The sequence below is a fragment of the Plecotus auritus genome, assembly GCF_963455305.1.
Source record: "Plecotus auritus genome assembly, chromosome: 2".
In the NCBI taxonomy this organism is placed as follows: Eukaryota; Metazoa; Chordata; class Mammalia; order Chiroptera; family Vespertilionidae; genus Plecotus; species Plecotus auritus.
The window spans coordinates 65,146,587-65,388,965 of NC_137771.1; the positions used below are offsets into that span (position 1 = coordinate 65,146,587).

The window sequence follows — 242,379 nt, forward strand, 5'->3', positions numbered from 1 at the left end:
AGGGCATGTACCTCGGTTGTGGGCACATCCTCAGTAGGAGGTGTGCAGGAGGCAGCTGATCGATGTTTCTCTCTCATCGATGTTTCTAGCTCTCTATCCCTCTCCCTTCCTCTCTGTAAAAAATCAATAAAATATATTATATATATATATATATATATATATATATATATATATATATATATATAAAAGACAAAGAAAGGCTGCGGAAGTGAGCCTGGATTGGGTCCTGTACTGGAGAGAAAAGCATGCTATAAAGAGAATTATTGAGACAATTGTTGAAATTGGATTATGGGCTGCAGATGTGATAAAAAGCATTGTATCAATATTAAATTCCCTAAATTTGATCGTTGTACTGTGATTTTTATTAGAGACTATTCTTGATCTTGGGAAATAACAAACCGAAGTATTAAGGCATAAAGGGGCATCATATATTCAACCAACTCTCAAATGGTTCAGAAAGATAAATTAGAGAGACAGAGAATATGAAGGGCATTTTCCAAAAGATACACGAATTGAGATGTGCATACAACTGCTGACTTTGTCAATGATCAAATACTGCACTGAGGCATGAAAAGTACATGAGCAATATTAAACCACATTATTAACACCCACTTTCCTGGCTTTTGGCCACAGAGAGGAAAGAGGTGCTGGGTTGAGGTTTTATGGGGTGGCTATCTTCTTTCCATCACAACTAGTTGGTGATTCATTATTGCACATGCCAGAGACTCCACCCCAGTGGATGCAATGATCTCTTTTCTTTTTCTTTTCTTTTAAGAGTCGGGCTAGATAAGATTCTAAATGTGGCCTTGTTGATTTTGATTCATTAATCAGCACTACCATGCTGGTTTCCATAAAGGGGGTGGAGAGGGGGATGATCAGTCTGCCAGTGTACATTTTAAGCTATAGAATTTCAAAACAGATAGCTAGGTCAAATATCTGTGATGTCCTTATCAAGCTCTGACTTTCACAATTCTTTCATCAAAAAAACCCCGGCTGATAACTTTAAGTTTATCTCCATTCCCCAGCATGTCCAGTTCATTCTTTTCAAAGCTTGCTTACATCCATCATCTTCTAGACATTACATCAACCTTGTGAACTATCCAGCTATAAAGATGGGCTGCTTGGGTCTGAGTCCCAGCTCTGGTGGTTACCATTGTGTGACCTTGGACACGTTAGTTCACCTCTCTAGACTCTCAATTTTATTATCCCTGTACTACAGATAAGGATTTTGGGCTTGGGCAGCTTCACAACTTGTCTAAATCACTTGGGAATTTAGTGCTAGAGCTGGGACCTTCTATGGAGCTTTCCACTCCCCTATGAAGACATGGATTCTTTTTCATTAGCACCAGCATTGTGTGAGTTCAAGGAATGCTGCTTTACAAGGTGTTGTTTGAAAGTAGAAGTCACATTTCTCATTAAGTAGGTCAAACATTTTTTCCTGTCACTTAATTCTATTCAGTGAGTATTATTTAGGGGGGAGGGGAAGGGGAGCTTTGGGGTCACAAGCTCTGGGTTTAAAGCCAGGCTCTGCCATCTAATCTGTGTTCAGTTTTTCTCTTTGGTAATGGAATCCTGATACTTATGCTGTAAGTTTGTGGGGATGAGTAGTAATAATACATGTACATAATAGGGACTCAACCAAATATGGCTTATAAAAATATTCAACTTTGAGTGCTTGCTACCTTCCAGGAGCCTTGCTCTGCATGAAATACAGAGACACAGAAAATTCAGTCCTTGCCATGGGGTGACACTCCAGGAATCTGTGATGGTTCCTCATATAGTAAAAGTACAGTGCCACTCAGAGATGCTGCAATTATTTATTCCTGGTGCACTTTAAACATGTTGTTTACAATCTTTTTTTTTTTTACAGTGTAAAATTTTTATATTTAGAATTAGGCAGCTGGACTCAGTTTAGATGATTCCAATTTTGTTGGCAACATCCAAAGCATCATAGTCAGGAGCCAGTGGAACATATGCCTTCTTCTCGCCATCAGGCCTGATCAGGGTGTTGACCTTGGCCACAAAAATGTCACAGAGCTTCTTCACAGCCTGTGTGATCTGGTGCTTGTTGGCCTTGACATCCACAATGAACACAAGTGTATTATTGTCTTCTATCTTCTTCATGGCGACTCGGTAGTCAGGGGGAATTTGATGATGGCATAGTGGGCAAGCTTGTTTCTCCTGGGTGCACTCTTTTGAGGATATTTAGGCTGCCTCCGGAGCCTTAGTGTCTTTGGCCGTCGGAAGGTGGGTGACGTGCGGATCTTCTTTTTTGTGTGGCTGTGGACGCCTTTCAACACTGCTTTCTTTGCCTTCAAAGCCTTTGCTTTGGCTTCGGCTTTGGGAGGGGCAGGGGCTTCCTTCTTAGCTTTCGGGGCCATCTTCGTAAAAGGCTGTTGTTTACAATCTTAATTCTCTGAAATTTTTCATGTTTATGTAGTAAATCTGATTTTTCTATGATGGTTTATTTGTAGCTTTAAACTCAGAAAGCCCTCCTCTGCTTCTTGGATCAGATCAATATTCATCTATGTTTTTCTAGTTCTTTTACAGGCTGGGTTTTTCACACTGACATTTTTAATCCATCTGGACTTTATTTGGCTACATGGCTGTAAGGTGGTGACTAGTTATCTTTTAAAGACACATTCCTAATGATACTGGTTGATGATACTAGCCCACTTGGCTTGTACCCATTTCTGTCTCAGGAACTTACCCTCTGAGCTGCCTGCTGTGAACATTTGTGAGGCAGGGGCCATGCCACCCTCTCTGTCCTGTCCCCATGTCAGTCTACCTGGGCAGGAGCATGCCACTAACATAGCTACATTCACTACCACCCTCCATAGCAAGGCTGTGGGGGGGAGCACCACGCAATCCTTTCTCAGAGTCCCTCAATCAGTTCACCTCCCTGTGCCCTAGCTCTCAACCTCCCGCACCCCGCACACACTGCCCAGCCTTAGGGAGACATAAGACACAGCACCTCCGTGTGCTTACTTATACACCCTCCTTTCCCCAGCGGCCACACTGAGCTCTGAACCTCTGGGATCCCACACCCAAATCCTGACAGTGGTCATGGGGAGGGGCAGGGAGGATGGACTCCTCACGAAGTCTCTGTTTGATCTGTAAGCTTCAGACTACAGACGTCGGGCTGGCCTTGTTAGCAGTTACACCCACAAGTCTCGCCACCTGTATAGATACAAACTGTGGCTGGCCAAGGTCAGTTCTTCAGAATATGGGCATGTATAGGATGGGTGGGGAGGGCTGATGCACAAACAGGAAGTCTTGGATAAGCTTCTTTTAAATATGTGGGATGGAGGACCACTCATGTGATAGAAAAACGCATTTAATCCATTCATCCTAATAAGTATAATTCTCAATAATAAAAGTGATGAAAAGAGACCCTCCCATCTAAATGCATAGTCCAACACATGAACTCTCAAGAAAATGACAGAGTATTTAGCTGTAAAGTCTTTTAATAAAGAAAAATATATATGTGTGCAGATAGATCAAACATATACGTGAGATCTGGTATTTTCTTTAGAGACAGTTTTCAGGCAAATTTTTCATTGTGTTTGTTATTGTGTTTAATTATAGAGTTATAGCATCAGCCTTTTTTTTTTTTCTTTTCTTTTTTAATCTGAATGATTGCAGCAGCTTTATATCTGATGTCCCTGCTTAGCTCACTCCACCCCTTCCATCCCTCACAGTCCTGCCTTTCCCGGACATGCAGCACCCAGGCCTAAAACTCTCCCACAGTATTCCCAGCCCTATGGCCTTCTCTTGTCACTGCTCTAGTTTTCTGTCATTTTCTGGGTTCTCTCTCAGACATCCAAGCCTTTGCCACAGGGTTCCTTTTACCAAGAAAGCTCTTCACTCCCCCTCCTTCCCCACCTCCCACACACACCTTGGCCATCTGGTCAAATACAGTATCTTATTCAAGTCTCACTCTTAGCATTGTTTAGTTCTCCTCAAGAGGCCTTAATGTACACTCCAGACAGGCAGGAGCTATCTACTTTCCCTCCAGGGTAACCAAGAGAGAAGATCCAACTCGCTGTCCTGTTACCATAGACAACACAGGCAGGATGGCACGAACGCAGGGGGCAGAGTCTGAAAGGCACTATTAACTCGCTCTCCTTCTGTAGACCTACATGGCAGGCTCATAAGTGAGGATGTAAATTCCCTTTGTCAGAGCAAACATTCCTCTTGGGGGGCATCCACTCAACCTCCAGGAGAGAGTGATGACCATAGCCCACAGGCAGCAGGGGATGAGTAATTTACTGCTGCTAGGCAATTAGTGTTGCTAGAAAAAAAATGGCTTTCATTTAAAATTCTCTTTAAACCATATGTATCATGGCTCATGGGATAATTTATGTGTCATTAGAAACTAAGAAACATACATCACACTAATAAATTGTCTCTCCCATTCACCGCAGTCAATAGCTCCCAGGGGTCTTTAAAAAGTCAGAGTTTTGCTGCCCTTGTTATGTGAGGTGGTGAGCAAATGCTCGCCTGTAACTCATTTAGCTTCTTGTTCACTCCCTGGTTCTCTGGCACAGACAGATGGCCAGAGAAACATTTGCCATTATTTTTACCCACTGGTTTGCAGTAGCATTTGCTGTAAATGAGCCCATGGTAGAACAGCCATGAACTATATTGCTTACCCTAACAACTTGAGTGTCTATTTTGAGATTTGGTTGATTTGAAGCCTTCTCAGTGTTAATAGGTTATTTTCTCCAATACAGCGTGTTGAGCAATTCTACAGGTTCCTTCCTGTTCAAAGGCAGGCCCTGCATGCTGAATGCAAATGGCTATAGAGAGCTGGGAGAGAGTGCTGGAAAGTCCATGTGTGCAGCAGGTCCCAAAGGATTTTTCCATGCAAGGTCGGAGGTCACATGGCAACTGGGCAAATGTACTTGAGTTTAGAAGATGAACCACTTTTAGCTGATTCTCTGTCAAGGCAAAAACAATAAATAGAAATTCATAAAGTGAGGCTAAGCATCAACAGGAGGTAGGGTATGGGGAGGGGGGTGCGGGAGGGGGGAAGGGGCAGGGATTAAGCAGCCCAGCATCCAACCTGCCCATGTGTGCAATATGGAAACTATATTGATCAACATCTCCAACCACAGTTTAATCTCCATTTTTTTCCGAGTTAGGAAGAAGCTCCATGGCCACTTATGAGGACAGAGACTGAGAAAAATGGTGTATCCAAATGTCTGTTCTAAAGCAATTCCTACTCAGGTTCACACTTTCCTTTTATTACATTTAAATTGTTTTAAAGAAAAAGTACGATGCTGGTTTCTCTAGCCTTTCCCTAAAAGGCCATGTTCTAATCCAGCCGTGGGCAAACTACGGCCCACGGGCCGGATCCGGCTGTTCTATCCGGTTCTCTTGCTCTCCCCTCTGCTCCTTTACTTTGAATTTATATTAGTTCACACAAACACTCCATCCATGCTTTTGTTCCGGCCCTCCGGTCCAGTTTAAGAACCCATTGTGGCCCTCGAGTCAAAAAGTTTGCCCACCCCTGTTCTAATCACTGAGTTACTCACCGAGTTATACTTTCTTATAATCAGAATTTGCTACATAACAGTAGAGAAATTGCTTCCTCAAGTAAAAGCTCCACTGAACATTTTCTGATATTGAAACTGGGGGGATGCCATATTAAAAAAACACCAAACTATTAAAATTTGCAAGACTGTGATAGCAGAGCCTTAAACCAAGTGCGGGTCCTGTGGGAACACACAGGTCACAGAGCCACAAAGCTGGCCCTACTTAGGATCAATATCCAGAGCCCAGAGTATCTCAAGTGGGGAAAAAGGGAAAGCAAAGACACTCAGGACTTTATCCAACATGTCAAATCACCAGTTTCCTAATCCCGTGCCTATGGTTCACTGTCCTTCTTCTAGTGACTAAAATCTGAATGCTGAGCTTAGGGTGGCATGTGTGAGGGCCTCACTCACCTGCCACCCAGAGCTACCTGCAATTTTTACAAGTAGTGTGAAGTTCTAGATGTTCAGTAGAGAAAGACCCAGCATTATTGGACTACTGTGGTTGAGATGTTCAAATGTCGTCAGGAGTAGCAAAATAAAATTTGCTCAAGTTACATGAAATTAAAGGTGAAACGGAGAGCGGTAAAATGGGGTCTAGTCATGCAATTTTACTGCAGTAAGTGGTGGGCCCAGTTGAATTGTTCAGCTATCTGGAGTCATGTTTTTTAATTGAATTTACTGGGGTGACATTGGTTAATAGGATCACATAGGTTTCAAGTGTACATTTCTATGATACATGGTCTGTATATTGCATTGCATGTCTACCACTCAAATGGAATCATATCTTCAAGCATCACAGCTCTTTATACTGACAGGAGCAATCTGTAGTCAAGACCATCATAGCCATTCATTGAACATACTTCCCCCGTGACTACAGAGCCCCCTGAATTTCAGTGACAGTGCTGGGCTACTTTTACAGGGAGGTCCTCAGGCACTAGAGGGTGACTGGCCATTTGCCCCTACATCAAAAGACCTGATATTCTGCCCCTAGGCATCCACCGGGTCAGGAACTGTTGTTATGATACTGACTCTCGGGAGGGTTGGGGGGTGGGTAGTGATTTGAGTCTCATTAAGAGTTTTTCCTGGACACCCTCTCACCCTTTTTCATTTGCTACCTCACATTTGGTTAAGGCAGTGGTCAGCAAACTCATTAATCAACAGAGCCGCAGTTTGCCGACCACTGGGTTAAGGCAATAGGCTTCTAGTAGAGAATGGAGAGTCTTGCCCAGGGTGAAGGACTAGGGTTTTGACACCTTGTACACATTGGAGACCTTAAGCCTCCCATCAGGACTGACAGCTTTATCCCTAATGGCAGGACACTTAGGCTGCTCATGTCTGTGCCCCTCCACAGCTAAGTGCAAGCTTTTGATAGCTGAGCTGATTATTGCCACCAGGACAGAATTAGATGTGAGACATTTGCACACAGAAAGTCCTAACTAGAACAAAGTTCACCAATGTGTGTGGTGAGCTCATCCTATATAATAATAGAGGAATATGCTAATTATCCGTTACTCCGTAATGTAAGGACCAGTTTAGCAGGCTGCGCACGCAGCAGGCTCTGGTGAGTGGGCTGTGGCAGCTGGGGGATGTGAGCCTGTGGTGCCCTCTCTGGAGCTGGGGAGCTAATGACAGACGGGTTCTGGTCCTCCAACAGCCCTCTCCAGCAGGAATGGGGCTGCTGAAACCCAGTCTGGGCCTCTGGCCACAGATCCACAGGTTCGTAGAGACCGACTCTACCCGGCTGCCTGGAGGCCATGTGGCTGGGCCGCAGGGTGACTGAACCCGGTACTCATTCAAGACATGAAACAGAGAGGAGGTGCAGGAGGAAATCTAGAGAAGGGGATGTGGGGGTTCAAGACTCACTCCCTTTGGGCTTTGTTCTTCTTGGCCCACCTGAGGGGTGGCTCCTGGGCGAGCACTGTGGCTTTGGCAAAGCTGCTGGCCAGGAGGCGGGCAGCCCAAGGGGCACTGAGGTGGGGTGCACCTGGGCTTGGGCCAGCGCAGGGGGCCGGCAGGCGGGGATCTGCCTTGCCCATGAAGAGCGAGGTTCTGCAGTGGCCCCAAGATGTGGGTCGGCCTGGCAGGAAACAAGAGGTGATGACTGCCAGCATGGAAGGATGCCGGGGCGGAGGGGCACGGACCTGCAGCCCTGAGGTGGGGGTTGAGGGGTGGAGACACCTCAGTGGAGGCACTACGCAATGCCGGGTACCCCACTGCAGCAGTCCAGCAAAGCTCCCGGCACTACCCGGCCTTGCCTCTGCAGCCTGCGCACTTGAGAGGTGGCGACTCCTGCTCCCACTGCGTAGCCCAAAAGCAAGCCTGCGTCCGCTCCACCCCCAGTTCCTGCCCCACAGTGGCCTGCGCCTGCACAGAGAGTGAGAAGCCTACCACCTGCTCCCCAGGAGCAGGGGTGGGGAGGGTGGGGAGCAGTAAAGAATGCAAGTAGTGGGTGGGGGAGAGAAAAGAATGTGGAGCGTCCATGATGAAGAGGTGCTCGAGGCGGCTCCGAAGCCTCACAGGGAGGTTTGTTCTGTTTGCCTCGTGGCTGTCCCTTGGAAGGGCAGAGAGTGCAGCTATGAGGGCTCCCTGCACGCTGAGTCCAGTTCCGCAGCCAATTGGACAACTGGACAACTGGACAACTCAGTTTCCTGGTCTGTAAAATGGATTAAGCGTGTCCCAGTGCCTTCACTGAGCTTTGGGGGCCAAATGAGATACTGTATAAAGGAAATGAGGGAAGAAGTGAGAAAGAAAAGGAAGGGCAAGCAACACAAAAGAAAGACTGTAAGGACCTGTAAACCTATTGTCACTTAAATAGGGAATATAGTCAATAGTGTTGTAATGACGGTATGATGCCAGGTGGGTACTGGAAATATCGGGGAACACTTTGTAAAGTATATGATTGTCTAACCACTATTCTGTAACTAATATAAAACCTGAAACTAATACAAAATAATATTGAATGTAAAGAAATGAAAATAGGAGTGAAATTTTTATAAATTTCAAAGTTTAAATAAAGGCTGTAAAGGACAGAAGGGGGAAAATAAAAATAGTGTTTTTCATTTTACCACTTTATTGTCTTTTCAGTACATGAAAAAGGCAGTTGTCTTTATATGGTGGTTTTATACTTTTCTAAGTCATTATCTCATTTGCTGTTCAGGGCAACTTAAAGACAAGATAATTATTCCCTCCACTATTCAAATAAAGGAAATCTTGGTGTCTGGCCCCAATGATTCAATCATCAAGCCCTTATTGTAAAGCAGTGTTAGTGAAATTTTCTGTGAAGGGTCATATCTATACCAATAAAAGCCTTGGGGGCAATCAGGCTGGCAGGGGAGGGCAGTTGGGGTGATCAGGCCGGGAGGGGAGCAGTTAGGGGGCGATCAGGCTGGCAGGCAGGCAGAAGCAGTTAGGGGCAATCAGGCAGGCAGGCAGGTGAGCGGTTAGGAGCCAGCAGTCCTGGATTGTAAGAGGGATGTCTGACTGCTGGTTTAGGCCCAATCCCTGCAGCCTAAACCAGCAGTCGGACATCCCCTGAGGGATCTGAGGTTGGAGAAGGTGCAGGCTTGGCTGAGGGACACTCCCTCCCCCTGTGCATAAATTTCGTGCACCAGGCCACTAGTTATGAAATAAAGATCTCCCTGGCTGGTCCAGGTGAATAGATCTGCACATTTGTAGATCATGCAAGAAAAGCTTTTTGAAGATCTAATATTCATTGAGCACTTATGAATCATGGCCTATTCTATACACTTCATGTTTTGACATTTAATCCTCACAATCCCCATTTTACAGATGACGAAACTGAGGCCTGGTGTGACCTGTGCAAGGGGATTCAGAGAGTAGAAGGAAGATAGGAGCTCAGGCAGATGGGTTGCAGACTAAATGTCTTAATGTCTTCACTATTCCCTGGTCCTATGGAACCTGCATACTAACATGGCAGAAAATCAAAAGGAAAGAATGGCTCAGGTTTCAGTTCAATACCAGGCTTTGCATGAGTTATTTGACCTAAATGCCAATCCCACAGGTTTATCCTTGCCATTTCCAAGCAGAAAGGAACTTGCTCAGGGCCACAAAGCTAAAGGGTAAGCCGGATTTTAACACAAGTTTGTCTAGATGTTATTTTCTACCACCTCCAGCCAATGAGCTTAAGGATGCTGCATCTGGCTTTAAGGGTGTCATTGCCAACCAAGAAGGTACATTCTTCAAGAGTTGGAGACCCGAAAATGAAGTCAGTAGGTGGGAGGAACATGTCTCCTAACTTTCACAGTGAACTCTCCAAGTAGAAGCCTAGGGTCGGAGAGAAAATGGTTTGTCTCAGAAGTGTCTATTAACTGTCTATTAGCAGAGCTATGAGAACAACATTGTTCAATAAAATCTGAACAGATAATACAGTTGGCAAAGCGACACATTTAAATTTATTAAAAAGAGAGAAAAAAATGTTTGCACAGATCCAGGGTAATCATGAAAAAAGATTTTCCTTCCTGAAAGTATTCTGTCCCACTGGAGGGGAAAAAAAGAATAAAAGGAAACATGAAAGCCAATTAAAGAAAAACATGAGCATGGAAGACCACCATCAATCTTCTATTCAAATGGCAGTCATGGCTGCAGATTACTGGAAAGGCTTGAATAGCAACTCTATTCAGAGACAAATTAAGTATTGGGGATACACTCAGAAATAAGTAAGTGATCTAATTGCATACCTGATTCTGGAGTCATGCAACTGACTGCAGAAACACCAGTTAAAGGCCCATTAGTTCAAAAGGGAAATATAACTTTTGACATTTGTTTTGGTAAGAAAATAAGTTAATTAAAATTATAATGTTAGCAAAGTATTCTGTGTATACACATGAGTCACTCACTTTATATACACTTTAGTGGTATTAACTGGATGACTTTCATGGCTTAGACTTAGTGCAGGCACATGGAGAAAGTGTAGGGACAAGGAGAAAGACAGGGGGCATATGATGGAAAATCTAGTAGGGACTTGGCAAGGAGAGGCAGGGGGAAAAGAAAGCGAGCCCTGGGATGAGGGTCCTGTTTAATTCAAATTCTACTCTTCACCAATAATTTTAAAATAGTTGACCCATGAGATAGCTCAAGTATGAAATAAAACTATGTATACAGTGATCTTAATCTCTGCAGTCATTGTTATAAATATTTATTGAATAACTTCTATATGTTAGCTCCCATGTCTCTGCTGCTCTTAAGAAAATGGGAAATCCCTTTGGGAGACCAGAGACATGATGTGACATGTTTTTTTCACTAGGTAGATGTTAAGAGAGTCTATAATTTTAAAAAAATACTAGTAATTCCATATATTATGATAAAAATAAATTTATTTAGGTAAAAAATGCCATCTTTCCTTGCTTGACAAGGGTAAATCCCCACCCTGGTGGAGTCAGTTTGCTAACAAGTATGAGCTCTGCTATAGTTTACTTCCACATGTCGTGTGTACAATCAACAATTAGCACAAGTGAAAGGTGTTTCCTATTCATCTCACTATGCTAGCGGTTGCTTCATAACATACAGAAGAAAACCACAGGAACACAGGCCAAGAAATGTCTTTTTGTTGATTGAAATGTCATCTTTAAATGGCCGAATAGATTTCCAGCTTGAGTCTATAATTTGATATTGCAACCAACTTCATCTCTGTGCAGACCATGACTTAACAAATGTCTTCTAAGCCAAGAATCATTTTTAAAACAAACCTCTATTTGAGGATAAACACACATCTTTCAATGTGTGGTTTTAAACATCATTGTTTTGCACATTCTGAAATGTGATTTTTTTTTTTTTTTTGCATCCCAACATTGTCATGTCATAAATTAAAAGAATTTCATTATCACTAATCTATTGCACTAATGCCCAGTAATTGCCTATGGTGTATGCTTCATTATCCAAGGGTATAAAAAAGGAACTTTGGAACTGCAGTTGTGGTCAGCCAGCTGACAGTCAGTCCTCTTTCCCACTCCACATTAAACATCAGTATGTTGGACATGCTGGTCCAAGCCATTCGGGGTCCGTCTGCATTGTCACTGGATAAGGAGGCCCGAACTTGATTATCTTTGGCAGAAGGATTTTAGTTAGTAAATATCAAGTGGTCATCACTTTCTTTCCTACAACAGAAAAGGGGAGGGGGAAGGAGAAAAGAGATTATGACTCAAAAATCTTTGGGAAGGAATAGAAATACTTCATATTCTAGGCATGCATAGGTTATCAACATGCTAAGTAGAACATTAAAAAGGGAAAAAGTTAAGAAGGGCATTTGACATTATTTTGGTTTGAGCAGATGCTTTTGGCAACTTGGAGGAGCTGTCTACCTCTTTGGGACCCTCCATCTCCTTTCCTTGACAAGCCTTCTTAATGACTGGAACCGCAGACTATCCTTCACTGCAGTAGAGAAGGTGAAAGGTAAATTCTGCATCTGTTCAACCAAGCACATCTTTCCAAAGAACCACATACATTAGAACTGGAAGAAGTGTCAGAGGTCATCTGTTCACCCTCATGACACTGAGGAACCAAGAGGTTTAGGAGGGGTCATGGGGCACATTTGATAACTTGCAGGGTCCAAAATGAAAACCCAGGGGTTCTAATGATCAGATGAAAGGCTCCATCAACAACTGGAAGGAGAATCCATTTGTGGTGGCTGCTGGACTACTGTCTGTCATGGGCCCGGAGAGGGGCCCACACACCAATACTCACAACGCCCTTCCTAATTCATTGGGTTTCTCAGTGAGGTCTTTCTCCAATATTTACTCTCCATTCATAGCATTCCTCAATTTTATTCCACTCTTTGGCTCCTAGCCTTTAGATATATCCAGGTATAATTAATGTTTTACGGAGTCAAAGCCATCACTTGGTCTCAAGGCCCAGTATACTAGTAATCCATTTCCTTCATCAGGCCCTAAGTCTTCATTTACTCTCTGCAAGGTCCATCAAAAGCCCCCTAGATCTAGGCTTTGATTTGATTACTTGGCTAAAGCTGTTCTAGCTGATTTCACCCACAACTGTCTTTTGGTAATAGCCACTCCTGTTTTTATTTTTGATATCCTCTTTTTTTCAAAACTTTCAGCATCCCCATTTTTCAGTAGATTTCCTTTGGTGGACTCTCCTGTTCCATTTAATTCTTTCATTAAAGATGGGCCTGTCCCTCCTTTTGCCTCAGGGATCTTCTCAACAGCCCTTAGCACATCTTAGGGCAAACTGCTGATATTTCTCCCCAGCACTCAGACCCAACCTGATTAGCTAATCTTCAAGTTCACCTCTTACATCTTTTACTTATTCCATGTGGCTGCACAAGAAACATTTAACAACCTCCTGGGGTTTGTTATGGTGCAAACACCAAAAAAAAAAAAAAAAAAAAAATCAAACACCAAAAACCCATAGGTTACTTCTCCAGAATTCTCAACTACATTCTAAGATTATTTCTTTTTTTGTTCTGTACAGCTACGTATTAGAAAAGCAACTTGGGGAGACTTTCTTTGTACAAGATGCCTCTTAGGAAGTAGCTGCCTATTAAGAAAATTAATTTTCCTTTATCCCAGTTTTCATGGGAACAATTTAATGCTCTGAAAGGATAAAATGTGATTTTAAAAACTTAACTCTTCTCAGAAGACTTCATTTCATATTTACTAGACATACTTTGGAAATGCTTCAATCAGATCATTTCAAATCCCAAGATGTGGTATGAATTGATTAGCAGGAAATACATCCTGTGGTTTTTAAGCAGCAATTATATTCCCCATCTTCCTTCAGAAATTTGGTTTAGAGAATCTTTCTTAAAAAACACGGGTAGGGGATACTTTGAGTTAACAGCCCGCTACCCTGACTAGAGATGAAAACAAACACGTGTACCATTAAACATCCTATCCTCATCTGACCCCCATTCTCGTCCCCAAACCACCATGTGGAAGCTTTGACACTGAGATCTAGACCAGCGATTTTCAAACCGTGTGCCACAAGAAATTTTTAAAAACATGCAATACCTGACTATTTAGTCAGGAACACTGACCTCTTTTCCCTTAAATTGTCAAATTAAAAAAATGACAACAGTCAACTGGTATGAATGAATCAAAATTATACCTTTTTTTTGTCAGATTGGCAAAAAATATTTTTTGGTGTGCCGCGGAATTTTAGTAATTAGAATTATGTGTGCCATGAGATGAAAATGGTTGAACACCGCTGGTCTAGACCGTTTTCTTAAGTGTCCTGATGAACAGCGAGCCAAGTGCAGTTGGTCACCGAAGAGCTACTGACACGCATTTCCAGCCCAGGACATGTACAGCCTCTTCTCAGGCAGGTTTCCTGCTCTGGTCCAGAGGAGTCATCTGTACCACGTATTGTGAAAAGGGAAAATGCCCTTGACATTCTGAGAGCTCCACCTCTAAAATTAAGAGTGTTGCCTGACTGGTACAGCTCAGTGACTGAGCATCAGCCTATGAACCAGGAGGTCACAGTTCCATTCTCAGTCAGGGCACATGCCCAGGTTGCAGGCTTGATCCCCAGTGTGGGGCATGCAGGAAGCAGCTGATCAATGATTCTGTCTCATCATTGATGTTTCTTTCTCTCTCCATCTCCCTTCCTTTCTGAAATCATTTATATATATATATACCTTATATATTATATATTATATATTATATGTTATATATTATATATAGACTTTTACTTTGGCCACATAAGAGTTCATTTTCTTGACTTGAGGGACATAATTCATACCTTCTCATAATAGTCTCATAATATCCCCACAAGGGTCCAACCATGTCATGTAGCTTTCTAGAATTCATTTAATAGAATTCATTTCTAAAGCCGATTTCAGTGGGAGGGAAGATGGGTTCTTTCCCACGACAAGCTGATTTCTGAGTGTTGTGTGTACCTGGGAAGTACTCTTTGTTAAGGCAGCAGAGCAGCTCCTCTCAGGAGCATGGGGACCTAATTAAACACAATACTGACCTCCTTAGACAACAGATGCAGGACAGGAAGGCCGAGGACTCTTTCTGATACTCCTCTCGGCTATTACATTCCTTCAGGAACTCCTGAAGATCCGTCACAGGAAATCCATTCTGCTGGTATTTCTTTAAAAAGTACACAGTGTTGTTACCTTATTTATAAAGCATGATAAATTGCTCCCTTTGTCAACAAACCAAACCCACCTTTGCTAAAATAAAACTCTCCCACATTGCTAGGTCAGATCCAAGAACTGATATTAACAATGCTGAATCAATGTCAGTCCCAGAAGGCCAAGCCAGGGCCACCACGGAACAGAGAACAATCCAAAGGAAAACACCTCTGGTGCCAGGGTGAAGCAGGGAGGGATGTACTAGTAAGGGAAATAAAAGCAATGATCCAAAGGCTAACGTTTTAATACTAATGCAAGACCAGGTAAGACCCCCCCGCCACTTCCCCTCACTGCCTATGCAGAACCTGCCTGAGAAGTAATCTCTATTTCCTCTACTTTTATGGAAGAGGGTCACTTGGTGGGGCAGAAGGCAGTAGGTTCTTTCAAGCAGACACAAAGACCCTGAGGCCCTCTCCCCTCATGCTAAGTGAGATCATCCACCAGGTCATGAAGACCTGGCCCACTCACAGGGACATTGCGCCATCAAAGGCAGGGACCCACGGGGCAGCAGTGTGCAACAATTCTCTCTGTACGCCCAACCCTGCTGTTAGAGCCACCCACCCACTCCCATGTGGAAACTAACCTCCCCAGGCACAAAAATGTGCTCAGGAGTATTTCCAATGAATCAGCTTCTTCTGAGTTTAGTCTGAGAAGATTCAAGAAGAGCACAACACCCCAAGGCACTGACATAGCACCCTTGGTTGCTCCAGTGCCGGTCTGAAACAGGATTTCTGAGCACGACCATCTGCTGCTAGACAGGCCACCACTGGAGGCAACAGAGCGCCCTTCAAGCTACAAACCAGTTAAATGGACCCAGACTGAAAGGATATAGAACCCACCATGTGGCTCAGGAAGATAGGAAGCTAAACAGCCACAAAAGCCTTAGCTTTCATCATTTAAAGGAAACCTGTATCACACAAATGGTTGTGTCATCCAGTATATAGGTGTTCCCATATCTGAACAGTTGTCAGGGTGGTGATGACCCCTTACCACTGACACTTACCACTCAAAACCTCAGTTCCAGGACAGGTAGGTATACCTGTCAGTGCTGCAACCAACAGTCGAACTACTTAATTTACTAAACTCAACCTATCTCTACCCATTGCCTTTCTCTTTCCACCACACCTCCAAATCAGTCACCCTGACCTGGGTGACAGGGATGTATTCCTAAATGCATATTTAAAATTAAACTCCAACATCCAACAAGTCTCTTTGCTTTTCTTTAAAAACAATTATTAATTTATTTGAGAGAGAGAGAGAGAGATAAACACATTGCTTTGTTGTTCTTATTTACGCATCCATTGGTTGTTTCTTTTATGTGCCCTGCCTGGGGATTGAAGCCACAGCCTTGGCGTATCAGAATAATGCTCTGACCAACTCAGCTAGCCGACCAGGCCAACAGTCTCTTTACTACAAAACTTCAAAATTTAAGTAAAATGTAGCATTTTAAGTAAGTGGGGGAAAAAAGTAGTTTTTTCCTATGTTCCAATCTATACAGGTTTTTCAGTTTTCTTGGCAGGAAATCCTGATAATTACTTACCTTAATGGTGTCATAAGAATCCGTAATAAGTGCAATGAAAAGGCTGAGAATCATATATATAAAAAGGCTGATGAAGGAATATAAATATAGGCGACTGAACAGCCACACCAAGACGCTCTTCTGCTGGATTTGAGCAAAGGTTGCAAACATATCATCACCGTTGACCAGAGAAAACAGACACTCAGAAACTGTATTCAGAGCTACAAACTGAAGGGGGGGAAACTAAAGTTAGTTTTTGAGATATATCATCCAAAAAAGCAGAGAAGTATCTATATCTAGTTAGCTTGTTTTGTTGGAGTTATTGTTGTCATTGCTATTATGAGTAACATCCATTTTAAGACAGCTGGAATACCAAAGTAGGAAAACATTATTTAAAACTCCCTTGCGCACTCATTATCTCTAGACATTTCCCTCAGTTTTTTCCTATACACTTTTATATATTTGTAGTCATATCATCTAACCATTTTGGACCTTGATGTCTTTTTCCCTACTTAGCATCATCTTACTTACACTTAGACAGCATGTTAGGTAACAGACCTTTCCTTAGAAATGTCAAGTTTAACTATTTCCCTGTCATTGGACATCCCAATAATATTTGCTATTATAAAGAGCAATGTAACGAACATTTCTAAGCATAATGTTTTTTCCTGTTATTGGGTCTAAGTGACTAATATTTTTAAGCCTACAACCTACGCTTTCTGAAAGAACTATAGCAATTACATTCTACAACCAGCAAAGATGGACATGCCTGAGACACAGTAGAGGCTCAAGAACATTTTGCTAAATGAATAGTTTCACTGTAGCCTTTCCAACCATGGGTCGGGGTGATTTTAGCACATTCAAAACCAAAGATGGTCATCAATGGGAGAAGGAAAGATGATGATCATGCCCATTGCCTTCCAGGAGCTCCCGGCTAACCGTGGACAGGCCACAACCAATGTATTCCAGTGCCCTGTGGGAGAGCTGGGGAGGGCTGTGTAAAGAAAGTGACCCTCAGAACCAGGGCCTGAGGCGGAGTTCACCAGTGTGAGGAGGAAGGGAAGGGTGTGCTCCGTGAATATGGGGAATTCCGTGCTGAGCCTAAGAGGCGGCCAGAGAGGCATGCCTGTGCCACACTGAGAAAGCCTCGCTCGGTCTTCCACATACTTCAAACTATTACAGGCCAGAACTGGGAACCAGGAAAAAACTGCGGCCAGAGAGTGATCTGACCTGTTTCTAAAGGGCAAGCCTGGCATGTGGAAGATCTCCTAGACCGGGAACAGCCCAGGGCAGGGACACGCGGCAGGGGTGAGTGCAGGAGCCAGGAATGCACAGGGTCCAGATAAGGCTGGAAAAGGAGGAAACCATGGGAAGGGGTAGGGGGTGGGGAATAATCCTGGGAGGGGACAAGGGAAAGGGACTACGAATGGACTCAGTTTTAGACAAGGCAGCTTGCGGTGCCAGGTGGAAATGCTGACATGAGGGAGTCGGAGGCCTACACCTGGAGTTCTGGAGCTGGGCTGAGGGTTGTGTTTCAACTGCAATCCCCAGGCGGCCATCCCGGCGTTCGCGGCTGACAAACTCCTGCCACATCGACTGAAAACGAACAGCAGGTGCTTCATAAACTAACATCTTAGGGCCAGAGGGTTAACATTAGATGAAAGCTACTAAAGAACAATAATGACCCAACTGGTAAAAGATGGTATGGTTTCCAGAAACACCGAGGGAACAAGCTACCTAGAGTTCTGAACCAAATTGTTAGCCATGGGGGCCATGTGCCCATTAAGTCAGTGTGGCTCTGGGGACAGCCATGTCCCTGGTGAATGTCTATAAAACATCTCTACTTGGAAGTTGTGCTACTACTTCACATGCAACAAAATAAAACCTCCCACCCCCTAACCCGGAAACTGGGCTTCCCTTCCAATTGCCCTGCTCCTGGTCAGTGATTTCAGCCTCCTACCAAAGAAACATCTACTCCCAAATAATCGAGTACTTAAAACAACGTGTTGAATTGATTACTCTCCCCCTCTCTTCACTCTGCGAAGGTCTGCTGCTCCTCCGTTTCCCTGACCCAGTCTCTCTGCTCCACTCTCAGGTCCACATTGACGTCTGGATTATTCCAGAAACTCCGAGGAAGTCTTCACTCCAGCCTCTTCGTCCTCCAGTCCAAGCTGCGGTAAAGTCTAAACTTCACAGAATGCAACCTTCGGGCCATTTCTCTCGCATTAAGATTATACGAAGTCTGGATGCAAAGTAAAAATTCACACCAACAAGGCTGGGATAGGCCCTCCTTCGCGTGGCTTCCTTCCATCTCCCCACCGTCAATATTATCTTGTACTTTTCTTTTCCTACAACAGCAGACCCATTGCTCCATCTCCTCCTCCTGGGAGTTATTCTCTTCATCTGATACCTTCTTCTGTGTCCAACAAAGCCCACTTTAAAGGGCTGTTTCAAAGCCTACCTCAAGACAGGTTGCCTTTGCAGCTCTAGTCCCTTCTCTGTATCAGTAAGAACCACAGCGTCAACTACTGGTTGGCCTTCTAATTGGTTTTGAACCCCTTCTCCATACTCCAACTGGATGGAAACACATGTCCGACCCTCCCTCCTCCATGACTGGATGCACAGGGTGAAGTCTGTGACGGGGCGGCGGGCACAAAAGTAACCCAAACAGGGACCCTGCCCATGCCTTTGCTGCATCAGCAACAGCTCCGAAGCTGCTCTCCACAGGGACCTGGAGGGAACATCCAGTTGAACAAAGCACAACAATATGCAAATTGTTTAACAGTTCGACAGGCAGTTCTCCGAGTACATATTTTCCATCTAGCCTTCAGAAAACAAGGTTTAAGCTGGTTTCTATGGCTAGCAATTACGACTCTAACAGCACCATTCATAATTCATGTTTCTCATGGTTTACTTTGGAATCTGGCCAATTCCTTTGTTTAGTTTCCACAACCCCTCACAGTCTGTGCTTCAGGTTCCAGAATTACAAATAGCTGGTTGGTTGGTACATATCCAATTCATCCCTTCGTTTCCAGTGCCATGACTTAGAGTCAGTTTAGAAACAATACCTGTCTCAACATTAATGTTATTCACAGCCATTATGCTTCTCTCTCCTCTATGCGGGTGAGACTTATTTTAACCCAGCAAAAAGTCAAAACGGAGACGCAATAAGGTAAGTGACTGGCATACACCTTGTCATTGGTACCACAGGTGGCTGTGAACCTTCACTTTCAGGGGCCAAACTCCACAGAAGTGAACATTAGGAATAACCAAGGTGAGAAGAGGCGAGGTCCTAAGGTGCTTCCAGGCCAGAAGGACTACATTTATAGGGAGTTGCTGTGGTTCTGAGGAGCTTGTGAGCCCCTGGGAAGCAGGTACTACTGTCTCTCTGTTTCTTGCTCGGTAACAAACCTGAAGAATCCCTGCCACGTTCTGTGATGGACGTGGGGGATGCAAACAGCAATGAGCTATAGTCACTGCCCTCCAAGAACTCAGCCTAGAAGAACCTGACATGCTTGGAGTGCAACAGACATTTAATAAATATTAAATGGGTATTTCCATAAAGAGTCCCCATACATCCTTTGGGACCACAGTGCGAACCCAAGCATTTGTTTCACAAATGATACTTTTTTAATTGAACCAGAAAGAACAGTTTTAAAAATTTAAATGAAAACATAACCTGCAACAGCTTATGTCAGAGAAGGACATAAAAATCACCTTCAAGAGCAACATTTAGGTTTAATGTTTTAACTGGCTAACAGTTCTTTTGAATAAGAGAGGTACTTGGCTAAAACTAGAGACTTTGAGAGCAGGATGATGTAATGCAGGTTCTGCCAAAGTGTTTACCCATGGCATCAGCAAATCCAACAATTTTTCGATGCCTTGGTCTTCTCATTTCTGAAATGGGGACAATGCAAGACTATGATTTATTCTTCACAGCAAAAAAGTCCTCCGGAAATGTAAAAGTTACATTACAGTAATGTTCTTCCAGACCTGGCTTTGAATTATTAATCATCAACAGTCTCTAGCCCTCTGTGCCAGACATTTTGAAAGGGCACTGTGCCAAAGTCCATTAGTGCAGGTATCGATACCGGTGGGACAATGCTTGCATCTCTTCCCTCTTTCAGCTGGACCATTAAAATCCAATGTCTACCATGAAAACAGGAAGTGAAAATATGGGTCCTGCTACCAGTCAAACAGCAGTGTACAACTACTTTTCCTGAGACCTCCTCTTTAGAGTGGCTGCAGAAACATCAATGATGAGAGAGAATCACTGATTGGCTGCCTCCTGCACACCTAGTGGGGATCGAGTCCACAACCTGGCCATGTGCCCTGACCGGGAATAGAACCATGACTTCTTGGTAATAGAACCATGACCTCTTGGTACATAGGCCGATGCTCAACCACTGAGCCAGGCCTATGGGCTAGAGTGGATGGATGGTTTGCTTAAAGAAAGAGTTAGCTTCCACCCCTAAGGTGGCTATGATTCTAGATCCTAGAAAACGCTTGCTGTGCTGTCCAGCTTTTGAAGGCTTCGGTACTACAGAAGGTCTTCTGATTCAACAGAGACTGACTGGCAGAACCTGAATGTGTGACAGTTTGAGTTAATTGGGGGAAGGAGGAGAGACACGGGGGGCAGGAAGCACTTCTAACTTCAGACTCAAAGAAGCAGCAATATGGAGAAGGAAAGCACAGAGTCCTGAGTCAGACTGAAGATTTTCTTCTTCCACTGACTGGTGCATTCAGTAAAGTAACTGAACTGTGCACTTCCCCAAAGGGTGGAGGTGGGACACAGACACCATAGACAGGCCTGCTAGGCAGCCCTGGACACAGCCCTTATCCCTGCTCCTGCAGGGAAAATGGAGGCTGACGCTGAGACACACAGGCGGGAGGTGCCAGCCACATGTGACTGTGGAGCATCTGCTGTGTTGTCAGGGTAAAACACACACTGAATTTCAAAGATTTTAGTACAAAAAAAAAAAGAGTGTAAAATACCTCAATGCTTAAATAAAATATATAATTAAAATCACAATTGTATCTGTTTCTTTTTTTAAATTTTCAGTATAGCTACTGGAAAAATTTGAAGCCACCTGTGGTTCTGATTTGTAGCGCTTGCTGCACTTTTATTGGACAATGCTGGTCCAGAGCATCCCAGTCTCACCTGAATCCTTTGAAAGGACAGGATTGAACATATGAAAATGCAGTCAGATCCTCAAAGCAAATAGAGAGAAATAAGACTGATTATGTGGCTCTCCTCTCAGAATTGATTTATTCAGTCAAACGAAACGCTCGTCTGCAATGGTCTGTTCTAGGTAATTCCAAGAAAAGCCCTACTGGGTATTGGTCAAAGATGTGTATTGGGGTCAGGCAACCTGGATGTGAATCCTATCTCTGCCATTTACTAGCTGTGTAGCCTCAGGAAAATTATCGAACACAGTAAGATCCCCATTTCCTATAGGGCTACTGGGGAGTCAACATAGCAAGGGAGTTAAGGAACTTGGATCCTATATCTATCGGGCACATAGCATTCAAGAGTGGTAGCTAGATTAGTAAAATTCAAGTAGCATTATCTGAACACCTTCCAGGACAATGATGGGGTAGGGAGATGAAGGGCAAAAGAGGTAGGAACACTTGTTCTGAGGCCTTGGAACCCGTGAATTAAAGCCGAAATCTGTACCAAACTTGGTATTTATTTCAGACAGTGCAACACTGTCCTCTAGTGACAAAAATCTGGAGAAGCATTCAAGAATGTGGCAAGTAAAGAAGAAAAATGTTAATTTTCCTGGGCACTCACACAGTCCGTTCTCCAGATCAGAGAGATCATATCAAAGAGCAAATTTAATCATGACTCAGTGGCAAGGAATAGGAAGAGCAATGATATTATCAAGATTTACTATTAACCCAGGGACTGTCACTCTGTTCCCTATGCCTTTTCTCCAACAGGAAAACAATGATTCTCTTTGGACGTGTCAAATGCAACCCCGAAAGAGGAGGAAGCCTGGATGTGTGCCAAATTACTAGGACATATTCAAGTAGGACAAAGCACAGAGCTCGACCTTGCTGGATTGCTCACTTTTTGTGAACAGTGTATAAACCAGATATAAGCATATGTTTTGTTTAAGGCAACCAGAGAGGTCAGAAGTTGAGGCTAAGCTGTAATACAAGCATTAGTGTAACCCTTTGCATTTCACCTCTTTTCTTCTTGCAGAGCACCTGAGCCAGGAGAACAGCACCAGGGGCTGTTGCGGAGATTAAACGAACGAGAGGACAGAAAGGCTAAGCACACAGTGTTGGCTGCTGTTATTTTTGTTGTATCTGTGGTTCCAACTGCCAGAGGCCCATGGAAGAAAAACTACAAGTTGCAATGATTCCTTATCCTTTTTGTTGTTTTGTTGTTGTTGGGTTTTTTGGTTTGAAAACAGGGCCTACCTACTTTCATTTTCTGACGTTTCCACCAATCAATGTTTTATTTTTAAAACAAGAAGAGCACAACTTTGATGTCCCTGAGGTTATGATGCTGACTGAAGCCCAGCAACAATTTGGAATTCTGATGCTGATCTTTCATAAGGCAGAGGCGATGCTGCCATCAAAACCACCATCACTGACAAGACGTGTTTCATTTTAATCATAAACCTAATATGGTCTATTCTGGGCACTCTGTCCACCTTTGTTCTCCTCAATTAATTGGGATGAAAACCCTAATACATTCAATTAGAAAGATTTTGTAATAATTCCCCCCATTCTATTTTCATTTTTCTTATAGGATCTCATATGCAGACATTTCTTATTTGATAATTGGCTGGGTTGGAATGTGACCCATAAAAGTCCCAGACAACTCTGAAATGTGCTCTCCACTCCCTCACAGTGGTTTCAACATCCAGAAAAAGAAAGGGAAAAGAAACCTGATACAAAGATAGGGCTTTCCTGACGCCGAGGGTATGTGCTGGGGACGAGTGGGAAGAAGGTGAAGTCCTGGAAGCCCACTTTTCAGGTGCCTGACCTGCAGAAGGAAGAACCAGTGCTACACACCTTGTTGTGATACGGGCCTAAGACGATCCAGCCACAGAAGGTGTAACCCAGGTAGATCATCCCGGCGCAGGCGCAGAAGCGAAGCACCTTTGGCAGTGAGGCTTGCATTGTTAAAATGAGCACCTGGAAAGACACCGGCAGAGCGGGGGGAATTAAAAAGGAGCTTACTGGAACCCGGAGAAGAAATTAATCTCAATCCTATGACATGACCCGATGCCACATCCTTACATTATATTTTTGGAAGTAACCCAGGTATCTGATGACTCCAACCCAGACAAGAAGCGTGGATGTTCCAAGCAAAATGCTGCACAGATCGTAATTTGTGATATTCTAAGGAATGGAAAAACAGATATGAGTGACATATTCTACTCCCCTCAGCTTATTAACCTCACTTTAAGTTGATAGGAAAAGAATGGACTGCCTGCTCTCTATAGGTGATCCTAAGGGTTTCTAAACTGAAGAGGAGAGTAATAAAGAGCACAGTCCCAAATGTGTTTCTTCTTTCCTTTTAGTATTTCAATTGGTTCAGCTTTTTGTTCAAATAATATCCTGAAACAATGCATTTACTTAGGCATTAAAGAATATAAACTAATGGTGTTCGTTAAATATGAAACGATGCCAGTCAGCTACTTCTGAAAGAAAGCTCAAACATGATTGGCTAACACAGTTCCTGCTCTTGAGGATTTCTGGATCTAATTGCGGAGACACACACACAACCACAATCTATACTAATAAAAGGGTAATATGCTAATTAGACTGGACATCCTTCCAGACGTCCTTCTGGACAAAGCCATGGTAGTGGGGCCAAGGCAGAGGCAGTTAGGGGCGATCAGGCTGGCAGGGGAGAGCAGTTAAGGGTGACCAGGCCACAGGGGAGGGCAGTTAGGGGTGATGAGGCCGGCAGGGGAGGGCAGTTAGGGGGATCAGGCAGGCAGGTGAGTGGTTAGGAACCAGTGGTCCCAGATTGCGAGAGGGATGTCTGACTGCCGGTTTAGGCCCAATCACTGGGATTGGACCTAAACTGGCAGTCGGACATCCCCCAAGGGCTCACGGATTGGAGAAGGTGCAAGCTGGTCTGAGGGAACCCCTCACTAGGCCCCTAGTTTTAATATAATATGTGAAGTGCTGTGAGAGATGCAGTGCCCAGCTTGTCACAAAGCACTTCCCATGGGCATGACCAAGAGCGGGGCTGAGCCTGGGGGACAGGCTGGGGGAGAGCATTGGAGGTAAATGGACAAAAAGCTGAACCAGGGCCCAATGTTGGGAGCCAGAAAGTTGTCCTAGAGGGTCCGTATGGATGGCTCAGTGAATCTCGGGCAGTAGAGGGAGGCAGAGCTAGATAAGGAGGACCCTGGAGGCCACTCCACCCAAGGGGGTTCCCATGAGAAGGGATTGTAACAGCAGGATAGACACTGCCAGGGACTTTCCTCTGACAGTTGTGTGGGTGGATCTGAGGGATGTAAGGCTAAAGGCAGGCAAGCAATGAGGAGATGGCTGCAGCAGTCCAGGCCAGAGAGGAGCCGGCCCAAAGGAAGCCAGAGGTCATCAGGATGGACAAGCGGGAGCTATGTTAGTGTCGGGAGAGAAAGTTAGTTAGACTCCCCCACGGATAGCACAGCCTGGAGGGGAGAATATCTGGGTGAAGGGTCAAGACTTTGTCATAAGATCAATTCAACGAAGTTCTATGCAGTCAGGCACCTGGCAGACACTCTAATAGTCCTGCCCTCACCCTCATCTGCCAGATCACCCACTGGGCAGGACTGGCTCTTGATAGAACTGGTTCATGGGTCACTGATTCTCCTGCGATTTTTTTTTAAAAAAAATAAATGAAACCCACCCTAACAACCGATCTTTTCAAACTTCAGTTTCTATGCTCAGGAAGTTACAAGTTTCCTGGGGATATTCATAGGGAGATATCATCCCCCCCCAGAACATCAGCTTCTTTATATTCCCTCCACAAGGAATCGGGTCAGAGGAGGCTTCTGATATATGGAAGTGAGAAAAGAGGAAACATGAGAATCAAACTAGTCTCCACAAGGAATTTATATCCTCAAGGATCATCCAGGATAGAAAGAGCAGCAGGCTTAAAGTGGGTGGCCCCTCACCTTTACTTGAATCTCCATTTTGAGGATGGATCCAATGATTGTCATTAGGTCACTGATAATCACCAGGACATACCATCCGTTGATGAACTCCCACTGGTCAGCATTACACACGTGTCGCTGGTACTTCTCCAGGAAGAAATTTAGAAATCTCTGCAGCAAACATTTTAAAGAGTATTTCTTACAAACCACACTGCCCTCTGGAAGGAGAAGATAAGTGCAAAACAGAGCTCCCACCTGTAACATGATATGGTGTTACCTATCCTTCTCAAAGCTGGAAATTATGCCCACACTTCCCCCCTCACCTGCCCAGCTAGACTAAAGCCTTCAAGTGCCTACCAAGCGAACTCAAACATCATATGCTTATGCTCTTATCTCCAACAGACTCTTGTAAAAGCTGTCACATAGTACATCCCAAATATGTTACTTTATCACCTCATTCAACCAGACAGCACCCTATGCACCAAGCATTAGTAGCCTGCTCTTCCAGAGGAGAGAACTGAGGCTGGGGAGGTGGAGCCAGGATGGGCGCCCAGGCATTCCAGCTCCTGTCTGTGTGCTCCCAATGCCCACCCCCTGTTTAGGCAGAACCAGGACCCTGACCTGGAATCAGAGTATCAGGGGACTTGCGGGGAAGGGGCAGTAAGACAAATGGATATTTACAAAGTAAGTTGACAGAGGTCAAGAATGAGAAAAATAGAATGAAGACTGTTTTCTTACTCCACCAATGGCATGCTGATCACTTCATGCACCTGATCCCATTCTGCATTTCCACACACAAGCCACAAACCAGAGTAAGATTTGTGGGGAGCTGGGATATAGCTTCACAAGAGCCCCGAGAGTAACAAGGTGAAATGAAACTTGGGGGAGAATTTTCAAGCTATTTAAAATATAGAATAAAGTACTTTATGCTTCATTAGAACCCATGTATCATGCCCCCTGTCAAAATGAAATCTGATTTGAAGGCAAAAGATGAAACCCACACATGCTATTATTCTGTTCTTAAGATTTACTCCTGATTCAAAAGGGTCTCATTTATTCTGGAAACATTCAAGAGCTTGAGAGGTCACCATTGTGCACCTGTGTTCATTGGCTCAGTTTTAAGCAAGATAATTATCTGATCCCACCTGACATGGTGGGAGCTTGCACTCACCTTACACCTCAGGTTGATGAATGCCTTTTAGGGGGCAATCACTCAAAGGAATCTAATTTAGTCAAGGGCTCCAGAAAGGACAGGATGACCCAACACCAGGGCCCACTGTTTGGACAAACTGAGGGTGGAGGCCAAGAGGGGAGGGAGAAAATTCAAGCATGCATACCTTTCGTAAGCGTAGAGCAAGAACGATGGATCTTGTGCACAGAATCAGAGACGCCAAGCAAATCACAATGACGAATGAATCAAACACCAGCACATACTGAGTATTCTTCTGAACTAAGGAACAAAAATGATAAACACTCCTCACTGGGGAATAATTTCTGACAAGATGGTAGTCAAAAAAGAAGTTCAAATTATAAATTCAAAAACATCAGAGACAAATCGCAAACTCAGAAGTCTACAAATAAGGTAAAACTTTCCCTGTTATTAGGAGTTATACATTTAAAAACATATAAACTCTTAAGGGACGTACTAAAATGTATTTGTAAGTATTTACATAGACTATAATTTGACAGAAGGTGGTCCGTTTGGGCTCCATTCATAAGAGGCAAAACTATTGACATACTCTGAGGTCTTTCACATACAAGCACAAACACCACGTTCCCCATTAATGAGGAAACAAACTCTGTCTCAGACTCCCCATTTCTGTTTCTCAAGTTTACTGTGCACTTTCCCAGCATTCAATAAGCTCCTTCTGCACATGGAGAAAATAACCACTTGTAATCGTAGTAAGAAGGAGAGTATATCTTGGAACACAGTAGCATGGAGAAATGTACTGGAGGGAGATGAAATTGTAACCTTAGCTTCTCTCAGACTTCATGGAATTATCCCAAATACCAATGATGGCTCTCCCCTGCCGGCTCCCCTATCCATCCCTGCAGTCCCATCACCTGCCAGCTGCTTCTCTCCCCCCATCTTCTCTATCCTGAGGCCATACTGGTCTTCCTTCTTCCTACCTCCTATCAGGTTCTCTCTCTCTCTCGCCTCAGGGGCTTTGCACATGATGATCCCTCTGCCTGGAACAGCACCCTCTCCATCACACATGTTAAGATGATTCTTTTTCAGCCTTAGGTTTCAGAGTGAGTATCATCTTCTCAGAACAAAATTCCCTAAATTCCCATCTTTATTAGCCCCTTCCCTACTCTCAGAGCACTCTCCATAATGTACACACCTATAGTATCCTTTACTTGATGACCACGGAACTTCAAAGAGAGCACAGCAAGGAACAGAGAAGTGACAAATGGGAAAGGACATGGTCTCTGGGGGCCTGAAACCTTGGGTCTGAATCTCAGCCCTGCACTCAGAAGCTGAGCAGCCTTAGGGAAGGTGCCTCAGTTTCCTCACCCAAAAAGTGGGTAGAATTAAAAAAAATTAATCATAGGGCTGTTGTGAAGATTAAACAAGTTCATATATGAAAGCACATGAAACAACACAGTGGTTACTATGGAATCATTCAATGCCCATCTTCCCCACCAAATGGATGGCTCTGGGAGGCGGGGATCATATATATTTTGTCAACACTACAGTGCCTTTGCTTAGCATAATGCTTCAGTGTGGTTACAAGTAAATGCAGGGACTCCAGCAGAACATGAGAAGAGCACCGGATAATCTAAGTTAGAACGTGTGACAGTCTGAGCTAAGTCAGAGGCAGAGAAGGCACAGAAGGAGGAGGCACAAAGTGGTGAGAGATGAAGCAGAGAGAGGCAACATGGTCTCCAAGGGGACTCAGGGAACAAGGAAGAAGGACCAAGCAGGCATGACTCCTGGTTTTCTGTCCTCCGTAAACTGAGCTCAGTCTGGATGTCCATGACAAGAGAGGATGGCTCAGTGGCAGCTAAAGCCACGAGTGTGGGCACAGGTACTCAGACCACAGAGAGAAAAGCAGACAGAGGACAGGCGGACAGTAATGCTTGAGGAAATGAGCTCAGGAAGAAGATGGAGAAAGGCCAGAGGAGAAGGAAATAGGACTGGGTGGGGACAGGCAACCTTCCAAGGAGTCCAGACTCAGAGTGCTTCTCAGCGACACCTCTGCAGAGAAGTGTTGAAGAGAAAGATCGGAGTGTCCACAGACTTATTCATAACAAGGGTGTGAGAGACAACAGCATGAGTGTCTGGGTAAAGCTGCTCCCCAGTGGGTTATGACCACAGCCAGCCAATACATGTAACTTACTGAGTGAACTATTTACTATTTAGCCTCGCCAAGCAGGCGGTGCCTAGGCTACAAAGTGGGGGAAGCAACTGTGCCTGCTCCAAGGGCTGTCAGGAAAGCAGGTAAAACATCCATGCTGAAACCAGGTAGGCTATGCCTGGCACCTAGCACTGACATTTACCTTTAGCCATTTTAAACGTCAGAAGTTTAGGTAAAAAAGCAAAGCAACTTAATTTGACTAGAATCCAAGACTTTTCCCTCCCTTCCTCCCACCCTCCCTCTCTCCCTTCCTTCCCCATGGGATGAGGCAGAAGGATTAGAGGCAGTTCGTAGGAAAATGGGACTGAAAACCTCATAAAATGCAAGGACAGCATCTAGTACCTTCCTGTCTAACATATAGCTAGACCAAATCTCTAAGATTGCTCGTAGTGGGAAAACTGAGGCCCTGAGCTAGAGAGAGAAACCATCTCTCCTCACAGAGAAAACAGTATTGTGTTGTTTTACTTTATTAGGAAGACTAGTTTGGTGTGCTACAGAAAATATTTTATGAACACTGTAATTGCTTTCTTACTCTATTGAAACTCTGTTACCCCTATGGGAACATTGCCCAAACCTAGGTTTGTAAAACACTAGTCCAGAGAGATGCCTCTGCCAACCTGGTTAAGTCATTTGTTCCACCCAGTCCTCCCACAGGCCCTGAGAAGTCCCCCTGCCTGCCTGTGTGGCTCTAACCCAGGGCTTCCCACACTTCCTAAACTCCCTTCCCCTATGACACCCATTACATCAGCCATCAATGGGGAGTCCTGCCCACCAATACCTCCTCTAGCCCCTCATGCCCGAATTGCTACACTCATAAAATCAAGTTAAAGTGAAGATTAATGGCACCCTTGGGAACGGGTATTAGAAGTCAAAAGAAGCAACATTTGGTTTGTATATGAAAATGGACATTCCCTTATATTCCGCCCTGAGATAACATAGGCAATGATGAGAGGGAGAGTATATGAATGTGAATGAACTCAGAAGTTTTGGAAATAGCGCAAGGATCTCACCAGGTGTTACCCTTGCCTTAGTCTCACTTCCTGTCTCTCCACTTCCCCAAAGCCAGGCCAATCAATCAGACTGGGGGAGGGAGGGGGTACGGACGTGGCGGGGGGAGGGGGACTCCATTTCCTAAGCTTGTTTCCAAACTTCAGCTTTTTTCAAAGTTTTCACATCATTTTATTTTAAATTCATATTTTCCTAGTGACAGAATCTGGTTTCTTACTACACAGCTCTGGAAGCCTATAAAAATGTTAGTGTAATCACTGGCCACAGGAGGGAGACAGACCTCCTTTCTTCTTTTTTTCAAAAAATTATTTTTAAATCATTTTTTAATTTTTCAATTACAGTTGGCATACAATATTACATTAGTTTCAGATGTACAGCCCAGTGATTAGACATTATATAACTCACTAAGTAATCATCCTGATAAATCTCATACCCATCTGACACCATACATAGTTATTAGAATATTATTGACTATATTTCCTATGCTGTACTTTACATCCCTATGACTATTCTGTTACTATCAACTTGTAATTCTTAATTCTTCACCCAAATCCCAACTCCCTCCCATCTGGCAACCATCAAAATGTTCTTTGTATCTGAGTCTTTCTCTTCTGCTTGTTTATTTTGTTTTTTAGAATCAATTGTTGATAGATATGTATTTATTGGCACTTTATTGTTCATATTTTTTTATCTTTTTTATCTTTTCCTTCTTCAAGAAACATTTCATATAATACTGGTTTGGTGGTAATAAAAAGGGGGGGGGGGCATAGAAACTATAAAAAGAACCAGTCTGAAATGAAGGATACACTAACTGAAATGAAGAATAATTTACAGAGAATCAACAGTAGAGAATATGAAGCCAAGAATCAAAAAAGCAATTAGGAGTATAAGGAAGCAAAAAGTACCTATTCAGAACAGCATAAAGAAAAAAGAATCACTCCCTAAAATGAGGATATTGCAAGGAGCCTCTGGGACAACTTCAAGCAAACCAACATTCACATCATGGGGGTGTTGGAAGCAGAAGAGAGAGAGCCAGAAATTGAAAACCTATTTGAAAAATAATGATAGGAAACTTAGGGAAGTTTGCCCCAGTCAAAATTAACCTTTGCTTTCTTTACCATCATGCCTTTCGTACCTCCGCCACTTATGGCTATCCATGACATATTGGAGATTTTAAAAGCACGTCTGTCTCCCCCGCTAAGGTGTTTCCTTTCTTATCCAGAGTGCCTAGCAATTACTACGTGCCAACTCTTGTTCTCGGTGCTTTGCTTTACATTCTAACTCATTTAATGCACAACATACTGGAAGGCAAGTACTATTCTCACTCTCATTTTGAAAAGTACTGAGACAAAGAGAGGTTAAATAATTTTTCCAAGATCACAGACATAGTAAACAGAACCAAGACCAAACCTAGGCAGTCTGGTTGCCAAGGTTGTACTCTAAGCACTGGGCATGCTGCCTCTTCTAAGAGGTATATAATCAATATTTGCTGAATTTAACAAAAATGCAAAGTTTCTGGCTATGCTTTACAGAATTTAATGCTCAAGGTCTGGTTTTCTGGAGCCCTTTCTTTCTAATCACCATCCAAGTCAACCATGTAAACACCTGAAATTCCAAAATAAAATGCTAAAAATCCTCCAATGGGCAAGCATGTAAGACACTTACCAGATCCAGATATGTTTAAGTCTTTACATTCTTCAATGTTAGCATCACTGTCAAAATAGATTTTTATTTTGCCACTGTGAGCTTTGTTGTCGAAGGTAATCTGGAAACACAAATGTATGAAGAGCAGAACATATGACTTGTTAGATGGACTCTGCTTAAAATTTTAATGGCATTTGAATAGCAGGCTGATCCAAAAATTGTACTGATGAAAATGTCCTCATCACATGATTCTTCACAACTTTCATTAATGAAAATATAGTGTCCAAAATATAGGGTGGGAGAAATCCAAAAGCAAAACAGCCAGCTAGTCCCAGGAACAAACATGAAATTCACCAGTCTTTGACAGGAGAACACAGTGACCTCACTGATTACACTGAATGGAATCCAAAAGCATTTGCTTCAAGTTAGTCTTTTGGGTATGAAATTCTAGGTTTCTACTAGGTTGGAGATTAGTTTTCTGTTCACCTCAAATGCTATATATAATGTTTTCAGAAATGGCAAAGAATGCCCTAAGGCTGCAGGCTGAATTTAAGATTGACAATGACTCATACATCACTTAAAATTTGTAAGTGAAATCTGCTGGGTATTTTAGGCCTTGAGAGAAGTATTTTCGGGGTTTTCCTAGGGGGAAATGAGACATCAAGTGCCAGGGTTAGTGGAGGTTTAGTCATAGCTCAGAGGTATAGAAATGAGGCCTGTAGGGTGAATTCTCGAACCTCTAGTTTGGTCATAGTGATATAATTGGGTTACACAGAGTGTGGCTTGTGTTCAGAGATCCCAATGCTTATAGATTTACTCATAGATCAGCTGCACTTTCAGCTCTCAAGTTCTCTGCCTGTGAACTTTCTTAATTTCATCATGTGATTCATAATGTGTAGGTTACTCCAGGGCCATTAATCCTGCTCTTCTCTTCCTTACCACAAGTCACCATTAGTAATTACTTTTATTTCTTTGTTTACTTGCTTTTCTCTCTCTTCCACTGAGCTGTAAGCTTCCACTGCACCTCAAGAGCAGGGCAGTGTGTGGTGCACGGTAGGGACTCATTAGTATTTACAGACTATTGAATAAAGTACTCTCCTGAGTTGCTAAAAGATAATTGCATACAATGTTCAGCTCAGCATCCAGTTTTGCTCTTCCATGAACATGAAGAAGGGAGGAAGGGGAGGAAAAAGAAAGGGAAAAGGGAGGGAGAAAAGAAGGGCATGAAATTCCATGAAAGTGAGAAGACAGGTTACTGTCCCCACAAAACTGAACAGTCTCTTCACCGCACAAGCCTCCTCCCAAATTAAAAGGAGCCACAACTGATTCTCTGCAGAATGGCCTTCAGATCAAGGGGGCACCGTCTGCCTGGAGGTTTGAAAGTGTTTGCTACATTTGCAAAGACCTTTCTTTGAAAGTGGGGAAAGTATTATAGACACTTAAAACACTTGTAATAAACTTTTAAAAAATGTATTAGAAGAATAAGAGCTCAAAGCCAATTTGGAAACTTCTCTTTTCAATGCAGAAATTTAGTTTTTAAAACAATGGAAAAGGCTTTGCTTCATTTTCAGAAGAAACGGTCTCTGGATGAACAATGCTATTGTGCTATTCAACTCTTTTAAACACAACTGCATCTGACACATCTATAGGCTGGTGTGCTTGGCACTGTGCATCTACAGAAGGAGGGGGGAAGCATAAGAAACAGTGGCTGAGTAAACAGACACTTGCCGTATTTTGAAAGACGTAACAGTCTGGTAACTCTCGGGAAAGCATCGTCTGCAGGTCAATGCCTTTGAGGTGAAAGGAGATTTCAACCTGTAAGAGCCTAAATAAAAAATATCACAAGGTATACATTGTCAGAGTCTTACTATCTACTCTCCTTCCCTCCCTCAATGCCTGTCTCCTGGGAAATGAGACTGAAAACGTTTTCACCTATAAAATTCCAGTCTGAAGAATGATGAGTTCTTCCAGTCCTCAGCGTTCTTGGAGAGGCCCTGGAGGTCCAAGTAAATGCAGTCTAGACCAATGGAGAACAACAATTGCTTCAGGCAAAAATCAGATGCTAAAACCAGTGGGCCGAAGGGCGAGGAGAAGCAGAACACTTCCAACGAATCTCCCCACAGAGTACTTATGAATTACAACAGGAAGACCGGTAACTACAATGGAGAAGCTGGCAGATAGCAGCACCCTGCCCAAGTGATCCAAGTTCACACTGACAGTAATGAGATAAAAAAAAAAAAAACACCTCCTGAAATAATGTACTGCTGTGTGCTATTCTCGCTAAAATGCGTAACCCCAATCTAGTCCTAAAGAAACAGAAAAACCCAAAGTGAGGAACATTTTACTCTTTAAAAATGTCAAAATCAGCCCCTGGCCGGTGTGGGACAGTTGGCTGAGCATCGTCTCACGCACCAAGAGGTCGCAGGTTCAATTCCCGTTCAGGGCACAATACCCAGGTTGCAGTTAGATGCCCGGTCTGGGTGCATACACACATCCATGTTTTCTCTCTCTCTCTCTCTCTCTCTCTCTTTCTCTCTCTCTCTCTCTCTCTCTCTCTCTCTCTCTCTCTCTCTCTCTCTCTTTCTAAAATAAATAAAAACATACTTTTTAAAAAAATGTCAAGGTCATAAAAAATACACACACAACCCAACAACCAACCAATCTGGAACTATTTTGCTCCAGATTAAAGGAGACTAAAGAGGCATGACAACTAAATGCAGTATGTGATCCTGGACCAAGGAGGATGGGGTGGGAGGGGGCCTTTCTTTTGCTATAGACAACATTAGGGCAATTGATGAAATGTGAATAGGGTTTGTAGATTAAAGTGCTGTGCTGATGTTTACTTGTGCTTTTGAGCACTGTACAGAGGTGATGTGGGAGACTGTTCTTAGGAAACACACTGGAATATTTACAGGTAAAGGGACATCATGTCAGCCTCTTATTCTCATACATTTCAGGAGGAATATTTAAACACTAGAGGTCCAGCGCATGAAATTCGTATGTGGGTACGGTCCCTAGGCCTAGCCTGCAATCCCTAGGGCAGCCAGCCTGCCCCCTGCTGCCACCCACCCGGGTTCCCAGTTTGCCGTTGGGCAATGAGAGCCTGATGGCTGGGGCGGGGAGGACTGAGAGGTCAGCCATTCCCGCCCGCTCACTGGCCCCACCCCCACTGCAGGTCACCCTCTATGTGTGGGGCGACCAGCGGGATGGGGGCCTTGGCCAGGTGCCACCCGCATCCCCCACCACCCACCCCTGAGTCCACGTGTGCCATCGGGATATGGGAGCCTGCGGCCGGGGAAAGGGACCAAGAGGTGGTCAGTGCACCTCATAGTGACTGGTCGAGTGGTCAGGGAAATCTAGATGAAAGTTATACAAGGAAATTTCTCTGTTATTTTGCAAACTTTCTGTGTCACCTGATATTTTTTCAAAATAAAAACTGAAGAGAAAGGAACTTAGGTTGTATTCCAATAAAAATATAATATGAGCTTTAAACTATAAAAGAATGAGTCCAAGAGCCTCACATGAAAACGTGTCTCATTCCTGTGTAGCCCAACACCTTAGTAGGAACCTGAGGAGGTCTAGAACTGGTAAACGCCTTTCAAGGGCACAGAGCCCTCACAGACAGACTGCTGCAAAGTCGGCTTCACTGGCTCCTACTGGGGCTCTGGCTGCCTTTAAAATGGAAACACTGGCCCAGCCAGCATGGCTCAGTGGCTGAGCATCAACCTATGACTAGGAGGTCACAGTTCAATTCCCACTCAGGGCACATGCCCAGGTTGTGGGCTTGATCCCCAGTGTGGGGCATGCAGGAGGCAGCTCGCAAATGATTCTATCTCTTTACTGATGTTTCTATCGCTCTCTGAAATCAATTCCTCTACATCGGGAGCGCTGCTCAGCTGACCATGGGGGACCAGACACCGGGCTCATGGCTAGCAAGCGCAGCAGTGGCAGCGCAAACCTCTCCCACCTCTGCGGCACAGCTACCAAGCGGCGGCAGAGGCAGGTGCAACGGGGCTGGGATGAGCAGCAGTAGCACAGCGCCAGGCTGGGCTTGGACTCCTCCCTGCCCACCTGCCACTTTATGCACTACTACATCTCTTGGGGGATGTTGGACTGCCGGTTTCCCCTGAGGGGTCCTGGATTGAGAGAGGGTGCAGGCCAGGCTGAGGGACCCCACTGGTGCACGATTCTGTGCACTGGGCCTCCAGTTTAAAAAATAAAATAAAATGGAAACACCAGGGCTGATTCTCAGTAATTGCTCCAGAACCTTGGTAGAGTCAGTGGCTAATTCTTTAAGAGGTCTCCCACAACTGCAATCCTCTATTTGCTTATCTATCCTATCAACTAGAGGATAAGTTCTTTGTGAACAAGAGCATATTATGTTGTGCGGTTGTCCCATTGCCTAGCACAGTGGTTGGCAAACTGCAGTTTGCAAGCCACATGCGGCTCGTGAGCCACGGTTTGCCGCTCTGTTGACTAATGAGTTTGCTGACCACTGACCTAGACTCTCGATTCCAATAATTACAGGCTGTTTTTGTTCCTTGTGATTAAACCCCTATCCCAGTGGTCGGCAAACTCATTAGTCAACAGGGCGGCAAACTGCGGCTAGCGAGCCGCATGTGGCTCGCGAACCACAGTTTGCCGACCATTGGCCTAGCATATAGCTTACACACAAAATGTCACAATACATAGGACACACTTATATTTTGTGAAAATTCGTTTTCCTAGGCTGAAAACAAGGACATGAGCTGAATGGACAACTCAACAGGCACAATATTAAGAAAGGCAAGTGTCAGAGGGGTGCCTCCTTACCTTTGGCAAATAGATTATTTATTGATGTCAAGAAACAGTTTATAATGTCGGTTTTCTTGACCGGATCTTGATTAATATGGTGAGAGCAGTTACTCACAACAAACTTGTTCTCTAGAGGAAAAGGCTGATGATGATAAAAATAGCAACTACATGTCACCCACTTACTCTGTGCCAGGCACTGTGTTAGGAGCTTTATATGTTCTCTCATTTAATGCATCATCCTATTTAAACCCAAAGCAACCTTGTGAGATAGGTACTATTGCTGCAATTTTGCAGATGGACAATCCAAGGCACAGAGAGGCCACGAGACTTTCTCAAGGTCACACAGCTAGCTGATGGCAAACCAGAATTTAAACCCACATGTGTTCATTTCCAGAGCCTAAGCTCTTCACAGTTCAATGATATTAAATTTGCCTTATAAAAGCCTGATTGATTGGTCAAGTTTTATCGTTGTAATTATGGGGATGCACTTTATCAAATACACATGCAGAACTCTCTAAAATCTGGCTGACCTTATGCTGGAGTCATTGCTAATGAGGCCACTAAGAACCTGGTGGCAGCAAAACCTAGAAACTGAGACTTTTTAAAAGGATGGCTAGAGCCCTACGTAAAACATCAAACCTCAGACAGAACAAACTGGTATTAGAGTAGCAGACTCTTCACTCAAATCAGCCTTGGGCAAACTACGGCCCGCGGGCCGGATCCGGCTGTTCTATCCGGTTCTCTTGCTCTCCCCTCCACTTCTTTACTTTGAATTTATATTAGTTCACACAAACACTCCATCCATGCTTTTGTTCCGGCCCTCCGGTCCAGTTTAAGAACCCATTGTGGCCCTCGAGTCAAAAAGTTTGCCCACCCCTGACTCAAATGAACCTCGTTCACAGAACAGACACTCGAGCAAATGAAACAACAACCCTCGTAGAGACAATTGGAGGGTGGATTATATCTGTTCTTTGAAAAGCTGGGCGAGTGATGAAATGGTCAGGATGCCTCATGCTAAGAAAGGAGAACAGAAGAAATTTAAATCCGTGTTACAAGAAATGAAACACTATATAAGAATGATCGCTATGTAAATGTTTAAAAAAATTTTTTTAACAGGACTTATAACTCCCCCAAGTAAGGCTGAACTATAAAGCTACAGGTCTAGAGGGAGGAGTGGAGGGATAGGTCCACAGCATTAATGACAGGAAACCCTTCACGCCAGCTGCACAGACATGTAAATAAATATTAATCTGCAGAGTAAACAGGCCCATGCAGGAGATCTCTGCATTTAGCTCACTGAAGGACAATTCTCTTAATGGGAAAGGGAAAGCAAATTCCTGAATAGGTAACTGAGAACAGCTTCTGCTAAGTGACCTACTTAAACTATAAGACCATACCACTGATGTCAAACTCAGTTCCTATTTATTTCATCGGCAGGCTTCCTCCAGTGTGTCCAAGAAAAGAGAGGCATCAAGTATTTAAGACTATTCTTTACTAGAGGCCCAATGCATGAAATTCGTGCAAGGGCCTCAGCCCTCGCAGCCCTGGCTTCATCCACAAGGTCATCCGGAAGGACATCCGGAAGATCGTTCAGCTGTCCGGTCTAATTAGCATATTACACTTTTATTACAGATACCTTCTGAATAGATACATCAAACATTTTCTTTGATAAGTTATATTTAATAAGTTAAAGAATACAATTAACTTACTTAAGTAGTCTCCCTTAAAGTCAAATTAATAACCAACCTCTCTCCATTTGATTAAAAATATTCCATATTCTGATAGAAAGGAAATGAGCAAGTGCATCACTGTCCAATGGCCAGGAGGAAAATTCTACTTTCTGGGACTGCATGTCCTACCTCACCACTGATACTGACTTTGGCCAGATTTCTTTAATCCATTTTTAAAGAAAAATCAATAGAGGAAAACGACATATGAATCACTGGGAAATAGCTGTATGATGCATCCAACTGAGTCACACATTTTTTAAGAGGGCAAGTGGCCAGTGGCTTACTTGAAGCAGAGGGTCACTGCACAAGGTTTCGGCTCCACTTGTCAGGTACTCCTATCAGTGACAGGGAGGAGGGAGCTGACAGCCTCAGGGAAGATTCAGAGTGAACCAATCAGCCCCTGATTGCTGTCTACCAAATAGATCTCAGGAGAGCAAAACCTGAGGGGCAATCAGACAAGCCACTTTTAAGGTTGCTGCCCACAAAGCCAGCCGCTGACACCTGACACCGAGATGACCTCTGAAAGCCACCTGGGGCCCCTGCTGGTCCTGGCTCAGGAGCTGCTTCTCTCAGAGCCAGGAGCACAGGACACACCGACCCACGCAGAGTCTAGCAGGCAGCCTGTGGAAACAGAATGAGGACCTCAGCCTTATGCGGGTGTTCTACTCTATTGCCAAGATCCCTTAAAATCAGGTCATAGGAATAGGGTCAACTGAATGGTGTGATGCTCCTTTTGATAAAACCACCCCAAATGTAAACTGCTACTAGGATCCCTACTCCCGAACTGTCATCTAACTGAGGCGCTATCACTGATTAATCGTTGCAAGCCCAGTATAATCATGCACAGATTACCACAGGGTTACCTTCTGAGAAATGTGGCGATTCCATCATTGTGTGAACATCAGAGAGGGCACTTACACAAACCTAGATGGTATAGCCTACTACACACCTACGCTAATTGGTATAGCCCCGTGGTTGGCAAACTGCAGCTCGCGAGCCACATGCGGCTCTTTGGCCCCTTGAGTGTGGCTCTTCCACAAAATACCACGGCCTGGGCGAGTCTATTTTGAAGAAGTGGCGTTAGAAGAAGTTTAAGTTTAAAAAATTTGGCTCTCAAAAGAAATTTCAATCGTTGTACTGTTGATATTTGTCTCTGTTGACTAATGAGTTTGCCGACCACTGATATAGCCCATTGCTCTCTAGGAGAAGAAAAGTAATTTTCCCTCTACCCTTCTGGGTTCTCAGCTAAGACATTCCTGTAATAAAAGACAGATTGATAGGAGAAAATAAAAGTTTAATAACATGTATACCTGCTATATACAGAGACCCAGGAAAACTGAAGCCATCAACTACCTTAAATATCACCTTCAGCTGAGGACAAAAGAAGATGCTGTGGATGGGGAGGGTCAGGTATGAGAGGTTATCAGGGAAAGCACAGTAAACAAAGGTGAGGTTGTTAAGCAGATTTGAATCTTTGCCATCTGCATTGATAAGAGTCTGCAGAGGCAAGGTCACCCCACTCTTGCTGGCACAGCTAGGGAGACATCCTTACAAAGGGAGATGTCTCTTACGAGCTTCTTCCATATTTTCTGTTTCTTAAACTAACCTGCCTAAAATAATCCTTTTGCCAAGTAGACATATTTGAGGATGACAAATTTTGTTCCCCTACAGCTCCTAGGCGGTCTCATGTCACTCCACTGAACACTGTAGGCAACTGTAACATAATGGTGAGTATTTGTGTAATGCATTGCACTGTGATGTCACTAGGCAATGGGGATTTTTCAGTTCCATTATAATCTTGTGGGACTGCTGTGGTGTATGTGATCCGTCATTGACTGAACAGTTATGCAGCACACGACGACATACACAGTGAGTACCTTGGGCATGGTAGGTGTACACCAGAGGTTTGTTGAACGAATTACAAACCCCCCAGATCTGTAAGTCAAACACTTTGAATTTACATAAGACATTCTTTTAAATTCTTAACAGAATGGCACAACACAATTCTGCTTGTGTAGATGTTAACTTTGGGGCCAGCAATAGCCTGAAAGAGGAAACGAGTTGCTAATCACAATTTGCCTTTGAAGAGCATTAATATATTTTACAAATAATAAAAACAAGAGTGCAAAGCATTTTAACACATTATTTCATTTAATAAATACAGACTCATCTTTCTTTTATTTTCCCCCCCCAAATATCTAATTGTCCCCTCGTGGAAGAGGGGAAAACCTAAACAAACAGGAAACACCTGGGCATTTACCACAAAACCAACCACCTTGAGTTGCACCTAAGAGATCCACAAATTTCTAGGTCCTATTACATAGACCTGCCGTTTCTTGAGCCAAAGCCCTTTGTAGGCAAATGTTAAACTGACAGCTGCAAATAGCAGTCACGAAAGCAAGGTTGAAGTTGTTCCATTTGTTAGCACATGAGGGCATTTTTGCTGTTTCCATAGGAGATGATAAAGGCATATAATAAAGTGATCCATTACCTGTTTCGATGTCACTGTCAATATTCAGTGTCTCAATAGAGGGAAACATGGTCCCTTTCTTGTAGTATTGCTTACAGACTTTTAAGCCAATTCTATGCTCTTCATTTTCTCCATAACTTAGGGTCCCCAGGGATATGTTCTTTAGACGATGATACTATTAAAAAGAGTTAAATAAAAACACTATGAGCTTTCCAGAGTTTCATCAGAAGTTAATGCATATGAAATAGACTTTAGCTACTTGTTACTGCTTATATCATACTAGAGGCCCGATGCATGAAATTTGTGCAAGGGGCTCAGCCCCCGCCATGGCAGCTGCCTCTGCCTTGGCCCTCGCAGCCGGCTTCGTCGGGAAGGTCGTCCAGTCTAATTAGCATATTATACTTTTATTATTACAGATTCCTCAATAGAACTCCCAATGTAAAATACCAGAAGGTCATCTTCTCAGGTTGGACAGAAACACACTGCCTCGCAGAATTCAAAACTAAAGGGAGTGCTGACAGACCTCCCACCTCACTCTGGGCCCAAGCTGAGGCCGTGCCCACCTCTCTGACCTAACAGCAGACTAGTGACCCTTGGTTCCACCCCCACCTCCTGAAGCCACACTGACCTCCAGGCAGTTCCTGGAGCTCCCAGGCACACACCTGCCTGTGGCCTTTGTTGTTCCAGGTTTTCAATTTGCTAGGCTCACTGCTTCAGGTCTTGACTCAAATATTACCACCTCAGTGAGGCCTTCCCGAACTGCTCAATGATAAGTGCAAACATCCATCACCAGCACACAGGCACCACCAGGCTCTCCCAATCTGCTCCCTGCTTTATTCCTCAGCAGTTATCACTTTCTGACATACCACTGACGACCCAAACCTTCCACACCCCACAGCTTACATTCACACGCCCGACACTAGTTCACATGAACACAGCTTCCCCACTGGCCTATCTGCACTAGTGGGGCTTCACTGGCCCTCTCTTCACTGATAGGACTTTATTATTCCCAGGAACATAAAAGTTGCAAGTAACTGTATTGTTTATTTCAGGAACATTCCAAAAAATCATTCAAATGATCAATTTGAAGATTTAGTCTAATAACCCCAAGATTCTTTGAGAACCACCTCTAACCCTCACCTGGCTGTGTCTACCAACCTTAAGCTATTAGATGTCATGATCTTTACCTGATTCTAATCAAGCTCCGTCACATTGAAAGACCCTATTCTTTCCCCCCTAAATCAGACTTCAGAATCTGTGTCTGGATGTTGCCCCTTTTACCCAGGGCACTACTGAGAATGGTCAAGATAGCACCTCCCTCACTGCTGTAAGCAATAAGCTCAGTTTTTATTATCAGCGAGCTTTTTTTTTTGGTGGTGTTTTCAGGAAGTCAGCATTCAATACTATACATTTCACTTCTTTTCATTTGTCTGGCTCTCCCCTCTAGAACTACTTCTACAAGAACAGGGTTTTATCTTTTATTCACACTATATCCCCAAGGTCTAGAAAAGTACTTGGCACATACTAGGTACCCAAATATTTATTGAATGGATGGATGAATGAATGAATGAGTGAATGAATGAATGAAAAGGAAAGAGTAAGAATAACAATTTCTCTCTTCTAAATGCTTTCTTCAGGTCTGCCATTCTGGTTTCTCAATACCTGCCTAGATCCAACTGTATCATATTCTACTCCCTAGAATCTCAGATTTGGTATTTCATCCATCAAACCTTCTGAGATTATAAATCTGCTCTTGACCATTTGATCTGGGGTAATTACCCAAAGTAGTTGGTGTGAAGGGATAAATAAAAAAAGTAAATCTCAATAAAAAAATTTAAATATGCAAAATCTATTGCATGGAAATGTAGCTACAGAAATACCAATAAACATTTTTTTGGTAGACTATGCAAGTTTTAATTAGAATATTTTAATATATGTATAATTTTATTTTTTGGCTAAGACAACAAGATCAAGTATCAATATATTCTTAAAATATAGGTCATTCACAATGAAAACTTGCCTGATTAATAGCGTAAAATATGCTCTCATAGGCGTCCTCTTGAGTATATACACTGTAACTGTAGTTTTCTTCGTCTACGCCAGCATAACCTCTCAAAAACAAATACTTAAAAGCCACGGTGTTTTCTTCCTTGAAAGCAACCACGAGCTGGTTACTTAAACCAAAACGAATAAGCTAGAAAAGAAAATCAAATAGGTATATATGAATTTTACCATTTATTTTATTTATTTTAATCCTCACCGAGGATATTTTTTCATTGATTTCTAGGGAGAGTGGAAGAGAGAGGGAAAGACAGAGAGAAATATCGATGTGAGAGAAACACATTGATTGGTTGCCTCCTGCACATGCCCTGACCAGGGCCTGGGCCTAGGAGGGGCCTGCAGCCTGCAACTGAGGTACTTGTCCTTGACTGGAATCAAACCTGGGACCCTTTGGTTGGCAGACTGATGTTCTACCCACTCAGCCAAACCGACTAGGGCTGAATTTTACCATTTAAATGCCTTCTTATCATCAGCAGCAAGAAAAATCTCACTGCTTTGGTTTTTACTAATCATATCAATGTCAAAATACAAGTCCAAAGCAGAATAAGCTCATCAAGCTACATGAGCAATTCTAGATAGCATAAGATTAGAAGAAATTACCACTACCAATGACCAAGGGCTCTGCTAGCCTCTGTGTGTGTGAATCTTTATTTGCCAGTCTTCTACATATTATATGTTTATCATTGTTTTTTCTCAGCATCATTGTGACATAAGTCTGCTGACTTTTAGTAAGGGAGAAGAAATCCAAATCAGTTAAGTCTGATTCCATTTTTCTAACACTTGGATTTCAAATTAATTGTTTTAAAACTTGGTGTACTTAGTAAAGCAATAATTCATGGTATTGATTTAACATTCAGAAATCATAACTATTATTTAAAATTACAACTTTTTTGCATATGGCTTTAAGAATGTTTTTGAAAAGTAGCCTATATATACTTACTCCCACTGAGAGGAGACAGTTGTCAAAGGAATCCAATTACTCCAGTTCTGCAAGAACTCTTCTATAAGATTTATACCTAAGAGTCCTCTCTCTGAGATCGAAGCACTAGGAAGAATAGCAGGGCTCGCTCAAACCCACTCATTGTCACCAAACACCTACCTTCTCATGATAAAACTCCTACTATTCTCCATTACACTGTATCCTAGCACAAGGTTAGGCACCAAGGGCTCGCTTCATCAGGACTGAAGGTATTCTTTCTGCCCCAAAGTTTTCTTCTTGTAGTCCAATAAGTGGGGGAAATTAGCAAGCACTAATGGTTTACCAAAAAAATAACAGGAATTGCTACACACACAGACAACCTCTCTTTCTTAATCACCCTCTCACACATACTCTCTCAATGCACACTCACACTCTCATTCACACACAGTCATATATACACTTTCTCATGCATAGTCTCATGTACATATACTCTCACACACTCTCTGTTACACACACACCTGCACACACCTCCTCCCCCCCCCCACACACACACACCACTCTACAAGCCCTGCCCCACATAACTTTCCCCATCTCGCCACTTTATCTTCTCATCTGCTTTATAAGACAATGAGCGTCTAGAAAATTTGCCCCAAATCCTCACCCTACTAAGTCATCAAAACAATCTGGGACTCTGTTTCACTGTGTTGATATTAGCATGTTCAACTAGATAACCTTGACATTTTTGTTATTTTCTGTCATACCATGATTCAATATGATACACTGCATGGCACTAAACAAGACCTCAACTACTCCACCTTTCATAGGAAATAAATGTTACTATGCTTATGCAAACTTACATACTTTTAAAAATATTTGTTAGCCTTTCAATTTTGTCTGACTTTATAAAAAGGCTGAATAAATAAAAATAATAGCTACCATTCTACTGCAGTTGCTGTACTGCTTTACATGTATTCTCTCATTTACTAACATAACAACAACGTTACTAGCGTTTATCCCCATTTTACCCATGTAGAAATTTAGAGTTAGCCTCATTAAATTGTCCTAAGTCACCAAACTGGAATGAAAGGCAAACCTAACCCCAAAGCCATTTTTATTATGCCACACAATTTCCTTCTGTTGAAAATTTTGTCTTTGGGGCTCCTCCTGCAGAAAAGAATCAGGTGCTAGCTTTCCGGAATCGCCACTATTATTTGAGAAGATACAAAGATGACACTCCTTAGCATCTGAGCCTCACCAGGTCACATTCCTCAAGTACCAAAGTAAAGGACTGAGCAAGTGCAGAAACCCAGCGGTTTCAGGAAACTATCAGGTGAGAAGTCCCACATCATCCAGCCTGTGCTGAAAACCAAGCCACAGAGGCCGGAAGTTCCTGCAAATAGGTCATGTCTGTCAGTGGTGCCTGCAGGGGGTGGCAGAAAAGCCCTGCTGCTTTTTGAAGCCAAGAAAGGAGACCAGGAAACCAACACACATGATTACTTCCAGGTTTTGTTTAAAACACTGCCACACAAATGAAAAAACACAGACAGGAATTAAGTTCTTCAATCAAAGTTCATTGAGTGCCTACTCTGTACCAAACTGCGGTACAATGTGGGCAAGATCAACATTGCTTGGCATTGAATAACAACTCTTATCTACTAACTGCCAGGCACGGCACCTAAAATTTATTATTTTTCATTGAATTCCCCAACACTCTATGAGGGAGATATGACGCTGGGATCCATAAGGACATGATTTTTTTTTCTTTTTTCCCAACTAGTACGTATGTATTCAGGAACTGGGATAGTGCTCATCACAATGTCACAGTCAAATCCAGAATTGGTTGATGGATATAATCCCATTTTATGCATATACTAGAGGCCCGGTGCACAAAATTCGTGCATGGTGGAGGGGGGCGGGCATCCCTCAGCCCGGCCTGCAACGATGCCAGCATCCCGCGCCCCAGCCGGCCTCTGGCCAGAGGACCGTCCTCCCTCCCTCCCTCCCTCCACAGGCCGGGGCACGCAGGGTGCTGGGGCTCATCGCTGGGGCGACACCGCCAGTGTCCAGCACCCCGGCCGCTATGGGCACCACCATCTTTGTGACGGAGTGATGGTTAATTTGCATATTACCCTTTTATTAGATAGAATGTACTGAAGTCACATAACATATACAGGTTGGGATAGCTAAAAAGTGTCAGAGTGAGGAGAGAAAAAAGGCTGTTTGACTCACCTGTTCATTCTCTTGACCACCTGTTTACACTACTCCTCAAACTGAAATGCTGCCAACTTAACTCTAGACCCAGTCCTTCCATGCTCCAGCTAAGCTAAAAAACTCAGGCAGCCCTAGCTGGTGTTGCACAGTGGTTAGAGCACTGGCCTGAGGACTGAAGGCTCATGGGTTCCATTCCCGGTCAAGTATGGGCCTGGGTTGCAGGTTTGATCCCCAGCCCCAAGTCAGGACACTTGCAGAAGGCAACCGATCAATGTTTCTCTCTCTCTGTCTCTCTCTCTCTCCCTCCCTTCTACTTTCTCTAAAAATCAATGGGAAAAATATCCTTAGGTGGGGATTTACAACAACAACAAAAAATTCACACATACAGAGAGAAACCAAGATGGTGGCATAGGTAAGCACCTAAACTGCTGCCTCGCACATCAATTTCAAAACTACAACTGAAAGACAGAACAGACACCATCCAGAACCACAGGAAAGCTGGCTAAGTGAAAATTCTACAACTAGAAGGAAAGAGAAAAGCTCACAGAGAATTGGAGGTACGGCAAAGGGTCTTTGTGTGCACAGAGAGGAAGGGCGGCTGAGAGCCTGGCTGACTTTCTCTGGCGGAAGGGGGAAGGAAGCCCCCGACCGCACTGAACCCCAGTTCTGACTGCACTGAACCCCAGTTCCAGGCGAGCCCCTGGAGACCCACACTCTTGTGGGGGGAATCTGGACTCTCGGGCGGAGACTCGGGAGCCGGGGAAGGCAGAGGTCTGCAGGTGCGCGCGTGCGCGCAAGGGCAAGGTTGACGGGAAGCCAAGACTGTCTGCTCCGCCCTGAGACTCCACCCCATCCAAGCTGAGCACAGAGGCTATTGCAATTTGGCAAGTCTAATCCTATAAGGCTGTCTCCAGCACCAAACTTCTCCCAGCATAGACACAGCTGATCCTTACAGCCAACTGGCCTGGAGGTCAATTCCTCCCAGTGATACCAACAACAATCAAGACTTAATTACAACAAGGCTGTACACACAGTCCACAAAGGGGTGCACCAAGAGTGTCCACCTCAGGTTAACTGGGGAGGCTGACCCACTGGGCCATATAGGAAACCTAGCACACAAATCTACCCTACCAACTCAGGGAAGCAATGAAAATGCGGCGTCAAAGAAACAGATCACAAACGAAAGAAATGGAGGAAAACAAACAACTGGATATAGAATTCAAAACCAAAGTTATAAGGCTTTTCAAGAATATCCTAGAAATGGCTGATAAATATAACGAAACCCTCGAAGATATGAAAAAGGACCAACTAGAAATTAAACATACACTGACTGAAATAAAAAATATTATAGAGAGACCCAAAAAACAGACTAGAGGAACACAAGAATCAAGTCAAAGAATTGAAATACAAAGAAGCAAAAAACACTCAACCGAAAAAGCAAAAAGCAAAAAAAAATCCAAAAAGTTGAAGATAGTGTAAGAAGACTCTGGGACAACTTCAAGCGTACCAACATCAGAATTATGGGGGTGCCAGAAGAAGAGAGAGAGCAAGATACTGAAAACCTATTTGAAGAAATAATGACTGAAAACTTCCCCCACATGGTGAAAGAAATAGACTTACAAGTCCAGGAAGCGCACAGAACCCCAAACAAAAGGAATCCAAAGAGGACCACACCAAGACACATCATAATTAAAATGCCAAGAGCAAAAGACAAAGAGAGAATATTAAAAGCAGCAAGAGAAAAACAGTTAATTACCTACAAGGGAGCACCCATACGACTGTCAGCTGACTTCTCAACAGAAACGATGCAGGCCAGATGGGAGTGGCAAGAAATTTTCAAAGTGATGAATAGCAAGAACCTACAACCAAGATTACTCTACCCAGCAAAGCTATCATTCAGAATTGAAGGGCAGATAAAGAGCTTCACAGATAAGAAAAAGCTAAAGGAGTTCATCACCACCAAACCAGTATTATATGAAATGCTGAAAGGTATTCTTAAAGAAGAGGAAGAAGAAAAAAGTAAAGAGAAAAATTATGAACAACAAATACATATCTATCAACAAGTGAACCTAAAAATCAAGTGAATTAAAAACCTGAGGAACAGAATAATCTGGTGAATATAATAGAATCAGGGGCATAGAAAGGGAGTGGACTGATAATTCTCAGGGGGAAAGGGGTATGGGGGGTTCATGAAGAGACTGGACAAAAATCATACACCTATGGATGAGGACAGTGGGGGGGAGGTAAGGGCAGAAGGTGGGGTGGGAACCAGGTGGAGGGGAGCTATGGGGGGAAAAAGGAGAAACAATTGTAATAATCTGAATAAAGATTTATTAAAAAAAAATTCACACATACAAAAATCTGAAGGGGGAATCGATAACTTGACCAGGAACGTAGCATACAACTTGCTGATATTTTAAGCCATCACTTTATTTAAACTTAATGCTCAACAGCTCCATTTTGGAAATGAGAGACTTGGAGTTGTGATCCCTGCTTGTAACCACCCCCATCTGGCATCATAAACAAAGCAATTCCTCATTCTATTTTTCATAGAACAAGCCAAGACCCACCTGTATCGTCTAGCATCAGGTCAGGGTTGGGATTTTCAAAGCATCTCTTAGTAGAGGAGGTAAACCCTGAAGAGGAGACTGTGAGGTTCTCTTCCTGCTATGGAAGAGTTTTTAGGGGCAAAAATACCAGCTTCAGAATCAAACACTCTCTACAAAGCAAGAGTAAGTAGATGATAGGATTGGCCAAATAAGTTTATTTTTTAAGAGGAGTTTGACAGAAAAACACACCTGCCCCTCTAACTAGATCTTAAGATTTGCCGAGAATATGATATAAGCCAGAAAAATAATCACACAATTAAGTGCAGCCTGGCAGAGATTGTGAAGTTAAGACCTGATTATGAAATCAAACAGTGTAGGAGAAAATATTCTGTACCAGGTGAAATCAAGATACCGCTGTAATAACTTACAAAGAATATGGGAGGGAAAGAGTAGAACTAGCAAAGGAATGTAGACACCTCTCTCAAGATTACAAATTACTGCCAAATGAAGAGTAGGAATGTCTTTTTTAAAAGTTTCCTTCTCATCAATCTTGATAAAATGCCACCCATCCCATTAGAATTGAGGGTGGAGTGCTAAAAGAGACTGAAAAATGAGGAGAGAAAATGGGGTTTGAGGGAAGGAAATACAGTCAAGAAATCTGCTCCAATTAGATATCACCCAAGTAGCAAACCTTATTAGAATGATCCTACAGACGAACGAAAGTGTAATCACCCCCCTCAATTTTGTGAGGGGAGACAGGGTACACAAAAAGTAAATGATCAATTCCCAGAAATATTCTATTAAAAGTGAAATTCGTGATGTGGACACAGGGGTACTAGCAAAAATCAGAGGCTGAATGGTCAGGCAAGGTCGGTAGGGGAGATGGACTTCACACAGTGCCTGTACGATGAGGGAGAAAAAGGAGTCCCTCTGGACTGAGGAACAAACAGAGCAGGATCACTGGGCGGGGTCATCGGGCTGGGTATGTGGAGGGAACAGCAGATGAAAACCTCGTGGGAAGGCAAGTTGAAAATCTGTGAATCCAGGCTATGGAATCAGGAGTTTCTTCTGTGGGAAATGGTGTTCTGCAGAAGTTTCTGAGCAGGAGGGAGACACAATGAAGGCATTTTAAGAAAAATTAATTTGATATTAGCATTGAATGGACTGGTATGTATGTGGATAAGAAAGGTAGGCATAAAATGAAGACTAGAAGTGGCCTAGTTAACTTGTCTGTATTCCTAGACTACAAACTCTGAGGACCTACATTTAGAATAGAAACAATGTGAGAATAAGAGTGCGGGCTTCAGAGCCAGATTGCTGGGGCTCAAATTCCAGCTCTGCCACTTACTAACTGCATGGCCATGAGCATTAACTCTCTTTGGCTCAGTTTCCTCATCCACGAAAGCAGGTAATTTCTGAACCTACCTCACAGATCTGCTGTAAGGATGAAATTGAGTTAACATGCACACAGCCCTTATTATCCCCAGCGCGTGGTAAACACTATGCAACGTGTTAGGTTAGTTGTCAATAGCAGTAACATATCCACAACTAGATGGCCAACGGCATGCTTAGCATACAAGGTGCTCCATACACATCTTTAATCAACTAACAGATGAGAGCCTGTGCTAGAAAGAAGATAGTGAGCATGGCAAAACATAAATAGATGCAGTTTTGAAGGAAGAATCCATGGGATTTAGTATATATCAGGACAAGGAAGATAAGTTAAGGATGTTGATAATGTGTTGTGTCCGGATAAGTTAGAATTTTAGTAGATTTTTAAAAAAATGAAATGAAAGCTAGTTTGGCAAGAAAAGAAATTGGGAAACAATTAAAATTAACCAAATGACAAAAGGAGACATTATTTCTCTGCTTTCTAAGTAATACTAATAATGTCCCTATATTATAGGTTGCCAAAATTAAAACTTCAAAACTAAGAATTAAAATGAAAAAATTAAAAAAGAAGAAAATGGCTAAACATATACATTTACTAGTAACCATCTCAAACTTGTTTTGTTTTTTTTTAAGAAACTTGGTTACCCTAAAACTGGATGAGCTGCACAGCATGTCATATAATGGAAGACCTCTTTATGAATGCAGAATAAAGAAGCAACTTCAGTTATGGCAGAAACCTCCTCTCATGTCTAAAACTTTATGGGGGTATTTTTAGAAAGGTATTTATGTTTGCGTTCCAGGAATAACATCTTTACAAAAACTTTTACATTGACAACAGAATGATTATTTGCCATTGGAGCCAAATACCTCAAATCAGTCCTGTTTCCTAAAGAGCAAGTGTTTCAAATGTAGTTACCTAGAGAGACACACCCCTGAAAATGGTTCCACACCACAGGCCCCAACGCTACATGACGATTCTAATGGCTGTTGTAATACTGGCAATAAAGGGCTCAACAATATGGACTTAAACAAAAAGGTCTCAGCCCTTGTGGTATAGCTCAGTTGGTTGGAGCATCGTCCCAGTACACCAAGGTTGCAGGTTCAATCCCTGGTCAGAGCACATACAAGAATCAACCAATGGATGCATAAATAAGTGGAAAAACAAATCAATGTTTCTCTCTCTCTCTCTCTCTCTCTCTCTCTCTCTCTCTCTCTCATCAATAAATAAAAATGAAGAGGGGGGAAGGTCTCAATGTAGCCTCTCTATGCTCCTTATAATGCCAGGGGCTTAGTATTTAAATACTCAGAGCACTCAGCCACTGATGAAAGGGATGCCTAGCATTCTCTAAATCTTTAAAGTCAAAACAGTCAAAGATGCAACATTTAAAAGTGTATTTAAGTAAGACGTATTTGGATAAAGATGAGAGATTTCAAGAACAGAGGTCACTTTGGATTGAGCAGCCTGCACCAGCCTATGTGCCTCATTCTGATATAGAAACCCACACCCTGCAATACAGATCTGCTATTCACCTAGAGTTAAAGAACCTGTGGAGGCAGGGCACCATAATCCCTTCCTAAAACAAAGTCACCATCAGAAATGAACTTCAACCTGTACCATCAGTCCTCCAGAGTCAACATCCTATCTAATAAAAGAGTGATATGCAAATTAACCATCACTCTGCTACACCCACAAGCCACGCCCACCAGCCACACCCACCAGCCAATCAGGAGGGAATATGCAAATAAACCCAACCAAGATGGCTGCAGCCACAGAGCAGGAGGGAGGCTTGAGTTTCCCTGGCAATGGAGGAAGCCAAGCTTTCTGCACACCCTGGCAGGCCCAGGCCTCCACTCAATGCTACAAAGTTTCAATTATAGAAGATAAATCCCAACAGAAATGGTGGCAGCCACGGAGCTGGAGAGAGCAGGAGGCTAGGGTTGCCCCCGGTGATGGAGGAAGCCAAGCTTCTGCAGCCCTGGCCTGCTTTGGCCTCCACTTAAGGCTACAAAGTTTCAATTATAGAAGATATATAAATCCCAACAGAAATGGTTGCGGCCACTGAGCAAGCAGAAGGCTTGGCTCCACTCCAGGCTACAAAGTTTCAATTGTAGAAGATAAATAAATCCCAGATCCCAGGGCCTCTGCTTGGGTCGCCCGAGGGCTTGGCTGGCCTGCAAACCACCACAGGCCCCTCGCCCAGGCTGCCCCACACCCCAAGGGAACCCCCACCCTGATCCGGGACACCCTTCAGGGCAAACCAGTCGGCCCCCACCCATGCACCAGGCCTCTATCCTATCTAATAAAAGAGTAATATGCAGATTGACCATCACTCCAACACACAAGATGGCTGCCCCCATGTGGTCAAAGATCCTGCCCCCATGTGGACACAAGATGGCCACCACAAGATGGCCAGCAGGGGAGGGCAGTTGGGAGGAATCAGGCCTGCAAGGGAGGGCAGTTGTGGGTGATCAGGCCAGCAGGGGAGAGCAGTTGGGAGGGACCAGGCCTGCAAGGGAGGGCAGTTGGGGGCAATCAAGCCTGCTGGGGAGGGCAGTTAGGGGTGACCTGGATGGCAGAGGAGGGAAGTTGGGGGTGACTGGGCCTGCAGGGAAGGGCAGTTGGGGGGGACCCAGGCCTGCAGGGGAGGGCAGTTAGGAGTGACCAGGCCTGCAGTGGAAGGCAGTCAGGGGCAAACAGGCTGGCAGGGGAGCAGTTAGGCATCAATCAGGCTGGCAGGGGAGTGGTTAGGGAGTGATCAGGCTGGCAGGCAGAAGCAGTTAGGGGCAATCAGGAAGGCAAGCAGGCGAGCAGTTGGGAGCCAGCAGTCCTGGATTGTGAGAGGGATATCCAACTGTTGGACATCCCTCAAGGGGTCCCAGATTGGAGAGGGTGCAGGATGGGCTGAGGACACACCCCCCACTGCCATGCACGAATTTCGTGCACCAGGCCTCTAGTAATTTTATAATTTTATGAACTTGAGTGTGGACTTCCCAGAACAAAAGTCAAGGGGCAGAACACATAAAAACAGAGTTTCATCTTGGGGTAAGGAACCAACCAAACGAACTCATCATATAAATTACCTGTGTGGTGACCATGAGTATCTTCAAAATCTGCAAACCCAGTTTCCATGGAATCTGGTGTCTGGCTCGGTATTTTTCACAAGGGTTCATGAAGTAGAACCTCAGGTCTTTCCTCAGACATTCTTCTTTCATGTCAGAATCGAGATGAGCCATTGCAGTGCTGCCACAGAAGATCAATGTTTAAATACATAAAACAGCCTGTTCATCAGAAAGCTCCTAAGTAATACTTTCCGTTCACATGCTTTACCCACTCTTTCAAACAAAACTCTCTCTCAACCAGGGAACCTGTGTTCTCTTTAGGAATCTGACAGTTATTCAGGACCCTCCAGTATTTGCCTTTTCACACAGCTACTCGTCTTATTAGAAATGGCCATTGTCAAAAATTATAAGAATGAAATTATATTTTCAAAACTCATCAATTCCTACCCTTTAACATATAGCACTCACCTGTCACTGAAGTATTAACAGAAACTAGATGGGATATTTTCATGTACTCCAAATGTGAAATCACAGAAATTTGGTATAGACCAGTGGTCGGCAAACTGCGGCTCGCGAGCCACATGTGGCTCTTTGGCCCCTTGAGTGTGGCTCTTCCACAAAATACCACGGCCTGGGTGAGTCTATTTTGAAGAAGTGGCGCTAGAAGAAGTTTAAGTTTAAAAAATTTGGCTCTCAAAAGAAATTTCAATCATTTTACTGTTGATATTTGGCTCTGTTGACTAATGAGTTTGCCAACCACTGGGATAGACTAATGAAACTAAAGTGTTCTGGAAATAAAGAATCTTTGTTCTATAACTTTTTGTACTGAATGAAGGATTATGTCCTTCTTTATTGATAATATATGAGTGACGATAAGATCCTAAAATGTAGATATATTTAAAAAGTAAAAACAGCACCTCTGCAGGTATGCCTAATCAGATATCTATGTCTCCTTACATTAGTAAAAGTTGCTTTTACTTTTTCCAAGGGCTCTGCACTCGGGAGTGGGCATAGGATTCAAGCCAGGCCAAAGAGAACCCATGAGGTGTGGTCACAGGACTATGATCAGAACTAATGGGAGAGATGTGGTCTTTCCACTAAGTAGTCCCCAAAGTGGAGTGTGCAAAACAAAAAAAATTTAATTCTATTAATAATAAATATAACATAACATAGAGAAGGGTCACTAGTAATTAATATAACAACATAGAGAATAACAGTGGTATATAGTAGCATACAATTTCTAAATAAATATACACACATTGGGGATATATGCTCAACTTTCACTGTTGGATACATAATCAACACAGTTGGAGAGCAGAGACATAAAGCCTAGGCTGTGAGTCTGAAGTTCTTGGAAGCCATCTCGCCTTCACAGGCGAGCTCACCAGAGAGTGGAGCTAACACAGAAGAACAGACAACACATAGACACTAGACCTAATGACAGTGTTTCAGTTCCTGGATCCAGCTGTGCCTGAAGCCATGGTCCCAAAACTTTCAATTTGAGCTAACAAATACCCTTTGGCATTTAAGCCAGTTTAAATTAGATTTCTGTTTCTTACAACAGGAAGTGTCTGGATGCTAAATTTAATAAATAAATTCTATTAAGTTCAGCCAGTAAAGCTACACATTTTTAGGGAAGTTTTTATAATTGGGGGTAGGGCTCATTCTTGGGGATCTTTTCACCTGAAATGTCTTAATGGCAATATTTTTATACTGACTTATAATCTATGTTATCTACATTGACTAACAAGTTTAAAAGAAGCCCAAAGGGGAAAGGCTATTTTAAAACTTATTTTAAGACCTTTTTAAGACTTATATGCAGTTGTTAATAATTTCTTATTTTTAAATTTTTATTTTTTATTGTTGGATTTCTATTTTTAGACCTCCTACTTCCAGAATTAGTAGGCTAGGTTATTCAGAATTTTCTTGTTTTGAAGGAAGGAAGAACGGAAGGAAGGAAGGAAAAGAAGTGAGAGAGGGAAGGAAGAGGGAGGGAGGAACAAAGAAAAAATATGCTAGATAAAATACATATTTTGCGGGGGAGTGGAGGAAGTGCTTTGTTAAAACACACACATACACACACACACACACACTCGCACTCAGCAAAATGGAGTTGATATTAACAAGAGAACACTCTAAAGTAGAGCTGGGAGGCCTCTAGGAAGGTGAGCTAATAGACCTCACCTCATGTAAAACTGAACTTTAGAACTGGGCTAAACCAAATGCCTACATCCCGATGTAGTTCTTGGAACAGACTGATTCCCTGAACTCTCTATTAAGAAATAAAATTTTCACCTAACAGTAGACATAAGCAATTAATCATGTATAGCATAATGCAAGACTTCCTGTGAGCATCAGTCACAGATCTTTCAAAGCAACTTGTGTAACTACTTTAGATGCTCCCCTTTTTCTGTCTTTATAAATTCTGTCCCCTACTTTCCCTCTCAAAACAAAGTTGACTTTCTATTCAAATCTGTGTATTCTGGATTGCAATTCCTAAAAAAAAGACCCCCAAATAAAGCTTTTGTTTGCTTTGCAGTTCTTGGTCAAAATTGATAAACTGTAAAAGACTGGAGTTAAAAGTAGACAAGTCCTGGGGATCTAATGCACAGTATCTATCCTATCTAATAAAAGAGTAATATGCAAATTAACCATCACTCCGCTATATCCACAAGCCATGCCCACCAGCCAATCAGGAGCGAGTATGCAAATAAACCCAACCAAGATGGCTACGGCCATGGAGAGAGCAGGAGGGAGGCTTGGGTTTCCCCGGCGATGGAGGAAGCCAAGCTTTCCGCACACCCTGGCAGGCCCAGGCCTCCGCTTAAGGCTACAAAGTTTCAATTATAAAAGATAAATAAATCCCAACAAAAATGGTGGCAGCCACGGAGTTGGAGAGAGCAGGAGGCTAGGGTTGCCCCAGTGATGGAGGAAGCCAATCTTCTGCAGCCCTGGCCTGCTTGGCCTCTGCTTAAGGCTACAAAGTTTCAATTATAGAAGATAAATAAATCCCAAAAGAAATGGCTGCCGCCACGGAGCGAGCAGAAGGCTTGGCTCCACTCCAGGCTACAAAGTTTCAATTGTAGAAGATAAAAAACCCCAGATACCAGGGCCTCCGCTTGGGTTGCCAGGGGGCATGGCCGGCCTGCAAACCACCACAGGCCCCTCCCCAGGCTGCCCCATGCCCCAAGGGAACCCCCACCCTGATCCAGGACACCCTTCAGGGCAAACCAGCCGGCCCCTACCGATGCACCAGGCCTCTATCCTATCTAATAAAAGAGTAATATGCAGATTGACCATCACTCCAACACACAAGATGGCTGCCCCCATGTGGTCAAAGATCCTGCCCCCATGTGGACACAAGATGGCCACCACAAGATGGCCAGCAGGGGAGGGCAGTTGGGAGGGACCAGACCTGCAAGGGAGGACAGTTGAGGGTGATAAGCCTGCAGGGGAGGGCAGTTAGGGATGACCAGGCCGACAGAGGAGGGAAGTTGGGGGCAAACAGGCTGGCAGGGGAGCAGTTAGACATCAATCAGGCTGGCAGGGGAGTGGTTAGGGGGTGACCAGGCTGGCAGGCAGAAGTGGTTAGGGGCAATCAGGAAGGCAGGCAGGCGAGCATTTGAGAGGCAGCAGTCCTGGATTGTGAGAGGGATTGCCTGTTTAGGCCCGATACCAGTCGGACATCCCTCAGTGGGTCCCAGATTGGAAAGGGTGCAGGCTGGGCTGAGGGACACCCCTCCCCCGTGCACGAATTTCGTGCACCGGGCCTCTAGTATATATATAAAACCCTAATATGCAAATAGACCAAATGGCAGAACAACTGAACAACCGGTCGCTATGACATGCGTTGACCACCAGGGGTGCACACGGAACATGGTGGGCATCGGCCACCGCGGGATGGTGGATCAGGTGAGTGGGGGTGCCAGACCAAGGTGGGGCGCTGGTCGCTGCCATCGGGGCGAGCCTCTGGTGGTTACTGAAAATTCTTTCCTCCTGCATGCCATAGTTCTGCTGGAAGCTCACACCTGCTGCTGGCGCTGGCCCCACTCACACCTGCAGCTAGCGCCAGCCCTGCTTGCACCTGCAGCTGGTGCCAGAGCCACGGCTCCCACCCGCTGCCGGTGTCTGGCACCAGTCCTGATCGCTCAGTGCCATCAGTAGGTGCGAGCGGCAGCTGCTGGCCCTGATCACTCCTGAGAGCTTCTCCACTTCCCCCTGCTCCTGAGGGCCGATCGGGGCCAGCAGCCACCTCTCGCACCCGCTGCCAGCAATGGCCCCAATTGCTCCATGCCATTAGCGGATGCAAGCGGGGCCGGCACCGTCAGTGCATGGGAGCGGTGGCGGCGGGAGTGGGGCTGCCGGCAGACAGGGGATTGGGGGCTGCAGTGGGAGGGGCCAGGCGGGGGCACGGAGGATGGGCCAAGACCCGCCCCTGTGCCCACCGCAGCCTCGCAGCCCACAGTTCCTTTCAAGGTGCATGAATTCGTGCGCTGAGCCCCTAGTAGTGAATAAGACAACAATATTGTATCATTGCTAAGTGACTAGATCTTAATTATTCTCAGCACAAAAAAGAAATTATAATTATGGCACGTGATAGAGGAGCTAACCATCGCTACAATGGCAATCACATTACAATGTATAAATATATCAAATCAACATGTTGTACACCTTAAATTTATTCAATGTTATATGTCAAATATATTTCAATTTAAAAATGAACACTTGTAATAAAGATGTTTCTACAGGAATGCTTAAAAAAGTAAAGACAGCAAAGAACTCCCAAGCCAGTCTTGGAGGATCGTGGTGAAGTAGGAGCCCAATGTTATTCATGCACCCTTAGGCTTCCATCTGCGGCCCCAGGAAAGGGGAATAAGGGAACCAAGACTTAAGGCCCAAAGCCTATCCAATGTGAAAAAGGAGATCATCCTCAAACTTAAACAGGGGCCCCAAAGAGCTGGCCCTTCAGAAAAAATAACCAGCACCCAAACTGCCTGCCCCCCAAAATGAAGAGGACTACAGAGAAGGCCAGAGTAGTTTCAAATCAAAGGGGAAAAGGAAATTAAAAATGTAGACCCATCCTGAGAGATGAGGACCAAAACCCAGCCCTTTGAGCCTCATGCCTGAGTGAGCAGAGAATGTCAAACCAGAAGCAAGCGCTTCAGTGGGCTTGGGACTGGGGTGGCCCTCCACCTCCCAGCAAACACACACAGGCCTCTCCAGAGGCTCATCCTAAGACTGGAGGTGCCCTAACAAGTCACTTGTAAAACAGGTTAACCAGTAGTAAAACAAAACCAAGTGCATGAGGAAACCAAATAACATGAAACAATCAACTTAGAAATAGGGCCAAGTATATTGGAATCAGACACAGATTAGAAAACAATCATGCTTACTTCATCAAAAGACAAATACAGGTAAAACTATAACACAAACTTGGCGGTGGGGGAAGAACTTTCAGAAATGAAACATCACTTACCAAAATGAGTCTCATTTCACAAGACTGAGACGACTTTTTAAATGTTTGCCCTGCACCTGTTCTAATTACCTCTTGATTCGATCTAACAACTTACCATTTACTGTGCTGGGCGGCTGCGCTGGGTGCTCAGAACACAATGCCGAGCAGGCTCCCTGACCCTCAGATGTTCAGTGTCCAGTGGAGGACACAGGCTTGTGAGTGTGCATAGTCACAAGTTAGCAAATAGCGCAGTGAATGCTGTGCCACAGTGTAAAAACTATTCTGGAAGTGGAGTCCTAACTCGGGGAGAAGGGTTCAGAGAGCCAAAGGGAAAATACCATAACAGTGTCATAATATATCGAGTGGTAAGTGCTATGGGGACACTTGACCAGGAGCTTTGAGGGAAGATTTCCAAGAACAAGGTGGCATCCTAACTGTGCCTGAAAGCAACATTCTCCCACACAGACCTTCAGATCCCCAAAAACATGGATCAGTGATGGTGTTATTTACACTACGAATCCTCCCAGAAGTGTTTCACTTAGGTATTTACAGAGCAGTAGCAATTCTTCCAGCGCTGCGATGAGTAAAAAGAAAACTGAAAAAGTGAGTAGGAGAACCTTTCCCCTTCAGCATACTAGTACAGGAGCCACTAGGTAAATATAGGATAGTGCCAGTCAAGTGTGATCAATTGATGATAGAAAAAAAAATTAGTTTATATGAATAATAAAGTTACAGTATAAGATTGCTGTTTTTTAAAAATGTTTTAAAATCTTTATTGTTGAAAGTATTATAGATGTCCCCTTTTTTTCCCATTGACCCCTTCTAGCCTGCACCCACTCCCACGCCAGGGCTCCACCACACTATTGCCTGCGTCCATGGGTTATGCATACATGCATACAAGTTCTTTGGTTAATCTCTTTCCACCCACCCACACATCCCTGCCTTCCCTCTAAGTTTTAACAGTCTGCTCCATACTTCTATGTCTCTGGATCTATTTTGTTCATCAGTTTATTTTGTTCATTAGATTCCACATATGAGTGAGATCAAGTGATACTTGTCTTTCTCTGACTGGCTTATGTCGCTTAGCATAATACTCTTCAGGTCCCTCCATGCTGTCTCAAAAGGTAAGAGATCCTCCTTTTTTACTGATCCATAGTACTCAGTGGCATAAATGTACCACACCTTTTTTATCCACTCATCTACTGATAGGCACTTGGGCTGTTTCCAGATCTTAGCTGTTGTAAATTGTGCTGCTATGAACATAGGGGTGCATTTATTCTTTCTGATTGGTGTTTTGGGTTTCTTAGGATATACTCCTAGAAGTGGGATCACTGGGTCAAATGGCAATTCCATATTTAATTTTTTGAGGAAACTCCATACTGTTTTCCATAATGGCTGCACCAGTCTGCATTCCCACCAGCAGTGTACTAGGGTTCCCTTTTTACCACATCCTTGCCAGCACTTGTCATTTGTTGATTTGTTGTTAGCCATTCAAACAGGTCTGAGGTAATACCTCATTGTTGTTTTAATTTGCATCTCTCTGATGATCAGTGACTTTGAGAATTTTTTTACATATTTCTTGGCCATCATATGTCCACTTTGGAGAAGTGCCTATTTAGGTTCTTTGCCTATTTTTTAATTGGATTGTTTGTCTTCCTTTTTTTAAGTTATATGAGTTCCCTATAAATTTTGGATATTAACTGCTGGGTGTTTCTCAGCATCCAGAAGGGTTCAGAAATCTGGAGAGGGAGCTGCACATAAACTAATAAAGAGACTAGACATGAAAAATAAATTTGGAAGCCATTTTGGGGAGCCAGAGGAGACCTAGCTTCAGTAACCAAGTTCTCTGAATCTCTGGACCCCTAGCTTTTTATAAACACAAATTGCCCTAAAGCAAAGCAGATATACATATCAAAGGCAAAGCCTGGTATACAGTAGGCATTGTCAGGTTGGGGGAACTGCCCTCAGCTGTCAGGCAGCAGGCAATAATATATGCAAATCTTTAGGTTTGGGGAAATGCTTTCAGTTATTCCAGCAGCAAGTAATATGATTCAGCCCTGCTGAATATAGAAGCCCATAAACCTTTTGAGGACTTCTTGCATTTTATTATGCCCTGTTGGAATTACCTTCTAGCAATTAACCCTTTATCAGATGTATCATTGGCAAATATGTTCTCCCATACAGTGGGTTCCCTTTTCATTTTGTTGATGGTTTCTTTTGCTGTGCAGAAACTTTTTATTTTGATGTAGCCTCATTTGTTTATTTTCTCTTTTGTTTCCCTTGCCTTAGGAGATGTATCCGCAAACATTGCTACAAGACATGTCTGAGATTTTGCTGCCTATGGTTTCTTCAAGGATTTTTATGCTTTCACGACTTAAAGTCTTTTACCATTTTGAGTTTATTCTTGTGTATGGCATAAGTTGGTGGTCTACTTTTTTTTGCATGCATCTATCTGTCCAATTTTCCCAACACCATTTATTGAAGAGACTATTTTTACTCCATTGTATGCTCTTGCCTCCTTTGTCAATTAGTTGAGTATAATGGTTTGGGTCAATTTCTGGGATCTCTGTTTTGTTCCATTAATCTTTATGCCTGTTCTTGTGCCAGTACCAGGCTATTTTGATTACAGTGGCTTTGTAGTATAACTTCATATCTGGTATTGTGATCCCTCCGAGTTTGTTCTTCTTTCTTAAGATTGCTGTGGTTAGTCTGGGTCTTTTTTGGTTTCATATAAATTTTTGGAGTATTTGTTATAGATCTGTGAAATATGCCACTAGTATTTTAATAAGAATTGCATTGAATCTACAGAGTGCTTTGGGTAGTATGGACATTAATGATGTTAATTCTAGCAATCCATGAACATGGTATATTCTTCCACTTGTTTATATCTTCCTCTATCTCTTTTTTCAACATCCTGTAGTTTTCAGAATACAAGTGTTTTACCTCCTTGGTTATTCCTAAGTATCTTAATTTTTTATTGCAATAGTAAGTGGGATTGTTTTTTTAGTTTCCTTTCTGAGAATTCATTATTGGTGTATAAAAATGCCTTCAATTTCTGGGTGTTAATTTTGTCTTTCAATTTGTTTATGTGATATATCATGTTTATTGATTTGGGAATATTGTACCAGCCTTGCATCCCTGGAATAAATCCAACTTGGTCATGCTGTGTAATCTTTTTCATATATGCCGGATCCAATTTGCTAATATTTTATTTAGTATTTTAGCATCTATGTTCATCAGGGATATTGGCCTGAATGGCAATTGTCTGCCTGAGAAAGATGTCCTCTGCAGTATGAGGGAATGACTCAGCACCAGAAACCAGAATGGCTGCCTTCCAAGCTCTAACCACAGACCCCCAACCCTGGATTCTCCTCACACAGCATTGGTCCACTCTGCCTTCCCCCTGCTGGAGCCCAAGGTGAGTAACTGTAGACAAAAGTTTGCACATTGGCCCTTTAAGAGGGAGCCTGCATTTCCTGCTGACTCTCCCTGGCAGACAGCAGCTCCATTGCTTTTCACAACAAGATGTTATGTGGGCACCTTTCTCACTTCTGGTGCTCTGGGCTGGGGAGCCCAGCATTGAGTTGAGACCCCAGAGTTCTCAGTGGCATCCCCCCACAGCTGAGCTATCCCTCCAGACCTTCAGTCTGTGGGAACTCGGCCAGCCCTTCTGCACTTCTGCACTTCCTACCAGTCTCTATGCAGTCTCCACTTTCCGTCCTTGGTTATCAGGGTTCTCTCCAGCTAGTCCTCACTTGATTTTTCAAGGTGGTTCTTCTGTATTTTAGTTGTATTTCCAGTTTGGCCCTGGAAGAGTGTCAGTGTAGCATCCACTTACTCCGCCACCATTTTGGAACTCCAAGTTGCTGCTTTTAATAAATTTAACTTAAGCTTAAAAACAACATCTAACGTTTGAAAGAAAAGGTAATGATATTCTGGTTCAAAAATTCTAGTATCTCAAGGAAAATATAAATGTATAAGCTTTCTAAGCTTTCTTTTCTGGGAGCTCTTTCTTGCTCCCCCTTCCCAGTTTGTAGATTTGCCTTAGTTCCCTGGTAGGTGAAGGGTATTAAACACACACACACACACACACACACACACACACACACCCAGGCATCTTATTCCTGTAACAAAACTACAATGTAAAAAAAAAAAAAAATAGTGCAAAGTGAAAAGAAGGAAATTTACTAAAAAAACAAAAGAGAGATTAGGACAACATCATAGGACTGAAACATTCCTTATCCAACACCCTGTAGTGGTGAGCACCGGGCTGGGTGTTTGGGACAGGAGCCTTGAAAGCTGCAATCACAAATTTATAAACAAGAATGAAGTCAGGAGGAGAAATGCTGCAACTTTCATCACACATGATGAAAATCACCAACAGGTTTATAAAAGGACAGAGAGATGCTAACTTGTAACACAACTCAGGGGAAATGAAAGTGACTGTACCATAAAACCAGTTAAGGAACAGAAATCAATGATTTATATTACAGTGACCCATCAACTGCGGGGCAACACATAGAATAAATAAGAGTAATCATGACTCCTATGAATTATTTATTTCACTAAACTATAGGAAAGAATGACCTGGATTTGTATAAGTTTAATAAATGGCACCATTAAAGACCAAAATATCAAAGGAAGAAAGTACAGTATTTGTAAGCATAAAAACAAGATTTAGAATAGAATGAAAAGTCACCCACATAGTGGGCTACATGAAAGCTAGCGATGCTTGAATAGAAAAGTAAACAGGACTTAGTAAAGAAGCCTGAGACTGGTACTGTGGTGAGAAGTCCGGGGAAAAGGACATCAAAGCTACCATGGGTCATTAAGGAAACCTATTCTTTCTCTACATAATCAGAACCGTGTGAGGTCAGTTAATTTTAAGGCTATCACATGACCAAAATAATTCCAACATTATCAAATCAATGACTGAAAGATCTATGTTAGCTTAATGTTTTGAAAAAGCAAAACAAGTTACCAGCAATTCTTAACCTCATTGGAGTCATGAACCCTTATGAAAACCTGTGATGGTTTTTGGTCTTTGTCCTAGAAAAATGCACACACCAGTTTCAAGGATGGTACCCTGTACCACTGGCACAATCTGTTCAGCAAATAAGCTAACCAGCACAGGTGCTGTTGCTTTTCAGCTTGCATGACCCTTAACCTCAAAAAGAGATGTAAAAGTTTGTTTCCATAGCCTTCCAAAGTGGGGTGCAGGCACATAAGAGGGTTTGCAAGACCATTCACTGGTATGTGAGAAGAAAGAATTAGGGCTTCTAACTGTATTAACCTAGCAAAGAGAAGTTAAAATTTACAAGTTGCAATATATGAATTATTACATGTCACACCTACAATGCCCTCACTTGGCCAGAATGCCAGATGCCTATGTTTCATTTGGGTATACAAGGCATCCTGGGAAGAGTGCTTGATGGTGGCTCCCTCACTGTTTTTTCAGCACATCCCCACCACTTAGGGTTTATGTGGGTCCATTTAAGCATATTTAGAGTATATTAACCCTCACTAAAATGGGAAAGGGTCATAAAGATTATTGCAAATGCCCGGCGGGCATGGATCAGTGGTTGAACGTCGACCTATGAACCAGGAGGTCATGATTCTATTCCCAGTCAGGGCACATGCCCAGGTTTTGGGCTCAATCTCCAGTGTGGGGCATTCTTTCTCATCATTGCTTCTATCTCTCTCTCTTCCTCTATGAAATCAATAAAAGTATGTTTTTTAGAAAAAGAATATGAACTTCCTTTAAAAATAAGATAAAATATAGGCTAAATCTATGATTGTTAAATGCTGAGCCTGCATATAGTAATTCATTTTAACATCCTTAACTATCTCACTCCTTAAAATGTTCACTTTACCTTTTTTATAGTCCATATGGTTCTGTACACAAACTATAAATAAATACACATTCAGAGAGGGTGGATGTTCTTTTAACCAATGGGGATAAGTTATCAAAAATATTTGAGACTGCTTTGCTAGTGTTTCCAAACTCCCACCACACGGTAGATGTGGTTGTCCTTTTGTTATCCCAGCTGATACCATAAATCTGTGAGCTTGGGAGAAACTGATGTTTGCTCCCCTGACTCCAACAAATAAGTAGAAAATAACCTAGACAGGCATTCCTTTTCCTACCAGACCTGTTTATGTATCATGTATGGAGGTGGCGACTCTAGAGTAGGATGTTCTTTCTAATTCACAACTAGCTCTTCCTAGTCGCAGAGGATGGAGCAGGGGAGGCAGCATGAACCACTCCACAAATCTTTCCTTCTTCCTCTATCCTCAGCACAGGGCATGGTACCACCAGCTTCCGGGACCCAAACCAGAAACTGATATCTGTGTAGATCTGCACCATCTGCCTTCCCACTGTCATTTTCCCCCCGAACTTAATTGTGGTCATAATTTTAAATAGACTATAACAAACCCTATCCCTGATTTCTGCCCCTTAGAGACAACCACATTTCTCTAATTTTCTCAGTTATTTAATATTTCTAAATAATACAATTCTACTACTTTTCCTGTTTGGGGTATTATCTATGTATATCCTCCTATGAAAAATATGGATTTGGCTCTTATATCTTCCCCTCACCAGCAAATACACCCATTTCATCTCTCCATTCATCTTTCCATCAAAGTTTTAATAAAATTTTGGGGTAAATTAACATTCATAATTTTGAAGCAAATATGCAAATACTCTTCACAATTGAGCTATTAGTACACCACGGTTTTATTCTTTCTTGTAAAAAAATTTTTTTTGGAGTTAATTGCCTTTTTCCCCATTTGCTTAGTTTTCTACATACCATCCAGAACTTTATCACCAAACTCTGGCTGAGTCTGCCAGCTCCCCTCAATTCATTCAAACAAGTTGAGGGAATCCTGTTGACTTCTTTCTCCCCCCAGGGGCTTCATTCCTGGAGCCCTCATCCTCCTGCTCCAACCTACACTGGTTACTGTCTCATCCCTATCCAGGGCCGTCAGTGTGGGAATGCCCTTCACCTCCTTCCTAAATCAAGTTCTACATTTCCTGGATCCCATCTCCACCTCTTTCTTTGCTCTCGCATTTTTGTGGAGAGTGTCCTTCAATTCCTTCCTGTGAAAGCAACCTGGAAGGTCCATTTTGAGACTTCTTGTGGCAGACACTGCTAGCTGCCTGCCCAGTCTCCATCCTCCCCACCCCCCACCACCACCTCCTGATTTTGTTGAGGGCAAGGAATATGTTAATACTGAAGGACAGAATAGTTCGGTACCAGGACTGGACAAGAACTTAGTGCCACTGTTTTCAAACGTGACTATACACTGAGTCACCTGAAGTGCTTCAAAATACTGATGCCCAGCACCCACCCTCGGAGATTCTGTCCTTGTTGGTGTGGGTACCAACTGGACACCTAGGCTTTTACAAAGTTCCCCAGGTGATGCTAATATGCACCCAGGTTGAAATCCTCCACCTTAGAGATTTACCTGTTCCTGGCTCCTCATTTTACAAATGAGGCAACTAAAGTACCCTAAGGTTGCAACTTGCCCCCAATGACAAGAATCCAATTTTACTGACCCTTTTGTCCAATGTTCCTCCTTGATCCCTGAATTAGTATTTCTGAAGGAGTAATGGCCTGTAAGATGGTCAGGAATGAAGAAAATGTTATGTTCAAATAAAGTAATATTTCAGACATAATGTCTCTTATTTAAAACTAGAGGCCCGTTGCACGATATTTGTGCAAGAATAGGCCTTCCTTCCCCTAGCTTCACTCCCAGCCGCCCGGGAGCCGGCAAGTCCCCGCTCCCTGGCTGTCTGGAGCCGGCAAGTCCCTGCTCCCAGGAGCTGGCAAGTCCCCGCTCCAAGGCGGCCTGGAGCCGGCAAGTCCCTGCTCCCTGGCTGCCCAGGAGCCAGCACCTCCTCGCTCCCAGGCTGTCTGGAGCCGCAAGTCCTCGCTTCTATTTGAAGTACCACTACAGTAGCTCCCTCCGCCGCCCCCCTTCCCCTCATAGCAGGCTTCACTCTGCTCTGCTCCAAGCCTACATATGCAAATTAACCTCCATCTTTGTTGGGTTAATTTGCATACTCGCTCTGAATGGCTGTGGGCATAGCGGAGTGATGGTTAATTTGCATGTTTCTCTTTTATTAGGTAAGATGTGTGATCAGCCCAGCCAGTGTGACTCAGTGGTTGAGTGTCCATCTATGAACCAGGAGGTCATGGTTTGATTCCTGGTCAGGGCACATGTCTGGGTTATGGCCTTGATCCCCAGTGAGGGGCATGCAGGAGACAGCTGATCAATGCTTCTCTCTCATCATTGATGTTTCTATCTCTCTCTCCCTCTCCCTTTCTCATTGAAATATATATATCCTATCTAATAAAATAGTAATATGCAAATTAACCATCACTCTGTTACACCCACAAGCCATGCCCACCAGCCAATCAGGAGCAAGTATGCAAATTAACCAAACCAAGATGGCTGCAGCCATGGAGCGAGCAGGAGGCTTGGGTTTCTCCAGCAATGGAGGAAGCCAAGCTTTCCGCACACCCTGGCAAGCCCAGGCCTCCACTGAAGGCTACAAAGTTTCAATTATAGAAGATAAATAAATCCCAACAAACATGGCTGCAGCCACAGAGCAAGCAGGAGGCTTGGCTCCTCTCAAGGCTACAAAGTTTCAATTATAGAAGATAAATAAATCCCAGATCCCAGGGCCTCCGCTTGGGTTGCTGGGGGTCATGGCCGGCCTGCAAACCACCACAGGCCCCTTGCCCAGGCCGCCCCATGCCTCAAGGGAACCCCCACCCTGATCTGGGACACCCTTCAGGGCAAACCAGCCAGCCCCCACCCGTGCACCAGGCCTCTATCCTATCTAATAAAAGAGTAATATGCAGATTGACCATCACTCCAACACAAGATGGCTGCCCCTATGTGGTCAAAGATCCTGCCCCCATGTGGACACAAGATGGCCACCACAAGATGGCCAACAGGGGAGGACAGTTGGGAGGGACCTGGCCTGTAATGGAGGGCAGTAGTGGGTGATCAGGCCAGCAGGGGAGGGGAATTGGGAGGGACCAGGCCTGCAAGGAAGGGCAGTTGGGGGCGATCAAGCCTGCAGAGGAGGGCAGTTAGGGGTGACCAGGCCGGCAGAGGAGGGAAGTTGGGGGGGACCCAGGCCTTCAGGGGAGAGCAGTTAGGGGTGACCAGGCCTGCAGGGGAGGGCAGTTAGGGGTGACCAGGCCTTCAGGGGAGGGCAGTTAGGGGCAATCAGGCTGTCAGGGGAGCAGTTAGGCATCAATCAGGCTGGCAGGGGAGTGGTTAGGGGGTGATCAGGCTGGCAGGCATAAGTGGTTAGGGGCAATCAGGAAGGCAGGCAAACAAGCAGTTGGGAGCCAGCAGTCCTGGATTGTGAGAGGGATGTCCGACTGCCCGTTTAGGCCCAATCCTACCGTGATCGGGCCTAAACGGGCAGTCAGACATCCCTCGAGGGGTCCCATATTGGAGAGGGTGCAGGCTGGGCTGAGGGACACAACCCCCGTGTACGAATTTTGTGCACCGGGCCTCTAGTGTGTGTGTGTGTGTGTGTGTGTGTGTGTGTGTGTGTATTTCAAATGTGGCAAACAATGGCATCCTAGCACATAAATTCAGGAGACTTCTCAATGGTCACATTGTTGAAATAGAAAGGAAAAAACAAGTAAAGCTACATGATCGAATGAACCCAACATTTACCTCCCTCAAGTTATCTTTGTGCTTCAGATTCTCTAGAGCAGTGGTCGGCAAACTGCGGCTCGCGAGCCACATGCAGCTCTTTGGCCCCTTGAGTGTGGCTCTTCCACAAAATACCACGTCCTGGGTGAGTCTATTTTGAAGTGGCATTAGAAGAAGTTTAAGTTTAAAAAATTTGGCTCTCAAAAGCAATTTCAATCGTTGTACTGTTGATATTTGGCTCTGTTGACTAATGAGTTTGCTGACCACTGCTCTAGAGCAAACATTGGGTTTCCATTCATTCTCCTCCACTGACACAGCTGCTGATTCCACTTCCCAGGCCTGGACTTAATGGCTCTGCAGCATTTGGCACCCTTCTTTCTGCTTCTAGAACACCCGGCTCCCCTGGTTTTCTTCCTGCCTCACTGGGCATCTCTCAGCTATAATCCCTCTTCCTGCCACCATGGCTGCACAGTAGAACCAGCTGGGGATTTTCAAAGGTTTCAGTGCCTGGTTTCCAGGCCCTAGACTTTCTAATTTATTTGGTGCCCAGGTATGAAGTGGGCATTGAGATGTTGCTAAGCTTTCCCATGATTCTAATGTGCAGCAAATATAGAGTCTGATGTTGATTTCTCTTTTTCCTCAATCCTCACATCCACTCAGTCAAGTCTTCCTTCAAATACATCATTGCCTGGCCGGCGTGGCTCAGTGGTTGAGCGTTGACCTATGAACCAGAGGGTTGCAGTTCGATTCCCGGATAGGGCACATGCCCAGGTTGCGGACTCCATCCCCAGTGTGAGGCATGCAGGAGGCAGCTGATCAATGATTCTCTCTCATCATTGATGTTTCTATCTCTCCCTCCCTTTCCCAATATATTTTAAAATATATTTTTAAAATATTTTAAATATATATTTTTAAAAATACATCATGGATTGGTCCCTGTGTCTCTTGTATATCCACTGCAGCCTCCCTCCTACATGCTCCGTCATCTCTCCTTACAACTGCAATAGTCTCCCAATTCTCCACATTGTAGCCAGAGAAGTAATTTTTAAAGCGGAAGTCAGATATCACTTTCCTGTTTAAAACCCTTTAGCAGCTTCCGCCTGCTCTCAAACTAAAATCCAACCCTTCCACCACTGTCTAAAAGTCTCCTGCCCACACCTTCCCATACCCTCTCTTCCCCCTCCTCACTACCTCACAGCCTCCTTCCTGGCCCTGGAACAGTCCCTGCTCTGGGCATTGCATTTGTTTCATCTGTCTGGTGCTGCTTGTATGTCTGGCTGTTTCTCACCCTGTTTCTCTCAACTCAAGTGCCACCTTTTTAGAGAGGACTCATTGAGCACTCTATTTAAAAGTGACATTTCTGCCCTAACCGGTTTGGCTTAGTGGATAGAGCATAGGCCTGCGGACTCAAGGGTCCCAGGTTCGATTCTGGTCAAGAGCATGTACCTTGGTTGTGGGCACATACCCAGTAGGGAGTGTACAGGAGGCAGCTGATCCATGTTTCTTTCTCATCGATGTTTCTTACTCTCTATCCCTCTCCCTTCCTCTCTGTAAAAAATCAATAAAATATATTTAAAAAAAAATAAAAATAAAAGTGACATTTCTGCCTGCCCAGTGTGGTCCAGTGGTTGAGCACTGACCCATGAATCAAGAGGTCCCTGGTTCAATTCCTGGTCAAGGCACATACCCGGGTTGCAGATTCTATCCCCAGTAGAGAGTGTGGGGGAGGCAGCTGATTGATGTCTCTCATCAATATTTCTCTCTATCCCTCTCCCTTCCTCTAAGATCAATAAGAACATATTTTAAAAAATAAATAAAAGTTACTTTCCCCATTGCCATCACTTAATTGTCTTCATAATTGAGATCACAATCTTTATTGAAGACTCAGTCTTGCTTAACACTATATTGCACAGCATACAGCAGAGTACCTAACATATAATAGGTGTCCAATGAGTATTTGTTGGAAAAAACAAATGAGTCAATGAATGAGACAATAACCCTGAGTACATGAACTTTTCCTTGGCCAGTACCATTAAGATCAAATAACAACAACAAATATAATACAAATATAATAAAAACAATATAATAATAATAGAAAGTCTAAAATGTTGATATGAAAATTGAATTAAAATATACTGAAATGTATTTAGGTAATTTAGTTGCTTAGTTTACTGATGGAAACCCTATTTTGTTTCAGTTAATATTCCTAAAATTTTTCCAAAGAATGAATTAATCAATGAACTGTTATGAAAATGTGGAACTCATTGGAGAGAGTTAGAGTCCTCCCTCAAGCCAAATACAAAAATAAAACTTAGACACATTAAAAAATAAAAGCATATTAGCATGGAACAGACTGTTGAATCTTAGAGGGAAGGTGGGGGTGGGTGGGTGGGAAGAGATTAACCAAATAACTTGTATGCATTAATGTATAACCCATCGACATAGACAATAGTGTAGTGAAGGCCTGGAGGGGGTGCCTGGAAGGGGTCAACAGAGAAAAAAAGGGGACATATGTAATGCTTTCAACAATAAATATTTTTTAAAGTAATAAAAATAAAGTATAAGATACAGACCTAAATATATGTACATATGTGTATATATGTGTGTGTATTTATATATATATAATATATATGTAATTTAACATGCCCTTCTAAGCAAGACAAAAATCAGAAGCCATGAAAATGACTGACAAATCTTAACACAAAAATTTGACTGGGAAAAAGGATCTGCAATATATTTAAACAGCAAAAGTTTACTATTACTTGTAGGTAGTTCCAAATTATTAATAAGAAAATCACAACCCAATATAATAACTGGCAAGAGATCTGAACAAACCAGTAAACATTTAACAACAATAATGAAAAAAAAGAAAAATGTACATTTTTGAAGGGCACTTGGGCAGTTCCTAGAAGAATATCTGTGATCTAGAAATCAAACTTCTATGGAATTATACTACAAATGTTAATTAAAATAACCAGTCGAAATGATTACAAAAATGTTCATTGTAACTTTGTATTGACTTAAAGATATCTGTGACATATCGTTAATTTTTTTTAAAGTTATAATGTAAATACATTGAGATTCCATTTTTCAAAAAATGTTGATATTTATATCTGTATTGTAGACATTTTAAAAGGCTAAAAGTGCAAACCAGAAAAAAAAAATCTTGCTACTCTCTCTGAAGTAGTATTAGGGTCATCTTAATTTTCTTCAGGTTTTCCATATATTCTTGATTTTTTTGGCAATTAACATGTGAAATCTTGAGCTATTATGAGTTAAAAAAAGCTATTTCAAAAAGAAAGGGTCAAATAATATGGATCAGGTAATCAAGTATTTCCCTGCCCTTAGTTTATAAATGGTGGATGGGTGGTGGAATGCAGAGGCTAAAATTCAGTGTTTCCACAACAATGACCGTGTTGGCCCCAGGGTGAATGACACTGCTATCTGGCAGATGGAAGATTTTATTTAGACCAATCTCAAGCAACGCCCACATCAGTTTTTTGTTTGTTTGTTTTTTATATGTTTTCATTGATTTCAGAGACAAAGGGAGAGGAAAGAGAGAAACATCCATGATGTGAGAGAATCATTGATCAGCTGCCTCCTGCATGCCCCCTACTAGGAATGGAACTGACAACCTGGGCATGTGCCCTAGCCAGGAGTCAAACTGTGACCTCCTGGTTCATAGGTCGACACTCAACCACTGAACCACACTGACCGGGCAGGTTGTTTTTTTTTAATTTATTCTAAATTCCTACAGGGGACTGATTAGCTCATGGTTTGCTAATCTCACGAAAGAAGAAGAAAAAGGAAGAGAGAGAGAGAGAGAGAGAGAGAGAGAGAGAGAGAGAGAGAGAATTAGTTGTCCAGTTCTCTGAGGCTCTGGGGTAGTTGAGCCCCAATTAAAGGAAGTTAAGGGGAAAAAAAAGTCAAAGAAAGAAACTTTAGTTACCTTCTCAGCACAGCTCTCAGAACATAAAATCAAAATCATGGGCCATTCTACTCCTGAGAAGCACCCAGAAGAAAGACTGTAGGGGCTTTTCATTTCCCACGAGGGCCACCCATAAAAGATGAGCATTCCTTCAGGAATTTCCCTAAAGAGAACCATGCTGCTAAGTTCCTATTCCACCACCTCCCATCCCCACTGGCTGTCTCGAGCCAGCAGGAAAGCAGAAGTACAGCTACACATTTTGAAAGTGCTGGTTGTGAACAAGGCTCGCCCCCTTTGAAAATACATCCTGAAGAATCAGCTTTCGGGTCAGAGATAAGAAAAACAAAACTCTGTTTCTCAGCAATACCGGATTTCAAATGCAGTTAAAGCTGAAGATGATGACTGGAGTTATGGCATTTCTTACAGTTTTCTTTCTCTAACATTTTCAGTATATGCCCAGTTTAACAGGGTCATGCTAATAACAATCTGTAAGTAAATGTAAAATTAAAAGAAGTTATAAAATTATAAATATTTTTTCCTCAAAACATTGACTGAATTTACCTTATTTTTGGACAGACCCCTTTCAGTGTCAGTTGGGAAGTCCCTAAAGTCACCCTATTTCTAGCAATTCCCTCTAGTTGCTATAGGGCAGTGGTCGGCATACTCATTAGTCAAACTCAAACTCATTAGAGCCAAATATCAACAGTACAACGATTGAAATTTCTTTTGAGAGCTGAAAACCGACTTCTGCGCATGGGCCACAAAGTTTCAATCACACTGTACGTGCGCACCCGCACGTGGTATTTTGTGGAAGAGCCACACTCAAGGGGCCAAAGAGCCGCATGTGGCTCGCGAGCCGCGGTTTGCCGACCACTGCTATAGGGGATACAATTTTCTTTAAAAGCCCACCATTTAAATTGTGGTTCTTCTGTAATTACAGACACCAAAGATAATTTCCCAGAATCCTTAGCCTCACTAGTCACCAGTTATTGCCTGACAGACTTTTTAGATGGAAACCACCGTATTTATTCCAGGGGAGATGATACGATTCAACCTTCAGAGGAGAAGAAAGGAAGCAGTCCCTCCAGCTAAGGGCTTGTCATACTGGGAAGCAGGGGGCAGGGGCCCACATGCAAAACAGAGAAACCACAGCTACAGGCAGGATGAGGAAAGTGGGAAGGAAAAAACACCCAGAAGACTGCCAGAGTAAACAAACGAGTAAACAAATAAACAAAGGCTTTAAAACACTTGATAGGGAAAAGAATATTGCATTTCGACAAAGAAAATGAAGTCTGAGAATAAAATGGCTTTTCTCTATGAAGTCCATAACAGGTGCTATAAGAGCTCAGCTGATTTCATTCTTCAGCGCTAATGTTAGACTCCAGGCATCAGCTGAAGGTAACTAACAGTCCAGCCTCAGGAAGATTCCCCTTTTAATCCTCATAGCCAAAGGGGTTTTCTTTGATCACTGATTTTTCCTTTGAAAATTGTAGCCAGAAGAAGCCACCTGTTTTAACAATTGTCTTATTCTGGGTTTCACTTTCCTGTTAGAGACCTAGCCAAAGAGAATAGTTTGTGAAGATGGTTGTCCCTGACTTGGTTCTGTATTCTCTGCCACTCTGTTCAGAACTTCTCTCCCTATTCTTCTTACCAGTACTTGCTTCTTTGTGATATTTCATATGGCCCTGCTGGTGTGCCTCGGTGGTTGAGCATTGACCTATGAAACAGGAGGTCACGGTCAGGGCACATGTCCCAGTTGTGGGGTTCAGTCCCCAGTGGGAGGCATGCAATGGGGGATGTGCAAAAGGCAATGGAGGGTATGCAGGAGGCAGCCGATCAATGATTCTCTCTCAGCAATGATGTTTCTATTTCTCTCTCTCTCCTTCTCCCTCCTTCCCTGAAATAAATAAAAATACATTTTTAAAGAAAATATTTCATATGTATTATTTTGTTTAAAATAATACTTTTGACATGCTTCTCCTTGGGAGAAAAAAATGAGGACTCTTTAAACACTTCATCAGGGATTTATCAAATTGTAACTGCCGGCGGTTAAATAAAATTGGCACTATTATGGTGGCCTCTGCATGGGAATGGTCAGGGGAAGTGTGGAAAAGGTGCCTGGTGTTGAGGGGTCCGGCCACAGAGCCTGGTTTATGGGAAGTTCTCATGAAAGGAGAAGGGAAGTTTCCTGGCAATGAGAGTTGGACTGGCCTTAAAGTATGAAGAGGAAGATGAGCTAAAATGTTGAGATTGCTGGGCTCAATAGGAAGAAGCTACCAGATGCCCCTACCTTGTGCTGTTTGGTTAGCACCGTGGTCGGCAAACTGCGGCTGGCGAGCCACATGCGGCTTTTTGGCCCCTTGAGTGTGGCTCTTCCACAAAATACCACGGCTTGGGCGAGTCTATTTTGAAGAAGTGGCGTTAGAAGAAGTTTTAAGTTTAAAAAATTTAGCTCTCAAAAGAAATTTCAATCGTACTGTTGATATTTGGCTCTGTTGACTAATGAGTTTGCCGACCACTGGGTTAGCACATCACAAAGGTGATGAGCAGTTTCTAAAGTGTGAAGTCCATATCTGGCCTGTGGGGAGGAGGTAGTTGGCCCTTCAACAGAAAATATCAGAATCTGCGTCCTGACATCCACAGCCTCTCCTACCTCCCCCTCACTGACCCCTTCTTCCATTCTCAGTTTACAAAGACACACAAGCTTCTGTTTTCCACTGGTATGGTACATATATTGTACATAGTATTTTTCAAATTTGGATCCCTTCAAAAGCTATTTATAGGCACACCCAAATGTGTGTCCTCCCCTGCTGTAAGAATGGGAACTTCTGAAGATTCTCACTGGATATGATAAACCCTTTAAGTCCTGAAGGAAATGTGCTAAGAAAAATACTGGACTTGAGGGAAAAAATAGAAAGGTAATAACACCACACCCACCATCAGCACAAACCTGTTTATCGATGTAAGCAGAAGACAGTGAGTGAATGAACCCTGAGTCAATTTGCTCCTCGCCTGTTAAGGACAGCCCTTTTAGGAAGGAATATGTATCTTCTACCCATCTGCCCCATTAAATAGACACCCAGCATTAAAGGAGATAGTTTATAAGTTACATGATACCCGGTCATTTTGTTGCAACAAGTTGCACGCAAGTTATGTCTTCTAATTCAAAATTGGTCTTTCATGAGTCTACAAAATATATGGCACACTTGCTTGGGGTTAAATACTCTGCACAGCCACCAGAGATCCAGCAAATCCTCCTCTTGACATCTGGCTTTCCTTGCTAGTGTTAAGTCCACTTAAAATATTGAGAGCGCCATGCAGGAAAGGCAGGGAAGTCTCTCTTCTATTTTAAGAAAGTTTAACGACCCACCACTAGATTTGTTTTGCGAGCAGGGAACAGGGAGCCAAGGCCCCAAGGCCCCTCTGTACTCATCACGCCCAGACGCAGCCGCGCGGCTGGCTGGTTGCAGCTTTGACCACTGATGTGGGGCCCCTGGCAGCGCCACTGGCTGAACTGTACCCTTTTCATGAGGCAGAGGAATTGAGGTTAACCACACTGCAACCCTCCCACCTGAGGAAAAGGCCTGTTTGTTCCGGAAGGCAAAGCCCAGCCTTCTTAACTAGCTGCTAGCAGTTAACATAAGCGTCCCCCAGGCAGCAGGACGGCTCTAGTCTAGACCAGGAAAGCCGTCAGGATTCCTCCAGGGCCCGACATCCCCAAAGGCGCAGCTCACGCGCCTCACCTGACGGTCACCCTGAAAGCACCCGGTCCTCCCTCGGGCTCCCTGGCCTGAGGCAGAGGACAGGGCAGCAAGGCCAGGCCTCCGCCTTCCAAACTTTCCTCGGCTCTCGAATTCGGAGCAGGAAACACCTTCTTGGCACAGGCAGGTCGCCTTGACGGACCGCCTCCCTGCTTTTGGCCCTCCAGGCGCTTCTCCCCTCCCCCCACCCCCACCCCCACCCCCACCCCCCCCCCTCACCCCCACCTTCGCCCTCTTCTTACCCGCCTGCGCCAAGCAGAACTCAGCCCCCGGCGGACCGGCGGGCGGCCCTCGGCGCGCGCTGACAGCGGGGCAGGCGCCGGGCTGCGGGCTGAACTGCGCTCGCCCCGCCTCCGGTCCCCACCTCCGGTCCCCACCTCCGCCCCGCCGCTTCCCGCCCGGAGGAGACCTTTTCCTGGGAGACTTTTTCCACGTGTCACGAGCCAGTCTCTCGGGGAGGCGGGAAGCAGCGAAGCGGCTCGAGGAGCCGGAGGTGGGAGATGGAGAGGAGGTGCGGGCGCGAGAAGACCGAGGGGAAAGCAGCCCGGGGAAGGGGGCGGCGGTGGCATCTCTGGGAGGGACCGTGGGATGGAGGGGCCCGTGGGACGGAGGGGCCGGTGGCGCGCCCCGGGGTACTGACCTGCGGCCCGACCCCCAGGACAGGGCTGGGGCTGTGTTCAACACGGGCAGGTCCAGCGCCTCCGCTCCGCGAGGCATGGTGGCCCCAGCAGCGCAGGAGAGGAGGCGGGGGCGGGCCGCTGCACCTGCCTCGGCCGCCGCCCCAGCGCCCACGCTCACGTCTCGGTGCCCCGCGCGGCCGGCCCGCTCCGCCGCTTGCTGGTCTGCGGGAGGCAGGACTGGGAGCGGCGCCTCCTAAGGGGTCCGGGCGCCGCTCTCCACTCCGCCCCCGGGCGGCGGGTCCGCGCACTCCCAGCCCTCCGAGCTCCTGCCTGCCTTCATCCCTTCCCGATGTCTCCGTTCTCGCCTGGTTTTCCTCGCCGGCGCATGTGTCCATGCCCTTAGCCGTGTCCATTCAGATGCGTTCAGGACGCACGCGGAGTGCCACGCCGAGTGCTGGACACTGCGATGCACGAAGAAACACCTGGCCCGTTCCCTGTGGGACTTCACATTCGCTGACAAGTTCATTCGTGGCAGCGCGGTGTGTGTGTGTGTTTGTTCTTCTGACGTGCACGGTCTCAAAACTCTGTGACAAGGATCCTGTTTCAGGGATGTTAAAAGTGCTACCCGCACACAGGGGAAAGGAAAACGAATCGCCTTTTGGTTGCGTGGGGCGGCTGGGGCGGCTGGAGCGGCCCCGCGCGGGGAGGGAGTCCGCGTGGCCCCTGCTGGCGCACAGGGACGGCGAGACCCGCACCGCCGAGCCCGGGACTGGCTGAGCCCGGCTCCCGGCTGCAGCCACCGCGGCGCTTTCCTCCGGCTGCACGAAAGGAAGGTGCCTGTGGGAAACCCGACGTGAATCTTAGAGAGGAGAGGGCACCTGACCAAACGCCATGTTCCGCTGAGGGTGGTGTTGACTTGGCAGTTTGGACCCGGCCGGCAGGCTCCTTCCGAGGGCGTCGTCTATGCCTACTCGTCAGTCCCGTGGTAGCGGCAGCTACTGCAAGTCCCGAGTTCCAGGCTGTTTGGGTCAGCAACTGTTTAAAAGGTCCGTGGGGATAGCCAGGGCAAAGACTACCCTGCCAGGTGATTACTTTATGTATGCATCTCCAGATGGAAGCAGATGGGCAGAATAAGGTACATTAAAGCATACACAATGGACTCTCTTTTGAAAATCGCTTCCAATAGGCAAATAGGCAAAGATGTCTTATTTTAGAGCCCCTTTCTTCAGCGGTGCCTACTGGGTACACACAGGCTTGAGGGATCCCGTTTATGTAGTCACAGTCCCCGAAGGTGGGCGCAAAAGCGGTGTGGTGAGGTTCCTTTTTAGAAGAAACCGAGCGGAAATGTTACAGTGATGTTCTTGTGGGGAAAGTGGGGATTCTTGTGGGGAGGACGGGGACTCCTGTGAAGGAGGCGGGCAGTGTTTTGACGGGAGAGTGTTGGAGGAGAAAAGCCATCACGCAGGGACAATCCGATTAACCTCAAAATGCTAGGGCACCACGAGGGACAATCATTCCTTTAGAAAGGGATTGTCAAGTGGGATAACGTTTTTTGTATCAGCACACTTCTCATTATAAGCCCTGGCAATTCTACACAATAACGTACCAGCAAGTAGTTAAAAAGAAAGCTAACTGTTAATATTGCATTTACTAAGAACATTTATCATGTGCTAGGGCTCTGCTTCAGAGACCCGAGTATTTGAGCGCCTACTAGGTAGGAAGATTGATTTACGTGTTATCTCATTGAATGCTCAGCCCTCCGTACTGTCATCTCTCTTTTGAAATGAGGAAGTGGTTTTAGAGAGGTTGAAGTTACTTCCCGAAGGTCACCAACAGAGTGTGTAGTATGCCCAAGATTTCTATTCCCGTGGTTGAGTCTCCAAAACGTTTATTCTCACCACACTGCTACACGGACAAAGACATGATTAACAGGTGCTGCCCTTCAGCAGCTTTCCTGATCTGGAGAAATTTCTGTAAACAATTGCACATCTGTAACAATCTATAAATAGTTGCACAAAGTGGAGCCAAGATGCATGTACATAAATAGCCAAATGCATATGTTATCCACAGGTAAAAGAAAGTAACTTCTTATAGAACCCTGTGGAGGGAAAACAGTTGCAAAAGGGAGCTCCAAGTATTGAGATATTTTAATGTGCAAATGAAACATGTTATTGAAGCCAACTCTGATTTGGTAGGTCTGGAAGAGGACTTGAAGTTTTGTATTTCTAACTAGAAGAAGTTACTGACACTGCTGGTCCATGCTCCACTCTTTAAGTAGCAATATTGAACTTGAGAGTATGAGGGATTTGAGGATGGAGAAGAGGGAAGGAGAGTGAGAATGGAAAATACTTGAGGCGGATGGCTGTGAGTATTACAAAACCTAAAAGACGTGAATTATTGTTTCTAGGTACCTAATCTAACCATTCTGTAAGTTGTGAGTTAGATCACAATAGGCATGATGTTTTTCACTTTCAAAACTCCGTGCTGATGGTACATCCTCGCTCACATTTCTCACCGGCAGTAATGGTCATTGTTTTGTGCTATGCTTTTGTTTCTTTCAAATACCTGTGTTCTGTTCTGTACTGCAAAGTACAAAAAGCTATGCACCCAGACTCAAATCTGTAATGACCAGTAACCACATAACACAAGAATTTTTTGCTCGATAGTGAACTATAACAAGGAATTTTAAATTTATAGACCTGGAGTTTCTCTAGCAGGTTGCCTTCATATGAAAGTTCAATTGATTTACAATGTTAAAGGGGATTTTTTTTTTTTAACTCTAGGACATATAAGACAGGCTAATAGTAAAAATAAAATTAATTTTCTGGCATAGGCTGGCAAGAATAATATTCACTGTGAAGTTTATGTGGAGAAAGTACGAGCAAAATAGAACACTGCTGCCTTTTATTTAATTACTGTTCACATCCTTTCCAATTTTTATTGATGTGCAAGCAGTCTTTGTACATTGTAGTTATCAATCCCTTGCCAGTTGTAGACATTGTAAATACTGTATCTCCTTCCAGAATTCACCTGTCTCAACTTTGTCCATGGTGTTCTTCCTTGGATGGAAGTTCTTAATTGATATTGTGAAACCAACATTAAGAATATTAATCCACATGACTTGTGCTTTTGCAGTCTTAGGAAGGGTTACATTACCCCTAAGTCACAAATCCTTTTCTGCATTTTTTTACATTGTTTTAGTTTTACGCTTCACATCTAAGTCCGTTGTACTTCACATTTGCATGTGGTGAGAGATAGGAAGGCAGCTCAAGTTTTCTATGTAATTAAGTCAATTTTCAGCAAATTATCTTATGAATCAGGGGTTAACAAACCTTTCTTTAAAGGACCAGGCAGCAGATATTTTAGGCATTGGGGATGTACTGTCTCTGTTGCAACTACTCAGCTCTGCTTTTGTAGTGTGAGGGCAGTCACAGACAATATGTAAACAAAAGAGAGTACTTGTGTTCCACATATCACGGAGTATTGTTTTAATTGTTAAATAATAGACTTTATTTTCAGTGCAGTTTTAGCTTCACAGCAAAATTAAGCAGAAAATATAGAGTTCTCATATACTTCCTGCCCCCACACATGCAGGACCTTCTCTACCATCAACATCCCACACCAGAATGGTACATTACTAATGAATCTACATGGGCACATCATCACCCAAAGTCCATACTGTTGTGCAGTCTATGGGTTTTGACATGTATGTAAGGACATGTATCCACCAGTATGGTTTCATACAGAATAGTTTCCCTACCTCCTATAGACTGAATATTTGTATCCCCTCCCACCCTCTACCCCTCCCCCCAACCCCCACCTCCCGCAAATTCATCTGTTAAATGCTAACATCCAATGTGGTGGTATTTGGGAGTGGAGTTTTGGGGAGATGATTAGGGAGAGCCCTCATGAATGGGATTAGTGTAGTTATAAAAGAGGTCCCTTGCCCACTTCCACCATGTGAGAACACAGCAAATAGACAGCTGTCTATGAACCAGAAAGCAGGTACTCACCAAGTACCAGATCTGCTGGTGCCTTGATCTTGGACTTCCCTGCCTCCAGAACTATGAAAAATAATTTTCTGTTGTGTATAAGCTACCTTGTTTATGCCATTTTGTTACAGCTGCCCAAAAGGATTATGACACTGCCCTAATAATCCTCTGAGCTCTGCCTGTTCATTTGCCCCCTCCTTGACAACCCCCAACAACCACTTTTTACTGTCTCCAAGGTATCACCTTTTCCAGAATGTCATATAGGTGGAATTACACCACAGGTAGCCTTTTCCGATTGGCTTCTTCCACTAAGTTATATGCATTTAAGGTTCCTCCATGTCTTTTCATGCCTTGATAGTTCATTTCTTCTTAGCACTCATATTTTATCATCTGAATGTACCAGTTTATTTCTCTATTCATCTACCAGTATAGTTTCATACAGAATAGTTTCACTACCTCCTATAGACTGAATGACATCTTGGTTGCTTCCAAATTTTGGCAATTATGAATAAAGCTGCTATGCACATCCATGGGCAGGTTTTTGCATGGACATAAGTTTTCAACTTACTTGCATAAATACCAAGGAGCACAAATGCTCTGTTGTATGGTAAGAATATAGTTTTGTAAAAAACTGCCCAACTCTCCTCCAAAATGGCTATCCCATTTTTGCATTTCCATAAAAGTTCATGTTGCTCCACATCCTCATCAGCATTTGGTGTTGTTAGTGTTTTGGAATTTGGTCATTCTAATAGGTGTATAGTAGCATCTCACTGTTGATTTATCTTCAATTCCCTAATGCCATATAATGTCAATGACCTTTTCATATGCTTATTTGCCACCTGTATATCTTCTTTTTAAAAAATATATACTTTTATTGATTTCAGAGAGGAAGGGAGAAGGAAAGGGAGATAGAAACATCAATGATGAGAGAGAATAATTGATCAGTTGCCTCCTGCACACCCCCTCCTGGGGATCCAGCTCACAACCAGGCATGTGCCCTTGACCAGAATTGAGCCTGGGACCCTTCAGTCTGCAGGCCAAGGCTCTATCCACTGAGCCAAACCAGCTAGGGCTGTGTATTTTCTTTAACGAGGTGTCTATTCAGGTTTTGGCCCAGTTTTAAATCAGGTTATTTGTTTTCTTCTTGTTGACTTTGAAGAATCCTTTGCATATTTTGTGTAATAGTGTTTATCAGATATGTCTTTGCAAATAGTTTGTCCAGTCTGTGGCTTGTCTTCTCATTCTCTTGATGGTATCTTTTGCATGGTATCTTAATTTAATGAAGTCTTATCTTCCCCCACAGCCCCTTCCCCAGATTGTGCTTGCTGTTGCATCTAAAAATATCATCACCAGCCCTAGACAGTTTGGATCAGTGGATAGAGCATTGGCACAGACTGAAGGTTCCTGGGTTCGATTTCAGTCAAGGGCACAGACCTCGGTTATAGGCTCGATCCCTGACCCTGGTCGGGGTGCATGTGGGAGGCAACTAATCTATATGTCTCTCTCACATCAATGTTTCTCTCTGTCTTTCCCCCTTTCTTCCACTCTCTCTAAAAATCAATGGAAAGATATCCTCAGGTGAGGATTAGCAAAAAAATAAAAATAAAACAAAAGTCATCACCAAACAAGAACATCTTTTAGGAGTTTATAGTTTTTCATTTTACATAGATATCGATGATCCATTTTGAGTTAGTTTTTGTGATGGATGTAAGCTTTATGTCTACACTTATTTATGTGCATGTGGATATCCAGTTGCTCCAGCACCATTTGTTGAAAAGACTATCTTTGTCCTTTGTCAAAGATCAATTGACTATATTTGAGTGAATCTATTTCTGAGTCCTCTATTCTGTTTCATTGATCTATTTCGCTATTCTTTCACCAACACCACTTTCTGGATTACTATGGTTTATTGGAAGCCTTGATGTTGGGTAGTGTTTTCCAACTTTGTTCTTCTTCAATATTGTGTTGGCTATTTGGGGTCTTTTGCCTCTCCATGGAAACTTTAGAATCAGTTTGTCAGTATCCACAAAATATATCACTGGAATTGGGATTGGGATTGTTTTGAATCTGTAAATCAAGTTTGAAAAAACTGACATCTTGATAATATTGCATTTTCTTATCCATGAACATGGAATATTTCTCCAACTAATTTTGTTCTTATATGTCTTTAAAAAGAGTTTTGTAGTTTTCCTCATATAGATCTTGTCATGTGAATTTTAGAACTCAATTCTTGAGGTTCAAATATTACCTAGAGATTTTAATTGCTGTTATATTGAATTTATAGATTAACTTGAAGGGAATTGCATGTTTACTATGCTAAGTTGCCCCATTCATGAATACATTATCTCTGCAATTATTCAGATCTTTTATGTATTGTAATGGAGTTTTTGAAAGCTTCTCTGAGGTCTTGCACATTCTACCTTAGGATAATTGCTGGATAATTTCTAATTTTTGTTCCTATCGTGAATAATTTCTTTATCTTTCTAGAAGCTTAGGAAGTTGTTAAATTGATCTTACATACAACAACCTTACTGAATCTTTTAATTAGTTTTGAAAATTTGTTAATTCTATTATTTTTCTATGTAGACCACCATATCATCAATTAGTTAGAATTTTATCTTTTTTCCCTAATCCATCACCTCTTTATTTATATGTTTTAATTCAATTTGAAAATGGTATGCTGGGACAAAAAGATTAAAATTCAATATTTATTAGATTTTTTAAAGCCTTATAAAACAAATAGAAGAAAATGGTATCTAAATTGTTTAGAGAAAATGTGCATCAACAAAATCAAAATTTTCCTAAAAATAATGGTAACAGACAACACATATTCTACGATAAATATTTTGATGTCTATTAACTCTTTTCCTTGGGATTTCTCTCTTGACTAATGTGGTCAAGAAACAGAAGGCCAGTCTGAATCCTGAACCTTATGGATAGTTCCTTATTTATAGCCCCAATAGAGGGATTTAGCTGTTTCTGGTCCCGCTCTGAGCCATGCAGCCACCATGAACCATTTGCATCAGAATTACCTTGCATGCCTGATAAAAATGAAGAGTCCTGATCTCACCCTAGGACTTGAAAAATAGGAAATCTTTGCTGATATTACCTGCACATCCACAATTTTAATGTGAACCCGCCCCTCCAATTATTCTATGTCTACAAGCTTGAGAATCATTATGTCAGGGGCAGAGAGCAGAGAACCTGACCTCTAGACAAATGGACATCACCAACAAAAGTCTAATAGCCCCCATCTCCTCCTTGCTGCCCGGTCTAGAAACCTGGGAGAAGAAAGGGAGACTTCTATTCTCCATCCCTTCTTACAAGAACCTTGACATTCTTTATGGCACATACACGTAAAAGGAAACCATGGAAACCACTGGCCCATAATTTATCTGCCTGCCCAGAGCAAGCCATTATACTGGTTTGAGGACAGTTCCAAAAAAGTCAGTGCTGTTTCTCTCAGGAAATAGTAGAGATACTCTCTCATGGTCATCCTTCCTAAAAAGCAGGCCCTGAAATTTATCAGGGACCCCCTCCTGCCACAGTAGGAAAGCTTGGAGAATCAGGAGACTCATGAAGGTGCCACGTCACTGGTTTTAATTCCACAGCAGGAGCATGACTTCAGGGCCAAGCAAAACCCCAGGCCCAGCACTGGGTCAGTGGTTTTATGTCCCATGGAAGTATTATTGCTAGTCCAAAAATCTCGCAAGGAGTGAAGAAACGTACTTACCAGATAATAAACACAACTTAAAATTCACGTTGCATTCTAGTAAATTCTGAAAATGATCATAATACAAATATTACAACTAAGGAAAAAACTCACCTAGAGGTTTAGGTTTTTTTTTTTTATTTCTAAAAAACCAAAGGCACTACAAACATAGCTTATATTTGTTATAATATCTCACATTTCAACACCTAGAGTCATTGTTACGGTCTTGATTAAATAAAGATTTTAGTGTCTCAAGGCTATCTTCATTTAGCCCTTAAGCCAAAATAAGAAATTGACAAATTAGTTTCCTTCAAAAAAAAAAAGTTTGCTTTGAGAAAACCTTTATTGCACATCATTGAGTTCATTTCTATTTGAACAAACAGTGCACAAAACAAAGATTCATGTTATGAAAATCCCTGAAACTTCAAATCAGCATTTTGCAAGGATAGAGACTTTGGTTTTATGTCTTTTAAAGGCATACATTTCCCACTTATTTTAAAATTTTGAGGAAAGCTGTTTTATAAAATATTTTAAATGTGAGTTATGGAACCTCTCCCCACAAAACAACAGTTCCCAACCCTAAAATGCTGCTTCTTTCTGAGGCCAAATGTGCCTGTGAAGGGCACACAGTACATCAGTGTTCACAAGACTATGCAAGTACTGATAAAATAATCCTTGTGGGATAGAACATGCATTTGAATGTGCTTTAAATTTTCATAAATGTGTAAGATATTCTTTCAACTTTTTACTTTAACACTGAAGGAGAAAGCTTATACGTGAATTCTAAAACACCGGATCCTCTCCAGAACTATAAGACTCATATAACAGTTGTCCTTCACAAATACTGGATTGTTAGTTAGTGATGGTTGTTTCCTATTCTGGCCTGGTCTTACAAAGCAATGATTACTGGATATACAGCAACATCCTCTCTCAATCACAAGCTGGACCAGTCCAGACAAAGTTTTCCACTGATGATGCAATCAGCACAGTCCAAATCACTGTAAGCAAGAGGTTAAGAGCTAGAGTAAAGAGTGGTATGGAGCCCTGGCCAGTTTGGCTCAGTGGATAGAGCATCAATCAACCAGTGGACTGAAAGGTCCCAGGTTCAATTCTGGTCAAGGGAACGTACTACCTCGGTTGCAGGCTCAATCCCCAGTCCCTGTCAGGGAGATGGGGTGTTTCTCTCTCTGTCTCTCCCCTACCTTCCACTTTGTCTAAAAATCAATGGAAAAAATACCCTCAGATGAGGATTAACAACAACAAAGAGTGGCATAGAAAACACCTTCTAAAGCGATGGCAAAATAAAGAACGAATAAGAAGCCAAAGCTTCACTAATCAAAAGTAGTGTGTGTTTTTTTAAATAAACTCAACATAAAGCTAAAAAGACAATAATTATTGCTTTTAAAATTATAAACCTAATGAGTTCTTAATGAATTATAGCTGTCAATTTGCTCAAAATAATAGTCTTCAAACATACTCCACCAGATCTTAAAATATCCATATAGTTTCCCAACTCAGCTACACATCATATTTTCCTCTAGAGCACAGATAAGCCTGAGAGCTACTTTGTACAACAGCAGAATATAGATCCTGGAGGTTCGTCATCTAATCTGTACTTTCCAGAGTTGGGTAGATCTTTGCACTCTGATATGAATGTCCGAAGTCTGGTCTCTGGAAAGCCATCCTGTTGGTAATGCTGTGCAGAAGAATAAAAATAATAGCTCTCATTAATGAACCCCTTGAAACAGCTTTATTCCTAATTTAAAATAGCTCATTTGGCAAGGGAGGAGATCTTTCTAGAGGGCTAGTGTAGTCACTTCCAAGTATTTTTAGGGAGATGTAGTCGCTAGAGCCACTCGTAGGCTTGGCTAAAGTAAAGTGGGTCGGGGATTCAGCAATGCCCTCCTGGCCTCTTCTTTGAGGCTCTGCTTCAACCCAAAACAAGCATGTTGAATCTGAGTCCCTCTGAGCCCTCCATCCAGGAGCATCCAACCAGTCCTGCTCCCAGTCTGAGAACCTCGCCCTACAGCCCATGACTTGGAAGCCAGTGTGTAGCAGGCACCTTGGCTGGAACCCAGTTGAGGCCACAAGTGGTCCAACTGATGCAGGTTAAGAATGGTGTTGCTGGGAGCTGAGGGGGGTTAGGGGATATACCTATCCTTCCTCAGCCCAGCCCTAAATGCTCCTAAGCTGGTCCAGGTGTCTGAACAAAGATCTGAGTGCTGTGAGGGACCTTTCCAGTCTGCACACCTTTGGGGAGTCTCTCTTCTGGACAGAAAAGCTTGTTTAAGGGCCTCATATTTATATCAGTTTGGGGGTCTAAGACTCTAGAACAGGGGTCCTCAAACTTTTTAAACAGGGGGCCAGTTCACTGTCCCTCAGACTGTTGGAGGGCCGGACTATAGTTTAAAAAAAAAACAACTATGAACAAATTCCTATGCGCACTGCAGGCCCAGGACGAGTTGGCTGCTAAGCAGGACAGGCAGTGGCACCCAGAGGGCTGGATAAATGTCCTCGGCGGGCCGCATGTGGCCCGCGGGCCGTAGTTTGAGGACACCTGCTCTAGAAGGTGCCCTGACCAGAAAGGATCAGAAATAACTTAGCTTTCCCATTTGGAAGTGCTCTGAGCCCACGAAAAGAAGTTAACATCTAAACTATGAGTCTCAAGTTGTGTTATGGAAAGTTGTCAAGTCATGTTACCCTTAGAGATAGTGGATGTCACCTTTAAATAACATATAGTTCTCTGCATGCAGAGTGGAAGGTTTTTAGAGCATTATGGGGAGGGATTTGGACAGGTACAACTACATTCTTTCCCAGTCACCTTGGTGACTCTATAAGCACAAATCTGCCAAGCAAGCAGTGAGGACAGTCAGTTCCTGAAATCTGATTCAGTGAGCATGAAGTCATGGCCCTGGCTTCATGAGCAAAGTTTTCATAATCATCAACTCATAATGCATCAATTCCCAATGGCCTTCTCTTTGTCCCTGGTCCATCACATTTCATTCCGCCTCTCATACCCAGAAAGAAAAGTCCCCAAGTGCAAGTGCCTATGTCAGTAGTGTACCTAACAATATAAGGTTATTCAAAATGTAAGTCTATATGGATGTTTATTCTGCCTTTCCATAGTTCAAAGGGCTTAAATGGATTTTTTAAAATGTCCCTTGTGAATGATAATACAAATCATAACACCTTTTTAAATCAAGTTTCCAACTGGGGAAGGGACCATGCCAAGGAGTAATGAGTTCAGTGACAGCACACTCCAAATGAAGAGGTCAATTTTTCTTTATAAAACTGATTTTAAAAGTTCCCCACCCCAGCAGCACCAGGGCAGCTGGTCCTGAGGTCAGCTGTGGCTGGTTTTGTTGCTTTTCTGAGCTTGGAGCTGAAATACAACTGAAGCCTAGATGTTATTTCTAGGAAGGAAAGGTCAAGGGGTCTAAATTGCATGACCAGCAATATGCTAGGAGAAGAAAAGAAAGGCCACCCTGGGGGCAGGGTCCCACCCTACAATTGTCCTTTGCTAGGTAAAAGACAATATACCTGCCCATTGTCCTCACTCTGCAAACTGTCTATCTAGCTGCCTACCACAGAATGAACTGGGAAAAATTACCTAAAAAATGACCTAAGTGATGTGAGATTAATGCTATCGGTACCTTTTTTTTTCTATATTATTAATACACTAGAGGCCCGGTGAACAGATTTGTGCACAAGTGGGGTCCCTCAGCCTGGCCTGCACCCTCTTGCAAGCCGGGACCCCTCAGGGGATGTAGCAGTGCCGAAGCGGCAGGCGGCCAGGGAGGAGCCCAAGCCAGGGCTGCGTGCAGCTCCACTGTCGCTCATCCTGGCCCAGCTGTGCCTGCTGCCACCACGGCTACTCCCCCTGGGATCAGTGTGCGTTATAGCAACGAGTCAAACAGTCGTTCCAGTCATTCTGATTGTAATGGTCGCTTAGGCTTTTATATATATAGATTATTTCTTCTCTCTCTCTCTCTTTTTTCTTTTTTTAATGACTTTGTATTTTACCTTCAACTTTAAACTTCCATTTATTTCCACGTCCTTTTTCTTTTTTCAACTTCCCTATTCACTTCCAGATCTCTTCCATGTTGTTCCTTATGAACATAGGTCTATTCAACAAGTTACCTAGGAAATTGCAACTAATATTTGTCTTCTCAAATTCAGAGATTTAATTTATGTAGAAATTAAAATTTTCAATTGGATTCATATAAAAGAAAAAGTTCACTCCAAATTCCAGCTTTCTGGAATGCCATCTGCTGTACTCACGCAATACTTACTAATCCTTATAATTTTAATAAGAAGCTTGTACAAAAAAAGCACAATTATGTGAAGACAAAACTTTCAACTTTCTATACTTCTATTTCTCCTTCATTTCTGTTTCTCAGTATCTAAAACTGAAGTCCTTCTTCTCTACCCATAGGTACTATATTTTATTGTCACTCCACAAATTCTAGGAAAATGCTGCCACTTATGGCTACTGATGAGCCTACCTTGATTGTTTCATATGTATCAGTGATCAGTGCAATGAAAAGACTTAAAATCATATAGACAAAGAGGCTGATGAACGTGTAGAGGTAAATTCTGCTAAATAGCCAGACCAAGTAACTTTTTTGGTGCATTCCTGCAAACGTCGCAAACATATCATCTCCATTTATCAGAGAAAAAAGGCACTCGGAGACCAAGTTCAGAGAACGGAACTGAAAAAAAAAGAGAAAAATGCACTTTATTCCATGCTCCTTTCCCTGGGAGACTTCATTCATGACATCATATTAAAAACTAGTGGCCCAGTACACTGATTCATGCATATTGAAAGGAAATTAATTAAAAGAAATATTTTAATATCGCTATTTGCCCTTTCTCTATAATAGAAGTGTCAACCAAATTCACAATCGACAATGACAGCTAGAAACACACACATGAGATTGGCACCAGTGAGAGCTTTATATGTATCACGCATGCGCGAGTCAACTTAGCCTTTTATATATCCTATATAATAAAAGGCTAATATGCAAATTGACCAAATGGCGGAATGACTGGTCACTATGACATGTACTGACCACCAGGGGGCATATGCTCAATGCAGGAGCTGCTCCCTGGTGGTCAGTGTGATCCCACAGGGGGAGTACCGTTCAGCCAGAATCCGGACTCACAGCTGGCGAGTGCAGCGGCAGTGGTGGGACCCTTTCCCACCTCCATGGCAGCACTAAGGATGTCTGACTGATGGCTTAGGCCCGTGGGGGAGTGGGCCTAAGCCGTCAGTCGGACATCCCCTGAGGGCTCCTGGACTGCAAGAAGGCTCAGGCTGTGCTGAGGGACCCCTCAGAGTGCATGAATTTCATGCACCAGGCCTCTAGTATAGAATATACTTGCTTAATTAGACCTGCTTTCTGATGTAGCTAAACTTTTTCCAGCCCAGTGAAGCACTCCAACTTCTCTTTCAGGTAATTGTCAGCAACACAGCAGTATATATCTACACAAAGCAGATTATTACTGTAGATCACGCAGGGAGGACAAAGGGTAAAATATTTAACTGCAGCAGTGTTTGACTATATTCTGCACAGTGAGAAAACCTGAAGTCATTTTCAAGGTCCACCATTTCTTACTTCTTTTCAGTCAGGTCAAGTTTCTAAGCTTTCTAAATCTCCATTTTCTGACTAATGAAAAGAAAATAGGATTCCAACAGTCTCCTATCTACCTACTCGAGGACTTCTGAGAGGATCAAATGAGATGACGCATGGGAAAACGCTTCACAGACATTTGGTTAAAGTGTGAAATGTTTGCACCTGGCTATAAAGTAAGTTGTGTTCCTGGGATGAAGAAACTGCAAGGAGGCTAGTCGTCACTAGGGAGAGGAAGCCAGGTGTTGCTATGTGACATCACTACCTGGCACCCACAGCCACCGTTTCCAAGCTGGGCTGGGCTGTGGGCCACCATTTTGCGCCATGGCAGCATGGGCTGCAATTTGGTGGGCTGTTGCTCCGGGGTGGTGGCAGAGCCTGTGTCCCACTTGGGGGAAGCTTTGTCAGTGCCAGGTCCATGCTGCCATTTCTCTGTAAATGGTCAGTGCACATCATGGCAGCTCCTGCATTGAGCGTCAGCCCCCTGGTGGTCAGTGTGTGACTGGTCAGACAGGTGGAGGGACACTTAGCTTATTAGCCTTTTATATAGATAACTAGAGGCCCTGTGCATGAAATTCGTGAACTGCGGTGAGGGGTCCCTCAGCCCAACCTGTGCCCTCTCACAGTCTGGGACCCCTCGCTACTTACCGCCTGCCTGTTCGCTGCTCCTTACCGCTCAGCTTGCTGCTGCTTAGTGCTGCCGCTGCCGCAGAGGCGGGAGAGGCTCCCACCACCGCCACTGCACTTGCCAGCCGTGAGCCCAGCTTCTGGCTGAGTGGCACTCCCCCTGTGGGAGCACACTGACCACCAGGGGGCAGCTCCTGCGTTGAGCGTCTGCCCCCTGCTGGTCAGTGCATGTCATAGCGACTGGTCGTTTTGCCGGTCATTCCGCCATTTGGTCGATGTACATATTAGGCTTTTATTATATAGGATGTGGCCAGATATGCCAAGTTACCCTTTCAAACCAATAACCTGGAGTAACTACATGCATTTGCTTGGCGATACACACAACATATACAGGCCTACTATTTTTCCTGGGACAAGCAGCTGCTTCTTGATGCTCTGTTAATAGGAGCAGGCTGAATTAGAGGCAGAAAGGGCTTGTCTCAGGGCTTTTGTGAGACAAGCCTTATCCTCCCCTTTACCTTCATGGAAAGAGATCCTTGAAACACTTCTGAGAAACCCAGATCCTAACCATGCATGGTCATACTTCTCGTTTTAAAGTCCATGCCACTTAAGATAACAGCATTATAGTTAAGACTATAACTCTGGTAACAAATATTCCTACAAGTTTCTCTCTATACTACTTTTTAAACAAAATCCCATTTTGAGACACTTTACCTAAATAGCCTGCTCTAATATATACTGATGAATCAAACTGACGAAACTTTACTTCACTGGTGGTAAAAAGGACTTAACTGGCATATTCCACTAAAGAAATTGAGGATGTTGAGTGCATCAATTCTTCTCTCAAGTTGGTCACCCCTTACTGGTTTATACACATGGCAATAGATATACTACCTTCAACATATGAAGACTGAGTCACAAAATAAACAGAGTCCATTTGAAAGAAGAAAGCAAGCCACTGGCACTATTCTAAGAACTTCATGGTCCCAAAGTGACAGGTTGTGGATCAGTACCTTCTCATGGTAAGGTCCCAGCACAATCCATCCGCAGAAGCAATAGCCAAAATAGATCACAGCTGCACAGCAGCAGAACCTCATGACACTGGGCAGCGCTGCCTGAAGGGTCAGGATAAGGAGCTGAGAAAGTACGAGAGGTCATTAGAACCTTTTTGTCCTCCAGCCAAAGCAGCGCAGTAACAGCGAAAGGGAGAAAGACCAGCAGCACTGAGAGCTTGAGGTGTCTTACATTGTACTTGTGGAAGAAACTGAGGTATCGGATGACACCCAGCCACACAAGCAAGGTGGAGGTCCCGAGAAGTATGCTGCAGACATCATAACTTGTCAGACTCTAAAACACAGTGGGGAAAAGTAATCAGAAATTCACATGAGCAAGAACTGTCTATTGGGTAGCTATGCGTTGGTCACTGTTCCAGGGGCTAAGGACAGAGCAGTGAACAGGCAAAATTTCCTCCATTCATGAAGCTTACCTTCTAAGGAGGGGAGAGAGAGAACAGCAATAAATTCATGAACACTTGATACATTAGCTGATGTGCAAAGGAGAAAATTCAGGAGAGGGGATAAGAAATGCGTAGGAGGTTACATTTTAAGAAAGATGATCAGGAAAGGTTTCACTGAAAAGGCAGCACTTGAGCAAAGACCTGAAGAGAGTGAGGAGCAAACCCACAAAATCAAGGGGAAGAGCTTTCCAGGCACAGGAACCTGCAAGTGCCATGGCCCCGAAGCAGAAGGGCACCTGTCAAGATAGTGAGTTTGGCTGGAATGAGCGATGGGGATAGTATGAAGTCAGAGGTAAGGAGGCAGGTAGTTAGGGTCTCGTGGATAATTTTACAACTTTATATTTATTCTGGGGAGGGGGATTTGAGATCTCGGAACAGGAGTGACATGATAGAATATTGGCTGCTATGGTTGAGCGCAGATTGTTAGAGGAGTTAGAAGGCTGTTGCAGTAATATAAGTGAGAGCTGATGGTGACTTAGTGGTAGAGATGATGAGGTAATTTCTGAAGGTAGATCAATAGGATTTCCTCTTGGATTAGATGAGAGTGAGAGGGGATTAGTAAAAGAGAAGAGTTGAGGATGAATCGATGACTCTTATCTTGAGCAACTGAAAGTAGTTGGTATTCAACTGAACTTAGAAAGGAGAAGCAAGTTTGGACCATGGAGGTGGGGGATCTTAGGAATTCTGTTTTAGATATGTTACATTTGAGAGCCAAATAGACACTTGAGTGAAGATGTGGAATAGACAGTTGGAAATTTGAGATGAGTTGAGAGAAGAATTCCAAGCTGGAAACACAAATGTGGAAATCATTGGCATGGAACAGAATGAGGTCACTAAGACAGTTGCAGAAAATAAAAAATGTCCTAGTGCTACGCTTTGAAGTAGTCACTTCAATAGGTTGGAGAGATGAGAGAAAACTGGCAAAGGAAAGTCAGAAGACCAGCCCAAGATCTAGGACAGTGGTTGGCAAACTCATTAGCCAACAGAGCGGCAAACCGCGGCTCGCAAGCCACATGTGGCTCGCAAGCTGCAGTTTGCTGACCACTGATCTAGAAGGAACACCAGGAAAATTATACCCAGCAAAAAAAAAAAAAAAAAGTGCATCAACGAAGAGGGAGTGTTGGCAGTGTTAAAAGCTGAAGGGTAAATACTTGAAATAATTGATTTTGGACTTATCAACATGGGAGGTCCTTGGAAAGAACACTTCCTGTGGAGTGGCAGGCAGCCCGGTTGGAACAGATATAAGAGAGAATGGGAGGAGCAGAATCAGAAACAAGATGAACTACTCCGTTAAGGTCTTTTGCTATATAAAGAGAAGCAGAAAATGAAGAAGTAACTGGGGAGGGGGATGGGTTGATATTTTGTCTTTTTAGAAAGGAGGGAAAAACATACTGATGAGAATGACAGCATAGAGACTGGGAAATCGATGATGTACAAGGAAAGGGAGAAGCATGGTGCGAGCTGTGCCCGTAAGTAAGCAAGTGGGCAGCATGTGGTAGGCATATGGAGGAGTAGGACTTAGATAATAGCGTAAATAATAAATCCTCCACAACAGAAAAAGCAGGGCGTGTGGGCACTGATGCTGGTCGGTAGATAAATGAAGTAGGAGTTTGTGGAATTTTTACTTTTTTCCTATTGTTCTTATGAAATAGGAAAGGAGGTCACCAGCTGAGAGTGGGGGTGAGGCAGGGGAGTTAGAGGTTTTGGAAGAGAAGAAAACATGAAATTATCATTTATAAGATGGGGGTAGTGAATGGTCTAGAAAAATGTGGAAAGGTTGCTGGGTACCATTAAGAGCTCATTGAGGTTAAGGATAGTTGACGTGGGTATAAATGAAGATTTACTGCAAATCTTCTCCCATTCCTCCCCTCCACCCCCCGAAGTTAAATGTCTATTCGGATGACTTATACAAAGCTGATACTAACAATGGCATACACAGGGAAAAAGTTTACCTTGGCTTGGATTTCCATTTTCAGAATTGATCCAATGATTGTCAATAAGTCACTACTAATAATCATAATGTACCATCCATTGACAAATTCCATTCGATCAGAAACAGAAACCTCCTTCTTATAATGGAGGAGGAAAAAATTGACAAATTCCTTTAGGGGAAAGAGGGGAGGCACAGTGAGTTTCTCTGTTGATCAAAATGGCTGTAATATTCCTAGAAAGCAACAACCCCTACCTGTTGAAGTTGAATTCCTTTAATCACAGATCGAACACACAGGATTAACGAAGTCAGGCACATCAGGATAACAAAGCCATCAAAGATCATCATGTAATGAGTGTTTCTCTGAACTGGAAGGAAAAGGATTACCTGTTTTTGCAGTGGGACATTAATACAGTGACAGCTACTTTTTTTTTTTTTTTACTTTTCATTTTTAGCCTCGCTTATTTTAACTACTGTGTTACACACCACAGTATAGATGTAAAACATGACAAAGGACAATCAGATTGTAATCTTTTCTTCCCTACTGGAAACAATTCTTCAAGTCCTCTTTGTACTTGGGGGGATTGTAAGTATTTTTTTTAGTAAGGAGTGGACTGAGAAAGGCAGATGGAGAAGACAGGAAAAGTCATTTCAATTATTAATTATTTATGTATTACCTGGAACATCAGGTAACTACAATGAATTGACCTACTTGCAGAGAATTAGAGACTCGGAAGTAGTACAATTCTTTCATTTGATGCTCCACATATCCATGAGACCAGTAATTTAATAACCATTTTGAAAACTAGTAAAATGTATCAGTTACCTGATCCAGAAACATGCCAGTCTTTACATTCTCTGATGGAAATGTCATTATCTAAACTTATCTTAATTCTTCCGCTATGGGCTTTATTGTCAAATGTTATCTGCAAAGAAAAAGAAAAAGGATCAAAAACATACCTATAGTTTTTGAAGCCAAGATACCTCCATGCATTAATTAGGAAACAATTCTTTTGGTGCGAGAGGAGACCCAGTGTCTCATTCCTGCCTTATTGCTAACTCTGTTCAACCTTGGTAAGTTCACTTTATTTCTCTGTAAAATGAAAAGTTTGAACTATATATTCTACAGAGAACTTTCAGTCTCTAAAATCTTATGCTGCTAGGACAGTATTCCAACCATGGAAACGTCTAAAACCAGAGAACTTCCCCACCTTCCCATTCTAAGTTCCTCTAGATGTCCCCTTGATATGAGCAAGGGCTGGTACAAAGCTTCCAGTTATGAGATAAATAAGCCATGGAGATGTAGTGTACAGCACAGGAAATGTAGTTAATAATATTGCAATAACTTTGCACGGTGACAGATGGTTACTAGGCTTAGTGTGGTGATCACCTCTTAGGGTCCATGAATGTTGAGTCACTATGTTTTGCACACCTGAAACTAACATTACGTGCCAACTACACTTTAATAATTTTTTAAAAGCTCATAAAATTGTGCTTTTCCCCACCTTCCAGTAGTTCCTCAGCTAGGAATAGATTTTTAGCACTGTTACAATTCTTCCTAACACAAGAGGTCATTTTTCTGTCTTGAAACATTTTAAGTGAAACGTTTTAAATTTTCTTTCTGGATCTAGATTTCTTAGTCATTCTAGAACCATATGTACTGCCAAGAATGTGCCCCCAGGGAATCAACAGCCACTTCTTGCCTCAAGGATTACTATTCAGGACACAGCACAGAGCCGGACAAAGCCACGCCAGAACACCTTCCATAGCCCTTCTCTGTTTCCCCTCTGGCTTCCTCCACTTTCCCCATGAAGAGACCATCAGTCTTTTTGTTGCTGTTGTTTTTAAGTTCCTTCTCACTCAAGTTCTTTTAAAAATCTGTCATTTAGCCAAAACCGGTTTGGCTCAGTGGATAGAGCGTCAGCCTGCGGACTGAAAGGTCCCAGGTTCGATTCCGGTCAAGGGCATGTGACTTGGTTGCGGGCACATCCCCAGTAGGAGGTGTGCAAGAGGCAGCTGATCGATGTTTCTCTCTCATCGATGTTTCTGACTATCTATCACTCTTCCTTCTTCTCTGTAAAAAATCAATAAAATATATTTTTAGAAAAAAAAATCTGTCATTTAAAAATCTGTCATTTAAATGATTTTTTAAAAAAATATATTTTTATTGATTTCAGAGAAGAATGGAGAGCGATAGAAAAATCAATGATGAGAGAGAATCATTGATTGCCTGCCTCCTACATGCCCCCTCCTGGGGATTCAGACAGCAACCTGGACATGTATCCTGAGCAGGAATTGAACTGTGACCTCCTGGTTTAGAGGTCACCGCTCAAGCACTGAGCCATGCCAGCCGGGCCATTTAACTGAGTTTTATTGCACCTTCTTCATGTGGGGTAATCAGATATCACTTCAAATATAAGATGTCAAATAAACATATTTGACAAAGTCTGGTCACTTTGTCTCCTCACGTTGGATTGTAAGCTTCTTTCCTTGACAAGCAACTCGGGCCATTGTCAGTGTCTGTCCATCTCCATGGCTGCTGGGGGACCCAGCCCACAACTTCACACAAGGAAGATGCTCAGAATTACTTGAATGAGTTCCCCTTGCAAAAGGGAAACCATGTTTTCCCACAAAAGAGCCTCAGGGTCTTAGCAACAGTAGGTGCTCACTAAATATCTGTTGAGTAAATACATTTTGGTTTCATGTCAATCACATCTCAGTAAGGTTTAGAAGAATCTGAATTCTTTAAACAAAGAAGAAAAATTACTAGATGGGATTCACAACATATTAGATACTACAGGGGAAAATATTAGTGGATTTGAAGACATAGCAATAGAAATTAATGAAACACAGAAGAAAAAAGACTGAAAAATGAAACAAAAAAAGAGAGAGCATTAATGAGCTGTGGGACAACTTCAAGTGCCAAAATACACATGTAATTAGAATCTCTGAACAGTGAGTGGGGGGAGAGACAGAAAAATATTTGAAGAACTAATGCAGAGTAAATGTCAAATATAATGAAAATTATAAACCCACAGAACCAAAATGTTCAATAATGCCATACATAAGAAATATAAAGAAAACAACACCAAGGAGTGTCAGTATCAAATTGTTAAAACCTGATATAAAGATAAAAATTTAGAAACAGCCGGGGTGAGGCGGGGGTGGGGGGGGGTGGGGTGGTGGGGAAATACATCCCATAAGGAAGAACAAAGATGGAGATGACAGCAGATTTCTCATCAGAAACAATGCCAGCTAGAAGAGCAACGTCTTTAAAGTACAGAGGGGGTAAAACAACCTAGAATTCTATATCCACTGAAACTTCCTTTTAAGAATGAGGGTGAAGCCCTGACTGGTTAGCTCAGTTGGTTAGAGCATTATCCCAATATGTCAAGGTTGCAGGTTCAAGCCCCAGTCAGGGCACATACAAGAATCAACCAATGAATGCATAAATAAGTGGGACAACAAGTCTCTCTCTCTCTCTCTCTCTCTCTCTCTCTCTCTCTCTCTCTTCCTTTCTCTAAAAATCATCAATCAATAAATACATTTAAAAATTAATAGTTAAAAATAAATAAAAAATAAATAAAAATAAAGGTAAAATTCTTTTTCAGACCTAGAAAAGCTGAGAGAATTCACCACCAGCAGGCCTGCACTATAAGAAATGTTAAAAGAGGACCTTCAGGCAGAAGGAAAATGATGTCAGATGGAAACCTGGAGTTACACAAAGGAATGAAGCACACTGGAAATGGTAACTACGTGGGCAAATATAAATACTGTTTTCTTATTATTTAATTCGCTTCAAAAGATAATTGACTATTTAAAGCAAAAATGAGGGGAAACCAAGATGGCGGCATAAGGTATACACCTGTACGTGCTGCCTCTCACAACCACACCAAAACTACAACTAAATGACAAAATGTCTATCACCCAGAACCATGGGAAAGCTGGTTGAGTAGAAGTTCTACAACTAGAAGGAAAGAGAAAAGAGCATTGAGACATGCACAAGCATGGAAAAGCTGAGGTATGCAGGCGCACGAATCGGGCTGGTGCACTGTTTCTTTCAACCCGAAGGAAGACATAGCTCCCCGTTAGTCTGAACTCCAGTTTCTGGCGAGACTCTGGGGACCCAGACCCCTACGGGGAGAAGCTGGACTGTCTGCCATTGAGTCGGAAAGTAAGGGTGGCTTTCTTGCAGAGCTGCACACAGGAATCACTGTTTACTGCGCTGGGGCACGGGACGCGGGGACTTGGAGACACGGGGACTTGGAAACACGGAGACGCAGAGGCAGCTGACTGGCAGCCATAGCTGTTTGCCACGCCCTAGTGACTCCCTGAGACCCCGCCCCGTCCAATTTACAAACCCATCCAAACTGTGCGCAGTGGCTTTTACATATAAATGGCCTGCCCTATCGCAGCTTAACCTAACAAACTGCAGCTCTGGTCAGACCAGGAGAAATCTGCAGACCTCACTGTAGCTCCTGCTGGGTGGCCTCAGACCGTAGCTGACCTGCACACCATTGGAGATCCAGAAGCCAGTGTACCTAGTGGTCAGTGTGAGATGACACCAGATTTCAACTTCTCACCTCCATAAGTGACACATTCAAGGGGCAGACTCAGTGAGCACCAAAGTCCCACTGAAACAAGTCCTGCCCCATAAGGGTGTCTCCAGCACAGCAGTTCTTCCATTATAGACACCGCGGGTCCTCACAGCCAATTGGCCTGGAGGTCAATTCCTCCCAGTATACCAACAGCAATCAAGGCTTAACTACAACAAGACTGTGCACTCAGCCTACAAAGGGGTGCACCAAGAGTATCCATCTCAGGTGATTGGGGAGGCTGAACCACTGGGCCCTATAGTTCACCTACCACACAAAGCCACTCCATCAACACAAGGAAGCAGCCAAAATGCGGAGACAAAGAAACATGTCACAAATGAAAGAAATGGAGGAAAGAAAACTACTGGACATAGAGTTCAAAACCACATTTATAAGGTTACTCAAGAATCTGCTAAAAACCTCTGAGGAACTTAGTGAGACCTTTAAAGATCTTAATGAGAATGCCAAAAAAAAATGGAAAAGGACCAGTCAGAAATTACGCATACACCGTCTGAAATAAAGAATATACAGAAATTCAACAGTAGATCAAAGGACCCCAAGAATCAAACCGAAGATTTGAAACATGAGGAAACAAAAAACACCCAACCAGAAAAACAAACAAAAAAAAAGAATCCAGAAATATGAAGATAGCGTAAGGAGCCTCTGGGACAACTTTAAGCATACAAACATCTGAATTATAGGGGTGCCAGAAGAAGAGAGAGAGCAAAATATTGAAAACTTATTAGAAGAAATAATGACAGAATACTTTCCCTACCTGGTGAAAGAAATAGACTTACAAGTTCAGGAAGCGCAGAGAACCCCAAACAAGAGGAATCCAAAGAGGACCACACCAAGACACATCATAATTAAAATGCCAAGAGCAAAAGACAAAGAGAGAATCTTGAAAGCTGCAAGAGAAAAACAGTTAGTTACCTACAGGGAGTACCCATACGACTGTCAGCTGATTTCTCAACAGAAACTATGTAGGCCAGAAGGGAGTGGCAAGAAATATACAAAGTGATGAACAGCAAGAACCTGCAACCAAGATTACTCTACCCAGCAAAGCTATCATTCAGAATTGAAGGTCAGATAAAGAGCTTCACAGACAAGAAAAAGCTAAAGGAGTTCAGCACCACCAAACCAGTATTATATGAAATGCTGAAGGGTATTCTTTAAGAGGAGGAAGAAGAAGAAAAAGGTAAAGATAAAAATTATGAACAACAAAATGACAACAAATACATACCTATCAACAAGTGAATCTAAAAATCAAGTGAATAAAAAATCTGATGAACAGAATAAACTGATGAATATAATAGAATCATGGGCATAGAAAGGGAGTGGACTGACAATTCTTGGGGGTAAGGGGGTGTGAGGGGTGCAGGAAGAGATTGGACAAAAATCTTACACCTATGGATGAAGACAGTGGCGGGGGGTAAGGGCATGGGGTGGGGTGGGGAATCAGGTGGAGGGGAGATATGGGGGGAGAAAAGAGGAACATATGTAATAATCTGAACAATAAAGATTTATTAGAAAAAAAGATTAAAAAGTAAAGCAAAAATGATAAGAATACATCAAGTATGTGATAACACATCTGGAAAGTAACAATAACATAAAGGCCAAGATTAGAGAAATGGAAATACAGGGATGGGCACAAGTAGGCTTATAGCTGTAAGTACACAAAACATAGAGTTTATGTTTGTATTATTATTATTATATTATTTATTACTAGAGGCCCGGTGCACAAAATTTGTGCATGGGGAGGGAGGGTCCCCTCTGCCCAGCCTGCACCTTCTCCAATCCAGGACCTCTCGGACATCCCTCTCACAATCCGGGACTGCTGGCTCCTAACTGCTTGCCTGCCTGCCTACCTGATTGCCCCTAACTGCCCCCCCCCCACACCAGCCTGATCACCCCTAACCACCACTGACTGCTGGTCTGATTGCCCCCAACTGCCTGCCCCTGCTGCTGGCCTGGTCGCCCCTAACTGCCCCCCTCACCAATCTGGTCGCCCCACACAGCCTGCTGATCAGTCCTTTGGTTGTCCCTCACTAACCACCCTGCCGGCCTGGTTGTCCCATGCAGCTGATGTGTGGTTGTTACTGTTACTCTTTGGTTGTCCCGTCTGGGTGTGAGGGCCTTGGCTTTTTATATATATTAGGATTATTATAACCTACTTTTGCCCACCCCTGTATATTGTTGTTAGGTTCTATTTTTAAAAATATATTCTTATTGATTTTAGAGAGAGGAAGGCAGAGGGAGAGAGAGATAGAAAGATCGATGAGAGAGAAACATCTATTGGTTGCCTCCTGCACACCACCTCCTGGGGATCAGGCTGCAACCTGATTCCAGGCATATGCCCCGACCTGGAATCCAACTATGACCTCCTGGTTCATGGGTTGATGCTCAACCACTGAGCAGTGCTGGCCAGGCAGTGATTAGATTCTTATACTATTCATGTAGTGGTATATCATCTGAATGTAGAGTGTAATAAGTGAAATTATGTGCATTATACACTCTAAAATAATACAACGGAGTTATAGCTAATAAGCTAACAAATGAGATATTTCATAATGATAAAAAAGTCAGTTCAATTGAATGGAAGAATCCTAGATATTTATACACCTAATAAAGAGCTTCAACCGAGAAAGACAAGTATCACATGATCTCATTTATACGTGGAATCTAATGAACAAAATAAAGTGACAAACAAAATAGACCCAGAGACATTGAAGGATGCAACAGACTGACATATTTCAGAGAGAAGTGGGGAGAGGTGGGGAAGAGATTAGCCAAAGAACTTATATGTATATAAGCATAACCTTTGGACACAGATAATAAAGAATGCAGTGAAGTCATGGGGAGGGGGCAGGAGCAGAGCGGAGGGGCTCAATGGGGGGAAATGGGGAACAGCTGTAATACTTTCAACAATCAAGATAAATTTTTAAAAAAGAGCTTCAAAATACATGATGCAAGAATTTATGAATGAATCCTAATGTACTACTTTTACATTATAAATCCATCCGAGCACACACAGAAAAAGGTTTAATAAATAGCTGTTGAATGAATAGATATATATACCAGATTCTTAGGTAGGTCCTTTATATATGTTATCTTCTATCTTGACAACAACTTTGTCCAGTAGGTAGGCATTAATTTCGTTTAACAAATGAGAAAACTGAAGCTCAAACCAATTTAGTATTTTCTCTAAAGTTGCATAGTTACTAACTGGTGAGCTGGAATTAAAATCTAACTTGTCTGACTGCAAAGTCCCTGCATTTTACATCAGGTGCATGCTGCCTCAGTTCATGTTTAACTATGACAATGAAGTTGCCCTAATGGTTTTTATTATTAAACTACCGTGTAAGATGTAAGTTCTACCACAGTTCTATGAGGTGCACTGTTAAATCCATAACGCACAGGCATAGCTTGTGGTGATTCTACAATAATGGTGAAAATATAACATCTGCATGTGGCTAATAGGTCAAGATGCTTTTACCACAATATTGAGTCATTTAAAAAGATTGCCTTTTACAAGTGTTTCATTGACTCATTCAACAAATATTTGAGACACCTACTATGTTCTTTGAGAAATGAAAGGATTAATAAAATGATTCCTGCCTTCAAGGAGCTTTCAATCTAGCAGAGTTGATGATAGACACCTAGAAAACCCTAATACAAAGAAGAAGGTGGTAAGACCATAAACAAAGAAGAACGTGGTAAGACCATAGAAACACAAAAGCAAAATAAAAATCTGAGAGTTCAAAGCACAGAATGTATTTCTTTTTTTAAAAAAAAATATTTTTATTGATTTCAGAGAGGAAGGGAGAAGGAGAGAAACAGAAATATCAATGATGAGAGAGAAGCATTGATGGGCTGCCTCCTGCACACACCCTTACCAGGAATCAAGCCCACAACCGGGGCATGTACCCTGACCAGGAACTGTGATTTTCTGGTTCATAGGTTGACACTCAACCACTGAGCCACACCAGCCAGGCCAGAATGTATTTCTAAATGAAGAATCACAAAAGGGTCCATGAAGAAGGTGTCACTTGAGCTAAGCCTTGAAGACATAAAAATTCTGAAAGTTTCATTTCTCAATGTTAAGGAAGAAAGAGAAGACAAGACAGTGAATAACTCAATTTTTGAAAAATCAAGTAATATTGAAAATTCATAACTTGATTAATATTAGGATCAAAACTTGTAGGTTAATTCAAAATAGTCTTACAGTATTACTGCTTTTTCTTATCAAATGTTATAAATAACTAGTGGCCCAGTGCACAGATTCCTGCACATTGAAAGGAAATTAATTGGAAGGTGGCAGGCAGGGAGGGGAGGGGTGGGACTGGGTGGGACTGGGTGAGATGGGCAGGACACACCCTGGAGCCAACCTCCCACAGTCCCTCACTGGCCAGCCACACCTGGGATGGTGCCACAGCTTGAAGGGCATCTATAGAGTGAGCAGGGTCCCTTTGGCAGGTGGGGTCCATCGGCCTGGCCTGCGGGGACCAGACTGAAACCAGCTCTCCGACATCCCCCGAGGGGTCCCAGAGTGTGAGAGGGCACTCTGCAAAGTTGATGGCATTCAGCAGCTCCTGCATTGAGTATCTGCCCCCTGGTGGTCAGTGCGCATCATACCTACCGGCCCATTGCACAGTCAGTCAGATGGTCACTTAGCCTTTTATATATACTAGAGGCCTGGTGCACAAAATTCATGCATGGGGGGGGGTGTGTGGGAGAGGAGTCCCAATCCGGACATCCCTCTTGCAATGTGGGACTGCTGGCTCCTAACCGCTCACCTGCCTGCCTGCCTTATTGCCCCTAACCACCTGCCTGCCAGCCTGATCGCCCCTAACTGCTCTCCCCTGTGACCTGATCACCCCAAACTGCTCTCCCCTGCCTGCCTGATCACCCTTAACCACTCTTCCTGCCTGCCTGATCGCCCCTAACTGCTCTCCCCTGCCAGCCTGATCACCCCAAACCACTCTGCCTGCCTGCCTGATTGCCCCTAACTGCTATCCCCTGCCAGCCTGATCACCCTTAACCACTCTCCCCTGTGGCCTAATCTCCCCGAACCCCTCTGCCTGCCTGTCTGATCGCCTTCCCTCTGAGATTCCGCACTCTGTTCCATGCATCCATGTCCCTGGATCCACTCTGTACATCAGTTTATTTTGTTACTTAGATTCTACATATGAGTGAGATCATGTGATATTTACCTTTTTCTGACTGACCTATTTCACTTAGCATGATACTCTCTAGGTCCCTCCATGCTGTGAGAACTTGATTTCTTACAGCCAATTATTTGAGTACTCAGGAAATAGCCTTTGATACAGACTACTGCTGAAATAACAGAAATTTGTATCAGATTTATACAACAAGGCAAGTTGTATAAAACGCTTTCCTGCATATGACCAGCCAGCATTGGGTTACTGACTCTGATCCTCGTGAGGTGACAGACTCACATGAGAGGCGTCTTGTGCTCTCTAGAGAGCATTAATAGCTCCATTTACAACTGAGTGTGGAGAACATGGAAGTGATAGGGTGGGCTGAAGGGGGAGAAACTCACCAGAGCATTCAGAGGCAGCACAAGGAAGGTACTGTGAGCAATAACCCAAAGGTTACAAACATTCATTCATGGCGAGGAAACTCAGTTAGCAAGAACCCTTGACAAGGACTTAAGCACACAGCCACGGACTGCTAGACGCTGAACCTACAAAATCTTCTCCTTTTGTATTTGAACACCTACCCTGTGCCAGACACTTGCCTTGGTACTAAAGACACAACAATGAACAAGACAAGGTCCCTGCCCTCATAGAACTTAGGTTGAAGTACAAAAGAAAGCTAATGAACAAGTAAACAAGTTATTGTAACAAAATAGAGCTAGCTGTTTCAATGCCCCCCTTAGGCACATTCAAGCCGAAACATCCTATATATTTGATCTTGCCTTAATGCAAGTAGAGGAAACATATAACTAGATAAAACACTTTTCTCCAGATTGGAACCAAATCAGCCCAGCCCATTCTTACAGTCAGAGTGAAGTCGTAACAATCAGGGAGCTCGTGATGACGAATAGTCTGCAGATTAATGGCCTTCAGTTTAAACGTCAGCTCCACTGTTAGGAGTCTAGAAAACAGAAGAGATTTCAGCACAGTGAAAACACCCTCACAAACATAAGTCACTCTCCCACCTGCCTCCCTCACCTGTGAAAGTCCAGTGTTAAGTTGAGTTTATTTTCTTCTGGTGTTCCAATGTAAAAAGTTTCATCTGGCTCCACGGAGAAACATTCTGCCACAGACAGAAACAAAACATAATATTGTGGCCAAAATAAATAAAACTACATCTTGGAAAGATAATATATATATTCAAAACTAAATATTCAGATTCTAGTACTTTTCTGAATTAAGATTTTAAAGGCTAGACATCTATACCGGCCTCTTGGTTACAATGACTCATTTGTTTTTAATGCATAAGTGGCTACATTTCTGCAGTGGGTGGGAGTGGAAAGAGTTCTGAAGACTATCTCATTAGTCTCCTATAGAATGCTATCTTCCCTCCTGGCCTTTAAAGGTCCTAAACTTGGAGACCTCCCTCTTTTTTTTTTTTTTTTTTTCCTTCACTGTATCTAAACAGGTTTGAAGCACTTGCAGTGTCAAAGAAAAAATTTTCTAAGCATAAAGGATCTACTTTTTAAATGTTATGTGTTGACTATTTTTCCTCAATAAGCATTTTTAAAGGAAAATAGCATCTTAGAAGGTTTTAACTAATCAGTATTATACTATTTTACTATTCCTCTAAAAAAAAAAAGTCCCAATCACTATTGATGAAAGCATTCAAATATGTTTTATTCTTTTTATTAAATGACAGAGGTGACATTGATGAATAAGATTAATACCTATTTTTTTAACATTTAGTCCTGAGCTAATGTTTCAGGTACAACTTGCAAATAACACTTTGCTACTAAGAATAAGCTGTGCTCTTCCAAATTCTGGTTCTCATCCCTACCCCAGCCTACCTCCCCTTCACCCCCGTGGATACTGAATAGTGAGACGCTAGTAAGGGGAGGGAGCTGGACACACACCAAGACTTTGCAAGCATAATTTCTTGTAAGGAAAGTATCTGCCTATTTAATTAGCTTATCCAGCATGAGAGGCAGTGGAATATAGTGCTTAAGAGCCCAGACAGCCTGGGTCAGATTGCAGCTCTGCCTCTTATTAGCTCCACCTTGGGCAGATCACTTAACTCTCTGTGCCATACTGTAGTCTTCTATAAAAATGGTAATAATAATAAACCTTGGGATAGTATCTAACTGACACACAACTTTTACATGGTTTATCAGATGACCTATTAGCACAGACCAAATCAACGTTTTCAGAGATGCAAGTACTGATTTAAAATATAAATCAAGGAATGAAAAGTGGAAGTTCCAGCTTATAGAAGAGCATTACCAGTTTCAATTTTGGGATCAATGTCAAAGGTATCATTCCCAGGACAGATGTTTCCTTGCTTGTAGAAGTACTGACAGATCGCCATACCAGACTGCTCCGCGCCCTTATCCTCATAAGCATGATTCCCGATTGAGATGTTGCGTAGCTGCAAGTACTTCAACCAAAAAGAGAAACAGAAAGTGGGAATGCCAGCCAGGGCAGAAGTGAAGCCATGATTCCGCCCCCTCCCTGCCTTTGAAACTGGCAGGTCCCACCTCTGCTCTGCGTGGAGACCCCCCCACTGACACGCAGAGTAAGTGGCATGGACTGTGCCCCCAGGCAGCAGAGGGGCTAAGAGCACTTGAGAACTTTTCTGAGCTCAGGTGTCAAATCCATGACCTCAGGTAAATCACAAACTCTTCTGAGCTTCTGGTTCCTTATCTGCAAAATTAAAGGCGTAAACCGCATAATCTTCTTTCCTCCTTTAAAGAACTATGTTCGGGGAATTGGCTTTTACATTGAGTGTGGATACAAATTTATTTTATCTTAGACCTACATCTTGTATGGTCAGAGTTTTGCTTCACTACTGCAATACAGAAAGGGGATATAATTGTTCCAGGCTAATCAGCAAAACTTTTTAATTAAAAAAATATATATTTTTAATATCTATCTTCATAAGAATATAGCTTAGTCATTTTCATAACAATATTCCCCTGTCCTGGTGAATCCTCTAAAACAAAATGTGACTTTTACAAATGAGAATCACATGGTATCTTGGAATAAGTGTCCACTGAAACCTCTTAGTGGATTTCTGTGGATGAAAAACACAAAACGAAGGGTTTCAGAGCTTATTTTGAATGATGTCGCATGGCACAACTAGTGATACAAAGATAAGGATATGGTATCTGTCTCTTGGAATTAATAATTTAGTGGGATAGACACAGGTAAATAATTCTACTAAAGGATGCGTGTGAAACATGCTGTGATCATTGAAGGGAATCATTGATAATACGGGCCCATGGAATTGATTCTGAGCTGGCCTTGTGGAGGAGCATGTTACCAAATCCGATACTTAGTTCCCAGTTCTCAGTGCTTCCTGCCTGGTTGTCAGTCCTCACCTAACTTAACTTCTCCATGGTGCTTGATGCAGGTGAGTGCTTTCCCCTTCATGGGATACTTTCTTCACTTGTCTTCTGGGACCCAGGCTGCTCCTTCTCAGTCTCCTGAGCTGAACCTTCTCTTCCCAGCCTCTGCATCTCAAGGTACCTTGCATTCAGTCTTCAACCTCTTTAACCATATTCTCTCCATGGGTGATATCAGCCAGTCCCATGCTTTATATACCATCTATATGCTGATGACATCCAAATTTATATCTCCAGCCCTGCCCTCTCCACTAAATTCCATATACAAGTGCGTAGCAATCTACCTATGGTGTCTAAGAGAAATCTTAGTCATAGATGGACAAACAGCTAAAATTGTCTCTTTCTACAATACTTTTCTTCTCCATAAACAACTCCATAAGTCAATCACTTTCCAGGCAAGACTTGGAAATGATCCTTTAGTCTTCTGCTCTCATACTCCATTTCTAATCCATCAGAAAATCATGCATTACCTTCCGATTATATCCCAAACCTGACCACTTCTCATTACCTTCACTGCTATCACCCTGGACTACTTCTCCATCATGTCCCACCTGGAAACCTGACTTTCCTGCTTCCAATCTGGACTCTCACCACAGTCTCGTCTTCGTAAAGAAATCATAGGACTGTTACAAATATTTCCTTACTACAATCACAAAGAGTAAGTGATTTAAGACACGTAAAACCCTTAGAATAGTGACACCTAAGACATGAACCTTTTTGAGACTCTGTTCCTTCTCCCTGGAAGCTTCTTCCTTAAGATCATCACGGCTGCCTCACCACTCTTTGGTCTACTCTCTGCTCACCTGTATCACCTTCTCAGAAAAGCCTTCCCTGACCACCTCCACCCTTTCACTCTGCCTGCTTCTTTTGTTTGTTTTACCTTAAACGAATAACCAACTGACCGATGATTTGTTTATGTATTTATGTATTTATTGCTGATCTCTTCCTATTAGAATATGACCTCCTTGACTTAGTCTATATGTTCACTACTATACTTATGAACCAAAAACAGTATCTGATACATAACAGACGCTACAATTTTGAGGGAATACATGTTAGCCTTTGCTGGTGTACATTAGAGTCCCTCCCTCCTTCCACGGCTTCCTGTCTCTCTCAGAGGAAACTTCATGGCTCCTTTCCTGGCCCAGTCACACTTGCCTCCTTTGCCTTTTCCTGAAACTTACTCAGTGTTTTCTGGCCTGCAGGGCCTTGGCTGTTGCTACCCGTTCAGCCTGAAATATTCTTCCTCACACTTTAAGTCCTCAGAGAGGCCTTTTCTAACCGCCCTGTACTATTAATGCCTTTTTACTTCATAGCACTCATCACTATATAAAATCAAATAATTTGGTTAAACTTGTTTTAAAGCCCTCTTTTCCATTAGAATGTAAATTTCACAGGGCTAGGAATTTATCAAGTCCACTGCACTAACCCCAGTACTTAGAACAGTATTAGGCCCAGAATAGGTGTCAAACAAATGGTGAGGTAAAATATTATTATAATGCTGCAGTGGCTCTTCACTTCCTAGAGCTAATCTATGCACAGTAAACCATTAGGATAATATGTGTGATTAGGGCATTGAGATTGGGAAAATGAGAAATCTATGATAATAGAAGTAGCATAAATTATTAAATAGCATTATGTCCTAAATATAAGGGGAAATAGTGTAATGCTGGAGATATTCCATTTTGAGATTTTTTTTTTCCAAATTTTTATTAAGGTATTATATTTTATTTTCTACTCAAGGAAATAGTGTGTTAATTAAGTCTTTCTAAAGCTACTCTGAGCCAAATTGGCAGTTTTATAAGGGGGATAGGAGAGAAGGGAGGGCATAAGAGATAAAAAGTCCTTTATATGAAGGGGAAGGTAAAAGATATTGAGGGTGGTGATCTATTTCAGGCACATCATGAGAAGTCAGGGTTCTTTGGAAAAGACAATAATGCTAGGAAAACAGAAGGCAGCAGGAAAAGAGGAAGAACAAATAGGAGATAGACTAACTCCATAAAAGAAGCTATAGGCTTGAGTCTGCAGGAGCTGAGCAGGGCTGTTGAGGACAGGACATTGTGGATGTCACTCATTACTCTGGGGACTGCCCAAATGTAAGGGGCAGATGAAAGAAAGGAACCCAGTAAAGATGACCCACAAGTGGTTGAGAAAAGCCAAGATATCATTTAAAACAAAATAACTAGTGTTCTGACATTCAAATATATAAGCATATATAATAAACAAAAGTGATGTTATAACAGCATTGGATCAGAATGAGCCTAGAGATGGTCTACTTATGGATATCTGGGGGCTAATCCCTTTGGGATAACTAATTAGTCGTGGAAATACCTTTAAGAGCCAAGAAGCCACCATCCCATCTGTCAGTTCCCCTCGGGGACTATCATCTCAACTATCAGGATATCTCCTTACAACAAACAAAGCTCCCTCTTTAACACCAGTCCATACTGTCCCTTTTCAGTTATCTGGAGCCATGTAGAATGACTGACCTCATTCACCACAAATCTCTAGTTATTCATGAAAATTATGATCAAGATATTTTTATCTTTAGCTAAAAATGCCTGATAATTGCTTGGAAGATGGAAAGCAATCATTTGCCCAAGGTAACCCACCCCAATTATTATTTTCTACTTACATATTAGAGTAAGGAATCTACATGCAGTTCTATAAAGAATGTAGAAATCTGATAGAATGACCTGAATGCCAAATAGTACTGTATTTTTATAAATATACTTTTATTGATTTCAGAGAGGAAGGAAGAGGGAGAGATAGAAACATCAATCATGAGAGGGAATCATTGATTGGCTGTGTCCTACACGCCCCACACTGAGGATTAAGCCCACAATCCAGGCATGTGCCCTGACTGGGAATTGAACCATGACCTCCTGGTTCATAGGTCAACACTCAAACACTGAGCCATGCCGGCCCCGGGCCAAGTAGCACTGTATTTTTTAAACTAAGTTTAAGTCTACTAATTAAGGAAAATACATTTTAGGAGGAATTTTAATGAACTGTTCACTTCTTGCCTCTATCCCCCCTGCCCAAAAAACCCACAAAACAAAACAACTACCAATTTGGATCAAAGTAGCTTTAGAGAAACTTAATAAGCTTAAAACAAAAATCTCAAAACTGAATATTTCCAGCATTGAGCCATGATTGCATTATAACAATTGTTTGAAGGAGAGTTGTAATAATTTTGAAACTCAGCCAGGTTGGAAATACTGACTTCAAGAACACTTTCAGCCCTGGCCCGTTTGGCTCAGTGGGTAGAGCATCGGCCTGCAGACCGAAGGGTCCCGGGTTCGATTCTGGTCAAGGACAAGTACCTGACCAGACCCTGGTGGGGGCTCATGCAGGAGGAAAACAATCCATGTGTTTCTCTCACATCAATCCATCTTTCTCTCTCTCTAATATTCAATGGAAAAATATCCTCAGGGGAGGATTTTTTTTTTTTAAAAAAAAAAGAACACTGTCAATGATACTACCAAATAATAGATTTAGAATCTTAAGAAAGAACTACTTATAGCAAAAACAAATTGATTACAAACGCAGAATAGGAATTTGACTCATCTAGATGAAAAACAAGCTTACTTCTTTGGCAGTTAATCCATGTCACAATAAGATCATTGTCATGCATGACATAAAGGCCTTACTTATATTTTACGAGAACTTTCAGGTCTTGGTTGCTATATACACTCTGCAAAGTGAATATTCTCATTAAGTATTAAGGGCCTCTGAAACTATAAGCTCTGAGGACTTAATGACTACTTACAACCGGCATCGTGGTTAATAATTTTAAACCTTTGAGGCTCTCATACAAGCCTGAGTTCTGATTCTTTTAATTCAGTCTTTCAAGTTTCTGTCACTGTGTTACTGACCAAAAACTCTTCTCAGTTTATAATTTTGTAAAAGTTTGTTGGCAGTATTTTAAAAACATTTTAAAAATTATTTTATACATGTCATTTATACATTACAGAAATATTAACCCTTCTCCATTGGAATGTCAGTTTTTATTACATACATTGCTAACTGTTTTTCAGTCTATTCTTTCTCCCAAGTAAAGAATGCACATGCACCCCTGAGAGGGAAAAACCAAGTAAATTCCATTAAAGTATCTATGCATTTAAAAAAAAAAAAAAAAACATGCTTGATTTACCTGGTTCACTGCAAAGATGATCTGACTGTATACATCACTCTGTGTGTAAACTGCATACGTGTCATCCGCTTGGTCCACATATTCTTTTAGGAAGAGGTGTTTGAATGCTATTGTGTTATCTTCCTTGAAAGCTACCACCATCTGGTTACTTAGCCCAAAATAGACCAGCTTAAGGGGAAAAAAGGAAAAAGTTAGAGGGTAAAAAAAACATCAAAATAAAGGTCTCCATATAATGACCAATTTATCTATTCAAGATTCAGTGTCTAATTAATCCTGAATAGGTTCCATGGAAATTAATCTTTGGTAGCTATGAATTAGTTTGTCCTTAAAGATAAAGGTAGGTTTCTAGTTCTAAGGTAAAAGGAAGTGGTTTTGCATCTTTTCAACATTTTTTTCAATGTCTTATCTCATTTATGGCATTGCTCCCATCAAAAGCTTCAGGAGTTCAGGTAAGTCCTTCAGGAGTTCTTCAGCTGTTCAGAGCAGCAAGGTCACTTTTTGGCTACAAAATAGGGAGGCTCACTTAAAGAAAGAATGATAGAAACCCTGAAGTATGTGCAGAACTTGGGCAAAGGACATGTGAGGAGCTAAGCAGGTAGCCCAGAATTTAGCACTTTGGAAGGACATAATTCAAGTAGAGGAACAATAAGAAAAAATATTAGCAAAAGAAATGGTGCAGGGGCCTGAACAGCAAGTAGAAGAGTGTGATACTGAATTCTGTAGGACATCAAGAAGGTCTTGAAGAAGGTTTATCATATAATGTAAGAAATAACTTAAATAAGTCTAAGTCCTACAATCAAACTATATTTCTAGGTCTAATTACCAAAACTGCGACAATAAGACCCAATATAAAAATATTCTTTCAACTTATCTCTAAATTAAAGTATATTAATATAACATATCCTTAATGTTCATGCAGGATTGACCCACATGAAACCAGGTGTTCACATGCAAAAAAAAAAAAAAAAAGGTTGTTTTCCTGAACTGATGTCATGGTAACATAAAGTCTGTCAATCATATCCAAAACCTTACTTTACTCCAAGTCTCTTTCACCTTCTCTTCCCTCCAAAACCACCTCAATCTATCTCTAGTTCATACACCACACACACACACACACACACACACACACACACACACACGCATGCACGCACGCACGCACGCACGCACACGTGCGTCATAAAGGCCTTACTTATTTTTTAAGTAAACTTTCTAAAGTATGTGCAAGTAGTTTAGAACATACATTCTGACTTCGATCCCAGAATGAAGCAGGATGTATTGTAGATGGAAAAGGGAGGAACACTGAGCACCCATGTGCCATTACTCTATTCCAGCAACTTTCCTCACTCTAATCCCACAGTATAGTTCCTAATGTACCTATTTTACAAGATGAGTACATACAGGCTCAGAGAAGCTAAATAATTTTTCCAAGTCCTATTACCCAAAAGTGTATAGTTAAAATTGGAGCCATTTAACAGACTAAATCTAAGCTGCACAACCCAGGTTCTGACTGGGAAAAATAGAGTAGACAAGTCTTTTCCCCTTCCTTCTCCCTTTATAAATGTATGCCCCATACCCTACACATGTCATCTCTCTCCACCTAACTCAACCCCATCACTGAAGAGCCTCTTTCAGCTCAAAGTCCTACTTAAATCCCAATAAGATGGCAGTTTGATATTCCAGGGATTTCACATCTTTTGAAGCTGATGGCCAAAAAGCCTCCAGAGAATTAGCAAACACATTCTTACCAATTCATTCAAATACATGAGGACCTCCACGTGCCAGGACTGAGCTAGGTACTGAGGATACAATGAGAAGGCAACAGTCCTTGTCCTTACTGGCCTAGAGGCAGACAGGAGGCTGAGACAGAACTGCTATAATTCAGAGACTGAGCCAGGAAGTGGGGAAGAGGAAACCTTTAGTAAGGTACCTTTCATTGTACACATCTTTTTTTTGTTACCGAGACACAACATCTCCAACTTAACAGAAATACCACCTTCTTTTCCCTGAAGAAGGAATCTGTTACCAAGTCACCCTTATTGATCAATTACAAAGTTGTCTTTATGTAATATTTGCTTGATTGCTCAGATATAAATTAAGGAAACATCTCAATTGAGAAACCTGAGTTCTTTTCAAAAGCTTACCTAAATACCTTTCACAAGTTTATTACTAAGGAGCCTAACATTTTAAACCATTGGTCAATTCTTCTCTTGACCTCTCTAGGAAACACAGGAAGGTTAGATAAGCTTCATAAAAGATTAAGGAATAATTAAGATCATAAATCTTAGAGGGAATAAATATGAGTTTGAATTTCAGTTCTGCTCTTTGTCTCCTGTCTATGATAGGCTATTTTACCTCACTAAGCCTCAGTGTTCTAGTCTGTGAAGTGGGAATACCACCCTCTCTGATTTGTTTCAAGAACTGAACATGATGATGCCTATACAATGTTTAGCCCAAAACACAGTACTTTCAAGTAGAAAGTATTTATGTTCAACCATTTACTTTTAAAGAGAAATCGTTACTCTCACCAATGGAAAAACATATGCAAGAATTTTACCAACTTCATATGACTGTAGAAATCCCCTTAGCTTCTAACAATCTTAAGCATTTGTTCTCAATAACCAGTTAAGATTAGTGACTTCAGGGTTTAAGATATTTTTCTCCTTGAATATGAGTTATTTAGTGACAGGTTGTTGGGTTGTTTTTTGTTGTTGTTGTTTTTTCACCAAAAAGAGAAAGTACTAATAAAACATCTCTTTCCCCTATTAAAATCTACTTTTATTTCTGCCTATTTGCTTTTAATGAAAGATAATTGCTCTCAGCAGCAGAAAAACATTGCTACACAAGAGTAAATCACAGTATAAATAAAGAATCACAAAATTTTGTTTTCCCCCCAAAAATGTTAAGAAAGACCAAGGAAATGAGATTCTTAACATCTCCTAAAATGCAGTGTCATATTTCACTCACCACCTATGCTACTCCTTTTTAGTTAACCCCGATTCTTCCATTGCAGGACTCCCATGATCACAAAGAATCCAAGCACTTGCCTTACAGAAACCCTTGAAGTGTCTGAAGAGACATTCCCAGGAAACTAACTAGGAAGGAAAAGGGTCTTCTGATTGGACAACAGCTAGCTCCAAGGTGGATTCAGAAACCTCTCCACTGGAAGCCAAATATTAAAATTGTCTTTTCCTGAAAACTAATCGGATTATGTGGCTGAAATGATAACTTTAAAAAAGATGAAAAGGAAAAAGGAAAGAAAAAAAACCCCAAGTCTTCTTTCACAAATATTTAAGAGAGAAGGGTTTAAGATTTCATGTATCCTTATTTATTGTTCTCCATTATGCATGCCGTTCAACGTTATAAAAACCACTGGCTGGTTTGGTTCAATGGATAGAGCATTGGCCTGTGGACTGAGGGGTCCTGGGTTCAATTCCGGTCAGGAGCGCATGTCTGGGTTGCAGGCTCAATCCCCATTGGGGGTGTAGGGGGCATGTTTGAGGAAGCTGATCAATGATTCTCTCTCTCTCCTTTCCTCTCTGAAATCAATAAAAATATATTTAAAAATAACAAAAACCACTAGCCATGGGCCTCTTTGTTATTAAAAGAGGCTTTTAACAAACCTCTGACCTGAGGTGCTCACCTGGATAGTCACCATTGCAAGTTTTATAATTTGTATGACAAGTTTCCATGGTTTTCTGCCTCGAGCCCAGAATTTCTCACAAGGATTCATGAAAAAAAATTTGAGTTTTCGCCTCATCTGGTCTTCTAATAGAAGCTCCTCGGAGGGAGATGTATTCTGGTTAAACGTGCAGCCATTTTCCTCCTGCTGAGAGCTACAGCTATTTGTAACAACCTCAGGATTTGCCATCTCTAGAGGGAAAAAACAAACAAACAAAACTGTTTCCATTCTGTAAGTAAAGACACAAGTTTATGTTCTTTGCTATTGCAGGACAGTTGAAGGAGTCTCAACAGAAGATCTGGTTTCAGATAAGCACAATTGTTGTAAACTGCACTTTAGATGTTTACAGACTCAATTCCAATGTTACATGTCATTTTTCCTTTTTGTTTCCATTATTAAAGGATTTTTTTACTCAGTTAAATTTACAAAACTCAGGGACTACATTTAGAAAAATGTTATATGTACTTACACATATATGGTATGTATAGGCTTTCTGTCTCGTTCAGTGGCAGATATAGAGCATGGATTGTGAGCTGAAAGCCAGGTCAGGGCTTCAGAGGGTAGATGGACCTTGAAATTATATGCAAACATTTTTTATATATGTGGATATGGCCACTTTTCTTCTGGAGAGACTTAAAGAGTTATCAGATTATCAAAATAGATTCAAACCACTGAGCTCTGTTTGGGTTTTAATCCTGGTTCTACAACTTGACACTTTTGTGACATGAGCCTCTCGGAGCCTCAGTTTTCCCTTCTGCAAAATGAGAACAGGAGGTGCTGTCATGTGATTGTATTGAGCCTTACAAGTAAAAATGCAACCAAAGCCCTTGCATGGGCCTCACACTAAGCAAGCAGCCTCACTCTCCCCACAGACCCAGCCGTTTCCTAAAACTGCCCACAAGGTTCTTAGTGGCCCTGTGAGCCTCAGGGGACTTGACTGTCCTACAACGGGAACACAGAAGCTCAATTTAAGTCCAAATCCCAGTCAGCCATGTCACTTGTATTTGCTTTTTATTGGAGACTTGATATTTCTGTAGCACATTTTACTTTTCAGAGTACTTCATAGCTATTATTTCGTTTGTACCGTTGAAAAGGATAGGGCTGGTTTTACTGTCTTTATAGTCAGCTTTTCCAAAGTGACCAAGAAATCACTCCAGAAGCTGGGACCTATCTTGGACTTTTCCCTCAGACTAATATGGATATTCTGGAAACCTGTTCAAAATAAAATACCCCCAAACCACCAGGGAGAGTCCTTCCATATAAAAGGATGGCTCTGTTTGATGTTTTTCCAATAACTTGTACTCAGAAATCAAAGGGGAATTCAAATTATACATATTAATACAATATGTGACAAGTCACTGTTTAGGCACCACACTGTTTTTCAAGCCTGGAATCCCATTTTTGGTTCTGATTCAGACATTCGTAGCAAACACAGCATCTCCAAACAATAGATATTTGTTATAAAAACTAGGCATGGGATACGTTTTTAAACTCTTAAAAACATATATAATAAGGATATTGCTGAATCAATAACATAAAATATATTTATAATAGCATACAAACCCCTTCAAAATGAAATAATTATGATAGGACTCATTAAAGTGTGGCTTGTGTGTATGTTAAAATGCCTTTCAAAGTATGAGTACAATAGCTCTTTGGTAAAGACATAAAGGAGAGAAAAAAGTTTACCAATACCTCTCGATTCCAATAATTACAGGCTGTTGTTGTTGCTTGTGATTAAGCCCCTAGGATTTTCACTCAAGAACACATTATTTTTTTCTTCAAAAAAGGTATGGTACTTTTAATCAGCATTTTAAAAGACTTTACTTATTATGGGGCTTAAAATGAAGATGATTTTACGTTGCTCAAAACTCATATGAACACCAACATAATGAAGCTCTTAATAATAAACCATGTTGGTGAATTACAGATTTGAGGTCACATTAAGCCCTTTCTATTTTGATATAGGGAAAATTAAACTTTAAACAAACTAGCCACAGGCCATGTAACAGTAACCCATAGGAACTAAAGAGAAAATGAGCCAACCCCAATTAATTTATTCAGCACATCGCACCTAGTTGTCCGGGGAACCAGATAGTACATGTACAAGGACTGACCGCTAAACTTGCTGCAAACGTTAGCTTTGCCGCATCACAGATGCCCTTCGGAGCAGCGTGCACTGCAACCTGTCCAGACCCCTGGCCGCGGAAGGAGGGCAAGCCACAACCCTCCTCACCCCCGCCCCAGAGCGCCCAGCGGGAGGCGGGGTGGGCGGAGCTGCGGGTCCCCAGGGTGGTTATCTCGAGGTATTATTGGAATCTACAAACTGACACACAGAGGTTATTTATTTAGGGCGATGAAAGACTTAAGTGGATTGAGCTGCAGAAAATTAGAGAGAACTGTGGAATATGTGCAAATAGCAAAAGCCTCACAGTTGGTGACCAAGTAACGCAACCTCATTTCTTCAGAAGCGCGTTGTACTTCATCAGACACAGAACTTCGGTCTCTTTCCCGTTCTTTTTCTTTCTTCATCTTTTTACCTTTTCTCGACGAGCGCTCAGGCTAACTTTATTGGGCTGGTACATCGTTCCCGGAAGGGCGTGAAGGCCACAGCGATCATCCGAGAGCTGAGCCCGCAGCAGCCGCGCCTCCCGGCCGGGCCATGCGCCCTGAGCCCCTAGACGACCCGAGCCCGGCTGGACGCTGGTTTCGCCCAGAGCAGGGACCCCGGCTTTGCTCCCCACCCCCCCCCCATTTCCGTCCGCCCCCAGGCCTCTAATGAAGGGATATCCCAGTGAAAAGAGACTGGCTGTGCACCGTCCAGAGTCTGGACTCCAGACCATCTCTGAGCGGCCGCATGCAGACGGCCACCCCCTCCCCAGGCCTTCTTCAGCCAGACATCCTCAGGTGGCTCCCGGCTCTCGGCATCTCCGCCTCCGGCTTCTCGAAGGGCGGGGCCGGGCTGCGGGGCGCCGGGCAGAGCCTCCAGCCCCTGCAGCCAGGTCCGGAGTACCCCGGCGGGGGGCGCGCCGACCCGACTCGCGGGACCCCCGCCCGACCCCGGCCCGCGCGTGCCCCCACTGACCTCGGCGGGGTGGCCAGGCGGGCGCTGCGCCGAACACCTGCAGCTGGTACCCCCCTGCCACCTGCGTCTCCTCCATGGAGCCGACGTCGGGGGGCCGACCCTCCCGCTTTAAGTCCGCGACAGCTCCGACATCGCGGTTCCTCCCTGCGTGGCGGGCGCCGTTCCCACGACACCTGATGCCTCTGGGCGGCGCTGGGCTAGACTCACCTGAGGCCCGCAGCGCACCGAGGGGGCGCGGGGGCGGGAGGAGCGGGGCGACCTCGGGGTGCACCGTTAGCAGGCCGGCAGGGAGGCGTTGGGTCTTCTGAGACGCGGGGGGATGCGAGGTGCCCGGGCGTCACTCTGGAAACCTCTGAGGCTCTGCTCAGCGGGGCAGAGCGGGCGTCGGGCCGCCAGGAGCCGCTGCCTGTGGCATCCTCCCTCCTCCCGCCGCCTGACCTCGTGCCCCTCCGCCCCGCTGCTCCGGTTCCCTTCCACGCCCTTTCTGGGGCCGTCTTTCAGGGGGGCAGGCGGGGCGAGGAGGCTGTCCGAAAGAGCCCCGCATTCTCCGGGCACCCCGCCCCTACCCCTTCACTCCTGTCTGAGTCCCAGTAAACAACTCGCACAACCCTCCAGGGGCTCTCTCTGATGGAGCAGGAGCTGCCGGAGGTGAGGTGAAAGTCCTTGGGCTCTGGGCTCTTCCTCTCACCTGGTTGGGGAAGGGGGGAAGGGGTGGGGCGCGAAGCGGGGCAAAGAGCCTGCCGGCCGTGGGGGCGCAGACCTTTCTAACAGCTGTCAGTTCTGATGTTTGCATACAGCAGAATCATAAAGTGTAAGGCTTCTCAAGCTGAGACGTGTACCCTCTCGAGGCCTTCCAGTTTTGCAAAATCGCTGTGACGTTAATGAACTGTTGGCTAGATCCTCTAGACTGGCTGCTGGGACCGAAAGCGCCCTGGACAGCTCCTAGAAGAAATGGGTCTAGAAATACTTGAGGCAGTGGCAAGGATTCTTTGCTTGGTCAAACTTTAGTCAGGCTCCTAAACTTTCTCCTAGGTGCCTCTGTGCACTTCCTTGTAAAATCCGGTTTTAGCAAGAACACTGCCAAGTCAGTTTACCTGAACCCGTTCCCCTCAAAATACACCCCCCCCCCACACACACACACCCGTGCAGTATTTGATTATCCTCCATATCTGATGGGGTTCCTCATCTTCCATCATCCCTCAGGCTATGTCTGATCACCCTGGCCTGCTTTTAGTTAGGTAGGTTTAGCTGGAACTTCCCTCACCCCTGTGGTCTTCTCATAGTAATTTTTCACCCACGTGACCATACTGAATTTGGACTTGAGCCCCACCTCTCTCCCCCACTGTGAAATCCCATTGCAGTGTCCCTACAACTATCTCCATAGGCCAGAATAAAGTCTGCCTTCTGTATTAAACAAGTGCTGTTGAATATTTTTCTTCTGTAAGAGTGGACCTCGAGCCCTGTTGCGGTGGCTCAGTGGTTGAGCATGGACCTATGAACCAGGAGGTCACGGTTGGATTCCATGCTGGGGTTGCCAGCTTGATCCCCAGGAGGGGGCATGAAGAAGGCAGCCGATCAATGATTCTCTCTCATCATTGACGTTTCTATTTCTCTCTACCTGCCCCTTCCTCTCTGAAATACATACATACATACATATATATATATATATATATTTTTTTTTTTTTTTTAAAGTAGATCTCGAGCCATAAGTTTTTTTCTTTATGAAAGTTTTAAACTAAACCTGAGTTTACTCCTTTACTAAATTGGGAACTTTCATTAATTTGAATCACAACCACTTTGTATATATTTTTATTGATTTTTATTTTTTGGCCCCGGGTAAATTTTTTTTTAAAAAAAATCACTGAATTTTCATAACAGGTAATTCTCCCAAATTATATAAAGAGCTGTCAGGTCCTTTTTCAAAATCTTTTACAAATCCTAAACCAACTTGTATGGATAATTTATAAATGAAATACCTTTTCTTGAAATGGGATACAAGAATTGTATGCTGTTCATTAATCTGAATCCCACGTGTTGGGAACAAGGAGATACTCAAAAGGCTCTAATTGGCACACTCAGTTGGAAAGTGCAATTTGGGAAATATAATTTAATCTCTAATGCCCATAAGCCTCCACATGCTTTAACACCATTTCCTTACAATAATAGTGAAGTCATCTTTACAATGCGAGCTTGAAATGCTAGATTTTTCTAGAACAATATAAACTTTGGAGAGGTTTGCAGGTATAAATGATAACCCTAACTTAACCCTAGAGCTGACTTAAGTAGACGAGTGAATAGAAAAATCCAGGCTTGGAGTCAGATGAATGCGGGCCCAAATTCCCTTCTGTGCCACTTATTGAGTGACCTTGGGGAATTACTTAACATCTTCACCTCCCCAGTCCCTTCTATGTATAATCCATCTAATAATAGGATGCATGCAAAGCACTCATTACTATGCCTGACATATTTTATGTTCTTGTAAATGTTCATTTTGGGGGGCGGGGGTGGAATCTAAATTAATGAATGAATCAACCATGTTCATGAATTGCAAGACAATATTATTAGGATACTAATTATCAGCAAGTTTATTTATAAAGTCAACCCAATATCAATCAAAATTCCAGGAAGACTTTTTGTAGAAATTGGCAAGCTGATTCTAAAATTCATACGGAAATGCAAAGAAACTAGAATAACCAAACAAATTTTTAACATAAGGACAACTTTTTGGTGCTTGGGACAGCACTTCAACCAACTGAGCTACCTGGCTATGGTTCATTTACTTTTTTAACAATGAAATTATTTTGTGTTTTCATAAAACTATGTCATTTAGTGAATATTCAAACACTGGAAAATGCAGCAAACAGGATTGGGTAGTGTTCAGATAATGTAGCATTCAGATGTCCTAGCAAGATCAACAGTATTACAAAGAAATATGTTGAAATCACCAATTTAGGGAGTTATTTTGTTTGCAAAACTTGTTATTTCTTGAAGTAAACTTCTTAATGTTTATTTGCATGAACTAACAGGACAACAATGACAAGTAAGACTGACAACTTAGATTTGCACTGCTTCTTTAATGTGCTTCTGTCATGCTTCCATAATATTGACCTTAATTTTTGACTCTGCATGGCAGAGTTTCCTGTCTTCCTTTTGACTTGGTGTCAATATATTCATTTAAGTCAATGGTTGAATGTTAAGGCTTAATTATCCCTTTTACATTATTTTTGGCATTTTTGTCAAGAATCAATTGATTGTTATATATATGTATGGATCTATTACTGGACTCTCTAGTCTGTCCCATTGTCTGCATATATTCTATATGTCTCTATACACACACCAAACTGTCTTGTTTTAGAATAAGTCTTGAAATCAAGGAGGGTAAGTCCTCAAATCATATTTTAATAACTATGTATTTTGTTAGATGGGTACTAGAATCATCAGGGCAATCGCTTTGTAAATTATATAAACATCTAATCACTATATTGCACTCCTGAAACTAATACAATATTGTAAGTCACCTGCAATTGAAAAATAAATTTTTAAAAATTTGAGCAAAAGCCCTAACCAGTTTGGCTCAGTGGATAGAGCGTGGGCCTGCAGACTCAAGGGTCCCAGAAGCCGATTTGTTGTTGCCCTTATTTATGTATTCATTGGTTGATTCTTGCATGTGCCCTGACTGGGATAAAACCTGCAACTTTAGCTATTGGAATGATGCTCTAACCAACTAAGCTACCTGGCCAAGGCCTGCTATGAAGTTTTAAAGTATTTCAATTTCTGTACTTCTTTTGTTGCAGATAGGTAACAAATATTTCATGGACGAATGGGCTAGTAATGTATATCTCCTGTCTGGCTCTGACATCCAAGTGGAAATGTCTACTAGATAGTTGAATATTCAAATCTACTTTTATTTTTTTTAATTTTTTTATAAATATATTTTATTGACTTTTTACAGAGAGGAAGGGAGAGAAATAGAGAGTTAGAAACACTGATGAGAGAGAAACATTGATCAGCTGCCTCTTGCACACCTCCTACTGGGGATGTGCCCGCAACCAAGGTAAATGCCCTTGACTGGACTCGAACCTGGGACCTTTAAGTCCACAGGCCGACATTCTATCCACTAAGCCAAACCGGTTAGGGCCAAATCTACTTTTAATTGTCACCAAAGGGCAGAGGCAATGTCTACTAGTATAAATTTACTTTGAACATAATTTAAGATTAAATCTGATTCAATAAGCATTCATTAAAATATGTACCACATTTGAGACACTATGCTGGCCTTTTTAGGACAGTGCTATGGAGAAGGGACAGATTAAGGTCTGTGGGCAATACAGGCTACTAATTTGGCATCCCTTCATACTAATATTCTTTAAAAATTTAATCGCTATATATCTAGCAGAAATAGGAAAAAAACTGATTTCTGTTAACAAACATGTATTCTCTTTCTTTACATTTGAAATAATTTATTGAGCATAGTTTTTCAAACTAAACAACCTATTTGGAACACATTGAACTGTTTAAATTTTAGATATTAAAACTGGCTGAACTCAGAGATGGGAACATTATCTTTTGGTTGAATCTTGTATTTGTACTCTCACTTAGCAAAATTATTCAACACGGATTTTTTTAAAATATATTTTTATTTATTTCAAAGAGAAAGGGAGAGAGAGGTAGAACATCAATGATGAGAATCATTGATCAGCTGCCTCCTGCACGCCCCCTACCGGGGAGTGAGCCAGCAACCCGGGCATGTGCCATTTGAACCCGGGACCCTTCAGTCCACAGGCCGGCGCTCTATCCACTGACCCAAACCCGCTAGGGCCCCATAACCACAGAGAAAATGAACCTTGAAGTTCCTTAGGGGGTTAAGTATGAGACTCATACTTAAGATTTGAATTAAAATTTATACAAACGTTACGTTGGCAAGGGGAAAAGGTAACACTTTAGAAGATAATCGAACCGGATTATCTCTCCTTCACACGGGAATCTAGGGCAGGTTTCTGGGAGGGCCCAGCTCGCCCTTGGAAGGCAAGGCAGCTGCCCTAAGGATGCTACCCCGCAATCTTCACATCACCCTTCCCTCCCTGCTGCTAGAGACCACACCCTAGCAGGCTTCTTCTTCAGGTTCGGTTGCGCTGGACCTAGCCTGTCAGACCTGGGGCCAGGTTGGGCCGCTGTTCTCAATGAAATTATTGTAATGTACAACTCCTTCCTTGCAAGTGGATAACTGCCGGACCTCGCCCAGTTTCCTGTTACGTGACGTTATCATTATAGCAACCAATCACAGTTGAAAGAAACTTAGAAAACGGAGACTGTATTGGTTTTGGTGCTTTGTCAATCTCTGCTGAGTCACCGCCTCTTTTCTCTTAGCAACGGATGCGTCACAGCAACCGCTTGCAAAGGAGCTGCGTTTTGTGCTCTTAGGACTTGTTTTTCTGAGAGGAGAGTAAAACTTCCATCTTCAGCCCCAGAGGGAGTTTTTCGCTAGGGTACTGCAAAGAGGCTTCTTTTCTCTTCTGTTTAGCAAGTATCAGGTAAGGGAAGCTCAGCATGGGAAAGGAGGTTTGGAAAACAAATACTCTACTCTTTCAAGGGCGTTGGAACACTATGTACTGGACACAGTGGAGACTACAAAAAAGTACAAACCTTTTCCTGCTTGAAAAGAACTTCCAGCTTAGCCAGGAGACAAAAATAGCAATGAGAGAGCACTTAAGGACATTCTTAAGAACTCTGAGGGCAGGTACAGTGTCTTGTTCATGGATCGTATATCCCCAGTGTCTATCAGGTTGCCTGGCACATAGTGGGAGACAAATAAATACTGGATGAATGAGGGACGGATGGATGGATGGATGGATGGATGGATGGGTGGGTGGATGGAAAGGAAAATAGCATGATTCTGGTTATTCATCGGTATTGGAGATCAAAGAAGAAAAGATAAATGTGGACTAAAGTAGTTAGAGATGACTTCAGGACTGTTAAGAAAGGGCTGGAGTAGATAAGGAGTGCAGAAAATGAAGGGGGGTACTCTAACTCTTTGAAAGTAAGTACTTTGTCTTCCTCATTTAGTGACCTCCAGTACCTAATTGTTGCTCAAAAAGTTCTCTCCTTCTGCCCAGTGTATACTGGATGCTGCATGAATTCACAGCCATTTCCAGGCACCTCTGGGTTTGAGGCCCTCTGCATTTGTGAAAGCCTGCCACAATTAACTCACTGCAGTGTGATTAGAAAGTGTCAAGGAGAACAAAACTGTTTAGGCCTGAGTGAGAAAGTTGGGGCAGCTTCAGTGAGAAGGTCCTGCTGGAGTTGAGCCTTGCAGGATGAAGGATGAGTAAGATTTAAGCAAGCGGAGAAAAGTGTGCATGGTATGGAGCAGGAGTGGCTGGAGGGAAGGGAGTTCCCAGAGAGGGAGGTAGAAAGACTGTTTGGAGATGCTGGGACTGTTTAGAGATTGGACAGTAACCCTGTGAGGCTGGAGTAGAACTCAAGGAGTGGATATGAAGGGGCAGACTGTGAAGGGTGTTAAAGGTGGCGCTTACACAATTGGACTCTGATCTGCAGACCTGTGCAAGACCGCCTCATAGTGATTTTTAGATCGCAGACTCACCCAGACCTGCAGAATCACAGTGGCTCCAAGAAGTTTGCATTTCAGATGAACTCCATTTTTCCCCTAGTGGAGGAGAATGGCACTGTGGACAATAGGGATCCGCATTAAATGCCCCAGTATACAAGGGAGTGACTTGTTAAGATCTGCATTTCACAAAGAGGGCTCTGAAGGCCTGTCCTGTGGGTGACTATGCTGGTTGGAACAGAGTCAGGGAGGCCAGTTAAATGTCCATGATCTGATTGGAGGGTGGGGTGTGGATAGAGAAATAAAATCACATGTTTATTTTTACTAACAGCTAATTGAAATGTATGCATTTGATAACAAACCACAGTAGTATTAGAAGGCCTGTGACTTTGTCACTAAGAGAAATTACAGTTTTTTTTCTTATTACATTATGGATGTTATAAATATATGATTTATGTTCATCACATCTTCAAAATTAAGGTGGTAATTAGAATCACTGCTAGGTCTTGTTTTGCATTAATAAAGAAGCACATAAATTATTATATCATAATTTTTAAAATATTTTGATAACTGTATTTCAAAAAATTCTCCCTTGTAATATCATGTTTTAACTTGATTTATGGAGCTTAATCAGGCTGCCAAAGGGTTCACGGCACAAAATAGGAACTTCTGGTACAGGAGGGCATGTTAAAGGCCTGAACACATGGAGGCTATGGGAAGGAGAGCTTCGAATTCAGGAGACATTTCAAACAGTGAAGTGGTAGAACAGCATCTACTTAAATGAGTATTCTGTCTTGGAAAGAGGTGGAGGTAGGTTGGAAGGGGAGAAACAAGTGTAACAGACTAATTGGAAACTTGGCAGAAGACCGCTGAAGAGCCCGGGAGAGCCTTGAAGCTTAATCAGGGTCTTGGTGGAGACTGACCAAGCAGCAGCAGGTCTTGGGAGACACATCACCAGACTCCCACGATGTTAGTCTTAGCTCATATTCTAAACTTTCGTTTAAAAGAAGAAAAGATGGGAGGCAAGCATGATGAGCTTACAAATACTTTGGGAAGAGAAAATAAAATGGTGACCATCTAGACAAGGTCGGCTAATTGAAGGAGACTTGGGACATAACACTTTCTAGGGAAGATGCTAGGGAGAAGGTGCCAGAGCTACAGGTCTTCTCAGAATTAAAGGTCTCATGACTGGGAGTAAGACACTCGTTCATACAGGTAACAAATGGGAACATGTAAGCAGGTGTGTGCATTGTAGCCAAACCAAGTGAAGACAGGGCACCAATAACTGTTTAAATCACTGTATTATATCAATCATAATTTGTCACTTATTCCTTCATGTGGAGTAGTTATCCTCCTAATAACAAAAGCTTCATAAAACGATAGTCACAGACAAGTCGAAAGTTAGTTTGGAACAGGGCTGTGGCCAGCTCTGAATGTAATGTTCCTCATAATCACTGGAGTGCTGTCACAGGTTTTGAACTGTTACACAGAGGACTTACCCAGTACTCACTTCTCTCATCGCTCTCTAATACCCTTTGCTGTTAATGTGGAAGAATATGTGTTCTTTGCTACATTGGTAAAAGACAGGTATTCTGGAATGGTGAAGTAATTTATAAAGAACATGAGTGGCTTTAATATAAAAGTATTTCAATGGAATGCTTAAATATTTGTAAGTGCTATCTTTCACAAATTCTGCTTTGAAATTCAATCAGCTATAGTGGCTTTGCAAACCAATTGTAATACAAGCTACTGAGGTAAGCATAACCTTTATATTAGGAATAAATGAACTATCTCCTCTGCTACTTTTAATAATAAATATACTTTAGTTGGGAACAAGAAAAATGAGGTGAACATTTCAGAATAATGCAGCTTAGTAAAGTCATATTTGTATTAAAAATCTTTTATGACCTTTTACTTGTCAATGTAATAGGAATTTTTTTGGAAAATGTAATACAGCACATTCACTGCATGAACTATGCAATTAATTTTATGAAAAAAATTTAGTAAGCCTTGTTGTGATTTAAAAGAAATATCTTTTATTTGGAATTTATTTTTTAAAGGAAATCTGCATAAAAATAAACCTGAATAAGTGTGATTTTTGAAATTATGCAGACTAATAATTCATTTCATTTAGGTACTGCTGATTAAAAGTGGTTTATTTTCTAAACACAATATTGGTAGAGTTTTTATTATTTGCAGTTACTAAAATAAACTATAAAATTTGGCCTGAAACACAAATACAGGTAGCTACTTCCAAAGTAATCCCTTTCTTTTCAGTGTAGACTATATTCACCAGGCCAACCTCAGCTAATGAATTTTTCCAAGTAGGATGCCTAGCCACTTAGATACTGTGTTTTTAATAGAGAAGAATTAGGACCTCTGAAAGCCTGTAGAACCACCTGATCTTCCTTTTTTGTTGGTCACTAGTCAATAATTTAGACACAAGAGTTAATATTTGTGAAAGTAGTAAGTGAGCTGTTTTGGTAAAGTAACATGCATTTAATGTTTGCTCAATTTTGTCACCTAAGGTACTGATGGAAAATTTGTTTTCCCTGAAAATTGGAAATTGAACCAAATTATCTGCAGATCATTTCATGGCAGCATTTGAAAAGAACTGGGCACATGTGATCACTTTGACTATTTCTTGGGATGATTGTAAACTGATACCTACATATTCAAGCTTAATGCCAATGCAGCACCTCCTAATCCCGGAAACTGTGAATGTTACCATCCGTGGCAAAGAGGAATTAAGGCTGCAGATGGAATTAAACTTGCTAATCAGCTGATATTAAAATGGATAGACTATTATTTCATACTAGCGACCCGGTGAATGAAATTCGTGCACATTAAAAGGGGATTAATTAGAGGAAATAATTTAATATTGCTATTTGCACTTTCTCTATAAAAAAAGTGTCAGAGATGAAAGAAGATTAGTAAAATGTATATGAAAACCTTCCTCTTGTCAGAGTCTGGGGCTCACCATGGGACCCAGAGTCAAGTACCCGCCCACCCACATGCACCTCAAAATCATGTGAGACCCAGACCCTGCCGCCCGCCCCACCCCCTCCCCGCATTGGGCTAGATCCAGACCCGGCCAGTCCCACCCTTGTTAAGCCCTGCTGGGCAGGGGGCATAGCCTCAGGTCCCCTGGCCTGGGGCCAGGAATGGGGGTTGTGGCCTGACGTCCCCTAGCCCAGACTGGGGCGGGGGGACGTGCCTTAAGGTCCTCCGTCAAGCTCCACTAGGTGGGGCACATGGCCTGAGATCCCCTGTTAAGCCCTGCTGAGTGGGGGGCATGGCCTGAGGTCCCCCGTCAAGCCCTGCCAGGCAGGGGGGGGGGGCACAGCCTCAGGTCCCCGGTCAAGCCCCGCTGGGTGGGGGCGTGGCCTGAGTTCCCCCGACCCAGCACTGGGGGGTGTACCTTGAGGTCCCCCGTCAACCCCTGCTGGGTGGGGGGCACGGCCTGAGGTCCCCTGTCAAGCCCAGCCAGGCAGGGGGTCGCAGCCTCAGGTCCCCTGGCCTAGTGCTGGGGTAGGGGGCGTGGCCAGAGGTCCCCTGTCAAGCCCCATCTGGTGGGGGGCGCGACCTGAGGTCCCCTGGCCTGGCACTGGGGTGGGGGGAGCAGCCTGAGGTCCCCTAGCCCAGCACCAGGACGGGAAGCCCCGCCAGGTGGGGGGTGTGGTCTGAGGTCCCCCAGCCTGGTGCCGGGGTGGGGGGCATGGCCTGAAGTCCCCTGTCAAGCCCCATGGGGGCGGGGGAGGGAGTAGCCTCAGATCCCTGCTGATTGACTCCTTATGAGAACTTGGCCTCAGTTGTGGGTGCAGCCATCTTTGTGATGGAGTGATGGTCAATTGGCATATTCCCTCTTTATTAGATAGGATTTTCTAGGTGGGCACAATGTAATCTCAGGGTCCTGTCAAGTGGAAGAGGGAGGAAGAAGACAAGGTCAGACAGAGTATGCTATGTGAGAAGGACTTAACTTGTCGTTGCTGGTGTTGAAGATGGAAAAAGAGAGCCCACAAGCCAAGAGATGCTGGTGGCGTCTAAAAACTGGAAACAACAAGGAAACGGATGCTCCCTTAGAGCCTCTAGAAAGAATGGACCCCCACCTTGATTTTAGCCTAGTGAGATGGTGTCAGACTTCTAAACTATAGAACTATAAGATAATAAATGTGTGTTATTTTAATACACTAAGTTTGTGGCAGTTTGTTACAGCAGCAAGAGAATACTAATCCAGTATGCATACAGATTATTATTACACAGGCCATGAGGCAAAAACCTTTTGTCCAGACTGGAAATTCATAAGCTAAGAATGGCAGAAGGGAAGGAGTAGAAGAAGGAATTACTAATTCAAGCTTTTTTTTTGGATGTACAACTGTGCCATTTATAGAGCTCACATCCTCCCAGAGTTTACAATCTAGTTCACAGTCCCAACTTCACATGCCTCAAATTGAATTCCTGATCTTCCCTTTCAAATCTTCTCTTCCCATGGGATTCCCATCTCAACAAATAGCAACCCCATGCTTTCAATTTCTTAGGCAAAACTCATTAAAGACATCATGTTCCCTTTCTTTCTCTCAGACCCTACATCCAAGTCATCAGCAAATCCTATTGACTCTACTTATAAAATACTAGTGGCCCGGTGCACAGATTCATGCACATTGAAAGGAAATTAACTAGAAGAAATATTTTAATATCACTACTCACCCTTTCTCTATAATAGAAGTGTCAGAGATGAAAGAAAATTAGTAAAAATGTATGTGAAAATAATATAAATTGATTAATAAGTAAGCAATAACAACATGATATAACGACAACAAAAACATGATATAAAAACAAAAACATGATTTTAAATCAACATTGTTAAAAACAATGACTGATAAATTGACTAAACTTATTCTAATATCTCCCTGTATACCACATTAAGAGTAAAAACACTTTCAGAGTGCTTGACTAATTTCCCTTGTGATGAAGTATTTACAACTTTAAATTTAACTCGAGAGAAAGCAGCATATAACTGACCATGTTGAAAACGGGTTCAGGTAGGAATATTCCTACTCTGTCTAGAGTTTGTCCTTGTGATTTATTAATAGTCATCGCAAATGCTGGCATCATGGGAAACTGTCTTTGAATTAATTTAAATGGGAGGCCAGTGTCAGACGGGGACAAATATTGCACATGTATGAGTCAATGTTTATTTTTAAATTGCCAGTGTGCATCATATGTACCAGCCAGTTGGATGGTCAGACGGATGGACGGTTGGTCATTTAGCCTTTTATATATATAGATACCCAGAGCCCAGTCACTTTGTCCATTCCATTGCACCTCCCTGATCTAAGCTGCCATCTTCTCTCTCTTGGATGATTGAATGTATCTTTTTAATATATATATTTCTGAGAGAAAGGGAGAGGGGGAGAGAGAGAGAGAAACATCAATGATGAAAGAGAGTCATTGATTGGCTGCCCCTTGAACACCCCAACTGGGGATCAAGCACGAAACCCGGTTCATAAGTCAATGCTCAGCCACTGAGCCATGTGCACCAGGCTGAATGTCTCTTGATTGGACTCTGCTTCAGCCCTTTCCTCGCTGCAGTCTTTGCAGTACAGCAGCCACAGTATTTGCTCAATTCTTAAAATATGAGTCCAATCAAATAAAATAACTCCTCAGCTCAAAATCATCCAATAGCTCTTCACCTCATTCAGTGTAAAAACCCCTGTTCTTATACATGGCCTAGACCCCTTGTGGTATCCTATTTAATAAAAAGCTAATATGCAAATTGACCGAACAGCAAAAGGACTGGTTGCTATGACACACACTGACCACCAGGAGGCAGATGCTCAACACAGGAGCTGCCCCCTCATGGTCAGTGCGCTCCCATATGGCTGGTGAATGCAGCAGAGGTGGCAGGAGCCTCTCCTGCCTCCGCGGCAACGCTAAGGATGTCTGACTGCTGGCTTAGGCCCGCTCCCCATGGGACATCCCCCAAGGGCTCCCACACTGCGAGACTGCACAGGCTAGGCTGAAGGACCGCCCCCACCCCGCGTGCATGAATTTCATGCACTGGGCCTCTAGTGTTGTATAATTGTACCCAACTATTACCTCCTTTCTCTGTAAGAGGATCATATATTCCCATGCATTGCCATGCAAGCATATATTCCTTCCCCATTATCAGGATTGGCTGTGTGATTGGCTTGGGCCAGTGGAATGTGAGCAGAAAAGACAGCGTGCCAGTGCCAAGGAGAAGATTTAGAAGGCACTGCATGGCTCTATAAACTCTCGCGCTTTTTCTTTTGCCATGAAAGTAGCATGTGTCAAATAGGGACTGCTCCTTCAGCCTGAGTCCCAGAATAAGACTTGAAGCAGCAACTCACTCTCAGCCACAAGACAGAACATGAGAAGAAATAAATGTTTGTTGGTGCATGTTACTGAGACTCGGGAACATTTGTTACTGCAGCAAAGCTGACTAATATATAGCCCCACCTCTCTCTGACCAACTTCATCTCCTAGTCTTCCCCTCACTCACTCTGCTCCAGCCATTGTGACCTTCTTGCTGTTTCCTTAAATGTGCCAAGCATACTCCTGTCCCAAAACCTTTACACTTATCGTTCCCTCTGCCTGGAAACACCCTTCTTTCCCCTGGTATCTATATTTTTTGCTTCCTCCTTTTCTTAGGTCTTTGCTCCAATGTCTATTAATGAGGCCTTCCCTGGTTGTCTAATACAAAATTGCAACATCTGCACTCCTACAATCCTTTTCCCCTTCCTACTTGATTTCTCTCTTTAATAGTTATCACCATGTGAAGTATTAATTATTTTGCTCCTTTATTTGCTTGCTGCCTATCTCCCCCCTAGAATGTGAGCTCTATCAGGGCAATGGTTTGCCTCTTTCATTCACTGCTGTATTCCTAACACCTGCATCTGGTATATCATAGTTGCTCAATAAATATTTCTAGAATGAATAGTGGTGATAGTGGTGGTGGTGATGGTGTGTTTATGCATGTATGTGTGTGTGTGGGATAGGTCCAGGTGGTACTCTTGAATATTTTAAGTCAAATACATCTGGAATAGAATATGGAGGGGAGTACATTTACAGAGAATATTTTGAAAAAAAGGACTAGGTCCAAGATTTGAAATTATACTAAGGCTGGAAAGTGGGATGGACACTTGACAAGCTGAAGAGTTGGGTCAGAGTGACCATTGCAGAATATTTAAAAAGTCAAAATTCCTGAAATATTAATGTTTATTGCATGTAACATTATTATACTTAAAATCATTTTTCTTGAAGTATTAATGTTTATTGCATGTAAAAATAATCTATACTAATAATAGAGGGATATGCAAATTGCCTGGGATGCTGTCACAGTAACAGTAACGACCAAATAGCAAGCTATGTGGGGCAACCAGACCAGCAGGGGGGTTGATTAGTGAGGGATGACCAAACGACTGAACAGCAGGCTGCGTGGAGTGATCAGGCCAGCGGGGGGGGGGGGGGGCAGTTGGGGGCAACCAGGCCAGCAGGGGGGCAGTTGGTTGTGACCAGGCTTGCAGGGGGGGTCAGTAAGGGGCAACCAGGTATCAGGGCAAGCAGTTGGGGGAGACCAGGCCAGCAGGGGGGCAGTTGGTGGTGACCAGACTGGTGTGGGGGGGGCAGTAAGGGGTGACCAGGTAGCGGGGGGGGGGAAGTTGGGGGTGACCAGGCTGGCAGGGGGATAGTTGGGGGTGACCAGGCCAGCAGGAAGAGCAGTGAGGGGCGACCAGGCCAGCAGGGGGGGCAGTTAGGGGTGATCAGACCAGCAGGCAGAGGTGGTTAGGGATGATCAATCTGGCGGGGGCCGGGGGGGCAGCAGTTAGCAGCAATCAGGCAGGCAGGCAGGTAAGCAGTTAGGAGCCAGTGTTCCCAGATTGTGAGAGAGATGTCCGACTGCTGGTTTAGGCATGATACCTGGGATCGGGCCTAAACCGGCAGTTGGACATCACCTGAGGGTCCTGGATTGGAGAGGGTGCAGGCTGGGCTGAGGGGACCTGCCCTCCTGTGTACGAATTTTGTGCACCAGGCCTCTAGTATAAAATAAAATACAAAAAAGTAGAAATTCCTAAATTGTCAGAAACATAAAATGCTAATTAAAACATTAAATCATAACTTTCTAGGTAGAGACAATTATTTTAAATAGCTTGATTTGTAATGAAACACAGTAGTTACCTCTGAAATAGTTTGTACAAAGGTTACGAGTGCAGAACTTGGAGCCAGACCGCTCGGGTTCACACTCTGCCTCCATGGCTCATGGCTTATATGTCCCTTCAGGCAAGTTACCTGACCTCTTGTGGCCTCTGTTTTCATATCATAAAATGGAGATGAAGATAATAGCATTAGTAAAATGCCTACCTAGGCCCTGGTGGGGTAGCTCAGTCAGTGGTTAGACACGCCAAGGTTTTGGGTTTGATACCCGGTCAGGTATCAAAATAAATGCATAAATAAGGAGAACAACAAATTTCTCTCTCTCTCTCTCTCTCTTCCCTTCTCTAAAATCAATCAATAAATAAAATAAAATGCCTACCTAAAAAGTTGGTTAAAATAAAAATAAATAGTAGATGTAAATTACTTCGAATCATGACTGGCACATATCACTCACCAAACATGAGCTGTCATTATCATTTGAAAAAATATGTGTGAAAAATTTGAAGGAAAAAATGTGTATGCCCAAACACTTAGACACATACCCATACTTTAGTCAAGATTTAGTCATCAAGGTATTGGGCATAAAATAAAACTCATGATGTTTTGACTATGGGCAATTGCTGGGGTACAGATAAGGTACCCCTATGTCAGTCTTAGTGATATGTGGATTGTTTTGAGCTAAAGGCAACTAGAACCCTGCAGGCTCGAGAGAAACTCCTGCTCCCTGCCCTATCTAGGAGAATTTAAATTAGGAGCCTGGCCCACGATAAGGGCCAGGAATGACATTTTACCTTACCTATCTGTATGGCAGGGCACACTAATAATTACTGAACACGTGCTCTCCTGAAATGACCCTTTGAAGGCCCAAGGTGCATTACCTCCTCCCTAGCTCACAAAGTCATACCTCAGTTTCCCTTTCTGTCTCTGAACCTCGGTGCATGTGGAGTCTCTGACTCTCATATAAAAGTATGCAGGGTTTCCATCCATATATACAGTATGTGTTAAATTTGGGTTCTTTTCTCTGGTTAATCTGTCTCAAATCTATTTGATTATTAGATCAACTGAGGGTAGAGGAACATTTCCTCCTCCCCAACCCTAGGAAATAATATTCAATCTGTGTTGGATTATTAAAATGAGACAAACAGGGAACAGTGTAAGATGACTGAGTTGATGATGATGCGACTTTATTTCATATATCTTCACAACCACCTTGTGCGTTAGGTTTTATCATCTCCATTAAACTGATGAATCAGCTTAGACTCAGAAGGTCAACAATTTGTCCAGGGTCACTCAGCTGATAAAAGGTAGAGCCTGTTTTTAAACCCCTCTGACTAGACTCCTGAAATCACACTCCTAACCACTGAACAAGATGGGGGCAAAGGTGAGCATTGAGGAGATGAGAAGGGTTTGATGTCATGGCAAGGCCCTTGGCCAGAGCTATGTCCTGTCAAAATTGATGAGCATTCCCCCAGAAACTTTTGGAGGCCTTTTCTGACAGTATAAATAAGGACACAGTGGTTACATGCACGTATGCTAGGACAAAAGTACTATTTACATTATGTTAATTGTATAATTATGTGCATATGTGCACATTGTGGGCCTGTGTCTGCCCACGGACTTTAAACCTGTCTTTGTAGCTGGGGCACCTGCCAGGGAGCCAGCACGGGCAGCACAGAGCAGCTCCCTGGGTGCAGAACCACAGCCAGAGGCGGGGCAGCAGCGTCCTCTCTGGTGCTTCCATGGCAGGGCCTGAGGCTGAAACCTGGAGGAGTTGGCAGGTCACCGTCCTGTGTTTCAGCTGAATGGCTCCACCGGAATGGCAAGGTCTAGACTAAGATTGTTGTTGCAGTAAACCTCTGCCCCCAGAACACCCACTCTATAAAGATACAGTTGCCCTAGCTGCTTTGGCTCAGTGGATAGAGTTGTAGGCCTGTGGACTGAAGGGTCCTGGGTTCGATTCTGGTCAAGGGCACGTGACCAGCTTATGGGCTTGACCCCCAGTAGGGGGAGTGCAGGAGGCAGCCAATCAATGAGTCTCTCTCATCATTGATATTCCTATCTCTCTCTCCCTCTCTCTTCCTCTCTGAAATCAATAAAAATATATTTAAAAAATAAATAAAGACACATGTTGAGTTAGCCGAAGGCTCAGCTTAGGAAACGTACTCATGTTTGCTAATGCTTGCTATTTGAACCTGTGAGCCAGACATCTAATGGCATTCTCTCTTTGTGCAGCCTGAGTCAGAGCCATGGCTCCAAAACCTCGACAAGGAAAGAGTCCGCGAGACAAAAAAAAAAAAGGAAAACATGGTGAAAATAAGGACATAACACATGGTAGGATTGTCTTTCCATTAATGGGATTTTTATGAGTTCAGCATTTGTACAGTTAGCAGCCAAAATGATCATGTTTTTACGCATCAAATAAACTTAAATATTTTGGCTGTCATAAAGCTAAACACAAGTGGAATTCAAAACATGGGCACTTATTCTCATTTTGTATGTATTTCATTACCGTTGAACACCATAGGAAACATATCATGGAGAGATAATTCTGTGAGAAAGACAGTTATTCAGATCCCGTTTATTTAATTATTCATAAAATAGTTTAAGACTTCATCGTATATTTGCATTTATGTTTTGTGTTTTGAGACCTGGTTAAAAATATGTAATAAACTAAGATATACATTTGATTCAAAAATGTAAGTTTGACATTATTTTGTTATATTTCAGGTAGTGAAGAAGCAGAACCTGTAAATATGGAGAGCATGGGTAAGTGGAAACAATTTAGAAATCGTCCCCAGGTGTAATATTTTAATATGCAATAAGCAAGTGAAAATCGTAAAAAATTGAAGCAACTGGTCAACATGTACATGGACTAAAATCACATCAGGTCATTGCGAATATAAAATGAAAGATGTTAAAGAAAATAAAAAGTGAGAGTGAAAGAGAGAATTTTAAACTGAGAAATAGACTCAGGCCAACCCATCCCTTCAAAATCCAAATTGAATGATGATTGAGAGACCTTTTGTAATTATAAAGTGTGGTAAGTGTGCAAGTTACTACTTTTATTACGATATTTTTAAAACTCTGGCTCATAAACAATATTTATCTGTACTTCCCAGTAAGATTCCACTATTTCAAGGAGAAAGGCTGATTGTTAAGCAAAGAAGCTAGAACTTAGACAGCCAAACTGATGTTATTCCTACTTTCAGAGGCTAAATAACTCGCAAGCCTTTGTTTTTGTTGCTGCTGAAACTTTCTCTCAGAGTTGACTTAGATGATGCACTTCATGTTTGGAAACAGAGGAAACAGCAAGGGTGGAAAGAGAAAGAGCTAAGAGCCTATAGGCCTCTGTGAAGATTTTGGCTGTTAATCATACAGGATAAGCAACTGTTGGCGATATTTAAGCAGAGCAGTGAGTGGCATGATCTGACTTACGTCTCCACTGGGTTAACCTGGCTACCCTGTTGAGAACTGCAGGGGTGAGGACAGAAGCAGAGAGTGCTAAGGGAGCTATTGCAACAATCCAGGAAGGAGAAGGCGGTGGCTTGGGCCAGGGTGGCAGAGCTGGTGGAGATGGTAGGAGGATGTCAGCTAACAGTAAATGGCATTGGAGCAGACTATGCTGCCCGACAAGTATGTATTGAATTAGTGAATGTATCACCCTTAAATGCCGAAGCCATTTTTGACCCTTTTCTCTTCCCACACCCCTGCTCCCCTTTAAATCATCCCAACTCCTGTTAATTTCACCTCTAAAATATATCTCAAACTCGTTCATCTCACATATCTCCACATCTACTACCTTAGTCCAAGCCTCCACATTCCTCGCTTAGATGAGTTCCTTAGCTCCTACCTGGTATCATCACTGTTTCCACTCAGCCTCTTTCAATCCCTTGTGCACCCGGCAACCTGCCATGTCTATTTCTTGCTTAAACTCTCCCAAGGCTATTCTTTGTCTTTATAGTGGCCCTGGCTCTGCCTTCCTCTCTGATCTTTACTCTTCATCCGCTGCCCCATCCATGGTTCACCAGTCTTGCCTAGCACAGAACCTACCACATTTGTTCCTGCCTCTGGGCCTTTGCTCTTGCTCCATGTGCCTGGATAGCTTTTTCCCCAAATCTCTATGCAACTATCTCCTCATCATTCAGGTCTAGACTCCAGTCCCATCTCTGGAAGAGGCATTTCCTGAAGGCCTCTCTTTGATCTAGTACCCTTGCCTTCATAGCACTTACCATAATTCTAAAGTTATAGTACAGTCGATTCTCATGTTTTACGGATGTTCTATACAGTTGCTATGGACACTGAAGTAGCAAATACTGAGCCATTGCTCTTAGGGGAAATACAGGGTTAGATTGCTATGAACCTCTGGTCATGACATTTCCATTAACCAATCAATAGATAACCTTTTTATGTGTTTTTCCTTTTAAAGACACTTTATCATATGTTATTAATATATATTCATTATATATATTCATTTATATATCTATATGTATATATATACTAGAGGCCCGGTGCACGAAATTCGTCCATGGGAGGGGGGCGTCCCTCAGCCTGGCCTGAATCCTCTCCAATCCAGGACCTCTCGGGAGATGTCCAACTGCCTCTCGCAATCCGGGAGAGCTGGCTCCTAACTGCTCACCTGCCTGCCTGCCTAACTGATCACCCCTAACCACCTCTGCCTGCCTGTTTGATCACCCCTAACTGCTCCCCTGCTGGCCTGATTGCCCCTAACCACATCTGCCTCGCCCCGCACCCAGGACCCAGGATTCCCTCCTCCGGCCAATCGCAGGCACCTGGGACCTAGGCTTCCCTCCCTCTGGCTGGCCGCAGGCACCCAGGACCCAGGCCAGCTTCGCCAGGGCCAGCCGCAGCCATAGGGGCCCGTGGGTGGGCAGCTTAGCCCGGGCCGCAGCCGCAGGTGCCCGGGACCATGGGGCGGGCAGCTTGTCCCTCTCCCAGGCCACAGCCCCAGTTGCTGGCACCCGGAACCATGGGGTGGGTGGCTTGTCCCTCTCCCGGGCTGCAGCCTGGCTGATCCCCTTTCCTCTCTCGTGAGCTCATTTGTGCCTTGTTGGTCTCCATTCCTCTCTCCCCAATGTTGAGTGTCTGAGCCATTATGGTGTGATGGCATGAGGGCATGATGACCATTTGCATATTAGCTCTTTATTATATAGAACTAGAGGCCCAATGCACAAAATTCATGCAAGGGGCTCAGCCCTCTGCCGCCTCTGCCTCGGCCCCCGCCGCCGTGGCTTCGTCCGGAAGGACGTCCAGTCTAATTAGCATATTACACTTTTATGATTATAGATTCATTAACAAGCACTCACAGATGATAGCACTGTAACTCATGCCTTAACCATACTTATCTAATATATGGGTTTCCTCCACGAAGGGCATCACAGCCTTCTTGAGTTTAGGAACACTGTACAGCACTTCAGCACCACACCTGAGGATCAGTTTAAATAATAAAATCACCAATAAAAAGCACAAAAATGTGGAAAATGTGGCACTAAATAGACAGTGGAAAGGACACTTGTTTCCTGTCTGAGCTGAAACAAGATGCAGAGCATGGGCTTGTTGGACCTCAGCTCGCAATGTGCTCATTGGACAACTCAAATTATTTTACCACTCTGAGCACGTCCACTAATGACCATGAAAGTGCCACAACTATCAAATTTAGGATTACAAAGAAAGTTTAGCAAGTGAATTTGCAAATACGAAATTAGTAGATAATGAGAATCAACTATTTATTTGTTAATGCATTTATAATCTAGTTACACACACACTTTCTCTCTCTCTCTCTCTCTCTCTCTCTCTCTCTCTCTCTCTCTCTCTCTCACACACACACACACACTCACACACACTCCCAGGGAACAGAAAACGCTCTTGTACTCCAATGCTTAGAACAGATCTTGACACATAATACGTAGTAAATAAATATTTGTTGATGGATTGATTGCATGCATGAGTGAAGGAATGAATGAATTGCTTTCTCTGTTCTTCCTGTCTAAGTAAACCCACCACCACTCCTACCTTCCTTAGTTCTATCTCTCACCCTGTTCTCTCCTAGTTAGCACTTTTCACAACTTGTACTTGCTTATATCTGAGTGTATTTGTCTGTTTTTTGTGCCCGCCTCTAGACTGTATACCTGGGCACTAGCATCATGCCTTTCATCTAATAGGTGCTCAATAACTATTTCTTGACTAAATAATTGGTAAAAAAAAAAAAAACAAAACACAAAACAAACAAACACCTCCATGAACCTGAGAAGGGACACAGTAGAGATGTTTCAGCTGGAAGGGAAAGGACTGAAAGAGAGAAGTGAGTTTGTTTGTTTATTGGAGAATAAAACAAGCAAACAAACCTCAGAATCTATAATAATAAAAGCGTAACATGCTAATTAGGCCGGACGTCCTTCCGGACAAAGCCACGGAACCATGGGGCAGGTGGTAGTGAGACTTGAAAGTAGATTTTGACTTAGCATCCTACTATACTAGAACCTCTCTCCTCTACTCCAGGGCTCCTCTCAGGGTAACATCAGGATCCCTTTGACGTCCTTGCTATGGGATCCTGACATTATTAACATCACTTGGGCCTCATGGCTGTCATGCTCCAGGGGGCAAGGACTCCCTTTCTTACCAAAGGACCAAGGGACCCGCAGACCAACTAACCAACTGTCTCCTGAGGACCTAAGGGCAACGCCTAGAGGTTTCTAGAGAATAGTATCCCTTTAGCTCTATAATATAATAAGCACTAGAGGCCCAGGGGGTGCATGAATTCGTGCATGGGTGGGGTACCTTGGGGTGCCCTGCAGGGCTCAGGCCCCATCTCACGCCCCCAGCCTCGCAGCCCCGCAGCCCCGCAGCCCTGCTTGGCACCCCACCTTGGCCTGGCGCTGTCCCCTCACCTGCTCCACCATCCTGCCTGCAGGGAAATTGAGCAGGGCTGGGCCCCCCCACACGGCTCCCTCAGCGCCTGAGAGCTGAGTGGCAGCCCTGTCCCCCCCCCCACCCCGCCCGCCGCTGCTGCTGGTTGCCGTCTGCGGGGTGATCGGTGGGGTGATCGGTAGGGTGATCGGCGGCCGCTTACACACGCCTTGGCCTGGCACCGCCCACTCACCTGCTCCACCATCTCACAGCAGTCCCGCTTTCATCAGGGCCCATCAGGGCTGGCACCACCTCCACTGCCAGTGCCGTGTTGCCAATGCCTGCCATATTCCACACCACCCCGTGATAGTCAGCACATGTCATAGCAAATGGTTGAACTCCCAGTGGAATGACAGCCTGAGGGGACAATTTGCATATTAGGCTTTTATTATATAGGATTATTATAGCCATGACAAGATGGAGGTGCTGTGACTCCAAAAAGTTAAATAATTTACCCAAATTATAATTACAAATCATACTTTAATACAGGTTAGGGTATCAGTGGTATATTAGTTCCATGTTGTTGCCATAACAAATTACGACAAATTTATTACCTTACAGTTTTGGAGATAATAGTATGAAATTACTTTTACTGGGATAAAGACTAGGTATTAGCAGGGCTGATTCCTTCCAGACTCTCTGAAAGGAAAAGATTTCCTTCCCTTTTTTAGCTAAAGACTCTCCGTATTCATTGACTCTTGGCCCCTTCCTCTGTCTTTAAAGCCTGCAGCATAGCATCTTCTAAACATTCTCTCTCTTTGACCTCTGCCTCCCTGTCAGGTCTCCTTCCTTGACATTGACCCTCCTGCCTTATATGGACCCTTGTGATTACATCGGGCCCATCTCAGGGCCCAATAACCTGCCCATCTCAGGGTCATTAACGTAATCAATCAATTGACTGGTGTCAGAAATTAGGCCATGGACATCTTTTGCGGAACATTATTCTGTTCATCACAAGTGACTAAGAATAGCACAGGTTTTTAAATTAGAGAGACCTGGTTCAAATCGTACTGCTGCCACTTATGACTATGTGGCCACAAATGACTTTCCCTCTGGAAGTCTCTACTTCATCCCAAGAATGAGGTAGTGACACACACCTCCTGAGACTCTGCAGAAGTTAGATCAGGTAGTACCCGCACATCTTCTTACATAGGCTGTTGCCGCGACCTTCGCAGCGGGGTTCAGGATCTGAAGGAGGGGCTGACGCACAAATGAAAACACTATACAAGAAATATGAATTTAGAAGGCATTGGGGGCCAGGTGGAGCCTCTTTCTTGAAGAGACACACTGACTTCTCGCCTGGTCCACTTTTTATTTACTTGAATACACATTTGCCCTTTAGCAATGCATATAGGCAGATCAAAGGTAAAAATTGGTAAACAGTGTAAGGATTATCACGTTATGAAATTGCCTTGAGCCATTGAGCCCACAGCAGGGCAGTATTATGCTGATTTTCATCCCTGCTGAATATCCAAGTCCATTGGTCTTCCAATGTTTTCTTTTTGCATTAATATGCTAACTGCTGTTGGCTTTAGCCTCTGGCAGGCTGTCCCAAAGTTCACCTTAACTGTTGTTACTAAGAGATACCATATATTGGGCCAATAACTTGGTAAGGTATATAAATGTCTAATCACTATGTTGTACACCTGAAGCTAATATATTATTATTTGCCAACTGTAACTGAAAAATAAATTTTTTAAAAAGAGGCCATAAAAATAGTGAATTCAATCAATAAACGATAATGGAGGGTCCAAAAATAGACCCATATATGTAGTCAATTTATTTTCAACAAAAATGCAAAGGTAATTCAGTGGAGAAGGGTGGTCTTTTCAACAAACAATGCTGGATCAATTGCATATCTATACACAGAAAGGTGAACTTCAGTCTATACCCCACACCATACACAAAAATTAATTCAAAATGGATCATAAACCTAAATGTAAAAGCAAATATTATAAAACTTCTCGAAGACAACATAGGAGAAAATCTTGTGAACTGGGATTAGGCAAAGATTCCTAGATACCATACCCAATGTGAATAACAATGTGGGTGAATAATAGCCACTGACTATTTCATAAATATGTGCATATATTAAGCAAATGGTACACTTTAAATACACAGTTTATTATTTGTCAATTAAATCTCAATAATAACTGTTTTTAAAAAAGTAAACAGCAAACAAAATGTTTAAAAAGAAGATACAGATGAAATGCATGGGAGTTCTTGTTATGCCCAGATTTCGTGATTCCCAAAGACCACGAGGGAGCCGAGTCCGATGCAAAAGCAAAGAGCCTTTAATCAAGCTAGCTCGAGCTCAGTCCCACACACACACACCGGCGCAGCGGCGAGGTGGAGAGAGAGAGAGCCCCAGACCCCAAACGCGCTGATTTATAGGGGGCCTGGGAGAGGTAGGAGGGGTGAGGTAGTGTGGCCTCCGCTGATTGGTCAGGGTCAGGTTGCACATGGGGGCAGGGCGCGGCTTACTTTCCCCTTGCATTTCTATTGGCTAATTCAAAAGTGTGGGTTGGGCTCTTGGAGAGGTTCTAGAGCGGGAACCTGACTCCTCGAGGTGGAGGACATGGAACAAAGGGAACATGGAGTCGGTCTCTCCCCGCCTTTTCATTCCCCCCTTGTCTTGAAACTTACAGGCCCAATCATGGGTCGGTTTGTATTTCTACTGAACAACATTCCTGGGTCATGAGGGTACACCATCCCAAATTCCCTGCACTGATAAAATCGGAGTCCCCAAGTCTTCCCGGTGTCCCATCCGGTAGCCTTCCTTCCCCCTTCAGCATCAGGCAGGTCGAGCACGCCGTAGCTTGAGCTTGAGCAGGTTGCGTTGATCTTGATCGATGCTCCATTTGGTGACGAAGTCTTCCTGGATCACAGATGGGTCCGCTGACCGGACGTGAGTGTGATGGACCCAGGTCGCAACGCCGTTACCTTGAGAGCGGTGGGGGTCGTCAGCACCACGACGTAGGGACCCTTCCATCGTGGCTCAAGGGTCTCCCGGTGGTGTCTCTTGACGTAGACCCAGTCCCCGGGCTTATGCTGATGAGGAGTCGGGGCTGGGCCGGTCTCGTAGATAGCGCGGAGGCACGGCCAAATGTCCTTGTGCGTCCTCTGGAGCCCTCTCAAGGAAAAAAACAGTTCTTGACTTTCAAATTCTGTAAGAAATTCGGCTTTAAGGTTAGGGATAATAGGGGGTGGTCAGCCAAACATGATCTCATAAGGAGTAAAACCCAGGGTGTAAGGGGAGTTCCTAACCTGGTAAAGGAGAGCCACCCAGTCCCCGCCAGTCTCCATGGTCAATTTGGTAAGGGTCTCTTTTAGAGTTCTATTCATCCTTACTTGCCCTGAGCTTTGGGGCCTATAAGCACAATGCAATTTCCAATTTGCCCCAATGGCCTTGGCCACTGCCTGTGTTACCTGCGAGACAAAAGCTGGTCCATTGTCTGACCCTATCTCAGCGGGAAAACCGTACCTGGGCAAGATGTCTTCCAGCAGCTTCTTAGCTACCGTCTGAGCTGTTTCATGCTTAGTTGGGTACGCTTCTACCCATCCAGAGAAGGTATCTACAAATACTAAAAGATATTTACAGCCATACTTTCCTGGTTTAACCTCAGTGAAGTCGACTTCCCATTGTGCCCCAGGCTTGGTTCCTCGAAGCCTGGTTCCTTTTTCACTCGGCCTGATTCTCGCCTTTGTGAGTTGACAGGTCTTGCAAGCAGATACAACCTGCTCTATTTTAATGTCCTGCTGGTGGATCTTAATTCTGGCGTGTCGGATTAAGTCCTTTAATTTACGTGCCCCCAGGTGAGTGGACCGGTGCGTGTGTTTTATCATGGAGACTCCAAGCTGGTCTGGCAGTATGAGCTCCCCTTGTGGTGTATACCACCACGCCTTCTCCTCCTTTGCTTGGGGAAGCTTCCTAATGCGCTGTAACTCCTCCAGGGAATATCCTGGATGAACTGGCAGAACTGGGTCTCCTGAGTCTGGGGGCTGTAAGGCCATGGTGGGGATCGGAGAAATGGCTACTGCCTTGGCCACCTGGTCAGCCCTGCGGTTTCCTCTTGCCACTGGGTCGTCAGCCTTCTGGTGTCCTTGGCAATGTATGATGGCCAGTTTGGCAGGGAGCCATAAGGCTGAGAGTAAGTCGAGTATCTCCTGTTTATTCTTTATAGTCCGCCCCTCTGCTGTTAGTAACCCTCTCTCTTGGTAGAATGCCCCATGAACATGAGTGGTGGCGAATGCATACCGGCTGTCTGTGTAGATGTTGAGCCGCTTTCCAGCTCCCAGTGTCAGGGCCTTGGTGAGGGCCACAAGCTCTGCTCTCTGGGCTGACGTCCCGGAGGGTAGAGCCTCTGCCCATACAGTGTCCGTTTCAGTGACTACAGCTGCACCCGCATACCTGCTCCCGTCCCGTACGAAGCTGCTTCCATCCGTGAACCAGGTGATGTCTGCATCTGGAAGGGGCTGGTCGGTCAGGTCCTTCCGAAGCCCATGCACTTGCTCTAGGATTCCTGCACAATCATGTAGGGGAGCATCTAGGTCTGGGTCGGGCAGCAAGGTGGCAGGGTTGAGGGCCGCACTGGGATGAAACCGTACTCTGGGAGGGTTGAGAAGGAGACTCTGATAGTGGGTTATACGTGCGTTGCTCATCCATCTATCAGGAGGCTGCTTCAGGACTCCCTCAATGGCATGTGGGGTGGTGATCCAGACTTCCTGCCCCAGGGTCAGCTTGTCAGCGTCTTTGACTAAAAGCGCCGTTGCCGCAATAATCCTTAGGCACGGTGGCCAGCCGGCAGCTACAGGGTCTAACTTCTTGGACAAATAAGCCACCGGGCGGTTCCAGGGGCCTAGGGTCTGAGTTAGGACCCCTTTCGCTATTCCTTTATGTTCATCTACGAAGAGATGGAAGGGCTTCGTGATGTCTGGCAGGCCCAGGGCCGGAGCACTTAGGAGGGCTTTCTTTAACTGCTTAAAGGCTGCCTTCTCTCTTTCAGTCCATTCAAAGGCCTTTCCCTCCTTGGTTGCCTCGTATAGGGGCCTGGCAATCTCTGCGAAACCCGGTATCCAGAGGCGGCAGTAGCCAGCCAATCCTAGGAATTCCCTTACTTCCCTTCGGGAGGTGGGGGATGGGATTTTCAAAACAGTTTCTTTTCTGGCATCTGACAGCCGCCGCTGTCCACCCTCCAGGATGTAACTCACCCTTTCTTTGCATATCTGGGCCTTCTTCGCAGAAGCCCGGTATCCAAGGGCCCCCAAGGAGGCCAGCAGGTCCCTTGTCCCCTCCTTGCAGTCCTCAGCCGTGTCTGCTGCAATCAGGATATCGTCCACATACTGAAGGAGAGTGAGGTTGGGGTGTGTTCTCCGGTACTCACCCAGGTCCTCGTGCAGGGCCTCGTCGAAGATGGTGGGCGAGTTCTTGAACCCCTGAGGCAACCAAGTCCACATCAGTTGTCCGCTGTAGCCCTCTTCCGGGTCATGCCACTCGAAGGCAAACAGGGGTTGACTGCGGGGTGCGAGCGGCAAACTGAAAAAGGCATCCTTCAAATCTAACACAGTATACCAGACATGGGAGGGCGCCAGAGAGCTTAAGAGAGTGTATGGGTTGGGGACCGTTGGATGTATGTCCATAACTCTTTTATTTACTTCCCGGAGGTCCTGTACCAGCTGGTAGTCATTCGTGTGGGGCTTCTTGACTGGCAGGAGGGGGGTGTTCCAGGCAGACTGGCAGGGGATTAGCACCCCTAGGCCCCTCAGTCTCTGAATGTGTGGCTGAATTCCCTTCTGGGCTTCCTGAGGCATGGGGTACTGTTTGATTCTCACCGGGCCTTCCCCTGGTTTTAACTCTACCAGGATTGGGGCCCTGTGGGCGGCGAGCCCCACTCCCCCTGTCTCCGCCCAAGCCGTGGGGAACTCCTGCAGCCATTCGTCTGTGCTGCCCTCTATTGGAGAGGCTTTTTGGTGAAGCCGGTACTCATCCTCCAGCCTTATGGTCAGGACCTGAATGGGGTGGCCCTTGCCATCAGTAACCTGAGGCCCCCCTTGTCTGAAAGTTATCTGAGCTCCGATCTTAGGGAGCAAGTCTCGTCCTAACAGTGGGTAGGGGCATTCCGGAATTACCATAAAAGAGTGGGATACCCAGCCCGTCCCTAAATCCACCATTCTTCGGGTAGTCCATGAATACTGGCTCATACCAGTTGCCCCTTGTACCCAAGACTTCTTATTTGTTAATTTTCCTTGAGGCGTACAGAGGACCGAGTGTTGCGCTCCGGTGTCGACAAGGAAGTCAATGGGGGTCCCCTCCACTCTAAGAGTTACACTGGGCTCGGGGAGGGGATCCGAACCCCGACTCCCCTAATCACTCAGTTCATCTAGCTCCAGAACCTTCACTCGATCCGCTTCGCCTCCCTTTTTGCTGGCCCTTTTCAGGCACTCTTGTTTCCAGTGCCCTATCTCCTTACAGTAAGCACACTGATCTTTCTGCAGCTTCCGCCTCCCGCCCTGGGCGGTCCCCTTACCGTCCTCCTGGTTGCCTACGAGTCAGCGGAGACGGCGGTTCCGTTCCTCGGAAGAGTCTGTGGTGGTGGCGAGCAGGATCTTAGCTAGGTCTCGGGTTTGTTTGCTGCTCGCAGCTGCCGCAGCGTGAGCCTGCCTTTCTTCTGGGGGCTCCCTGTTATTATACACCTTCTCGAATACCTCCAGTAGGTCCTTTAAACTCTTCTCCCCCAGCCTATCTACTTTTTGCAGTTTCTTTTTAATATCCGCAGCCGATTGGTTTACAAAGCTTATGATCACAGCTGCCTTGTTTTCAGGAGCTTCTGGATTCATGGGGGTGTAGGTGCGGTATGCCTCCATGATCCGTTCTAAAAAGACAGCTGGAGACCCATCCCTTTCCTGCTGAACATTCCCTACCTTGGCCAAATTAGTTGGCTTTCTAGCAGCCATTCAGAGACCCCCCATTAGAGTCTGGCGGTAGACCCGGAGCCTCTCCTTACCTTCTGCCGTGTTGAAATCCCATTCAGGCCTAGTTAAGGGAAAAGAGACATCTGGACCGGGTTGGTGGTTGGGTTCCCGTCCACGCCTGGAACCACTTTCTGGGCCTCATTGAGGATTCTTTCCCTCTCCGCAGTTGTGAACAGGACCTGTAAAAGCTGTTGGCAGTCATCACACGTGGGCTGGTGGGTGAAAAGGACAGAATCTAACAGATCAATAAGCCCTGATGGCTTCTCAGAGAACTTAGGATTCTGAGCCTTCCAGTTGTAAAGGTCACTAGTGGCAAAGGCCAATAGTGATGGAGTTGATTGCCATCCGCATCTGGGGGCCCCGCGGCTCGTAAAGGTAGGGTTTTAACAGTGGAATCGGGGGCTGTGACAGACAGTTCCCTCTGAGCCCTTTGTCTAGTAAGAGGCGGGCTTCCCACCGGAACCGCAGCCGCTCCCGGAACTCCGCCCCCAGCCGCTCCAGGAACTCCATCCCCAGCCGCTCCCGGAACTCCGCCCCCAGCCGCTCCCGGAACTCCACCCACAGCCGCTCCAGGAACTCCGCCCCCAGCCGCTCCCGGAACTCCACTCCCCGTGGTGTCCGCTTCCCTTTGCGTGGAAGGATTGCCCCCCTGTGGACTCCTAGGGGGCTGATATGAGGGAGGAAAGATTAGTTCCTCTTCAGTTCCCCCCTGAAAGACAGGGTAGAGGGGAGCTGATGGCGGGGTGAGGGCCTTCTTCTTCCTCTTCACCTTCTCCGTTTCCTGCAAAGCAAGTATGGGTTTCAGCTCCAGGGGGCGCGGGGACAGAAAGGGCTTAAGCCAGGAGGGTGGATCTTCCATGAGGTCCTGCCAAGTAATAATGTAAGGGAGTTGATCAGGATGTCCCTTCTTGGGCTGAGAGACGATGTCCCTCACCCGGTGGATGGTGGGGAGGTCTTAGGTCCCCTCCGGCAGCCACCCGACACTAAAAGTCGGCCACTCCCTAGAACAAAAAGTTTGCCACCGGCCCTTCCGGACCTCTACACTGAGTTTGCTAGCTCTTCCCTTAACCTCTTTGAAATGATCAACCATAATACTTAAAGGAGTGGTTTGAGTCTGTCCCATGATGTCCGTCAAGAGAGTCCACAAAACAAAACAGAAAAACACAGACACAGACAAACAAAGGGCCTTGAGACAAGCTTTCCAACGCGAGTCCGTTGGAACAAAACTGACAAAACCGAAAGTGCGGACGACGGCCTCACACCGATCGGTGGGAGCGACCCACCTCGTCCCAGAGGTTCGAGGGGAATACACGTCCCTCCTGAAGGAGGATCGGGACGTCTCCCGATTCCTCCCACCCGTGGTCCTCCGGTGCGTCCACCTAGACCGCTTCGGGCACTGCCAGAGATTCAGAAATGAGCTCACACAAAAGAGACAAGGAACAGACAGACACCTACCGTGGCCAGTCAGACTCTCCGGATCGCGGGTCCCTTGAGGTTCTTAGGGATCCTGGACGAGCCCCCAAATGTTATGCCCAGATTTCGTGATTCCCAAAGACCACGAGGGAGCCGAGTCCGATGCAAAAGCAAAGAGCCTTTAATCGAGCTAGCTCGAGCTCAGTCCCACACACACACACCGGCGCAGCGGCGAGGTGGAGAGAGAGAGAGCCCCAGACCCCAAACGCGCTGATTTATAGGGGGCCTGGGAGAGGTAGGAGGGGTGAGGTAGTGTGGCCTCCGCTGATTGGTCAGGGTCAGGTTGCACATGGGGGCAGGGCGCGGCTTACTTTCCCCTTGCATTTCTATTGGCTAATTCAAAAGTGTGGGTTGGGCTCTTGGAGAGGTTCTAGGGCGGGAACCTGACTCCACGAGGTGGAAGACATGGAACAAAGGGAACATGGAGTCGATCTCCCCCCGCCCTTACATTCTTTATTTCTGTTTCAACATGCAGGACGTGATTTATACTTCATGGGCCTCTTCCTTGTTGACACAGTAAGATTTCCAGGAGTGAGTTGTATAGCGTTGGGTCTGTTTTTGGCTCCTGCTCTATTGGTCTGCTAGGTAAATAACTGCCATTCACCGCATCCTGTGGAATGTCACCCCTGTCACCTCTCTGACTGTGTGTGAAGGAGCAGGCCCTTCTCCTGGGCTCTGCTGGGTTCACACATTGGAGAGAAAGTATAGGAGGGTAGTTAGAGTGCAGCGACCTTGGTTTGAATCCCAGATCCCCTATTTCCAACTTCTAGATCCTGAGCTTGGATACAGTATTTGAACTCTGTAGGACTCCCTTTCCTCAGCTTTAAAAAAAAAAAAAAAAAAAGGGATGCACTTATAGTAACCACTTAGAATGTTGTTGTAAAGATGAAGTTAATTAATGATACACGTGAAGTGCTTAGAGCAGCACCTTGCATGCAGTAGGTGCTCTACAGAAGTTACTATCATTAACCTGGCTATTAGGCACCCACATAGTTATTCACTCACCACCCTAGCCTGGCACCCTATCCAGCAGGCCTTGCTCCTGACTCTGTAAGGTTCAGGAAGCCTTGCAGGCCTTTTCCTCTGCTCCAACAACTTTCTCACCTTCCTGGAGCAACCAACATCCCACTCTGCTGGAGGTGTAACTGAGCCCGGAGCTTATCTCTTTGCTAATCACCATAGCCTCATTGGTGTATGCCTGGGGTGCTGTCTTCAGTGCAGGCCTCAATGCCTAAATAGCAGTATCCTTTTATTGAATTTTGCCAGAGACCCTTGGGGGAGGCCAGAAGCATCAGGCCTTGCTCTCTTAAGTTTGGCCATTGTTCAGGTAGGGCTTGAAAGGAGTAGACTGTGGGGATTTTGCATGAAGTTATGAATGACTGCCAATTGCAACTAGAATAGTTTTACTAACTTCCAGATAAAAGAAAGAATGTCATAATAAAATACTTGTTACATACATTAATATTAAAGGTAGTATTTAAAATTTCATATAAGATACTGCATATGGAGTGGCTAGTAGGAAGTAGAACGAACTATTAATAGAGGTTCTCTCTTGAGACGTAGTAATATGGGTAATTGTTTTTTTCTTTTTTTTGACATTTGTTTTTATAATGGATAGACTTACTTTAAAAGTAAGAATAATGAGCCCCAGCTAGTGTGGCTCAGTGGTTGAGCTTCAACCTAACCAGGAGGTCACAGTTTGATTCCCAGTCAGGGCACATGCCCAGGTTCCAGGCTCCATCCCCAGTAGTGGGAGTGCAGGAGGCAGCTGATCAATGATTTTCTCTCATCATTGATGTTTCTTTCTCTCTCTCTCTCTCTCTCTCTCTCCTTTCCTCTCTGAAATCAATAAAAATATATTTTTCCCTAACCGGTTTGGCTCAGTGGATAGAGCGTCGGCCTGCGGACTGAAGGGTCCCAGGTTCGATTCCGGTCAAGGGCATGTACCTGGGTTGCGGGCACATCCCCAGTAGTGGGCGTGCAGGAGGCAGCTGATCGATGTCTCTCTCTCATCGATGTTTCTAACTTTCTATCCTTCTCTCTTCCTCTCTGTAAAAAAAATCAATAAAAATATATTAAAAAAATATATATATATTTTAAAAATAAGAGCCATGATTTTAAAGACTTTTAAAAATTCTAACCAAGACAAGTATTTAAAGCAAACAATTGCATGTTTCCCATTGCTAATGTTTTACATGGTTACGTTTAATATAAAAATTCCACTTTGTCTTCCCCAGGTCATCCAGAAATTTATCCTTTAGTGTTAACTACCAAGACTCAAGAAATATTCAATTGCCGAATAGATGAAGATCTGACGGATGAGCAACCTTATAAACTTATCAAAAAACAAGATATTTTGGCAGACTTTCAAAACAGAGCTGCAGTATCTGATTTCTACCCAGTCAAAAAAGTTATCCAGGTAAGTACAACATCCCTTTTCATTTTTCAGTCTTGCTTCAAGGGGTTCCTGGTACATAATTATGAAAGATGGAGCGATTGCTGCATTCAAATCTGGCATTTGCCATGAGCTTGGGCACATACTAGCTTGCCCATGCCTTGGGAATCCTGCTTGATCCTCTGTGAAAAGCAAACACTCATTGACACTTAGTGACTGTCTTATTCCACACCCAGATGCCGAGAACCAATTCCAGCATGTAATAATTACAAGAGTTTTACCAAAAGGTTGGTGAAGCTTGGGGAGCTCAACAGGGTTGAGTCACATGTAATTTACCAGTTGGAAAGGCACTCCCCCCAAACCTGAATAGGATTGTTAGTTGCCAGACAGCTCAGGGCATTTTATTGCCTCCTGTTGGCCAAACACCTGAACAGCTGTAGGCTATTCCCCAAACTGACAATGTTTCTGTATACCCTTTGATACCGTACCCTTTGAAGTGTATATTTCCACCTTGCCTTGGGACAAATTGTGTTGAATAAAAGCACAGGTCCTTGGTCAAGGGTAGAGCCTTCTAGCTCCTTCAGCTGGAAGCTCCTCTGACCCCCAATGCCTTTCAAAAATATCTTTCGTCCTTGGACTCCTTCTTAATCATCTACGCACAGCCCCTTTCTCCAGAATGCTGAACCCTTTGTAAGGCTGGGAAAAAGAACCCCGGCAATTGACACCCAAACGAGGGGCTCCAATACCCAGAAATGCTGATCCTTGCCCAGTTGTAACTAGAATAAGAATCTACCCTTATTTTCCCATACTATCTTAAATGTTTAATTCATAATTTTGTTCCTGATTTGTCTCCAAGCATGCAACAGAGCACAATACCAAATTAAAGAAATGCTTCTTTTTTTCCTGTTAGAAATAAAATTGCATGGTAAATTTTCTTGGACCTATTGTATCTTAAAAGCTTTTTAGAGTTAATCCGATAATTTTGCAATTTGGGCTTATTGGCCATAGATTAGTAGTATGGTGATCTTTTTACAATTGATTGATTGATTAGAGAAATATCAAGTTTGTGTCAATGTCAGAATAAATTGAATGACCACTGGACATCATTAACCTTCATTAACCTTCATTCCTTTTCAGTAGCATGTTGTTTAATCTCCACATATTTGTGAATTTTCCAGTTTTCTCTGTGTAATTAATTTCTAGTTTTATACCTTGGTGGTCAGAAAATATACTTGATATGATTTCAATCCTCTTACATTTATTAAGACTTGTTTTGTGGCCTAACATATGATCTATCATTTTAAATGTTTCATGTGCACTTGAAAAGAATGTACAGGGCTTGACAAAAGGAGGTTTACAGTTGTAGTGTGTGAAACAGAAAGTTTATTCTTGTATTATTATTGTGTAGTTATTGTATTATTTCCCATGTAAACAACTGTAAGCCTACTTTTGCCCACCCTGTATATTCTGTTGCTTTTGGATGGAATATTCTATAACCTTCTCCTTTGATTATATTCCTGTAGGAGTATCCTGGAGATGAGATTCTGATTGTTTATGACAAAGACTTCAAATTTGGACTTAACTTCTATGTTGTTGGAACAGAAGAGGGCAAGGAAAACTATTTCAATGTAAGCACACCCAAGCCTTTGCGTTTTGTGGATTATCAGAAGGGAGCGGTACCTCTGGGGGAGACCTATGCATGGTTATGATTCTTCTTGTTCAGTCCCCTTTCCCCGGGGCCTGGATCGAGTTCTGGCACCTAGAGTAGGTGAGCAGTAAATGTGGGATGAGCTAAGTCAAACATCTCAGGGTAGCAGATACTCTACTTATTTGCCTTTATTGGCCCAATGAGAGCAGAAACAGCAAATCTGGAGTACCACTGCCCTCAGCCACTCCTCGGCCCATATTCCTGGTTCTCCTCTTGCCGTCTTCATAGCTTGGGTAAGTTACTGAAACTCTCGTCTGCAAAATGGTGGCACCAACAGTGCCCATTCCAGGGCTGCTGTAAAAATTAAATGGGCTAACACAGGGAAAGCCCTTATTATAGTGTTTGCTATGATTATTGAAAAGTAAGATTTTAAAAAAATGACTTGGTCAGTGGGCCGTTGGTGGGGAGGGAAGCAGAAATTTTAAAAATTGTAGCTTTCAAAGAAAAAAAATTAGTTAACCTTCAAGGTATTTTGTTCCAAGTGGCCATGGCAGGTAATGAATTTCTGAGACTTGCCTGCTGATCTGGCATCCTTATGGGGAGGTTTGGTCAAACTGAGGTAGACAGAGGAGTTTGAGTTGTTGAACAAACAAGAAAAAATAAAGGAAAGCATAGAATTTTAAAATACCTACACTTTTTAAACTAAAAATGATAATTTACTTAGCCTTAACATTTTCAATTTTATTTTTATGGTTGCTTTTCTCTGTGCTTTTAATTTTTTTATTACAGTCTTGTGCCATTTAACAATGGGGACACACCTGAGAAATGTGCCACTAGGTGATTTTCTTGTTGTGGGTACATTGTAGAGTGTACTTACACAATCCTAGATGGTCTAGCCCCATGGTCGGCAAACTGCGGCTCGCGAGCCACATGCGGCTCTTTGGCCCCTTGAGTGTGGCTCTTCCACAAAATACCACGGCCTGGGTGAGTCTATTTTGAACAAGTGGCGTTAGAAGAAGTTTAACATTTGGCTCTCAAAAGAAATTTCAGTCGTTGTACTGTTGATATTTGGCTCTGTTGACTAATGCGTTTGCCGACCACTGGTTTAGCCTATTGATCCTAGGCTACCATTACTGTACAAACAACATGAGACTAAATCAAGCACAAGACAAAATGATGCAATCAGGCATGAGATGTTTGAGGCTGCTGTTGGTGTAACATGACATGTTGTGTTGTTTTTTGTTTTAAATCTAAGAGCCTCTTTTTTTATTGATTTTTGAAAGAGGAAAGGAAAGGGAGAGAGAGAGAAATATCAATCAGTTGCAGCATAATGTGTTTTATAGCAAAGTACTTTCTTTAACAAGTAAAAAGAGTATACTCTACAGTAATGTAAAAAGTGTAGTGCAGTAAATACATAGTTGTGTATAAGTATTAACTAGTATTATGTACTATGCAGAATTGTATGTGCTATACTTTCTATTTCTGACGTCACAACAGGTTTGTCTGCACCAGTATCACCACCAACATATAAGAGATGCAGCCTGGCTGGTGTGCTCAGTGGTTGAGCATCGACCCATGAGCTAAAAGGTCACTGGTTCGATTCCCAGTCAGGGCGCATGCCTGGGGTTGCAGACTCAAACCCAGTAGGGGGTGTGCAGGAGGCAGCCGATCGATGAAGTTTTTCTCTCATCGATGTTTCTCTCTTTATTCCTCTCCCTTCCTCTCTCTCTAAAAATCAATACAAACTTTTTTTTTTTTAAGAAAGAAATGCATTGTGTTATGACATTACCATGGCTACAACATCACTAGGTGATAGGAATTTTTTAGTTCCATTTTAATCTTATGGAACTATCATTGTTGACCAAAACATCATTATACAGCACATAACTGTGTAGTGAAATATTTTCACGCATATAGAAAGGTTTAGATAATAATATAACAAATATCCACACAATCACTACCCAGAATTAACAAATATTAATATCTTATCATATTTACTTAATTTTTAAAGTAATAAAATATAATAATGCTTCACTCATTCTTATATCCTCTGTAATTCTACTTCTCTCTATATGAGTTGTTAGATACCCTTCCTGTCCATGATTTTATATTTTCACCATATATGTATGCTCCACAAATAACGTATTTTGTTGTTTTATTTAAAAGTCACATAAAATTCTACAAATCATTTTGCAATTTTTGTTTTTCACTAAATTATGAAATTCTAAGCCTCATCCATGTTGATACATTTAGATATCATATATATGTAGATCAAGTTTTTTCATTGCAACTGCTTTAACGGAATTTTATTTTATGATGATAACAGAATGTATCAGTTTACTCATCTACTGATACTTATTCAGTTTATAGATAGCTAGCTATAGAGATATAGATTTAGGTATTAATATATGTCTGTATACTTCTTGTGGATATCTTGATTTTAAAACATTCACTCATTATTTCATATATATCATGTTTATTCATCCTTATAATCCTCTTATCAAAGAAATTTATTAAGTCAGAGAAAACTAGTTTTATAGTTAACATTAAGTTTTAGTATTCCATAGTCATAAAGATGTGCAGTAAATGTTTTTTTCTTATCATATACCTTTTCGTTTTTCACTCTCCTATTTTGTTCTTCTGTCATCTTCTGTCTGTAGTTTTGATTTGTTGTTGGTTTTTTTTTGCTTGGTTTCCTTCTCATAATTGGAAAGCAGGAACCAACAAAGGAGAAAAATAATAAGGAAGTAATTTATATAACAGTAAGTTTATTGAAAAATATACAGATGTAGCTATAACCTAAATTTGGTCATGTATTTTAGAATGTTATTTGTTTTACTCTAGCCCTCAGAAGTTCAAGAAGAACAGGATGAATATAAAGAACTTAAAGAACATATTCCTGAAGAAATATATGTTTATAAGCCACCCATCTCTAAACCATGGGTTTCTTTAGGCAGTGAAAAAGAAATTGAGGAAGAATCCGTTACGAGATCTACAGAGCAGGTCAGAGGCCTGAATTATTATCTCCAGTCATTACCTCCCTGTAGCTGAATAAAGCTTATTCCAGAAGGGTTTGTAAGGCTTCTGTGTTTGCTATGAGCATGTGGTTTTTCTTTGGATAAAAGAGTGGTCCTTGTCTCAAGTGTGTATTATGGGTTGAATGGTATTCCCCCCAAAAGATATGAAGTCCTAACCCCCAGTACCTGAGAATATGACCTACTAGGAAATGGGAGGGTGCTATTCCAACATGGCCACGTCCTTATAAAGAGAGGGCCATATGAAGACATAGAGACACAAGGAGAAAGAAGGAAGCAGAGATTGGAGTGCTGTATCTATAAGCGAGGGAACACCAAGGTTTGCTGGCATCACCAGAAGCTAGGGAGAGACAAGCAATAGATTCTCCCTCAGAGACCACAGGAAAACACACACACACACACACACACACACACACACACACACACACACAACAACAATAACAACAACAACAACAACCACCACACAAAAAACACACAACACACTCCAACACCTTGATCTCAGACTTCTAGCCTCCACAACTAGAGAGAATAAATTCCTGTTGTTTTAAGCCACCCAATCTGTGGTGCCTGGGTATGGCAGCCCTAGGAAACTGACACAGTGGTGTTGCCAGAGCAGCTGCTGGGAGGAGGACTTAAATGAGTGGCTTATTTTGAGAGTATAGGGAAAGCTGCAGCAGAGGGGAAAATTTCAGCCGAGAGAAGGCTTCAGCCTGAACCCCTAGGGGAACTCTGGAGGCTAAATTACACCCCGGAGTTGTGCCAAAGAGAAGCAGAAGAGATGAGCTACCGTAGGTCTCCTACCAGTCATCACGGGTTGAGATGTAAACAGCCAGTCACTTCCTGTTCTTGTACCTGCGGGTAAAGTGGTGCTTCCCAGAGAGCAGCAGGCGGTGGCCTTGGGAACAAACAGCACACAGAGCTGGAGGGGACAGGAAGTGCATATGCAAAGGGATCTGAGAGATCTAGGCAGAGCACCACGTGGTCTGCCCTGCCTCCATGTTCGTCCAGGGACTTAATTGTGTTACCTGTACTGCTTACCTGTGTTGCAGATTACATATATGATTTCTCGAAAACGAGGTGATTTTGGTGCACCGATTAAGTTCAGTGACCATAATGCTTCCAGTATAAAAGATGCCTATATTGAATGCACAGCCTACCCAGATAAAAATTTTATTATTAAGCAACTTGAGAAAGATGTTGGCATGCAAGTAGTCCCTCAAATCAAGGACATAAGTACTCAGACAAGATGGTAAGTATACAATGGGTATATGCATTTTCAAAGGCAATTACAGTGAAATTTAGAAATGTCCATGATTATTTTGAGAGATCATTATAATAAATAGAAATGGATTGACAATGATGAAATATTTCTACATGGAGTAATTCAATTCAGGAAGTTCCAATGGCTTTCAACTATGCCTTTTTAAACCTTAATAGAAAATGAGATACACGTACATAAGACTATGTAGTTGGAAAATGATGGATGCTGTTAATAATTACAGTATTGTTTTCAACTGGAATATTACCATTCCTAACTGCTCTATTTTACCTAAGTCGTCATTCTTACATATCAAATCAGATTGTGTTACTTCACTGCCTAAATCCTTTCTCTGGCTCCCTATCACATCCAGATTCCTTGGTGTGGCATTATGAGGCTCTCCTTCTTCCATGTCAAGGTATTGGTGGCCTCTCCAGCCTCTTCCCCCTCCCCTACCCCACTCTGTGCTCTAGCCCTATGAGCTTCTTTCATCTCCCAGAATATCTGCTCTTCCATATCTTCCTACCTTTGGCAATGCTGTTCCTCTGCACAAATGCCCTTCACTGCCTTGTCTGCCTTGTCCTTCTTTACCCTTGAAGTTCAGTGCCCCCTCCTCTGTGATTTCCTGGCAACACCAGGTAGAGTTGATCACTCCCTCCTCTGAGGCCCACTAGAGCTTAAAGGTGTCTTTATCAAAGCACTGAGGACCCATATTGTACTCATCTGCTTACCTGTCTGCCTTAGATTCAGAGCACTGGGAGGCTACAAACCTTACCATTTCACACATCAGCTCTTTTTATTATTATTAAATTTATTGAAACTGAAATTTAAAGTGTTTTTTTATTCACTTGATTTCCTTAAATAACAGTATCAAACAAGGCCTTGAGCTTCACTAATATTTTCCTGATATTTTTACATGTATGCAAATAAAAATTTTATTTTCATTAGAATTATAAATTAATTACCTGCCCAGCCAGCATGGCTCAATGGTTGAGTGTCAACCTATGAACAAGGAGGTCACAGTTTCATTCCCAGTCAGGGCACATGCCTGGGCTGTGGGCTTGATCCCCCATGGGGGTTGTACAGGAGGCAGCTGATCAATGATTCTCACCATTGTTCTTTGTTTTTATTTGTTTTGTTTCAATAACTTTATTTTATTATTATTATGTTTTAAAGGATGCTTTTTTTAATCCTCACCTGAAGACATGCTTAGACAGGAAAAAAGAGAGAGAAACATCAATGTGAGAAACGTTGATCAATTTCCTTCAGTATCACACATCAGCCCTCATTAAAATGTATTCAGTGAATGAATTGATGTGAAATGGGTTGTCAAGGGAATATTTTGTGGACTTGAGCTAGGCTTTGAATGTTGTGTAAATTTGGAGACATATTTAGCTAAGCTATGCATTTTTTTAGAAGTAAAAAATATTTTGAAATAATTTTAGATATATAGAAGATAAGCCACAAATGTTGCATGTAATTTGGAGAAATGGGGACAGGGAAAACAGCCCAATTTTTTTAATAAATGACGTGAATAATTCAAGGGGATGGGAAGAACTGAGTTTGCCTGGGACCACGAGGAGACCAGCTCGGATACACGGAAGGGAGGAGCAGAGGTAGACAGAGAAGTGGTTTCTCTGTGGCAGACAGTGGGGAACTTTGACAAATTCTGAAGCAAAAGAGAGAGGCAGGTGTTAAAATAAGATGGCTGAACAGTATGTATTGGAAAGCAGAGGGGAGAAAGTCTGGAGTTGAAGAGATTGGCCAAGTAGGAATCTGCTGTCACTAAACCAGGTAAAAATGTGACCAGTGTCTAAAGTCAGGTGGTGGCATTCAACTGAGAGGAAAGGTGGAAAGGAGACATTAAAATACAAAATGCTATAACCGCCATAATGCAAACAAGCAATCAAAACCCAACAGTCCTTTGGTGGGTGAATTTATCTAGTCCTTTGGTGTTATCCATTATCTGTTTGCTGATGACTCCCAAATCTATGCCTTCAACCTTAATCTCTCCCCTGAACTCCACATGCTTATATTCATCTTACTTGGATGTATAACAAGAGCCTCAAATTTAACATACCCACAAACGTTTTTTAAAATTTCCTACCTCCAAATCTGAAACTCCCTAAATCTTCCTCATCTCAGCCAATGGCAATGATATTCTTGTAATTACTTAGATCCCAAACCTTGGATTCTGTTGGGTCTACCTTCAAAATATACATTGTCCCAAAAAATGTATATACACTTTGAATGATTATAAAGTCACTGTTTATTAACATACAGTTAATTTTCAAAATTAAGTGATTATCAGCTGTTAAAGTGTGTGTGTACATTTTTGGGGGACACCTATATTCAGTGTTGTCATCTTGGACCAAGCCATCTTCATCTCTTTCCTGGATTATTGCAGTGCCTCCTGACTTGACTTCCTCTACCCATCCTTGCCCTCCTACATTCTGTTTCCATAGAAGAGCCAGACTGATTGGGATCCCATTTGCCCCTCTTTCCTCATTTCCCATAATTCCCTGGCTCATCCATTCCAGCCACAGTGGCTTCCTTGTTCCCTGAATTCACCAAGCATACTCATACCTGATGTGTTTATACTCACAGTTCCTTTATATAGGCTGTTCTTGCCCCATCCTTAGGATTCATTTCCTCCTTCATTCAAATCTCGGTTTGAATGAGGCATTCCCCAACACTCTTTTATAAAAACAGCAACTCCATTCTATCGACCCCCTTATTCTATTTTTTTTTTTTCATGGCACTATTATCGCTTGAAATGTATTTGTCATTGTCTCTCTTTTCTCACCTTCTTCCCACCTACCACTTAGAATTTAAGCTCCTGAGACAGGCACTTGTTCTGTTTTGTTTACTTCTATGTCCCCAATTTTTAGGACAGTTCCTGGCACAGATTTACTAAATGAAGGGAATAAAGGAATGAGGGAGGAAAGGAGGAGAGGAACCAAGTTAAGGGAGAATGTCAGAAGGGATGACCGACTTGAGTTCAATGTTAAGAGAAGAGCCATAAAATATGCAGTGAGACTGTGACCAGGAGAATCAGGGTCACACATGGAGTGTAGTACAAAACATGCTTTTCAGCTCTGTGTGAAGCAACGAGTCAGAAAGCATGAGAGAGAGCAATGTGAAGTCAAGGCACACATACATTGAATCTAGCGGTCAGGACAAGAAATGGGTCAGAAACCAGGGAGGCAGATGAATGTACAGTCCAGAACCAAATAATTGGAAAGAAAGACAAGGATCGGTGGTCAAGTCTCAGCAGAGATTCATAATCAGCACGAAGTGAGGGTGAGACTCAAAGGAAAGAGATGCTACATTAGTACCAAAAAACAAAAACAAAAAAACCTTAGATTTTGAGAGAAAATTCTTAGTTAAGCCAACAGAGTCTTCATCTGGGTTCCTGCCAGGGTACAGAAAAGTGGCAAAAATGAGTCAGCCAGGGCAGACACAGGAGGTGGACTCAGAAAGGGACAGTGAACTTCTGGCAACAGGGACCTTCGTAGGTTCTCAATGGATGTTGACTGGTAATAATGGACAGTTGTTTCTAACTAGCGGCTAGAGTGAACAGATGAGAAATAAGGGCAGGTCTTGATCCACAAAGTGAAAAAAAATGCATCAAAAGAACTCAAATGGTTCGAATCTAGGTGACAGAGAATGCTGGTGCCACTTACTAAGATCAGGAATTAGCTGGTCTGAGGAGGAGAAGATGGGATATATGATTGTGATGAAAGAACTAAAAAGGAAAAAAAAAATCAAAGATGAGGTTTAAAGAGTAACTGCAAGGAAAGCAAATGTTTACAGTGCTCTTTCCACAAGCCAGGCATTCTTCTAAGTACTTTGCACACATCAACTCAGTTAATCTTCACAACTGCCCTCGGAGGTAGGCACTATTTCCATTTTAAAAATAAAGAAACTGAGGCAGACAGGTTAAAAATGAAAGCTCAATATTTAGAACATAATTTAAATTTGAATCAATAATGAATAGATTTGCTGAAAAACAACAAAACTAATCACATTTTAAAAAATCAGGGTTGCCCTAAACCGGTTTGGCTCAGTGGATAGAGCGTCAGCCTGCGGACTGAAGGGTCCCAGGTTCGACTTTGGTCAAGGGTATGTACCTTGGTTGCGGGCACATCCCCAGTAGGAGATGTGCAGGGGGCAGCTGATCAATGTTTCTTTCTCATCGATGTTTCTAACTCTCTATCCCTGTCCCTTCCTCTCTGTAAAAAAATCAATAAAGTGTATTTTAAAAAATAAAAAATAAAAAAAATCAGAGTGACCTTTAGTCCTGTTGCTGCCTTGAGGAAATCACCAGGTGCCATGTAATTTCTTAATCCTACCTTTGGGATAGAAATTAAAAGGTGAAGCTAAGATTTGAACCCACATCTCTTTGGTTCCAATATCAACATTTCTTTCCATCACTCTGCCTCTGCTATGGATACTGGTCTAGGCGGGGGGGCTAGGGAGGCATGAATTATTCTATTCAGTATTAGCAAAATCCTCTTTACCCCTCTTTTTGATTACTCTCACAGAGACATTTTACTGACATTTGCTCAACAAACACAGATTAAATACAACCTAACAGTTTATTGAACATTTAAACCGTGCTAGCACTGTTTTAAAAGCTTTGTGTATATTAACACATTCAATTCTTACAATAACCCTATGAGCTAGGTAATTTAAGAATTTTATTTAGATGAGAAAACAGGCACAGAAAGGTCAAATAATGAGCTCAGGGTCACATGGTGAGTAAGTGACAGACTCAGGCTTCAAAGCGAGGCAGCCTGCGCAGAGTGCACACTCTTAAGGACTGTGTCAAGTGACCTACTTCTCTGTGGCCCCACAGACTAAGACCGAGGACTCACCCCTCACCCCGTGTAATGGGTGAGCCTGACAAAGCCCAGAGGTACAATGCAATGTGATGTGTTCAAGGTGAGGGTGAGCACTAAGGGCAGCCAGTCTGGTTAGATAAGCTTTCCTCCAGAGAGGCTGGGCTGCCCTTACTGCCTAAATGTCCATTGTTCCTGGTTTTGTATATTCAGAGCAGACTTTCTCAACCTGAACACTACTGAGGTTTTGGGCTGGGTAGTTATCTGTCGGGGACAGGGTGCAGGGGGCTGTCTTGTGTATTGTAGGGTGTTTAACAGCATCCCTGGGCTCTAACCATGAGGTGTCAATAACACTTCCCAGCTGTGAAAACCAAAAATGTTTCCAGATATTGCCAAGTGTTCCCAGGCTGTGGGGGTGGAACAGGATTGCACTGGTTAAGAAACACTGATTTGATGAAATGGCAAGAGAGAAAATGACAAACAAATGAGGCAACATGTTAATAATTGATGAATTGGGGTGAAAGAAGTATGGGAGTTTCTTATACGCTTCTTACAACTTTCCTGTAAGTTTAAAATGATATCTAAATGATTTTTTTTAAATAAGAGCTTATTGATTATGTTTGAGAGAAATACACAAATACTTTGAATGGCAGTCAACATTGATTTTCTAGGTAGGATAAAGAAGAAATTCAATATATAAAATAATAACCTAATACTGTCACAGAGACAAACCTTTGACCTGTCATGACTATATTTGCTTCTCTTTGATCTTATTTTTGTTATTCAATTTTCTTTTAATATATTAGGACATATCCAAGAAACGCTACTACACAATATTATCCAAGAGAATTTTTAGAAAAAGAAAAAGAAACATTCGGACAATCAAAGCCATTAGCTGATTTTCTTAACAACATGTCCACCAGGTAAAAAAATGTATTAAATTTTAATAATAAAACATAAAATATGTATGTTTAGTTATAACAATAGATCTTAAAAATCAGCTCCATACATGGTATCTAGATAGAAAGTATGAAGATAGTTATCAGGTATGCGTGAACATATGGCACTTTCTACAGATTCTCAGTAGTTCTTTCTCCTCTATTGCTAAGCAGCATCCTAGACCTCGGACGCTAGGACCATACCAAACAGCGTAAACCTGGAAGATGTATACAGTTGAGTATGTGAGGATGTTTCCCTAACAGCAAATTAACATTTATTTACCAGGGTTTCTTTAAGTCTTTGTCTCCATTCCTCTCTCCCCTCCTTAGCTTTACTGACTTTTGTAGGATTACAAAGATGACGATGCTGTGGGTGTTGAGGATGATCATTGCAATGATGATGATAGGAACTTACAAAAATATCTTTGTAAATAAGACCCTGAATTCAATTCAGAGGTGGTACTTGGATATGTCATCCTTATCCCCAATTCCTGTGTTGCTGCCAGTCTTATTACAGGCTCTGAAAGAGAGGTGTCTTCAAAATGCCTGTACAGTGGTGCCAGGGCCCTGGGCAGACCCTTCGGGCTTCTGAACCAGAGGAAGAGCTTGGGAAGTTCTCAAGCTGATAGCAGAGTTCAGAGAAGTGGAACCAGTGATGGAAAGGTCTGCCCATTGGGTTGGTTTCCATTTCTTTCCAAAATTAAAAAATTGGTGGTCTGGTTCACAGATAGCCCAAGTTAAGCTTTTTAAAAAACACACACACACACACATACACACACACACACACACACACACACACACACACACACACACACATCATCATCATCATCATCATTAGTTCTTTCAGCCTGGAAGTCCGGAAAATTACCTATACCTCGGGAGAATCTGGTTCAAAAAGTCATCAGTGATTCAGAGCGTGCATGAATTACTTGCCATTTACAGGAAGCATGCTATCGTTTTTTCCTATGTGGGCAAAGAGAAAGAGAAAGAAACAAGAAAACCTAAGGTTTCTTTTTACCCTTGTCAAAATTAAATATTTAAATTTTTCTTGATAAAAACATTAAAAATGAGAAGTCTGTCTCTGTATAATCCATTTTAAGGGAATACACGGCCTGTAGTCAATTCTCAATTGTCCATGTTGTGTAGTATCTTTAGTCCTGGAGTTTTGTTCTTCCCTTTCAATCGCCATGCTCATAAAGAGAGGCGTATTGAGCCTTCCCTGAGACATGGGAAGGAGAAGCTAGAACTATAGGAAGAAAGGAAGGGGATTAAAATATCACTGGCCAAGAACAAATAAGAAACCTGTGTTTATATCACTGCCATTCTTTTTTATTATTATTGTTTAAAGTATTACAAATAGAACATATGTCTCCTTTTGCCCCTATTGACCTCCCCCTGGTCTCCCCCACCCACCTGGCACATGCCCTCGCCCCCCTAGTGTCTGTGTCCATTGGTTATGCTTATATGCATGCATTCAAGTCCTTTGGTTGATCTCTTACTCCCCCCCACCCTCCCACCCCATTCCCACTGAAGTTTGATCACTGCCATTCTTCCCATGCAAACTGTTTAAGGCTTATTTAAATTTTTAAAAAATTAATATAAGCTTAGTTTTGTTCTGGAAGAGAGCTCTTTCAGAAATGAGTTCTTTTTCATAGAACTTTACCCAGAATGAACCTAAGGGAAGCATGATTTGCAAAAGAAGGAAATTATGTTAAAAGAGAGAGAGAAACTTCCAGGGGATTCTCAAAGCAACTAAGAAACTTCCATTTGCGGGTTAAAACAGACAGACAAACCACCAACAATACTCACAGGCTTTTACTTAGACAACAGGTTTGCCAGCCTCCAGTTCATCACTCTCAAGGACCACGTGGTCGAGTGCAGGGAAAACAAGGCACAGGAAACCAGAGAAACCAGCTGTCTTCACTTCCCCCTTGTGAATTACTTCCCCATTCAGCGGGAAGAATCTGGAAGCCAGAGCAAGGGCCCTGTCTTTAACTTCTCTCTTGGGAATTCCTTTCTCATTCAGGCTGAAACATAAAGAAATAAGGCTTTGAACATGTTCACAAATGCTTCTACTTGAAATTGGGTTCAAACCTAGAAGCGCCAGGGAGATACGAACCTGGAAGATGAATCCAGTCAAGTATGTGAGGATGCTTACCTACCCTACACAGGGTTATTCAAATTTTCACAGGCATCCGAACCACCTTCGCAGCTTGTTAAAAACCAGGTTCTGACTCAGGAGGTCTGGGGGCAAGCCCGTGGCTCTGCATTTCCGACAGTTCCAGGTCATGCTGATCCTGCGGGACCTGGGAAATGCTTCCAGTTGGAAAGATGAAGTACAAGAATTTAGCCCAAAGAGTACTCGGTGAAGCAGTGAATGATAGCGTAGAAGCTTAAGAACAGAGGTATTGGATGGTGCCCTTGCGTAATTACATTTTGAGGCACATATATTATGATAGTGTTTCTATATGATTGTCTAAATATAGTGGTGGGGGGGTGTTCTTATTTTAGGAAATTCAGAATTCAGAACCACTCTTTCAGCTTACCTAACCTATTAAAACTCCAAGCTCATCAGACTTTCAGTCATCAGGGTAAAACCTTGACTGGCATTCCACTTGTGGGAAAGCTCCTAGTGGCCTTGGGAATGAGCCAGGCTTCCCAACCTTAGCATATGAAGGGACAATAAACATTAGAGTAACTTATAGTAACTTTTAAGGCGGGAGCATGTCAAACCAGGGGCCTTAGACCATTAAGAGATGAGCCTAGCACTCCGATTGTTTTTTTAAAAGAAGCAATAGTAGCAGTTTTAGGAGGATAATTCTCCACTTTAGGGACTGTCTCATGCAAGAGGTTTAGTAGTAGAAATAAATACATTAGGCCCTCCCAGGCATTGTGGCAACTAAAACCACCACCACCACCACCACCACCACCACCACCACACACACACACACACACACACACACACACACACACACACACACACCTAATTATGTAATCCTATCTAATAAAGAAGAAATATGCTAATTGACCATCACTCCATCACAAATATGGCTGCACCCACAGCTGAGGCCAAGTTCCCATAAGGAGCCTTAACAAGCAATCAGCAGGGACCTGAGGCTATGCCCTCCCCCACCCCCATGGGGCTTGACAGGGGACCTCAGGCCGTGCCCCCTGCCCTGGCATCAGGCTGGGGACCTCAGGCTGCTCCCGCTGCCCCTGTGCCAGGCCAGGGGACCTGAGGCCATGCCCCCTGCTTAGCAGGGCTTGACAGGGGACCTCAAGGTACACCCAGTGCTGGGTCAGGGGAACTCAAGACACGCCCCTACCCAGCAGGGCTTGATGGGGAACCTGAGGCTGTGCCCCCCCCCCCCACCTGGCGGGGCTTGACGGGGGACCTCAGGCCATGCCCCCAACATCATTACATAAAAGGGTACGGTCTTTTTTTTTTTATTTCAATAGTTTTATTCATTTCAAACATTTTAACAAGAAGAATGTAAACACTAATTATTATAATTTGAAACTTCAAAAAATGGAGGAATCATAGCACAATAACATACCTTATATTGAAGATGGCAAAGGCAAAATAAAATTGCCTAACAAAGGAAAGGTACAAAAGCCTTTCAAATTAAACTTAAATATAATAAAATAATTTAAAACTAAAACAAATAGAAAAGAACAAAATGTGTAAACAGTAAATTAAACATTTTCTTGAGTGCAACTTCCAAATTATGCCCGGGACGTAGATGTAGATGGCAATGTAGACTGGGTTGAAAGGTTTTTGGTCTTTAAAACATCAACTTCAGTGGGAACAGTGTTGTTGGTCTCCTTTTTAGCTAATGCTCTGATACTGTGCTCTCCAGGGGCATGTCTCCCTACATCACCATGATAACGTGTCTACGCATTCCCAGGGTGATGTCGGGGGACGCGTCCACGGGCATTACAAGGAGCCTCTGGAAGATTGAGAGGTTGTTCCTTCTACTGAATGGGCGAATATAAATCCACCCACTCAGAAGAAGGAGCTGCGGCCGTGTTTCCCGACGTTGCCATGTTAACACTGCTGCTGGTGAAGGAGCGGAGGGGAGAGCAAGAGAACCCTCCGCTCTTTCGACTCCACGGGCCGGATAGAACAGCCGAACGGGCCGGATCCGGCCCGTGGGCCGTAGTTTGCCCACGGCTGATCTAGCCCAATGGGGAGGGGGGTGGCCGGGTCTGGGTCTCACGCAATTTTGAGGTGCATGTGGGTGGGCGGGGACTTGACTCTGGGTCCCGTGGTGCGCCCCAGACTCTGACAGGAGGAAAGTTTTCATATACATTTTATTAACTTTCTTTCATCTCTGACACTTCTATTATAGAGAAAGGGCAAATAGCAATATTATTTCCTTTAATGAATTTCGGGCCACTAGTAGTATAATAATTAGTACACATGATCATTTGGTACTGAATATAGCTAAGAAAATTGCCTTTTCTGTCAATTTGGGATTTTCAGGAAGCCAATAAGACCAAGTTCAAAGTGGAGGTTTACTGAGGGTCCACTGTGAAAAATAAAGAACAAGGAAGGAGGAGGGGGTAGGGAGAGTTTCAGCCGGTCTTAGCCAGCCTGGCAGGGAGCTGCAGAGTGAAGGGGGCCTGTTGGAGGAGTCGTGCTGGGGGCAGAACTGGCTGAGCCCTTCCTTCTTCCTTCTAAAAAGACAGCCCTGGTGTCCTCACAGCTGCCAAGCCCGTTGGCCTGGGAACCAAGGCCGATGGTGAAAGTGCTGGGGGCTGTCGGCTAACCACATCCTGGAAGCTGAACAGCAAGTTCTAAGACCCGAGTAGCACACAGTTGTGAATTTTCTTTCCAAGTCCTTACCTCATTTATTTCACATGGGGTTCATCCTTTTGTTACCAAATATAATTGAGAATATCTTTTTCTTCCAGTATAAATGAAGCAGGAAGAGCTACTGAAAGCATATCATTGAATACTTGGTAAAATCCAGTGTCTTCGTTGCTTTTATTTTCTTTTTTACAAAATAGTGTTGAAATAGCCCTGCAACAAAATGAAATCACGAACACATTTATTGACGACTGGAAAAGCCTAGCGGAGGAAGAAGGCACCTTTGGGGACAAGACTGATACCCACCTGAAGGAGTACCAGTCCTTTACCGACCTTCATAACCTGATGGAGAAAATGGTCACCTGCGTCTCATGGCACCCGAATATCTATGGTGAGATGGGAAAGCCCGGGATTCCCTTTGTGGTGACCTCGAAATATTCTGGTGCTTTTATGTGTAAAATTGAAAATTAGCTCCACTTCAATCAGAGAACTTCCGCTTGCTAAGTACCAGGCACCTGCTAAGCGCTCTCTTTCCCTACCTTCCCTCAGCTGTGCGTCCTTCCAGCTACTCTGGGATCCCCACTGTGACCTCCACTTTACACGGAGAGGACAAAGCTCAACTCAGGGGAGTGGCTGGCTCAGGTCACCTGCGGGGGCAATGCCAAATCTGGATCTGACTCTGGCCGGTTGGATGGCCCCAAGTTAACTTCATTCCCCGCACACTCTGCCTCTCTAATGACGGGGCAGGATGGCAGCTGCACCCCCTTGAGAGCTCTCAGCAGCCAAGGGAGGTAGGAAGGTGTGAAGGTGGGGCTTCAGAGAGAGAAGCCCTTGCCCCCCTTCTTCCTCCTCATCTCCCCTCCCCCACATTAGTCCTTTCCTCACACACACACACAGAAACATTTTTTTTTCTTACTAAATCTTCGAAGTCCAATGTTTAGTTTATACTACCAGTCATCTCAATTTGGACTGGGCACATTTCAAGTGCTGAGTAAGTGACATGTGGTTGCCGGTAACCATGTTAAACAGTGGGACTCTTAAGAAAACGCTTGGGCTCCTGTAGAACATTTTTACTCAGGTTTCATCCAAAGGGAAATGAACAGGGACTATGTAGAAAAGCAAAACCTACAAACACTTCACCAGGCACAGCTGCTGCAGACCTTCACTGTAATTGTGTTTCAATCAGGACTAATAGCTGTGTCGGTGGCCGTGCGGCTCTCCTTTGAAGAGAGAGTTTACTTTTCTGGTAAATTATTGCTGCAACCATCACTGATTCTTTTCTGGAGTTTCTCCGATCCCATACATCCTCAGGTAATGAAGGAGAGATGTCGCATAGTCTAAAAATTTCAAATATTACTGTCACGTGTCTCTCTCAGCAGTTTCAATTGCAAAGTGCTTCATAATCACCAATGTTGTAAATCCTTATAAAGTCAGGCTTTTCTTCAATTCAGAATTTATGATCATTCAATTTGAGGAAAATGAAAGTTTACACTTAGTTTATTGAGAAGGTTCATTTGAACAAATCAACATGTTATTTAAAATATATATATATATACACACACACACACATATATGTATATGTATATGTATATTATAAGAGCCCTGGCCAGTGTGGCTAGGTTGGAGCATCACCCCATGCACCACAGGGTCGTGGGTTTGATTCCCGGTCAGGGCACATACCCAGGTGGTGAATTCAATCTCCAGTTGGGGGTGTTGGGATGCAACCAATTGATGTTTCTCTTTCTCCCTCTTCCTTCCTCTCTCTAAAGTCAATAAAAACATATCCTTGCCCTAACCGGTTTGGCTCAGTGGATAGAGTGTCGGCCTGCGGACTGAAGAGTCCCAGGTTCGATTCTGGTCAAGGGCATGTACCTGGGTTGCGAGCACATCCCCAGTAGGGGGTGTGCAGGAGGCAGTTGATCGATGTCTCTCTCTCATCTATGTTCCTAACTCTCTATCCCTCTCTCTTCCTCTCTGTAAAAAAATCAATAAAATATATTTTAAAAAAACAAAACATATCCTTGTGTGAGAGTTTTAAAAAAATAAAAAGAAAAGATTATAAGAAGAGCATTCAAACAATTTTATTTTATTTTATTTTTTTTGTTAATCCTCACCCAAGGATATTTTCGCACTGATTTTTAGAGAGAATGGGAGAAGGAGAGACCGAGAGAAATATCGATGTGAGAGAGATACATTGATTGGCTGCCCCCTTTATGACCAGGGACTGGAATCAAACCCAGGACCCTTTCCAAGGGCTGATGCTCTATCCACTGAGCCAAACTGGCTAGGGTTTAAAGTGCAAACTCTTTTATGAGCTTTATTTAAATACTAGTTGTTCAAATGCAAATGGATTTTAGTGTCACACAAATTTCCTAAATTCCAAGGATCACCAGTAGGTGGTGGTAATGAGTAAAGATGAGTGTAGGAGTGTGAGGGAGAGCAGTGATCCTAGAGAGTGTACAGCCCATCTGTAGGGACAGCTACTCCTCTTCAGTTCTCTTATTGCCAGGTGGTCTCACTTGTCAAGAGAATCCAGCAATTGGGAATTTTGTGTGAAATCTCCAAATTGTTAAATAGCTATTCTAAAACCAAACCAAAAGTACCCACTCAAACCAAACCAAAACACAGCAATCCAAATAAAACAAGGTTGGAGGCTGAGTTTGCCCTGTAGGGTTCTATTTCCAATGCCCACTCAAGAAGAGTTCTGCTTAGGGGAAAGGCACTTTACAGGGTTAAATGAGGTTTTTTTCAATGGACATAAGTATAATAATAACTTGTTTCTATAAAGTAATAACTATTAGCCTCCCCTTCTTCCTTCTTCCTTAATTCATCTGAATTAAGGCAGTTTTTCTGTAATAGAGTCTAGATACTTTGATTATTATAGACTCAGAGATCAAAATGACAGCTCTCTAGGTATTTCTTATCAGCCTACTTACCACAAAAATGGTGCCATTTCTCTTGGTGGGTTTTTCTGTCATTTTCTAGTGGTGTAAAACTACTTTCCACTATGTGACATAAAAGTGTGCCTGAATATCCAGGCAAATAGCAAGAAGAAAGACTCTCCTTTCCTCTATTTTAAAGAATAGTTTTAAAAAGACAAGCAAATAATTTCTTAAAGAAATAATGCAAATGATTTATTTTGTCTTTGTTCTAGTAAAAACTATAGGAGAGTATTACAATACTTTATTTTCAAAAGTAAAGGTTTCTCTAGAATCCACAGAATACCAAATTAACCAAGATAATTAACCCCAATTTCAGTTGGCAATCTTTAACTCAATGATGGCAAACCAATGGCCCTGGGGCCTATATTGGTGGTAGTTATGTTTATAGAAGAACAGTAACCAAGCAAGTGTTTTGCTTGGTGGTAACCCAATAGCGCAGTGCTACCTATGGTTAACATACCTATTTCTTCACACCAGTGTATTCCTTGAGGAGCTTCCTCCCTACCCTACAAGCACTTGAATTCGTTTACTTCCTGGGTCCTGCCTTATTTTAAATTTTGAGATATCTTCACTGGCAATACCTCCATCTTCTCTTATGCAACATATCTTATTTTTTGCGTGCTCACTACTAGCATGTGCCAGGCTGGGTATACAGCAGGGAACAAAACAGACAAATATACTGCCTTCCCAGAACTTACATTCCACACTTTTCAAAAACATTGATTTCGCAGTCCTTTTGCTTAAGAAAAATTATAAGATGCCCCAACAATGACCCATGGAGCATGGGGGAGGGTAAGCCTGGTCCCCTTGAAAAAATACCTGCTCTCATACATATGGCTAATGCCCGCAATAAAATTCAACAAAAGCAGCTTCTAATTCAGAGGTAGAATTCTGGGAATGGACTCTGTGCATGTTCCTTATGGGTAGCTATAATAATGGACTTTTGACTGTCTTAATATTATTTTCTAGCCATTCCCTTAATAGGTTTTCTCACTCTCTTGAATTTGTGGGGTTCACTTTAGTTAATGCTGGAGAGCCCAGACGACATTTTCTGCTTCAAGTTCTGTCCGAGTAACCCTAATATTATTGCTGGAGGCTGCATCAACGGGCAGGTACATATGGACATTTTTTTTTTAGCTATTTATTAATTTAGACAACATCCTGTAATACATTTTGATTGGTTGGGGTTTTTTTTAACTTAAGGAGTCAGTTGAGCAGAAGGAAGGCATGCCGTTGTTGACCAATCATCATGCCAGCAACTGGGGAATAAAGATGTGTTAGGGGGTTTGGTGATGGGAATGTAAAAAAAAAAAGAAGAAGAAAGAAAGAAAGAAAGAAAGAAAGAAAGAAAGAAAGAAAGAAAGAAAGAAAGAAAGGGTCAAATCTATTTGTATCGCTGAGATAGAATCATGCATTTTACCAGATTTCACGGAAGAAAAAAGCCCACAAGCATTAATACCTGCTGGTCAAGAGGCCTCTTGAAATTTCTCTAGATGTAGGAGTTGGGAAGTGATACAGACTTTAAACAGAAATTTACTGGAAAACATACATATATTATTGAATTTATGTGTGTATAATTTGATATCATGTTTGGGATTTTTTTCCTTTGTTATCTAATTTATATAAAATTTAGATCCTATCCTCCAATTGCCAGTTTCTCCAATAAAGAAAAACAAAAATCTTAAAGCTATGTTTTAGTCAAAGTTTGAATTCACTGTGAGCCAGTGAATTTGAGCATTACAAGAGTATGTGATCTTATTTTGGTGTGGCTAGGAAAACTTCCTTGTCGTTGAAATTAAAATGTCTGCAGCATCCGTGCCCATTTATCAAAACCAAAGCATCCAGGAAAACAACACTTCTCCCTGGGTTTTATTCAACAATAACTGGTGGTCCTAATGATGACCCGGAGACCATCCTCCAAGCCCTACAAATCCTGAAATGCCTTTTTTTACTCATTAGGAAGGTTACACAACTTTGTTTTAGGGTTTTTTTTAAGAAAAGCAAATGATGAAAGTAAAAGCACCCATAATTCTGTAATCCTGACATTTTGTTAACATTTTAATGCACTGAAATGACTTTTTATCATTAAAAATTAATATAATTTAGTATTGCATATCTACTTCATTCTGATTTTTTCAAAAAACAACCATGCGTGTATATGCAAATTTGGAGTTGGCCATAATATCCAATAGAATAAAATTCATCATTTCTTAGACTTTTTAGACAATTGAGTGTGTATATTTAATTTTGGAGAACAAGACAGCTGGGTCTAAACTGTCCCACAATCATAGTACATTCCCAAAAATAGAGGGTGAACTCTTCACAAAATGGAGGGAATGGCATGATGTTTACCTTGGATTTTAGAAATTACTGGCATTTTTTAATACAAGCACAAAAAACATAGTGTTGAAAATACTTTCATAGAGAAGACATTCTTTTTTATATTAGCTTTAAAAGTTGCTGCCTTACCTAAGATGTAGGCTAAATTTGGTTATCCCAAGGTGATTGATTTATCCAAGTGCTAACCAATGTGAATAGGTTTTAAAAAATTCTTTAATCCTGAAAATGTGTAATAACATCTATTTCTGCTTCAGATTGTCCTGTGGGATATTACCGCACATGCTGACCGCATAGAGCACATTAAGACAGGCAGCAGTAGAAGTAAAAAAGCCACACTCAAGGTTAGTTTTTACAATTTTTCCCCCATTTGGAAGTTTATTAAAAAGTACATAACAGAGTTGCCAAGTTAAACAAAGACTTGTGGGGGGGGGGGGGGAATTCTATTTCTCAAACCTTCACATCTGCTTTGAACATTGTTTTGAATCGCTTTCATGTAGGCCCTTGATTAAAACATCACAAAACTAGTGACACTGTCTATCCTAGGCTGTTAAGTTCTTTTTTTGTTTTTGTTATTGTCATTAAATATAATGAAATGGCAGGTAAGTTTCCTAAAGGGATGTAGTTGAAGGAGCGCCTGACAGAAGACTGCATCCTCAAGCTCTGGGTCATAGTCCTGTACATTTGGATATTTCCCCACCTGGGCCAACATCCATTTTCTCATGCATAACATGAAGGGAGTAATAATATGCTATGATTTTGTAAAGCTGTGGATTCTGCCAAGAGGGTAGGGGAATGCTTCCTGAGCTCCCAGCTCAGTACTTACCCACGGTTTGCACATCTCCGTCCCAGTTCTCCAACCTGGATATCAACAGGTGTCTTACCAACAAAGGGATGTGGCCTTGTGTGCACACAAAGAAGTACTTTTTCAAAAATGGGACCTCATTGATTCTTTAGGGAGTGGGTCAGCAATTTTTGTTCAGTTTACAGATAAAATATTAGACTAAACTGAAGGGAAAAGTATATAATATTATTCCCTAAATATATGATATATAGAAACACTAGTTTCTGTTTTTATTTGAACTGCTATTTCTCCAAGTTAATAATTTTAATTGGTCTGATGAGTCAAGTATGAGTTCATTCATCAGTGCTCTGAAGTTAGCACATAACTTTCTTTTAACTATTTTCCAGCCCATGTTTCTCCTTGAACCAGACGATAATAAAGAAGCAATGTATATCAGACACTGTGCAGTCTCCTCAATAGAAAATGGACATAAGAAAGTAATTACAGATATACACTGGCTGTCGGACACCTTTGAGGTGAGTCTCAATGGCTTCATGGTTTCCTTCTGCTGGATTGAAAATGTTTGGAAGATTTTGTCCAAAGAGGATGTTTCAAGTCAACAATCCATTTACATTTACACTGAAATAACCAGGACGTGGGCACCAAACAGTTGCGTCACTGTTACCATACCCATACCTGAGAGTAAGGCCAATGTTTCAACCTCCATGGCTTAAAAGCACTGAAAAATGTAGATGTTGTCAGCATCGACATAATATAATAGCGGAGAAGATGAGGATTTGATACATAAAAGTAAAATGTAAGTATTTTATAACCTTAGACTGAGGATTTAAAATTTGGAGCGGGCAACTCTGAAGCTCTGAGACATTTAGGAGTTTTGCCAAGGCAGCCTTGAACTGAGTGAGCCCTGAGGCTGAGAGGCAAGAACTAGCTGTGTAGCAAGGGAGCCCAGCATTGGCATTGCAGTTTGGCTCTGCAGGTCTGTACTTGACTCACAAAGTCACTTCTGTGGATTTGTAAACTAGTAAGATCCCCAAATGCCTCACTCAAGGACACTAAAGGTCTGCTGTGTACTTTGAAGGATTAACAAGTGAGATATTAAGGAACTGGAGGCCCAGTGCACAAATTCGTGCACAGGTAGGGTCCCTCGGGGTGGCCTGCGGGGATCAGGCCGAAACCCATAGTCCAATGCCTGCCACTCCTGCTCATCCCAGCCCCACTGCACCTGCTGCAGGCTCACCCCCAATCAGTCCTGATTGGGAGAGGCTCGCCAGCCATGAGCCCTGCGTCTGGCGCCCTCCTGAGGGGAGTGGCCTGTGGGATTGGGCAGAAACCAGCTCTCTGACATCCCCTGAGGAGTCCCAGATTGTGAGAGGCACAGGCCAAGCTGAGGGACCTCACTGGTGCACAATCGGGGCCGGGGAGGGGCCGAGAGAGGGCTCCAGGGCATGTCTGGCCCATCTCCCTCAATCCCGATCAGCTGGACCCCAGCAGCAAGCTAACCTACCGATTGGAGCGTCTGCCCCTGGTGGTCAGTGCATGTCATAGTGAGCAGTTGAGCGGCCTAAGCACATCATTAGCATATTATGCTTTGATTGGTTGAACAGTCGACTGGTCACTGGACGACCGGAGACTTAGCATATTAGGTTTTTATTATATAGGATATGTGAAAAATTAGAGCTATGAAAGGTGATTAGTCCTTTAAGCTATTCAAATGGATTATGCAAAGCAACAATACTTCGAAAAGTTAAAATGGACCAAAATAAATAGTCCAGATATAGTTTCTATTTTATATAAAAATTTAGCATATGGTAATAGAAGTTACAACCCAAGAGAAGGAACTCCATTTCAACTCACGCCATGCACACAAATTAATTCAGGTGACTATACATTTAAATAACAACATCACAGGAAAATTACAACAAATCAAATAAAATATCGTATTTCTGGAATGGAGATAGTTTTCTAAACTAATTTACATTGAAAGAAATCTAAAGCACACATGTAAATTTCTCAATTAAAAAATAAAGAACAGGAGAAACCAAGATGGCGGCATAGGTAAGCACCTAAACTGCTGCCTCGCACAACAATTTCAAAACTACAACTAAAAGACAGAACGGACACCATCCAGAACCACAGGAAAGCTGGCTGAGTGAAAATTCTACAACTAGAAGGAAAGAGAAAAGCTCACAGAGAATTGGAGGTACGGCAAAGGGTCTTTGTGCGCGCAGAGGGAAGGGCGGCTGAGAGCCTGGCTGACTTTCTCTGGCGGAAGGGGGAAGGAAGCCCCCAACCGCACTGAACCCCATTTCTGACTGCACTGAACCCCAGTTCCGGGCGAGCCCCTGGGGACCCACGCTCTTACTGGGGGAGTCTGGACTCTCAGGCGGAGACTCGGGAGCTGGGGAAGGCAGAAGTCTGAAGGCGCATGCGTGCCAGTGCGCACAAAGGCTGCGGAGGTTGCCACAGGCTTTCCCTAGTGGAAAGGAGTCGGAGGCTCCTGACTGCACTGGGCCCCAGTTCTGACTGCACTGAACCCCGGTTCCAGGCGAGCCCCTGGGGACCCACACTCTTGTGGGGGGAGTCTGGACTCTCGGGCGGAGACTCGGGAGCAGGGGAAGGCAGAGCTCTGAAGGCGCGCATGTGCGCGCAAGGGCAAGGCTGACAGGAAGCCAAGACTGAGACTCCACCCCATCCAAGCTGAGCACAGAGGCTATTGCAATTTGGCAAGTCTAATCCTATAAGGCTGTCTCCAGCACCGAACTTCTCCCAGCATAGACACAGCTGATCCTTACAGCCAACTGGCCTGGAGGTCAATTCTTTCCAGTGACACCAACAACAATCAAGACTTAATTACAACAAGGCTGTACACACAGTCCACAAAGGGGTGCACCAAGAGTGTCCACCTCAGGTTAATTGGGGAGGCAGACCCACTGGGCCATATTGGAAACCTAGCACACAAATCTACCGTACCAACTCAGGGAAGCAGTGAAAATGCGGCGTCAAAGAATCAGATCACAAACGAAAGAAATGGAGGAAAACAAATGACTGGATATAGAATTCAAAACCATGGTTATAAGGCTTTTCAAGAATATCCTAGAAAAGGCCGATAAATATAACGAGACCCTCGAAGATATGAAAAAGGACCAACTAGAAATTAAACATACACTGACTGAAATAAAAAATATTATACAGAGACCCAAAAACAGACTAGAGGAACACAAGAATCAAGTCAAAGAATTGAAATACAAAGAAGCAAAAAACACTCAACCGAAAAAGCAAAAAGCAAAAAAAAAAAAAAAAAATCCAAAAAGTTGAGATGGTGTAAGAAGACTCTGGGACAACTTCAAGCATACCAACATCAGAATTATGGGGGTGCCAGAAGAAGAGAGAGAGCAAGATACTGAAAACATATTTGAAGAAATAATGACAGAAAACTTCCCCCACCTGGTGAAAGAAATAGACTTACAAGCCCAGGAAGCACACAGAACCCCAAACAAAAGGAATCCAAAGAGGACCACACCAAGACACATCATAATTAAAATGCCAAGAGCAAAAGACAAAGAGAGAATATTAAAAGCAGCAAGAGAAAAACAGTTAGTTACCTACAAGGGAGCACCCATACGACTGTCAGCTGATTTCTCAACAGAAACTATGCAGGCCAGACGGGAGTGGCAAGAAATTTTCAATGTGATGAATAGCAAGAACCTACAACCAAGATTACTCTACCCAGCAAAGCTATCATTCAGAATTGAAGGGCAGATAAAGAGCTTCACAGATAAGACAAAGCTGAAGGAGTTCATCACCACCAAACCAGTATTATATGAAATGCTGAAAGGTATTCTTAAAGAAGAGGAAGAAGAAAAAAGTAAAGATAAAAATTATGAACAACAAATACATATCTATCAACAAGTGAACCTAAAAATCAAGTGAATTTAAAACCTGAGGAACAGAATAATCTGGTGAATATAATAGAATCAGGGGCATAGAAAGGGAGTGGACTGATAATTCTCAGGGGGAAAGGGGTATGGGGGGTTCAGGAAGAGACGGGACAAAAATCATACACCTATTGATGAGGACAGTGGGGGGGAGGTAAGGGCAGAAGGTGGGGTGGGAACTGGGTGGAGGGGAGCTATGGGGGGGAAAAGGAGAAACAATTGTAATAATCTGAATAAAGATTTATTAAAAAATAAAAAAATAAAAAAAATAAAGAACAGCCCTAGCCAATTTGGCTCAGTGGATAGTGCATCGGCCTGCAGACTGAAGGGTCCTGGGTTCGATTCCAGTCAAGGGCATGTACCTTGGTTGTGGGCACATTCCCAATGGGGAGTGTGCAGGAGGCAGCTGAATCAATGTTTCTCTCTCATTCATGTTTCTAACTCTCTATCCTTCTACTTCTCCCTTCCTCTCTGTAAAAATCAATAAAATATAAAAAAATAAAAATTAAAAATAAAGAGCAAATAACAAAATGAAGGAAAACGTGTCCCAAATATGGTAAATACAAAATTTCCAGGAAATAAGCAAAAAACATATACTGACTGAAAAACAATTAGTGTATAAAGATGAAAGTCATTTAGACTTTCTAATATCAAAGAAATTAATAATAGAGCAACAATAATGTACAATTTTGGACCTCTTTAATTTTTGAATGAAAATCCTATCTAATAAAAGAGTAATATGCAAATTGACCTTACCCCCACTACACCCACAAGCCACGCCCACCAGCCAATCAGGAGTGAGTATGCAAATTAACCCAACCAAGGTGGCTGCTGCCACGGAGTGAGCAGGAGGCTTGGGTTTCCCTGGTGATGGAGGAAGCCAAGCTTCCCGCACACCCTGGCTGGCCATGGACTCCACTCAAGGCTACAAAGTTTCAATTATAGAAGATAAATAAATCCCAACAAAAATGGCTGCGGCCACGGTGCTGGAGAGAGCAGGAGGCTTGAGTTGCCCCCAGAGATGGAGGAAGCCAACCTTCTGCAGCCCTGGCCTGTCTTGGCCTCCAATCAAGGCTACAAAGTTTCAGTTATAGAAGATAAATAAATCCCAACAAAAATGGCTGTGGCCACGGAGCGAGCAGGAGGCTTGGCTCCACTCAAGGCTACAAAGTTTCAATTATAGAAGATAAATAAATCCCAGATACCAGGGCCTCTGCTTGGGTCGTTGGGGGGCGTGGCTGGCCTGCAAACCACCACAGGCCCATCACCCAGGCCACCCCATGCCCCAAGGGAATTCCCACCCTGATCCAGGACACCCTTCAGGGCAAACCAGCTGGCTCCCACCCATGCACCAGGCCTCTATCCTATCTAATAAAAGATTAATATGCAAATTGACCATCACTCCAACACACAAGATGGCTGTCCCTATGTGGTCAAAGATGGTTGCCCCCTTGTGGACACAAGATGGCTGCCCCAAGATGGCCTGCAGGGAATGGCAGTTGGGAGGGACCAGGCCTGCAGGGGAGGGCAGTTAGGGGTGACCAGGCCGGCAGAGGAGGGAAGTTGGGGGCAACTGGGCCTGCAGGAAAGGGCAGTTGGGGGTGACCAGGCCTGCAGGGGAGGGCAGTTAGGGGTGACCAGGCCTGCAAGGGAGGGCAGTTAGGGGCAAACAGGCTGGCAGGGGAGCAGTTAGGCATCAATCAGGCTGGCAGGGGAGTGGTTAGGGGGTGATCAGGCTGGCAAGCAGAAGCAGTTAGGGGCAATCAGGAAGGCAGGCAAACGAGCAGTTGGGAGCCAGCAGTCCTGGATTGTGAGAGGGATGTCCAACTGCCTGGTGGGATCAGGCCTAAATGGGCAGTCAGACATCCCTCGAGGGGTCCCAGATTGGAGAGGGTGCAGGCTGGGCTGAGGGATACATGCCCCGTGCATAAATTTCGTGCACTGGGCCTCTAGTTTCAAATAATACCTGGTGTTGGAAACAAGGAGATGGTGCAACCCACAAACTCCAACATTGTTGGTTCCATCATAAAAGTTTAAGAATATAAATAATCAATGTGGTTCTTAAAGCATCCAAGTTTTCAAACTTTTGACCAGTAATTCATATTTTGGGAATTCATACAAAGAAATAATGCAATTTGTGTCTCAAGATACAAAATTGCATGCACACCCTGACAAATCACAGCAAAGTGTATCCATAAAAAAAGATTGTAAAAAAAAACACAAGGTGAAATTATATTTGATTTTAAAACCTATTTTCCAAACCTCCATAATATTTTTTTTAATAATTAAAACATAAAACCTCCAGAGCCAGCACATCTTTGGAGTCTCACACTTCCAGGGAAGCTCATTAGCAGGAGAGGCAGCGTGGGTTCTGGATTGTGTATCAGGTGTGAGTGGAGGATGGCAGCTGTCACAGAACCTGACCCGGGGCAGCCAGAGCGGCGTCAGTCAGGTTTCCAGGGTCCGGGCCCCTGTGATGCCAACAGGCTTTCCCACGGCAGCACCTGCAGCCCTCCCCGCCCCCGCCCCTTCCCTCACTGTTTATTTGCCGCTGGAACCCCCATCTCTGCTGTTTTGCTCATCAGTCCTACCAGGTCGGCAGAGAATTGGGGAAGGTCATGTTCCCCTGTTGATTTGAGAGTGGCACCTTCACAGGTTACCCCAAAATCTTTCATCTCTTTTGAGAGCTTAACTGGTTGGAATTTTGGATCTTTCAGGGCCCTGAGGAGCATTAACCCTCCTTGTAACCCTCTGTGTGCTAGCAGAGCTGGGCCACGGTTACTCAAAAAGTGTAGGTGCCACAACATTGGCCACATGCTGATGGTGTCTAACACTCGATTGATTTTACCTGCTTAACAACCTCATGATAGTGGGTAATGAACTTATGATATGTGAACCTGAGTTTGCATCTGTATCTTATAAAACTATTAGCATGATTCATGAGTACACAGGTAAGCATTCGAGTTATAATCTCAGGCTAGAAATTTATATGTATGCTAATTAAAATGGCATAAAAATGTTTCTGTGAAAAAAGACTGGAAAGTATATGACAGAAATGCATTTGATTTTAAAACCTTCTGTTTTCCAAATTTCTGTGATAGTGTTAGGCTCTTTTAATAAAAATTAAAAACGAAGAAGAAAAATTTTAAAAAATGTAAAAAGCTATGAGAAAAAAGTCTTTGCTGTTCTAAGTACACAGAACTTACTTTCTGCATGTTTTTTTAAACATAGATTAACAGAATGGGTTCTGTCTTTGAGAATCGAAGTGGGATATGCTGTCAACTGGTCACCTGTTCGGCAGATTGGTATGTCTCATCTGAAATGTTACCTGCTATGTGTCCATACAATATATTCCTTTTTCTTAGATCTTTCTAAAATCATTGTCTTTTTCTGTTCCTTAAATAATCTTTATTGTAGTCATTAAACCTTATATAACTAAAGGAAATAATTTGATAGATTGTTGCTGGTTAAAAAGTATTTTTTTAATTTTTATATATTTTTATTTATCTTTATTGTTGAAAGTAAAGTCCCCCTTTTTTCTCCATTAGTCCCCTCTCCTCTACCCCCAGCTCCTCCCCAGGCCTTCACCGCACTGTTTGTATAGATACAAATATGATGTAAAAGAGAATTAATGATGTTTCATGGTTAATACCGTTATATAACATTATCCAAAGTAATTCTGCTTCATCACATTCTTATATCTGTAAATTTGCAGTTTGCATTGTTTACATTCAATTTTATCTCACAATTATGAAGAGTACAATGTTTAATTTGGAAAGCTTTTACAAAGTGAGAGTTTTAGGTTTGTATTGCAAATTTATAAAAATGTTTTTATAAATTTGGTAACTATGTTGAAGAATGTTTATTTTAAAAATTGCATCTCCCAATTTATAGAACTCAAAATTCATAATGAAATAGGAAATACAAAGAGTAATACTATTATCTGACATTCAAATTCTGGCAAACTGTTACCATTCCAAGTAGCTTTGATCCCAACAGAAACAATGATACTTCAAGCCGTAGACTCTGACAGCAGAAGCAGCAGCTGTGGAGTGGTAGCCAAAGGCATCAGTAACATCAGCATAGGCAAGGGTTGCGAGAGACATGATTAATCCTGGGGGCATGTATGGGTAAGGTTCTGGGATTGCAAGCAACAGAAATTGGCCATGGCTAACTTAAGGAGACAAAATAAACTTACTGGAAATACATTTATTCGAAGTTTATGCCGAAACTCTACTTAAGTGCTTTAACAAATTAAGTTGTTTATACTTGTAACAACCCTGAAAAATGCTATGGATAAAGAAAATAAGGCTCTGAAGGCAAAGCTCACTATATATAGTGAGTTATATATGTGGTTATATGCTATACTAGGGCCCAGTGCATGAATTCGTGCACCTTGAAAGGAACTGTGGACCAAGAGGCTGCAGTGGGCACAGGGCTGGGTCTCGGCCCATCCTCCGTGCCCTCACCTGGCCCCTCTTGCCCAGCCCCCGGTCCCCTGTCTGCTGGCAGCCCTGCTCCTGCCACTGCTGCTGCCACGCCGGCCCCCCCGCTCACAGCCACTGACGGTACGGAGTGATTGGGGCCAGCGCCAGCAGCAGGTGTAAGCAGGGCCAGCGCTGTCAGCAGGTGTGAGTGGCGGCTGCTGCCCCATTCACCCCTCAGGAGCAGGGGGAAGTGGAGAAGCCCCCAGGGACGATTGGAGCTGACAGCTGCTGCTCACACCCGCTAACAGCACCGAGTAATCGGGACCAGCACCAGGCGCTGGCAGCGAGTGCGAGTGGGGCCAGCACCAGCAGTGGGTGCGAGCGGCAGACAAGACCACAGCATGCGGGAGCAGAGAATTTTCAGTAACCACCAGAGGCTCGCCCCAATGACAGCGACTGGCACCCAGCCTTGGTCTGGTGCCCCTGCTCACCTGCTCCACCATCCCACAGCAACCAACGCCCACCATGTTCCACACACACCTCCTGGTGGTCAGCTCATGTCATAGCTACGGGTTGTTTGGTTTGTTCAGCTGTTCTGCCGTTTGGTCTATTTGCATATTAGGGTTTTATATATATAGATTATAGCTAGTAAGTAATGATGTTGCTGAATAAAATGAAGAGCTAACTCAGGCTGCAGAAAGAGCCCTGTGGAATTAGGTTGCAGGAATAAATGGCCCGCCCCTTCATTATGAATGAATCAGTTCCAACCCTTTGGTTGCTAGAGAGTCTGATGGACTTCTATTACATTATGAACTCAGCCCTTTGGGGAGGAATGGCAGAGCACCTTGAGTGACAGTTCTGACCTGACTGCACCCAATAGGAAAGAAGCAGCTCCCTCCAAACATTTAGAAAGCTTTGGCTGAAAAATGAATGGGGAGAGGGTAATTATTCCCCAGGCAAAAGCTACACATGGCATCTATAGGGCCATATGGAACATTACGTCACAATTAAAATGATATTGCTATTTAATGGAGAAATGCTTACGATATAATGTTGATTATAAGCCACAAATGCAGAGTTACACTGCTCTTCAGTAGCCTTGGAGAACTTTGGGAAACACTGAGCAGACTAAAAAGATTACATGTTCTATGTTAAAGATACAGATACGTGGCTGTTGTTTCTAAGGATGGCCCTTGAATTTAGAAATAGTCTAAGAATAGTTGTTAAAGTAAAAGGAAAAAAATTATGCATTTAGAAAAGCTAACTTTTAGTTATCTGGAAAACTCATCAGTCCTAACTTTTATACTTCAGCCATGCTAAATGTTTTATAATGTACTAGAATAAGATAAAATAAGGTTCCAATAATTAAGAATGTGTGACTGATTTACACAGAAAGTTCAAGTGAAATTTTATGTATTTAGCATAACCATTTCACAAAGAATGCAAATTAATGGCATAAATAAGATTCAAGAAGAGCTATATAATTTTGAAACAGTTTTAAATTAACTATAAATATATTATAAAAATAAATCTTATTTCATTTGTGTTACTCTCCCAAGGATTTATGTTTTTGCAGGACAAAAATAATTACTATTTTAATAATTTTTAATTTTAACAGTTATCAAAATTAAATGAATTAATTTTATTTATTAATTATTAAGATGAATCAATTATTAGTATTAATTAAATAGTTCACATAAATGAATACACGTTTTGTTGCTCTTTAGTTACCATCCATATATCTAAATACATATACATCAAAATATTTAATAATATCTTAAATTTATTAAATCAGGTTAGTCTTAACCTCAGTGATAGAAATTATGAAGCTAATATGACAGATTTTTTTGTGGTTTTCATGTTTTTACATAATTAATACAAAGACCCTTTATACTATGGTACTGTACAAGTTTTATTATAAATTTTTACCAAGTTGATTGCACTAAAAATAACACTATATATGTGTGGGACTTATTATAAATAATTTTCATAAACATTATCTCATCTAATTTTCTTCATCAACCTGTGAGGAAGGAGAAAGAAGAGAAGTAACATTTATTGGATACCTACCATGTAAAAAGCACATTAAATCCAGTAAAAAGCACATTAAATCCAGCTCCATCTGTATATGTGGTGTTTTCACTATCAGTATGTGAATGGGGAGTGGCTGCTAATCTGTACAAGATTTCTTTTGGAGATCATAAAATATTCTAAATTTGACGTGGTTATGGTTGCACAACTCGGTAAATATATTTAAAACTATTGAAGTGTGCATTTTAAATGGGTGAATTTGGGGGTATATGAGATATATTTCAAAAAAGTTATGTTGAAAAAAAAAGTTGTGTCAATCTCCTAACTCAATTCTCATATTTTATAATATTAGCTTCAAGACCAGCAAGGTTGTTAAGTAACCCTCTTTCTTATTTCTCTAAAATAAGAAATAAAAAATAATTTCATAAAAATCTTACTTTCAGAGATATTAAAATATAATCATGATCACATTGATAATGTGTAACAGTAAGAATAGTAGTCCTGAGGTTATAACACCTCTTATTTGTACTTAACAAAAAAAATGTAAACTTTTTTTTTAAAGCACAATATGTTTTTGGGATATCAGACAACAGAAAGGTACAAGCATTCACCCAACAGAAAAGAAGAAAGAAGAAAGTATTGAAATTCCTAATGATACACCATCTACATTTTTGCATCTAGATCTCAGCTGGAAACCTCTCTCTAGGGTAAGTAACAGGATTTATTCCATGTACTATGTAATTCATGTGCATAGACATGCATACGTACACTCTAAAAGACCGGAGGGTTAAAAGTAGGGCAGCTCAGATTAACACAGGACTTTATTAATTCATGTATTCATTCATCCAGTAAATTCCTTGATTGAGTTATTATGATGCCTGACTACATCAAGCCAGAATCACAATTATTGTAAACTTGAAATTAGTATTTGTTCATGTGTAAGCAAGCCACAACTTACAACTAATTTGCATAATTATTTAATTGCATCTCAGTTGCTTGAAGGTGGGTACACTCCCATGTTAGCCCAAAACAGTTAATTTTACCTATATCGCAGTCAAAATTCTGGATCTTTTGCACATTAATAGTAGGAAAAAGTATTGTAATACCTATAACCAAATAAGACTGAAAAGTAGCCCTAGCAGGTTTGGCTCAGTGGATAGAGCGTCGGCCTGCTGACTGAAAGGTCCTGGGTTCAATCCTGGTCAAGGGCATATGCCTGGGTTGTGGGCTCAATCCCCAATAGGGGGCGTGCAGGAGGCAGCCTATCAATGATTCTCTCATCATTAATGTTTCTATCTCCCTCTTCCTCTCCATTCCTCTCTGAAATAAATAAAAACATATAAAAAAAACTGAAAAGTAATTGAACAAGAAATTATTGGTACTTATCTTGAATGCAGAGCTTCAAGAAAAGCAATTTTTGTCCAACTGGGTAGCTCAATGGTTGAGCATCAACTTATGAACCAGAAGCTTACCGTTTGATTCTTGGTCAGGGTACATGCCTGAGCTGCAGGCTCAATCCCCAGGAGGGGGCGTGCAGGAGGCAGCCATCAATGATTCTCTCTCATCATTGATGTTTCTATCGCTCTCTCCCTTTTCCTTCTTCTCTGAAATCAATAAAAAAAATATATTAAAAAAGAAAAGCCATTTTAATTTAATGCCCTGACAGAATAGGTCAGTTGGTTAGATCATCATCCCAATATGTCAAGGTTTTCGAGTTTGATCTCTGGTCAGGGCACATACAGGAATCAACCAATGAGTGCATCAATACGTGGAACAACAAATCTCTCTCTCTCTAAAAATCAATTTTTTAAATTTAAATAAAAGAAAAGTAATACTCTGGTTTCTCTTCAGATCACATAAATCTAGCTTAAAAAAAAGAAAAGCAATTTTAATTTAAGTAAGATATGGCTATGGTGGGTTGTGTCTGGAAAGTATGACTGGACTACTGGTGTTGATGGCTCTCTTTCTTTGGAATGTCTAAGTCTAATTCCAAACTTAAAACTTTTTTTTAAAATTTGATTTGTAAGCACTACTAGAATTACATTATTTTGTATTTGAAGAGAGAGCATGAAGGGGTGAGAATTTTCCTGAAGTAATTGGGATTAGAAATTTGAAAGAGAGGATTAGAAATGTTCTGGGCTAGGATTCACTAAGCTTTAAGTCATTTAAAAAGAAACAAGCAAACAAAACCTTACCTGAGAATAATGGTACAGCATGTGGACAAACATCCTGATGGAGAAAAGTTGGCAGGGAGCCATGGGAATAATGTAAAGTGTGGCCGTTTTCTATGATGGTGCAGGCCCAGGCTACTTCTGAAACTCAGGCGCATGCCCCCCTCTCCCCCCACCCCCCGGGGACTCAGCAGTGCTGGTCAGGAGAAAGGCCCCTGCACATCTTTCTGAAGCTTTTGTTTAACTGAAAGATTTAGGGAGGATGTGTTAGGAACAGAAAACAAAATATTTTCAGAAATTACACAACACATACGACTCTGGGATTTGGAAATGAGCCCCCCAGATAAGTTCCCTTGAGTAGCACGGTTTTAGAAACTATGGTTTAGGCACTTTCCATGGGAAAAGCCAACTAGAAATCTGAGGGAGAAGGGAGAAGGGAGAAAGACAGGGAGGTAGAAAACAGCAATCTGGGGGCAGAAGGGCAAAGCAAGAATAATTTAAGGATATATGGAAATAATCTTTCTTGTATGTTCTTCCCAAAAGCTAAGACTGTCTAAAGGTGAAACAAGTTTAGACCACTGTCCAGTCAAGTTAAGCCTGGGTAAAGACCATCTCGTTTACAAAACACAAGGTAAGTGCCTTTATTTAAAAAAGCATTGAAGCTCTGGTCAAGATGGCAACGTAGGGAAACGCAGCAATCACCACACCCCACATCAAAATTGCAACTAAAATACAGAACAGCCATCATTCAGAACCACCTGAAATCTAGCTGAAAGGAAGTCCTACAAATAGGGAAATTAAAGAAGAAGCACATAGAGAATGGAAGGAAAGGTGGAGCTGTGGGGCAGAATCGCAGAACCAGCTGGTCCCATACCCACGTGTGGCGGTTTAAAATTGGAGGGATATCTTGGCTGTGGAGGTTTCCCTGAGGAGTGAGGGCTTCCAGCCCCACACCAGCCTAGGGTTCCAGTGCTGGGAAGAGAAGCCCCCACTGCCCAGACTGACCAGCAGACCATGAGCGATGGATGAATGATTATTCTGACACACGTTTCTGTGAAAGAGAGGGCTAAGGGACTGCCTGGCTAGAGAAACCAAACAGCCTCATTCACCTGCCTCTTCAGGCTTTCATTGTAACAGTAGTTTGGGATAAAGTTTAACTTTTAGATACAATTAGCAGAGTAAGCATTCTTGGGAGGACACAGGCGTCTGCAGTGTCCTTTAGGCATAAAGATTAAGCATTAAATTCCAGCAAACACCAAGGGCCTGCACGTACACAGACTTGTTTGGAAAGATCAAGGAACAATTAGGGGAGGTCACCTTCAGCCAACTCCCCTAGGGGATTCCGATAAACCAGTAGTTGCCTTCAGCCAACTCCCACAGAAAATTCTTTCAGAATTTCTTCCTTACAAACTTTCCAACCAGGTCCCGTGCTTCCCCACACCCTACAACTTCTGGCTGTAAAAACTAGCAGGGATTGCGGCTGAGTGACAGGAGGCTGCTGGAGCCACAGGCAGCTCCTCTTAAAGGGTGCATACATGGACTCACTCCCCCTGAACTCCAGCACTGGGGCAGCAGCTTAAAAGGAGCCTGGGACAATCAGGGAGGAACTAACTTGTCTGGAATCAGGGTGAGAGGTGGACAGGCAGCTTTCTCCCAGACAGAAGTGTTGGCAAAAGCCATTGTTCCTTTGATGAGCTCTCCCTGCCACAGAGCCAACAGACAGTTGCCATATCTGAATCTTCATCAGCCTGGCTCACACTTTTCTCCCTGCCCTGGTGATTTCCTGAAACCCTGCCCCTCCCTACTTGCAGGTTAAACCAAGCCATGTCCAGTGGCTTTTCCATTCAACTGGCCTCTCTTGCCTCATGCTTCAGACATTCCTAAAATCTCTCAAACAAGCAGCAGCTGGCCTGCTGATTTTGCACTCCTGGGAGGCTCCAGAGCCAGTGCACTGGGTGGTCAGCTTTGAGCACACCAGATTACAACCCTACCACCTCCATGAGTGACACACTCAAGGGGTGGACTCAGTGAGCATCAAAGCCCCACTGAAGCAAGTCCTGCTCCATAGGGGTGTCTCCGGCATAGCAGCTCTTCCACTGTAGTCACAGTTGATCCTCACAATCGATTGGTCTGGGAGTCAATCCCTCCCAGTGATGCCAACATCAATGAAGGCTCAACCACAATAGAATAGTGCACACAGCCTACACAGGGGCACACCTGGAGCACCAGCTCAGGTGATTGGGGAAGCTGAGCCACTGGGCCCTACAGGATACCTACTATGCAAATTCACTCTACCAAGTCTGGGAGACATAGCAGATCTACCTAATACATAGAAACAAACACAGGGAAGCAGCCAAAATGGGGAGACAAAGACACATGTCACAAATGAAAAATCAGGAGAAATCTCCAGAAAAAGAAGTAAATGAAATAGAAGTAAGAAAACTACTAAATATAGAATTTTTTAAAAAATGGTTATAAGGATGCTCTAGGAACTTACTGAGTACTTCAAGGAACTTAGTGAGAATCTTAACAACATAAAAAAGGACCAGTCAGAAATGAAGAATACACTAACTGAAATAAAGAATGATTTACATGGAATAAACAATAGAGTAGAGGATGCCAAGAATCAAATCAAGAATTTGGAATATAAGGAAGCAAAAGACACCCAATCAGAACAGCAGCAAGAAAAAGGAATACAAAAATATGAAAATAGTGTAAGGAGCCTCTGGACAACTTCAAGCAGACCAACATTTGTATCATGAGGGTGCTTAAAGGAAAAGAAAAGGAGCAAGAAATTGAAAACCTATTTGAAAAAATGATAGAAAACTTCCCTTACCTGGTGAAAGAAATAGACATACAAGTCCAGGAAGCACAGAGAGTCCCAAACAAGAGGAACCCAAAAAGGCCCACACCAAGACACATCATAATTAAAATGCTAAGGGTTGAAGACAAAGAGAGAATCTTAAAAGCAGCAAGGAAAAACAGTTAGTTACCTACAAGGAAGCACCCATACAACTGTCAGCTGATTTTTCAACAGAAACTTTTCAGGCCAGAAGGGAGTGGCAAGAAATATTCAAAGTGCTGAAAAGCAAGGACCTACCTGTATAACCAAGATTCCTCTGCCCAGCAAAGTTATTATTTAGAAGTGTGAAGGTCATATAAAGAGCTTCCCAGACAAGAAAAAGCTAAAGGAGCTCATCACTACCAAACTAGTATTACATGAAATGTTAAAGGGTCTTTTTGAAAAAGAAGGAGGAGGAAGTTGAGGAGGCTGGAGAAGAGGAGGAGGAGGGGGAGGAGGAGAAGAAGAGGAGAAAATATGAACAATAAAATGGCAATAAATACATATATATCAACAACTGAATCTAAAAATCAAAATAAATGAATAAGCAGAACAGAAACTGACTCATAGATACAGAGAACATTTTGACAGCTGCCAGATGGGAGGGGGTTTGGGGGAATGGGTGAAAAAGGAAAAGGGATTTAGAAGTACAAATCAGTCATAGCCTATGGACACAGATAATAGACAGGTGAAGGTGTGGGGTGAAAGGGGAGATGGGTGAGGAGGAACAAAGGGGGGGAATTTGGGAACATCTGTAATACTCTCAACAATAAAATAAAATTATAAAAAAATAATTTGATAGTTTGAGTGTTAATAGCTTATATGTCTAAGGTTACTTGCTAGAATAATCTAATTTCTTAAAAGAATACCAAAGCCCTAATTGGTCTGGCTTGGTGGATAGAGCATCGGCCTGCGGACTGAAGGGTCCCAGGTTCAATTCCAGTCAAGGGCATGTACCTTGGTTGCGGGCACATCCCCAGTAGGGGGTGTGCAGAAGGCAGCTGATCGATGTTTCTCTCTCATCGATGTTTCTAACCCTCTATCCCTCTCTCTTCCTCTCTGTAAAAAATCAATAAAATACATTTTTTTAAATAAAATAAAAGAATACCAAAAGTCAAACCCTCCAATATGGAACTTTATAATGGCTGTAATAGCTATAGCCAACACATTAAAACTGTCTTTACACACAAAAAGATTTGAAACAATTTACTTCAATTCAGTTTCACAAACATTTATTGAGTATATTCATGTATTTTTGAGAACTTAATACATTTTAAAAATTTAATGAAGCCCATGTAATGAATATGAATATGCTCAAAGAATAATTCTATAGAATGAAACATAACTCTAGCAAAATCAGTTATGAAGTACTAAGAAACAAAATTACTATTCTTAATCTGAATATAATAAAAAATTTAATATTTCTACAGCACCATGATAAAACTTGAGTAAAGAAATAATAATTTACTTTTAAATCTATTTCAACCCATACACATTTGTTGAAATAACTGAAGGATACACATGTAAGCTATCAAAACTCTTAAAAGTATGCTTGAATATCCCACCTTGAGAACAATGCATAATGAAAATGTACAAGAGTCACCAGTAACTATAGTATTTTCAAAACATTTGCCTTTATCAAAAGGATTTTCTTTTATAAAATTAAAAAAAATTATTTCAGAAAGGAAGAAAGAGGGAGAGATAGGTAGAAACATTAATTATGAGAGAGAATCATTGATATGAATGGCCCCTGTTGGGGATTGAGCCTGTAACCAAAGCATTTGCCTTGACCAGGAATGGAACTGTGACCTCCTGGTTCATGGTTCCTCACTCAACCACTGAGCAACACCAGCCAGGCATCCATTTATAATTTTTTAGTCTTTAGTTAAATGATAGCACATCTAAAAAACAAACAAACCTATTATATATCTAATACCCAGGTGGGGCAAAACTTACTTTGAAGCCATGTGTTTTGTAGATACAACCAAAAACTTCATAAAAAAAATTAAAACTTCCTTTTGAGGTTCTAGCCAGTGAACATCTGCTCTCTGTGGGCCTACAAGATTTCTACTTAACATAACCTGGAAGACATGTAGGCTTGAAGAGAGTTTCATCCATAGTCAATATAATGGAAAACTCAGAGACTTAAACACTTTTCTTTTAAAATAAAAATGTTGGGGTGTTTTTTAAAATTGATTTTAGAGAGAGAGAAAGGAAGAGGGATAGAGAGATAGAAACAAGGATGAGAATCATTGACAGGCTGACTCTTGCATGCCCCCCATTGGTGACTGAGCCAGCAACTTGGGCATGTGCCCTGACCAGGAATCAAACCAGTGACCTCTTGGTTCATAGGAAGATGCTCAACCATTGAGCAACACCGGCTGGGCTGGGAGTGGTATCTTTTAAAGTTTGGTTTTTCCTTATTCACTTTTAACAACTTTATTGAAATATAATTGACATACAATAATATGCACAAGTTAAATTGTTCAATTTAATATGTTTTGACATATTAAAAACCCATGAAATTATCACTATAATCAAGGTAACAAACATTCATCACTCCCAAAAGGAATTTCCTTTATAATCTCCCCCACCTCCACCCCCTGTCCACCACAGATCTTTCTGCCACTATCCACCAGTTTGCATTTTCTATAATTTTATGTAACTCATACGATATATACTTACTTTCGGTCTGTTTTTTTCCATCAGCTTAATTATCTGGGAATTCATTCATATTACTGTGTGTTTAAATAGTTCATTCTTTTTTATTCCAAAATAGTAGTTCATTGTTTAAATATACCACAGTTGTTTACCCATTCACCTGTTGATGGACATTTGGATTGTTTTCAGCATAAGACTATTATAAATTTTTCATGAACATTCATACACAAGTCTTTGTTTGGACATATGCTTTCAATTGTCTTGGGTAAGTACCTAGAAGTGGAACGATTTGATTATATGGCAGGTGTATGTCTAACTTTTTAAGAAACTATTGAAATGTTTTCCCAAGTGGTTGTACCATTTTACACCTCAATTATCAGTGTATGAGGGTTCCAGTTTTCCACATCTTCACTAACAGTTAGAATGGTTAGTCTTTTAAATCTAACCTTTCTAAAAGGTGTGTGGTGATATCTCATTTGCTTTTACCTAATGACTAAAGGTGTTGAGCATCACGTTATTAGATATATAAATGTTTAGAATTATTATATCCTCTTGATGTATTGGTAATATCCTTTATTCTGAAGTCTACTTTGTCTAATATTACTATAACCATCTGGCTTTCTTTTGGTTAGTGTTAGCATGCTATACCTTTTTTTATCCTTTGACTTCCTACCTGTTCATGTCTTATATTTGACATGCATTCTTGTAGATCTTGCTTTAAAAAAAAACTCCAATCTGGTAATCTCTGTCTTTTAATTGAGACATTTAGAACATTTAGATTTAATGTGCTTATTGATATGATTAGTTTTTTCCCTTTTTTATTGAATTTATTAGGGTGACACTGATTAACAAAATAATAGAGGCTTCAGGTGCCCAATTCCACAACACACCATCTGTACATTGTATTGTGTATTCACCACCCCAAGTCAAGTCTCCATCCATCACCATTTACCCCCACTATGCCTGCCCTCCTTCACCTCCCCTCCCCCTTCCCCCAGAAATCACCACACTGTTGTCCATGTCCATGAGTTTTTTTGCTCAAACCATCTCCCTCAGGATCCCGCCCACCCGCCGCTGGTCTTTTGTTCTAACTCTCAGGGATTAATGAATGTCCTTTGTGGTCTAATGTCCAATTTTTGAAAAACTATAATTTCATATATTTGCCCTGTTTGGGTAATTTAGGTGAGAGAGCTTAAGTGCAGTACTAATTGCTCCATCTTGGCCACAGCAGAAGTTCCTCTAAAGTGTGTTTTAAAAAATTCACTATGAGATATGACTTTTTAAAAACAAATATATCTAAACTTTAATGTCTTTATAAAGGGAATGTAATTTCTGTTGATCCTTCATTTCTTTACCAGTATTAGACTCCTAGGCTATGTCTTCTTGGAGACTGCCTAAATGCAGTACCATTTCAGATGACAGAGGCCTTGTTTCCCCCTAAAAGAACATTATATTTCATTTTAGTGTAGGCACTTCTAACATTAAGGAATAGATGCATAATGCCAAATGTTATCAGAAGCATTATATAAAAATATTGCAATCCTTTACTTTTTTTAAAAAAAATATATTTTATTGATATTTTACAGAGAGGAAGGTAGAGGGATAGAGAGCTAGAAACATCAATGAGAGAGAAACATCGATCAGCTGCCTCCTGCACACCTCCCACTGGGGATGTGCCCACAACCAAGGTACATGCCCTTAACCGGAATCGAACCCGGGACCCCTCAGTCCGCAGGCCGACGCTCTATCCACTGAGCCAAACCGGTTTCGGCAATCCTTTACTTTTTAAAAGAATAATGTTTACACTGATATATATATATATTATACTATACTGTGTTTATGTAAAACATTAAAGTTTAGCCAAGTGCCAGACTCTGAGGAGATAACTCTCAAAAAGACAAGTCCCTCCTCTCATGGGTTTGCATTCTGGTGGGAGAGACACTAAAATACATAAAAGTACACACCTGCCTCCAGTTAAGGATGTGCCTGTTTAAAATGAAGAGACTTGAGGCATGCCCCTAATGTCATCAAACAGGAATATTCCTCATCAAATGAATTTCTCTTTCCAGACAAAGTCATTTTTTGGGGGTTTCTTAGAGAAAGGTATATTTGGTTAAATCAATTCATGAAGGGAATGGACACGTTTTTAGATTCTCAGCTGAGACGCTAGTTGGCCTTGCCCCGTTATGTGTGTCTAGAAATCCACGTTACAGACAATTCCACAGGTCTTGGACAGAATTACATTTCACTTGGTAGTGCCATGGAGCTTGCTAACAGAATGCCTCTTATCTCGAAAGGCGGTCACTATGGCCATGACCTGCATCCTGTGTAGCTTCCAGGACTTATTGGAGCTCCAACAATGGTATTTTGGGTCTCCTTCAGACACACCGACAGCTGTCCACCTACTCTGGCCTGACTTGCATCTGTTGACTAAAACACATTCATATGCTTTTTCCTCATCACATTTTGCTTACTGACCCTACAGTGGTTCTTCAACTGTGAATCACAAGTCCAAGCTCTTCTCAAGGCCTCCCTGTCTCAGGAGCAGTGCCTGGTACTCCGCTGCCATCTAGTGGCCCTAGGCCACTCATGCTTTACCTGCCATTTTAGATTATAATGGTGCCCTTCGAAGTAGTAGTGGTTTTAAGAAGTCCCATATTTATTCCAATGAGGAAACCTTTGCTGTGATGGTTTTGGAATTCCTCTTTTAGGATGACCTTCAGAGCCTGTGTCATATTCTAAGTAATGTGGTGTAATGGTTAAAGGTGTGGATTCTGGAGTCAATGGTTTGGATTTAAATCCCAAAGCCACAATTTATTCTTTCACCAGGTCAAATTACTCTACCACCCTGTGCCTTACTTTTCTTTTTAACTTGTTTGAAAGGAGAGAGGAGAAAATAGGGGGTGGGACCGAGTAAATAATAAAGGTAAGCACCTTATAGGGTACTATGAAGATAAAAATGGGTTTATACATGTAAAGCTCTAAGAACAGCAAGCACATCATGAACTCACAATAAACGTTAGCCACCGAGTGTGAGGTCTTGGCCAAGTTACTTAACTGCTCTGAGCCTCCTCTGACTCGTTCCTGAAGGAGGATTAATGTTTACCCACCTTGAGTTGTGAGGATTGAATGAAATGGTTCATGAGCACACCTTGTCGTGCCTGGCACGTGGTAAGCCTTCGATAAATGTTAGCAGCTATTGTTATTATTCTCCTCAGTGATGGGAAATCCATGACCTATAAGGATGACTTTGAATTTAATAAATTGACCATTTATTTCAGTCAAGTTTGAGTAAACGCAGTTGATGATAACCTTTTTCTTTGACCACCTCCTCTTTGACTCTACCACATTAAACGTGATCGACTCAGCCCCTTTCCTTGGCTTTTCTGATATTTCCTCTGTTTGTCTCCTCTCTCTTCTTTCCTGGTTCCTTGTACCCTGCTGCCAATCATTGAATGTACCTCAAAATCTAACTTCAGCTGTGTGCTTTTTCATCACACTCTCCTTTGGGGATGTGGTCTACTCTTTTACCTCTGCCAAGAATCCTCCACCTTCTTTCTCTCCTTCTCCCGGGTTTGAACCCAACCTTTCCCTCAAAGTCAGTCTGCCCAGACAGAATTTGCATCCCCCCAGACTCTTTCCTCAGGCCCCCCATGTCCACTCTGTCACTCAGGATAATTAAGTTGTCCTTCGCAATGCATCTCACACATGACTCTTCCCTTGCATTACAAGTGAAATGTAATTCTGTTATGTAAAACATTAAAGTTTAGCCAAGTGCCAGACTAGTAGTGCCCCCTGAATCAGTCTCTTGTGTTCCCTTGTTAGATCAGAAGACTCCAAATTTTCCATCTTCAAACCCTCAGGAAACTATTTTGAGCACATACTCCCAATGAATATGTGTGTATTTACAAATTATATAGATGCTCTACTCTACTAACAGATACTTCCCCCCCCCACCCCAGTTTGTATGTCAGCTTTGGTCTCTAACCCCTTACAGCTTGTTTTACTTTAAGCATGGCTTACATTATATATATATATATATATATATACACACACACACACACACTAGAGGCCCAGTGCATGGATTCGTGCACCGGTAGGGTCCCTCAGCCTGGCCTGTGGGGATCAGGCTGAAACTGGCTCTCCGATATCCCCTGAGGGGTCCTGGATTGAAAGAGAATGGTTCTTGGGTGACGCATCCAGAATCGGGCTCCCCCAAGAACCACAGCTGCCAAGTCACCGCAGCTCAGCAGCTCCTGCATTGAGTGTCTACCTCCTGGTGGTCAGTGTGTGTCAAGCTACCGGTCAGACGGTTAAACAGTCAGATGGTCACTTAGGATTTTATATATATACTAGAGGCCTGGTGTGCATGAAATCATGTGCGAGTAGCTCACTTCCGCTTGCCTCAGCTGGCCGCCCCACCCATCGCCGCTCGTAGCTCGTGCCCCACCCTCCACCACTTGTAGCCCTCTGCCACTCATAGCCCTCCACCACTGCTAGTAGCTCGTGCCCCGCCCTGCCCACTGTGAGAGCCGCTGCTCACAGGCTGGGGGGGCGGGACCGAGAGGTGCTCAATGCACCTCTTGGTGACCGGTCTTTGGTCATTACAGCGTTACAACCACTGGGTTTTTATTATATATATACTGTGTGTTTATATATATATATATATACTAGAGGCCCGATGCACGAAGATTCGTTCAAGAATGGGCCTTCTTTCCCCTGGCTGCCAGCACCACCTTCGCTCCGGTTGGAGCCACCTTTCTGCCTTCCTACGCTGCCCAGAGGCCCGGAGTGGCTGGGGTGGTGCAGAATGCCTGCGTCCCGCCCTGCCCCCAGTCGCTTGGCACCTGTGTATGCAAATTAACCCGCCATTTTTGTTGGATTCATTTGCATACTCACTCCTGACTGGCTGGTGGGCGTCACAAAGGTACAGTCAATTTGCATCTTACTCTTTGATTAGTGTAGATATCCTATATAATAAAGAGTAATATGCAGATTGACCATCACTCCAACACACAAGATGGCCACCCCCATGTGGTCAAAGATGGCTGCCCCCATGTGGACACAAGATGGCCACCACAAGATGGCTGGTAGGGGAGGGCAGTTGTGGGCGATCAGGCCAGCAGGAAAGAGCAGCTGAGAGGGATGAGGCCTGCAAGGGAGGGCAGTTTGGGGGGACCCAGGCCTGCAGGGGAGGGCAGTTGGGGGGAACCAGGCCTGCAGGGGAGGGCAGTTGGAGGGAACCAGGCTGGTAGGGAAGGGCAATTAGGGGTGACTGGGTCGGCAGGGGAGGGCAGTTAGGGGCGATCAGGCCGGCAGGGGAGGGCAATTAGGGGCAATCGGGCCGGCAGGGAAGAAGTTAGGCATCAATCAGGCTGGCAGGCAGAAGCAGTTAGGGGCAATCAGGCAGGCAGGCAGGCAAGCAGTTGGGAGCCAGCAGTCCTAGATTGTGAGAGGGCAATTGGACATCCCTTAAGGGGTCCTAGATTGGAGAGGGTGTAGGCTGGGCTGAGGGACTTCCCCCCCCCCCCATGCACAAATTTCATGCACCAGGCCTCTAGTGTATATATATATATATATATATATATATATATATATACATACACACACATATATATATATACATAAATGTTTTTCAATTACAGTTTGCATAGTTTGCATTCAATGTTATTTTGTATTGATTTCAGGTGTACAGCATAACGTAATTGTTGGACAGTCATATACTTTACAAAGTGTTCTCGCTGACATTTTCAGTACCCAGTGGCACCATAGTTATTACAATAATATTGATTATATTTTCTATGCTGCACTTTACATCCCCATGTCTATTTTGCAACTACCAATCTGTACTTCTCAATCCCTTCATGTTTTCCGCCCAGTACTCTCAATCCCCTTCCCTTCTGGCAACCATCAGTCTGTTACCTGTATCTATGAGTCCATTTCTGTTTTGTTTGTTCCTTTATATTGTCCTTTTGATTTCATATATAAGTGAGATCCTACTAATGTACTTATGTATATTATTTAAAAAGAGAAAAACAGATACTGAAATAAGAGTGAAGAACTTGAAATAAATATTTTAATGACTTTAATTTTCTATATTAAATGGATACAAAATGCCAGTTTGCTCTTGCCAAATGTATTATGAGTACCTTTAGGTAAGAACAATGCATTTGAATGTGCCAAGCTATTTCTGAATGCTGACTGACACTTTGTAACACAGGTATTTAAAGATCTGGATCCATGGTTGGCTTAAGTTGGATACTTGTTTTTAATGTCTTAGCTCAGTGTTTGGCAAATTTATTAGTCAACAGAGCCAAATATCAACAGTACAACGATTGAAATTTCTTTTGAGAGCTGAAAACCGACTTCTGTGCATGGGCCACGAAGTTTCAATCGCACTGTACGTGCACGCCCGCACGTGGTATTTTGTGGAAGAGCCACACTCAAGGGGCCAAAGAGCCGCATGTGGCTCGCGAGCCACAGTTTGCCGACCACTGTCTTAGCTAATGGAAAAAGGGGTCTCTCAAAACATGTAGATCCCAAACAATGGAAGTGTTGGTTACCTAAGTCATGATAATTATTTTTTACTTTTGTCCAGAATTATGCTAAAGATTTTTTGAAATGCAATATAGTATATTTTTAGTATAGCTGGCGTTTTCTTCTCCTATTTCAGTTTTCATTTATGTGTTTGTTGGTTGGCTCTTATGTTCGTTTTTTTGTTTTCCCATGGGTGATATAACTAACCCAGGAGATATATTGAGGAGATGTGGTGAGGAGGGTTTTGTGAGCATATTTTCTCTACCACCTTTCCCTCAAATTTAATATTTTAATATCACATTTCTTAAAAACTAGTAAGTGACCTGGGAAAGTGTCCAAGATATATCTTTAAAAGAAGAGACAAGTAGGATACAGCACTTAACATACCCAATTTTTAAAAATCTGTTCATACACACACACACACACACACAGAAAAGTAACTAGAAGAAAATATATGAATATTTTAATAGTGGTTATTTCTGGTAGGTATGAAAATGGATACATTTTGTAATGTTCCTCATGCTTTTCTCTCTTTTCCAAAGTTTCAATAAATAACATTAATTTTAGATCATAAAAATTTATTTGTTTTAAAACAAAATGACATCAGATACTTTTAAAAAGAAAGAAGTTTCAGATGACATTTGAATTTCAGCCCCCAAATTAGCTATGCTTTTGCTGTTTGCATGTATAGTTGTAGCCATAATAAAGTGCAATCATTGATATTCATCAATAATAAATCCAGGATAATCAGAAAACAAATAAGGTCATATATGCTGTGCTTATGACAAATAAGTAATACATTCTAGATGAATTTATTTTTTAGAAGTTAAAGAACTTTCATACTTAAAAAATCTAATCTTGAATTGCTTGAAAATTTTCCATTTGATGACAACTGAATAAAAATGACATGAGTTTCTCATTAGAAAATCTTATTGAGCACATCAAGGGTGATATAATCCAGGGGATATGTTGTGTCCAATTTTTACTATAAATAATTTTGCACTGGTGGAAATACATAGAAGTGGTTTATATATATTTATATATATTTATATTTTTATTTTTATTTCAGAGAGGAAAGGAGAGATAGAAACATCAATGATGAGAGAGAATCACTGATTGGCTGCCTCCTGCATGCCCCCAACTGGGAATTGAGCCCGCAACCTGGGCATGTGCCCTTTATCAGAATTAAACCCAGAACCCTTCAGTCTGCAGGCCGACGCTCTACCCACTGAGCCGAACTGGCTAGGTGAAATGGTTTTCACATGTGCCATGAAACCTTTCAGAGCCCCTGCGAAGTAGGCAGGTGGGTTTCCCCATTACCACCCAGGTAACACTTCAAAGAGCAATGCAGCTTCCATCAATTTTACATACAGGGGGTCTTACATAAGCTTTGTTTTGAAAAAAAAAGCATTCCACTGCTAAACGAGAGGTCTAAAAATGATGGGATTTTCACTCATCCACCTTGGAGGATACGGGGCAGATGTGTATGGCAATGGACAGAAAATATAAACTAACTATATTTTTAAAAATCATTCAGTATAAATATGTGCTTCTTCTCTCCATACTCCTCTGAAAGACAAAGTATTAGTTCAGAACATAGTCGTAAAGACTGAAGAAATGAACCCGTACCAGAACCTGGAAAGTGGGTTGACCAATCTCCTCAGGCCAATAGAGGACTTCTGCACAAAGTTCTTTGTGGGAACAGAGGTGAGTTGGAATTATCTGTTTTTAAAATTAATACTTTTAATTACATTGAAATATATGATGATAACCCCTATTGTACATGTTTGCTTTATGAACGCTTACAATATTTATACCTTTTGTATTTTAAAATGCTTATTTGCACTTAAAATTGTTAACCTCCATTGTTAACCTCATAGATTCATATTTAAAGTGTTCCTGAAAAAACATGGAAAAAATCTACAAAATTAAACATGACCAGCAATGTATTGATTAACCTACAAATTTTAACAAACACCTATATACCATATGGAAGAAACCATGCTACGTGTTAGAGATTTACTAAGAAAACATATTGTTTTGTTAGGCCAGCATCATCTATTAGGAAAGATAGAAAAAAAAAAAAACCTCACTCAATTCAAATGATCAATAACACCTGGATATAATAATGATAATGGCTGCCATTTTTTAGTATCTACTATAGTAAGTAAAGCAGGCTCACGTTTTTTTTGGACATTTTCTATATAGCAAGGTCTGTCCCAGCTATTTTCCAAATTATATCTCATTTAATCTTAATAATCTTATAAGGGTGATATTATTCCCATTTTACAGATAAAGAAATGAAGCTCAGAACTTTATCTCATGATCACACAGAAGCAGAGATGTCTGTTCGTTCATGACTCTATTCTCTTGAAATAAAGGATTTTTCTCCCAGGCCATACCACTGTGGGAAGATGCCATCGCTCAGTCTCACCGAATGCAGTTTGCATTCGCACTTTAGTTATGATGAGGGATTAGTCAGTTCCTCCAGCTCAGGAGAATGGACTGCCTGCCAGGCACTGTACTAGGCCCTGGATCAGAAATGACTCCATAGCACAGTCCCTGTCCTTAGGGTGCTCGGTGCCTAGTTAAGGAGCAGACACATTGACAGCACGCCTACCCGAGTCCAGAAGCCAAAGGGCCAGGAAGGAAGAGGTTGGGAGAGGTGGTCTGTGAGCTGGCTGGACGCTGGAGGTTGAGAAGGCACCTGAAAGATCAGGGTGAGAGTACAAGGAGCAGAAGTAACAGCCTGAAGAGTATTTTGGAGTTATGAGAGTCTGGGGTCTGTCTGGGGATCGTGGAATGGTTTGGTGCAAGAAGGAAAGCTATGCCTAGAATGCTAGGTTGGGGTCCAACCAAAGGGCCTTTCTGCCAAGGTAGGTCATTTGAATTTAATTTGGTAAGCAATGGAGCACTACTGAATAGATACATGTTTTGTAACTTGGGCTTCACACCAAAGTTTTTAGAAAAATATTTTTTAATTCTGAAAAAATATACAACAAAATTTGCCATCTTAACCATCTTTAAAGGTACAACTCAGTGGTAGTAGGTACATAAATACCACTGACCAACCATCAGCACCATTCATCTCAACAAATTTTTAATCATCTTAAACTGAAATGCCGTACCATTAAAACCATAACTCACCATTTCGTCATGCCCACTCCCATGGCAACCACCATTCTACTTTCGTGCTTTATGAATTTGACTATTCTAGCTACCTTGTATAAGTGGAATCATATAATTTTTGTCCCTGTGAACACCAAAATTTTAAAGCCGGGCAATGATAGCTTTAGAAAGATAAGTAATGCAAGATCTTAAAACAGAAATTAAAGCAGCCCTGGCCTGGTAGCTCATTGGGTTAGAGCAGTGGTTGGCAAGCCGCAGTTTGCCGCTCTATTGACTAATGAGTTTGCCGACCACTGACCTAGACTCTCAATTCCAATAATTACAGGCTGTTGTTGTTCCTTGTGATTAAGCCCCTCTCCAGTGGTCGGCAAACTCATTAGTCAACAGAGCGGCAAACCGCGGCTCACGAGCCGCATGTGGCTCGCAAGCCGCAGTTTGCCGGCCACTGGGTTAGAGCATCGTCCTGATATGCCAAAGTTGTGGGTTTGATCCCCAGTCAGGACATAAATAAAATTCTCTCTCTCTCTCTCTCTCTCTCTCTCTCTCTCTCTCTCTCTCTCTCTGTCTCTCTCTCAAATCAGTAACTGAAATTTTTAAAAAGAGAGATTAAAGCATAACACCATTTGCTTAAACTCTTCAGTGACGACTCAGTGAAACATGAATAAAATCTGAACACCTCACCCTGTAGCCGCTAAGATTCTGTATAATTTGCCTCCTTCCTGTCTCTCCATCCCCATCTGCGCCAATCTCCCACACGCTGGCTGCTCTGCTTTTTCTTTCATTCTTCTTATACACTAGACTCCTGCCTACCTAGCCCTTGGTTTGGAATTAACTTCATTCATCATTCAACAGATATTATTGAGCATTTACTATATGCCCAGCACTGTTCTTGGCCCGGGGGAGAGAGCAGTGAATAAAATAGACAAAATCCCCTGCTCTTGTGAGGCCAGTGGAATGACCTTCTCCAACCCTTGTCAGGGCTAATCCTTCTGCTCTGGGACCTGGGCTGGCTGGTGCAGGGCTGAAGCAGGAAGGAGTGGTACCCTGGAGGCAGAAAGATCAGACTGGGGGGGACCTCAGGGGGAACCAACCCAGAGACAAAGAGGGCTTGACCAAGGTGCCAAGAATATCAACATGGAGGTTGAAGGAATGGAATTATCAGAGCTCGGTAACTGGATGGAGAAAGACGTGAAGGTTTCCAACTCTGGCTGCTGATGTAATGAGCACTCGACACAAACGTATTGACCTGGTTCAAACTATTCTGCTTTGACTTGGTTTAATTTCAGTGCTCCATGTACCAGCTATGAGACCCAGGAGACACCAGTAACTCTCTTACGGGACTTTGGTGAGGGCTGGCATCACATACGTAAAGCTCCTAGCATTTCTGGCAAACACTGAGTGCTCAGTGAATGGTAACTATGAGGGGGTGTGCCACAGGCCATGGGCCAGACATGTACAGTCTGTCTGTGCCCTTAGACTGTGGCCGTGAATGGAGGGAGCACCTGTCCTCTGACTCTGCATTTCCAGCACCAAACATAGTCCTCTGTTAAATGAATTAACATGGATGAATAAAGGACAGATGAGTAAATGAGTGGGCCCTGGCCCCAGTCAGCTTATCCTTCACTTGGCATGAATCAAGTGTTTTCCCATCTCCGCTCCCTCGCCTACACATCCCATTCCATCTTCTCCTCTGAAACCTCTCAACTTCTATCTTTATACAACCTTCCCTGTATTTTTCTCTTATTATCCCCGCGTGGGATAGACAGAAATTAGGAAACTGCATTTGGGTAAGTCATTAAATTTCTCTGAGTCTCAGTTATTGCATCTATAAGACTAAATTTGGAGGGACTGAGTTTTTTCCTCTAAACTGCTCCCACCTCTGCCACTCACTGGTTCTGCCTTTCCCATTTGTGTGGCTGTTTCTGCCTCTTCTTTATGCCTTCCCCTCTCCCGAAAATGGTCATAGGTGGAACTGGAATATATATTACTTATTATGTCATTTGTTTCCTGTTCTCAACTTTAAATGGTAATGAGTACCATATTATGAATTCATATTCCCTCTTTCTCTCTTATCCCACAAATGTTTGTTCAGTACTGCTGGGCAACATGCTGGGAATAAATCACTAAGTTGGACGAGACCCCTCTCCTCCCGGAGCTTTCAGTCCATCGGGACAATTTCCTGTTGAAAACAAAGGCTTTGGAAACCCAGCAGTCAAAACTTGTGTAGATAGATTATCTCCATAATGGCCTGTGTTCTCCAGTCACTGGGTGTAGATAAAAACTCATTTTTTTGTTGTTGTTTGAGATAAAATCAAGTAATCACTTTGAGCCTTTTCCCACCATTGTACCAAATTATCACTTGATTAAATTCACCTGTTGTTTTGTGTTTGTTACAATCAGTCTTAGCACATGAATAAGAGAGGGGTTTGTCCCTTAAGTGGACATTGTACTCACCAGGAATCTGTAATGTTTTTAGGAAGGTGAAGTGTTATACTCAGATTGGAAAATGGAAAGAGACCCTGAAACTGGCCGATTGATGAGTAAGTTTGGATGAGTGTTCCATTACTAATAGGTTGTTCCTTTTTTAACAAAGTACTGAGTAACCCCGGCTTTGCTAATGGGAAGGAGGGCCCCTGAGGTTCTGTTACTCAGAGTGAGGGCCTCAGACCAGGCAGGGCCTCAACTGAGAGCTTGTTGGAAACACAGAACCCTGGATCCTGCCCCAGGCCTACTGAATCTGAATGTGGATTTTAATAAAATTCACCAGGTGATTTGTTTTCACACCAAAACTTGAGAGCACAGTTTTAAAAATAACCATACTGTTTCAATAATTCAACAACCTGGTAGTTCATCTATGTGAAAAACCTGAGCCAGTGTGAAATTATAAGCTAAATGTATGATGCTCTTGAAGACCTCGGGACCATATGGGAGAAGTACCTGCAGGACCCTCCTTTGGGGTCGGGGACTTGGGGCAGCTGAGCAGAGAGAGAGAGGTATGAGGGTCATACCCAGGTGTGAGCAGGAATCAGTCAAGATTCAGGCTCCTCAACAAGCAAAGCTCCCTGTCAAAGCTCAGAGCCTTGGGGTTGCCTACAATGACAACTACTTTACTTTAAAGCTTTGGGATATTCAAGACATAAAAAATATATTTGAACCACATTTCAATGCATGGAATAACCGTAAGCACAGGAAGAGGCAGCTCCTAGGACTGCTGGGATACCGCACAGCAGTGAGGTGGAGCAGCTGGGCTAGGTTTGCCCAAGGGAAGCTGGTCATCCTGTGAGTGTTTGGACAAATGGCCACATGCATGACTGACAGGGTTGGAGGTCAGAGCCACAGCCCGCAGGGAACAGCAGCTGGGACTCCTTTCACTTCTATTGATAGAGTTGGGTTCCCAGACTAGCAGCTGCCTCAGACTTGGGAAGGCCTTCTTTGTCAGCATTGCCTCCAGGTGGCTATTTCAATCTGGAAACAAAAGCATTCCTGCTTTTCTAATATAGTGTCCCTGACCGGAAACCAAAATATGTGTTATTGATAGGAGTGGGGCATTGAGAGAGGATTTGTGACCCAAGGGAGGGTCAAGGGCATACATTTATTCCCAATTCTGTGATTTGAAGTTGAATTAAAAATGATATATTGGATACAATGAATTACAATCAACTACTTTTATGCTTATTCATGTTTCTATTTATTCAATAATTTGTTAATGTTCACTGTGCACATACTGTATGCCAGGTACTGTGTACCAGGGAAGCACCTCCGCCACACCCCTGGGACACAAGCTTGATGCCATGACTTGGTAACACACAGGTGCACACTGGTTCCTCCTGATCTCAGAGATTTCCTGGAGGCCTCACCTCCCGCTTCCTAAACTGCTTTTGAGGAGGCCCATAACAAACAGGTTTCGTTGTTTTTTAAATATTTTTTATTTATTTATTTTTCTAAGAGAGAGAGAGGAAGGGGGAAGGAAAGAGAAAAACATCCACGTGAAAGAGAAACATCGATCAGCTGCCTCTTGCACACCCCCTACTGGGGCTCGAGCCCGAACCCCAGGCATGTGCCCTGACCCAGAATCAACCGGCAACCTTTTGGTACGTGGGATGGTGCCCAACCCACTGAGCCACATCGGCCAGCGCTGGTTTAGTTAAATTTTTTATGCACTTTATTCCATTTTTATAGAATAATCAATGACAGTAAATTTAAAAACCAAGAGCTTTATGTTTTAACCTCCCTGATGTTTGTTCTTTCTTTCTTACTCATTTATTCATCAAATGAAAGTGCCAGGCCCTGGTGATATAAAGATGAACAAGATGTTACCCTCCCCTAGAGGAGTCCCATGATCTATTGGAAAGGTTAAACACATAAACAAATGATGGCAGATTCTCTTGGGCTCTTAAGAAAAGGCCCCACTGAAGAGAGAGACAGGTGAGCAGGGTCCTGGAGGGTGCACTGCAGTTTTCCAAATGGAGAAGATGGAGAGAGACCAGGGGACAGGGAGGAAACAGGGACAGCTCCTGGCCAAACCATAGCCATAGAAAGGGCAACCGCAGCAGAAGAGGTGCCAGGAGGGACAGTTAGGCCAAGAGACTCGAGTACCCTCCTAAGAGCTTTGGTCTTTATCCTAGAGCCACTGTGTGATGAGAAAATCACTCTGGCGGGAGAACAGGGGCTAGATTAATTAATTGGTGTGACTTGCCATGGCCCTCCCTGGGGCTTGTGGGTGTGGGCAGCAAGGAGTGGAATACATCCAGCTCTGAGGTCAGGCCTGGGGGAAAGGAAACCCTACCAATGGCACAGTGAACAGACCGGAGAGGCAGAAGGCCCCAGGGCCTGGGGCAGAGACCACAGGGAAGTCTTGATCTTTAAGTCCAAACCTGCTCCTCCACTGGTCTCCCCAGTTTCCATAAATAGAAACTCCACAGAGCCAGTTCTTTACCAGAAACCTGGCTGTTATTCTCAGCACGTCATCTCTCTCACCCCTCCTATCCAAGCCATCTCCAAGCCCTGTCAATTCTAGCTTGCAAATACGCCTTGATTATCTACTCTTCTCCATTGCACCTTCATCTAAGTCAGCATCCACTCTCAATGGAACTACCACCTAGCCGCCTCTGGTGTTCCCTCTTTGCTGTTACCTGCTGCCAATCTGCTCTCCCCACAGCAGACAATCTTCTGGAAATTTCAATAAGATTGTCTTCTAGGCCTGAAGCACTCACTAAAACATGTTACACTTAGAATATAACCTAAAAACCTTTCCTGCAAGGCCCTGCATGGTCTGTAAACTCCTGGTCCCCATTTGTTTGACATGTGTCATACTGGGATAACCAGACTCGATCTTACTACCCTCTACAAATTTAAAAAGAGCCCAGCTGGTGTGGCTAAGTGGTTGAGCAATGACCTATGAACCAGGAGGTCACGGTTCAATTCTGGGTCAGGGGGCATGCCTGGGTTGCAGGCTCCATCCCCAGTAGGGGTTGTGGAGGAGGCAGCCAATCAATGATGCATTCTCATCAATGATATTTCTATCTCTCTCTCTCTTTCCCTCTCACTTCCTCTCTGAAATCAATAAAAATGTATATTTTTAAAAATAAAAATAAAATATAGTACCTGGTAGATATAGGCAATGCACAAATATTGATTGACAAATTGAATGAATTAATAAATGAATAAATGAGTAAGAACATGAAGCATTCCTCTGAAAACTGGCCTTGATGGGAAATTCCATGGACATTTTATAAAAAGAGGAGGAGCTATTCCTTGATGCAATCACCCCAACTGACCTCTGGTTATTTACTCTTGGATCTCATTAATCAAGACCTGTTTGTCCAGTGGAAATCACTTCATTCTTTATTGCAGAAATGTGTACAGTGTTATTAAAGATGGAATGGCCTTTTCCGCCCCAACAGCAAAGAAGCCCGTGAGCCTCAACACCGTCCATGATGGTGCCATCCACACTGTTCAGAGGTCACCCTTTTACAATGACATTATCCTCACCGTTGGGGGATGGAACGTGGCCATCTGGAAGGAAGGTGTCATGGTAAGTTGCTTGCAACATGGAGAAATGGGTGTGTGATCCTTTGTTATTGAGAAAAACAATAGGGACAACAGACTGTTCTGACATAACAGTGCCTTTGGGACACTTTTTAGAGAAATTAAACAGATGGCCTGGCCCATCTTGTCAGCAGAACTGCTATAAGCCCTTTGAAAACCCAACCATTTGCTTTTCTTTCCTGAGGGAAGGAAACATTTACAAGTCACTTGTTCTCTGAAAGTTAACAGTCTTTTCTTTTTCTTTTATATGTATATATACATATATATTATATGTATATGTATATATGTATATACGTATACATGTGTATATATAGATATCTCTGTGTGTGTGTGTGTGTGTGTGTGTGTGTGTGTGTGTGTATATATATATATATATATATATATATATATATATACACACACACCAGTTGACTTGATTTGCATTTTTCCTTCCCTTAAAATATGAGAATGAACCCTGGTCAGTGGGGCTCAGTTGGTTGGGTGACATCCTGTGCACCAGGGGTTGCCGGTTCAATTCCCCATCAGGGCACATGCTCAGATTATAGGCTTGATCCCTGGTAGGGTGTGTACAGCTGATCAGTGTTTCTCTCCCTTTCCCTCTCTCTCTAACAACTCAATAAAAATTATTATTTTTAAAAATATATATATAATTTTTTAAAATTCTTTATTGTTTAAAATATTTTATATAATATTACATATGTCTTCTTTTTCCCCCATTGACCTGTCCCCAGCCATCTTCACCCCCCAGCACATGCCCTCACCCCCCTAGTGTCTGTGTCCATTGGTTATGCTTATATGCATGCGTACAAGTCCTTTGGTTGATCTCTTAAGCCCCACCCCTCACCCCCACCTTCCCTCTGAAGTTTGACTGTCTGTTCAATGATTCTCTGTCTCTGAATCTATTTTTGTTCATCAGTTTATGTTGTTAATTATATTCCACAAATGAGTGAGATCATGGGATATTTATCTTTCTCCAACTGGCTTATTTCACTTAGCATAATGCTCTCCATGTCCATCCATGCTGTTGTGAATGGTAGGAGATCTTTCTTTTTCACAGCATCATAGAATTCCATTGTGTAGATGTACCACAGTTTTTTAATCCACTCATCTGCTGATGGCCACTTAGGCTGTTTCCAAATCTTAGCTATTATAAATTGTGCTGCTATGAACATAGGGGTGCATATGTCCTTTCTGATTGGTGTTTCTGATTTCTTGGGATATATTCCTAGAAGTGGGATTACTGGGTCAAATGGGAGTTCCATTTTTAATTTTTTGAGGAAACTATATACTGTTTTCCACAGTGACTGCACCAGTCTGCGTTCCCACCAGCAGTGCACAAGGGTTCCCTTTTCTCCACATCCTCGCCAGCACTTGTCGTTTGTTGATGATAGCCATTCTGACATGTGTGAGATGGTATCTCGTTGTCATTTTGATTAGCATCTCTCAGATGATTAGTGACTTTGAGCATGTTTTCATATGTCTTTTGGCCTTCTGTATGTCCACTTTCAGAAAGTGTCTATTTAAGTCCTTTGCCCAATTTTGATTGGATTGTTTATCTTCCTTTTGTTAAAATGTATGAGTTCCATATAAATTTTGGAGATGACATTGGCAAATATATTCTCCCATGCAGTGGGCTTTCTTGTTGTTTTGTTGATGGTTTCTTTTGCTGTGCAGAAGCTTTTTATTTTGATGTAGTCCCATTTGTTTATTTTCTCCTCAGTTTCCATTGCCCTAGGAGCTGTATTAGTAAAGATATTGCTATGACATATGTCTGATATTTTGCTGCCTATGGATTCGTCTAAGATTTTTATGGTTTCCCACCTTATGTTTCAGTCCTTTTATCCATTTTGAGTTTGTTTTTTGTGTATGGTGTAAGTTGGTGGTCTAGTTTCTTTTTTTTTTTTCTTTTTTGCATGTATCTGTCCAATTTTCTCAACACCATTTATTGAAGAGACTGTATGCTTTTGCCTCCTTTGTCAAATATTAATTGAGCATAATAGCTTGGGTCGATTTCTGGGTTCTCTGTTCTGTTCCATTGGTCTATATGTCTGTTCTTGTGCCAGTACCAGGCAGTTTTGAGAACACTGGCTTTGTTATACAGCTTGATATCTGGTATTATGATCCTTATAACTTTGTTCTTCTTTCTCAGGATTGCTGTGACTATTCAGGGTTGTTGTGTGTTTTTTATTCCATATGAGTTTTTGGAGAGTTTGTTCTAGGTCTGTGAAATATGCCATCTTAATGGGGATTCCATTATATCTGTAGATTCCTTTGGGTGAATATGGACATTTAATGATGTTGATTCTACCAATCCATGAACACACTATATTCTTCCATTTGTTTATAACTTCTGCTATCTCTTTTTTCAATGTCCTATAGTTTTCTGAATACAGGTCTTTTACCACCTTATTTAAGTTTTTTCTTTATTTAATAAATCTTTATTGTTCAGATTATTACAATTGTTCCTCTTTTTTCCCCCCACAGCTCCCCTCACCTGGTTCCCACCCCTCCCCATGCCCTTACCCCCCCCAAACTGTCTTCGTCCATAGGTATAAGATTTTTGTCCAATCTCTTCCCGCACCCCCACACTCCCTTCCCCCCAAGAATTGCCAGTCCACTCCCTTTCTATGCCCCTGATTCTATTATATTCACCAGTTTATTCTGTTCATCAGATTTTTTATTCACTTGATTTTTAGATTCACTTGTTGATAGATATGTATTTGTTGTTCATAATTTTTATCTTTACCTTTTTCTTCTTTTTCCTCTTCTTAAAGAATACCCTTCAGCATTTCATATAATACTGGTTTGATGGTGATGAACTCCTTTAGCTTTTTCTTGTCTGTGAAGCTCTTTACCTGCCCTTCAATTCTAAATGATAGCTTTGCTGGGTAGAGTAATCTTGGTTGTAGGTTCTTGCTATTCATCACTTTGAATATTTCTTGCCACTTCCGTCTGGCCTGCATAGTTTCTGTTGAGAAATCAGCTGACAGTCGTATGGGTGCTCCCTTGTAGGTAACTAACTGTTTTTCTCTTGCTGCTTTTAAGATTCTCTCTTTGTCTTTTGCTCTTGGCTTTTTAATTATGATGTGTCTTGGTGTGATCCTCTTTGGATTCCTCTTGTTTGGGGTTCTGTGCGCTTCCTGGACTTGTAAGTCTATTTCTTTCACCAGGTGGGGGAAGTTTTCGGTCATTATTTCTTCAAATAGGTTTTCAGTATCTTGCTCTCTCTCTTCTTCTGGCACCCCCATAATTCTGATGTTGGTACACTTGAAGTTGTCCTAGAGGCTCCTTACACTATCTTCATATTTTTGGATTCTTTTTTCTTTTTGCTTTTCTGCTTGAGTGTTTTTTGCTTCTTTGTATTTCAAATCTTTGACTTGATTCTTGCGATCCTCTTGTCTGCTGTTAGATCTCTGTATAATATTTTTTATTTCAGTCAGTGTATGCTTAATTTCTAGTTGGTCCTTTTTCATATCTTTGAGGGTCTCACTAAATTTTTCAGAGGTTTCTAGAAGATTCTTGAGTAACCATATAATTGTGATTTTGAACTCTATATCCAGTAGTTTGCTTGCTTTCCTCCATTTCTTTGATTTGTGACATATTTCTTTGTCTCTACGTTTTGGCTGCTTCCCTGAGTTGATAGAGTGGCTTTGTGTGCTAGGTGTCCTATAGGGCCCAGTGGCTCAGCCTCCCCAATTACCTGAGGTGGACACTCTTGGTGCACCCCTTTGTGAGCTGTGTGCACAGTCTTGTTGTAGTTAAGCCTTGATCACTGATAGTATCACTGGGAGGAATTAACCTCCAGGCCAATTGGCTGTGAGGACCAGTTGTGTCTACAATGGGAGAACTGCTGTGCTGGAGACACCCTTATGGGGCAGGACTTGCTTCAGTGGGCTTTGGTGCTCACTTAGTCTGCCTCTTGAGTGTGTCACTTATGGATGTGAAGAGTTGTAATCTGGTATGGTCTCACTCTGACCACTGGGTACACTGGCTCTTGGATCTCCAAGGAGGTGCAAAGTCAGCCACTGTCTGAGGCCACCCAGCAGGAGCTACAGAGAGATCTGCAGATTCCTCTTCTTTGTTTGGGATTTGGAAGTGCCCAGATGAGGCCCAGCTGTGAAGCAATGCAGGCTGCTGCTGCAGGGCCTTAGGCCTTCTTTTGGAAGCTTTGGAGCTCTCTGACCCAGCTGTAGTTTGTTAGGTTTTAGGTTGCACAATGACAGGCCATTCATATGCAAAAGCCTCTGCGCACAGCTTGGGTGGGGTTGTAAATTGGGTGGGGCGGTGTCTCAGGGAATCACCAGGGAGGAGCAAACAGCAATGACTGACCATCAGCCCTGCCCTGAAGAGGTCCCCAGGTCTCTGTGTCCCGCTGCACCGTGCAGGAATAATGATCACTGCGAGCACCTCTGAGAAAAAGCTGCCCTCGCGTTCTGGCCTGATGCCAGACAGTCCAGTTTCTCCCTGTATGAGTCTGGATCCCCAGAGTCTCACCTGGAACTGGAGTTCAGAGCAATCGGGAGCTTGTATCTACCTCCTGATTGAAAAAAACAACAGCACACCCAGTTGCCAGCCTGTTTCGTGCACGCCTCCACACCTCCGCACTTCCACACCTTCACACCTCCTCCCAGTCTCAATGCGCTTTTTTCTTTCCTTCTAGTTGTAGAACTTGACTGAACCAGCTTTCCTTTGGTTCTAGATGATATTTGTTTTGTCTTTTAGTTGGAGTATTGATATGGTTGTGAGAGGCAGCAAGTACAGGTGTTTACCTATGCCACCATCTTGGTTGTCTGCCTTATTTAAGTTTATTCCTGTGTATCTTAATTTTTTTTGGTGCAATGGTAAATGGAATTGTTTTTTGTTTTTTTGTTTTTTTTTCTTTTTGCGAGTTCATTATTGATGTATAAAAAGGCCATAGATTTCTGGGTGTAAATTTTGTATCTTGCTACATTGCAGAATTCATTTATTAAATCTAGTAGTTTTTGATGGAGTCTTTATGGTTTTCTATGTACAATATCATGTCATCTGTGAATGACAGTTTTACTTCTTCTTTTCCAATTTGGCTGCCTTTTATTTCTTCTTGTTTGATCACTATGGCTACCACTTCCAGTACCATATCAAATAGGAGTGGTGAGAGTGGGCATCCTTGTCTTGTTCCTATTCTTAGGGGAAATGGTTTTAGTTTTTGTCCATTGAGTATAATGTTGGCTGTAGGTTTGTCATATAAGGCTTTTATTGTGTTGAGGTATGATCCCTCTATTCCCACTTTGCTGATAATTTTTATCAAGAAAGAGTGTTGTATTTTGTCAAATCCTTTTTCTGCATCAGTTGATATGATTATGTGATTTTTATCTGTCCATTTGTTTATGTGGTGTATCACATTTATTGATTTGTGGATATAGTACCATCCTTGCATCTCCAGAATAAATCCCACTTGGTCATGGTGTATGATCTTTCTAATGTAATGCTGAATCTGATTTGCTAGGATTTTGTTTTAGATTTTAGCATCTATGTTTATCAGGGATATTGGCCTGTAATTCTCTTTCTTTGAAGTGTCTTTATCTGGTTTTGGGATTATGATAATGCAGGCTTCATAGAAAAAGCTTGGAAGTGTTTCTTCCTCTTGAATTGTTTGGAATAGTCTGAGGAGGATAGGTTTTAGTTCTTCTTTGAATGTTCAGTAAAACTCCCCCGTGAAGCCTTCTGTCCCAGGACTTTTGTTTGCTGGAAGTTTTTTGATGACTGCTTCAATTTCCTCCATAGTTATTGGCCTATTCAGATTTTTTTATTCTTCCTGATTGAGTTTTGGAAGGTCGTATTTTTCTAAGAATATGTCCATTTCTTCTAGGTTGACCAGTTTGTTGGAATAGAGGTGTTCATAGTATTTTTTTATAATCCTTTGTATTTCTGTGGGGTCTGTTATTTTGTCTCTTTCATTTCTGATTTTGTTTATTTGGGTCCTCTCTCTTTGCTTCTCGGTGAGCCTGGCTAGAGGTTCATCAATCTTGTTTATCCTTTCAAAGAACCAGATCTTGGCTTTATTGTTGTTGTTTTTTGTTTTGTTTTGTTTTGTCTCCAAGTCTATAATCCTTTCTTCTACACCAAAAATATATCAGGAGTTTCAGAAAGTGAGAGGAAAAAGCTAAAGAGTCAGTCACCTGGAAGACCAGAGGTGTGTGGGGGTCAAAGTGACACAGTGATAAGAAAATCTAGTGGTCAGGATTAGGAGAGGATTAGGAGAGAGCCTGAATCCAGACTGCTAGAAGCTAAACTGCCAAAAAAAACTAGAAAGATGGAGAAAGACCAGTGAAATAAGGGTGTGGAGAAATCATTATGATATGTCTATTTGGTGAGCAATTTAAGATTATTAAAATCTGCAATATATCTATTTCACAGCTGTAATGTATATATTCTTTGAATAAATAATATGTGTAATATATTTACATATACATATAAAATTTTATAAATATTTTTTCCTTAATCCAACACTTTCACTTCTAGGACTGTAACACAAATCTAAAAAAAAAATTGCATGAATATATGTACAAATTTTTCATTGAAAAAGATTGGAAACCACTTTAAGTGCCCATCCACAGAACAACTCTATACCAATGTACTCTGTATGTTCTTTTTTTTTTTTTTTTTTACAATGAACAAGTGTTAGTTTTATAATTGAAGAAAAAGAAAAATAAATTTAAGCAAGACTGTGCAGGGGCAGGAACCTGGTTATCCACAGAAACGGAAGGACCTGGGCCAAGGACAGGTCTGGAGTGGTACCTCTAAGGAGTCCACGCATCTGAGACATCCTTCCGTCCCCACAGGAAAGGCTCCTATGCATGTGTTGGAGGCATGAGGCAGTTCCTCTGCAGGTGTAAACAGATAAATGATCTACCTGGTTGCCAGGTGGAGCATGCCAGTGGGAAGAAAGCACATTCTGATCTTCTATCTCTATGAAAACCTCCCATAGAAGGCAAATTGCCCCACGGTGGAGAAAAGACAACATGATCTTAGGATGCTTTGCTGGTCTAAAATCTCTTCCCAATAATAGTTATAAGTCATTGCATGCAGCTCACAGCTAGAATTGATTTTTCATTTGCTTTTTCTTGGCTACCAGAGTTGTTCCCATGGCAAGGAGGTATAAGCCAATTTCATAATCTTTACTTATCTGATGTATACCAATCTCCGGAGAAATAGCAATGGACTTCCCTAGCCATTGGATTATTAAAACCAACAATGGCTTGATAGGAAAGTTTGCTCTTTTCTAAAAATCAAATAAAATAAGAAGAAAAGGGTGTTATAAAAACATGCAGGGAAGAAAAGAACTGGCATTATATAAAAATCCTACAAGTAAAAGAAATAAAACTTCCAAATAGGCATAATTTGGCTGTTACGTGATCATAGCTATCTGACTTGCACTTAAAATCATTGTGAACATCCCTTTGATGATAACACAAGCTTTTAATGTGTCTTTTTAAAAATTTGCTTCAAGATCGGACCCCTCCTTCAGTCATCCTGTGCTCCAAAAAGGTACACCTCAGGGCACTGGTCCCTGACGAGGCCCGGTGTCTTCTATATTGGCAGAGAAGATGGATACATCGATATCTGGGACCTGCTGGAGAAAACCCATGAGCCAGCCCAGTCACAAAACATCTGTATAACGATGATCACCTGCATCAAACCCTGGACCTTTTCTGGTATGTTCTTCCCCTGCAAACACGCTAAGTCATCTTGCCTTTTTGTGTAACTCAGAAAAACGTTGGCATCATCTGGGAGGCCTCCAATGTCCTTTCTCAGGTTTTTGTTTTCCCCCCTCCCTTCCCTTCCTTCTCCCTCCTTCTCCCTTTCCTTCCCAACATGCCCCTTCTCTCTTGCACTTATCTTGGATACAACCTGAGCTTCTCTCACTAATTTCTCCATCAACAGTTATTTCTGAGACACATTTAGTACGCCAAGCAGAGGGCGATTTTGAACCACACAACACAAAGCATCTTTCTCATCTTCTAATAATTTATTTCCTTTGTCCTGGTTTCTCTGTTGCAACCAAGTGCTACTTTCTATATAAATCCAATATATTTGCCTCTTTTAAAAGGAGCTTTCCTTTGTTTCCAAAGTTGTTGAAGGCATAGAATGGTCTTTCTATCCCTTTCTCTCTCAGAAACATTACCTTGAGAAATTCATCCTTCAGAATCTCTCGAGTGTCACAGTCCGGCTGCTGCTTAGGAATATGTCACCAAAGTGTGTTTTCCTATCTTTGCTCCAAAACGTAATATACCTACAAGGATTATGAGTATAGGATTTGGCAATGTGAACCGTTTTCTGAAAATGAGAAGAAAAAACAACAACACATGTTGAGTTAGAAATTTAAAATGCTCAAACACATTTGTGTTTCAGATCCATTTTAAATGCTCCAAGGAAACCATCTGGTATGTATTCTGGCTCCTGGTTCTGACTGTGCCTTTTAAATGCATCTGCATGCTGATTTCCTTTAGTCCTTACTGTGTCTTTGCGGATATTGCCTTCATGATTTTTCCCTGGAAATCTTTCCATGTGTTCCCTGCTTTCTTCCCACATCTGCCCAGTGGCCCCGCCACAGAGAGAGTCATCCTCAGTGAGGAGCCACACTCTTTACACAGAGGCCGAGAAAAGGAGATCCGCGGTGAGCAGGGTGGCTGACCAAGGCTCAGGGTCTCAGCTTTCATCCCATCAACTGGAGAACACGACGTACATGTTAACAGGCCCCCAGTCACAAATGTCTGATGCAGATGCCAAGGTCACTGCAACTCCCACAGGTCCTTTGGGACACCACAAAGCAAGCCACGGTTCCTGTTTAAACACTAAGACAGCCTTCTGTTGGTGACTTATTTCTCCCTCCTCCTCCCCCCCCCCCATTTATTTTTAATCTTGCAGCTAAACAGCAATTCATAGCCGTAGCTGATTACTATGGGACACTGCATATATTAGAGATTCCTTGGACATTAAGTCACCCTTCCACCAATGAGGTCAGTAACTTTGGGCTTTGAGGATTTATGTGACTGAATATCACTGTGGCATGTCTTAAACGTGTGTTCAGAAATGACAGCATTTTCACTCTATAAGAGAGCACTCAAAAACAAGGGGATGCATTTCTGCTTTATGAGTTAAATAGTTTGAAGCTAGAAAAATGAACAAAAATGGAAGGAGAGGGAGGCCAAGTCAATAAAACCCAGACTCAGAGAAGAATCACTTGGAGGATTCATAATCAGAAGCTGTTTATTTTCAGGTTGTAATCAAAGCACGGGACCCTTATTTCAGTGACGCCTGTCCCGGCGGGTGCATGTGACGTTTGCATGCATCTTCCCATTGTCCACCACCCCGTCCCCTCCACCAAGCTGGTGTCCTGCAAGTAGTGTGTCTGAAGTGGTAATATTCTGCCCACCTCCCGCCCCCGTCCCCACCACCAGAGGGCTGCAGGCAATGTTAATAAGGAGGTTATGAAAAGATCAATAAGTAAAAATATATAAGTATACACACACTGAATGTTAGATATATAGACTGCAATCTGTTGCAAGTCCCAGCAACATCGGCCTCATTAATGTCAGGCAAAAAGCTTTTCCTCCCCTGGTCACCTGGCCTATTTTCCTGTTGCTATTCTTTTTTTTTAATTTAATAAATCTTTATTGTTCAGATTATTACAATTGTTCCTCTTTTTTCCCCCATAGCTCCCCTCCACTTGGTTCCCACCCCACCCTCTGCCCTTAAACGCCCCCCTCAACTATCCTCATCCATAGGTGTACAATTTTTGTCCAGTCTCTTCCCACACCCCCCACACTCCTTTCCTCCCAGAATTGTCAATCCACTCCCTTTCTATGCCCCTGATTCTATTATATTCACCAGTTTATTCTGTTCATCAGATTTTTTTATTCACTTGATTTTTAGATTCACTTGTTGATAGATATGTATTTGTTGTTCATAATTTTTATCTTTACCTTTTTCTTCTTTTTCCTCTTCTTAAAGAATACCCTTCAGCATTTCATATAATACTGGTTTGGTGGTGATGAACTCCTTTAGCTTTTTCTTATCTGTGAAGCTCTTTATCTGCCCTTCAATTCTGAATGATAGCTTTGCTGGCTAGAGTAATCTTGGTTGTAGGTTCTTGCTATTTATCACTTTGAATATTTCTTGCCACTCCCATCTGGCCTGCATAGTTTCTGTTGAGAAATCAGCTGACAATCGTATGGGTGTTCCCTTGTAGGTAACTAACTGTTTTTCTCTTGCTGCTTTTAATATTCTCTCTTTGTCTTTCGCTCTTGGCATTTTAATTATGATGTGTCTTGGTGTGGTCCTTTTTGGATTCCTTTTGTTTGGGGTTCTGTGTGCTTCCTGGACTTGTAAGTCTATTTCTTTCACCAGGTATGGGAAGTTTTTGGTCATTATTTCTTCAAATAGGTTTTCAGTATCTTGCTCTCTCTCTTCTTCTGGCACTCCCATAATTCGGATGTTGTACGCTTCAAGTTGTCCTAGAGGCTCCTTACACTATCTTCATATTTTTGGATTCTTTTTTCTTTTTGCTTTTCTGCTTGAGTGTTTTTTGCTTCTTTGTATTTCAAATCTTTGACTTGATTCTTGCGATCCTCTTGTCTGCTGTTAGATCTCTGTATAATATTTTTTATTTCAGTCAGTGTATGCTTAATTTCTAGTTGGTCTTTTTTCATATCCTCGAGGGTCTCACTAAATTCATCGGCCTTTTCTAGAAAATTCTTGAAACACCTTATAACCATAGTTTTGAACTCTATGTCCAGTCGTTTGCTTTCCTCCATTTCTTTCATTTGTGATCTGTTTCTTTGTCTCTGCATTTTGGCTGCTTCCCTGAGTTGATAGATTGGTTTTGTGTGCTAGGTGTCCTATAGGGCCCAGTGGCTCAGCCTCCCCAATTACCTGAGGTGGACACTCTTGGTGCACCCCTTTGTGGGCTGTGTGCACAGTCTTGTTGTAGTTAAGTCTTGATTGTTGTTGGTATCACTGGGAGGAATTAACCTCCAGGCCAGTTGGCTGTGAGGATCAGCTGTGTCTATGCTGGAAGAACTTCTGTGCTGGAGACACCCTTATGAGACAAGACTTGAAACTTCTGTGCTCAGCTTGGATGGGGGCGGAGTCTCAGGGCAGAGCAGACAGCATTGGTTTCCCATCAGCCCTGCCCTAATAGGCCCCTGTGTCTCAGTGTCCCATGGTAATTGCTGCAAGCACCTCTAAGAGAAAGCCGCCCTCGAGTTCCGCCCACTGGCAAACAGTCCAGTCTCCCCCAATGAGTCTGGGTCCCCAGAGTCTCACCCAGAACTGGAGTTCAGCACAGTCGGGAGCTTTTGTCTCCCTCCCACTTGAGAAAGCCAGCCGCACACTCAGTTGCCAGTCCTCTCCACGCGCGCGTCTCAGTACCTCTGCCTCCTGCAGCTCCTCTGAGTCTAAGTGTGCTTTTCTCTTTCCTTCTAGTTGTAGAATTTCCACTCAGCCAGCCTTCCTGTGGTTCTGGATGATGTTGGTTTTGTCTTTTAGTTGTAGTTTTGAAATTGTTGTGCGAGCCAGCAGTTTAGGTGTTTACCTATGCCGCCATCTTAGTTTCTCCCCGTTTCTATTCTTATGCCTACATGCCAAACCCTCCAGGGGGCCAGGAACTCGGCTCCCAGGCCCTTTAGGATCTGCATTGATACCCTCATTTGGGTTTTCCAAGTTCTGTTGATGATATGAAAATTTCCTCAATATTAGAAGTGAGAAGGAAGGAAGAAGAAAAAAAAGCAATCCTCGAGTTTTCCTTCTACAAAATTATAAACAATTTATGCAGCTCTCTCTTTCCAACTTCACTCCCTTCCTGGAATACTGTAATTTGCAGGGTCCTAAAACTTAACACAGTGGCCCCCAAATTGAGCTAACTTCTCTGGTAGTGGGCCTGTGGGCAGTGTCCCAAAGTAGGGAATATACACTGAGTGGCCAGATTATTATGCGTTCAGAGATCATAATAATCTGGCTACTCAGTGTATATCCTATATAATAAAAGGCTAATATGCAAATTGTCCCCTCGACCAGGATTTTGACCAGCAGGCAGGCCGGCCAACCGCCCATGTCCCCTCCCCTTGGCCAGACTGGCCGGACCCCACCCATGCATGAATTCATGCACCGTGCCTCTAATATATATGTGTGTGTGTGTGTGTGTGTGTGTGTGTATTCTGAGTGGCCAGATTATCAGATTATTATGCATTCAGAGATCATAATAATCTGGCCACTCAGTGTACCTGGTGAGTTATAGGAGCAGGAACTCTTCCAGGCCCTTGTAAAAAACATAGGGGGAGGGGGTGTCCGTGTGGGCTCCTCTCTTGAAGGACTGTGTTTCTAACAGGTATCAAGTATAAACCATTACTTTAAAAGAGAAGTCAAGCACCTGGAATATGTGGCACAACGCAAGAAAGTTCGTGAACAAGAAAGGAAGGAAATGGAGCTGCAGAGGGAGAAGAAAAAAGTTGTAAGTTAAATTTCAGAAACAAAAGTTGATTCTCTCTAACCCCAGTGGAAATATGTGTGTTTGGCTTATTCCACAATTTGAAAAGGAAAATTATGCCTTTCACATTCTTCTCTCATTCTCATGAGAGTCAAGAGGGCATTTCTCCAATTTCCTAGCTTACCATGAGTAAGCAACTACTGTTGGACACCTCGTAAGATTCTACCTAATGGAAGTTTCTGAAATGCTCTATAACATCAAAGTCTTTTAGATACAGTGGTACCTAAATACCATCTAAACATACAATTATTCACACCTGCCAGGCTGTTGTCATTTTTTTAATTTGATAATCTAAGGGAAAAGAGGTCAGTGCCCCTGACTAAATAGTCAACTATTGCATGTTTTAAAAATTACTGTAGCACACCAGCTGAAAATCACTGGATTAACATGATCACTTATTGATAGATATTAATTAGTGTAATAAAAGCAGAGGGCATTATTTCAAAAATTGGTTAGTGGTGACAAGGTATAAAAGAATACCGATGAACTAACTCCTCATTGTTTTCCCCAGCCAAAACAAAAATGCTCTTGGTTTTGTGTGTGTGTGTGTGTGTGTGTGTGTGCATTCACAAAAATTGGTTGAAATTTTGTTGTAGGAGGTAAGCTGCCACCCTTTCCCTATGCCAGAAATCATCTCCAATTATTATGAGTGTTTAAATACCATAGCAACAGCCCCTAATTACCCACATTAGTAGAATTGTGGATGATGCAAAAATAATTTGCCTGTGAAATACTTTTAAAGCACCTGAATGTTATAATAATCATAGTATCACGCATTTGAGTTTCCAACACTTTTCCACCTCCTTGTTGTGACTTTATTTCCATTTGACATCATGCCCTTTTTTAAGTGGAGCTACCACTTCTCAGATGCTCTCTGGACTGACTGGACTGTGGCTAAGTGAATGAATTTTAAAGGGCTCCTCTGTTACATTTAGAAGGTGCAAAGGTTGGCAAGGATAAACAACTAATATTCATCAGAAATATCTACACTAAAAGAGAAACATGCAAATTGACCATCACTCCACTATACCCACAAGCCACACCACTAGCCAATCAGGAGCAAGTATGCAAATTAACCCAACCAAGGTGGCGGCGGCCACAGAGCTGGAGCGAGCAGGAGGCTTGGGTTGCCCCCGGCAATGGAGGAAGCCAAGCTTCCCGCCCGCCCTGGCCGGCCCTGACCTTCGCTCAAGGCTACAAAGTTTCAATTATAGAAGATAAATAAATCCCAGATACTTGCTTCCAGCTGGCCCTGGCCTCTGCTCAAGGAGGCGCTGAAAAAAAAAAAAGAAAGAAAAAAAGGGGGGGAGCTTGGGTCGCCGGGGGGTGATCAGGCCAGGATGGGATGGCAGTTGTGGGTGATCAGGTTGGTTGGGGAGCGGGGCCATTGGGGGTAAGCAGACCAGCAGGGGGGCCAGTTGGGGGTGAGCAGGCCGTCAGTGGGGGTCAGTTGGAGGTGATCAGGACAGCCGGGGGGGCAGTTTGGAGTGAGCAGGCCAGCAGGGGCATAGTTGGGGGCAAGCAGTCTGGTGGGGAGGGAAGAAGAGGGCAAGCAGGCCAGTGAGGGGGGGGGGGGCAGTTGAGGGTGAGAAGGCTGGCATGGGGGGCAGTTGGGGGTGATCAGGCCTGCGGGGGGGTATTTGGGGGTGAGCAGGCCGGTGGCGGGGGGCAATTGGGGGCAAGCAGGCCGGCAGACAGAGTGGTTAGGGGCAATCAGGCAGGCAGGTGAGCGCCTGGAGCCAGCAGTCCCAGACTGTGAGAGGGATGTCCAACTGCCAGTTTAGGCCCGATCCCTGTAAACCGGCAGTAGGACATCCTTTGAGGTGTCCCAGATTGGAGAGGGTGCAGGCTGGGCTGAGGAACACCTCCACCCACCTCCCGCCGTGTACGAATTTCATGCACCAGGCCTCTAATCTTTTCCTAAGCAACAGCTGATAAAAGGGAAAAGGAAATAAACTGTAACAACCTCAGAGGATTGCCGTGAGGATTAAATGAGTTAAAATGTTTACAGCTCTTAGTCAGTAACTGGCACAGAGAAAGTGCTAGTATTATTTCAGAGAGCAGAAGAACATCACACTTCCGTCCCGAGAGGCTGGTCTTTATGAGCACTCCCAGGTGCCAGGGATCAGGCTGTGCACTGCAACCCATGGGTCCGGAGGAAATCATACACCCACCTGCTTGTAAACTTCGAGTCTGGATACAGTTCATTTCTTGAAAAAAAAAATAGTAGTTGTAGCTCAAGCAGCACATGAAATGGGAAATATCCTAACTGGAATTTCAGCTGGAAACCCAAAGCTGGGGCAAGGAGCAGTTTCCATGTGATCCAGAAGCTATGCCATCTGCATGGGGCTTAGAAGGGAATCCTGCCACCTCGTGTCAGTTACCCACACTCCAGGCTATGTAAGGGAAGAAGCCTGAAAGAGGGCATGTTCTTTGGAGAGAGGGGTCAGAGAGCTACACATTCCCCCCTTCCCACCTCTGCAACACTGGACTCGGTGAGAGATGGGCTGCTGGCCAGGAGAGCCGATGCCTGACACCTGGCAGGAGGCTTGCTGAGCCAGAGAAACCCAAAGGCCAGGAATTACCAGGAGACCAGAGCAGCATATGCAGGGAGAGTTTGGGGAACTCAGAGACTAGGGCCTAGACTCCTGAGGCTGGATGGTCTATGGGCAAGACATTGACTTAAACAGCTCTGAGGAGCGTGGAGAGAGGGCCAAGGGCAAGGAACTCCTACTGGAAGCAGAGTGAGGGTGCTGAGTAGATCCTTGGAAAGAAGCTAGGGTCAGAAGTGCCTAAGGACCTTCTAACCTGGATGAGGCCACATCTGCAGAAAGAGGCTGAAGGGTCAAGAGATGCCCCCGCCTCGCCCCAGCCCCTGTCCTCCCACAAACCCCTCCGGAGCAGCCAGGCTGGCTATTGAAAAGCAGCCCCTTCTCCCCTGTGGTATTTCTAGCTGTCAGTGTCTTACAGGGATGACTTGCTTTTCTCCTCCCTAGAAGCCGTATCAGAAGGGAAAAGAGCAGTTGGAGGCTGAGTTGAAGATGGACTACGAGAGCTATTTGGAACTGGAACAGACCGTGCTCCTCAGCCTGGGCCTCACTAAGGTCGCTGACAATCTGTCGTTCGTGGACCTCCTGTAGCAGCCTTCCTGGGGGGTGTCTGGGGCCTTCGGGAGAGAGACTGCCCTTCCTTCCCACCCATGACTGTTATGTAAGGTGGACTATCAAACTAAACATTCAGTGGGATTTCTTATTAACAGCAGGCTTTTATTTCATCGCTGGTAAAACTTTTCCATTATAACAATTAGTAAGATCTGCTTTGATCATTTTTAGTTTGAATATGTACCAAAACCTTGTAACAAATATGAAAGTTATGGATAAGGGAACTTTGATTTTCCTATAGAAATACACAGCTTCAGAGATCGCCTCACCCCCAATCCTCAGTAACCATTCAGGGCCCCAACCCCAGAGAGAAGTGGAAATTAAACTTTGCTCCTAATTATCAGGTTGCTTTTGGTCACCTCCCCAAAAAGAGCTTCCTTTGGGCCCCTGCACAGATTGTGGGGCCATGTGCTGAACAAAATATTAGCGAGTCAAATCCAGAAACATATGCATAAAGAAAGGATGACATGTGAGGATCGTGCTGGCTTTATCCAAGAAATATAAAGTTAATGTAACAGTAGAAAATAAATTGATGATTAATTAAAGGAGAGAAAGTATGATACCAAAGAGATGCAGGAACACATTTGATAAAATTTGATATCCATTCCTGATAAAACAACAATAGATTCTTAGCAACTATAGAAAGAAGGGAATGTCCTTAACCTGATTCAGGGAATGTAAAAAAAAAGTCCTACAACATGCCTGGCTGGCATGGCTCAGTGGTTGAACATCGACCTATGAACTAGGAAGTCACCATTCCATTCCCGGTCAGGGCACATGCCTGGGGTGCAGGCTCGATCCCCAGTATGGGGCGTGCAGGAGGAAGCCACTCAATGAGTCTCTCTCATCATTGATGTTTCTATCTCTCTCTCCCTCTCCCTTCCTCTCTGAAATCAATAAAAATATATTTTAAAAGTAAATAATAAGTAAAATTTAAAAAGTCCTACAACAAACTTCTACCTCATGATGAAAAGTTGAAAGCTTGACTCCAATATGTGGAACAAGACCCAGTGCCCGCCATCATGTCTTCTAGTCAATATTGTACCAGGGGGTCAAGCAGTGTGGGCACCAAAAGAGAACAGCATGTGAAACTCAGTTGTGGAAGAGTTTGGTGGGTCTCAATAAGAGATTCAATTTCAGAAAAGTGACTGATATGGGATGTGGGGCTGGGGGGAGACTAGCAGGAGATGAGACTGGAAAAGCCGGTTGGAGCCAGATTGCGAAGGTTCCTATAAACCAAGCTCAAGAAGCTGGGTTACAGCCTGCAGGTAATGAGGGATCCATAGAAGGGCTAAGCAGGAAGGTGGCACAATCTGCTTTATGTGCATGAAGATAAGGAACGGATTAGAATAGGGAGAGCCTCGTGGCAGGAAATCCTATTAGGATACAGTAGGGAAAGTTCAAGGTAAAAGATTACCATGGTCTGTACTGAAGCTTAAGGTGAAAACAGAAATGAAAGGCTGATTTGGATCAGGAAGGGTGATGCCAAGATTGTAAGTTAAGTTGCTAGAGGAAATGAACTCAAAGTTTTATTCACTAGAGAAGTCAGATAGATAGCAGCACTTCACCATCTGTGTGCCTTTGGGCAGATGTATTTTCACTGTGCAACAGATTCCACTTCTATCAAGTCAGGTTGAGAACGTTGACCTCGCAACATTTGTATTTGGGTAACTGAGCACCTGCACATAAAGAAGGCCATGCCCAGCACGCGTTGGCATCATCACAATAGGAATGCCCAGGACTCATCCTTGCACTTAAACATCTCTTTTCTTCTTTTTAACCCACACTCATGTCTTGGGTGAAACCATCCAGTCTCATAGCTTTAAATACAGCCTATGTCCCTGGCCTGGACCTCTACCATAAAATCAATTGCTGTATATCCATCTGACTACTTAATGTACAATAGGCATCTCAAATTCAAACATGTTCAAAACAGAGTGCCTGCTTTTTTTTTTTACCTCCAAACCCCAGTTTTCCTGAAGTCCTCATAATCACCTTGCTTCTAGTTTCTCGGGCAAAACCCTTGAAGTCATGCCTCATTTCTCCCTCTCTCTCTCAATCGACACCCAATCTGTGAGCAAATCTTACTGACTCTACCTTTAAAATATATGCAGAACCTAGTCACTTCTCACTGCTACCACCATGGACCCAGCCACCACCACCACTGGCTTGGATCATCGCAGTCACCACCTAACTCTTCTCCCTGCATCTACGTTACCCACGCCAATGTCTCTCAGCAGCAGCCAGATAGTGAATCCAGATGCAAGTCAGAGACTGTCCTCCTCCCCCTCGGCACCCCAGCGCACTCAGAGCAGGAGCCAAAGGCTTTACTGTGACCTGCAAGCCCTGGTGTGATCAGGCTCTCCGCTGACACCCTGGTTCCATCTCTCCTCTCCACCCCTCCGTCACACCACCCATCACGCTGGCCTCCTCCTATTCACCCACACGGCAGGCGTGTGTTTGTCTCAGGATATCTGTGTTTGCTGTTCTGCGTTTCCCCCGGTGACTTTTCCTACTTTGTTTTTATGTGCTCACTCAAAGAGAAAAAAGGATATGTTGAGTGCCTACTATGTGCCAGGGTATACAGTTTTAAACAGGGTGTTCAGGATAGGGCTTACGGGAAGGTGACGTTCAAGCGAAGACCTAGAGGGTGAGGGATTTTGCCCTGTAGTCTTCCAGGAGAAGCATATTCCATAACCCAGTGCCCACCCCCACCCTGGCCAACTCCTGCTTAGGTCTGCTGGACAGAACTGGGCTGTGTGGACACCCCTCAGTCTAAAGAAGCCAGGACTACAGAGAACAGGAGTGTCATGATTGCGTGACATAAGCCATCACCTGGGGCTGGCACATTGTTGTCGCAAACAAAAGCAAGGTTTTATTAGCATAGAAGGAGAGGGAAATGGAGAGTGAATAATGGTCTGCCTTAGGGTTATCAAATGAAGAGTTTAGTATGGCGTCTGGCATATGGCAAGCAGTAAATGTGTTTACCATCATTTTACCTAATTTATGAATACAACATGATTATAATCTGGCTATGGAAGCGAAAACATGGGGTTTGTCTTATGATAGCAATTATGATTGATTCACTGTGATATTTGCCTTGTGTGTTTATAACCTCAGTTTTTTCAGGGCTCATCAGGGGCCACCAGTGGGGTCACATAACACAGCCATAGCCCGAGTTTTAGGAAATCCTGCCCCACCTGCTTATTGGGTATCTCATCCTTCTGCAAAGGCCTCCAGGTGTGTCCCGTGGTCCCTGGGTTGAAGGTGGAGCCCAATATGTTTTAAACCAGCCAGCAGCCACCAGGCACTCAAGGCTCCCCTCTCTCAATAGGCCTGGTGGCCGGTAACAGGAGGGAAGGTGCTGGGCAAAGCCTCTGTGCTGGTCCAGGTCCTACAAGAAGCAGGCGCCAAGGTAGGCTTCCAGGTGGAAGAGAGGAGCAGCCAGGAGAACCTTCAGCCCTGCATGCAGGTCTAGTGGAAGGAGTGAGGGAAGGACAGAGGGCGGGGTAGGATGCCTGGGACCACTCAGGAGGTTCACCTCCCTTGGACGCTGAGGCCCTGGAACTCAGGCAAACACCGTGCGGCCTCCTCTTCCCCGGGATGAGGTTTCCCAGAGGCGCTTCAACTCCTCAAGCTAACGTCTTTTTCTCTTGCCCAGACTCTGCACTTGGCAGACAGGCCAGACCTGCTGAATTCCAGAAGAGAACATAGTTAGGTCTCAAGCTGGGAAGCTAACTGCCTATAACTGAAGATGTAGGAATATTGAGAATGAGTAAAAATGGAATTAACTGGTGTGCCTCCTTCCATTCCCCTTAACTCCAACCTTTTCCCCTTCCCAAGTGCACCGTGGGGTCAATCCGGTCTTCTTTTTCTGCCTTTACATCTTTTGGTCTGGCATGCAATGGACTGAAAAGAAAGGGAGCTTGGGATCCTAGCAGACCTGAGTCCAAAATCCCAACTTCATTGCCCCAGGCAAGCTGCACTGTCCCCTGAGTCTTAGTTATATCTTTGTAAAATGGGGATAGTAATTAGACCTGCTGCATACAAGGACAATGTGTGTATTACCTGGCATATAGTTGGTGCTTAATAAATGTAATTCCTCCTTTTCTTACTTGGTCTCAGGTACACACACACACACACACACACACACACACACACACACACAGGAAACCATAGTGTTTCCTGTCTGTCCTATGCAATAATCTTTGGATTTTAACATTATTATTCTGAATAATAATGGCGGTATCTCTCAAATAGGACTTAAGCAGGAACTCTGCATGCCTAGTTTAATATTAGCCTTTGATCATTTTAATATGAGACCAGACATATTGGACTTAGTATTTAAAATCTGAACAATAGCTTTCTTTTCTGCCTAACTTAAAATGCTCATGGCTACTCAGAAAAGTAATCATTCTAATCATGCTTGGTTTATTTAGATTAAGTTTAATTACCATTCAACTTTACAAATTGCTTTTTACCCACCAAGAAATGTTGTAGAATTAAGCCTGTTTTCAGGTCCTCATAAGCACATCACTTGTGTGCGCTTTCAGTTGAAAAGTCAATTGATTCCAGGAGATGGTGGCCCCAGGTCCCCTTCCGCAGCTTCACCCATTGGCCACTGTGAATAATTAACATCTCACTGGGCCCTCAACCCTGCAGCGTTGCCTGGGTTAGGTGGAGTCTCACCAGGTTGCTAGACTGAGCAAGGACCCACAACGGAAATTAAAAGTCTCAGCGAAGGGCAAATGAAACCCTGTGTGATGAATTCATTCCTTCTGTGGCTACTGAGCTGTTTGAGATTGTGATTGTGATTATATGCAGTAAAACAACTGCATATACAATCACAATAGAATCCCAAACACCAAAGAAACCAATCACGGAAGTTTATTGGGGGAAACAATGGTTTAAGAAAAAAATAAGTGTAATTGCTTCCACATGCTTTCTTGCTCACAAATAGAACATTAAAAATAGATGCAGTAAGTATGGTAAATAATATAATTGTGCTTTTCTGCAATAACGCCAATGCTCCAAACTTAAAAGCACAGAAAATCAGTTTGCTCTGGGTCACCTGCCCATGTGATATTTTTTTCTTAAAGAGAAGACAAAAAGATGTAAAATAGAAGACTTCACATTCTTCCCTGTCAACTAAAGATACATTTTTCAGCCCTTGTGAAGGGTCATATTTTAAAGAAGAATTCCCCCCCCCCAAAAAAAACACACCTCTAAAAAGAAATCAACAGTAAGTCAAAACTAAAATATGACCAGTGTCTGCTTTATTTCAGCCTTAATAAACAAACTAAATTAACAATTGAAATGGATAACTATTATTCACTTTTAATGAAGCATCTACCAGGGGTGGGCAAACTTTTTGACTCGAGGGCCACAATGGGTTCTTAAACTGGACCGGAGGGCTGGAACAAAAGCATGGATGGAGTGTTTGTGTGAACTAATATAAATTCAAAGTAAAGGAGCGGAGGGGAGAGCAAGAGAACCGGATAGAACAGCCGGTTCCGGCCCGTGGGCCGTAGTTTGCCCACGGCTGACTGTATGGCTCTAAATAAAACAAATTTAAAAGAATAAAATTTCAATTTCCCAGAATTCTAACAACCAAAACTAGAACTTTATTATTTTCTAGTTCTGCAATCAACATTTGTTATGACAACAAAACACAAATAAGCGTCTTGTGTTAAGAGTGCTGATGGAGTTGCCGACTAAGACAAAGTGTAAACGTCTGGTGCTAAAGAGAGTAAATATTAGCCAGGACAAAAGGGGACTGTGTAGAAGGAATCCACATGCCCATCGACAGGAAAACGACAAAATATGTCATAGAAAGAGCTGCTCTTCAGCGAAGTGGAGGTGTGATACAGATTTATTCATTCTGACAAGGAAAGATACCCACCAATTATTTAGGGAAGAATCAAATTGTGCAACAATTTATATAATATGATCCCATATATCAAATTTGCATATGTATTTGTACAAATATGTAGATATTCATACTTCACTGTATCTGTACAGAAAGGTCTAGAAGTATAGCCATCAAAATGTCCATTATGTTTGCTTCTGAGGGATGGAATGGGAGAAGAGGGAAAGTGTGCCAAGCAAAGAGGGAACTCTAACCATTCCAGCTCCGAAGAAGATTAGTACAGGGCTAATCTTTTTGAATCTACTAACCTTTTCCTCCAGATTATTTTGAAGCATAGGGACTTTTACTTTGAATATATCTGTTTTATTGAATCTATACTAATAAAAGGGTAATATGCTAATTAGACCAGAGACCTTCCGGGTGTCCTTTCAGACAAGGCCATGGTAGGGGGGCCAAGGCAGAGGTGGTTAGGGGCGATCAGGCCAGGAGGGGAGGGCAGTTGGGTGTGAGCAGGCCGGCGGGGGGGGGTGGGGAAGTTGGGGGTGAGAAGGCCAGCAGGCAGAGTGGTTAGGGGCGATCAGGCAGGCAGGCAGGCAGGTGAGCCATTAGAAGCCAGCGGTCCTGGATTGTGAGAGGGAGAGAGGAATCGGGCTTAAACCGGCAGTCGGACATCCCTGAGGTGTCACAGATTGGAGAGGGTGCAGGCCAGGCTGAGGGACATCCCCCACCCACTGGTGCACGAATTTTGTGCACTGGGCCACTAGTATTTTATAATAGTCCTTTATGATTTGACAGTGGTTGTGTTTATTGCTGAAAACTTAGATGCCATACTACTAATAACAAAAGCCAACCTTTCATGAGCCCTTGCGGCAGTGTCAGGTGCTGTTCTAAATGCTTTAAATACATTAACTCATTTAATCCCCTCCACAGTTCTATGAGGTAGTGGGTACTGTGGTTATGAGTTTATGCTTTTACCTACAATATTATGCTCTTCCATGAGTCTCATATGTATAATACACATATTTACACATACACACTTTTTTTGTTGTTAATCGAGGATATTTTTTCCGTTGATTTTTAAAATTTTTTTATTTTTATTTTTAGAGAGAGTGGAAGGGAAGGACAGGGGACACAGAGAGAGAAACATCAATGTAAGAGAAACACATCAATTGGTTGCCTCATATGTGCCCTGACCAGGAGCCAGGAATCTACCATTGAGCTACACTGGTCAGGGACACATACACACTTTTAATAGTGCTACTAAGTCATAACTTACATAAAAATACATTGTATATATTTAACATATACAACTGGTTAAGTTTGTTGTTGTTGTTGTTTTAAATATATTTTTAGAGAGAGAGGAAGTTAGAGGGATAGAGAGATAGAAACATTGATGAGAGAGAAACATTGACTGGCTGCCTCCTGCATGCCCCCTACTCATACTGAGGATTGAGCCCACAACCCAAGCATGTGCCCTGAATGGGAACCGAACTGGTGACCTCTTGGTTCATGGGTGATTGCTCAACACTGAGCCACACTGGCCAGGCAACTGGTTAAGTTTTGACATATGTATAAACACAGAAAATTATCACCAAAATCAAGAAATAAACATATCCATCACTCCACAAAGTTTCTGAATGCCCCTTTCTACTAGCTCCCTCTAGCATCTCTCTCCCAATTCTTAGGCAATCATTGTCTGCTTTCTGCTACTATAGATTAGTCTCTCTGCATTTCCTATTTTACATAAATAGAATCATATGATATTTATATATTTTTGTCTTTCACTTTTGAGATTCATCCATGTTATGTGTATCTATAGTTCATTACTATTTATTGTTGAATAGTATTCCAATGTATGGATATACAAGGTGGGGCAAAAGTAGGTTTCCAGTTGTCGAACAAGGATTTTATTTTTTTGTGCTATTAATTTTTAATTATTGTATTATTTTTCCATACGAACGTGTTTGGTAGATGTTTGGTTTGGTTGTTTCCAGTTTGGAGTTATTACAAAGTAGTCTGCTCTGATCAGTTTCTATAAAGTCTTTTTATGGACATATGCTTTCATTTCTCTTGGATCAATACCTAGGAGTAGAATGCCTGGATCAAATGGTGTGTATATATTCAACTTTTTAAGATATTGCCAAGTGTGTTTAAGGTGGTGGTGCCATGTCATGTTCCCACCAGCAGTGTATGAGAGTCCCAGCTCATCTCCTCTCCCACCAGTGCTAAAATGTAGCCATGCTAATTAGTGTGCATTAGTATCCCATAGTTTTAATTTGCATTTCCTTAATGACTAACAATGTTTCAATTATTTTCATGTGTTTATTTTCCATCCATGTATCTTCTTTCATGAAATGTTTGTTCACATATTTTCCTCAGATTATTTTTGCAGGGTTATATTTTTTATTATTATTGAGATTTGAGAGTTCTTTATATATTCTGAATATAAGTCTTTTACCAAATGCACAAAAACAGTTCTCGTTTTCTTAACAGTAGCTTTTGAAAGGGCAGAGTTTTTAATTTTGATAAAGTTTAGTTTATCAATTAGTGGTGTTTTTTTTTGTTTTTGTTTTTTTATGACTCATAGTTTTGGTGAGCTATCAGGGAAATCTTTGTATAACTCAAGCTTTTCTTCTAGAAGTTTTGAGACTTTTAGGATTTACTTTTAGGTCTATGAGCATTTCAGTTGACTTTTACACATAGTATGAGGTGTGGATCAAAGATTTTTGTTTTGTATTTTATTTTTTGCATATGAATATCCAATTATTCCAGCACCAGTGGTTGAAAAGACTATCCTTTCTCCACTGAATTGCTTTTGTCAAAAAGTCATATATATATATATTTCTGAAGTCTCCATTGTGTTCCATGGATTTATTTGCCTCTCCTAATGTCGATACCACACTGTCTTGAAAACTGTCATCATAAAGTCAGATAGTATTAATCTTCCAATACTGTTATTTTTTTTCCCAAAGTTCTTTTGGCTAGTCTAGGCCCTTCATATGTATATTTATGTTAATTTACAGATGCAATTCTGACTTTCATAAAATTTCCATTAGGTGATTTGCTAGAAGCCCAACCTCTTTGTTACTCAGGCCCCTTGTCAATGCACTAACAACAGTTTACTAGTAAGTGCTGTCCTGTGGCAGCTGAGGACATAGGCCGACACGGGAAGGTGGGACGGCTAATACAAAAACTGACAGTCTTTCTGCAGTGAACATGGCATGGGAGTAGCAGCAGCAGCAAGGAACCCCACAACTAGCAGAAGGAATTGAAACTAAAGCAGTTCTTCTGATATTCTCTTACGCATGTTCTTTAAAGGTGGCTTAATACACTTTCATTTTAAAATAAAGTGCAAATAAACCCTAGCATCATTAACATCCTAGGATTTCAGTCAGATGATGAGCCTGCATACTCAAAGGTGAGACTGTAGACCCCAGTGGAAAGTAACTTTTCCCTGGAGGCAGGGAAGGAGGCAGATTCTGCTGGGACCGGGAGGAAAAGGCAAGGCTGGTGGGGAGACTGAGGCCCAGAGCTGACTCATGACCATGGGCTTTACCTAGTGAAGGCAGAGTATGCCCACTTGCAGATTACCCAGGGTGCCCACTGGCAGCAAAATCTTTACATGTTGTTTTTGGCTACCAATATGCTGTTCCCAGTTCAGCATTCCCGTTTCCTGCCCCGAAGTTCATCCTGTGACATCTGGTCACTAGAGGAGGAAGCAATAGGAGGTAATTGTTAGGGGATAACATCCTGCACTTCTCGTGTTTCCATAAAAGGGGGGGAGCTTCACCTCTCAAGAGGGAAGAATATGAGAGGATCACCTCCAGCTTCTGCCGCCCCCATTTAATGCTTCCCAAGTCCCAAGACGGACTCTTCCGCGTGGTGGCTGAGCAGGACCTCAGCAAGCTTGGCTGGGTGCCTTCTGTGTTCTCTCACCCACCGCGCCGGCACATGTGACAGGCTCTCTACCCCTGCCAGGAGAGGCTTGTTTTCAACCAACTCTGCCAGTGACTGAGCAGAAGCGACCACATCACAGGGGATGTAGGAAGAAGCCCACTTGGCCAGAGACCCAAACTACATTCTCCAATTTACCTTTATCAGTAGGAAACCTGGCCTTTTGACCTTTGAAAGTATGGCTCCTGTATCTTGGTTCTCCCACACCTATGTTAACATGCAGGTAGTTTGGAAAAGATAAACTGGTGGAGGGGGGGGTGGATAAAAGAATAAGAGGAAAGCAAATGAAACAGAAAATGTGGTCAGGGCCGTAGCTCTGAGAATTCCACAGAGTAGAAACTCGAGATACAAGGGTTGGGCTTTTTTGCGGGGGTTCTGTATGTGCCCGTGTGGGGCCTGCGGAGCAGCTGGGTTGACAACAGAGGGCTCAGGGAGAATGGGCCCCACTTGGGACACAATCTCAGACGGGCTGCAGACCCCTGCTAGCCCTGCTGTAGGGAGCCCTTCACCTCTCCCTCTGGCAGCTCAAGGTAAGGCTTAGGCAAGTCTGCATGTGGCGTTTTTGTCCCTTAAAAAGAGAATAGCCTGGTGTCATCTGTGTTTAACTTCCAGTGCAGCTTTGACTTTTCTTGTGTCCAATATTTGTGATAGAAAAGTGGGAAGGATGGGGGCAGTCAGGATTCTCTCAGGTTTGGTATGCACGCCAAGGTGTACATTATACATTTATTTTAGCATATAAAAAATATGGTTAACTTGTTTATAACAAATGATACCTCTTTTCCATTTACAGTGGCAATAGAAAGTTTGACTCTAAAGGTAAACTTAATTGAAAAAAAAAGTTATTTTAGAGAAAATAAAAATCTTGCACATAGAACTTGAATATGGTAGAAATTGTGAAGATTGTCTGTGAATGATGCAAGTCTGGGATAGCTAAAAGTCATGTGGAAAGGATCACAAGATACCCAAAATATGTATTACCTTTCAGAGGTTACTAATAGCCATGTTGGATCTTTCTAACCATGATGAAATCTAGGATTTGTGGTGAACACACATTATGTGACTCTTTTAGAGATTAATTATAATCACACAAAGTTCATCTCCAACTCAGCTTTGGTTTTTTTTGCTTCCAAAATGACACATTGTGAACTGTACTGAAGTCTTCAACTTGCTTTAAAATGAACCAAAATTTAGACAGCTAATGGTGGATAATCAAATAAATATAGCAAAATCTTTACAATTATATAAGCTAGATATATGGGTATTCACTGTATAATTTTCAACTTATCCTTATATTTTAAAGTGTTCATAATAAAATGTTGATAGAAAAAGACACGAATGCACCTTCCTTTATGTATAGTTTGGTTGGCTTTACAGGTGAGTTTTAATGTCGGGTAGAGATCAAACACAAATGTATAACCTTGGACAGAAGGCACTTTATGCTCTGACATTTCTTATCTACCAGTTTAGACAAGCTGTTTTCACCTACCTGATGATTCAAACGTACTCTTAGGTTAACAGGTGGGTTTTGCAATGCCTGGGGGCGGGGGCGCAGTTAGGCAAGAGCAGATGCAGACAGGCTGGCAACCTGCCTCCCTTTTCCTGAACAAAGATCAAGAACAAGGGGTCACTGTTCAATAACCGCAGCTGTGAGAGAATGTGAGCAGCCAGCTCTGTTGTCTCATAACTTTCACAAAAACATCTCGGAGGTGAAGGACTTGCACTTTTCTTGATTTAATATCCATTGTACTTTTCTAAAGTTGGAATTTTAAACTCTCCTTGGAAGAGCTCAGTTTGAAGAGTAGAATTTCCCGTCAAAGAAGTATGTAGAGCATGCACTACATAAACACCTGTGTTAAGCAGAAAAATAAAGATGAACTCAAATAACTTAAAAGCACACCAGTGGCCTTATCAAACAATAAGGATTAAATTTAATCCAATTCAGGGCAATATTTAGGCATTTTTTTCTCACCTGTGTAAAACAGACACTTGACATTGAGAAAAATAAAAGCATTCAATGTAGTGCCTGTCTCCCAAAAGGGCGGGCCTCTCCTATTCGTTCGAATGAGAATATTTATTGAGTGCATTCAACTTTATGAATGTAAGCTTTTCCAGTTCTAGAAAAAAAAAAGTGCATACCAAAGTGAATCAGGCCAAAGTTAAGAGGATTTATTTGCTCACAATTTCTATAAAGAAATTAATGATGCATTTTATTTATTTTTTTAATATATTTTATTGATTTTTTTACAGAAAGGAAGGGAGAGGTATAGAGAGTTAGAAACATCGATAAGAGAGAAACATCGATCAGCTGCCTCCTGCACACTCCCTACTGGGGATGTGCCTGCAACCAAGGTACATGCCCTTGACTGGAATCGAACCTGGGACCCTTGAGTCCATAGGCTGACGCTCTATCCATTGAGCCAAACCGGTTAGGGCTTAATGATGCATTTTAATCAAACATTTTTTAGAGGCCTTCCTTCTTATTGTGAGATGCACTTTTTCATATACATGTTATTTAGAAATTGTTTCTACTGAAGTCTACACCAAAAAATTACTACAAAATATTACCCCAAATTTGCCAACTCATTTAAGTCATTAATTTTCCTAAGGCCACTCTAGTTCCAAAAGAAACATAAGTTTTTGTCTTGTTGTTTTTTAAAAAAAAGGTAATGTTGCTTTCCAATCCCAAATAATTTATTACGCAGGAGTAAATATTTGAAAAATTACATAGACACATAGACATGGAATCTCATAACCTTTAGTCTTCTTCTGAGAAAAAGACAACCATTCTCTGAAAATCCCTTTACATTCATTCATTTATTAATAATTAACTGAACATCTATGTTATAGTTTCTAGGTGTATGGCAATGAATTAAATACACAAGGTCTCTGCTACCATGGAGATTACATGCCAGAAGGTGGACACAGATAATAAATCATCATGGCGATTTCAGACACTGATAAATGCCTTGTGAAAATGAGGTAGGGGGATAGGACAGTGACAATGGTGTGTGTTTTTCAGTTTTTCCCCAAATTTAGTTTAAATGTAAACATTTTCCAAAGGTATAAATGCTTAGGGTTCAATGAAATAGTAGCATAACTATCAGTACTTGTTAGGAGAAACAAATCTCCATCTTCTTCCTCCCCCAATTCTCGGCGGCTTACTGATTTGGGGTTTTCGGGGCAGTCTCTGAAGTGACATTTGAGCAGAGAGGTGAAACGACAAAAAGAGCTACCCAAGTAGATCTGGATAAAGAGCTCTCCAGAGAGAGAGAATGCCAAGTGCAAGGATCCTAAGAGGAATGGGGTCGAGGGTGTTGCTAGAGCACAGGAGGAGGGGAAAGACCTAGGAAATGATGTGGTTTGTCATTTTAAAAGATTAACTTAGCTTCTATGGGTAGAGAAGAGAGTGATAACAAAGAGATGAAATAGGAAGAGACGGAGAGGTGAAGATGGCTTGGACTAGGGTGTTGTTGATGGTCTGGGTATGGGGAGTGAGAGAGACTCCACTTTGGGGGGTGGGCAAGAGAAGAAGACTAGGGAAGTGTTGTGGATATTTGTCACTGCTCAGCCTGCTCAGTACCTGAATCCCCTTCTTACACTCATAGAATGTACCACTGTGTACATTTCTGGGAAGGGATGCGAGCTAATGGTTCCGACACCTGGAAGATGGGACACAATCTGATGCTTCTGTTGGAGACTTTGAATCAGGAATGCTGCGGAGGAGCAAGGGTGTCTTGTAATTGATTCCTGGGATGTACATGGTGGGCTATGTTTGGTGGCAGAGGCACTAACAGCAGCCCCCTAATCAGGCATAGCCTTGGTTACTGTCATTCTGATCACCTAGCCTCTCTTAGTCCTACTTATTTTCCAAGTCTATTTCCCTAGCTTTCCCATTTAAAAAATTACTTAAAAAAGTATAAAGGACACAAATTTTAAATATGCAACTTGGTAGGTAAACACCTATGCAATTTCTGCTAGATCAAGATATAAAACAGTTTTAGCAAACTTCCCTCTGATAGTTTTTTTTTTTTAATAAAATCAGTTTCCACCTGAGTCAGCCAGTCAGTTTTCTGCTGAGTCAGAATGTGATCAAGAACTGGAATTTCAATGTTTATCAAATATGAGCCTTACTGAATTAAAAACGAGCATTGGGCAGGGAAACGAGTGAAAGAACATTCCTCTTGTACCACAGTCCTCAGGTCTGTAAGAATCAAACAAGTACTTGTTGTTATTAAACATGTTACAACTTTATCACTACCCAAGAACCTAAAAATTGGTAGTTTTAAATTATAAATCTTAAGATGCAATTCTTTGGTCTGGAAACTAAATTCTTTTTAGGAATCATACCACTACCAAACCTATTCTTAGGGTCCCTAATATAAAGCTACATACACAATCTGAAATTTCCAGGCAGCTCTGATGGACTTTGCTTAGATGTACATGAGGTCCTCTTGCTTTCCTCTTCTTGAAGTGACTCCATGGGCATCATTACCAGATACAGAAGCACTAATACTTTCGTTTAACAGGACATTGTAAGACATTTCGATAACTACTATGTTAATAATAGCAACATCCATTTTAAAAAGCTCATCTAAAAAATACAATGGAGTCATCTCAATCTCATTTGATGATAACTCCTTACTTCAGTTGATTTGGCCTTTCTACCTCTTCTCACAGTACACTGGCAGATTCTTTTGGCTCCTACTTCCAAAATATATCGAGAATACAATCATTTCTTATCACATCTATTGCTTCTTTCCTGGGGTAAATTGCCATCTTTCTTGCCTAGATTACTGCAAAACTGGATGCTAGAAGATAATAGAGAAATGCCTTCAAAGTCCTAAAGGAAAATGAGTTTGAACCTAGAACTGCCGGTCCAATCAAAATGAAGCAGGGAGGCCCAGTCATTGTGGCTCGGTGGTTGAGCATCAACCCATGAACCAAAAGGTCACCAGTTGGATTCCTGGTCAGGGCACATGCCCGGGTTTCAAGCTCTATCCTCAGAAAGGGGCATGCAGGAGGCAGCGGATGGTCCTCTCTCATCGATGTTTCTACTTCTCTATTCCTCTCGTTTCCTCGCTCTCTTAAAAAAAAAAAAAATGAAGTAGGCAGAATAAAGGCCTTGTCAGACATGCAAGGACTCAAAACTCTTCTCCTATGAACCCTTTTTGTGTGGGTTGAGGGAAGGGAAATACTTATCAATATACTTCAGCAAACAAACAAAGTCAAGAAAGAGTGGGATACAAAAGAAAAACAAAATGAAAAGATAGTACATAGGCATGCAAAGAAAATATATCCCAGGATGATAGTGAAAAGTCACTCTGTCCATATTCATACAAGTTGATTAAAAAGCTTAAAATGATCTCAGGATTATAGTGAACAATTTTCTTCTCTCAAAGTAAAATTTAAAAAGTCAAGAATATGCTTCAGGAATCTCAGGATGAGAGATAAAAGCACTCTGAACAAATGTGATAGTTCAATAGAATGATAAAAGAAGTCTTATAGTGAAGAAAGAATTTTTCTTGTCAAAAAAAAAAAGAATAGCAATTACTCCAGGAAAAATAAAAATCTGCAAAAGCCATGTCCCAATTAAAAAGCAAATGACATATAGTATAATTTAGAGAAAATATGGCTATAAAGTAAAATAATCCATTTGACCTCAGCATAGAATATTCTGCTTATATCTCAGCATATACTTTAGGATATAAGATTGGATATGTAGGAAACAAAATCACCTGGTTTACCTGTGAATACTTTTGCATAATCTAGCACATAGCAGCTAGTTATTCCTTTGCAGAATTTAGAATTAACATATAAAGGAAAAACTGAAGTCAATTATAGTTCCCCAAAATAATACATATCTATTAATATTGATTATATCAATGAATAGTATAACTTAGAGAAGGTAGGAGGTAAAGGGCAGTAAGTAACAAGTTGGAAAGAAAGTATAGAGTTGATTGCCCTCCTAACCGGTTTGGCTCAGTGGATAGAGTGTCGGCTTGCAGACTGAAGGATCCCTGGTTTGATTCCAGTCACAGGCACATGCCGTGGTTGCAGGTTCAATCCCCAGTGGGGAGTGTGCAGGAGGTAGCCGATCAATGATTCTCTCTTTCATTGATGTTTCTATCTCTCTCTCCCTCTTCCTTCCCCTCTGAAATCAATAAAAATATATTTTAAAAAAATAAGTACAGGATTAGTCATTTCCAAAATGGTAGGGATACAAGAGATATGTTTAAAACTGATGAATTAATAAATAAACATTACTAAAGTTATAAAACAGAAGAACTAAAAACATAAAATGGGGAGGAGAAATGGAGATAAATTGCTTGTAATTCATAATGGATAATCAATAGATTAAATGACACATCAAGGAACAGCAGCAATAACCCGCAAGTGACAGAGATATTATCTGAAAAAAATTTTTTTTAATTTTTTTTTTATTTTAATAAATCTTTATTCAGATTATTACAATTGTTTCTCCTTTTTCCCCCCATAGCTCCCCTCCACCCAGTTCCCACCCCACCTTCTGCCCTTACCTCCCCCCCACTGTCCTCATCCATAGGTGTATGATTTTTGTCCAGTCTCTTCATGAACCCCCCATACCCCTTTCCCCCTGAGAATTATCAGTCCACTCCCTTTCTATGCCCCTGATTCTATTATATTCACCAGATTATTGTGTCCCTCAGGTTTTTAATTCACTTGATTTTTAGGTTCACTTGTTGGTAGATATGTATTTGTTGTTCATAATTTTTCTCTTTACTTTTTTCTTCTTCCTCTTCTTTAAGAATACCTTTCAGCATTTCATATAATACTTGTTTGGTGGTGATGAACTCCTTCAGCTTTTTCTTGTCTGTGAAGCTCTTTATCTGCCCTTCAATTCTGAATGATAGCTTTGCTGGGTAGAGTAATCTTGGTTGTAGGTTCTTGCTATTCATCACTTTGAAAATTTCTTGCCACTCCCATCTGGCCTGCATAGTTTCTGTTGAGAAATCAGCTGACAGTCGTATGGGTGCTCCCTTGTAGGTAACTAACTGTTTTTCTCTTGCTGCTTTTAATATTCTCTCTTTGTCTTTTGCTCTTGGCTTTTTAATTATGATGTGTCTTGGTGTGGTCCTCTTTGGATTCCTCTTGTTTGGGGTTCTGTGCGCTTCCTGGACTTGTAAGTCTATTTCTTTCACCAGGTGGGGGAAGTTTTCGGTCATTATTTCTTCAAATAGGTTTTCAGTATCTTGCTCTCTCTCTTCTTCTGGCACCCCATAATTCTGATGTTGGTACGCTTGAAGTTGTCCCAGAGTCTTCTTACACTATCTTCAACTTTTTGGATTTTTTTTTTTTGCTTTTTGCTTTTTCGGTTGAGTGTTTTTTGCTTCTTTGTATTTCAATTCTTTGACTTGATTTTTGTGTTCCTCTAGTCTGTTTTTGGGTCTCTGTATAATATTTTTTATTTCAGTCAGTGTATGTTTAATTTCTAGTTGGTCCTTTTTCATATCTTCGAGGGTCTCGTTATATTTATCGGCCTTTTCTAGGATATTCTTGAAAAGCCTTATAACCGTGGTTTTGAATTCTATATCCAGTCGTTTGTTTTCCTCCATTTCTTTCGTTTGTGATCTGTTTCTTTGACACCGCATTTTCACTGCTTCCCTGAGTTGGTAGGGTAAATTTGTGTGCTAGGTTTCCTATATGGCCCAGTGGGTCGGCCTCCCCAGTTAACCTGAGGTGGACACTCTTGGTGCACCCCTTTGTGGACTGTGTGTACAGCCTTGTTGTAGTTAAGTCTTGATTGTTGTTGGTATCACTGGGAGGAATTGACCTCCAGGCCAGTTGGCTGTAAGGATCAGCTGCGTCTATGCTGGGAGAAGTTCGGTGCTGGAGACAGCCTTATAGGATTAGACTTGCCAAATTGCAATAGCCTCTGTGCTCGGCTTGGATGGGGTGGAGTCTCAGGGCAGAGCAGACAGTCTTGGCTTCCCGGCAGCCTTGCCCTTGCGCGCACGCACAGACCTCTGCCTTCCCCGGCTCCCGAGTCTCCGCCCGAGAGTCCAGACTCCCCCCACAAGAGCGTGGGTCCCCTGGGGCTCGCCTGGAACTGGGGTCCAGTGCAGTCAGAACTGGGGCTCAGTGCAGTCAGGAGCCTCTGACTCCCTTCCACTAGGGAAAGCCTGTGGCAACCTCCGCAGCCTTTGTGCGCACTGGCACGCTCGCGCCTTCAGACTTCTGCCTTCCCCAGCTCCTGAGTCTCCGCCCGAGAGTCCAGACTCCCCCCACAAGAGCGTGGGTCCCCAGGGGCTTGCCTGGAACTGGGGTCCAGTGCAGTCAGAACTGGGGCTCAGTGCAGTCAGGAACCTCTGACTCCCTTCCACTAGGGAAAGCCTGTGGCAACCTCTGCAGCCTTTGTGCACACTGGCACGCACGCACCTTCAGACTTCTGCCTTCCCCAGCTCCTGAGTCTCCGCCCGAGAGTCCAGACTCCCCCCACAAGAGCGTGGGTCCCCAGGGGCTCGCCTGGAACTGGGGTTCAGTGCAGTCAGAACTGGGGTTCAGTGCAGTCGGGGGCTTCCTTCCCCCTTCCGCCAGAGAAAGTCAGCCAGGCTCTCAGCCGCCCTTCCTCTCTGCGTGCACAAAGACCCTTTGCCGTACCTCCAATTCTCTGTGAGCTTTTCTCTTTCCTTCTAGTTGTAGAATTTTCACTCAGCCAGCTTTCCTGTGGTTCTGGATGGTGTCCGTTCTGTCTTTTAGTTGTAGTTTTGAAATTGTTGTGCGAGGCAGCAGTTTAGGTGCTTACCTATGCCGCCATCTTGGTTTCTCTCTCTCACGGAGGAAACACCTGCCCAGGCACCAACCCACTCCGGTGCGCCTGAAGGGGATGCCGCGTTGCTGAAAAAATTTTTTTAAGAACTGTACACCTGAAATTTATATAATCTCATTAACCAATGTTACCTAAATAAATTTAATTTTTTTAAAAGTGTTTGTTGCCAGGCCAGCATGGTTCAGTGGTTGAGTGTCAATCTATGAACCAGGAAGTCAGTTTGATTCCTGGTCAGGGCACATGCCCGGGTTACAGGCTTGATCCCCAGTTGGGGTAGGGGGAGTTGCAGGAGGCAGCCAATCAATGATTCTCTCTCACCATTGATGTTTCTCCTTCTCCCTTCCTCTATGAAATGTGTATACACACACACACACACACACACACACACACACACACACACACACTAGTGGCCTGATAACAGAAGGGGCACATAGTCTACTAAAAATCAGTATTTTACCACTTAGAGTGGGATGAAGAAATATACCAACATATAGGTCCTTTTACCCTCTCCTTTTATATTATAACTAGAGGCCCAGTGCACGAAATTCGTGCTTGTGTGTGTGTGTGTGTGTGTGTGTGTGTGTGTGTGTCTCAGCCCAGCCTGCACCCTCTCCAATCTGGGACCTCTCAAGGGATGTCCGACTGCCTGTTTAGGCCTGATCCTATCAAGATCGGGCCTAACTGGGCAGTTGGACATCCCTCTCACAATCCAGGACTGCTGGGTCCCAACCGCTCGCCTGCCTGCCTGCCTGATTGCCCCTAACCACTCCCCTGCCAACCTGTTTGCCCCTAACTGCCCTCCCCTGCAGACCTGGTCCCCCACAACTGCTCTCCCCTGCAGGCCTGGGTCCCCCCAACTGCCCTTCCTTGCAGGCCTGGTCGCCCCCAACTTCCCTCCTCTGCTGGTTTGGTCACCCCTGACTGCCCTCCCCTGCACGCTTGATGCCCACAACTGCCCTCCCTTGCAGGCCTGGTCCCTCCCAACTGCCCTCCCCTGCTGGCCATCTTGTGTCCACATGGGGGCAGCCATCTTGTGTGTTGGAGTGATGGTCAATTTGCATATTACTCTTTTATTAGATAGGATAGAGGCCTGATGCATGGGTGGGGGCCAGCTGGTTTGCCCTGAAGGATGTCCCGGATCAGGGTGGGGGTTCCTTTGGGGCATGGGGCGGCCTGGGCGAGGGGCCTGTGGTGGTTTGCAGGCCGGCCACGCCCCCCAGCAACCCAAGCAGAGGCCCTGGTATCTGGGATTTATTTATCTCCTATACTTGAAACTTTGTAGCCTTGAGCGGAGGCCTGGGCCCGCCAGGGCAGGCAGAAAGCTTCACTTCCTCCATTTCCAGGGGCAACCCAAGCCTCCTGCTCTCTCTGTGGCCGCAGCCATCTTGGTTGGGTTAATTTGCATACTTGATCCTGATTGGCTGGTGGGCGTGGCTTGTGGGTATAGCAGAGTGGTGGTTAATTTGCATATCACTCTTTTATTAGATAGGACTAGAGAACCAGTGCATGAAATTCATGCCTGGGGGGGGGTTCCCTCAGCCCAGCCTGCACCCTCTCCAATCAGGGACCCCTTGGGGGATGTCCGACTGCCTGTGGGATCAGGCCTAAACTGGCAGTTGGACATCCCTCTCACAATCTAGGACTGCTGGCTCCTAACTGCTCACCTGCCTGACTGCCTGATCACCCCTAACTGCCTCTGCCTGCCAGCCTGATTGCCCCCAACCCCTCTGCCTGC

At 42.8% G+C, this 242,379-nt stretch overlaps 3 protein-coding genes and 1 pseudogene across 4 annotated transcripts; 1 reads left to right on the top strand and 3 right to left on the bottom strand.

Annotated features, from left to right (window-relative positions):
* Positions 1 to 1,873: 1,873 nt before the first annotated feature.
* Positions 1,874 to 2,381, bottom strand: LOC308242078 (large ribosomal subunit protein uL23-like; annotated as a pseudogene). Its single transcript has one exon. The product of its transcript is annotated as a large ribosomal subunit protein uL23-like (transcript).
* Positions 2,382 to 10,857: 8,476 nt separating this feature from the next.
* Positions 10,858 to 52,661, bottom strand: MCOLN2 (mucolipin TRP cation channel 2). The gene is made up of 13 exons (XM_080657288.1): positions 52,506 to 52,661; positions 42,313 to 42,486; positions 40,314 to 40,467; positions 33,231 to 33,315; positions 33,027 to 33,123; positions 31,320 to 31,419; positions 26,622 to 26,734; positions 25,306 to 25,455; positions 23,429 to 23,530; positions 23,201 to 23,323; positions 16,193 to 16,399; positions 14,487 to 14,608; positions 10,858 to 11,653 (listed from the first exon to the last, which is right to left on the bottom strand). The coding sequence occupies exons 1-13, from the start codon at positions 52,656 to 52,658 to the stop codon at positions 11,617 to 11,619; spliced, it is 1,617 nt and encodes a 538-aa protein (XP_080513414.1). The 5' UTR covers positions 52,659 to 52,661; the 3' UTR covers positions 10,858 to 11,616.
* A 31,095-nt stretch (positions 52,662 to 83,756) lies between these two features.
* Positions 83,757 to 117,892, bottom strand: MCOLN3 (mucolipin TRP cation channel 3). The gene is made up of 13 exons (XM_080655499.1): positions 117,631 to 117,892; positions 114,300 to 114,529; positions 110,660 to 110,827; positions 105,383 to 105,536; positions 104,138 to 104,222; positions 103,964 to 104,060; positions 94,172 to 94,271; positions 93,601 to 93,713; positions 93,368 to 93,517; positions 91,145 to 91,246; positions 90,913 to 91,035; positions 88,145 to 88,351; positions 83,757 to 85,335 (listed from the first exon to the last, which is right to left on the bottom strand). The coding sequence occupies exons 2-13, from the start codon at positions 114,525 to 114,527 to the stop codon at positions 85,201 to 85,203; spliced, it is 1,662 nt and encodes a 553-aa protein (XP_080511625.1). The 5' UTR covers positions 114,528 to 114,529; positions 117,631 to 117,892; the 3' UTR covers positions 83,757 to 85,200.
* Positions 117,893 to 122,782: 4,890 nt separating this feature from the next.
* On the top strand, positions 122,783 to 222,530 carry DNAI3 (dynein axonemal intermediate chain 3). The gene is made up of 23 exons (XM_080655132.1): positions 122,783 to 122,954; positions 134,396 to 134,494; positions 134,891 to 134,929; positions 149,770 to 149,951; positions 151,451 to 151,555; positions 154,420 to 154,578; positions 155,660 to 155,859; positions 161,519 to 161,635; positions 166,664 to 166,854; positions 167,650 to 167,774; positions 170,428 to 170,517; positions 172,000 to 172,086; positions 172,934 to 173,062; positions 179,714 to 179,787; positions 183,503 to 183,647; positions 185,655 to 185,742; positions 198,728 to 198,858; positions 202,757 to 202,820; positions 206,184 to 206,314; positions 213,818 to 214,022; positions 215,236 to 215,327; positions 218,696 to 218,818; positions 221,851 to 222,530. Exons 2-23 carry the CDS (start codon positions 134,410 to 134,412, stop codon positions 221,992 to 221,994), a joined length of 2,706 nt encoding a protein of 901 aa, XP_080511258.1. The 5' UTR covers positions 122,783 to 122,954; positions 134,396 to 134,409; the 3' UTR covers positions 221,995 to 222,530.
* Positions 222,531 to 242,379: the final 19,849 nt, after the last annotated feature.

Coding starts and splice junctions, on each gene's coding strand:
- MCOLN2 (XM_080657288.1), bottom strand. CDS start 52,658: ATGGCTCATCTCGATTCTGACATGAAAGAAGAATGTCTGAGGAAAGAC. Junction 23,531..25,305: donor AAATGGAGATTCAAGTAAAG/GTGAGGGGCCAC, acceptor TCCATTCCTTAG/AATATCACAAATTACGATCT. Junction 16,400..23,200: donor TAGGCCCGTATCACAACAAG/GTGTGTAGCACT, acceptor CCCCCCCTTCAG/TTTGTAGCTCTGAATACAGT.
- MCOLN3 (XM_080655499.1), bottom strand. CDS start 114,527: ATGGCAAATCCTGAGGTTGTTACAAATAGCTGTAGCTCTCAGCAGGAG. Junction 93,518..93,600: donor AAGGAATTCAACTTCAACAG/GTAGGGGTTGTT, acceptor TTTCCCCTAAAG/GAATTTGTCAATTTTTTCCT. Junction 91,036..91,144: donor GTTTCTTCCACAAGTACAAT/GTAAGACACCTC, acceptor GTACTTTCTCAG/CTCCTTATCCTGACCCTTCA.
- DNAI3 (XM_080655132.1), top strand. CDS start 134,410: ATGGCTCCAAAACCTCGACAAGGAAAGAGTCCGCGAGACAAAAAAAAA. Junction 185,743..198,727: donor TCTCGTTTACAAAACACAAG/GTAAGTGCCTTT, acceptor CTCCTCTGAAAG/ACAAAGTATTAGTTCAGAAC. Junction 215,328..218,695: donor GTCACCCTTCCACCAATGAG/GTCAGTAACTTT, acceptor TGTTTCTAACAG/GTATCAAGTATAAACCATTA.